General features: G+C 50.2%; 5 protein-coding genes across 11 annotated transcripts; 2 read left to right on the top strand and 3 right to left on the bottom strand.

The window, feature by feature from the left end:
• Positions 1-65,713: 65,713 nt before the first annotated feature.
• On the top strand, positions 65,714-77,736 carry EMILIN3 (elastin microfibril interfacer 3). Its single transcript, XM_054644673.2, has 4 exons — positions 65,714-66,080; positions 69,008-69,130; positions 72,041-72,288; positions 73,223-77,736. Exons 1-4 carry the CDS (start codon positions 65,905-65,907, stop codon positions 75,115-75,117), a joined length of 2,442 nt encoding a protein of 813 aa, XP_054500648.2. The 5' UTR covers positions 65,714-65,904; the 3' UTR covers positions 75,118-77,736.
• Positions 77,737-78,316: 580 nt separating this feature from the next.
• Positions 78,317-87,841, bottom strand: LPIN3 (lipin 3). The gene is made up of 20 exons (XM_077187406.1): positions 87,560-87,841; positions 86,683-86,883; positions 86,249-86,344; positions 85,281-85,489; positions 84,952-85,056; positions 84,394-84,514; positions 83,814-84,231; positions 83,106-83,205; positions 82,821-82,984; positions 82,645-82,738; positions 82,410-82,479; positions 82,228-82,320; positions 81,577-81,653; positions 81,304-81,433; positions 80,922-81,070; positions 80,671-80,757; positions 79,599-79,751; positions 79,221-79,332; positions 79,026-79,129; positions 78,317-78,914 (listed from the first exon to the last, which is right to left on the bottom strand). Exons 1-20 carry the CDS (start codon positions 87,668-87,670, stop codon positions 78,779-78,781), a joined length of 2,730 nt encoding a protein of 909 aa, XP_077043521.1. The 5' UTR covers positions 87,671-87,841; the 3' UTR covers positions 78,317-78,778.
• Positions 87,842-92,968: 5,127 nt separating this feature from the next.
• Positions 92,969-139,595, top strand: ZHX3 (zinc fingers and homeoboxes 3). 4 transcript variants are annotated; one of them, XM_077187519.1, is made up of 4 exons: positions 92,969-93,178; positions 110,264-110,370; positions 129,804-132,524; positions 133,989-139,595. In XM_077187519.1, exons 3-4 carry the CDS (start codon positions 129,954-129,956, stop codon positions 134,049-134,051), a joined length of 2,634 nt encoding a protein of 877 aa, XP_077043634.1. In that variant the 5' UTR covers positions 92,969-93,178; positions 110,264-110,370; positions 129,804-129,953; the 3' UTR covers positions 134,052-139,595. The 4 variants fall into 4 exon arrangements, with proteins under 4 accessions (XP_077043634.1, XP_054500495.2, XP_077043633.1 ...); XM_054644520.2 differs by having other exon boundaries at positions 129,804-132,714; XM_077187518.1 differs by lacking the exons at positions 92,969-93,178; positions 110,264-110,370 and adding an exon at positions 122,345-122,366 and having other exon boundaries at positions 129,804-132,714.
• Positions 139,596-139,991: 396 nt separating this feature from the next.
• Positions 139,992-185,676, bottom strand: PLCG1 (phospholipase C gamma 1). Of its 4 annotated transcripts, none has more exons than XM_077187514.1 (32): positions 185,383-185,676; positions 164,409-164,561; positions 164,015-164,108; positions 163,542-163,589; positions 158,955-159,039; positions 157,825-157,908; positions 157,632-157,654; positions 156,524-156,596; positions 155,457-155,558; positions 154,678-154,796; positions 153,815-153,900; positions 152,765-152,885; positions 152,218-152,386; positions 151,669-151,791; positions 150,725-150,826; positions 150,303-150,490; positions 149,839-150,039; positions 149,352-149,471; positions 148,884-149,064; positions 148,547-148,624; positions 147,989-148,092; positions 147,645-147,741; positions 147,470-147,542; positions 147,096-147,253; positions 146,513-146,609; positions 145,858-146,082; positions 144,929-145,077; positions 142,665-142,779; positions 142,295-142,456; positions 141,696-141,784; positions 140,882-141,069; positions 139,992-140,592 (listed from the first exon to the last, which is right to left on the bottom strand). In XM_077187514.1, the coding sequence occupies exons 1-32, from the start codon at positions 185,582-185,584 to the stop codon at positions 140,550-140,552; spliced, it is 3,852 nt and encodes a 1,283-aa protein (XP_077043629.1). In that variant the 5' UTR covers positions 185,585-185,676; the 3' UTR covers positions 139,992-140,549. The 4 variants fall into 4 exon arrangements, with proteins under 4 accessions (XP_077043629.1, XP_077043631.1, XP_054500190.1 ...); XM_077187516.1 differs by having other exon boundaries at positions 140,882-141,066; XM_054644215.2 differs by having other exon boundaries at positions 147,470-147,539.
• Positions 185,677-190,322: 4,646 nt separating this feature from the next.
• TOP1 (DNA topoisomerase I) lies at positions 190,323-256,342 on the bottom strand. The gene is made up of 21 exons (XM_077187263.1): positions 256,183-256,342; positions 255,661-255,685; positions 227,167-227,269; positions 217,354-217,480; positions 216,761-216,819; positions 213,930-214,025; positions 211,419-211,494; positions 210,373-210,470; positions 205,929-206,044; positions 202,569-202,690; positions 201,756-201,878; positions 200,153-200,340; positions 199,377-199,521; positions 198,203-198,346; positions 197,001-197,186; positions 195,446-195,514; positions 194,729-194,843; positions 193,895-194,022; positions 192,730-192,824; positions 191,871-192,020; positions 190,323-191,733 (listed from the first exon to the last, which is right to left on the bottom strand). Exons 1-21 carry the CDS (start codon positions 256,213-256,215, stop codon positions 191,631-191,633), a joined length of 2,301 nt encoding a protein of 766 aa, XP_077043378.1. The 5' UTR covers positions 256,216-256,342; the 3' UTR covers positions 190,323-191,630.
• Between the last annotated feature and the right edge of the window lie 16,416 nt (positions 256,343-272,758).

Below are 272,758 nucleotides of genomic sequence, written 5' to 3'. Positions count from 1 at the left end.
AGGGGAAAGGTAATTTTGGAAGTGGGAGAGTACAGCCACTGACTCTGATCGCCTACTCCAAACAGACCCCAGACTCCAATGGAGGGAAGAACTCTGCCTGTGGAATAATTAGCATGAGACACGATCTAGGGGACTGAGTGCTAATTAACAAAAAGTTCTGTAATTTGCAACCAATGAATACTAATAGCTTTGTTAAAATGTATAAATAATGTAAAGTCCTGATGAGCAGGGAGCCAGCCTTTTGTGGGTTATCACCCAGCTCCCTACTTTGTGCAAATTAGGAAAAAAACCCAAAATACCTCCCCTTGGTGTGTGAATTGGTGCTGCACACTGGGGAACAAGCCTGTGCTTGGGACACCAATCCTGTGCCATAGGCCATGTAGTGCTGAATCTTGTTTTCCATCTGTTCATTTCTTCCCCCTTGTTTTTCCTTAAGTGATAAATAAAAAGAGACAAAAAAGCAAGTGTAATGTTAAGCCCCAGCTCTGCTGGGCACAACCCAAACCTCTCATTTAACCAAGCTGGATTTCCTGTGGGAATAAACAGCAGTGATTATTTCAGGTGGCTCTTGGGAATGGCCATGGCCATGCTATGAGGGTCCTGAGGTTCCTTCAGTAAAGCAATGTACAAATTAAGGTAGAAAATGGCTTTTTTACCTGTGAGCCCCAGGGGATGGGCCTCCCTGTCCCCGTCCCCACAGGGCACACAGCAAACCATGGGTGACAAACACCTATCCCAATGCTCACTGTCCTCCTGGAAGGCCCCAAAATTTGGGGAAAAGGGCTGTGATTCCTCCTGCAGAGGGCACTGGGAACTTGTTCTTTCTGCTTTCTGGGAAAGATCCCCTGGAGCTGGTGCAGCTGCCACTTGCACACCCACCCTGCTGCCTCTGCTCGCCCTGGGGCTGGGGACACTTGGTGTGACATGGACAGGGCTCTTGGGGGCAAGCCAGGAACCAAGGAGCTGCTTAATGTGGAAAAGCCACTGCTGAGAAATCGGCCTGCTCTGCCTCTCCCTCTGTGCCAGAGTGATGAGGAGATGTCAGCTCTGGAAGGGCTCCCTGGTAGTGCTTAAAGCCCAGCCAAGGTGTGCTGCCCACAGGTTGGTTTCCACAGTGCTGACCCAACAATCTCAGCTAAATCTCCCAATTACTGAGCCTGAACATGTCTGAGACAACAGGAGATGCTCATAACTTTGAGCATGTGCCATGCAGAGGATGCTGCCTTGCACTGGGTCACTCCTGTCCTGGTCTCTCCTGGGAGATGTAGCTCCTCTGAAGTGTGAAATTCCTGGGGGAAGGCAGAAAATGTCCTGCATAGGTATGCCTGATTTTACTGCTTTGTCTGAGAAAATGCTTTTGCTTTGCCAGGTTGGGTTTGTATCACCTCACATTTTGCAGTAACCAAATGTCACATTTTGGTCATCTGAGATGGCATTTCCCATGCCATTGCCCTTCCTGGTGAGAAACTGGGCTGAGGGGAAGATGATTTGCCCAGAACTGGAGCAAAACCAAACTAAAATGAACTCAAACCCCTTTGTGAGATAGTATTTCTCTTCTATTCAAGCTATCAGGTGAGTCTTTATCCTCACCCTATTCCAGTCCATATCAGGAAATGGCCACACAATCCCCAGGGGTGCTGGGACCCCTCAGGGTGCCTGACCCCACCACTGCCCCAGGGAAGGATCCTCAGGGGCCATGGGGAGCCTGGCTGGCCCCAGTGCCTTCTCCCAGGGCTGAAACACTCCACGTGCACCAGCCCCGCCTCAGGAGGAGGCTGGAGACTCTCAGCCAAATTCTTCTGCTATGACAGATGGAAATGGGACATTTCCTTTCCTTTTTTTTTTTTTTTTTTGAGATGAGAGGAAAAAAAGCTAAAGGCCATTTGTGCAATTAAGAGCCTTAAATGTGGATTTTATTTCGATGTAATGGGATGGTTATTGCATATAAAAGGAGAGCCAGATGGTTGTTAAAACCACATTTACCAAGTTCTAATAACTGTGAATTTGACCTGCAGCCCATCAAGAGCTGCCATCCCTCATTGTAAAATAGCTTGGGAGTGTCACCCCCAGATCTTCTGGCTGGTCCCTGCTGGGACCTTTGGGCACAGCAGCACTCACTGATCAGGGCAGATTTGCCCTGGTGGCACAGCCCTGCAGCCTCAGGGTGTCTTGCCTGTCTCTGCCTGAGCTTCAGTTGGTTGGTGGTGGTGACAAGGACAGAGGGATGAGGAGGTGGAATGCATCTGCCAGCTTGGGGAGGAGGGCCAGGGCCCCTCTGTGGGATGCAGGGCAGTGCAAAATCTCTGCACATCCAGGGCAGAGCTCTCCTCTGCTGCTCCACCTGGATCTGGGGGCTTGGGGGAGGATGAAGGATGGAGAGTGGAGAATGGTGGGTGGAATGTGGAGGGTAGAAGATGCAGAATGGAAGGTGGAGGATAGAAAGTTGAGGTTGGAGCCTGTAGAACAGGTGGAAGGTGGAGCATAGAGGAGGACTGGGAAGAAGCTGGGCTATGACTCCTTCTCCCCCTGTGGGACCCTTGTTTAAACTTGTGCAGGCAGGGAAGGATCAGGGTGAATCCATGGAGGGAAGTGCAGCTCTCATCCCCCACTGCCTCCCAACACCTGCTGCACACAGGGCACAGGGTCCAGGCAGCTCCTTCCCTGCAGCAGCCCTTGTGCAGCACCTCTGGGCTGCATCGGGCCCCTGTGCACTCAAGGGGAGCCCAGGACAAGCAGGAGAGTGAGCCCCAGACCTGTGGGCTCGGCTGTGGCACCCTCCCCCCAGCTCTGCCTGCCAGCAGCACAGCTGGCCTTCTTTGGTAAAGAATCCAACAATTCCCTTTTTTAGGCTTAATACACCAGGGCTGGGAAGGAACAGGAGCCTGTTCCCCAGCCCAGCTTTGGGCTGAGGGGCTGTCTGCAGGGAAGCAGTCCCTGCTCTAAATGCCTGCAAAGGGCTTTCCAAGACAGCCCTTCTGTGCCTGGCAGCTCCTGCCCCACTGCACAGGCACCCCACAGCTGATCTGCTGCCCAACCTGCCTTCCCAGGACCACACCTCACCCAGCCAGCACGAAGGTATTGTTGTGCTGGCAGCAGTCTGCTTTCCTTATTATAACTCCTGGAAAGCTCTCACTGATGAATCCCAGCTGGGAGAATTTTTTTTTTTTTTCCTAGGTCTTATTAAATTGTTGATATGGATTTCTCTGCAGAGCCATTCGTCCTCCCCTTCCCATCCCACTTTGTGCCCCACCAAGATCCCCCTGCCAGGCTGCCTGGACCCAAACCCATCCCATCCACTGGGAGCACTGGGTGCTGCAGAGCTCTCCCAGTTAGCCCAGTCCCTCCAGGAGTAGGCAGCTGGCAGGGCTGGGGCTGGCAGTGCCTCCAGCATTCCATGCCATGCTGACAGCATTCCCAGGAAACAGCCTCCATGTGAGCCCCTCCAGCATCATCTCCTGTTGGCAAAGGGATTTATTGATCTCCTCTGCTCTGTGCCACCCCAGTGATGAGACCTCTATCCCAGCACTGCCCAGCCCTGGACAGGAGGATGGATGGGAGCTGGGAATGGGATGGGAACTCGTGAAAGGTTCCTACAGATGGGTTTGTTTGCATCATTCCCACTGAACATGTTGAAACTCTCCTGTTTTCCTGGGATGATGTCAGATCTGGGCTCCTTGGCTGGATTCCCTCTGCAGGAAGGAACACCCACAACTCCTGGTGTTACCTCCTCTGGGGATGTGCAAGCAGCCCAAAGTAGTGCTCCTGATGTGGGGAACATTTGCCCACCTTCCCTCCACATCCCATGGCAGCAGTGGCAGGGCAGGCTTATGGGCATTGCTGGAAACTCATCCCAGCAAAACCCTCTCTATATGCACTGGAAATCCAGAGATTTTGGAGCTGGAAACCCTCTAACAGGGGCTGGGGATTGAGCTGGATCCACTGAAACTCTGGGAGCAGCAGCTGCCAAGATACAGCAGAGAACTGAGCTCCTGCCAGGGCCATGAGTACCAGCGCTGAGCAGCTCCAGGATTCCCTCCATCCTCCACACTGCTGGAGACAAGGACTGCTGAGAGATATCCCCTGCTCCCAGAGCACTTCTAAGTGGTGAAATCTCCAAGGGTAGGACACTCTGGCACATCTGTCTTCAAAAGCCTTTTAGAAAGCTCTGCTTGGCAAGTAAGGAAGGTGAACAGGGATGGTTCAGCATGGGCTCTGTGTCCAAGGTGCTGCTGTATCACTGGGGGTGAGGCTTGTCAGCCTGGGGAATAGCAGGGTGAGGTGGAACCATCAGCATGGAGAAGCCTGGAAATGTGGGATATTTGAGCTTGAGGTCCTCTCTCTGTTGTGGAGGAGAATAAAATTATCACTACCCCTTGCACTGTCTCCTGCAATCCTGCAGGTTCTCCCCCGTGTCCTCCTGATGGCCTCAGAGCAGGGACACAGGCAAGTCACCAGCAAAGCTTTGGTGGTGACACAGAGGTAGCAGCCAGCTAGGGAAAGGATAGGATGCAGTGCTCCCAGGGCTGAGTGACTGGAAAAGACCCTTTCCTTGGCTTTTGTCAGTGTGTGAGTGTGGGTGGATTGTCCTGATGGGCATGGGGCTACCACAAACCCCCTCATTTTGGTAGAAATCCCAGCTTGGCTGATGATATTTCCCTTCTGCTCCAGCTTTGCTCAAATCCCTAAGTGAGAAAAAAGGCCCCAGGGAGCACTCAGAAAAACTGTTAAAAATAATTTAAAATTAACCAAACCAAATAAATGCAGAGACATTGAAGAAATACGTCCTGGCTACACAAGTCCCAGTCTCCAGTGCTGCTGGCACTGGAGTCCAGTCCAAGTCCCTGCCTGTGCTGGTGCTGCTGGCATGGCAGCCAAGGCTGTGGCACAGAGATCCCAAAATTTCTGAGCCCAGGTAGGAACAGTGACCCAGAGGTTTCTTTTCCTCCTGGCTGGATGAGGCTGTCCCTGCCCTCCAGCTGCCTGCAGGCAGGGAAACAACAGGCATTTCTTTGCACTAGACCCATGCAGAGACAGCATTGAATTTCTCAAGCAGACCTTAGGATTGGGATCCTGCTGAAGGAGATGGATAGTTTGGGGCTGGAGCAGCAGCAGGGGTGTGAGTTAGTGTGGCTGTCATGAGCTGCTTTCACCAGCCCGACTCGGTCCTGCTGGAATGGAGCTGCCTGATGGGTTCTGCTCCCTCCCACCCCTCTTTCCGCAGGGACACGCTGCTCCTGCCCTCCAGCCGGCAGGAAGAAACCGATTCCTGACTGTTTTAGCAACTCCAAGTATTAGGTTCAGTTTCCTTTGATTTCCCCGTGTTTGGTTTGCTCTCCTACTTCATAAATATTCAACCACCAGATGCTTGAAAAAGCGCCGGCGAATTCCCCCGCGCGTCGGTGGGAGCGGCGCCCGCGGTCCCTGCCGCATCCTGCCGGGCTCCATCCCACATCCCACCCTGGGCCGGTGCAGCAGCCCAGGACACGGCCCTTGCCGGGGCCAAAGCCGGCAGCTCGTAAAGAACGCGGTGCCGAAACGCTCGCCAGGCTGCGGGTACCCGGCGGGGATGAGGAACGGCTTGAGGGGCTGCGAGCTGGGAGCTCGATGCCCTGAACCGCGGGGATGACTCTGGAGGGACATTCCCAGAGAGCAGGGCGTGCAGCTGCTCCCTGGACACCCAGGTTTTGCGGGTGCTTGCACCCCCGAGTGCACTGCCTGCTCCCTCAGTCCATGAGTGGAGTCCAAAGGGCTGCTCAGAGTCCAGGGATGGAGTTACAGGGAGATATTTTGCACTGGAGACTGATGTTTTCCTGCTCCCTTTCCCCCATGGATAGGGGCAGCATCACCCACCTCATGTGCCCGCTCGATTTGTCCCCAAATGGGGACACACCTGCACCACCAGCACCGAGTCTGCAAAGCTCAGTGGGGCTGGGCACCCTCACTGATGGCTTAGCCAGAGTTGAAGGGACCATAGGGAGAGAAAAACAGGGGAAAAAATAAAACCCCAACCCCCTGCATTATAAAGAGTTCCCTGTTCAGCAGGGCAGCGCCCTGGGGACATCAGCACCAAGGTTGGGGGGCAGCTTCAGAGCACGAGGGGTCAGGAGGGTGCAGGGCTGGGGAGGGGGAGCACAGCAGCCCTCCCCACGCTCCCCCAGTGCCTGGGCAATCCTACAAACCCCAGCTCCTGCTTAGTATTCCCCTTTCTTGCCAAAATCACTCCGGAGCATGTCAGCATGCTGTCATGTAAGGAATCTCATTTTGGAGAGGCTTTTTCTTTCTCATTTTGCCTTCGATACAAACCAGACCCAGGCTCACTTTATTGGGTGTGAGGGCAGGGCTGCCCACATCCGGCCTTCCTCCTCTCCCTCCCCAAAACCCTGCTGGAGTGGGGCTGGAGGACTCACACTGTTTGTCTGGGATCCTTTTTGCAGTGTGTGCTGGGACCTTCTGCACAGATGTGCTCATGTGCAGGACCCCTTGCTGGGCTGTGGAAGCCCTGCATGGAAGCCATGGGACAAGGAGCCAAACTGCTCTCTGAGGTGGCTTTGGGGCTGCTCAGGTGCTGCCTGCTGAGCCCTGGTGTCAGGCAAACCCTGGATGTGTGGGGTGCAGCGTTTCCCTCTGCTGCATTGTTATTTTGAGGACTGACAGCCAATTCCCAGAAGAGCAGTGCCCCCTGCAAAGCCCCAGGAGATAATTGTTCCCTCCTCTACCAACTCCAATCACCCCAAAGCCCCTCAGCAAGGCCACACTCTGCACATTCCTTCCCCTGTTATTCCAGGTGACTGCACAGACTCCAGAGCCCCTTACCTGCCTCACCCCAGGGCTCAGCTCCACTGCTCTGGGGGTGGATAGTGATGGACAAGTCCAGGCCTGGATCCCCCATGCCCCTCTCAGCCCCCCTCATCAAAACAGGACTTTTCCTTCTCTGAATAACTCCCTGTGACCCTGGCTGCCTGGGGAGGCAGGGAGCAGCTCCCCTTGGCCCTGCATGCCGTGATCAGCAAGGTAATTAATTGGTTTGGGTGGCATTTATGCCTGCTTTGCATACCCAATGTCATCCTTCCTTTCTGAGAGGTTTGGCCTGGGAAGGGAAAATAATCTGCTTAGTGAAGGATGAAAACCCTCTGCCCACCTGCAGTCCTACACAGGGAGTTTGGAGCTGGGGGCTCCAGCCAGATGTGCAGAATTTGCCTAAAAAGGGCTGTGACAGCCAGCCAACTGTGATGCCCCTGCAAGAGTGGCACAGTGCTGAGGGGCTCCATTCCAGCTGTGTGTTTCACCCAGGGAAAGCTGCCCTGCTGCCATGAGGATGCTGGGGCTTCCCAAGAGAGCTCAGCTCCATGGCTGAGCCAAGGGTGCTGAAATCAAATGGGGGCTTTGCAAGGCTGCTCCCAGAAGGTGCCTGAATCCCACCTGAGGCCTCTTCCAGTCCTGCTTCAGTGGCCAGTACCAGCTGGGACTGGGACTTCTGTCCCCATCACCATGTGGGACCAGAGAGGTTCTGTCCCCATCACCGTGTGGGACTTGTCACTTGTGTATGGAAAGTCCACAAAGACCTTGAGCATGGCTCAAGAAGTGCTTGGACAATGCTCTCAGGTATGTGCTGTGATTTTTGGGGTTGTCCTGTGCAGGGCCAGGAGCTGGGCTCTACCATCCTTGTGGGTCTGTTCCAGCTCAGGATATTCCATAATTCCATGATGGTTGTCTCCAATTTTACCTGCAGTAACCTGGGAGTAGCTTTTGCCTCTTCTAGGTTTACAGATAATTTTTTACAATATATTGCAGTCTGCATCATGCAAGACATATGTGTTGGAGAGCACTTTGTGTGCAAAGGCTGATGCACCCAGGGAAGTATCCTGCCAGCAGTGCCATAGTTAGACCTGATCCCTGCTGGGTCTGGTCCTGAATGCCCCCTGGACCAACAGGGAGCTGAGGCAGTATATCCTCTCTGCACAACACCTGTGACCCTGTTCATAGGGGTCTGAGGGTGAGGGAAGAGATGAGGATCTGACTCCATGTTTCAGAAGGCTTGATTTATTATTTTATGATATATATTACATTAAAACTATACTAAAAGAATAGAAGAAAATATTTCATCAGAAAGCTAGCTAAGAATAGAAAAAGAAAGAATGATAACAAAGGCTTGTGGCTCGGACAGAGAGTCTGAGCCAGCTGGGCTGTGATTGGCCATTAATTAGAAACAACCAACATGGGCCAATCCCAGATGCACCTGTTGCATTCCACAGCAGCAGATAATCATTGTTTACATTTTGTTCCTGAGGCCTCTCAGCTTCTCAGGAGGAAAAATCCTAAAGAAAGGATTTTTCATAAAAGATGTCTGTGACAAACATGCAGCACCTCTGCTCCCTCCTGTGCTCCTGCACCAGCCCAGCCATCCCTGACCTCACCTTTCCCCATCTGCAGCACTAGCCAAAGGTGTCCTGAGCAGGTTCTGCATCCCAGGGAGAGAACAGCCCCCTTTCCAAGGATTCCTGGCCCATATGGAACACAGCTTTGCAAAGGCACAATAATTTGTTCAAGAGTTCACTGCAGTTTAAAATGAGTTTGTCTCAGACTCACCCTCTGTGATGCTTTTCCATCCTAACTCACATCAAATCATCGCTGGACATTTATTGTTTCTGGGCATGCTCCAGTTCCTCCAGGAGGCAGCAATAAGAGGGCCCCTCACCTCCTTTTTCTCCTGCCATCCCCAGGCTCAGTCCCAGCCCCCCTAATTTTCCATCCCTCAAAAGCCTCCAAACTCAACACCCCCAAAGCCCCCAGCGAGGAGCTGGGCTGGATCATGTCCCAGAAGGGTGAGGAGGGCTCTCCATGCAGCTGGGGCAACCAGTGCAGACTGTGGAGCTCAGCCTGGCTGGTGGCAACAGGAGGGTGAGCAGCATGGAAGGGCTGGCTGGGAGCAGAGCATTGCAGTGTGGGAGACAGAGGAGGTGCAGGAGAATGCCAGGATCCCCCCTGACCAGTGGTTGATGCTCCCTGCTGCAATTCAAAAGCTGCTGCAGCCTCAGGATAGGGTTTCCAGTACAAACACTTGGAGGTTTTCTCTCCAAGTTTGTGTTTCAAGACTAATTTCTCAATATTCGTTCAGGGAGTCTGCCTTTCTGTGGGTGTAAATCTGTGTACCTCCACCACCTCAGAGGGGCCCATGCTGATTGATATCAGCTGAGATGCTGACCCCAAATTTGCAGTTTGCACAAATGTTCCTGCCAATAAAACTGTTATTTAAAGTATTCAGAGAAAGTGAACCCAGGAGGCATGTGAACATGGTCCAAACAAATCTAATTAAAGCTTTCATCCAGAAAATTCTTCCTTACTATAGAACAAAAATCCACACATTAATACTTGTCCTCACTTCACTGGGGCTAAAAAACTCAGTTTGGAAGCCTAGGATAAATGAAATTTCTGCTGGGCTGAGCACTCACAGACCCTGCTGGCTCCAGGACACCTCAGAGCTCCCCTTTGGTCTCCTCCTGCATCCCCATCCTTACAGAACTTTCTGGATGGCTCTTAGCTTTGTGGAGAAGCTCATTGCTTGATTCAGACAGTCCAGCTGGGCTGCACTGAGGGAGCAGCCACATTCTGCTGCATGTGCTGGGGAAGCAGCTAAGGGAACATCCTGCCAGGGGCTGATGGAAGCCAGGGAGCACAGAGGTACCAGCACCAGAGGAACCACCAGCTTGCAGAAACATTGTGCAGCTGATCCAGATGTTGCATCCTGGCTGTCCCAGTGGCTGGGGTGCTGGCTTTGGGCAGCTCATGTCTTATTTTAATCTGCACAAAGGATCACAGTGAAGCCACCCAGGAGCAGCAGCTGATCCAGTCCTTGCAGCAGTGTTTTGGAGGGCTCCATGCTATCCATGCACTCCCCAGTAAACTGATTATCCCATGGGACACAGGCAGGGCTCTTTTCCAAGGGCATCACTCCCAGGAATTATGAGAACACTGTTCTGGTGCCTCTGATGGCTCCAAGGGGGAGCCAAGGACCAGCTCTGCAGGACACGTGCCTGACCCTCTGAAGTTCAAAGACTCAGACACATAATCCATTGCTGGTCTAGTCTCTTCCCATTTTCTCTTCTCCTGCCTTTCTCCCCCTTGTTTCAACTGACATTAAGTGGAAATTACCCCATCACTCACCTTTTTCTTCCTCACAGCCTCTCCAAGAAGCTAAACAAACAAATCTACCCCCCTGGATCACCTTCATTTCATCTGCCCTCCCAAAGCCCTGTGTTTTTCTGAGGGCTTTCAGCAAGACAGCCCTGCAGGCATTTTCCAAGACAGGAGAAACTTCAGACAGCAACAAAAATGTGTAGAATTTGGCCTATTTCTCTTCCCTTACCTTTTGGTGACCTTCAGGGAGCTTTAGGCAGCGGGTTCCTTGCTCCCTGTCATGCCCCAGGACAGCTCCTGCCAGCCCAGCCCAGGCTGCCTGCTGGGGAACGAGCCACAGAAATGGAAAAAGAGAAAGAATGAGACAGGTGGGGGGAAGATGACCTGACTGCTAATGTAGGAATTATTTCCATGCACATTCCTCGTGCAACCAAATGGCTGGAGGAAGATCTTCCAATACCAGATGTGCTCCTTATCCCCACTGAGAGAGTCTGGCTGCTCAGGGGGACTCCTGAGTTTTAGATTTGCATTCATCACATTCTCCTAGATGGTTTTGGCCACTGTGCAGCTGGAGAAATCCAAGAGAAGGTCAGAAACAGAAATCTTGACCTCTTTATCCCACCCCTTTCCTCCAAGGAGCTGCCCAAGGGCACAGACATCCTTCTCCCCTGCTGGGAGCCAGGCCTGGAGATCACAGGACAAGAATGACTTGTGTCCTGTCCCCAGGCTGGAGATCAGTGCTGCAGAGGGACTGCTCCTTCTGAGGACAGACAAGCCCAGTGCTGCAGCTCATCAGGAAAACCCCAGGCTTGGGGCAGAGGATAGAAAAGGTCCAAGGATATTTGTGTGTGGCATTGCAGAGGGAGGCTGGGGCAGCAGAAACTGCCCAGACATGCAGGATGCTCTCCCTCTGTGTCCCTGGCCAGGGAAGCAGCTGGTTCTGCATGTACACCAGGGGTGTTATTGAGTGTCCAAGAGGAGCAACAAGCATCCCTCAGGACAGGCCACTGAGCCATGCTGGGGACTGTAAGAGCTAAAATGAGGGGTGTGGGACTCCAGGGGCTCTCCAAAATGCAGTTTATTCCATCCAAGATGTCACAGCAGTCCAGGGTGGTGGGTGACAGAGCTGTGCCCACAGCTGCCAGCTCCAGCTGCAGGCAGCCCTGCAGACCCTTTGGTTTTGGTTACATTGCATTATAGACTTTTCTTTGCTGAGCATCTTAACACAGTAGAACCAATCTATACCTTAACTTTTATCTATAGCCTATCACAACTGCTATAATTACCATATTCATGTTACTGTTCTCCAATCACTAAAAGTTAGTACATTACAGTTTAAGCTGGAAGTTGTTTTTCAGTTTTCTTGCAGTGGAAAATTCTGAGATTTTTTTGTACTGCAACATTTGCTGATTTGTTTGCCTGTGCTCTCTTTCTGCTTGGTAAAAACATCTTCTTGTTTGAGGTGGGTTTCTCCTTTGCTCTAAGCCATAAAAACCCCTTCTAACTAACACACCCTTACTGGCCTCCTTGGTTAGCCAGTAAGACTGGCTCAGCAATTCTTTACTTCTAGATCAAAACTTGCTTCCATCTCTATTCCTTCATCAGACTCTTCATTTAAAAAATCTTTCTGCTAAGCACACATATCTGTGAGACTTTCTTGTCAAACTTTCATCCTTCCCAACAGATCTCTGAGGGCTGCAAAGCCCAGGGGTGCATTCATCTGAGGCAGGAATTCTTCCAGAGCAAATTTCATTGCATTCCTACCCTGGCCATGACTTTACCCTTGACCCAGAGAGCCAATTCATTCCCTGTGCCTGAGGGACAGGGTACATACAGAAGGGACACCTGTATCACATGTCACAGCAGCTCACACTGCCAAGCATCCCACTAGGCTCCCCAGAGGAGCAGGAAGCACAGCAGGACACACACACTGCCATCTCCTCCGTGGGAGTGTTTTACAAGCATGGCAGCTGAAATAAAAGAGCAGGAGAGCTGTAAAGAAGCTCATTTGAATGTCTCCCTGGGGCCTTGTCAAGGCAGCTTCAGCTCCAGTCAACGCCTCCCACATCAGGCAGAGCCCAGCCCAGCCAGAATGCCTGCAGGGACCTGTCTGCTAATGGATGTCAGGTGCTCCAGCAAGGCAAGGAGGAAGAGCAGGGAATGCTCCCCCTCCTTCCCATCCTTGTCCCTCATGACGTCCCCTCAGCTGGCTCCTGGCTCTCAGACATACATTTCACTGCATGATGCCAATTTCTACCCTACCCAGCATGAAACTCTGAGGAATGGCTCTCAGCACAGTGGAAAAATATTCTTTCACCCCAAAATTAAAGTTAGGTTCAGGGCCAAAGACAAATTGAAGAGCATGAAGAGCGCTTGTCAAAATCAAGTGAGCTTTTTAATAGACTTCCAGAGATAATTTCCTGCCCAGGTCTCATCTCTTCCCTACTCCCCTTCTTTTCCTCCTCTTCCTCTGCTCTAGCTGAAGCCTCCCTACAAGCCAACATCCCACCTGTTTCCAACCCAAACGTTCCTGTGCCACATTTCCCAGCAGACATGATGAGGAATTCAATGGAAAAGGTAAAAGGTCAGGTTGGAGCCGTGCCAGGGCTGCAGAACACAGCTACAGCTGGGAATGGACTTCCAGAAAATGTCCATCCTTCCCAGTGACAATCCTCAGATGTCCTAGAGATGATACACTGCGTGCAGCTGGGCAGGGAGGAGGAGTCCTCTCTTGGGAGCTCAAGGATGATGGAAGAGGCAATGGAAACCCCAAATGGCAACGGGGAAAAGCAAGAACCTGGTTTGCAAGCTCAAAGGAGCAGGAAATTAGGAGGGCAATTAGGTAGGCACGCATCTGAGCCGTGCCAAACTGGGCCACCAACACATCAGACAGGCAACAAAACAAAGAGCCAGTGATGAACCCAGCAAGCCACCATACAGCCAGCAGCAGATGTGTTCAATTAGCCCAAGAGCCAACATCCAACCAAACACCAACCTAGCCAGCAAAAAACAGACAATAGACTACTTGTTCCATCAAACAGCTGAGTTAATAGCAAAAACGTGCAGGGAGTGAGCGAGCAGCCAAAAACCCACGCCAGCCACTCAATAAGTCAATTAACCAAAGACCCACATAATCAACCACTTAAGTAGAGCCGAGCAAATAACTCACAATGAGTTATTTATCCATTGAATTTTGCCTTTAGTTTTGCTTGGGCCATCTCTGTGAGCACATGTCAAGTCCTTTCAACTGGTTTTCAATTAATCTCATTTTGGCTTGTTTGCTCTGTGCATGGCTGGCCAAAAGTTAACATGTGAACTCCACTCATTAGCTGTGATTGCCCAGGAAGATTCCATGTTGCTCTCTAGTCTCAGATTAGGTAAGCACAGTTTTGCCAGGGAATCTTAGTCCCTAAAATGCTCCAGCAGGACTGCTCTTAAGCCACCAGACACAGCAGTCACATATATTCAAAGGAAAAACCACAGCAAATGTAAGTGAGAACTTATCCAGCCATCCAAGAGGTCCAAGTGAATAGTCCTGCAGGAGGAAGGCTCGTGGTGCTGCTCAAATAGGGCTGGGGAATTGGAGGGTTTGGCTTTAGTGCCCTAGGGCTGGGTCCCATTTCTGGGAACGTTTTCCATCTCTGAGGCCACAGCTCCTCGAGCAGGTGAGGATGGCCCAGCTCTTCAACTGCAACTCCTTGTCTGGGGTTCCTCAGACCCTGCCTGGGGTATCTCAGTGCCTTCTGCAGGACCTCCCAGCAGACCTCAGCTCCTGATTTATCATAGAATTGTTTAGTTTGGAAAACACCTCTAAGATCATTGATTCCAACTGTCAACCCAGCGCTGCCATGTTCACCACTAAACTGCATCCCCAGCTCCACATCCAGGTATTTTTCAAACACTTCCAGGGACAGAGATTTCACCATTTTTAATCCCTTACCACCCTTCAATGAAGATTTTTTTCCTAATTTCCAGTCAATTGGAAAATTGCTTCTGTGGTGGCAAGCCCAGTGACATGGCCAAGACAGCACTGCCTAGAAAGGACTGGGACTGCAGGGCTCACTGCATCTGGGTGCCCCAGACATCACCAGAGCACTAAAACAACAACACAACCACTCTGAGAAACACAGGCACCCCACTGGCACATCTCAGAGGAGATGTTCCTCATCCCACCAGCCTTCAAGGAGAGGCCACATGGTGCTATGAGTCCAGGGCTGCTGCTGTCCTTCTGGGGCAGAAATGCTTCCTCCCTCCAGCCCACACTGGGCTCCTTCCCTTGCTGCCAAGGTCTTCTCATGAGGTGGTCAAACACAAGCCCAGCTGTGCCACAGCAGGATTTGGCCCATGCTGTGGGTCACACTGCCCTTCTCAGGCCCTGGTACCACCAAGGCATGGCCATTTCCACATTAGCTCTAGGAACAAGGTCCATTGCTGGCCTCCTTCACCCCAAAATGGCCATGAGGAGAAGCAAGCTGGGCTGCCTGTGCTCTGAGCGTGGCCCCACACAGCTCAGGGAGGTTTCTCTCCCTCTCCTCCGGGGCTGCTGTGAGCGCTGTGCTTTGGCTCTGGCAGGGGAGGAGGCCAGTGCTGCCAAACCACACTGTCAACTGCTTCCCTGCTGCCTGCAGATCCTAATCCCACAGGCAATATATAACCAGCAGGAGCTGCACCAGCCCTGAAGTGTGAAGTGGAGTATCAGAGGAGCACTGCTATCTCCTGCCTCTCCAAGGGGCTGTCGCAGGGACTGTTGGAGATTAGGACTAATAGTACTTAGCTCACTTCAGCAGCCAGCTGAATCAAATGATCCTTACATGCCCTTATGTCCTAATGAATTGCATTTGATTCCTTGCCCAGCTCGGAGCATGGAGCAGCAGCACAGCTCTTTCATACTCCAAGGGCTGGGCAGGAGTCACCCCTCTCATTACCCTTGCAAATCCAGCCTGTGTTTTTAATCCTGACAGCATCTCCTACAGCTCCCACTGCAGATTCAGGCTTGAGTTCATCTTTCAAAGAGAATTGACCTCTCAAAAGCCAAGCTCAGCTGCAAGCATCGAGCTTCAGCTTAGAGACCAAACAAAACCCACTGATTTCACATTATTTCCATGCAAAGCCATAAATCAGCTTGGGCTCGGTTTGACTCTGGGCCAAGGCTTGACTGAAAGGTTCACGAACCTTAAGGAATTTTTTGACAAGCTCAGTCTGAGATTCAAATTTGTAATGAAACCCCAATAGTGAAGTTCTGCTAGTTCCATGCAATTTCAGGTTTTGCTGTGAACATTTCATGCAGCTCTGGGGACAAAGTTACACCAGCACAAACCCAGTTACTCCTTAAGAATCAATAGAGCTGACCTGGATTTCTGCCGGTGTGAGAGCAATCAACACAGCCCAGAAAAAGTTATTTTTATTCCTTGCCTTCTGTTTTGCTAGAATCCACTCAATAAATGTTCCCAGCCTGAGTCCAGACTGTAGAAATGCAAATGCCAGTAGAGCATAAACCCCAGCATGTGTCTGGAGAAGTTTGTGTAAATTGACAGGGTCATTCCAGCTGTGAGGACAATGAAAACCCAACAAGAACTCCAGGACCCCCTTCCCCATCCAAATCTGCTAATACCCTGAGAGGCTTCTGTGAGAAGAGCCATTTTGTGGGCTGTTGCCTGAGATGACTGTTTCTGTAGGGCAGAAAATTCACTGTGCCACATCAGAGTGAACTCAGGACAGGGATTTCTGCAGCTCTAAAAGGGCTGGCTCCTGCTCCCCAGCACAGTGCTGGGTTCCAGTGGGTCAGTCAGGCTTATTCCCACTCATTTTTCACAGATCCCCAACTCTAATAAGGCAAACCAAATTTGTGCTCTGGAAGGAAAATGCTGTGGGGCTCAGGAGATGCTGTCCTCCACCCTTGCTCTAATTTTATAGCATATCTGCAGTGGTGTGTCAACATCAAACTGCTCCAAATGGGGGAACTGATGTGAGGTGCTGTGCCAAAGCCCATTTAGCTCCTTCTATCCCTGCACAGGAACCCATCTCCCCAGGTTCAGCTGGATGGCTGCTGGGGTGAGGGACTGCTGCCCCTCTGCTCCCTGGCCTCCTGCTTGCAGGACAGAGAAATCCTGGCTGCAGAAGCAGAGCAGAGCGTGGCAGCCAGGCACTGAGCTCCATTGCCCTGCAGCAGCATTCACCCTCTCTGCAGAGCTGCTGCTTCTCTGGTCTGTGCTGCAGCAGAGCTTGGCCTGCCACCAGCTCCTGCTCCTTCCTATGCCAAGCACTTCCCACATAAGACAGCAAACAGCAGGATCTCCCTCTCTTTGCTTGCTTTAAAAACGTTTCTTACTGCAAAGGTTTAAGACCTGGCAGGAAGCTGGAGCTTTATGCACCAGGGGCTCTCAGCAACCCCAGAGGTGTAAAGCAAGGAAGTGCTCTTGCCTGCTCCCCATCTGCACCCCAGCCCCCTCCAAAGACTGGCAGGCTCCCCTTTCTCAGCTCATTTTAGTGCCCAGAAAGCCATTATTCCCAGATATTGCCAGATCCCCCTGCCCTTGTTTCAGTCCCACAGCCACTCCCAAGGTCTGAGGTACTCCAATGCCTTGGGAAGGAAGTCCTGAAGGGCAGCTGTACTGCTGAGATGCTGGCTTGGCCTGCTGCATTCCCTGCAGGCTCTTCAGAGGTGTTGAGAGGGAATTCCTCACTCCCTAGCAGCACCTTGCTGACCTTTCAGTGCAGACACAATGAGATGTAGGTGTTTGTCCACGTTATAAAATCATAATTGCTTTGCTGCCCCCTGATCTGAATAATGAGTGCAGCCATCTCAGAGGGGTTTCAGGTGTGGTCAGTGTGACTTTGGGGCTGGTTGTGTCAGCCTGGCTCCTTCCATATGCCCAGGGCAGGAAGGTTTTGGAAGAGGTCTCCTCAGTGACCTTCTGTGCTGGGTGTGGGGCTCATTCTCACATACTCTGTGTCCCATGGCCATATTTCCTCATTCATGACCTTGATGTTCCTGGGGTGAAGGAGCCAATATTGCCAAGGGTCTGGTGCTCCCATCCATAGTAGGCCCCACACAGGGGGTCAGACACCTCCTGAGAGCACAAGACTGAATGTCCTGTGGCCTTGCAGCATCTGCCCAGCACATCCAGCACCTGCCTAACACATAGGCAAAGCTCCCTCATGTCAGTGGAATCACTCCAACATGCCCCCAGCCAGCATGGTACCTGTCTGCTGTCTGTTTTGGAGCTTCCCTTTGGAAAGCACCAGAAAATCTACTGCTTTAACAGGTCAGATTCCAAGCCTTGGATGCCAGCTTCAGCCTTAAAGGAGCTTGGTCCCTCTCCCTATGGATAGCACAGATGAAAATCAGAATTTCCAGCACTCACCCACCTTCTTCCCAGGGCTGTGACTGGTGTTGGGAAGGTGGAGTTGGCAGGCAGTGAGGGCAGCCTCTCTTCCCAGAAGCAATTCTGAGCATCTGCTTCAACAGGGCTCTCCCAGCAGTGATTCTGGCAGGAACCTGGACCAATAATCCCCACATTCCAGGGAGGGATGGTGGTGGGTTGAACCCCTTGCAGCAGACACCAGGTTTGGCTCCTGAGTGCTGCTCACGAGAGGAGAGAGCCCTCTGGGGAATGTGGAGTTATCCAAATTGGATGCAAGCTACACTTTATCTTATTGGAGTGGGTTTGGGGCTGATGTAATCACTCAGTGTGCTTGTACATTTGGGATCTGGAGGAGATGCTGTTTATCATGAGCTGACAAGTCAAGGAAGGATGCAGGAACATGATCTGGGACTTCCCATGCAGGACTGGCTGGAGCTGTGAGCTGGGGCAGACCTGACTGGAAGCTGTAAGGATTAATGGCCCCTCTGCTGCTGTACGAGGTGCAAATGAATGAAATTCTGTTCCCCTTACAAAGGAATGCCATTAATTCAATGGGAGATTGTCCAGATTTTCATCCAGTGTGATGAAAGCCGAATTTGGCCCTTGATCTTGCACAGAAAACGTCCGTCTAGCAAGTTTTAAGTCGCTTCTTTCCATTTCTCTTCTGATTTGATTGCTTTTTCTCGTGTAGAAACCTTTATCCAGTAAATGCAGAAAGAAAGGGATGGAGAAAAATAGAGGCAGGGAGTGAGGAGAGGCACTGGCAGACAGCAGCAAAGGGAAAATGCCTGAGCAGAGGGAAATTGCACCTGGGGCACCGGGAGCTGCTGCTTTGGGCAGTGGCAGGAGATGCTGGGTGCGAGGGGTGAACAGCCTGGCTGCTGAGAGGCCTCCAGCAGCTCTGTGGCCCCTCTGGCTGGAATTCATAAGTAAATAGGGAGCTGACTGAAACTGCTCCTGCTCACCAGCGGCCTCTCTTCGGTGCTCGTTGGAATTTGGGACGGGCCGTGTTTGCTCACATTCCTCCTCATCCGCCGGTTTCGGGATGCAGAACCGGGCATGGCAGCAGGGTGGTGTGTGTGCCCAGACGGGCTCCCTGGGCTCCTGGTGGGTTCAGCTCCCCCAGCTGCCCTGGGAAGGGGAGGCAATGGGGCTTTGTAGGGGAGAGGGACGGGCAGCAGAGCTGGGAGGAGTGGGGCTGGCCCTGGAAACTGGATGGGGATGGGAGCCCCAGCAGATGAGGCTGTGCCATCTCCCAGCAAGGCACCAGGGGAGCCCTTGTTGGAATCCTGGGTGTAAAATAACGCAGCAGTGCCTCCTTGCATGCCGGGTTCCAAGCAGAGCAGCCTGCAGGACGATGCCACACGACCACCTGCCCGCCCAGCCCCTCTGCTCTGGGCTGTGGTTCCACCCGGTTTGCAGCCATGGGGTCCTCTGGGACCCTACCAAAATGCACGTCAAGAGCTATTTCTCCTCAAGCTCTCCATCCTGTGGCTTTGCAATCCCTCAGAGCAGGAAGCTTCACCTCATTCTGTGCTTGAATCCAGCAGTACCTTTTCTTAAGGAGCAGGTTTGTTTTGTGTCACCCAGAACAGTGGCAGGCTGAGCTCAGAGCTCTGCTGAACTCCTCTGCCTGCCTTGGAGCATCACGTTTGCCACCCACGTCCTACTTGGAGCTTCTCCTCGCTGGCAGGATGCAGTGGTACAATGAGCTACAAGCAGAAGCAGCAGATGTTTGCTAAAAAAAAAAAACCAAAAAGAGGCAATAATCCAGAATTTTGCTGATATAAACACAATACCAGCACTGAATACAACTGAAGGAAGACAAAAACATCCCAGAGACATAAAACATCAGGCTACTTGGAGAACCTCCAGGCTACACGAACTGAACTCTGTCAGCCTCGGAGAAACGAGTGCTTAACCCCTTTTCAATCTCTTTGGCAGCCCAGCCCTTGAAGATTTACAGTGGACTCTGTTTGAATGAGGGATCTTCCCTGACACATCGTGCTCCTTTCATTCTGGGTGAGAAAACAAACAGCTGCCCTGCAGACACCCGTCTGACCGTCCGTTCCCCTCCCCGGGGGATGCTCAGCCCCTTCCTGGCCTCATTCCCCACCACCTCTGCAGCCCCACCAGCACCTCGGGGCTCTGGGGGTGCCCGTGTGCTCCCCGTGGGCCCTGCTGGCAGCCCAGCATCCCTGGGATGCTCCTGCTGCCGGGATGGGGACCGAGCCGTGCTGCAAATTCCTCTGTGCTGGAGCCGCTCCTGGCCAAGCCCCAATTAGAGCCCAGCTGCAGGGACCAGCCTGGCTGGATCTGGGGTCAGGCCAGGCTCTGAGGGCCAGCTGAGCCCCAGAGACAGCGCTGATGGATTCTGACAGGACTTAAGGACACCTGCTACTTTCAGAGATTTTCCTCTTTTGCAAGCAAGCTTTCGAACGAGCGTGTGTGTGTTGACAGGGGCAGATATCACTGGAGGGCGTTGAGGAGGGAGCAGGGGGGAAATCTCTGGAGAAGGTGTCAGGAAGGATTTTTCTTGGCTGCTCACCCTACAGTGAGTGATGGGCAGTGAGGAACTGGCCTCCCTTGGACCCAGATCTTGTGGGCTCACTTTGGTTGTGGGGCCTGACCATGGTCTTGGTAATGTCCCCTGAAAGCCAATTAGTAGCATTAATATATGGAGACCACACACATGCCCTGTGCTTATATTTATGCTGGATGGCTTCCATCTTGGAAACTTTCTTGGCCTCCTGTCCATCCCCAGGATGTTTCCAGGACTCCACCTTTCCCTTCCCAACCCTGTGGCCATAAGGGAACCAAGGAGATTCATGGCCAAAGCATCAAGAGGGAAACTGAGCCACCAACCTCTCCCATCCATTGGAAGTTCTCAGGCTGAGCAAAGCACGTGCTGCAGGCATGGGAGGGGGCTGTGCTCAGCCCTGAAATAAAGGATGTGTTCTGCTCTGTGAGTGCAGTGCACAGAGGGACAAACTGCTTTCATTGCCAGTGCCAGGTCTCAAGGTTTGCACCCCAACAGATATGGTGCTCCTGGGGGGTTTCTCCAAACAAACATCAGAAAGGAAAACTGGCTCTGTATGTTTTCCTGGTCAGCTCCAGTAGTGTTGAGGAACAGCTTGGTTGGAAGAGACATTTAAAGACCACCTAATCCAACCTCCCTGTCATGGGCAGGGACACCTTCAACCAGATCAGGCTGCTCAGAACCCCATCCAACCTGATCTTAGGTGTTCCCAGGGATCAGCATCCACCACCTCTCTGGAAAACCTGTACCAATGCCTCACCACCCTCACTGGAAAAAATTTCTTCCTTGAGAATCACCCCTTGTTCTCTCCTCACCTTCTATCCTGGTTCCCCTTGTCTCCCCATTGAAGTGAGGACAGCAGTGGGCAGGGAAGGCAGGTCTGAGCTTCACCTGCCTGTGCAGGAGCTGGGAATGCAATGTCATCTGCTTGCTTAGGCATGGGTGGCCCTTGAGGGGAGTGACTGGGAGCCTGGTGAGGGCCAAAAAGTGGGGTTTTTTCAGCCTGGGAGCCCAAATCCCATCCCACATAGTTTTACAGTGCAGATCTCTCTGTAAAGTGTCTGGTGGAGTGAAGTGGAGCCATGCTGGCCAGATCTCCCTGTGAGTTTCCAGACACATTATAGCTGCATGCACACACATATTTATATCTGTAGCTGCTGTTCTGCAGCCGGTGGGAAATGAGGGCTGTTCTCAGCCTTGTTCCCTTTCTGCACATTGCCCACACCCCCCCTTGCTGACATCCACTGGACCCAGTCCTCTCCCAGAGGAGAAGCCAGGAATTTATTAGGCAATGAAGGTGCTTGACGTCTTCCCAAACTGCTCCTTCTCCTCTCTAGGAGTTTTTTGCTGGGTTGGAGTGTTGGGCTTGTGTGAGGAAGGCTGAAAGGAGCATGGCTGCATATCTCCCCTGGAGCCTCTCTGTCTGACTGCTTTCATGTGCAAAAGGCAAAACAGAAACACAACTGACCTCTGAACCCTGCATGGGCCCTTTCAGCACCTCAAAGCTGTTGCATTATCTCTCTTTTACCTCCTTCCTCTCTTTCCTCCCGAGCCTGGACACTAAGGCCAAGTCTGGTTCTCAGCACATCTGCTCTTTCAAAGAGTTGGGAGGTCCCAAGACCACTCAGTCCCAGAGTCAGGATTCTGACATCTGGCTTGGCCTTGCCTATGAGTCACTTGGGGAGCTTGGGAAAGTCACTTAACTCTTCCCTGCTGGTGCAGTGGCTGCTGGGGCTGTGCAGGGCCCAGCACAGTGGGCCCCAGTTGGCTCCTTCTCTCCAAGGCTTCACCTCCAGGCACACACCAAGCACCTGGAGCTCTCCTGGCAGAAGGAGCCTTGCTAGTGCCCCATGGTCTGCTGTCCCATAGTGGGAATACAGGTGTCCTGTGCCAGAGTTTCTCTGCCAGCCCATCTGGAGAAGTGGAAGGTGCAGAGATGCTCCAGGTAGTCTTCCATGAGCTGTAAAGACTCCAACAGGCACTCTCATGTAATGCCATCCTGTGGGATTTACCTGCTGCTCCCCTCTGCCCTGTGTCCATTCCAACCCACTGCTTTTGAGAGCTTTCAACTATTCCATTACATTTGCTTCTCCTGACCAAAGCCTCCCTGGAGAAACACCTCCAGTCACAGCTTTATGAACTGAGCAGAGCCTGGCCCCACGTGTGTTAATTGTTGGCAGGCTCGTTATTGCCCTTTCCTGGTCTTTGTTTTTCCCTGGAGGGGCTGGAGCCACGGAGCTCCCTCTGGTGCTGGGTCCCGAGCAGAAGGTGCTGCAGGAATGGGAGCTGCCAGCTCCCAGCCAGGGGCTCTTGCAGGAGATTTTGTTCCACCTCCTCTGCTGGGGCTCTGTTTTTCCCTCCCCATCCAATGAAATAAACACTTTCACATGTCACAAAGCCCTGCGGACACAGCTTGGGAGTTTTGCTTTTCCTTGTGCAGCGCCTGCCCCCTCTGCTCTCCCTGCCAGCCCAACTTGCTCTGTTGCCATTTCCAATCCCCTCAGCTGAGAGGAACCTCAGTGCTCCCCTCCCAGGGACCCCAGTGACACTTTTCACCAAGGACAGGATTTCTGTGGAGGTACAAAACCCTGTGGTTTTGGGACATGGTGCAGGACTGTCCCCACCATGTGTGGCTGGGAGTGGAGATGAGCTGGATGCCTGGCTGGAGTGTTGGCCAGGGACAAGGAGACAAGTGCAGCAAAGAGGGGAGGATCCTTGCAGAGACACCCCCCAAGACTCCCCACTCCTGTCACTGCGGGATCCCAACTGTCCATCACTGCTCCTTGGCTGAGCTTGAGCCTCTGTGCCCCAGAGATCATCCAGAACATTCCCCAAGACCCCCTCCTCCCTTTTCCTGTGAGCCCAGGGGCCGTACAGGGAAGGGTGAGGGGGGGCAAGGGGGAGGGAGCACATTCAGGCCCCGTTGTTTCTGCTCACAGACGTGGCAGTCCCCAGCCCCTGCAGCTCCAGCCCTGGCAAGCACAGCCCAGGCTGTTTTTATGTTTCCTGCCTCGGCTCCCAGGCAGCCCAGAGCAGCCCAGCACCGAGGCACCGTGCTGGCTGTGACCCTGCTGAGCTGGCTGGGATGGGAGATCTGATCCCTGGGGAGCTGCAAGCCCCTCTGAGCACCTCTGCATGCAGGGAGTGCAAAGCCAGCCCCAGGAAGAGGAAAAGCTGATGTATTCTCCTGGTGTCCCCTCTCCTGGCTTGGGTCAGGACATGGGCACCAGGCAGGGTGATGCCATGTCCTGCATTAACCCTTTCCATGGGCAGAGCTCAGGAGGAGGGCTGGGCCTTGTAGATCCAGTCAGGCCTGACCCCATGGGAAAGGTTCTGGCCCCCTGCCTTCCCCACACACGCCTGAGGGAGGTGGGGGCTCCTGGGGAAGGCTGTAGAGCCCAGCAGGGATGAAGGAGCTGTGACCAAGGCTGCATGAGGAATCACATCCCTGGGAGCATCCCATGGGTCCCTAGTGGAATTAGCTATCTTCTGAGGGGGTTTGGCTCTCCTGGGACATCCAAATTAGTGTCACATCTGCACTGGGTCACAAACCAGGTGGCTCTCTCTGCCTTCCATTGCTGTCACCAGAGAGGTCAAGGTCTGATCCACACCATAGAGAAAGGGTCAAATTCTACTCAAAGCTGGGTCCCGTTCTGGGTCCTTTGCTGCATCCTGGGAAAACCAGCTGCACTTGTGTTTTGGACAGATTGCTGGGTGGCACCTGGTGCAGGGAGAAGGCAGCACCCCAGCAAGAAATATTCAGGGCTGGGAGACTTTAGAGCTGGTGGCAAAAGGAACCAGTAGTCTACTGTCCCCAGTCAGAGGCAGACTGGTTCTTTTTTGAGTGCTCAGCCTTGAGCCTGGTTTCTTGGAAAGCCACAGTTTCCACAGCATCCCCAGCAGGCTGGGGCCCAGGTGGAAACCTGCCTGCTCCTCTCCTTCCCTCTGCATCCCTGGGTCTGGCAAGTGCCACCAGCAGGATGGAAGAACAGACATTTCATGGCAGAGACACTCATGTCCCCACTGTGCTGGCAGCCTGGCTGCTTTTGCTCCCCCAAGCAGGAGAGTCCAAAGCTTCCCCTCTTCTGCTGCCTTTCAGTTCTGCTGCTTTGATGCCATGAATAAAAGGCAGGACATAATAAACAAAAACAACAATAAAAACCCCATGCACAAACACGTAACAAATCAAAATGACCCCGTCTGTGAATGAACGGGGAAAAAAAAGGCGGTTCCATCCCTGGAAGTCTCAAGAGCTTCCAAAAATAGGCTGTGGTCCCAGCCAAGGAGAGCACAGCCAGGGTTTGCTCGGTCAGAGCCAGCACTGGGAGGGAGCTGAGGTTTCCCAGTGGTTCCTGCCCTGCTCCAGTGCCCGTGGGCAGCTGCACCACATCCCCCTGCCAGGGGCCTGTGGGGCAGGGAGGGGCAGCGTGGCTCAGGTGGGGTGAAATCCCTCTAAAATTCGGGGTTACAATTTATTTTGCTGTTTACAGCTGAGCAACCCATGGGCCACAAACCCTCCCCCTACGCATGCAGAGAAGGTGGGCATGGCTGGTGCTGTGGCTGCAAGGGCAGAAGGGTCCCAAATTTCAGCACCCAGCTGCCTTCCAGCTCTCATGATGGCTGTTACACAAGCCTGGAGGATTTTCCCCATTTTCCCAGGTGCTTGGTACATGCAATCGGAAATTTTCCACTTCCAAACACCCTGCCAGCAGCAGCCACTCTCCCCACTGTGCTTTTCCCGGGGATTTGGGCTTCTCCCAAACCTTGCAGGAACGCTCCTCACGCTGGCCACTGCCTCCCACATCTGGGAACCATGAGCGGAGCAGTGGGGCCGGAGATGGAAATTTGGGCTTGGCCCCATTGGCTCACCTGCCTCAGCCGGCCCGGGGACTGCACCGAGCCCCCAGCAGACCTTGGCAGCCTTCCCCTTGTGGAAGGCAGCTCCGGGCAGCATCTGCCAGGCAGGAGAAGGAGAGATGGAGCAGGAGCTGCGGCGGAGCCGGCGCTGGCTGCGCACGGGCGGCACAGCCCCGCTGGCTCCGGCCAGAGCCGCGATCCTGCCTGCACCCGGCGTGCTGCAGCTCAGCACGAGAGAACACGTCCTCCAAGAGCCCTAGCCGGCGGCCAAGAGACTCCAGATGCTGGAGGAGCTGTGCACAGCTGCTGGCCAGCAGCAGCAGAGGGGAAAATATAAATAAAGACTCGAAACCCTCTCCTCTCCTCTCCTCTCCTCTCCTCTCCTCTCCTCTCCTCTCCTCTCCTCTCCTCTCCTCTCCTCTCCTCTCCTCTCCTCTCCTCTCCTCTCCTCTCCTCTCCTCTCCTCTCCTCTCCTCTCCTCTCCTCTCCTCTCCTCTCCTCTCCTCTCCTCTCCTCTCCTCTCCTCTCCTCTCCTCTCCTCTCCTCTCCTCTCCTCTCCTCTCCTCTCGTCCTAGCACAGCCACAGGACATTCCCGTGTCCCCTGCATCCCCCGGGTCCATCCTGCCGGACATTCCCGCGTCCCCTGCATCCCCCGGGTCCATCCTGCCAGCTCCCAAAGCCTGCGGGGTTCCCTGTGGGGTCCCCCCTGCCTGGCTGGGCTGGGGGACGGGCAGAGTTCGTGGCGTGTCTGGAAAGAGAAAATCTCCTGCAGAATCTGACGGGAGCACAGCGAGCTGGCCTGTGCGGGGTCTGCCTGAGGAATGAGAGCATGGAGAAGGAATGTCAGGTATTTCCTTCTGCTCCGCAGTGCTAGAGCAGCCCCAGGTAACTGGCAGGGGCAAAGGAAGGGACCAGCGCTGTTACCCTGCATCCCTTTGCTGCGGGTAACCTCCAGATCACAAAGCTGAACAAGCCCAGCAGCTCTGAGCCCTGCCCTGGGTTTGCTCGGAGCTCTGCCCACAACCTGGGACACGTAAAATGTACTGGGGTGTTTGGTGGGGCTGGAGGCAGGGACTGGCTCATGGAATCCTGGCATGGTTTGGGTGGAAGGGAGACCGTGTCTTGCTGGTGAGATACGGATCTGATTCTGTCTGCTCAAACGGGAAAGGAAATGGAGAAAAAACCGAAAATAACTGCAGGAGGTTTTATTGGAAGATTAAATCGATCGAGCCTTTCTGCAGGGTGGGAGCTGGGGAGGAACCGCCTCAGAGAGGGCCTTGCTCTGTTTAAAATGAAAACATTTTCTGGGTCACCAGCCTGTGGCAGCGGGATGGGGAGGGGACAGCACCCACAGCCCCTCCTGCACCGTGTCCTGCCGCAGGGCCGAGCTCCGCCGTGGATGGGGAGGCTGGAACGGGGGATGCTGGAGAGACACCAGCCCCCAAAGTTGAACTCAGGTCATGGTCTCACCGGCCCTTGTTTTTTTTCCTTCCTTCGCGTGGCTTGCGGTTGAAACTCGACACCGGCTCATCTGGCCGGGCTGGGAGCGCTGGATCTTGGCTGCCACAGCCCCGGCCATCCGCGCAGGGATGGGGCGGAAAAGCACAGCAAAGCTTCGCTTCCTCCTCTGCAGAGTGCGGCTGTCAGCCCCAGAGAGGATGGGCACGATGGAGAGGGGCTGGCACGGCCTGGGCAGCGCGGAGCCCCAGCACCAGCTCCATCCTTGTGCCTGTGTGGGGCTCTGGCTGCAGGACATCAGAGGAACAGTGGATTTGTCTTTACAAACAAGCTGTGGGTCTGCTGGTAGGTAAAACCAGCACTGGGAGATAATAGAAACAATGGGAAGGATTCCACTGGTTGATGAATGGAAAAAGATATTTGCTTTTACAAATAAACTTTAGGTTTGCTGATAAATGAAATTGGACATTGAAAGATGAAAGAAACAATGGGGGAAAACCTCTAAATTCAATAAGAATTAAAATTTAAAAGGGAGGGTTATACATCAGAGGGAAATCTTTGGTATCAGGCGTTTTGGGAAGTCTGTACCTCTCAAGTGCCTCAGCCAATGGGGAAAGAGAGAAGGGAAACGCGGCCGGGAAATTGGGATAAAAAGGGTGTGCCCTCCAAAAATTAGAGAGACCCCAGGGGAATGCCCCATGGCCTCTCCCTTTATTCTAACAAAGTAAAAGGACTCCTCTGTCTCCTTTCTGGACACAAAGCTCTGATGTTTGTGGATGAATTTTCCTGACAGGCATGAGCAGGGTGCGAGCAGCCCCCGCCCGCCCGGCTCTCCTGGCGCTCGGTGCGGGCGCTCAGCGCTCCCGCAGCTCCGGCACAGGAGCGGCCCCGGCTGCTCTCCCTGCCCCGCTCCCCCTGCGGGCTCTGCCCCTCACACACACGGGCTCCTCCCGAACGCAATTCAGCAGCAAAAACCCTGGGCAGCTCGGTCCTTCCCTTTCCTCCTGGCAGGGGCCCTGAGAGCATCAAACCCTGCGGCAAGCACAGCTTTTGGTCTCTCTTTTCTTATGTGGCTGAAGGTATGCAGGAGTTTTATCCTTCTGAGAGCTCTGTCCTACTCCTGAATGGGGTGTCATAATGCTGACACCCTGGCTGCTCCCATTGGATAGACAGAACGAGATAAAATTAATTATTAATGAAAAAAAATTAAGCAATATAAATAATTCAATAATAATTATTAATTATCAATTATATGATCTCTTTAAAGAGGGAAAGGTGGAGGAAAACAAGGCAGAACCAGTGATTCTGGCTGGGAGCCCCCTCTCCACCAGGTCCTGCCATCTCACTCAATAAACAAGCAGCTCATCTTCCCTTCCACACTCCCCAGCTCTCACCCAGCCTTGGGCTCTTGGAGAAAGGATGATGCCTTTAAAAAAAAAAAAAAATCCAAAAAACCAACAGAAATAAGTACCTGCCAGGAAAAAAAAAATCAAACATATTTTCCATTGTATCTTGGCTGTGGAAGGGGGATGTGACAGCCATGGAAAATGGACAGATTCTATGAGCAATAAAAAATGGCTTTGCTTTTTCCCCCTCTTCTCCCCCTGCCTCTTTTCATGTGCTGCATTTCCTACAATCTGATTTTCTTCTCTGCAGCAATACAGGTTTCAGGTTCCCGAGCATGGGGCTGTGGTTTGAGAGCAGCAATGGAAACTCCCTGCGGTGGGAAGGGGCCAAAGGCACAGGGGGTGCAGCAGGGGAAGGAACATGGGGCTGCTCTCACTGGGGTGTGAGGAATCCCAGGGGCACAGAGCTGAACCCTGCACTCTGCTCTGCACCGGGCACTTCTCACTCAGCGCCTCCTGTCTCGGGCTGAGGTGAGCATGCATCTGGAGCTGGGCTGTGATGGAAGAGGGGTCCCACCTCCCCAAGGCCATCCAGACCACAGGGATTTTCTGTCTCAGGGCCTCTCACTGCTCACAGTGACCCCCAGATGAGTTAGAAAGTCTCTTTTCCCAGCCTAGCTGCTGAAGAAGGAGTCAGAGCTCTTCAGTTCTCAGTCTCAAGGTTGTTTATTGTTTCTTATCTATAAAATATTTTCTCCTGTCCAGCTGAGGTCTGTTCAGCAGGTCAGACAGAGGCACTCTGCCTGCCCCCAGGGCAGTGTTATGTCTTTATACTAAAAATTATGTGTAGAATGTTTACAATTATTTTCCAATACCTATCACCTATGTTAGACAGTGAGCTTCTACTCTAAACCAATCTAAAAGTGCCAACATCCCAGCAGAAGATGGAGGCCAAGAAGAAGAAGAAGGAGAAAGGCTGGACACACCCAGATTCCTCCATCTTGCCCCCTGAACCCCCCATTCTAGAAAACCCCAAAATCTACTTTTTCACCCCCTGACAAATTCACTATCATTCTACTTAAACAGATCTTCATCTAAGGTTGGTAGCTTGCTCCACGGATCCTAATCAAACCCACAGGTGTCTTGGGCTCTGTGCCAGGGTCTCTGAGCCCCCTGGCAGGGTCCTGGCAATCCAGGGCAGCCAGAGGGATGTCCTGGGTTCCCACAATTACCCACAGGAGGGTCAGAGCTGGGTTTGCTGGTGACCCCATCCTGCCTGTGCAGGCCCCCAGGCGCTGCCCTGCCTGGCTGCTGGCCAGCGTGCTGCCTCTCCCAGCCTGCTGGGGGAGAAGTGGAAGTGCTTCTCCCCATTCCCGATGAGATCTTTGTTTACAGGGACTGCAAATATTTATCCAAAGTGCAGCGCTCTGGCAGAGACGTCAGGTCTCTCTTCCTCACCTTTGGGCCATCTCCTTCTTTTTATTTATTTCCTTGAGGATCTTCCCTGCAGTAAATCACTGCTGGCAACACCAGCCTGAGGCTGATGGGATTCAGCTGCCCACTGGCATTTTGGCTGTGACCTGCAGGAGCATCTCTCCTTCTCCTTACAGGGGATGGATTCATCCTACAAACAGGGAAAACAACGGGGTTTTCTAGGGGCTATTTCCCTGGATCAGCGGGCTTTGAGGCAATTGGGACAAATGAGAGGCATCATCTCCATCCCCACCACCCATGCAGAGTGGCTCAGCTGGGTGAGGGCTGAGCTCTGAGCTCTGCCTGCCCATCCCTGTCTGTGCTCTCATCAGATAAAACATCCTCTGAGAAAGAAAAGTGACTTTCTGCATTAGACTCTGGCATGAATAAACACTCATGATACAATTTGCCAGTCTTTCAGGAACTGCAAGTATTTTCCCAGTGTCAAATGTTCATGCAGATACTGTATAAATAATGACTCGATTATGTCAGTTATTACAATGAGCAGAGCTCTGGGCTTTGGTTCATAACAGTATCTGCAAATCAGTGTCTTGACTTTTTGCTCTTCTTGGGAGATTGCTCTGAGGCCAAACGTCTGTGCTTTTGGACAGGGCTGTGGCAGCCTGCCAGCACCTTCCTGCACTGGGGCCAAGTGCTGCATCCCCAGGACATGGCAGAGCTGTTTTGGGACAAATGGGGGGTGTGTGACTTCCTGGGGGGGCTGCCCATGCACCATAGGGACCTCTGTCCATGGCCCCTCCTGCAGCAATCCCAAAAGGAAAGCCCAGACTGGTCTGCAGCAGAGGATGGGGGACACCCCAGAGGGAGCTGGGTGTGAGTGGTGCAGGGCTGTTCCCTGATGGGCTGCAAGCAGAGCAGGGAAAGGGGGCAGCTGGACCTTTGAGAACCCCCTGAGGCCGGGGGCTCTGGGTGCTCCTCCTGCCCCTGCCATGCCTTGGTGTGCAGCCACATTTCTCTTCACAGAGAAAAGCAAGGCACAGCTTCCCAAGGATATTTCTGGGACTCACATTCTCTGGACCTCAGAGAAAGAAAAAAACCCAATTCTTATCTCAATTGCTGCTCCTCCTGTTGTTCACAAGTGGAATGCATTGTGGAAGAATTGTTTTTCCTTTGAGGTTCAGAGAATGTGCATCCCAGAAATATCCTTGGGAAGCTGTGCCTTGCCTTTCTCTGTGAAGAGAAATGAGGCTACACTGGTGCCTCTTGGGGGATGGACCTGAGATGGGAGAGGGGAGGTACCTGGAGAAGCTGGAGACACTCCTGGGTGGGAAGAGCAATTGATGAACCCTGATTGCCCTTGGACAACATCTGGGATCAGCCTCTGCTCCTTACCCAAGCTTGGCACTTGCAGAAATCTCCCTTTTTCTCCCAGCCTGTCCCAGGGGCTGCTCCCAGAGGCACAAGTGAACCAAGAGCACAGAACAGCACCAGACCAGCAGCTCTGCTGCTTCTCCATTGGGAGAAATGGCATCCCAGGCTGTGGGTGAGGAGAGCACCAGTGGGAAATGGCCAAGCAAAGGCAAACTGAAGCTAATCTGAGTCTGTTTTTTCTCCAGATTGCTCTGTTTATTCACAATCTTTCTTTGATAAAATGGTAGAAAATCAGAGGCAACATGCACTGCCTTCCAAATGTAAAGGGAGGGATGGAAAAAGAGCCAGGAAGAGAAGGCAGCTCCAGCACAGAGAGCGATGCAGAGGGGCCATCTGAGAGGCACAGACAGAGTAACTGCACTCAGTCTGTCAGCAGCCTTCATCTGCTGCTCCTTCCATGCAGGAATTTCCCATTAATAGCCCATGTCTGAATCTGCAAATTAAAAAAAAACAAAAACAAAAACAAAAAAGAAACAAACCCCCACAAAACAAACAAACAAACAACAAACAACAAACAAAACCCCCAAATTATTATTATTATTATTATTATTATTATTATTATTATTATTATTATTATTATTATTATTATTATTATTATTATTATTGTGGTGTTGTTGTTGTTGTAATAAAAAAATTAAAGACCTTTTGTTTTCCAGGCTTGAAGCAGCTGCACAGCATCTATCAAGATGATGGCTACAAAGATGAAACCAAAATCAGGCACCAGTTTCACATCAGCCTGGAGCAGTGTTCTGGAACCATGTCCTTGCCTCGTCTCCCCCTCTTCCTGCTTCCTCCTGCCCTCAGTTTGTCAGAAGTTGTGGATTGCCCATTTGGGATGCTTACAGGGTACATGTGGGAAATGAGGTTGAGAGTTGGATTGCTTTGATTTTAGCCAGAGGCTGCAGAGTAGGTGAGAGTCTCCAAAAGAGAAGGGAAAAAAAAACCCAAGGAAAAAAAAAAAAGGAAATAAAAAAGCATTCTTACAAATTTCCAACAGTTTTTATTGTAGGTGGAACTGGTAATGGATGTAGCCTGACACTTCTAGCTACAAGGCACTGATTTCATTTTCATTTGCCTTTAACTTAGTCAGACTCAAAACACTTGGCCTGAACCTCTCCTGGCTGGCTGCACATCAGCCAAAACAGCCCCTCCATTTGCAAGGACAGGGTTCAGGCAAAAGAAAAGCATTTTCTGCACAAGGGCTCCAGCAACTCTCTGCTCTGGCAGGGAGGTGCGCTTCCCCAAAGGTGCATTAGCTGGAGATGAGATGAAAACCTACCCAGGCTATAACCTCTGGAGAACTGAGGTCTGCCTGGCACAAAGGGCAAAAAACCTGAGAGTTTGAGTTTGAATTTGTGTCTTTTATAGGCTGATGTGGAAGGAAATGGTGCAGTCTTGCTCTGAGGCATGAAGGGTGTTAATGTGGAGCTCCAGCCCTGTACAGAAAGCAGAGCTTCCACTGCACTGTGCCAACACAATTCCTAAAATCCAGACTGAAATTTACCCTTCCAGTCCAAAGTGGAGATCCACTTTCCTTCTCCTTGCCCTCCTGCTTTGGGAAATGACCCAGGGAGGAATTCAGGAGCTAGGGAGTATTCAGGTCAGAGTTCTCATTTCTCCTTGTTCCAGGACTTTTCCAGCCATGCTCTGGAGAGAGGAGCACACAACACCCTCTGCACATTCACCGGGGGTCCTCAGGACTGGCACATCAATGCAGGAACAAAACAACAAAATATCCTGTCTGTGTCCTGACTCCAGCAACCAGGACCCATCCTGAGCCAGCTCCACCCTTCCCTTACAAAACTGGAGAAAGGATTTCTCCAACACTTTCTTGCAGATAGATCAGCAGCAAGGAAGGGAGTTTCCATTCCTTGTGTGCTGGTCCAACTTTGCCAAAACCCTCCTTGCTTCTGCCTGGGATCTGACAGCACCAGGCAAAGCCTTCCTGGCTGCAGGGCCAGCTCTGGGCAGTTGTTATGACCTGGAGCAGCTGAGGAGCTTTGGGGAAGCCAGGAACTGCAGCATTAAAAACCTAAAGAAGGAACAAGTGGTGACTGCTCAGAGCGGATCTTGGCCGTGGCACCTGAATCAGCCCCTCGCTCTGGCTGGCAGCACTGAGGTCTCCTTAGCAACAACACTTCAATATTTAACACCAAATTCATGTGCCCAAATGACCTTCCAGGTCCTTTCCATGGTGCTGCTGCTGAGCTGGCTCCAGGAACACAGCAGCTGCCAACTGAGCCACTGCCAGCTCAAGGTTTCCTCTGCTTCTCCCAGACGAGCACTCACTGGGCTTGCCATGATCTGGTGCTCAGCACTGGTGAGCTCATGGGCAGGGTGGAGCCTGCACCAGAAACAATGTCTGAGCAGGGGGGTTACAGAGTGCCAAAGTCCAGAGGGACCATGGATAGAGACCATCCTGTTGTAGCCACCAGATGAAGGAGATGGAGAAGGAGGAGGAGAAGGAGAAGGAGAAGGAGAAGGAGAAGGAGAAGGAGAAGGAGAAGGAGGAGGAGAAGGAGAAGGAGAAGGAGGAGGAGAAGGAGGAGGAGAAGGAGAAGGAGAAGGAGAAGGAGAAGGAGAAGGAGAAGGAGAAGGAGAAGGAGAAGGAGAAGGAGAAGGAGAAGGAGAAGGAGAAGGAGAAGGAGAAGGAGAAGGAGAAGGAGAAGGAGAAGGAGAAGGAGAAGGAGAAGGAGATGTGCTTGGAGATACAATCTGCAAAGAGGGGGAAAATTCAGCTGGCAGGAAAGCCCTGATCCCATCATTGTCCTGACTTTGGGCAAGGACAGGGGAGATGGTCACAGGGTGACCAGCTGAGCTGATGGGGCCTGGGGTGGTCCATGGACAGAGGAGGGCAGTGGGTCTGACTGGCCATGAGGAGCTAAGGGAAACTGAGGGAGACAAAGCCATGGCTGGAGGCTGTGCAGCCAGGATAATGGGCAGTGTCTGGGCTTGCAAGGGCAGACTCAAGGGAAAGTCAGCAAAATAGAGATGTGGAAGCTGCAGGAGCTCAGCACTTCTCACTCCAGTAAGTTGCTGTTTATTCTGGTTGTTATGAAAAGCAGGACTGACACTGCAAACCACAGCTCTCCTTCCCTCCATCCATCCATCCATCCATCCATCCATCCATCCATCCATCCATCCATCCATCCATCCATCCATCCATCCATCCACCTATCCCTGGAGTATCTAAGCACCTCCAAAGCAAACTGTGTTTATTTTCTATAGATTCATCCAGGAAACTCTAGCACTGCACCTGCCTTCACCCTGAAACCTTCCTCTGTGCCTCCAAGCATCAGTGTGCACTCATGGTGTGTGCATGGAGAGGGAACAGCCCTGCCCCAAGCAGGAGCTGGGGGATGCTTTATGAAAAGCAGTTACAGCCATTCTTGGAAGACTTTGGCTCCGAGCCCCTCTGCCACATTCTTAGGAGAGATCATATCAAAAACCCCTATTTTTACTAAAATTGTAGTGGTAACAGGCTCCAGATGTCTGTTGTTATGTAATAAGGTTTGTTTTAATGGATCCAACTTCCAGATGTGCAGCGTGGGCTCAGGGTGTCTGCTTGGTGCTCTGTGGGCCAGGGGGAGCAGCCAGCTCTCCTCTCCTCTCCCTGCTGTGCCAGGGGACAGGGCAGCTGCCTCCATGGCACATGGCATGGGCTGCTCCTGCCTCCTGAGCACTGCTCTTCTTTGTCCCTTCTGGTACAGCTTCAGTCAACCTGGGCGCTCATCTCAGGCTCCACGTCTCATTTTGGGGCAAAAGCAAAAAATGTCACTGAGTGCTGGTTTGCTCAGCTCTGCAGGGGAAAGGAAGGAGCTCACTGGCAAGGCTGGGATGAGGAATAGTCCCTGGCAGCCCTGTGCTCCTCCCGTGGGACTCCTTGGGAATATCTGTAGGTATCACCATCGCACATATGAGAAGTGTTGTTTGGGGATTCTGATTAAGCAGTGACTGAAGATTGGAAGCTAAAGGGAATTAAGGGATTGACCATGGCCCATTTTGTGCTTTCCCTGCTGTGAGAAAAACTTGGGCAGGATAATTGCTAGGAGGAATGAACCAGACAGAGGTTTCCTCAAGCAGAAACATTTTGGACTTGGAAGTGAAAAGTATCAGAGGAAAGAGACTGTCACCTTCCCACTGAGCTGTGGGAACAGCTCAGTAAGCACCAATGGGACCAGCCCACACATCCTTCTGGACCAGTTTCTATGCTGTCATTGATGGTTTCCAGCTGAGCTCTTGCCTTGGTTCGTTTTGGTGAGGTTCATTTCCCTCCTGGAAGCTGAAGGGAAGGTTTTTGAAGGCATTTCCAGGCCTGGTGGTTTCCCCTTCCCTCAGTGCAGGTCTTGGTGCCACAGGATCAATGTCTCCCTTCTCCAGCTCTGCAATTAGCTGGAAAACTGGCTGCTCCCCCATTTGATAGGAAGAGCTCCAAGGAGGGAGGCAGCAGTCTGGATCCTAGCTGCTAGGTGGACAGGGGGATGAGCGGTGCATGCTAAGCCAAGGAGGATTTAAATTCAAAGTGTGTGCCTCTGTGCCATTGCTATTAACATCTGCTAATGAAATGCTAAGACTTATTAAGTGTGCAGATCAAGGAGGGAGATTTAAAGGGATGTACTTGGACTGAAAGCAAGAGAGTTAAGTGTTTCCTGGAGAGCAGAGAGAAGGGAACGCCCAGGGTTGGCTCCCCTGAGGAGAAAATGGAACTGCCACCTGATGGAAGAGAAAAAAAAGAGCTGGAAAGTCAATACCAACCCTGTAGCACCCCATGGGACACGAGCTGAGCCACAGCTCCAAGGAGAAGGAGGTCAGGGGGGCAGTGACAGATCTGCACCTGTGGAGGGGCACTGACCCTGCCCCAGCATCACTGACCAGCCAGGCTGGGACCTCTGAGGCAGCTCAGGAGGACAAAGTGTGGTGAGAGAAGCTTCCTGTGGCTTTGCTGTGTCTCAGTTTGAACCTCCCTAGTGCCAAAGAAATCAACACAGACCAGTGGGACAAAATCAGCACTCAGCTGCAGCCTGGGAAGTCCAAGGGGGAAAAGAACTGCTCTGGGTTCTCGAGTTCACATCCACCCTTGTGCTTGATTTGATCTGCAGCAAGGCTTTTGCAGAGCTGGGTTTGCTTTGCAGTGCAGTCACGTGCCTGTCTCAGTGGTTTGGTTTTCTCTCTGTGCTCTCTGCAGAGCAGCACAAGGCAGGCTCTGGGGCTCTGCTGTGCACATGAAGGAGGCCTCGGCCATGGAGTTAATTGGAAAGCCATCTGCTCCCACCAATGAGGATGTTTCCATGGTTTTATGAAGGAAAGGGACTCTTCTTCTCCTCTCTTTTTCCTTTTTATTTTCCTTTTCTTCCTGTGAGGAAGCCATACGTGTGCACAGCCAGCCTTGCCAGAAATGTGGTGTTTATCAGAGGTGCATTCCCCCCATTGCCAGGGGACAGAGCCCGATGGAGGGGTTGAGAGGGGAGGGGAGAGGGGATACAAAGGCATCCCCAGCCCAGGAGACAGCCTATGGAAGGTGTGGAAACAAAGCAGGGGAAATGAATGAACACTTCATCCCGGGCCCTTCCCCCCAGCACGTCCCTGTGAAATGTGGAGATTAGGTGGAAAATCCATACCGAAGGGAAGTGTATGCCTTTAGCAGAGCAGGGCTCCCCACAGGCCAGCTAATTGTTCTGAATGGATGTCCTGGCTCACAGACAGGCTTTTCTTAGTTTGTTTGCCTGCTTTGACCAGTGTTTCTGCTGTTAACCCTTCTGCCATGGGAAGACAGTGGGTGGGAAAGAGGGAACTGTCCCTGCCCTGTTTAACCAGGGCAGCAACACCTGACCCCTCCAAGGGCTTCCAAAAGTCACAAGGGGGGAAAACATTTCAAGATGAGGTGTGAGAGGTGAGCACACAGCTCTGAGAACAAACAGCCAAGGAAGGAGGGCTGCTGCTGGAAGGAGAGTGTTGGAGCACTCTTGCTTGTTTTCTGGGCAGCTCCTGGACTGCCAGGGATGGGGCACAGAGGAGACTGAATTAACTTACAGGTTAAACTTTTAGTTATTTTTACAGTGCAAAAGGGTTTCTCCAATACCTTCAAATGCCAACACCCTTGGGGGAATGAAGCCTCATGTGGCATTCAGAGCAGGTGAGCACATGTGGAAAGATGAGCATGGAAGAGGTATCTGAGCACTTTGCCAGTGGGAGATCACGTCTGCAGACTGGCTGTGCTGGGCAGGGAGAGGGTACTGCCCTCTGAGGCCCTGCCCTGAGCCACTCCAACCCCAGGTGTGGCCCTCACACCTGGTCCCTTGCATGGTAAAGAGGTGATTCACAAGGAAAAGAGAAGGGAGGCTTGTCAGACAGGGGCTTAAACTAAGATGGGGAAAGCTGATGTCCTGGAGGATGTTCTTCTTGGTCACAGCCAGCACCCAGCTCAGCCAAGCTTAGGGCTTGGGCTGCTCAAAGCAGCTTGGGAAGGGAGGAGGAAACAGCCACATGATGGGAGAGGGGAGAGCCAAAGCAAGGGGCACTCAGGGCCTGCTGAGGCAGGCAAGGCTCAGCATCAGAGCCTGCAGGCCAAGGGGGAGGGTGGGACAGCCAGACCCAGCCCAGTGTGAATGGATCTCTCAGGTCTGACCATGGGGAGTCCTTGCAGCCAGCCCTGATGAGGGCTGGGGATCAGGGCAGGCAGGAGGGCACAGGGTGGAGCTCCCAGGCCAGCTCTTGCTCAGCTTCACTCCCTCCCTGCAGCCTTGGGGCAGGATTCCTGCTGCTGGGCTGAGCTCCCAGCGAGGATATCCCATGGCTGGGGAGATCCTGAGGATGGCTGACACCTGCAGGCAGGCAGCAATGCCTCTGGGCTGGATCCTGCAGCTCAGAACCTCCCCCTGTCCCCAGGTCACCTCCTGGCCATCAGGTCATGGCCACACATCCCCACTCTGGCCAGCTCCAAAGGCTATGCTAGAGGGAAGAAGGAGAAGGCAAGCCCTTATCTCCTGCTGTGCCATGACCACCCCCAACACTTCTGTGGCAGACACATCCTCTGCCCCCTGCTACCCACTCACACCCACGACCTGGGGGTGCCAAGAGGTGCAGTAGCTCAGCAGAGGAGGGCAGAGCATGGCCAAGGCAGCGTGTTGAAAATACAACCACTAATTACACAATGGGTTCCTTATGCTCCCTGGAAATGCAATCTGGGGGAGGACTCCCAGCCAATTCATGTTTTAGGGCAAATCAAGGCGATACATTACTCGACTCAGCTCCTAAATTTGGTCATACTTTAGCTGGTGTTTTCAGACGTTTGTGAGTTAGGTTGGCCAATGCCACAGAGAAAAGCCATGGGGCAATTATCCTAATGAGGAACAAATGCATTGCTTCTGCAAGTTATTTGGTGCTTGGAAGGAGCCCTCCCCATTGCGTGACTACTTTGTGCAGAGTTAACCCCTGCTGAGACCTCGGGGAGGTCATTTTTTCTGGGAGATGAGAAGGAAATTCAGTGCCCATCAGATTGCTGGGGTTAAACACTTGCAATGCATGAAGCCTTCACAGCACCTGGCAGCAGCCTCAGTGGCTTCACTGGCACTGAGCAGCTTTTGCCCTTCAGGCTGTGTGTCCTGCAGAGGTGCAAAGGAGCAGCCCAGGACAGCCCAGCTGCCTTTGGGGCCAGAGCAGCACTGCAGAGATCAGCCTGGGCAGTGGCTTGGACACAGCAGCATCTTCACCATGTGGATGAGCAAGGCTTCTCTTGCCCCTAAATCACAGCCTGCAGGTGCTGGTGATGCCATGTGTGTGTCTCCTTGCTTTTAGGACCTGGAGCAGGGCAGCATGAGTTCAGCAAAGACCTGACCCTTCCCAGCTGGCCACTGGCTCTGCAGACTTGTCCCAGCATCATGTCCCCAGCACCCAAGGGGCTTCTGAAAGAACCAGCAGAAACTCCTGGCCCTCTTGGCCCACCCACTGTGCCTCACTTTCCTCCTTTTTAGCAACATGCCCAGGTGATTTAGAGGCAGTAAGGACCATCCTGCCTCTGACCATCCAGGACTCACAGCCCTTCACAGCAGCTCTTCCCTCAGCCCTGTTGGAGAGCCCATAGGCCAGTGGTGTTCAGGCTCTTGTGTGGCCTCAGTCATTGAGGGAACAGAACCTCATCCATTCTCCAGACCCAATTTCAGAGCTTTTAAATGGGCTTCCAACCCAGACATCCCAGCATTGTTTTGGGGATTCAGCATCTCAGTGGTGCCTGACTGAGTCCCCATGGCTGGGGATTGTGTGGTGAGGGGGGCTCCAGCACCTTGCTGCACCTTTCTGGCAAGCAGCCCCATCCAAAGCCAGAGTCCCAATTTCTGCACATCCACCCCTCTCTGTATGAGCCTGTGGCTCACACCAAGCTTCCACCAGCTGCCCCAGTCCCATAGGAATGCAGGGTGGGTGACAAGGGACATGGCAGGATTGCACAGCCTGGCAAACCCCATCTGTGCAGGACTCCCTGGCCTCGTCCACAGCGGGTGCAGGAGCAGAGGCTGCAGGAGCTGCTTCTCTCCAAATCCTTTTTTGCTTTTGTATTTTTCTTTCTTCTTTTCCTGCCTTCTGCAGAAGGGCCCAGATGCCTTTACTTTGGCTGGGCTCCCTTGGCCAGCAGCCCGTGGAGGCACCAGGAGCGCCGTGTGCGAGTGCGTGAGCCTGTGTGTGCAATATTAATACACAGGAATGGAAGAGGACCAGCACATAAACATTCTTTACTGTTTGGGTCACAGCCCGGGGAGCTGTAAGAGCTTTTGTGCTGTTTTGAACACACAGACTAAATAGAGAGGGGGCAAGTAGAGCAGAGAGGATGAGAAGCTGGGAGAGACAGGGTGGGAGGATGAGCAGGAAGGAGAGTGAGGAGGACCCCCTGCACACCATGGGGTCTGACAGGAGTGGGCAGGGGAGGGGTTGGTGCAAGGCTGGGAGCTCCCAAGGACACCCACATCTGCTCCACACTAGGGCTAGGCTGGGGTGGGAGACAGACCAGCTTGGGGCTGCTCATCACGCATATCTTTCTGCATTAAAGGTAAAATAATAATAATAATAATGCTGGAAGCTGGCTGAAGGCTGAAATAACCAGGATTCCTGCACAGATCTTGTTAGAGTGGCTGGAGTGTCAGTTTGGGAATGAGGAGGAGGGGGCTGTGCTGGAAGTGTTTCTGCAGCAGGCGAGGGGAGGACGGTCTCTCCGGAGCTAACAAGACCCAGCTGGCTCCCAACTGCAGCCGAGAGTGTTAAATCAGAAACTATTCCGTCAACAGCCAGTTTGGCCAAATATGAAACATTTCCAGGGAATCAATGGCCGGTGCTGGTGACGCAGAAGCCAATAGTCCTGACTTCTTTTCCAGAGCCTCCAGAAATGCACTCGTCATTTTGGACTTAAAGGGACAGGCCGCGCTTTTCCCGCCCGTCTCGGCAGCGCTGGGCTGAGAGATCCACATGGAGCAGCGAGAACAGAGGCTGGGCTGCTTTAATCCACTGGTTAATGCTTGCAAGGGCCCCAGGGGGGCTGGACCTGCCAAGCTGCTCCACATGACAAATCTGAACTGGCCGTGTCCTCCCCAAATGTTTTCCGTGGAGATGAGCTCAGATTGAGCTCCGTGCAGCTGAGCTCTGGCTGCTGCTGCCCTCGTCCTCTGTGGTGCCTGAGCCTTTGACCCTCACCTGTGCAGAGCACGATGGAAACCAAATGTTCAGGCTGGGCCCATGGGGCTCCAGGAGAGCAGGGAGTCACCAAATCCTCTGGCACAGACAGGGCTGGCCGGTGTCCACCTCTGCACTTGGTGACACCTTTAATGTCCCAGTCTGCACGAGGGCAAGGCTGCAGCCAGCATGTCTCAAGAACATTTAGATCTTTCAGGAATAAAACAGGGGCAAATGGTGTAACTTTTTCTCTAGGTCCTCAGCCACTCAGGTCTTCTCCTAGTTTCCAAGGCACTGGGATTTCCCAGTGGTTTGCTCCAGCCTTCCTTCCAGCCTGGGTCACACTGATCCCATCCCAGCAGAGAAACAGCACCCTTGGCACCTCACAAGGCACAGCTAAGCAAGGCAGGTAAATCCTTAGAGTATAAAATAATGATCCCTGGGGATAACATGTTGAGGAATACATTGAATGCAAGTAGCCTGCTGTGCAAGCTGCAGGAAAGTTTCCTTAATGGACAGAAGGGGTAAAAATGGAAAAAAAAAGAGTATCAAATAGTAAATTGCTTGACAATGGAGTAGTAAGGTCTGTGGAGCTGTACTTGCTGTTTCTTGGCCTGTACTGCTGCTTGGAGCAAGGTAAAACCTGCCCAGGTCTGAGCTTTGCAGTGCCCATGCAGCCATGTCCTTTGGCACCTTTCCTGTCTCAGAGCTCCTTCCCCATTCCTGTCCCTGATGGGTCATCAGAGATCTTCCCCCCAGATGGAATTTGGTTGAGGACATGCCCACACCTGCAGCTTGGTGCTGTAAAAAAGCCCTAAAAACCAATCTCCCACCATGGTTAACCAGGATTTTCTCCCACATAGCCAAAAGCTGCTGATCAGGGCTCCCTGGGGCAAAGCTGTCCAGCTGCTGGGACACTGGTCTGGCTTTTCCCAGGGTGGGCTCAAGCACACGTGGCTCTTCCAGCTCTGCTCAGCTCCCATCTCGAGCAGGTGAAGGGCACTCTGCATCCACAGCATTGCCAGCTGAATGTGTATTCTCAGGGGTGCCTGGACTTTAAAGGCTGGGTTGGTGGTCTCCTCTGGTGATCACAGCTTTTATCAGGGGCCAGGGAGCTGGAAAAAGGAGCCAAGCATCCTGTTTCTCTTTTTCTGCTGTAAGCAGCCTGCACTCCCACCAGCTGCTCCAGCCACAAAAATAATCCTGGGAGTTCTCCTGTTGAACAAACCTGGGGAAAGAGTGAAGTAGATGGAGAGGTTAACCTGGGGAGGGGGGCAGCCAGAAGTTGGGCAGAATTAGAAGCAGGGGAGGAGGCTTTGGAGCTCCCTGGAGAAAGGGGCTCTGCTGGGGCATGGCAAATGTGTCCCATTGCTTTAGGGGTGATAATGGAGCAACTTCTGTCCAGAGAGCATTGGGGTGGCAAATGCCCTGACATGGCAAGGGATCAGCAGGGCTCCCAGGCTCCTGGGGAAGAGCTCTGGATTCAATCTTGCCAGTCAAGGGCAGAGCAGGGCAGGGAGACTTGAGCCAATGGGTGGAGAAGGAGATTGTGGTCATTCCACAAGGAAAACAGAGAATGAGCCATGAACCCAAAGCTGTGTCCTGTTCCCCATCCCTTGCACCCTGCTGTGCCTGCACCTATCATTCATCCTGATGCTCCCCCTCCACTGTGTTTCCAGAGGTATTTCCAGCATGGAACGTTCTATTAAAGGGTATTTTTCCTTTCTCTCTCTTTTTTCCCTCCCGCCCCAGTTTGAATGAGAAGCCAAAGGGCTGTAAAATGCAGATTCCCACCTGGCTGAACCAGAGGAAATGATGCTGGCAAAAAGTTTAATTTACCCCACTGCAGCAGTATAAGCACCAGTTTTTGGAGATGGTCAGAAAAGCTGGAGAGGTGGACCTTGGCTTGGGAGAAGAGTGGCTTGGCTCCCCCCCTGCTTCCTAAGCAGCATGCAGGGCACAGATGGGAAGATCCAGGAGGGTCAGAGCAAAACTGTCCCCACATCTCCTCTGCTCTGGCAGCTCCAGAGCCCTGTGAAACACCTCGTGCATCCAGGCACAGAGCAACTGTCGGAATTCAGGACTTCCCTCTGGCTGTCCTGGAGTGCCAGGACCCCTGCCAGGGGGCTCAGAGACCCTGGCACAGAGCCCAAGATGTCTGTGGTTTTGATTATGACCCATGGAAAAAATTACCAACCTTAGATGAGGATCTGCAAGCCACGAAAGTCTAAGTAGAATAATAATTAGTTTGTCACAGGGTAAAAGAATAGATTTTTTGGGGTTTTTAGAATGGGGGTTCAGGGGGCCAGATGGAGGGATCTGGGCATGTCCAGCCTTTCTCCTTCTTCTTCTTGGCCTTCATCTTCTGCTCCATCACATCTTCTGTGATGTTGGAACATTTAGATTGGTTTAGAGTAGAAGCTCACTGTCTAACACAGGTGATAGGTATTGGGAAGTTATGGTAAATAATGTACATGTAGTTTTTAGTATAAAAAGATAACACCAGAGTGCCTCTGTCTGACCTGCTGAACGGACCTCACCTGGACAGGAGAAAGAATTTTATAGATAAGAAACAATAAACGACCTGGAGAACGAGAAATTAAGAGTTCTGACTCCTTCTTCAACTGCCAGGCTGGGAAAAGAGACTTTGAACAACCTCGGGGTCGCAGCGCCCCAGAAAGGGCCCGAGAGAGAGCGGGCGGGGGCAGCTCTGCCCGAGGCGCCCGGAGCGGGGGGAACGCGGAGCGCCCGTCGGGGGCGGCACCGGGAGCTCACCCGGGTCCCTCGGGCAGCGGCTGCCAGGGACCCGCCAGCCTGTCTGGGGTACGGCACAGCCTGTGCCACACGCAGGGGCGATCCCCTCGGGGGATTACGCTTGATTAATGCTAATTCCTCCAGCCTTGCTTGGCTCTAACACACGCCGAGGGAGCCGCTGTAATGAGCGGGCAGTGCTCTCCTGGTGGAGCTGATGATTGTCTCTCACTGTCGGGTCAGTTATTTCAGGGAATACTTTGCTCTCAAAGTCGCTGATGGGACACGAGCAGGCACCAGAGATGGACAGTGAGACCCTGTGTCCATCTGCTGCTGCTCCAAGCAGGCAGGGATCTGAGCACCAGGAAGGCAAGGAGCACCTCTGTGTCCCTGCAGGCACCCGAAAGTGATGTGCATGGGTGCAAAAGAGGTCAGGGGCAAATCTCTGCTCCCAACAGAAGGACAGCTGGGCAGGTGAGATATTTGGGGGATTTTGGCTCTCCTGAAAGCCTTTTTCAGGCTCCAGACTGCCAGCGTTGGGGTTGCAGTGAAAATGAGCTCTGGGACCATCCCAGGTTGCAGGAGGGGTGAGCTAAGGAGTGCCAATGCAAATGCCTGGGGCAAGGGGCCAAATCCAGCTCCAGCTGAAGGTTTGGCTATGCTGGCACTGCCAAAGAGCCCAAATCCTGGCCCTGGATGCAGTGGCCAGTGGGGAGATAAGAGGCAGCCCCTCCTCCCTGAGCAGTCACTGCTCCACAGCATTCACAGGCAGCAGGGTCTGACCAAATGCTGGAGGTCAGGACCTCCTGGAGTCACTCATTCCCAATTAACAAGTCAGCTGCACACCAAGATCTGCCAGGTTTTGCAAGAAAGCATCCAGGGACAGACACAGGCTGGCTCTGTGAGCACTGTACACCTGCACCATGGGACCCTGCCTCTGGCCACAGCCACAGAACTCTTTGTGGGCCAGGGCCAAGCTCCCTGGGGGTGCTCCAGAGAGCAGCTGAAGATCCTGGATTTGTTTGCGCCCTCCAAGCCAAGCACTCCAGGATCTTCTGCTCTGCTTCCCTTCTCTGGCCTGGGTGGATTTTGGGGCAGCACTGTCTGTCCTCGAGTGCTCAGCTGTTGAATACCCCTGCTGGACTCATGGCTGGGATATTACCTGTGGGCCTCAGCCTCTGAGACTGCCCAAACTCCATGACTCTTCAAGGCAGCCTCGGTTTTGGGAAAATTCTGGCGCTTGCTGCTTGGGTCACTCTCATGCTGTGCCCTTCCCATGCTGAGCTCAGCAATGGTCCAGTCACACAGGCAGATCCCACTTTTACTCAGAACAAAGCAAGCAATTATTTTCAGGTGTTCTTGTTAGTGGTACAACCTTGTTTGCAATCCTCTTAAGGAATTCTGCCTCAGATGTGCACCATCCTCTCTGGATGATGCCTTAGATGAACCTCTAATAGCAGTGGTGGTCAAAGCATGACTCTTCTTGGGGTAGTGTCCTTCCTGAAGGCTGCAAACTGCCTTGGGGTTATCATTTCTACACCAGACTCCAGTGATGGGGACTTTTAAATTCAGACTCTCCATGGTGAAATCTGGACAGCAGCTCTGCCCCAGCAATGCCTCTAAACTGTGCTAAATTTATGCTACTTCAAGCTGTGAAATATTTAGGATCTAATTTTGAGTTTACCTCCCCCTTCCAGATTCAGGAGCCACACTGGTCAGCCCAGTCAGCTTTGCATGCTGCAACACTGGGAGAAAACGGAGATAAAAACATCCTGTAGGGCAGGAGCAGGATGGTGATTAATCCTTGGAAAAGGCTAACTGACATGGCCATCAATAACTACAGTAACTTGTTATGGCTGCCTCATTCCAGGAGGATTACATGCCTGAACACTCCTTAAAACATCTAATGAATGTCATTTTGTTTTTACTCTCGGTGCTCATGCAAGTGAAGCACTCGGCAGCACTGGCCAGAACCATGGGGAGAGCCAGCAGGGCTGGTCCTCCTGCACCTCCCTGCTGACCTGAAATATCCTTGCTGGGTGCTGCTGCTGTCCTGCTGCCAGCTCTGTGCCACAGGATCCTGGCTGTGCCCGAGTGCTGGCTCTCCCTGCCTTGGTGACACCTGGCTGCAGGACACCTTCCCTGTGGCACAGGCACCGTGGCTCTCACCTTGCTCTGCTCTGAAAGCAGAGCTTTAATCAAGCAGAACTTGGCTCAGATTTTCCTGCCTCGCCCCCATTTTGGGGATTTCTATGGCAGTATTCACAGAGGAAGGTGGCAAAGGCACAAGGGGTGACACAAGTTGTGTTTCACAGAATCACAGCATCCCAGAAGGGTTTGGCTTGGGAGAGGCCTTGAAGACCACCTATGACCCCCCCTGCCATGGGTGGGGACACCTTCCACTAGAACAAGCTGCTCAAACCCCCTCAGACCTGAACTTGAACACTTCCAGGGATGGGGTTTGTCTGCTCCACCCTCAGATTCCTCCTCCTTGTCCCTGCAGAGAAAACAAACCAAGCCAGCCATGAATCTGCCACTGGGGGCCAAGAGCCACCAGCCCTGCAGGCATCAGCAAGCCAGGGCAAGGTGTGGAGTGTCCAGAGAGGCTTTTCCATCCCCAAGTTTGTCTTGGTATGCACCACCCCAGCCATGAGAGTTACTTGCATCTGTGAGATCCATTTCCTCTTAATTTTGCCAAGGAATGTTCTTTAAAAAGGAAGACATGTGAAAGCAAAGCTGTGAAAGGTGTGTTTTGCACTGCAGGACCGTATAATTTTGCCTCTCCTGAGCAGAGAAGCAATGATGAACTGCATCCCAGCAGGCTGGGGCTGGGAATCACTGTGGAGATGCTCACCTCCCTGCCACATTGCAGGGAGGGGCAGAGGGAGTTTTGGCAAAGGTTCTGTACAGCTCCAGATCCTGAGGGTTAATTCTCTGCCATGTTCAAGCTGTACAGGGGCATTATCAGTGAAATACAGGGGCCACTGTTTTTCTCCAGAACCCCACCATTAATCCAGTATGGCTCCAAGGAAGGGTTTTATATTTTCTGCTGGCAAGGCTGTCTGGGTTCATTCCAGACTCACCCCTCATCCCCACACCAGGGGCAGCCAGGACTCCTGCCTCACCCTGCTGTGGATTCATTTTTTCAAGGTGCTGACAGTTTCTTGCCTGCTGATGCTGTGGGAGACTTTCTGGACCCTGAACAAAGGGTTTTTGAGAAGGTCTGGAGATGCTCTCTGGAGTCACAGTGTCTGACCCCACCGTTGGTCTGCAACCATGCAGAGACACCTTGGCACTGACGGGGACATCAAAGCAGACCCAGACTCCAGGATCCCCCCCACACCCTGCCAGCATAAGCAGCACCAGTTAGTTTGTGGAATTCCTCAAACACAGACTGTCTGCAGAGGTGCAGCCCAGCCCAGCCCCGTGCACAGCTCACACCTGACCTTCCCTGATTCCTGCAGCCCCAGACTTGGCTTTTCCTATTAGCAGAGGACCTTTCTGCTGCTTCTTGTACTCTCAGCCTCATATTTCAAATTCCTTCGCAGCTGTGTCTGGTTTTCATTTGAACATATTACATTCAGATAGATCTATCTATATATAATACAATGAGAAAGGATTTTCAAGGTAATAAATGGAACATGCAAGCCTAATTATTCAGGATGACCCAATGCAATTTGGTAAGTCCAGCCAGTTGTTTATCTTGGCAAGATGAGAACAAAATATCATTGGATATGCTCATTACTCTTATAAGATTTCAATATATATACATTGTCAGGAGTCCCTGAGTTATGAAGTCCTCCTCACTGGAGGAATAAACATGCTGGGCAGTAATCCTGGAAGCAATCAAAATGCCTTCAGCTCTCTCTGCAGCCAGCCCTGAGCCCGTGGGCCTTGCTCACAGCCCAGACTCACCCACAGATGGTTTATCTCGCTCTGAGGCCGTGGGCAGAGCTTGGAGAGTGAGCAGAGAGGCAGAAATAGGATTCTTGGCATTTCAGGTTGAATTACTGGAGCTGTCTATGACTGGCCCCACTGGTCAAATAGGGAAAAATAACAAGAGGGAGTTGGCTTCTCTTTCAATCTGGCTGGGGGAGCTGACGGGTGTCTGCTCCTGCCTGCTGGCCTGGGAACGGCCTCAGGTGTTCTGGGATGGGGCAGGCAGGGCTGCCTGCTCTGTGCTTTGTCCAGCACAGCCCACCTGGGCACCCTGCCCCTGTTTCCCACCCAGCTGGGCGTGCCTGGGCAGCAGCTCCTCCATTTGTGGATGCAAGAGTGGGAATCTCTGCTGGGAAGGATGCATGGAGAAGGGCTGGCCGCCACTCCTACCTCCTGTGCACACCTTCCTGCCAGCTGAGAAAATCTCTGGAGCTTCTTTATTGCCATTCCTCACCCATGATCCAGGGGACTGTGGGGATGCAGGTCAGGGCAGCACTGACACAGCAGATGCCAGAAATGCCACATCAGCCCTTCAAGATGCCAGGAATGCCACATCAGCCCTTCAGCTTCCATGGGAGGCCTCCAGCTGCACAGGAACCTCTCTGTGATGGGGATGCACAAGCTCCTCCAAGAAACAGGGAGAATGGCACCCTCCCAGCTCCTGTGTGCAGCCCTGGGTTTGCCTCTCCTGGGACCCCAGGAACTGTCACAGGGTGCTGACAGGGGCTGAAAAGACTCATCAGGTCCCAGCTGTGGTTACTGTCTGCCCAGAGACACACATCTTACCCACCACAGCTCAGCCCCTGCTTGCTCCCAACAGGGCACTCAGGAAACTCCTGGCAAGGTTCTCCAGTGGGTAAAGGACTCACTCCTCAGCTGGTCCTGTGTCTGGGAGGTATAAATCAGCCCAAAAGACAGAGTTTCTCTCTCAGGGAGAAGTTAACTTTCCACTGAATACACTGAGCTGACAAGCAGTGAAGCCTTGGCTGTTTACCCCAGAGCCCAGGCGTCATGGTCCACATGGCTGGGAGTCTCAGCAGGGCTCTATTCACTTTGATTTTACACCAGGGTTAACTAGACCCCGGTAATTATCCCCTTTTAACAAGGCAGTGTTTACACCTGTGAGAAAGGGTCAGCTCCTGCCTTGCTCACTTCTGCTGGAAGGGGAGTATTGCTCATGGCAGCTGCAGAGGTGATGTGACCGTAGGGGGGAAAGAAAAGATGGGAAGAAAGAAAGAAGTGGAAATAGGGAAGGTGATCTTAAAGCTCAGATGAAAAATATCCTCCATGATCCCTGACTCCACAGCTTGCTCCCTCCCCATCCCTCCTTCCCCCACCAGGATGTGCAGCCTCAGAGTGCACACAGAGATAGCTGGAAGCTGGGATATGTTGATGGATTTCTTAGCTCCTGGGCTATTAAATGTCTGGACCAGCTAATTTTAAAGCAAACAAGCAAAGGCCAAATGACAAATTGTTTGGGAGGCCCTTCAGGAGGAGGAGGGAGTTTTATGACCACCAAGGGCACAGTTGCTGCCATTAAATCTGTGGACAGAGGGGAAAAATAAGATCTGATTTATTTGGTGATGGTGGAAAATATTATCCATGCTATAATTTATTGATCATTGCATCCTCCCAGTTTTCAAGGCCTCTTTCTCATGCATATGGAACATATACATATTTTTTCTGCACATAGTGGCTCCTGCACCTGAGGAATTTTTGCCTGCTCTGCTGGATGTGGGGCAGGAGCCAGCAGAGCAGGACTGTGGAGCAGCTCTCTGTGGTGAGGGACAGGTCCCCTTGGGGCTGGGGCTGCTCCTCAGTCAGGCAAGGAGCTGTGGGATTGCTGGGAATCCCTTGGCCCTGCAGGTCTCTTCCTTCCTGCTGGGCACTGATCACCAGGTCACTGCTGTAGGATCCTTCTCTCCCATCCTGCCCCCCTCAGCCCTGTGCCTGCCCTGCCTGCTGGGCCCCAGAGCATCCTGGAGACATTAAATCATGTTTGGGAAAACCTGCAAGGTCACCAAGTGTGGCACAGACATGGGACATAGACACTGTTAACCCAGCACTGCCAAGGCCACCACTGACCCGTGTCCCCAAGTGCCACATGCTCACATCTCTTAAATCCCTCCAGGGATGGTGACTCCACCTGGAGTCCCTGTGCCAAGGCTGGATAACCCTTTACATGAAGAAATTTTTCCTAATCTCCAATCTAAACCACCCCTGGCACAAGCTGAGGTCATTTTCTCTTGTGCTGCTGCTTCTTGCTTAGGAGAGACCGGCCCTGCCTCCCATCCAAAGAGGAATGCTGTCCCTGGGGAAGGATAAACTGGCCCAAACAGCCCTGCACACCCCTGGGGAGGGGAAAGCAGGCCTTGAGGAGGTTTGGTCTTTGCAAAGAGGAGCAGGGGCACACAGCAAAGTGCTGTCAGCAGCGTTTCCCAGTGCTCCCAGCCAGCTCAGGGGCCCAGCTGCCTCCGTTACCTGGCTCGGGGAGCAGGATTGCTTCCCACAGCCAGCACGGGTGGTGGGAGCAAAATTCAAGATGGCAAATGAAAAGAGGGCAGGTTTGGGCCCCTGGGAGCCTTTCTGGAGCTGGAGGCTCTCTAAGCCAGTCCATCTGGAGAAGAGAGAGCCAGGCTCTGCAGGGATAGCCGGAAATAACAGCAATTTATGCAGTTATGTTTCCAGATTTTTTTCCTCTAACTATCAAATAATACCATAAGGAAAAAATAAAAAGAAAAAAAGGAGAAAGGAAATAGAAAAAGCAATATAGGGACCAGAGCTTTTAATCCTCTCTGCATTCCCAGAGAAATCCAGGGGCTCTTTCCACCCTTTAACTCAGTCCTGCTCTCCATTAAAGCCTCCTCCAGTAGGGAGAGGAGCCCAAACCATTCTGCACAAGTTCTGGGACACCTTTTCCCTGTGCAAACAATCAGATGCAAAGCTTATTCCTTGTAGCTTTTGGGGGTGACCACGGTGGCCCTTCTGTGGCAGGTGACATTTGCAGAGCCTCACCCTCCTCCAGCCTGGCAGCCCAGGGACAGCAGGGGCTGGTGCTGGGGCATCCTTGGCAGACAGGCACTGCTCCTGGAGCAGCACAGAGTCCTCCCACCCTGCCAGGATGATGCTCCCTCCTGGTCAGACCTGGCATTCCCTAGGTGTGTCCATCCCACAGCCCTGCCATGGCTGCAGCTCTGCCCGTGGGGAATGACAGGAAAGCAGCTTTTACTGCAAAGGCTCCCAGCCCTGCTCCACAGCCTTGTGCTCACCTCTGAGCCTGGGAACACCCCAGGCACTCCAAGAGCTCGGGATGTGCTTTGGCTCAGAGCAGAGCCCTGTTCCCTCTGCTCTCTGCAGTCACCCATGGCCCAGCCCGGCCCGAGGGCTGTGCCCAGGTGGGATGGCACAGAGGTGCCTGGATCTGCAGCATCCTGCTGCAAGGAGAGCACCCAGGAGAGCACCTGGATCTGCAGATCCTGCTTGGAAGGAGAGCACCCAGGAGAGCACCTGGATCTGCAGGATCCTGCTTGCAAGGAGAGCACCTGGATCCTCAGCATCCTGCTTGCAAGGAGAGCACCTGGGTCTGCAGGATCCTGCTTGGAAGGAGAGCACCTGGATCCTCAGCATCCTGCTTGCAAGGAGAGCCCAGGAGAAGAGCAGCTGGGAAGTCAGTGAGGCACAGAGCCCTGTGAGCACAGAGCTCCTGTGGTGCCACACATCTGTTTTCCTTGCTTTGGGGAGCAAAGGCCAGGGCAAAGGTGGGTTGCACAGACCACCCACAACCCTTGGTGGTGACAGGGAGTGATGAGCCTTAAGGGACCTGCCATCCCCTCCAGAGCAGAGCCACAGCCAGGCAGAGGGGATGAGCACAAGCTGCAGCAGGGATGGATTCCTCTGGTGGTGCCTGGCTGCTCCCAACAGCCTGAGGATGGGTGAGGATTGCCTGGACAGCAGAGTTAAATCCAATAAACAGCACAGTCTGCTTTTAGTCTAGCACAGCATCTGGAAATGAGGTGAAGAAAAACATTTTTGGGAGGATTGAGCATCCCCATTGCACCTATCCGGTTGGGAATCAGGGAGAAGATGGATAATGGTATCCTCCCACCTGTCAGGGAGAAAATAAACAGTGCTCAGAGAGCTGCTGGAGCTCTTGCCTGTGACACAGATGGACCAGGGTACAGGTCCTGATGCCTCTTTGGAGACCAGTGAGGGTATTTAGGTGAATGGAATAGCCCAGTGGACACCTCTTCCTAAGGCTCCTCTCTTGCTGGGGTAAGAGCATGTGGTACCCAACCAGCCTGTCCTGCTCAGTGAGGAGAGGGGGCCCTGGGAATGATGATTTCCTGCCTCAGCCCTGCATTAAACAGCAAATATTTTTTTTTCTTTTCTTGGAACAAACTGGGAAGAGAGCTGTGCTGTTTCCAGGAGAGAGCAGAGCCTTTCAGCGAGCTCGTGCATCAGCTGGACTCGATGCCCAGAGCACAGTGCAGGAATTCTGGCATCACCCAGGCTTGCTGGACGAGCTTCCCCAGGGACAGGCAGAGCTCAGGGTGAGCCAGCCCCTGTCAGCACAGACCCCCCTGCATGGGTGCACACAGAGGACATGCAGCCCTCACACTGTGCAAACAGAAGAGGATCTCTCTTGGCACTGGAGCTGTTTTCCCTTCCCAGAGTGAAATGCCCAAGTACTTGCTATATTTAGAGCCCGGGGTTTTTCAGGAAACACAAAGAAGCTTGTGTGAAGCTCCATATTCACCTCTGGACATGGCTCCTGGCCTCCTGACTAGGGCTGGCTCCAAAGCCCATCGGTGCCAACCCCACGTGTCCTTCCTGCCCCACCAGGCCTCCCACAGGCTTTGGGGGTCCCTGAGATGCCCTTGGCCCAGGGTGAGCTCTGTGGGCTCTGACCAGCCCTTTTCACACGGGGAAAGGCTTAGGAGAGCCGGCAGAGGGCCAGGGCTCAATGGGAGAAGAGCAGCAGTGCCTGCTCCAGCTGCCACCCAGCCCTGGCAGCGAGGGATGCTCTGCTGGACGGCAGAGGGCACTGGAGGTGGCAAAGCCATCCCATAAAAAAGCTTCTCCAGCTTTTAATGCTTTTACCTTGAGAGAACAAGAAAAAGGTTGCATTTTTGACTAGGTTAAAGGCTCGCTACCCCTCCTTGGGGTGCCCGGGCTGGGGTCCCCATCCCCGTCACCACCCGCAGCTGCAGGGCAGCCCTCCCTCCCTCCCTTTCCCAGCTGGATGGCTTCCCAGCAAGGAGCAGCAGGAGAAATCTTGGCTTCTGGTGGGGAAAGGCAGCCAGGGAAGGGAAGGGAAGGGCGGGGAGGGAAAGCGATGCATTTCCAATGTCGAGCGCACCATCCTCGCAAGCATCCCCGTAATTGCAGCCACATGCTGGCTCCCGCAGCCCTCGCCTCCGAGCCCCAGATCCCCTTCTCCGCTCCTGGGGCTGCTGTACAGCCCTCCCCGACCCAGACATGCCTTTCATCTCCTGCTTTAGGCCCACAGAGAGCTGCACCCGTTCTGCATCACGGACCCGTAAACCCAGCGGGGGCAGCGGGGAATTTCCAACACACCCTTAAGCCACAGAGAAAAATGACGGACCCTGGATTATAGCGGTCCCCAGGCCCTTCTTTCTCTTTTCTTTCCTCCCTCTCTCCTCCGACATGAATATTTATCCCCTCGTCCGGGCTGTCTCCTCGCCATCGGCATTCCTGCAGGAATTCCTCCTTGTCCCGCACCGGGAGCAGCGCGGGGCCGGGGCCGGGGGCTGCCGCCCTTCCCTTTCACTGCCAGTGCCCCATCCCCGCAGCAGAGTCAACATTGTTCCTCTCACAAAGGCGGGCATTGTGGCAGCACGGGGGGATGCAGTGCGGGCTGCAGGGAGGGAGGGAGGGCACGGGAGAGCCCCCTGAGAAGAGGGCGAACGGGATGTGAATATAAATTCTGTAAATATTTTCTTTAAGGTGCTGCATGTAATCCCAGGAAATAGATCCAGTTTCACGGCAGAGTTGGGGGAGCGGGACTGACTTTGCCGCGGGTTTCTCCACATGGATTGAAAAGCTGATGGAGAGCTGGGGAAAGCACCAGAACCTCCCTCTGCCACCGTCCTGCCCTCCCTCCACGCCCAGCACTGCCTTGCCCCTGTGCTGTCCCCACTTGCACTCTTCGGGCTCTTCTCCCCCAGGATAACACCTGGCCAGGATGGTAAAGCAGAGGAAAATGGGGTTCCAGTGCTGCAGCCAAGGGTTTAGACTCCATCAGGCCAGTTTAGACTCCCAGACCCCATCACCCTGAGCAGGGACAGGATTCACAGGATTCTGAGTTGAGGTGGGGGCACGTGGCACCCAAAGGAGGGGTAGGGACAGCTCAGCCTGGCCATCACCCAGTAAATCAAGTGCCAAGCTTGAGATTTGTCTGAAGGGGATAACGCTGGTGACAGTGTCCCATGGGCAGCAGCAGCAGCAGCAGCTGTGGGACAGCCCCACCATCCCTTTTCCTGCTGTGCCCATGTCTCACCCAGCTGGGCCAGGCTGCCCTTTGCCAGGGAGGGCACAGGAGGTGGCCATGCCATGGGGACACTGCTGCCTGTCCCCCTACATGGGGCTGCTCCTGCAGGATGAGCCTTTAGCCCGTTCCAGTCGGGCGAGCCACTGCGTCTCTTTCAGAAAAGGATTACCCAAACATCCAATTATGCTTTCCTTTCTGCCTGTCTCCCCTCCTTTGATGGTCTTTGTCATTGTATGAAACGACTGTGTCCAGAATTCAGGCTTTCCATGGACACCTCCCTTAAGGGTGATTCTCCTCTTGCCCAGGTCCATCCCAGGAGCCCCATCCACCCTCCTGCAGGCACAGCTGCTCTCCCCACCCCACAACCCCCTTGCTTCAGGGCTCTGAGCAAAGCACCCACTGCTGGGCAGGAGCCAGGGCCATCTCTGCATCCCATCACTCATCCACATCCCCACTTCAGGCCTCTGGGGCAGAGAACCTTGCAATGCTTTTGGCTTTCCCACCTCATCCTCCCCAGAGGACAGAGGCTGGGAGGCAGCCATGCTCCACCTGCTCCCTGAGCCATGTGCAAGCACAGACACCCCTGATTCTGAGGCATTCCTAGGAATCCAACAGTTACTCTATAATTATTGTCATCCCCTTGCTCACAGGGGGTCCCTGCCACCCCCAGCTGGTCCCCCATGGTTCAGGGGAATGAACCATGCTGTGGCCACTGTCCCCTTTCACTGGGGGCACCATGAAATGTGACGTTGGTGGTGGGGCAGTGGGGAGGTCAGAAGTAAAACCACATTGCAGAAGAGATTAGAGCAGTTCAGGGGGGGCTGCAGGGGGCTGACCCAGAGGGGTGCCTCACCCTTTCACTGCCAGCAGCATCCCTGCACACTCACTTCATTCCTCCTGTCCCAGTTCCTGCTGCTGGCTCATATTTGAGAGGTGATGTGGGGCTCCCCCGGCCTTTGATCTGCTCCAGCACAGCTGTTCCCAGACCTTGATGTAAGGGACAAGAAATGTGACTGAAATAACCAACAGAGTGAACAGGAGCAAGTGTGAAAAGCTATAAATAAATATGACACAATAACTGTGGTCACTGCTAAATAGGTTTTAAATTGAATTGATGGTATAAATAGAGTGGAAAGCAAAGATGCCACCAGCAGGTGACATGGATTTGAGGTGGGGAGTCACCAGGGTGATGCAAGTGCAAACACAAGGAGGCCCTACACATTCTCATTGCCCTGCTCCATCCTTGCTGTCTGTCAGCCATGGAAGTGGTTGTTTTGCCCTCTCCAGCAGTGATTCCTCCTGAGGGTCAGAGTGCCCCTGAGAGGGGAGAGGGCTACAGTGGCATGGGGAAAAGCCAGTGGGACCAGAAGCTGCTCCTTCCTTACCTCCCCTTGGCCATGCTGAACCTGGATGATGCAGGCAGGGTGGGATGTGCCAGCCCAGCCCTTGAGGTACATGGAGAAGGCTGAGCCCCTTTGAGGGATGTAGAAGCTTGGGCCCCTCTGCCAGAGCCCCCTTGGACAGCTGACAGCCTCACATGTGGCCTCCCTGCAGCCATTAACTGGAGTTTACATTTCACTTTCAGTGTTTAAAATCTTTTCTCCCTTCCCTTTCCCTTCCTTCCCCAGCAGATGTGTTATCCCTCCCTCCAGCAGGTCCTGGCCCTTCATGGTGCTGTAACACTTGGCAGTAAGAGCTGTACCTGCATTGACTCCCTTGCTGGCTGATGCAGAAGCCTTGTGAGCTCCTTCACCCAGCCATTTTGCAGCTATCCCCCAAATTCCAGAGGCACAAATGCTCTGGACACCTCAATTCCAAACCCATGTGAGAGTGAAAGGGCTGCTTCTGGTACAAGCACTGCAGTTCCCACGTAGCCAGGGCACCATCCCATGTGCTTGGCCACACAAACAGACCAAGGAGCAGAGCCAGGGACCTGCCCCCCCTTGGCTGCCCTTGCTCTCCTGGGCACAGAAATTCAGCAAAACCCCAGAGACTGAGAGAACACTGAGATCAGCCATGGGAGAGCCTGCTGGGGACAGGGATGGGCCACAAAGGGGACAACACTGCCAGCCTCCATCAGTGCCAGCACAGGATGCTGCCAGCTCCACAATGCCCAGCAGCACGTGGGAGGACATCCCATCCATGGCTGGTGGGGCAGACACCTCCTCTGATTTCAGCCATGGGTGATTTGCCCAGCTCAGATTCACAGCAATCCTGGCAAGCTGGAAAACTTCCCCACTCTTTTCTCCCTCTTTTCCACCTTCCTTGCTGTGGGTCCAAACCCATCCCTCTCCCAATTAATATTTTGGGCAAACACCCCCCTTGGTAGAGAGCTTTGGGCTGGGTTCAGCTGCATGCAGGGGGGAGCTGTGGGAAGGGGCGAGGGGCTGCAGATCAGGGCTGATACAGCCTGGCATTTTGGCAGAATTTTCTAGGACAGTTTGTACAGTGTCTTCCCCATACAATGGTTGTGTCTAGCCGCTGTGCTGCAGCTCTCATTTCCATGAGCAAGGAATTCAACCGAAAAGTAAACAGGAAAAAACGTTACATCTCACAGTTTATAAATATATACCGAGTTATTTAGGCAGTCAGGCCAATTTGCACAGATGCCACATATATGCTGTGACAGATCTCTGTGTTGTTTTGGAGCCACCCCTAGTGAATGGGAAACAGGGCTGGTTTCTTGCCATGTCTGCATGAAATATCAGTATCCTCCTGCAAGCTGGCTGCCAGCAGCAGTGCTCTGGCTCTTGGGAACAGCTCTGTGAGCTGATGTGAGCTATTTGCACGTAGTGCTCACAGACTCGAGCCCCCACGTTTCCAGCTTGGGCTGCACAAGGCCTTGGGAAGAGGCAGGGGAGTTTTTCCTGGGGATTGCATTGGGGATTTCAGCCTGGGATCCAGTGGGACAGACCGTGCTTTGGTGGGATGGGGGCAGGAGTGCCCTGGCACTGACATCTCCATCAGGGTGAGTCAGCATTCTGGAGTCCCAGTTCCCTGTGTCTGACAGGCTGGAGCCACGGGCTCCCAGGGCCTGGGGGCACAGGCAGGGCAGAATTGCCTGCAGCTCCACACTGCCCAGGGGAAAAAGGGACCTTAGCCCTCATCCCATCAACCTCCTGCACAGGGAGCATCCCACTGTGCCCCGAACCTGGAGCCACCATTCAGATCAGAATGATGGGAGTGGGCTTTTTCACTTCCTCCCCCTCTCACAGCCTGCCTGAGCCCAGAGGTTTATTCAACCTGACAGGCGAGTGACTTGAGCCTTCCAAGCAATGTCTTAATTGCAGGACATCCTCCATGGCATTTTCTGGCTGTGGACAGCAAAAGAAACTTCTCTTTGCCGTCCTCCCTGTGCCCCCCCAGCAGCACTGAGCCGTGCCGAGCCACGAGAGCTGCTCAGACAGTGGGGATATTGTTTTGGCCATTGCCTGAATGGCCCAGCCTCCTCAGCTGTAAAATTACCTAGAGGATAACTAAACAAATCCCAGACAAACACTTCTTTAAAGGCACTGCTTACTTTGCAGCAGCCATTTCCCCCTGCCCGCCACATGTGCTCATGCTGGGCTTTCTTTTCCTCCTCCTCTCAAGGGTGACACAGCTGCAATGCCCTTGGAGGGCATTGGATGGGGAAGAAGGGACGTGAGGGGACATGGGGGATGCCATGGGCTCTTCTGGACCAGGCTCTGCTCAGCCCAAACCCAGGAGATGGTTTGGGGCAAATGCCAAGCCATCCAGAGCAAAAAGGGAGGCAGAGAGCAGCTCCTTGGGCTGGTCAGTGCTGGAGCTGGGAGGAGAATGGTGTTTCTAAGGGTTCAGCTCTGCCTGCGGGGTCTGAGGTTTTTCCCAAAGGAATACTGGTCCAAAGTCCACTGAAACCAGTGGAAAAGCTGTCCCAGACTCCAGCATGACCCGAGGGGGTTGCTGAGCTCCTGGGGACAAACCCAAGAGTTAAGGGATGATAAAACCCCTCTGGACTGTGCTGGTTAAATGGGTAGGTCAGGACAGGTCCCCTCTGGGAGGTTTTGCTGCTTTCCAACTCTTCCTTATAAATAGGAGAAAAGTTCTGGCCAAATCCTCCTTCAGAGTCAATCTAAGCATTTCCTGAGTCGGTGTTGATTTCACAGATTAAAGCTGGTCAAAAACAACCTGGTTGCAATCCAGACAGCATTAATTTTAGGAAAAAGACCTTGAGGAATTTCCTTTGAGTTTGTTCTGATGGTAGGGGCTGCGCTCTTCCCACCCAGAACCTTGTTTGATTTTGGAATACGTGCAATAAACACATGAACATCGAGCCCCAGCTACAAGCAGGAAGGTTGAGGTTGCCTTCTGCTGCAAAGGCTTTTTTTTTTTTTGTTGCAGTAAAATATGGATTATTAGTTAAACTGAGGTTATGCCTTTAATTTCAGGTCCACCACTAACCCAAAGTATTACACTGCACCCAAGTTTCCATGTTCATGAGGGCTGCAGTAAAAGCCTGGGTTTGGCATGGGGAAGCAAGATAGGAATTTAGGATCAAAAATCCCATTGATCCCATAATAAAGGGTTGTTAAACAAATCCCTCTGTATTCCTGCAGCCTGTCAGAGTGAGACGTTCCTTTCTCTTGGAGTTGACCCATTCAGACAGAGTGCCACAGAGGGGCAAGTGCAAAGACAGGGTGGAAACCTAAAACACAACACCCCAGCGTGTGCTCTGGAAATGTGCATGGCCCAACCGAGGCAGATCCCAAATTTTGGCAGATCCCTAAGATCAGGAAATTCCTTGAGAGTTCGGGAAATTCTCCAAGACTGAACCCGAGCCATTTCACTTGCAGAAGATATCAAGTTCTCCTCCTCCTCCTCTTTTTTTTGTTTGTTGGTGATGGGTCAGTGGGACCTTGGCGAGCGCACGTTGCTGTACAGTGAGACAGAGGATTAGCAAACCCAAGCACAGCTGCTTGCAAAGGGAAGAGGGTGAAGCCAAGTATCAGCCATGAGCTCCAAGCAGGTCTGGAAGGAGCCCAAGCTGGTATCAGTTTCTCTTTCTTCCCTGTGCATAAATACCCACCTGTTATTCATGGCCATTCTCATGGCACCCGCGTGCCTGCGGTGTCACCTCAGGGGATGGGGCAGAGCTGGCTGCAGCAACAGGACATGGAGGGCCCCTCTTTGAACCCAAAAATAACTGCCACTCATCCCCTTGCCTCGAGTGATGTGGATGATGGCAGGGTTTCAGCCCAGCTGTTCCCACATTTGGTACATCCAGAGTCACCCAGTGCTTGGGGACATGAGGGAGCCGTTCTGCCCATGGCTTGGAGCAAGCAGGTCATGGCCACAGCCAAGAAAAAGCAGGGCTGAGATATGGGAAAGCTTCCTGCTGTCCCAGGGCCCCATCTCCAGGCAAAATGGCCATGGCTAGGCAAAAATAGGCACAAAATAGAGAATGAGATGTGCAGGATAACTTATCCCAGGTGGGCTGCTCTCCATCAGTCACCACAGAAACACTCATTGGCCACTCTGGGACAATCCTCATCCAAGCAGGCTGTGGGTGCATCCTGGGCAGTTCTGTGTGGCTTGTGCCTCTAAAATGCAGGAGATGGGAGAGAAGGGACAAACCTCAGTCTGCTTCTTCACAGAGCCCTGCAGCAGCCTCTGCACTTGGCATCACCCCTGTGACCCACCATGTACAGGGAAATCTGTACCCACAGCTGTCCCTCATGTCCTTCTCTCTTGCTGAAGTCACCCCAGCAGACCTGGCTTGCTTGTCCTTCCCTTGCCTGCACAAACCAGGCACCTCTGGGCAAATTAAAAAAAAAAAAAAATCACCGAGGAAGTTTGTTTGTATTATTACACTTCAGTATTCCCCACATCCCAAAGAAAAAGTATTTTCTTTCTGCTCCTGTGGTGCTTTTCTTCCACTGTGTGCAGCAGTGAGGTCACTGAGCAGAGGTTTGGTGACTCAGTTGCTGGGTGGCTGCCACCATCCTGTTCCCAGGAAAGGCAGAAGGTGACTCAGCTGGACATACAGCTGAGGAAGGATATGGATCTCCCTACAATCCAAAGACACAGCTCTGCAAAGACCAGGCTGAGCTATGCAGAAACAATCAAACATATCAGCTGGTTTGGGCTGGAAGGCACCTTAAAGATCATCTAAACAGTTGTGGGGTGTTTCTTTAACCCAAAAGCAGTGAAGTTGTTGCTTGCACCAGGGACAGTCCCTAGAGGACATTGACACAGGAGCCCTGAAGCCACAAAATTCCCCAAAGCCAGGGCTCCCCAGGCCCTGCAGACAGCACAGTCTGTAGGATGTGATGCTGCTGGGGATGAGCTGCACCAACCCCTCTCCCAGATCCATGGGACTGGCATCTCAGACACCTCTTCTCATGGCTGATCCTCTGTGAGGGCACCAGGGACCCCCATGGTCTCAGCCAGGCTGAGCAAGCCCATGAGCTGCTGCCAGAGCCCTCTCCAGCAAAGCCAGGAGGGACAGGAGTCACCAGCATGGACAGGAGTCACCAGGGTGGACAGGAATTGCCAGGAGGGACAGGAATTGCCAGCATGGACAGGAATTGCCAGGATGGACAGGAATTGCCAGCATGGACAGGAATTGCCAGGAGGAACAGGAATTGTCTTGCAAGAACCCCTCCTGCCAAAGCTGCCCATCTGCACCAGCACCTTCCCTCCCAGCACATCCCTTCAGCTCTGCTCCTGCCCGCACAGATCTGTGCCTGACACAGTCTCAAGCCTGCACTCCAAAGGCATTTTCCTCTCCCATCCCTTTCCTTTGGCTTCAGGGATATCCTTTCAGGTAGGCAGGAGCTGACCAACTTTTTTCTTGCCCTGGGGATCCCTCCCAGATCTTTACCTGTCCACAGAGCAACCTTTTCTCTCATACCCAGGGAAACAAAACCCCTACTCCTCCCTTACTCCTCCCTAGCCCTGGCACCAGCCTTTGATAGCATTCCCAGGCTCCTGCTCAGCTGAGATCAGAGCTGCTCCTCCCTGGGGCTCCCAGGGCCAGCTACCCCAACCCCATAGGCTCCCAGAGCCCCACCACCAACATGCTGGGCTTTACTGGGAGGGTGTCATCTCCTCCTTTCCTCACTCTTCACCCTGGCCTGTGCGCTGCTGAGTCCTGCTCCTGCTCCATCTCCATGGCTGTTGCCTGTCAATGCTCTCATCCCTGGAGTCCTGGCACAGCTGGGAAAAGTTCTTTAAGCACATCAGCTCCTGCCTGCCCCTCATCCTTGCTAAATCTCCCACTGCCAGTCTCCCTGCACATTTTCCTGAAGGAAAAACGCTAATGGATATATAAATAAAGCAACCTGTGTATTCTTTTCCCTGCTCAGAGCTTGGATAACCTGTGGTTGACCCCTCCTAGTCCTCCCTAAACCACAAGCCCAGTATGTGCTGCCGCTGCTGCTGCTCTGGCATTTTTATGAATGGCCTTGAGCCCAGGGAAGAGATGTGAGCTGGATTTGGAGCAGCTCCATCCCTTCTACCGCAGCGCTAATCTTGACAAACGATCAGCGTGTGCCTTTCCAGCCAGAGATAAGGCTGCCTGGCCACTTCAAGTCACTCTGCTTTCCCACCAAGAAAGGGATTTTGTTCTCAGCCCCTGGCCAGGGCTTCCTCCAGAGCCTGGGCAAGCCCAGGTGCCCCCACCCCACAGCTTGGGGGGCACATTCTGCAGTCACAGCCCTGGACTGAGGCCAGGGGATAGCTCAGAACAAAGCCTGGGCAAGCTCCGAACAAGGCAAATGTTGTGACCTTGCCTGGGTTTCTGATGCACCAGGGATGCCTCCTGCCTGCACACCTGTGCTGCCCTGTTCTTCTCAGTTCTTCTAAGCCTTCTGATGTGGACATTTTTGTAATGGAGTGTCTCACACACTTTTCGTGTAGATAATGATTGTTTCACATTCCTTTCTAGAGGCAGAGAGAATGTGATAAACTGTTGGTTTGACCAGTGTGGCTGGAGAGGCGGCAATTTCATCCTCCAATCCATAGTCACTTTTGAAAGTCTATAAATATTAGAGTTTGGAAATAAACTCCCCCTTCTTACCTGAGACACTTCAGCGTGTGCACGTTGTTCATTTCATGTCCTACTGTGACACACCTGCATCCCCTTCCCCTTGACACCAATGGGACAAATGGTCCATGCCCAGCAAGGAGCTGGCAAAAGCATGTGCTGGGAGCCAAAAAGAGCTTCCAGTCCTGTAGCTGAAGCATGAGCATGGTGGACTTTCCCTGAGCTCAGTTTTAGCTGGGAACTGGAGCACCTGCAGAACTATCACTGTTCTGCTTGAACTGGCACCCCACTGCACTGCTGTGGTTTGGGACACGTGTCCTGCCTGACAGCTTGGGCAAAACATGTCCCCACCCCTCCCCGGGGCTGGGCAAGCAGTGTGGGATAGCTGTGGGATCTTCCCAGGGATTATGACATGGGAGAATGAGCCCTGAGTGGGTCCTGATGGATGTGCACCTGGGAAATGCAGGCTGTGCAGAAGGGTCCCTCTCTCACACAGACACAGAGCTGCTGCCAAGAGAAAAGGCCTCTGTGAGTGCCAATTCAAGGAATGCCTTTGATCCAGTGGGAATCACTAGGGAGAAACTCTGCCTCTAAATAGAGCTGCTCTCTTGCCTTGCCACTTTGGGAAATGAATTTGTACTTGGAAAAAACTCAGGCTGGGAGAGCTCTTGGGAAGCCATCCAATCCATTTCCCTACCCCAAATTGGTCCTGACAGTTTTTTTTTTATCTAACCTTTCCTTTGAAATCTCCAGATGGCTCAATACAGTCTCCTCCAGGGCTATATTATTTTTACTAGCAGATACTGTTTTATTATTAATATTCAAATTAAATTTCCCTTGCTGCAATCTGCTCCTATCCCATGGCAACAGAGAGAGCAACTGCCCTCTTACTGCCCAGCATGCTGGGGGGGGGTTTCCACCACTGGTACCTATTTAAAGCTCAGCATTAGGGTGGGCAAGGCTGGTCCTGGTCAAGATCAAGCTGAGTTGCAGAGTTCCTGGGCTGTGCTATCACTTTTGCTGTCTCTGTGGTACAAGAGCACACACCCACCCCTGTGCAGGCACCAAACCTCATACCCAGATGGGAAAGGGAGGTCAGGGGCTGCTGGCTTGTTGACCCATGAAGGGAGGCAATTACTCAGCTGATGAGGCCATGCAAGTGTTAATTAAAAAGCATGGGAAGCAGACCAGGTCACTGTTTGGTGTCATCCGCTCGTGAAATTAGCTCGTGGTGGTTCCCCCAGCCCTCCCCAGGAGCTGGAGCAGGGGAGCAGCTGCCCCTGGTGCCTCTGCTCTGCTCTCACCTCTTCCTGCTCAGCTCCTGTTTCTGGGTGCCTCCTGTGTCCTGCATAATGTCCCTGCTGGATCCTTGGTAGGGAAAAACTTCTGCCTATTCATTTCTGGACTGGCTTGGAGCATAGCTGTGCAGGAGTGAGAGGTGGAACCAAAATAATCAGCTCCTGGCAGTCCAAATGGAGAAGGAAGCTCCCTAGGCACATGGTGAGCCATTGTAGGATGTGCTCATGTGGAATCACTGATGGACACAGCCCTCCTGGTTAGGCACCCCTGTGGGTAGGGTTTTCCCAGTATTGAGCAGCAGCAGCAGCTCTGATCTGATCCCCTTCACTCTCCAGGTGAAGCCAGGGGAGAAAACAGATCTTTCCTCTGGGAAGCACCAAGGGCTGGTGCTCCCTGACCAGAGAGCAGCTCTGCAGAGCCCTTTGGCAGCAGTTCAGTGTGGCCAAGCCCTTCCATTCTGCTGGAGAGCTCAGTGCTCAGCATGTGCCTCACAGCTCTGGGAGATGGGGCTTGGCATCTTCTCCATCAGCCCTGGGACATGCCCATGATGGGAGACAGGAGTCTCCTGTTTGTTCCCCACATGAGACCTCTCCAAAGCCAGGTTGCCATGCCAGGCTCCTCATGGGCACCCTCGTGTGCCTGGCCAGGGTTTACAGTGTGCTGGGGACTGCCAGAAGCACAGCTGAGCACCAGACAGTTCAACCTGAGCTGCTCCCTGATAAGAGCAACTTCACAAATCCCAGTTTCCTGCTGCTCTGTGGCTCATGGCTGGATTAGCTCACAGCTGAAAAGGCACATGAGAGTTTTCCCCATGATTTGGGGCACCCATAATGGCTCTTTCCTGCATGGATTCCTTGATGTCTTACAAAAGAGTTGATGATGAATCCATTTCCTCAGTTGGGACCTGAGTTTGGCATTCTCTTGTCTACTCAGATGTCTTTTTTCATAAACAATTAGACAATAGAACAAGAAAATGGGATTCAGTGTCTCTGAGGATCCTGCCTCACTCTGAAATCTGGTGCTTCAAAGGTGAGTTTGGACAGCAGTGCCAGACAGACAGACAGACACACCCAAGAGCAGTGGCTCCCACCTCCCTCCCTTTCCCAGCCAAGCTGGTGAGAATGAAGGAGCACTTTTAGCTCAGCCCTGCTGTACCCATCCAGCACAGCACAGGCTCCAAGGCTGGGGCCAAGGGCTCTTTCTGGAGCCCTGCAGCACCAGATGTTTTTTTCCGGAGGCCTCAGACACACACGTGCAGCAGGCTGTTATTAGAACTGGCTCACACTCCCCGCGCACAGGGAAAAAAAATTAAGGCCGTGCTCAAGCTTCATTCTCCACTTTGGCATCCAGCATTAAACCAGGCAGGCTGGGTCAGCTTTTGTTTGTTTTTATAGAATTGCTCGTGGAGCGTCCCTCCTGCAGCATCCCAGCAGAGCAGAACAATCCAGTGCACCAGCTGGATGAGGATTGCTTCATGTGCTGCCAAATGTCCCACGTACAAACCGCTCTGCAGCACCTCTGGGGTGCAGCCTGACAGGCTCAGCAACACCCTGCAGCAGCTTGAACCAAGAGGATGCACTGCTTCAGTGCTCAGCCTTCCTCCTCTTGGTTTTCTGCCTGGTCTGTCCAGCTTGCCTCTCCCAGCTCAGCCTTCTGATGGATTTTTCTTCTCCTGATAACGTTTCTGTACTCACCTCAGGCCGAGCCAAAGACTCATTTTAACTGAAAAAGGCTGTTTGTCTCAGTATCTTATCATCTCTGTCTCAGCCCAAGCCTTGATGCCTCCTTCCCCCAGCAGCAGGTTTCACTCCTTCATTTGGAATTTCACACAGCCACCTTTTCTTAGCCACCTCTTGTTTTCCTCCAAGAGTTTTGGAGAAGCATGGCACACCTTGTCATGCTGCTTCCCTCACTTAAAGCTGGCTTCTCTGCCAGCCAAAATAGGAGTCTCATAAAAAAATCTCTGCTGAGGTTTTGGTGGGATGCTCAAGGGTGGAACTACCTGCATATATCATAAAATTTCCTGCTCTCTGGCATGGCTTCACCTCTGCAGGGCTTCTATATGACCTCTACTGGGTAGCACTGGGGATGTTACCCCCTCCCCAAAATTCCCAGTGCCCCAAGTGGGGGTTCTTTCCCCCTTTACCTAACAGCTGTGGCTCACACAAAGGGTCTTGAAGCGCTGTGGTTAATGGTGTGGAGCCTGGGGAGGGTGGCAGGGCAGGGCAGGGTGCTCAGGGTGCTCTCTGCAGTGGCTCACCTGTGGGTGGGGGCATTGGGGTGCAGGATATCAGGGATCTCTGCAGGGCAGGATGGCAGGGAGACACAAACATGCCTTCCAGACACATGAAAGATGAAATGTGCTTGGCTATGGGAGGTCCAGGGGTCTGCAGGGAAAGGCTCCCTCTCTGCTGGAGCCTGGATCCAAAGCCAAAATCTGGGGAGGGCTCCAAAATAGCACCACTTCCCTCTCCCCCGTTCCTGCAGGTGCTGGGTTCCCTGGGGGATGCTCGCTGCACCAGGCTGGTGCCAGCCATATGATTGACAGCTGCCAATCTCCAGCAGCACGGAGATCCTCGGGGGCAGCGTTAGGGGCGCTTCAGCCTTTCTCTCGCTCGTGCTGCGGGATGAAGCAGGGCAGAGCTGGGGACTGGGGGGGAGCCAGAAGCCACAGGGCTCCGGATGCCGCTGCACCTGCTCGCCCGTGGGGGCAAACTCCCAGCGCGCGGGGAGGGGGCATCGGGACAAGGGGACAAGAGGGGGCCGGGGCAGGGTGCGAGCCCCCGGGGCGGGCAGCGCTCACCGGGGGCTGCGGCACCGCTGGGGGGGCTGCACGGGGGGACAGGGGGGGTCGGGGGGCTCCGCTTTGCGTCCCCGCCCGCGGGGCCGGGGTCGGCGGCCGAGGGAGGGCGGGAGGAGGAGGAGCGCGGCCCGCCCCCGCCGCCGCCCTACAAAAGGGGCCGGGCGGGCGGCGGAGCGGCGTGTGCCGCCGGGCAGGGCCGGCCGGGGCTGGGGACAAGGACAGGGACAGGCAGGGGCCGGGCAGGGCGCAGCGGGCGGCGCTCGCTCCCCTCCGCAGCGCTGTCCCGGCGGGGCCCCCCCGTCCCGTCCCGCCTTGTCCCATCCCCATCCCATCCTGTCCCATCCCATCCCGCTCCACCGCCGCCGGGCCGGGACCATGCGGCGCCGCCGCGGAGCGCTGCTCGCCTGCCTCTCGCTGGGGACGCTGCTGGCCCTCGCCGACGCCAAGGGTGCCTTCTACCCCCCCGCCGCCCCCCTGCCCTTCGGCGGCAGGTACAGCCTCTACACGGCCGGCTCCAGCCCGCAGCTCGGCAAGCCCGTGGGCAAGCACAAGTAAGCGACCCCCGGCCGCGGAACGCGTCCGGAGAGCACCGGGAGCCGCCGTGCCCGGCACCGAGCCGGGGCTCCCTCGGGCATCCCCTACCGGGTACCCGCCGCGCCTCCGGGCTCCCCGGGCAGCATCCCTGGGGACCCAAACCCGGTGCCGACCTTCAGGGCTCGCCTGCGGGCATCCCGGGCTGGGAGGGGGTCCCTGGGTACCGCCGCGGCATCCCTTGCTCCGTATCATCCGCCAGGCACTGAGCGAGGGCTCGCTGAATGTGTCAGTGCCCCCCTCCATCCAGAGGAGGCTCCGGGAGTTGTATTTCCAGGAGGGAGCGAGCGGGCTGCGTGCGGTGCGGTGCGGTGCGGGGCTGGGGAGGTGGGGATGGGGTGTCCATGTGCGGTTTTGGGGAAGGTGCAGGTACCTGCTCTGCGTGACATCGGTGATGTGCGGGACGGGAGGATGGCAGTGCACAGACCTACGTGTGAAAACAGCTTGCTTTGGAGGGAATTGCTTGTAAAATACATACATGCTGGAGTTTAAATACGTTTTCAAGAAACCTGGAAAGCTCAGGCAGTGAGTGAGGAATGTGGGTTTTACACAAACTGGAGACTTTTTCCGTTCAGTTGCATAAGAGCTGTTACACTGGGGGCAGAGAGGGGGGTGTTGCTTCCCTCTCTGCTTGTTTGCTAGGACAGTTTCTGCCGGGCTCCTTTGAAAGAGGGAGGATGTGGGGTTACAGAACAAGCTGAAATGAATAAAGTAATGCTAGGGATGAACAATACTGGCAGTGCCAGTGAGAACTTTCAAAAACCCGTAACATTTTCCAGCTGCTCACTCTAAAAACATCAGGCTGGAGCTATAAAACTGCTTGCCACAGGTGTGTGAGAAGGGAAGGGGTTCTGAGAGGGAGAGTGAGCCAGAACCATGCTAACCCGAGCAGCCACAGTAGGCAGGGTTTATTACTGGCTAGTAGATCTGCCTGCATTGGCTACTAGCTAACTTAGAGGCAGCTGGTGGTGTTTGCAAGCAGGTCCTGGATTTATGGATAGACTGTGATCCTAAATTTCCACATACACACATGAACTCCCTTGCCTCCAGCTGAGAGAAGTGTCTGGCTTTCCCTCTCCTGTGGTCCAGTGCACGGATGAATGACTCAGGGAGCAGCACAGGGCCCTGCTCATGCTCTGAGCCTGGCAGCCCCTTGCCAGGGCACAGCTGCTCAGGTCTGGGCAGGCTGGAGATGCCAGTCACAAATGGGAGCGGTGTGCCCATCCCAGGGGATCAGAGAGGGGCTGGGGTGGATGTGCTGCTGCAGCTCCTGGGGGCAGCAAGTGGGATGTGCTGGGGCTGTGGGATCAGGGGATCCCTGCTGGAAGGGAGTAGAGAGAGGCTTGGAGGGAGCACATCCTGCTCACACCTTGCTGCTTCACAGGGAGAGCTCCTGCCCTGGGTGGGCTGTTGGAGATCCTGCAGCCTCTGGATGGGGGCACTGGGTGGCAGCTGGGGCTGCTGCAGCTCGGGTGCCTGGTCACAGGCTGGGATGCAGTTGGAGCTCCCTGGCATGGCCATCACATGGCCTGTGGAGAGCAGCCTTGGGGCTGAGCACAGAAACGAGCTGCAGGGCCTCAGCCCAGCTCTCATGGGCTTGCTGAGGTGGTCTGGATGATGTTGAGACAATTCTGGCAGGTGGAGGTACAGGAAAGGGACTGTGACTGTCAGGATGGAGCAGAAGGGTTTGGTAAGAAGGGCTGTGCTGTCTCCTGTTTGAATGTCTGTGTGTGTGTGTATGCACAGGGTGGGTGTGCACAGCCCTCCCCAGCCCCTCCATGTCACACTCAGAGCAGCAGCACTTTGGCTCGCCCTGAGTGGGGAAAGATCAATGAAGGAGGGACAAGCACTGATGGCAAACAGGTGAAGACAAAGTGTGTTCCCTACCCGCCCACAGCAAGCCCCCAGCTGGCACAGGGGCAGCCACGTCCTCCCGCCTCACTGAGCACCTCTCTGCACCTGCAGCCTGTGCTGGCCCATCTGCTCATCCTGCTGACCTCCTGCCTCAGCTCTGCTCTGCACCCTGGGCCTGTGCCCTCCTCTCCTCCTGCTCTGCCGTCTGCCACATCCCCCTGCCCTTAATCCCTGCCTCCCCACACATCCCTGCTGGCCCTGCCCCTGCAGACCAAGCCCATCTGCTCCTGCCGGCAGCCCTGCCTTCAGCTGGAGCAGCCTTGGCCTCCATCTGTCCTACAGCACCCTGTGTCCTTCCCACACGCTGCCTTCCTCCCAGCCAGCTTCCCTCAGTGCCTGGCTGTGCTGCTTGGCTCAGGAAAGCTGGCTGGTACCTGTGGCACCCACTCAGGGGCATGGCAGGAGGGAGGAGGCTCTCTGTGCTCACTGTCCCACAGATCTGAGGGGGTTTCCAGCCCCCATCACAGATCTACTCTGTGTCCCTGCCTCTGATGGAGGGACCCACGATGCTGCAGCCCTACAGAGCAGCATCTCCTCCCTGTGCCTTGTCTGTGGCAGCACCCACAGCAAGGCCTGAAGGCTTTTGGGCTGTCCCCTGCACTGGCAGCACTCCAGGAGCTGCAGCAGGACAGACCACCCCTGCCAGGCACTGCTGGAGCTGTTTCTGGGATCCTATTCCTACAACTGCTGCTGCTGGGATTCTGGTTGTCCTCACAGCCTGTCTCAGCACACAGTCCATGCTGTGCTGAGCGTAGCCCAGCTCTGGGGACACCACCAGCACTGGTGACAGCGTGGCTGTGACAGTGACAGGAACCACGCTCCTTCAGCACGGTTGTGATCCCCCTCCCCAGCAGCTGCCCAAGCTGGGGGGCTCCTTCCATCTCCTGCCCCCAGAGCTCTCTGGCAGTGCCTGGCAGTGCAGGCACTGCTGTCTGCTGGGCAGGGGTGGCAGTGTCTCTCTGTGTCCCCCCAGGAGTTTCTGTGCCTACGTGGTGCAGCGCAACGTGACGTGCACGCTGCAGGACGGGGCCGAGAGCTACGTCAAGGCTGAGTACCACAAGTGCAGCTGGGGACCCAAGTGCCCAGGGAAAGTGCTGTGAGTATGGGGCACACTGGACCGTGGCTCCCTTCCCCTCCCAAAGAGATTTGTCTCCTGAGACCCCGTGCCACCTTTCTGATCATGCACCCCCACTTTCCAGAGGGCAGTGAAAGGGGCTGAAGGGCTTTTCCTGGACATGGCAGGCAGTGGTGTTGGGAGGAGGCAAGGTGGGATCTGCCAGAAGGGAGAGGGAGCTCTGTCCCTCCTCAGAAACTGTCAGGGGAGGTTTAGATTGGACATCAGGAAAAGGTTTCCACCCAGATGGCAGCTGAGCACTGGAAAAGGCTCCCCAGGGAAGTTGATCATGGTACCAAGCCTGACAGAGTGGAAGAAGCGTTTGGACAATGTTCTCAGGCACATGGTGTGATTTTTGGGGGTGTTCTGTGCAGTTGCTGGGCACAGAGATCCTTAAGGGTCCCTTCAAACTCAGAATATTGAATGAATCAGCAATAGATCTGCAAATCATGGGAAGTGGGGAGGTGCCTGTGCAGGTGTGTAGGAGAGCAGTTTGTCACAGACCTGCAATGTGGCAGAATGATGGCAGCTCAGTGAGAACCTGGCTGAGAGGATGAGGAAACGGAGCCTGTGGCTGGGGATGGCTCAGTGCTTCCTGCTCCAGGAAAATACCTGCAAAACTCTGCCACCTGGTCAGTGATGGAGGGAAACACTTTACTGTGCCACGGCTGGGGCTGCTGGTGGTGCAGGGGCTTTGTGCTTCACCACCCTCCAGGGATGCTGCTCCATGTGGAAAAGCTCTCCTGCATCCTTCCCAGGCTGGAGGAGTGGAGCAGAGCCGAGCACAGAGGAAAACTGGAATGAGAGAAGTTTTTGTCAGAGCCTTGTACCCATCCTGAGGCAGCTGGCTGGGGCTCTCCACGGCCCAGTGGTGCCACGGGCTCTGCTCAGAACCTCTCCTGGCAGAGATGGGCAGCTGGACCCACCCACTCACTTGTTCTTCCCATCACAAGGGTTTTAGCAGCATTTGGGGACTTCAGGACATCCTGCAACTGCTGGTACCCATGGAGGAGATCTCCGAAGCCTCTCCCATCTCCATGATGCCCTCTGTTTTTCTTCTTCAAACAAAACCAAGGTGAAACCCAGGGTGTTTTCTGGGGGCAGCTGGACCCACAACTGAATTTCCTGCAGAGCTTCAGATGCTGCATCCATGGACAAAAGGGAAACATGGATTTTCCACGTGCTGGGGCCATCAGTGAATGTTTGTGCAGCTGGCTGCAAATACTTCCCCTTGCTGCTGTTTGGAGCAGGGGTAGAAAATTTGGAGGTGCCCAAGGCTTTGAGCTCTTCTGCAGAGGCTGGGATGACCCAGAGAAGGTGCTGGGATGACCCAGAGAAGGTGCTGGGATGACCCAGAGAAGGTGCTCTGCCTTGTGGATGCCACCCTCCTCCTTTCTTCACCCCCTGACAGTGGCTGGAGCAGCAATCTCCTGTGGTACATCCAGGCAGGTTTCTACACAGTACAGCAGAAGGAAAGATCATTGAAACTCAGCAGCATCTGTGAAAAGGAGTAACAAGAAGAGCTTGTTTTGAACCGGTCCCTTTGGGAAATTGATGTTGAGAAATTTTGAAGAGATGCAAGGAGCAGAGGCTTTGGGTTTGTTTGTCCCCCTGCCCTGTGGTGTGCATGGAGGGGGCTGTATCTCACTGGGAATTGTGTGGGAGCAGCACTGCCAGGGGCTGCAGCCTGGGCTGGGGACACTGAATTCAGACAAGGGCACGGATGGCAGGGACTCAGCCCCATGTCTGCCCTGACTGATGGATTAGTGCCTTCTGCAGCCCCTCTGCAGCATGGATGGCTGTGCTGCTCCTGCAAAGCCTTCTGCTGAACATGCTGGAGAAGAACAAGAGGCTGATGGTGTGTGTTGTTGCAAAACAGCAAACTTCAGGATTTTCAGGCCCTGGTAAATTCAGATTGGATATTTCCAAAAGGCAGGCTTAAAGCATTGGTGTTTGGAGGTGGTGAGAAAAGTGCTGTGCTCAGCCCTGTACAGCTCAGCTCAGCTGGTGGGGAACACAGGGGCCAGCAGGGCCCTGTTCCATCACTGCTGCCCCACAGGGGAGTGGGGAGCAGCTGAATCCTCCCCCATGGCTGGGGGGACCCCATCCAGAGTGAGAGCAGAGGGGGAAGCTGTGAGGTGGGCTTGCACCCTGTGTGCTGGGTGTGGGAGGATCAATCTGTAGTACCCAAATTTGAGATGGAGACACTTCCCAGGGCATCCCAGCTGGGGCAGGAGGCAGGGTAAGGAGCCATCCCTCCGTGCATGTCACAGCATCACCCCAGAGACCATCACCAGGCCAGCCCAAGCCCCTTTAGGCTTCCCAGCAAACTGATGCCCTCCACACAGAGAGAAAACACCTTTCCAAAGGTAGTTCAACCCTCATGGGGGCTTCCAGACAGGATTACAGTTGAGAAGAGGATTTTTTTTTTTTATCCCACTAGGAAATTCTGTAGGTCAATTCAAAGTGCAAACCACTTTTACAAGCAGTCCATTTCTCTCTTGGAAGTGATGTGAGCTTGCAGGGCTTTTGAAATCAGTTCCATCGTTTCATCTTGTGCTCTGCTGGCCAGGAGTTGCCAAACATTGTCACAGTGGTCACTTATCAGGCCAGGGACTGCAGCAATAGACTTAGAGCTGCAGTTCTAAATCACCAGGTTAAAAAATACTTGACAAAAACCCCACTGTAATGCTGCAGTGAGCTGTGGTGCAGCAAGAGCTCTTGGAGAAGATGTGCCATGGTCTGCAGGGGCAGCACAAGGGTTTCAGCCAGGCTTCCCCAGGTGCCCAGATCTCCCACACCCAACAGGACTGCGACCCTGCTCTATTGCTTGGTGCTGAGGTTGCTTCTCTAAACTGTCTTTTCTCTCTCTCCATCCCCTCTCCTGGCAAGGTACCGCACCTTCTTCAGGCCCAAGTACAAGATTGGATACAAGACAGTGACCGAGCTGTCCTGGAGGTGCTGCCCAGGCTTCATGGGAGAAGGGTGCCATGACAGCCCTACAGACCAGCCTGGACTTCTGCCCCAGCATCCCAGCCCTAAAATGCCCCCTGGGCAAAAGATGTTTCCAATGCCCAGACTTCCTCCCTATCCCAAAAGCCACCCTGACCTGTTTCCAGGACCAAAGAAGAATCAATATGGTGAGATCTTGCTCCTGCTTCATGTCCCCAGGTCACCACACCATTGTCATGCACTCACACCTCCAGGTTCTCTCTGTTCCAGTGCAGAGCATGAATCTGGCAAAAAATTCAGTGGGTGACACGTTTTCTGTCAGAGACCTGACACTGGATTGCTTTGAGGACCACTTGCTTTTAAAATCTTGTTTCTTTCAAAGCATGCAGATTCAAAATTGTCTTTCCTCATTGATTTAGAGCATTTTCCCATGAATTATGCGGTTGATAGGGGGCATCTCAAGATGAAGCTCTCCTGGGCTGTTATCATCACCTCTGTTGAACTTGGGACAGATGGCTGGATCCCAAGAGGAAAGAGGGTTTCCTGATAGCTTAAGGAGAGATGTGGGCTGAGATTTTGCTGAAATGACAATAACAGAGGGCAGGACACAAGGTTATTATGGGAAAGGACTTGAGGGAGGGAAGTTAAAGGAGCACCAGCCCTCACTGTGCCCTCTCTGTTTGTGGTCAAGTTCCTCACTCGGGGCTCACCAAATGTGGTGGTTTTTGCAGGGGTCCCAGGACAAGGGAAGAGATGAGAATCTTGACTCCATGTTTCATAAGCCTGATTTATTATTTTATTATATATATTATATTAAAAGAAAATGATATATTAAAACTATACTAAAAGAATAGAAGAAAGAATTTCATCAGAAGGCTAGCAAAGGAAAGGCAAGGAATGACAATAAAATCTTGGGACTGCTCACAGCCTCGACACAGGTGGCTGTCATTGGTCATCAAGTAAAAACAATTTCACATGCTGGGTAAACAATTCTCCAAATCACATTCCAAAGCAGCAAAACATGGAGAAGCTGAAGCTTCCCAGCTTCTCAGGAGAAAAGATCCTGGCAAAAGGGTATTTCATAAAATATGTCTGTGACATCTATTTCTTTTCCCTGTGCAGGCAGGAAGCTGCCCGGCCTCTTTGGGGACCGCCTGGACCGGCTGGAGGAGGAGGTGAGGCGCCTTTCCCAGTCCTACGACAGCCTGCACACCTTGGTGAGCGGGCTGGGGGACCGCCTGCGCTTGGCCATCCAGGAGGACACCACCAAGATGATCGGCTCCCTGATGAACAGTCCGGGCACACCCGACTCCTCCGTGGGTTTCGGCATCATTCCCGATGGCCTGGTGGGCGTGGCAGACAAAGCTGACATGGCCACGTACCCTCCCGTAGGGGACATCCTGACCAAAGTGACCGAGGTGAGCGACGTGCTGAAAACCAAGGCGGATCTGCTGCACGAGGTGCGGGGCATGGTCCTGGACCACGACGGGCAGATCAAGCACCTGCTGGAATCCGCCCGGCCCTCGCCCCTCACCTCCATCGACCTGCTGGAGGAGTACGTGGACACGAGGCTGAGCAACCTGCGTGGGGAGCTGCTGGATGGCTTCGAGAAGAAGCTGGGCAAGATCCAGACCACGTGTGATTTCCGCATCCAAGAGGTGCGGCAGCAGTGCGAGGAGGAGAAAGCCGCCAACCTGCGGCTGCAGCAGACGCTGGATGGGAAGGAGCTGGAGATCAAGAAAGAGATCTCTCAGCTGGAGACCCAGATCCAAGGGCTGACGGTGGTGGAAGGCTGCTGCAGCAACCTGGACTACCTCACTGATCGCATGAACATCCTTGAGAAAGGCCTTCACAGCATCTCTGAGTCCCAGAAAAACCTGCACTCACGCCTGGATGGAGAAATCTCCGCTGTCACCCTAGGGAACCTCTTTGAAGGGCGCTTCGAGGACCTGGAAGCCAGGCTCAATGCCACAGAGAGGGAAACAGGGAGCTGCTGCTCTGGTATAGAGGACAGCATGAAAGGCACGGTGGTGGCAGAGGTGGATGGCATGAGGACAGCCTTTGAAGACAAAATGCAGACCCTGGAGGACAGGTTCATGACCATCGTGGGGGAGCTGAACAATGTCAGTTCTCCCATGGGCATGGACGGAGCAGTGGTGCCTGTGCTGGAAGGGGAGCTTGCCAGCATGAGGAAACGGACAGATGAGACACTGGAGGCATTGCAGAATCGCCTCATCACCCTGGAGAGCACCTGCTCCCTGGGCTGCACCTCTGCCTCCAAAGATGTGGAGACCTTTCGGACGGAGATCGAGGACTGCCAGAACAAGAACCAGGACCTGCTGCTCCGCATGGACAGCAATTACGACCTCCTGCGCAAGCTGAACGCCACCATCCTGGAGATCCAGCGGCGCATTGAGGAGGAAGCATCGGGGGCTTTGCAAGGGGAGATCACCTTGCTGAAGATCAACCTGAACACTGTGAGCAAGTCTCTGACAGGGCTCAAGGACTCTGTCTCCCAGTACTCAGACACAGTGACGCATGTCAACTCCTCACTAGATGAGCACGAGCGGAAGATTGAGGATGAGGTCCACTCCATCCAGGAGAAGGTCAACGACCAAGGTTCCCAGCTTTTCTTCAGCAACCGCCGTGTCCTGAACCTCAAGGGAGACCTGGAGCGGCTCAAAGCCAGGATTGTCAGCGACCTGAGCTCCTGCAAGAACGTGGCCCACGGCCTGCAGCAGGAGGTGTCTCGCTTTGACGAGCGGGTGGCGCGGGTGGAGAGCGCCTGCGGCAGGCTGGGGGCCATCCCCGGCAGCCTGGACGGCATCAGGGAGGAACTGGAGAAACACACGGGCAGTCTGTGGGACTACATGGACCACATGAACGGGACACTGGCTGCCCACTCTCAGGAAATAACAGGACTGAAGGACAACTTGCTTGACTGCCAAGCCAAGGTCTCTGAGCTGGCGGAGCAGGTCGGGCACTTGGAGGAGAAGGCGGAGAGGAGGCAGCATTAGCCACACTGCCATGCCATGTGTCTTCCTTCTCCTGCTGTGAAGGACAGGATTAAATTATATCACACAGACTCACTCCAATGTGACAACAGTTCTTGGGATAATTTTTTTATGAAAAGCTGCTACATTTTTTTTTTCCCCTAATCTTGTTGGCCCCACTTCTTCTTAACTCCACCATGCTGGTGCTCCCCTCCTCATGCTCAGCAACTGTCCTGACTCTGGCACAGCAGTGTCACTGCCTCCTGGCTGGGGTGTTGCTTTGGCTCCGGGGCTGATGACCCCAGAAGAACAATTCAAGAGTAAGCTGGAGGCAGAAACTTTTTTTTTCATTTTATTTTTGTGGATTTATAATTTCTTGAAGAATAAAACCCTGTAGTTATCAGCTGAGGAATAGTTTCTCTGACCTAAAGACCACCTGCATCTTAATCCAGAGACTGAGCAGAGCCAGGGCTCCTTGCAGGGAACAAAACTCACCACAGGAATTGTAGATTTCAAAGAACACACGTATTCACACGTCCCTCCGGGAACTGGCTTCCCTTCTCTGAGATGGCAGCCCTCCTTGTGTATGGTAAATCCATTTATAATGCTCCCTCCTCCATGCAGATGCACATGCCTTATGGAGCAGATGAGGGTGTGCATTAGGAAAACACATATGCATATGTATATATATATGGTATGTGCATGTATATTTTTGAACAATCCTGTGTCATGGTGCTCATCTGATTCCAGTTTCCTAATGCTGCCCCCATGTCCTTTGCCATATTCCAAAGACCCACACTGAGCAGCTAAAAGCTGTGGCAGCAGTGTTTAGAGAGAGCCCCATGGTTCTGGGGGCTGCTGTGCTTTGCCATCCCACTCTGCTGGGCTCTCTGGTTACACCTGGGACTGACATGATGGTTATGGAAAACACGTGTCTTCCCTGAGGAGAGCTGTGTCCATAGGTATCTGCAGAGACCAAGCTGGGCACAGAGCAGTCCTGTCCTCCAGCTTGGCTCTCTCCTGTTTTATTGCTTAAGCTGTGAACTCCATCATCTCATCCCAGGCAGGAGAGTTCCAGCTGCTGCAGGGTGTGATTGCAGCAGGGGAGGAGCAGGCGCCTGCATCCTCCTCATGCTCTTCTGATCCCACTGGGATGCCAGTAGCCCTGGGACCAACACCAATGTGGAACAAGGCAGAGCATCTGTGAGAACACCTCTGGAGGCCTGTCCTCAGCTCAGAATGAAAAACCCACATCATTTACCCAGCTTGACTCTGGTTTCCCACAAATAGGCAGGCTGGAAAACGTTGTCCGTGTTCCTGAGCAGCTCCAGCCTTGTCCTGCAGAGCTGTTGCACACAGAATCCACCTCTCCCTAGGAGCCCACTATGGGCACCTAGGTTCTGCTGATCAGCCAATGGGGACTTCATTACTAGGATGAGGAGGAAATCAAAGAGCCTCCATCCAAGTGACTCTGGCACTTTATAGCAGAGGAACATACTTTTCTCTCAGCACTGTAGCTCATGAACCCTCCCACACCAGCCAGCCTTTGGCTCTCACACAGTGCCTGTCACCTCACCAGGCTGTCCCTGCTCTTTGCACCATGATTTCCTCCTTGATCCCCCCTGATTGCATGAAGGAGCAGCTCTGTGCTCTACCTAGCACAAACCAGCAGCAGCTCCCAGCACAGATGCATCTGGACACCTTTTTTCCCCCAGAAAATCTGGATGAGCTCCCTTAAACATGCTTCCAGGTTAGGGAGGACCACAGGGATCCCTGAGTCCAGTAGCCATGTTCCCCTGAGGCAGTAAAAGCTCATTCCCCTGCCAGAGGAGCTGTGGGAGCATAGAGAGGACATGTGGCCCCCTCACCACTTGCCCACCCCTGCCAGGTGCTCACAGCACCAGAATTCACTCTCACTGCTCTGGCCTTTGCTGATTTGGAGCTACTCTCCAGCTGCTGAGACACTTCTCCAGCTGAGGAACACCCTCCTGCTGCCATTGGGCATCCTGCAAAACCTGCTCTTAGACAACAAAACTTATTTTTTTCTCCAGCCTAAGGAAGGAGTCTCAAGGCAACCCTGAGTACTTTGTGATGGCCTGGGGAGCCCTCACCCTGCAGGGGGAGCATCCTGCCTAAGCCCCTTTTCCATCCCCTCACACCAGGGAGAAAACCAAAGAGAAAACCAAGCCAAGGGCCAGGCTCCCTGTTCCCCAGCCAGGGCTGGGTTAGAGTGGGCGAACAGGAACAGCTTCCCCAGAAAAGAGGGAGGCAGGACTGGCCATAACAAAACCAGGACAAGGAAGAAGTGTGACCTTCCAGAAAATGGTGCTATGTTTGGACTATTCCTGACTAGTCACTTGAAGCTATGGACAATTTGTTATTTCAGTTCTCAGCTATTCATGTTTAAAAAATGAAAGGAACTTTGTACAAAACTGGGCATTTTTTAAAAATTGCTTGCAAAGTAAGGAAATGCTGCCCATGGGGTTGTGCTTGTATGGGCAGTTTTCTGAGGCAGTTGATAACTGATCCTGTTAATTGACTGTGTTCTGTTGTTTTTAAAACCATGTCTATTTGTTCAGATTTTAAAAGCTGAAAAACTGTTTGTACTGGAAAGGAAAAAAATAAAGTATTTCTTGCTGAGGTTTCCAGGATCAAAATGACTTGTGTGGCTTCCAGAAGTGGCAGACAAGATTACTTACACACAGGAGTCAGGGAAGGAGAAGGTAGGTGCCAGACTGGAGGAAGGAGCCCAGCAGTGCTTCTGCCTTTGATTTACTTTATAACCTCCCATGAAGAGAGAGTTGGGCTTGCTCATCCTGGAGAAGAGAGGCCATGGAGGGGCCTCACTGCAACTGTACATGACTGGAAGGGTCCCATAGGAAAGATGGGGACAGAGTGTTCAACAGGGTCTGTGGTGGGAGGAGAAGGGGGATGGCTTTCAGCTGCAGGAGGTTGTATCTAAGGAAACTGGTATTTTACTAAGGGTGGTGAGGCACAGGCCCAGGCTGTGCACAGAGGCTGTGGATGCCCCATCCCTGGGAACATCCAAGGCCAGGCTGGATGAGGCTCTTAGCACCCTGGTCTTGATAGAAGTGGATCCCATCACCCCCAGGACCCACTTGGTAGGATGCTTAAATAAGAATAAGCCAAATCACATTTTAGAAAGGACTTGGAGCCTGGCTCCCACTTCTATGCACAGGGCTAAAGCAGACAAGAGACAACCTTGATTAAGGCACTGTTTATTATTGGTTTTTGTTCAGAACACTCAAAACCCCAGCATCTTCCATCAACCTTTACAAGTTGGTGGGCAGTTTCAGCTATCAAACTGCAGGTAGCTGGACTGTCTGGAACACTGGTCATACCAAAGGTACTAATAGCTACGGCAGAGGCTCATCAATACATACAACAGAGAACAACACCAGCTTTAAAAAAGAGCCAGGCTTTAGAGGAGCTACAAACACCAGAAGAGACCCAGCTTTCAGGAATTTGTGTTTAGCAATTGGAGTTTTTGTAGAGTCAGAACTCCCTCTTACCCCCTCTGGCTTCCTGCTAAGGGGTGTCATGACCTCTATTACAAGTGCAAAATGCCCAAGCAGCAAACAGGGAGGGTGAGGTGCACCTGGAGCATTTAGTCCTGAAAAAGAACATGCAGGAGAGCTCTGGTCAGGTCTCCACAGGGATGGGGTTAGGAGGAGCCATCCCAGTCATCATCAGGCAGTGAAGATCTCCAGTGGCTGTACTCTGGGGACACCAGAGCAGTGCTGCTCCTCCGTCCCACAGGAGGGAAGAACACCTCCACCAGCTCTGACAGCTGCTCATACCTGTGGGGGTAAGAAAGAAGTTACACTGGGGCCATTGGGTGTTTGTTTGATGCTTCTCTGCATCAAAGCCGGGTCATCCCAAAGATGCAGAGGAATAAACACTTTGCTTACGTTGACTTTTGGTTTTTTGTGAGCTCCTGGATCAGCTCTCCTTTGGGGTTTACTGTGAATATGCGGCTCTCTGGCAGCCCCACTTGCTTGTAAGCGTAGACATCCTGCCCAAGGAAGGCCAGCACAGGGTGAGAGCTGCAGGAAGGCACCACCACCCAGCCTGAGCCTTCCCTGCACCCCTGGAGACACACTCACATTGGGCCTGTTCCCAAAGCCTGCGTAGAAGGGAAACTTTGTAGCAAAAAGTTTTCGGATGTCTGTCAAGCAGGGGACCTTGAACACCTCTGGGTTCTTCTCAATCACCTCCCTGCAGCACAAGAGACATGGTCACAGTGCATCAGCTGGCCAGGACTGTGGGCACCAAAGCTGTCTGGGGCTCAGGGAAGTGATTTGAAGGGTAAGAGTTTTTGTGCATCAGAAGCTTCACTGTGAAGCTCCAGCAAGGTCAGGCAGCTCCCCAGCATTGTGCACCAAGGAGGGCAGAGCAGTTTAAGGCCAGGACATCCCTCAGGGTCAAGCTGGGGAAGGGGGTGCTGTCCCCAGGGATACAGGAAATGCAGGAAAAGACAGTACCTGTGGAAGGCAGACAAGAGGCTGCTGGGGGAAAGCAGCATGGGGCCCATGGGGAGGCCACAGCCCTGCTCATTGACCCATTTGAGGTAGTCTTTGGTGATGTGGGCCATGCCAATAGCCCTGGCCGAGCAGTAGAGGAACTTGTAGCCATTCCTAGAGAGAACACAGGGAGCCCCTCTGAGCTGTGGCCTGGGCAAAGCATTCTCCTGCTCCGAGGAGGAAGAGGTAGCCAAGTACCTGGCTTAAGAGCAAATCTTACTCCAGTAAGCAAGGTGGCTCCACAAAGAACATGAATCCCTTATCTGGAAACTTCAACTAATCCCAGTCTTCACCTGCCTCACCCTGGGAGCCCCTGCACCACCCTCTATGCTCATCCCAGCAGCCACACACCCACCCAGCGCAGCTGCACAGCCTCCATTGGTGCTCAGCACCCTCACATAGCACTTTTATCCCACAGCACTGCCTGACAGCTGTGGAGGGCTGTACCCAGCCCTTGCAGATGCCTGGGCAGAGGCAGTACCTGGTGGCCAGAGGCAGCTGAGATGCCGGTCCCTGCAATCCCCGGAGTGCATCCCTCCCGTGCTCCTCCCGGGGCCAGAACGAGCCATCCACGGGCCCACAGTGCCTCTCAGTGGCCACAGGGGCCAGGCACCAAGCTAGAGGCTCCGCAGGGACTCACTGCCAGTGTCACCCCTCACAGGTGAGTCCACTGGGCTGTGGCAAGCAATCGCTGGGTGCCCAGAGAGGTACCAGCACCGCAGTGCTGGGGACCCCCGTGCCACCTCTCTCAGGTGTGACCTTAGGTGGTCTTGTCTCCTCTGCTGCTCAGCTGTATCTCCCCAGCAAAGCCTCCACTGACACATACTCCTTCCAGGGAAGGTAATAAAAGCATCTGATCCCAGGGGACCCTCTGCTTTCACCCCACAACATCATGTAGGCAGCACAGCCAGCATCAGCCACCACTGACAGCAGATAGTGCAGCTATCTGAGCCTGCATCAGTGAGTAAGAAGCCCTGACTCTGATTCAACCAGCTTCCCACTTCCCCTTGAACTCAGCTGATCCAATACCTACAGGTGGATTTTGTTGAAGAGTTTAACAATCCCAGGGTGAGTCCAGTCTTTACCCAGTTGTGGCAAGATGTGTCCAAGAGCATCCGATCTCAAAGGAAAGGAGGCTGGGTTAGTGTCATCCAACGTGGTGAGCATCCACCCCCACCCCACAAGGGTTTGTGCTCCCTTCTGCCTGCTTATGCAAGCCTTTAAAGGAGACTTTCCCCCAAGAGAGGAAAACAAGGATTTTGGGGTGGAAGAAAGGCCTTTTACTTGGTGATGGTGCCATCGATGTCTGAGATCACCACTTTTTCATTCCAGTTCCACAGGTAGATGGTGGCCTCACAGCGGCACGTACCCTGGTACTGAGTTGTCACACTGAATGCCACCTCGTTGGGGCCATCCTGCAGATTCAGCCTTCCCTGGGGCAGAGGGGCACCAAAAGTGTTACACCAGCACCAATTCACACCACTCCAGGACTTGCCAGAGGCCAGACTGCCACCCACCCAGGGTGGCCCACCCTACAAGGTGGCCAACAAGGGAAAATATTTGGATGTCCCATGAAAACACAAGGTCAGGAGTAGAGAGATCCCTGTTTAAGGGTTGTCTCACCCCTACAGACATGGACAGTGAAGATGGAGGAATAAACACATACAATTTGTTCAGAGGAGAGCCGCAGGGACTTCCTGAAGTTTGGCAGAGGTTTCTGAGTGGGAGCTTTCGCTGCCAACGTGTCCCCAGGGTGCTGGGGCTCATTCTTACTAGGTGACTCTTTGTCCTCCTGCCTACACAAAGAAGAGAAAGGGTCAACCAGAGTCTTAAAAAGGCTTTCTACCCTCTTTTATTAAGCAAACTTAAGAATAATTAGTCACATAGGAGAACAGGAGTATCCAGACTCCAGAAGATGGCCTGGGAGGGAGGCACTCACCTCTGCTGAACAAGGTCACGCCACAGTGTTCCCAGGCTGGCTATCCCTGGCCTCGGCTGCTGCTGCTGCTGCAGGTGCTGCAGGCAGAGAGGGGTGTGCTGCTTCTGGTTAATTCTCTTCACAGTGACTCAGGTATGGGGCTGTGTTCTGCATTTGGGCTCAACACAGTGTTGGATAACAGAGATGTTTCTGTTATAGCTGAGCAGGGCTTGCACAGAGCTAAGAGCAAGAGCATGGGCTGCTTTGCTTTTCTTCCAGTTGGAAGAGCAATGCCAAAAGAGATATCACTGCAGTCCCTGCCTTCACAGGGACACTGCTGATGGAGGAGGAAGCACAGCCTGATGCTGTGGTGGGGCAGGGAGACCAGCAAGCACACGTGCTGCCCAGGGACCTGGCATGACAGGTACACAGCAGGAGGCCTCACCACTACAAGGTCCACATTTCTGCATTACCAGGTGCTGCTCTGCTGCTCAGGCATTAACAGACCAAAGGGGACAGGTAGCAACCTTAAGAAGTCACCTCATCAGGTCCTGGATGTCCTCATAGTCAACCTCAGGCCATCCCCAGGACCCTGCTCCCACCCCAACCAGTCAGCAGAATGATGCCTGTCCCCTGGGGACATGATTGTCATATCCACTGCTGCAAATGTACCTCCCCTGTTGGGATTTCTCTCCTCCTCCAGGAGAACCAGTATCTCCTGTCTTTCTTGGGCAAATTCTCCTTCACTAATTCATCAATGATGCTCTGTGAACATGGCAGAACATGAGATGAGGTCATTCCTCAGCCCAGGCCATGCTGAGAATCATAGCCAGTAAATGTGCTGTACCACTGACCTCAGGAATGTTCTTCTGGAAAGCCTGCAGGGCCAGGACTATGGGACCAGCCACTGCCCAGTTGTAATACCTGGAAAAAGCAAGAGGGATAAGTACATCACTATCCTGCAGCATGGCCAGGTCCCACAACTTCTTTGGTACAATCATGCTCTGGGATGGAGTCACATTCCTACAGGGACAAAGGGGCCATGCTGTTCATTGTGGGATGAAGCAGCAGGAAGAGTAGGCCACTCACTTCTTGTTGATCATTATCACCAGGTTTGGGTCATTGATGAGCCTTGGATTCTCAGCAAACTGCTGGTAGGAGACCCTGTGTTCCATGAACTTCTCTGGTGAGACAGAGGCTGTGTCATGCCATTGGAAGATAGAAAGGATTTCAGGGCTGCAGATTGTCCCTCTCCTCCTACCTACCATGAGAGATCTGCGTGTTGTCCCCGAGGCCCCCGCACAGGGACAGGGCAACTGTGGGCATTGAGTCAGAGTCCATGGGGCTGTTGGCAGTCGAGGTGGATGGCAGCTGGATACTCAGAGGGCTGCTGGGGTCTGTCACAGGACTCAAACTCTGCTCTGTGTCGCTGCCAGCAAAGGAGGAAACGGTGGTGACATCAGAGAATAGCTTTAAACAATACCTCCATCCTTTGTGCCAGGGGAATTGCTCAAAAATGTCTGAGCTTGGCCAGCTGGGGCAACTCATACCTCTCGGCCAAATAGAGAGCCACTGGCTCCTTGTTCGGATCGGAGAAGTCTTCCAGGTAAATGGCCCTGGGACCCTTGTGACGAGTTCTTTTGATGGATCCTCAATGCATAGACAGAAGAGAGAGAGCTTAGTTGAATCACCTTTCCAATCACCCCAGCATCTATCAAGAAAGCCAACAGCATTTTCCTCACATCCATGTACCATACAAACAGGGCAGACATTTTCCTACTGGAAAAACTACTGTAAGTCAACAGCAACAGAAGTGTCTCAAGACACTTGCACTAGCATGATCCTTAAATCCAATGTGAAGGAGGGCACAGAAATACTTCTCTATGGTTTTCCCTGACTTGGCAAGCTCAGGATGAAGACACAAGTCAGGCCAGGTGCTGTCTGACACTTGAAATTAAGGTATGGCCTGTACTGCTGAAAAATCTTCTAAGTATGCAAAAGCAGAGACATTGAAGGATGGACTTTAGGGAACATAAGGCAAGAAAGCCTTCCTGGGAGCTGGATGGTCACTGAAAGGTGGACACCTAAGGCATGTATCTTCAAAGCAAAGGAGCTGGTAGCACACAGAGAAGGCAAAGCAAGCACACCCCACCTGGAAGTCATGGAATTACACTGAAGGGACAACCCAGGGGCTCATCTGAGTCAGACATATCTGCAGGCTCAAACACCACTTCAAGCAGCACCAGTCACCCTCTCACCTTGCCTCTGCTGCCTCCCTAGCTGGGATGCAGGGCCTTCTGAGCCCACCTGCCTTGGAGCAGTGGCTCCCTCAAAGTGCTCCATATCTGGCACAGCATTCACATCTTCCTTCTGCTGCTCTTGTGGGACTGAGTAGGCCCCCAAAAATGCCTTTGCCCTGATAGCACGAAGGACGTCCTTCAGCCTGCAGATGCTGTTCCCAGCCTGGGTTGTAAGTGTCGGCTCAGTTGCAGACACAGACAAGGAATGGAGAATGTCTTGAGGTTCTGCTGGGCTTGAAACCCCTCCTGGAGGTTCAGAGGTGGCAGCAAGGGGGGTTGCCTCATCCACTGGGAACAGTGTCGCAGAGACAGTGGTTGCTGCAGCAGCAGTGATCTTTGTGGACTTGGCTGGTTTAACTTGCACCAATTTATTCACCTCAAGGGAAGCAGAAGAACAGGTCTGAGGATGGAAAGTTGCCCAAAGCATCACACAGAAGAGGACAACTTCTCTAAGGCTGCCTGGCTAGAGCCTCCTCTGCTTTCTGCAGGTCTTTTGGACACCCATTCCCAGCAAAAGACCGAAAGCACAGGGACTTACCTGAGGGAGCCTTCCCCAGAGCCACTTCATGTGGGATTCAGCCCCTAGAGAAAAGCTTTCCCGTGGTTTGATCTGCAGTTCAGAATCACTTTTGTGAGGAGGCTGATGGCTCAGCTTGAAGCTGCAGGAAGAGAAGGTGATGTGGGGCCTCACCTACTCTGCAGCCCCTTGCTCTCCTATCAGTACAAGGACATTTAGGGCCAAGAACCCTGTAATGCTGGTTTCCCATAAAGTCACTTCTACCCTATAAGATTGTCACTCCTAAAGGACCAAGATCTATGGAAGCTGAAGCCCAAGGAAGCAAAGTGCTACGCCAGCAGTTGCCCAGAGCACCTCATCAGCAGACAGCCCTGTGCACACAGGCTTCTCACACCTGTGACCACGGCCTCAAGTGTCTTTTGTGGTATCTGAGCTTTCCTCCAGCCACACCATATCAAGCTAGGAGAACTGTCCTCTCCTGACACCTCCAAGTCACTTTTCCATACCTCCTTCCCTGCCATGGGGCATGTGCCCTGCTCTCACCAGAGCTGAGCAGAACACCTTGGCTCTGCCCGTTACCTGTCGGCTTGGGGCAGCTCCCCATCGGAGAACGGGCGTATCTCTGGGGGCTGCAACGACCCAGTTACGTCAAGGACATCAGAAAAGGATGAACATGTTGCATCACTGCAAAGGAGGAAAGAGAAGGAACTTGTGCTACTCTCAAGCAGCAGCCTCCTCTCCAGAAAGCTGGCAATACCAGTTTCACCATTCCCCCCGGCCTTCTACTCCACAGGAGACTGGGCTCCAACTTGCAAACACTTTCCCCCGGTTTCAGTACTGGTGGCCATCACCAAATGAACCCGCAGGCTTGACCTACTGCATCACCCTGCCCAGACCAAGCAGCTCACCTTGCAGCTAGCAGCTCCTTTTTGGCCTCATCACTGTCAGAATCTGTGTCCAACACCTCCTTCTTCCTGGGCCTTCTCCTGCGTCGCCTCCTCTTGCGCAGGATCACTCCAGAGCTGGAGGCCTCCAGCCCCTGGGAGGGTTGAGCAGCGTCTGTCATGCACCGCTCCTTGCAGATGGGGGACGTGCAGAGGAAGAAGGGGATGCTGTCCTGGAACAGGGATGGGGCAGAGCACATCAGCTCCCTCCAGCATACTCCTATTCAGCCTAGCAGCTCCTTGCTCTCTATGGAGTATACTATGGAACAGCACAACCAACACCACCGAGCCCTCGGCTCAGGGGTGGTTTTGTGGTGGGGCCTAAAAGGAAAGGATTTGTACCTACAACATATGAATAAAAGAATATTAGGGTGATTCAGCCACAAGCTAAAGACATCCTTAACATGGGCAAGGAGAGACAGGCAGAAGATGGCACCACAAGACCAGAGTTACCAAGGCTGCAAATGGGATTTGACTCCAGAGCCCTTTACTACTTCCAGACCCAGCCCAAGCCAGCAGTGACCACAAGTATGCCTAAAAACAGAGCTGCCAGGATTTCTGGAAGCCACAACTAGTCTCATCCCACTTCCCATTGGAGCAGACAGCCTGCCACAGCATCTGTCTCATTCTCATCACTGCCACAAGATCCCCTGAGAGGCCAAGATATCCACCTGTCTGGCCAGCAGCCATGCCCATTGATGGAGACCAGTCTGGGATGCAGATATTGGGTCTAATACTCCCTCAGGGTGCTCCACCACGTGGGTTACAAGGTCCTTTGATCAGGAACCTTTCCAGACACAGAAAACATCAGATGGGACAATGGAGTCACTGTGGGGAAGAGCAGCATTCCAAACCTGGTCATTCAAACTCAACTCTGCACTTTCAGGGAGTCACACCAGGACACAGACATGCAGCACCTCCACATAACCAACCTCAGGCTCCTCTAACTCTTCGACAAAGAAGGCCTCTCCATTGTCTCCCAGCTTCATGTGCAGGTCGACAGGCTCCCCGTTGATTTCAATGTCAACCTAGCAAGGGACAGAAGCATCCTGTGCATCTGAACCCTCTCATCCACTGGAGCACAGGGGCACTTCCAGATGGAGGGGATGGGTTGAAGTTGCTCACAGGGCTGACAGTCACACAGCCTTTGAGGCAAGGGACCTCTCCCAATTTTCCTGGAGAGCACATTCCACCCTGGAAATGGATGGGCTCCATTTGGGGGCATCCCCCTCAAAAACTTGACAACCCTTTCAGGAGGCTCCCATTCCCCTGAAACAAAGTCCTTCCATAACCTGTGGGTTATAGGAACTCCTGGGTCTGGAGACACTGGGAAGGAAGCATAGTCCCAGGGTTATGGGGCACTTACCACCTTCTCCTTGGAGCGCAGCACCCCCAGCTTCCCAAAGCGCACGTGAAACGGGGAGCACTTGAAGGAGTTGTCGGGCTGCCTCACCACGACCACATCGATGCAGCCCGACAGGGTGGCGGGGTTCAGATCACGGTACAGCCCCTTCACCGTGACAAAGACACTCTCAGCCAGGTGCCCCACATAGTTCATGGTTTGAGACTGCAAGTGAGAGACAAAAATAGACTCAGGTAGGAGAAGAGAGCTCCAGCAACTAAAGGCAATGTAAGTTTAGTGTAGGAGAGTCATGTCATGGCTGCAACACAGCCCCATCATGGGAGCAGGCAAGCCTCTAGAGAAACTGAGGCAAACACGTGAGGGCTTTGAGGAAGATCAGCCACGGCCTCTGTGAGCACCAGAAAACAGGACAGAAGCCAGACCATGAGTTATTGCATCCAGCTTGGAGGAGAGATGTCCTTGCCATTGGGATACACTATCACATTTCCTCCTTGAGAGGACAAATACAACCTCATAGCAGCACCACACAGTCAAGCTGTCAGCATCCCATTCAAACAAGAACTGGGCTGGCAGGAGACCTCCTGTCCTGCACTATCCTTATAAATTCCCAAACAACTCATGGCAGAGAGGTGGGAAGTCCAAGCTGCTCCATACACCACACATTCACTTTGAATAAAGTCCAAACCTAACATTTCCCACTCAGAAGGAAAGGCATCCCACTTAGGCATTGCAGAATTGGCCAGACATGGCTCCTGTACAAGCCAGAACTCCTGTGCTGGGCAGCACAGCCAGGTGATGATGTGGTGTCCCCAGGGACTCTCAGCACAGCACCCAGTGCACACTCAACCCAAAGGGCAGCTGGGGGGAGTTGGTTCCTTACCCAAAGGGACGATGACAAGCATGTGCCATGCGACAAGCCCTCTGCCCCAGCAGGTATCCAGCCTCTCCGATCTGTTTTGCATAAGCTCAGCCCTGTCCCATTCCCAGACATCCCTCCTGGAAGGGAATCTGAGCAGACAGATCTTGTTCCCGATCCATGCCCTGTCCCCCACCTCTCTCTGGCAGCCAGGAGTGAGCCCAAATCCCAGATCCTCTCTGGAGGATGACAGCAGGGAAGTGCTAGCCAGCTCCCGAAGCTTCGGTGGCTCCATCAGCTCTGCTGTGAGCGGGGCTCAGATCACGGGGCCTCTCACCAACCTGCTGAGCCCAGCTTTCCCAGGCATTGCTGCCAGGGCAGGCAGCCCTCCAGCTGCTTTCCCTGTGGTGCCACAGGACCTGGCAGCAAAGGGGAGACAGCTCCTCTCTGCACATGGGAGCAGTTTTGGAGAGGAGGAATGATCAGACTGACCCAGATGCTCCCTGGGCAGCACTTATGAGCTTCCAGTTGAGATATACACTGCCACAACCTGAAAAGTGCATAGGGAAAGTGCATGGGCAGAGAAATCCCATAGGATTTGGGGTGGGGCCTTGGAAATTATCCCCAGATATGATGCACTGAGCACCACCTTCATGGTGAACGAAGGGTGCAAAAGCTCAACACAACACTGCAGGCACACAGTAAAACAAGTGCCAGGGCCATGTCCCCTCTGCAGAGCCACTGTCCCCCCTTGCCTCAATGGGCAGCTGCCCACTCCCCAAGCATCTCATTTCTGAGGACTGCATGGCTATGGTACAGTTTTCAGCTCAGTGAATTTAATTCCCTGTGGGCCTCACCTGGGATGGTTGGAGGAAGGCAGGGAGTGGAGAGAAAGAGGCTTTTCCCTACAGGCCTCGGCCCCACCATGGATGGAGCAGGCCTGTCAGGGAGGTGAAGGGTAGGTTATAGTCTGGAGAGACATTAATAGGCAGACAGGGCAAGAGAAATGGTCTTCAAGTCATATTCAATACGTAAACCCTCTAGAGGAATGGGGCACCTCTGCCCTCAGCCTCCAAACTTGCCAGGACCACAGCCCTCCGCCATGCAGCTCTTGTGGAGGATGAAGGGGACAGTTCTCCCCTGCCGACAGCCCATATTAACCTCCAGACCCAAACAGCTGCCCAAAATCAACCAGGTGCTGTGATGACACCAGTGTGCTTTGCTCCTGGGCCACCCTGCCAGCAGCACACCCTGCCCACATCCACACCCAGAGCTGCTCTCCCGTCCATCGCACGCTGCAAACCAGCAGGGCCTTCCCCATTACCTGGGCAGCTGCTGAGCCTCAGCACCTCCTCGACTTCGGGGCAAAACTGAACCCCGGGCTTGCTCTGTGCCGGCAGCAGCACTCACCCTCAGCTCCTCCTCTCCCTGCTGCTTCCTTCCTCTCACCTGAGCGAGGGGAGGGCCCGTCTCCGAGCAGCCCCGGGCTGCAGACCCTGCCTCCCGCCGGGCCTCTGAGGGCCGCGGCCGGCCGGGCTGGCTCTGCGCTGGCACCGGCACCCGGGGCTCGGCCAACAGCCCCTTTGCTCCAGCAACCCCGGGCACAGCTGCCGCGTGCCCATGGAGACCCTTCCTTCTCCGACCCACACGGTGAAGCCTTAATGAGACATCAAGGGTGGCCAAACCCCAGGGGCTGCTCTGCCCTGCATTGTCTCCACGGGGATGGGAAAAGAGGGCATGGTGAAAGGAGAGCACATAAAGCAGACGCTTTAGGAAAATTGATGCTCTCCAGATCTCAGGGAGCCTGGGAGCATTGGGGAAGTGATGTGGGAATAGCTGGGTGGACTCAGGTGGGAAACTGAGGCCCCCAAAAAGTGCAATGACTCCCACCATACTATAACTCCAGGGCAGGCATGTGGCCGGTGTGGGCTTTGTCCTGTGTTTTCCTGACTTCTGTGCTGGTGATTCCCCAGCAGCCTCTCTGCTGGGTTTTGGAGTGATGGGGACTGAGTGGTGGCACTTTAGGGATGGAGGCTCTCCAACGCTTCACTCATGGAGCTGACATTGTGCTGTGAGGGCAGAGAAGCACCAAATATCGAGGGTGGCTGCTTAGGACATCTTTAGACCCTGAGAAGAAGGATCCAAAGCTTGTTGGTCCCAGATGATGGGTTGATCTGCAGAAATGCCACAGCTCATTCCCAGGCAAGCCCTCTTAGCACCCAGTACCTCACTTTCCTCAGTTCTGCTGACGGCAACTGGAGGCACAGACATCCCCCCTGTGCCCGTCCAGTGCCAAGCATGGCCTGGGCACAAGATCCCAGTGCCAACACGGGAACTTTCCTGAAGGCTATGGCAAATCTGCTGAGGAATGAAGCTTATTTTCCAGCAGCTTAGTCTTCTGAGAGCTCTGCCCCTCCGTGAATTTGGACTGAAAGCAGCTATTGTGGATGGCCCAGCATGGCTGCAGTCCCTGAGGAGGGTGGGCTGGCACTGCAGGGCAGGCAGCTGCCACCAAGCCCCACAGCCCATGGCCAGGTCACTGGGCACTTCTGCCCAGCAGGGGAGGAATCTGCTGGAACCTCCATCAAGACACCTTGGGTGTGACATTTCAGGTGTTGTCCTTAGACTGATGCCACTGGAGCGGGTCTCACCCAGGGCAGGGGGTTACATCCTGCAAGCCCTGAGGGTGTAACACAAACCCCAGGGCTGGAACACAAAAGCAAGGACAGATTTCAATGAGATTTCAATGCAGATTTCAATGCAGATGCCTGGTAACTGGGGGGACTGCAAACGCCTGGTAACTGGTAAAAAATGCTGCAGAGGACATTCAACAAAGGACATCTGAGTACAGGACACCATTTCTTCCTCAGCCAGCTGAGTGTATCTGCAGATGAACATGGAGAAGGAACAAAATGCCAGCAGGAGCAAGCGGGCAGCTCAGCCTTGCTGTGCCTCCAAGCCCCCCCATCCCTCTGGACACAGGGATGAGCTCCTGGCACTTGGGCACCCTGCAGAAGTACAGACCCCATCAGTTAACTCCAAGGCTCCTTGCCCAGCTGGTTTTCCCCACCCATCTGTACTCCTGGCTCCTGACACACCAACCTCTGCTGGTGCCCCCATGCCCCTGCAGCAGATCCCCAGCTGTGCCATGGCTGTTCTGAGTGATGGCTCAGGGGGCTTCCTGAGATGCTGGCAAAATCCAGGCAGCAGCCAGGCAGGCTGAGGCACAGATGTAAGGATGCCTTTTCCTGAATGCTGTGCACTGAGCAGGATGCTGCAGGGTCTGGTGAGGGATGGCCAGAGCCGTGGGGCTGGGTGACAGCAGTCAATCAACCCATCAGGCCCAAGGTCCTTGTGCCAGGCAGCTCCCAGGAGCAGCTGCCTGCTGCTGGCAGGGTTTTCATCCCTGACTGACATTCCTCCACTGTGACCCTCCGGGGAATCCCTGCCAGACACTGGGATGTGAAAGGGCTTTCTCATTATCATGGCCCCTTCTCCCAGCAGGGAGAATCAGCATTTCAAGAGGAGGGGGAGCTTCAGGAAGGTTGGCAGAGCTTCCTGACCCTCAGCTGACTGGGCTGGGGCTCCCATTTCCTTTCCTGGATCAACAAAGAGCTCCAGAGGCTTGTGAAAGGAGTGATTCAGCAAAACAGGATGAGAGGAGAGGCAGAAACACTAAGTCAGCACAGCTGGATGGGGTCAAATTCCCATCCTGTGAAAGCCATGGGGAGAAAGGCTCAGGTGTCCTACTCCCTCAGGCATAGGGACAACTCCTGACAGTCCAGCTGTTCTGTATACCAGCCCTGGAGTGAGGAACACAACAGGAAAACAGCATTGTTGGTTTTGTTTTTTATTCCCATTCTCAGAAAGATCAAGTCAGACTGGCCTGGCATGCGATGGAGTGGGTGGGAAAGCCATTTTGCCTTAAGAGGAGGAAATGCCATCCTCAGTCCCCAGTCACAAGCATTGAAAAAGCTGAATTACAGCAGCAGGACTGGTTGAAACCATCCATTCTGGTTTAAAAACATGCTCTGCTGATTTGGCTTCTAGTTTCTGACCTGTTAGAAGTTCACATTTCTTCTGTAAACACAAAGGGTTTAAGCTTACTTAATAAAAAAACCCCAGAAAGCTGCAATTCCCACGCAGTTGTGTGGCTCCAACAGCCAGGGCTTGCAGAGAAATCCAGCAATACCCTCAAACTAGGAGAGCTGAGAGCCCTGAGCAAAACATAGTCCTGAAAAATGAAGTCTCTGAAGTGAGAGCCCTCAGCTTTTGTGTCCCAACTCCTGACAATCCAGCCAGGACACACAGTCTAAAGCCAATAGCTTTAGATAAGTGATATATTTACATCAATGTAACTGTGAGCAGAGTCTGACCATCAGCTCTGAATCCAGGAAAATTGAGATAATGTGCACATTTAAGCAACTGGAAAATCTTTTATCTTTTGTCCAAAGCTGGTGTCTGATTTCAAGACAAGATCTTTCCAAGACACGCTTTATTTAAAGGAAATAGTTGGTGCTCGGTTCGATTCCTGACCTACTCACAGCAGGCTGGGAGTGACGCTGCCAAAGCCTTGGGGTGCAGCAGTTTGGGCACCCCAAGCACCTCTCCAGGCCGGGGAGTGCCGGGGGTGCAGACAGCAGCTCTGGGGTCGGGCTCACCCCATGGCCGGACCCCTGAGCCCCCCACAGCAGCCTCTGTACCTCACCGGGTGGCACAGCCCCAGCTGCCTGGGGGACTGGGAAAGGGAGGGGGCTGGGGGCTTCCAGCCACACAACCATCCCCGCCGGGTCCGCCGCCTCGGACACCGTGCAGGGCTGCCCGCCCCGAGCCACCCGCGGCTCTTGACGGGGCTCATGGAGACCGCGGACCGACCGGACTCGTCGCCCTCCTCCGGTTCCAGCGGAGCCCAGCGCCGCCGGGCCGGTTCAGCTCCGTGCGGGGAGCGGCAGAGCGGCGGGGACAGCGGGGTCCGGTGTGCACCGTGCCGTGCCCGGCCCCGGCCGTGCCCGCACGCTCCCCATCACCGTCCGCTCCCCGTGTTCGGGGCTGCTCCCCGCTCCGCGCACCCCACCGGCGCTCGGGGGGCTGCTGCGAGCACTCGGGGGCAAAGCCGCGGTACAGGCGCTCGCCGCACGCCCCGGTTCCGGTCCAGATCCCAGTCTCGGTGCCCTGTTCCGATCCCAGTCCCGGTGACCGATCCCGGTCCAGATCCCAGTCCTGGTGCCCTGTCCCGGTCCAGATCCTAGTCTTGGTGCTCTGTCCCGATCCCAGACCCGGTGACCGATCCCGATCCCAGTCTCGGTGCCCTGTCCCGATCCCAGACCCGGTGACCAATCCCGGTCCACATCCCGGTGCCGGTCCCGGGACTGCCCCGACCCAGCCGGGTGTCCCCGCGCGCAGGCGCGCTCCGGCGGGCTGCGGTGACGTCAGCGCCCCCCGCCCGGCGATGGAGCCCGGCTGATGCCGGTGTGTGTCGCGCCCGCCCGCCCCGCGCTCCCCCCGCCGATGCCTGCGCTCGGCGGCGCCCGCCCGCCCCGCTGCGCCGCCCGCCCCGCGCTCGGGGCCGGGGCCTCCGCCGGACCGCACCGGACCGGACCGCCCCGCACCGAGCTCCGCCGAGCCGCCACGGACCTGCCGCGGGTGAGTGCCCAGCGCCCGGCGCGGCGGGGAGGGTCCCACGCCCCGCGCTTCGCTGCCGCCCGCACCCGCTGCCCCCGGTAGCGCAGAGCCCCGGCAGGTGCGGCGCAGCGGGGCAGAGGCGGTCGCACGCCCCCGTCCCCGTGCAGGGCGCCCGCCCGAGGGTCGGAACACGCGTGGACCCCCCCGCCCCGGTGCGCCCAGCCCAGCCCAGCCCTGCCCTGCCCTGCCGCTGGCCGGGGAGCGCCGGGGCCGCGCTGCCGGGGGCTCGCCAGCAATTAAAATTGAAATAAACCCAGTTAAAAATCGAGTCCCGCCGCTCTGGGAGCTTTGCGTGAGCACCCGCTGCGTGGGGCGGCCCGGGACCCGCTCGGCTGCGTGGGGCGGCTCGGGATCCCTCTCCCCCGGCGTGGTCTGCGTTGTTTTTCTTTTAGTCTGGGCTTTTAGAGGAAGAAAAGTGCTTTTTTTCTAGCCCTCACTGGCTGCTCGCTCTATGGGCAGCGGGGCAGCAGACCCCACTCGTGTCGCAGCTGGGGCTTAGAGGGTTGGGCACCGTGGGGATTTTTGGAGCTCTTGGTGCTGCGGCAGTGCCGGCTTTAAAGTGCCGGTGCTTGGGACAAGCCGGGATGCGAGCAGCCGGCATCTCCTGGTTCTCACAGGTAGGAAAGCTGAGCGGCCGCTAAGTGAGGAGCCCGAGGCCGCACAGAAAATCTGCGGCGGAGCCGGGACTAAACCCCAGATTTCCCGTTCGGTGCTTTTCTTGCCTGGCTGGGGACAGTGGTTTAACCTCACCCTCTCGGGCTGCCGGGGTAAAGTCCTGCCCAGCTCCTAGCCAGGGCTCCTGCGGAGGCAGCCGGGCGTGTGGCCAGCTGCCAGCAGAACGAGGCCTCTGTGCTGCGAGAGCTGGGCTTGGAGAGCAGAGATGTTCCCTTGGATGGGAGCTGGGTCTAAGGTGGAGACTGGGTTTGTGCCGCTCGGCTTGGCACACTGGCCTGTGTGAGAAGTGGCCCCATCCTGCTGCTCAGGGCATGCTTTGTCTGCACCCCCAAATCTCAGACAATACGGCTTTTCCAAGGAGCTCTCTGCTACTCTGATTACCTGATGGGAAACTTCTGGGGGACTTGTCTTGTAAGGCCGTGTGACGTACCTTGAAAAGCTCATATACAAGCCTTTCTTGATCTGATTTTTCCCATTTCTGCCCACTAAAGGCATGAACTCTGGCCAGCCATGGGCTTTCTCTCTGCACAGTGCTGTAGGGTGGCTCCAGTTGAACAGGGGGGGTTTCCCTGCTCTTCTCCCTGAACATCTACTCTGGCTTCAGTCCCCAAGCAAGGATCATAGTGTCCTGAGGAGCACTCCTCCATGGATAGGAAGCCAGAAGTTTACTTCATTATCTGGAACAGCTTATTCTAAACTAATCTCTCTTTAAGAGATGAAGAGGAAGGGAAAACCACCCAGATGCTCAGATGCATTTTATTTACCGTAAAAGAAAACAGCAATTTAATGATAACTTGTATTAACTAGGTTGGGTCTGTGACCTTGATGTATTTTACAACGTAGCTGAGAAGAAGGAGCAGACTGTTCCAGTCTGTTTATTGTTTCCTCTTAGTGCGTCCCAGTAACTCGCAGCACACGGATGCCCACACAGTTCTGCAGTCCTGACCCACCTTTGGGGGTGGGAAAGAGGAGGCTGTTGGATCTGATTTGCTTCAGATACAGCCTAATCTGTAACTGGTGTTAATTATATTATAGATGGGTTGGGGTTTAGCATAGGTTTTTCTGACAGGGCTCAGCCTCCGCAATTCTTGCTACTGTAGAAAAGCTGTAGTAACTTGAAGCCCTGAAGTCACTCGTGGGAGCACCTCCCTATCAATAAATTCCTTATTGTAAAGCCAAGGGAAACCAGCCCCATGGGGACTGCTGGCTTTCACTGGGGAGGCACAGGGATGGATGCAGGCGGTGCTGACAGCCCGGAGCAGGTGAGCCAGGCTGGTACTGAGAGCCATCTGCGTTGTCAGTGTGGGGAGATTTCAACAGCAGTGTGGCTCCAGTTCTCCTTTATATAAATGTGTCTGCTTGCTCTGCAGGGTTTTCCTTCTATTTAGACCTCCCTCCTGCTCCTCCTCTCCAAAAAGGCTTTCCCCTGGTGTATGCGAGCTTTTCCCTCTGCTTTGGTTACTATGGTGCTACTATGTAAAAACAGCTCGTCTTGTAGCTCCTGGAATTATCTGCACCTTGGGTTTGCAGTCCAGCTCTGGGACACGGGCCTGTGTCCATCCCTTGTCCAGCCTTTCCCTGTCTGTGTGGTGGGACAGGTCTGGAGGCAGCAATGTCTGCAGGGCACGGCTGTGCCTTGGTCCCACGGCGCCTCCTCCAGGTTTCTGGGCACCTGGATCCCACTGCTTTGTGCCAGGCTGTCACACAGGTGCATCTCCTGCTATTTCTGAATGGGGGACAGGATCTGGGCTGTGATGAGCCCTGCAAGACCTGCTCACATTCGTCCCCTCCAGGGATGGGGCTGACGGCAGAGAGGGCATCAGCTCCCCCTGAAAACTGTTGGGAATGGAGACAAAAAACTGGGAGTCTGTAGAAACCTGTGCAAACAAAAGGCAGAAGATGGGAGCAGACATCTCCCCCTATGCTGCTCAGCCCCCCAGCTTGTGCAAGTTAACCCCCCTAGGGCTGGCTTGTTGCTGCCCACTTTGCTGCAATGGGTCCCTTGCTTCCCTTGCCTGATATTATTATTCCTTTCTGGTTTTCCACCTGATTTGCATGTAAAAAAGCATGAGGGAGGTTCACCCATGGAGAGGTCCTTGGTTTGCTCATAGCTAATGTAAATTATCATTGCCCTCATTCTTGCAGGGGGCTGGGGTCACCCTGGAATAGAGGGATTTTGTTGGGATTGCAGGAGCCCAGAGCCAGGTCCAGGTTCCCCCACCCTGCTCATCCTAAGGGTGATTTGCCCCATGCAGACACAGAATCATGCTGGGTTGTCTTAACTACAGAAGAGATTCAGGAGGATTATGTCAGTAACTAAAACACCTCCAGGAGGAATGAGTCTAGTCCTGCTATGGAGGCTGTTTTGGAGAAGATCCTGCTTGCTGGTGCCTGATGGTCTTTGTGCTGAAGGTCAGCAGCCTATCTCCCTCTGGCAGCTGTGATGGCTCTTCTGCTTTGTTAAGTAGGAGTGGGGTGATGCTTCTAATTATAAAGGAAGAAGTCTTGTACTTTTCCCCTCCTTTGTTTGTTTGCTTTTTCTCTTTCTTTTTTTTTTTTCTGTCTTGACAAATGTTCTAAATAACAATGCTTAAAATGCAAATGGAACGAGCTTGCTGAAGTGCCTGGGAAGGCCTGGTTGGGGTGGACTGTGGTGGAGCTCAGGAGCTGGTGATGACACATGGCACAAGAGCAGAGCCCAGGCAGGGGCTGGGTTGTCACCAGAGCAGTCACAGCCATGGCAGCCGTGGCTCATCTCCACGTGGAGGATGCTCTCATGTGCTTCAAAGGCTTTGTGGTTTCTCTTTCCTCTCCCCATTCAGAGGGGCACTGTGAAGGTGCCCTCTCCTTCTACAGGCACAATAAGGGGACATTTAAGTGGACTCCCTTTGTGCTCTTCACTCCTTATTCCTGCTTTTTTTTTTAAATTAGAAATAGAAAAATTGGATGATGAGCCTTCTAAACTGTGTGTCCAGTTGCAGTCATGGCATCTGTGAGGTCCCTCCTACTGCAGGCGAGTGCTGCCCTTGCTCTTCCAGCCAGGTCCCTCATGTGTTTTAGCGTTTGCTTGGGGGAAAAAATGAAATAAAATAACATGGTGTTGAGGTTGTAAAAGTTTCCATTATAGTTCCACCCACACTCCTGCCCAGTAATGCTCAGAAAAATTCAGTCTGGGTGATGGGGCTTTCTTGCCTGCTTTGCTGCTGGGCTGCTTGGGGAGAAGGGGAACAGCTTTTGGGGTTTTTAAAAAAACTTTAAAAATTATTATTATTTTAATACAGAAATGCTTGAGAGCCATGTCTGGAATAGGGTGGGGAATGAGCTCTGGCACCTGGCTCCTCAATGAAGAGCCTGGGAGGCACTCAAAAATTCACTGAGCAACAGGCAGGTGGATCAGTAGAAAGGGGCTTCCAGGGTGGCTCTTTGCTATTTGTGTTGGTCTTGTTTAACTCTTCTTTTCCTGAAGAAGTGCCTTGATGTTGTTTTCAGGCTGATTTTGTCCCACTGGTGTAAAGTCATCAGTTTGCTCCTCTGGGAAGGGTAAGAAGGGAGTCAGTTGCTCCTGGAGCATGGCTTGGTGTGCAGGATGCTTGCAAATGCTCTGCTCTCATGCCTCAGTAAATAAAGAGGTTTTTATGGGACTTATAAAAAACTTCTCTTTTGGAAATAGGTCAAGCAAATATTTATTTCCCTAAGGTGTCATGCCAGGGTTGCACAAATACTTGAATGGGTAGTCATTTTATTTTTCACTGCTTTGTTTCTTCCTAAGCACATTCAGTTCTTTTTTTCCCAGTGGCGTAGGGACACACATTAATAATTGTATGTAATCAGTGCTGTCCCTCTCTCCATCTGGAAGTCTGTGCATCTTCTGTGGGCTTGGGCTGGAAATTGGAAGCTGTGACACTTTTTTCTTTACATCCAGATGCTTCTCTGCTGTGAGAATATTTTTGTTTTCCAAAAGTTTCAGGTCAGTGGCAGGCCAGCTGCTGCAATGAATTTAAAAACAAAACTCCCAGAATACAGCAAAGCTCAACAAAATGGCCATTCTGGTGTCTTGGTTTCCTGTCCTAAAGCCTCAGCCATGGTGTTGCTGGTGTCCTTTTGGAAAGTAAGTCCAATGCTTGGGTCATCCCACAGATGGAGAGTGCAGTTGCTGCCAAAAGCTTGTGCCCTGCTGTCTGGTGGAGCTCCTGTCTTCCCCCAATAATCAGGGATCAGTTGGTGTCTGTCTTTAAAGAGGGATTGAAACTTTTGCCTGCTCTTAAAATGGTAAAGAGTTTTAGTTAAGAGGACCAAAATGAGGCTTGAAGTTTTGGATACTTGATCTTAGAGCTCTTCATCTCCAGGTGTTCTCAGTGTAGGAGTAGCCAGGGTCTGTGCTGGAGTGCACTGGAGTACCTGGAGTATGTTTTGTGTAGGAGGATGTTTGAGATGGGCTTGTCTGGGATGCTTTTAGATGTGTAGCATATTTAATGATCTGAAGTCTTGGGTTTCTGTGTGAAGGATCCAAATGGACTCCTGGCTCCTTGTGCTTGTACTCAGGGCAGGCTGCAGTGGCTGGAGACCCTCCTGGTGCCTCCAGCTCCTGCCCTGGGGCATGGGAAGCACAAGGATCATTCCAGCTTCCAATGATGGAGAGCACTGGGCTTTCTCTTACAGCCTGCAGCCTTGCAGAGGTGGTCACCTCTCAAGCAGCACCTTGAGCAGGTGGTTTTGGAGACCTTGAAGGGGTGAATGTGCTGCCATTTTTCACAGCCCTGCTAAGACAGGTGTTTACACTTTGCATTAAAGGTTAATTGGCTCTTACATTGTTTCCTGGCTGTGGGGTGGCCCTTGGAGACAGATCAGCCTGACCTGTGCAGGAGGTTGTGCAAGCCTGCCATGTGCTGTGCTTTGATTTGTTAAACAGGATGTAAAAGCAGGCTCCCCATCTGAAATGTATCCTGCTCTTTTTTTCTTTGCTAGGAATCATTTCCACGTCAGAAAACATTTAAGAGAAGGGGAGTGTCTCTGTTTTATAGAGGCAGAGCTGACTTTAACCCAAAAATCCAAGCACAGACCCCCTCAGCTGTGCTGGCACGGGGGAGGCAGGCTGTGGTCTGGGCTGTGAGCAAGCAAATGATGTGAATATTTCATTTAGATCATAATCCACCTGTTGGGCTTTGCTCCCCCAGCCCTGCATGCACTGGGAAGTGCAGCAGATGTTTTAAATGGCAGCCAGCACTCCCTGCTCCAGTGTCTGGCATCTCCACGTTGCTTTACAGGAAAGACAGAGACTGAGGGTGATGTAGAACTGCTGCAGGTTTGCAGGTCCTTTGTTTTTAGTTGTTTTCCCTCTGATTTCTGTCTGCTTTGGTGGTGTGGTGTTGTCCTGCTCTCCCAACCTGTGCTGAGCTGTGGCTGCTCTGCCATGTGCCAGCATAATTTCTGCAGGTTGGAAATTTGGCCCTGGGAACACAGTACTGCTGAGCAGGGCACTAGAAATGAAGGTTCTGTGGAGGAGGTATCATTTGATTTGGTGTACTGGGGGTTAATTTTACAAAACCCCTCTCCTGTGAGCAGTCACTGTGTGTCCACCTGCTCCGAACCCTTTTCCAAGCTCCCTTTGCTCTTCTATGCTCTCCTGATTTTCCTGGCATCTTTCTCTTTCTTTGTCAGTTCTTTACATGTGTTTTTTCAGTTTTATTTTCTGCTGTGGGGTAAAACCTGTGTGTTTCCCTTTGGTGTTGCAGGACATTGCTTTTCTTGTAAAACAGGATTTAGGTCTCCGAGCAGCTCGTGGGTGCTGAGCAGTTTGTGGCAAGCAGGAGATTGGGGTGTTTAAAGGAATTTTAAAGCCTTGCTGCTCCTACTTTGATCTTCTCTGGCACCTAGGACAGGTTTTGATTGTTTGTTTGTTTTTGTAGTTTTCAAGGGGATGGTTGGAACGGAGAGGGTTGGGGTGTGAAGCAGCCCTTGCTTTGAGGGGTAACACAAATAAACAGCACTGACAGGCAAACACTGCATCCCTTGTGTGCTCAAAGCCCTGCTGTTGACAGTATTGTTGTGCCTGTCCAGGTGAAATGAGATAGTAAATAGTATTTGAGATGCAGTAGTGAAATTAGGGATCTCTCTGCTGAGTATTTCTGAAAAAAGGGTTTCCATAAGGAAGACCCGAGAGCAGGATAATGTGGTCCTTGCTGCTGGGTGTTGTTGGGCTGTTGCTCTGTCCCTTGTGCTCTCCTGGTGTGAGGATGAAGCCACCAAAGTGCCCCAGAGCTGCTCATGGGGCAGGGACATCATTCCTGCCTTTGTGTGGGCATTTCAGCATTGGAAATGGGGGCTCGTTTCCCACCTGTGGGGAGATTTCCCTTCCTAATTGCAAATGTCAGCCAAGTGGAAAAGGGTATGGTTGGTGTGAGGCAGTGGAGGGTGGGGGAACAGCAGAGGTGTTGATGAACATGGGAGGGTTGCATTGCCTTCCCAAAATATCTGCTCTGTGGATTTCATTTCTGCTCCACTCCTTAATGCTGGGAAATGCCTTGTGCATCTGCTCTGCTGGGGCTGAGTCTGTCAGGGCATTGTAGGCATGAGGCTGGGAACAAAATGAGAAAAAAACCCCCATGTTGAATGTAAAATGTCATTGATTTCTTTCTCTATTTTTTTTTTGTATTTTTCTTCTAATTTAATCAATTCCCTACTGGGTTGTAAATTCCAAATGTGAATGGAAAATAATCTCACCAGTACAATAATTAGCATGTAAGCAGCAGATGAAGAAAACCCAGACTGCTGAGCTGATTGGTGAATGCTGACTGTTTTTCGAAATAATTTCAATAATCACATCTCCCATTAAAAAGAAGACGGGGTGGGGAGGAAGTCTTAAATTTTCGTCAAGCTCAATGTAGCGAAAAATGGTATGTGCACTGTAGCTGTTCTGCATGTGATTAGAAAAAAGAGCTGAGGGAGGTTCTTGCAGCTGAATTAGCAACAAAGTATTGCTAATTTTACAACCAAGTAGCTCAATTTCACCTGCTTTTTTTGAGAAGAGAAATAGAATTTTAAGTGAAATATCCCTAATTTTATGTAGGTGTCTAAGAGCAAATAGTCTTCTAGTAGAGGAAAACATTCCCTTGCAGTTGTGCTTTGCTGCAAGATGCAAAAACAAGTCCACTGGAGTAGTAGTGAAATATGGTCATTAGTAGTGAAATATGTTTAGTGTGCATCCATCCAGCTCCTAAATATTTTGTTCTTGTGCTTTGAAGGGAGAAATGGAAATTGGTGTTTGGGAAAGGGTGATTTCAGAGCATCCAGGAGCTGCACACCCTCTTGGCAGAGGGATCTGCAGCCCTGCTCTGCTCTGCCTTCCTCTCCTGCTGTTTTTTGGCTGGTTCTGCCCCAGAGGTAGGTGGTGTTTGGAGGATTTAGAAATCCTCTCTCAACCTTGATACCTCCAGGTGTCACATCCAGACAGCACAAGGAAAGGTCACCTCTGCAGAGCTGTACCTGGCAGCTGGTCTAATTATGCACCTGAGTTCACAGTCAGGATTAGCAGAGATGATTTTATCTCCTAATGATGTTTTTCCCCTGGTGGCCATGGCCACCTCGCCCTCAGGGCTTGTTTTCCAACAGCAAAGCACAGGTGATGCTGCTGCCAGCTGTTGGACCAGAGCATCGCTTTAGAGATGCTTTTTCATTCCAGTTTAAACTCAATTTTAGGAACATTTGTGAAGTTATGATAGAGCTTGGTGCTTGTAGGCTTAAAATTTTTCATTTAGAAGTGCAGGGATGGTGTGCTGAAACCATAGGCATACAAGAGGTGGGTCCACACTGTGCTGCAATGTTGAGAAATCCTGGAGTGTGTGATGGAGCCACCTTTTAATTAATGACAAATGCTCATTCTGGCATGAAGCTGGTGATCCCATGTGCTCCCTGTTTCCATTGTGGGGAATGACACCTGCCCAGAGCCAGGGCAGTGACAGCCAGGAGGGAGAGCAGGTCCCATAGAGCATCTCTGGTGTGAGGCACTCAGGTCCTCTCCCTCCCAAACCCTCAGGATATGCTGGTGTATGATATTATTGTCATACATTATTTAAAAAACAATTTGGAAAAGCCAGGCCAGCCTATATGCTTTGAAATGGAATTTGTTATTTTATCAATTCAAGCTTGGTGTGCTGTGGGAAGGTCTGCAAGTGGAGCACTATGGGATTTTCTTGGCATGTTTTCCTAATGTTAGAGACTGTCTCAAAGAAGAATCACATTGTTTCATTTCCCCTCCACACTTGATTTAAAAAAAAAAAAAAAGCTACTGCCAACAACCCTACAATAACCAGTGAGTGAATATGCACATTCTGCACCCAGTTTGTTTGGGTTCTTGTGAAAAGCAAGATTTAGCTGGCAATCATGTTAGGAGTTATGGATAAAAGTGTATGTTTTAAACCACCTCACTGATGGCTTTTGCTTTTTTAAAATGCAATTAATTGAGTTAGAGATTTGAAAAAAAAATCAAAGCAGAGACTGAAAAAAGTCATTTGAGGTGAGTAAACAAGTTGGCTTTTTTTGTTTAATGACAGCTCAAAAAATGGCCCACTGACACTGGGTATGTTAAGGGTACCTTAAATACAAAATGTCCTTCAGTGCTGACAGGCATCCCAAACACCTTTTGTAATAAACCTCTAATTATAGCTTAGTGACTTTGTAAGTTCTCTGGATCAGCTTGGGAATATTGCACTGAAATCAGGGAGAATATTTCTATTTTCTGTGTCTTATGTGTGAACCAGATTCAGAGCTGGACTTGGTGGCTGTGGTACACAGTGATGTATTTATGGTGTGTTAGAGAGTTGTGCTTACTGCTTTATGATGCACTTTTGGGGTTAAACTCTGCATTTTGGGAACTGCTTCCTGCCTGCAGTAGTGTGGATTCCCAAATCCAGAGCCCAGCTGAGCTGGTTGGAAAGGGTTGGGCCGGTGGCCAGCGCCTGCAGCCCATTGCTGCCTGCTGATGTCTGCCTCTTGGGGCCCTTGGATTACAGCCCAGCACTCAGAACCAGAGACTTCAGTGAAAACCTCGCCTTCTTAAAGGGAAACAAAACCTCCAGAGCTTTGTGGTTGTGGAGAAAAGCTGGAAAATGGGAATTCTTGGGCAGAGAGTGGTAGGGAGATGCATTAGCCTGGTTGTTTCCCAGTATCCCAGACTGGGAACAGTGCCATGAGGTCCCAGGCTTGAGTTTTGGCTTTAGGAGTTGGCATGGCAGACACTGCTAGGTTGGTTCTTTTCTCCTCTGTTTATTTGTTTCTTCCCTCCTTCATTTTAATACTGTCTCCTGGGAGATTCCAGCTGAAGTCTATTAATTGCTGAGATGTTTCTTTTCCCCCGTGCCGTGGATGCTGGGTCCAGTTTGGCCGCGGGTTGTTTCTGGCACAAAGGGAGGAGCAGCAGGACAGAGGAGCTGTGCTTGTGTTGGGTGTGTGTGTCTGTCTGTCCTGCACAGGTGCCCTGCAGGTGTTGCACACTCGTGTTTGGGCTCAGCCACGCTTCCACAGCAGAGCAGAGCCACTGCTCTGTGCCACCAAGGCTTGTCCCCCATCAGGAGCTCCGTGTATCCCCCAGGTTTTGATGGACCTTGCTGAGTCAGTGTGGGGCTTTATTGTTATTTAAGTTGGAGGTTTGTGAGATGGCTGATCTGATGCTAAGGGATAACTTTGGACAGCTTTCTGTTGGTCCAGAAACTCTTGGAGAGGTCTGGGAAGTTGCCCCCCAAAAAGCAGTCACCAGTGGGACACTGCAGAATCCTGAGGATGGATCAAATCAAGGGACAATTCATCAAAGGTTCCTTCTGCTTGGCCATCAGTTCTTGAAAATCTGGATCACTTTGCCCTCCTACTTGAGAGATTTTCTCCAGAATTGTGCATTTTTTCCCCATCCTGATCAATCTGAGGTCCTCATGACCCCAGGAGATGGAGCTTCTCTTATGCTGATGCTCCCTGCAAGGGCATCTTTTCTCTCTCCAAGTATTTTGGAGCTCATGATAAAATTGCAAGGCTTTGGCAGTGCCCATTTGGGTGCTATTTGTGTGCCAAACCCTGCTGAATACATCTTTTATCACAGATTTGTAACAGTAGCTGTTGGAGGGGAGCTTCACGGGAGAAGTGCTTTCAGAAGAATGCTTTTGTAAGGGAACACTGTCCTGCAAAAAAAAAAAAAAAAAAAAAAAAAAGAGAGAAAGAAAGAAAAAAGGACCTTGCAGGCAAAAAAGAAAAAAAACCCAACACTTTTCATGTTCTAAAATTTGCCCATTAATTTGGGTGAATCATGTTTTGCTTCCATTTCTAGACAATTTTGTCTGTCCTCTTTGTGCAAACGAGCACTGTTATGCTCCAGGCATTTTTTGGGGGAAAAAAAAAAGACATTTAGGTTCAGCTAAGAAATGCCAGAATCTTTGTTTTGTGTAACTGTCCCCAGGCTGAGCCCCAGCCAGGTCCCTGCAGGAGCTGGGATTGGGACCCAGCTGGCGCTTTGCTCAGGCTGGCCTCGTTCGTGGTGTGGATAAAGATGGATCTGTTCTTCTGGTCCATCTTAATGGCAGGATTTAAGGAGAAAAAGAGGCAGGAGGGTTTCTGAGCAGGAGATGGAGTGGTAATGGAGGAGGTGCAGCCTCTGGGACTGGGCTCTGATGTGCTCAGCTCTTGTCTCTGCTCAGGTCCCACTGATGTCCCTTTGTGGTGGCCACTGTAGAGTTGAGCTGTGTCTCTGTCAGAGCCTGGTGTTCCTCAATGGCACAAACACAAAGCTTGTCCTCCCACGTTTGCCTCTCAATTATCAGTGCTTTTCCTTTAATACAAGGATTTTTCATGGGAAAACTGGCCTTCAAATCACACTAGAGTCCAAAAGAGTTCTGGCTGCTGAGCATCCCCTCTCCAAGGAGGGGGGACACGGTGATGTGCTCCATTTCCACTTTTGGTTTGGACCATCATACATTGTTCTTAAGTAGCCATTTACTCTCCTTCCCATTTCTCTGGCACAAGAGCAAGAGAATAAAACATTAGAAAAGGAATGTGATTATAATCCTGTAAAAACTGTCAGAGGAATTTGGCAGTGGTTGCAGCCTGTGAGTGTAATACATAATATTATATTCATTTTTTAAAATGATTAGATTTCAAGCTGACAGTTTAAATGACAAGTCACCTTAAAAAAATATAATGGACAGTGTAAAGACTGTCAGTGTGGTTTTTTTCTTTGCTAACTGTGGAGTTTTCAAGGTCTGTGCACCCCCCAAAAAATAGGAACCTTTGGTTTTTGGCAAGCTGCGTGTGGAAGCTGAGAGCAATGAGGTCCCTTGTATTAATAATTTGTATTATAATAGCTTTGTCACTGCTGGTTCCCAGGCTTTTTTTATCCCTGAATTAATGGCAGGGCTGCCTGTCAAAGGGAATTTTTTTTTGGAAAAAACTTATTTTTGCTTTTGTTGTTTCTTTGCTCCCACAAAACTGTGAAGGGCACCAGTAACTGCAGCTGGGAGGGGCTGGAGATAAGGGCAGAGGAACTGTTCAGCCATGTTATTGCATGTATTGACAGTTTAAATGTGCTATTCAGCATGGGAAGCAGATCCCAGGGGACTGACAGAGTTCCCCATCCCAGAATATCCCAGCAGGGGCTGGAGCTAAAAATGCCAAAACCTCCAGGCAGTGCAGGAATGGAGCCACAGCTTCCCACATCCTGCTGTAGGCCTGGGATTTTTGGATGAAAGGGAAACCAGTGCTCCTCTGTTTCCTCAACTGGAAAATCACACAGATGATCAGAGCCCCATCAGGCCTTGAATAAAACATGGAACAAAGTGATGATTACTGCTCTCAAATAATAGATTGAATTATAATTTAATCTAATAATAGTTAAATTTATTAATAGTTAAGTTTATTTAATAATAGTTAAATTGTTAATAATAGTTAAATTTATTTAATAATAATTAAATTTATCTCTTTGTGTAGTTCTGGGAGCATCCTTTGGGCAGTGAGATGAAAATGAGAGGAGTGGGAGTCTTGTTGCCTTTTCTTGGATGAGAAGCTGACTATCATTTGCTGACTTTTAATGCACCATGTTGTATACACCTGTTTGGTTGGTTTTAAACCCAACCTGGATAGGATTTGTAATTTTTAAAACTCTGCAATAGGAATTTTTAGCGTCATGGGAATATTCCATAATTCCTTCTCTTTGCAATGGAAAAAATTATTCCAGTAGACATGGACTGGACCATGATCTGCTTGTAAATTCTTGGGGGTTGGGCATAAAACTCAGCTGAGAATAAACATCAGCATCAGGAGTAATATAGTGCAGAAGGATGGGGAAAAGTGTCCTTGTCTGGTTCTGGCAGGAGAGAGGAGAAGAGTGTAGCTGGAGGAAATCCAGAGAGTTGTAAGGAGATGGACTGGAGGTCTGAACAAACCTGAGCTGTCTGGCTCTAGATGGGAGAAGAGCAAGGCAGGAACAGCATCTTCAGGTGCCTGAAAGGGAAGGGGGTGGTTGCTCTCTGTGCACACAGTGGGAAGAGCAAGAGCTCACAGCCCTAAAATTGTAGAGAAAAAGTTCAGATTAAATAATGGGCAAAATTAAGATAGTGCTTTGCCTGAAAGTAACAACAGGATTTGATGGTCTGAAGAGCTTGTGGAGCATCAGTTGTCAGAGGTTAAAACAACTTGGAAATACCTTTCTGATATTTCTTGATGGTCACTGATGCATGAGGAAGATGCAGTTTATTCCCCTGCAGTGGGAGTTGTCCTGTGCTCCCTTCCCTCCTGGCCTGGAGTGGTGAGGCTGGAGAAGGTTGTTTTTGGTCTAAAATAAACAAGAGATGAGAAATTATGTTCTGTGGCTTAAATTTTCCAGCACTTAAAAAAGACTGAAGTGACTAAACATAATGTAAGTTTGCATGCCTCCCTACAAAAGCAGATGTTGCCTAGAAATATTTTATGCTCTTTGGTTCTGAAATTGAATGTTATGGACATTAAATTGTACAACTTGCCTCTCTCAGTGGTGAAGCTTTTCCAGGATGCTGGTTCACTTGAGTTGGAAGAGACAGAGAGGGGAGTGAATAATGTTGCTTTTAGTACAGATATTTTTCTTTAAAGAAATATCAGTGAAGTTGAGTTCCCAGCTCTGTAAATACTGGAGAAATAGAAAAAGCAACTCTAGAGATCCTGAATGGTAACTTGTCAGTCCTTTAATTGTACCTTGGGAAAGGTAACTTTTTAAAATCAGTGTTCCACAAGCAGCAGAGGCTGCAGGGCCAGACAGTCTCTGCTGGGCAGTGTCAGAAGGTCTCACATGTCTGAGAAGTTTCCTTCAGCTCCATGTGGACACCTGAGGAAGTTGCCCATCTCTGCCAAAGCTGGGATTTTGCAAAGTGCCTTCACAGCTCAGCTATTTCCTAGTTCTGAGAACTGCAAGAAAAGGTGAAGCATCCCTCTAAGCATCCCCTTTGGAGACTGGTGGGCAGGGGAATTGTTTTTGTGTTTTTCTGTATCATTTTGTTCTTCTTCAGCCCAACCTCTGTGTGGACAGAGAGGTGGGCTTGGGGCTGCTGTGTCTGCTTGTGTGAGTCTCAGGCTGAACCAGGCTTTGCTCTGCAAGGAGGGTTTATTCTGGGACAGCCTAGTTCCCTTTTCAGTCGTGTCAAAAAAAATGAAAATCCCAAAAGAGAGCAAGAAGATCTGTTAAGATCCCAAAAGAGAGCTAACAGCTGTTAAAAAAAAATCTGAGGTGGGGTTGTCAGGTGAAAGGAAAACAGAATAATCTCTATTTTTGAGCCTTTGCAGTGGACTTGATTTTGAAATGTTCAGTCCCTCAGTGGATCTCACATAGGGTTGGAGTTTCTCTCTCCCCTTTCATGAGCCCACTGGTCCAGCTGGTTCAGACATTGCAGTGCTAAACCTCCAGGTACAGTAAGATGGCTCACTGTGTGTGTTGAATTTGCTATCTGGGGAAGATATTCTCCATTCTGAACTGTGTGCAGGGTTTGAGCTGCTCAGTCAAGCCTTGGGAAGCTGTAAGGACAGCAGTGGGATGGTAATGATGGCTATGGTTCTGGCAGACGCTGCAAATAGCTGAGACAGAAGGACCTCAGTGTATCTTGGCTGTTGGACGCTGGGATTTTAATATCTGAAAGAAGTTAGGGAAAAAAAGCATGCCTTGGTTGTCCTTGTTGCTGTTCCAGTTTCAGTGATAAGCAGCTGAGCTGTTTGCATGTTCTGCTCTGAGGAAAGCCCAGTCCCTGCCCTCTCGCCCCAGCCCCCTCCGAGTTATTCTTCTTGAAGCAGCAATTCCAGGGAATTCAAGGAGGAGCTGCCAGGGTAATCATGGCTCATGGTGCCAAATTTGCAGGGGCTTTACTCCATATTTCAGAACGAGGTTTTGGAAGACTCAGATTTATCTCTGCCTCCAGCTTAAGTTTCTATTTAAGCCACCTTTAATTTCTTGAAGCGCGAAGCTGTTCTGACTGCTGTGATCGAGGTCACTCTTTAATTTAGGTACTCCAAGGAATGCAAAATCTTGTTTGCTGAAGTCTTAGGCATATGCTGAATCCCTAGAGGAGTGTGTGAAGGATATTAAATGTACCATGGCACAAGGAGAGGAGCAGCACTGTTGCAGGAGGAGGAATGGCAGATTAGCAGTGGGGCCATGCTGTTATCGCTCAGTTTGGGAAGTGCTGGGGTTGTGCAAGTCAATATAGGACATTTACACAAATTTCTGGAATAAAAACCCACTCCATCAGCAGTCTAGTATTTGTTTCTTATTATATGTTAGATTTTTTTCTGGCACAGCAAAGTTTGTCACCTGTTATGTCAAGGTCTCGGCATTCAGTGCTGGGATCTTTCCAAGTGTGCTGAAACCTAATTGGTTAGGGGCAAGCCTCCCCTTCATTTTAGGGGAGGAAAAAAAAGAAAAGCAAGGAAAAAAGAAAAAACTGTGGCATCTAGCAGGCATTTAAAGCATTTTTCTTGTTCTCTCAAATCTTGTGATTTGCCAGACTTAGGCCTCCTGATTTTTCTTCCCCCTGGTTCTGGGCTTGCTTTGCTTTTCCTGTGAATTAAATTGTAAGAATAATGTACAACAAATAATTTATAACAAATAACATTGAGCAGCCAGCACCACTGCAGCTCTGGAGAAAGCTTTCTCCAAGCATGTCTCTAGTGAGGGAAAACCTTTGTGTCCTTCTATTGCTTAGCTTTTTTTTTTTTTTTTAAATCCTGCTGAGTTTGGTCTGTAAAGTTACAGCCAGAGTGGAAATTTCTTGTCTGCAGGATGTTGGGTGGGTTTGGGGAGCCCTTTCCTGAGTTGTAATGGATCTGTGCCAGTTATTTGGTGAAATCTCTCTGTGCCACTTTCTTATTTAATCCAAGAAATGCAACAGTTGTGTGCAAAGCACGTGGTCAGCAGGATCCAACCTGAGCAGCAGATCAGTGGGGCCCTGGCAGGGAACTTTAGGGACTGGAGCTGGCTGAAGCACAGGGACACTTCACAGAATCCTAGAATCACAGGATGGTTTGGGTTGGAAAGGACCTTAAAGATCACATAGTTCCAGCCCTCCTGCCATTGGGCATGGGACACTTGGGACATGCTGCTGGGAGAGGAGGACCTGTCACTGCTCGGGCAGGAGCAACAAACAACTTTAAATTTTCCTTTACTCGGGCTATCACAACCTAATTTTCCTGGTTTTCATCCTTGTTCCAAGCTCTGGCTCACCTTTTTCCAGGGTGACTCTTTGTTTTTCAATATGCTGTTTTCTCCCCTGGTCTGAACTTAATCCCAGAAATCCACTTGGCTGCTTATCTCTTTAGACAATAAAGTTTAGAAATTAGGAAATACACGGAGCTGGCTCTGCTGCTTCTCCAGTGGTGAGGGAACAGGGATTGGATGGCAGTGGGGGGAAATGAGGGGAGAAAAGAAGGCCACAGCTATGAGCAGAGCTGCATGTTATATTTAGCTGCTGCTGTGGCAGTGGCAGCCAGGGTGCTGTGGCTGCTGCTTTAAATATGTTCTGGCCAGTGGAGGTTTCCAGCCCTGGAATGGACCAAGTCCACAGGGAGCTGGGCAGCAGTGTCACTGGTTTCCAGCACACTGCAGCTGGGGGATTGCTTTCACTGGGTTCAGAGCTTGGTGGTTAATTCAGCAAATTTGGGTAACTTCTGATAAATAATGTCTTAACTGATTGAGAGGGAGAAAAAAAAAATCCAAAGATGGGTGTTTAGGATGCTTCAGTGGGATATACTGTGGGAGCATGGCAGGGTGGGCACCTCAAACTAATCAGTGTTTTATTTTTGCTTTTAGCCTTTGCTAACCAAGGGCTGCCTTCTCCTTTAGGAGTGCAGCAGTAATTTTTGGTGTCATGTCTTCTCTTCCAGCCCTGAATCCTGGTGCTACTGAGGCAACTGCAGGCACTTTAAAGATGTGGGTGAGCACAGAGGAGGGGCAGGAGAACGACAGGCTCAGGACGTGGTCCCTCGAGCAGGTAGGACACTGCTGTCACCTCGGGTGCTGTGTGGGAAGTGAAACCTTCTGTGCTGTGCAGCCTGGACAGGGAAATGTGGTGTATTCCAGTGTGTCCCAGAGATCCCTGCTGGCTGAAGGAATGATCCTGCAGTGGTTGGCTTCACTGCCTTGAGAGCAGGGGCTGCTCTGTGGTCAGATCAAGCTTGGCTTATGCTTCCAGGTGTCCCTGAGAAGGGGGAAATTTTTATTTTCTTTACTTTTGGATATCACTCCTTGAACAAAGCAGAGTTCAGATAGCCTGTGTGTTTGTACTTTTCTCCTGGCTGGCTCCTCTATCTGTGTGCTAGTTGCTGATTTACTTTATTTCCATATCACTTAATAAATATCCATCTGTCCCATGGTGTGGATGAAGGGTCAGGAGAGCAATGCTTTTTCCCTTTGGCTTCTGTGGATGGAAGAAGTGTGCTTGGAAATAACACTCCAGTTTTCCATTACACCGTTCCAGGCTTTTGAAGAAGAAATTGGGTCTCATAGCAGAGCCAAGCCATTTTATTTGTACAAAAAGTAAGCTCCATGCTTGAACATCAGTGAGCAGACTGGCAGGGAATTTGTTCACCCAGTTCATGGCTGTGTGATAAATGACAGTGTCCCTGTGGAAATGGGGATTTTCAAACCCTGGAGTGGTTTCTACCCAGCTTGTGCCACGTCTGGAGACTGCTTGTTTCTAGACTTTATTAAATAATCAGCATTGGGAGTACAGTAACTGGACTGATGCTGTTTGCTGCAGCTTTCCTGACACACTTCCAGTTCTGTAGCCTGTTAAACTGGTAGGAATAAACTAAAGCACCCTGCTGAAGCATGTGATGTGCTGGGATCCACGTGCACCCTCAGGCCCCTGAGAGCTGTCCTCCTTGAAGTTCCCTCCCCTAATTGCATCTAGGTGGGTCCTCAAAACCTTATGGCAGTAATTGTGCAAATGCAGTGAACATTGTGGCTCTCTGGTTGTCTGGCTATTATAAACAGAGAATTTTGCAGGAGGAAGAGGGTGAAGTTTTGGTAGCTTTGCTCTGCTGTTGTAAACAGAGTTTGATCTCTTAGGAAGTAAAGTAGGGAGAAGGGCATAAAATTTTATATGCCTTGCTATCTGCCATGGAAAGACAGCAATAATGGATGTGGATGGTTCATGTGGAAGGTGTCTGGGTAAATAAGAAGGATTCCTTTGTGCTCCATCTGCAGAAAAAGACACTGTTCATTACTGGAGGGCAGCACCCAGAGATGGCCTTGTAGCAGTGTGCCATCCTCCCTGCAGGCTCATGGGCCTGTGCTGGCCCACAAAGGATTTTCAGTATCTTCTCAGGGATCTTTAAGAACCAAGCTGAGGATCTTTGCTGAAGAACTTGGCTCCTTTGTCTCTGCTCCTCCTTTTCCCCCACCCTCCTGTGGTGTCCTCTCCCTCCCAATTCATTTGTTTTTAAAACGATTGTGCCATTGTGTGCATCAATACGTGCATGGCCTGTCTTGTTTTTCTCTTGGCCTGAAAGTGCAAAGCAAATCTGTTTATGGTTTTGGTGAGCTAATTCTTCCCCACCCTAGATTTTTAAATAGACTCTTTCTTTACCAAGCTTGCAGAGCTTGCAGGATGTATTGAAGTAATGGGAAAAATATGTTTTGTGTTAACCTTCCTTTTTTGTAAAACTTTATTTACAAGACCCTATTCCTGGCAGTACATCTGGGAAGTAAATATCTGGATGCTGGAGAAAGTAGAAGACTTTGAAATAGCAAAATGGGCATTTAATGCATTTGGGGAGTTTGAGTTTTCCACGTTCAGCGCTTGCATTGTGAAGCAAAGTCTAGTGAGCTGTGCTCAGTTGTCCCTTTAATTATTTATCTTTGCCTGCAAATCCCGGTTTCTGGGCTTGGCTGTTCCCTGGGCTGTCTGTTACCTTCAAACAGGCTCCTCCAAGGCAGCTGCTGACCCAGACCTTGCAGCTGAAGGTAAGAGCAGCAAGGAATGCTCTTGGCCTGTAAATAGTGCCTTGGATTAAGGGCTTGGTATGTCACTGGTGTGTTGGAAATGTTATTTTTGCCTCTTGATTTCATCCTTCCTGCAGATCAATCTCAGACCTGTCTGTTTAGGTTAACAGCCTGCTCTGCATCCTTGTGGGGGTTCCAGAGCTTTGTGTGCAGCATTTTCACCAGGGTGTTTTGGCTGCTGGAGGCAGAGCCCCAGGGACACCCCTGGCCATGGTGCCTGGCTGCTGGCTTCCTTCCCAGCCCTTGTGCTGCCTCTTTGCTGGAGCCTGCCCTGCCACAGCCCCTCCTCACCTCCAGCCTGGCTGTGAGTTATTTCTAGTGAAAACTGAGCTGCTTGTGGCTGGCTATGGGGCTGGAGCTCTCTGTGGAGATGTGGGGCTTTCTGCAGCCTGGTGTAGGGTTGGCCATGGCAGCAGGGCTGGACTAAGATGATCTTTAAGGTCCCTTCCAGTCCAAACCATTCTGTGATTCTATGGCCATTACATGTGCAAATGCAATTCTGCAGCCCCAGCTCTGTAGGGCTTGGCTGAGGCCTCTGGGTACTCCTGGAACATAAATAAGCAGGAGTAGGATTTCAAAGCAAGCAAATTTTTGACATAGTTGATGTCACGCCTCTTCAGCCCTGTGTTCAGGGCCCAAGGATCTGCAGGCCCACGGCTGCTAGTTTGGTCTTGTTGCTAATAACCCTCTGGAGGTGTTTCTGCTGAGCTGGTTCTTGCAGAGGGCTGAGGGGTTCACCCTGATCTGATGGTGTCAGGGAAGACAGGATCCATGGTGGGGACAGCACCATGCTGGTGTTGTTCTGGGTGCTTTCCCAGAACTGGGTGCCCTGTGTGAAGCTGCAGCCCTGGGTGTGCTCCTCACTGGGTTTGTGGTGTGCAGTGACAGCAAGGACCTCTGGTGAGTGGCCTTAAAGGGCTGGGGCAGGGTTGTCCCACTCATGCAGCCCTTGCACCCAGAGCCTCTGCTCTGCCAGTGAAGAACAGATGGGAAAAGAGATTTCATTTCCTCACCCTGAGAGGTAAATTTTTCACAGGAGTTTCGTTCACCTGCAAATCTACAGCAGAGCTCAAAGCAAAGAATTCCCCTCACAAAGGCTTTGCAAAACAGGACTGTCCATGTAATTTGGTAGCATGTGGGGTTTCTTTCTGTAACAGAGTCTTAGAAGAGGTAAAGCTCTCTCTCTTTTCTCCTTTTCTCTCTGTTAAGCTGGCAGTGTTGGTGCTCCCTAGGAAGGTGATGGCTGGGGCTGGCACTGCCCAGTGCCCCTCAGTCCCCAGGCAGGGCTGTAGCCCTGAGCATGGAGCTCTGAGGCCTCTCTTACCTCCTCTTTTCCTCTCCCCCCAATCAGTATGTGTAACTGCAGAGTTCCCCAACTTGCAGATCAGATGGAGTTTTCCAAATGCCCTTGCATTCTTTTCCTTCATTCCTCCCTTCCTAACTTCTTACTGACCTGTTTGCTCAGGACATGTATGCAATATCAGTGTGACAAATTAAATTGCTTGTACTCAGAAAGATGAGGCCACTGGATGCATAAACTTCTTGGCTAGCCCCACACTAACAGTTTTGACTCCTGCCCCTCACATTGTATTTTGTGAAAGGCAAATTCCATCCTGTGTGTCCCTTTCCAAACCTATTGCCCAACACTTCCACTATTTGTCATCAGCTGAAAAGGGATCTGAGCACTGCAGATATCCACAGATGTGGTTTGATGGTCTGTGCTGTTACAAACCCCATCTGTGTATCAGGAGGGTTTGGCTTTGCTGGGGTCTGGGATGTGCAGTGGCTCTGCTGTTCTCTGGTGAGGTGAGCAGTGCCCCAGGAAGGCTCTGGGCTCCAGGAGCAGCAGTTGGATGCTCAGAGATGCCTTCAGCCCTGTCTGCCAGGGGTGCCCTGAGGCTGTGCCAGGCTCCAGTCAAGGCTGTGTCCAGGCTCTCTGAAGGGACTGGGGTGTGCTTGAACAGGTTTTCTTTAGGAAGGGAAAGAGCTGTGCCTGTGGCCTGTGGAAGTCTGGAGAAAGTCCATTCTGTTGTTGTGTACCAGCACAAACCGGTGGCACCTCAGGTTCAAGGAGAGGCCTGCTGCAAAGGGAGAGGCTTTGGGATGTCTGGCTCAGAGCTAAGGCTGCAATATTCTGTGTCCTCAGAGGTATTTGGGAAAGAGGACACAAATCCAAGGTGAAATGGTGAGTTCTTACTCACCACCCTTCAAACTGTGGACTGGAGGCCACCCTTCAAAACAGAGTGATTCACTGCAGGGAAAAACAGCTTCTTATTTCCCAGCTTGATCTGGAGCCTTGTAATCACTTTGGTGGTTCAGCTCTCTGCAGCACTGAGGAGTTGTCTGTTCCAGTGCTCTGAGCATGCTGTAAGTTTGCTTTTATTTCCAAAACAGCCCTTTAAGCATGTTGGGTTGTAAGAGAAACTCGTAATAATTCCCTCTGCCAGTAAAATTCAGTGGCAGTGCAAAATAAGAGGGTATCTGACTAAAGGTGACCCATCAAAGGGTGAATTCTGATAAAAAAACTAGACTGGGGATTCACAAGTCCTGAGTTTAATTACTGACTTTGCTATAAGCTTCCTGTGACCTTGGGCGAGTTATTTAAAATTGCTTTGTGCCTCATTTCCCTTTCTGTAACACACTGGTGACAGCATTTCCCTTCCAGCCAGGAGCTGTGGCAGTGGGAAGGTGTCTGTACCCTTTTCCAGAGCTGCTGTGTGAAGAACCTGGATGGACTAGGAAGCACAACCATCTCATGGGCCTCTTTTCTGTTTTCCTGGGGAAAACAGAACAGGATGATCCATTTAAGGGGTTTTATAGGTACTCAGAGAATATGTTCCATTAGGTCCTGGGGCTCCTGGCATAACTGCACTAGCAAGGTGGTTGCTCCTTGAGCTGTAAATCTTCCTTAGCACTGCTCTCAGCTCTTTAAATTGATGGCCAGTTTGGGCAGAGCAGGTTTCTGGTGCCCCTGTGCTGCCTTTCTGCTTTGAACCTGGGTGAATGCTGAGGAGGGGTGATGGCTTTGGGGATGGAGGTGATGGCACATGGTGCTGCTCCCCATGGCAGTGTGCACACAGACCTGGGGCAGATCATTTCATCTCTCCCTGCTCCTTCCCAGTGTAGGGTAACAGCACTGACCACCCCTTTTCCCACTCCCTGAATGTCAGGAGAAGTTTTCCAGCACGCCTGAAATGTGCTAAAACCTCGTGGTTGGAGGAGCAGCCATCTGGGGGAACAAGGGGCTGGCTGTCTCCTGTGTGCTGCTCTGGAGGCTCCCTGCCATTCCCATGGGATGAGCTGTGGGAAACCCTCACATGACAGCTGTCCTGAGGGGATCTGCCTCTGTTTTAGGTACAGCAGAGTTGGGACAGAGTGATGCTGAGTCTCCTTTGTCCCAGACACATGCAGCCCCTCTTCCCTTTGCCGTCTCTGGGGTGGATGTGGGACAGCCACCAGCCTGAGACCCCCACCCTGTGGCAGTGAGTGAGCTCCAGCTGGTGTGGGATGCTGTGGGTGGATGGAAATTACCATCTCTGGGATGTGGCAGAAAATCAGATCTCGTGGTGGTTGTGGAGGAAAAATGTTCTTGAGGAGTATCTGGCCATCCAGAAATGTTCAAAATGCTGTTATCTGTATTTCCCTCTGGTCACACAGCTGCTCCAGTGGCTTGTGCAGGCTGTTGAGAACCAGCAGTGTGAATTGTGGCCACTCTTTCATCTTTGGTGTGAATATATCATACACAATTTCTGTCACCTGTGTAAGAGGCATGGCCCAGCAGCTGGAAAAATCCATCCATTTTGGACAGAAGGTATGCTTTCATCTCCATCCTTCCCTTCCCAAGAGCCAAAACCCCAACCCCCTTCTCCTTCAAGGTCTCCTGAGTTACTGACTGTCCTGCTGGGATGCTGCAAGGCTGGGCAGCATGTGGCCTCCAGCAACAGGCTGGGGCTGCTTCTAGACCAGGGATTGCAAATCTCAGGCTACAGCCAGGTCTGGCTGTTCCTCAGACTCTGCCTGGTACCTAGGAGTAAAACTGTCTTGAACAGCACCCCTGACACTAGTGAAAGGGAAGAAATTGAATTCAATGTACAGGATGTGGTATCATTAAGTACTTCTGCTGTCTAACCCTCTTGTTTTTCCCTTTTGTGGTTTGTGTGATCTTCCTGCTGGGCCAACAAACATTTAAGGCTGTGGATTTTTCCCCAAGTTGTGAGACTTTTAGTTGTTCAAGCCACTTTGTGGGGGAGGGTGAGCCCCAGACTGATGTGTGTGGGAGATCACATGGATGTGTGACTTCTAAAAGTCTTCAGGGCTGTCTGTTGGAGGATCTTGGAGCCCTGGGGAGAGGCTTTGCACATGTCTCTTGGGAAATTCTAAAATGCCGTGGAAATAACTACTGACCAAGGAAGGGAGGGATGTGGGGAAGATGCCAGGCAACAAGGAGGAGGCTGGCAGCAATTTCCTGATGGAGCTGAACCCTGGTGAGTGATTTCAGAACACTGATGTAGTCTGGGGGATGGCAAGTGAGTGTACCCTGAATATCCCTCAGGCAGGGAGCTGCCATCCTGTGGGACCTTGCCCAGAATGAGTCATTTAAACAGTGAGGGTGTCTCCTGCACTGGCAGCTTCTCTGCACTCACCAGCACATCACAGCAGGTGATGATGAGACTTGTGCCAAATTTGAGAAGGGTGCAGATAGGAGCAGCTGGCCATGAATTTTTTGTGTTACCCCTGTGGTTGCTGCTTGTTTTTGATGTGCAAACAGATGGTGCAGAAGAACCCCAAAACACGGTGGCAGTGCTTTGGGCAGTGCTGCCAGCCTCTGTCCCAGCTATCCCTGGCACTGTTACAGCAGTGATCCATGGAGAGCTCCCTGGAGGAGCCCTGTTCTCACTGCTCTGCCTGCTCTGGCCCCTGGGGAGGCAGCTCAGTGTGGAATTATCACAGGGGTGTTGCTCTCGAGGGGTTCCTGTGCCCTGTCTGCTCCTGATGGGATCAGGGATGAGTCCTGCAGGCTGTGGGCACTGCCCTGCCATGGGAGGTTTCTATTCCCTTGATCCTGTGTGGTGGGTGATGGTGGGCTGGTGCATGGAGGCAGTTCCTGCTGTCCTGAGCCTCATCCAGTGGGACACGCTGTCATTTGGTGCAGTATCATCAAGATGCTCCCAACTCTGTTCACTCCTAGCCCAAAGAAGAGGGCAGGTGCCTGGAGGACCATGTTCTGCTAACCTGACTGTGCTTTGGGCTGCTGGCCTAGAAGTGAAATGCTCCATCATGGCATCACCAGTCAGTCATCCCCATTCCTGTGTGTGCAGGCTGCCTGCTGACACAGCATGGATGTTTTTACCTTACTGTCCCCCGTGCTGACTCCTGCAGTTTACTTTATCCTGCTGTTTTCTTAGTACTGTGAAACACAGTTAATAATGTTGCTGTGCCCTTTACCCTAATGAGGATAATGAATGTTTTAGACTGGTGTAATGAGACAACCCTTCATTTTTTTCTGAAAAGCCAGGAGGGGTTCTTGATTTCTGTCTTGCTGAAGTTATAACATAGTCTGTGATGTCTTTGGTGCAAACCAGAAATATTTCTTTTATTCTTGGGACACTTTGCAATGAGAACTTTTCCATGTTCATTTGAAGGGCTGGGAAATTTTAAATTTGCAACAGATGGATTTTCTCCAAAAGCTTCAGGTTAAGTCAGCTCTAAGGAAATGACAGTCTTTGTATGGCAAACTAATTATTTTTTTTAATTGACTCTTACTTCATTTCATTCCCACGAAGGATGTTGTCCCCCTCTGCCAGTCCTGCACCCAGTCTAACTTAAGTTCATGCAATGTATATGAAGGGTGGGATGGTTTCAGGAGGGCAAAATGCAGCAGTCAGCTCTCCTGTGAGCACTGTAATGGTAGGAAACAGGCACAAATCCTTTGTTTTCTTTCATCACTCCCCTTTGTCACCTGTCTGCTGCTCTGATTTGGCAAATAGAGCAGCTATTAGTGACCTCCCCACTGCAAACTGGGGTGGTGAGGTGGTGACAAAGTCTCTTTGCACTCTTGTGAACATATAAAATACTTAGAAAAGTAATCTAATACAGCTATTAGAGGTGTATTAGTAGATTCACACCTGGCTGCATGCACAGAAAACGAGGATTTCCTTGGGCTGTCATTTCTAGGGATGGATTTTTGAAGGACCTGAAGATAGGTTTGCTATCAGTTGGTGGTAATTGAGCTGTACTTGCATAATGATAGTAATTTCCTTCTTCTTATATCTTAAATTTGATTTATAAGACCATGCTGCAGTGTGACTTTAAGTGTTTGTCTCTGCTGGCAGTTGGCAATGTATTAGCTGTGATCCTTTACAGAAATAAGTGTTCAGTGTTGGAGCTAAATTGAATAATATGGTGGTGTTTGTGTCTTAATCTTCCAAATAGCTCTGTTAAGTTTGCTACATTGATGTCTGAAAGGCTTAAAAATAATAAACTCCATTGTATAGAGCTTTGAATACAGAGTGGAAGCTTAGTAATTGCTGGCAGTTCATGGGCAGACTCACTAAAACACAGCAAGGAGGCAATTCTCCCAGCACACCTGAATTTTTTAAAATAATCTCCTTGTATCAAGGCCTTGTGATCCACAACGTACAAAGTCCATTAATATGAATTCAGGCTTGTGGGACTCAGTCCAAACCCCCAAACCCTTTAATTACAGTGTCATATGAATTTAAAATACCTTTTGTCTTCCTCATCAATCTGCTGGGAGCTGTTTGCATCCCCAGCTTTTGGGCAGGGTAGGTGGAGTGGGCTCATCTTGGTTGTCAGCAGAGAGCTGAAGTCCTGAACTTCCATCCCACTTCTCAACCTTTTGCTCTTCATAGGAAGTGGGAAAAAAACCTAAATGCATGGTGGTTTGTTTCTTTTTAATGAGGTTCTCAGGGAATCAAGTGTCAAAGGAAAAGCTCTGAAATCAGAGATCTGGCTTTGCTGTTTTTTCTCAGAAGATGTCTGTAGTTCCCCTGCATCCTTGTGAATGAGTTTTTAAATGAGGAGTTGCAAAGAGCAACTGAGGAAAAGGCGGGTTGGACTAGCAGGAATGACTTAAAAACAAACAACAAACAAAACCCAAAAAAGCTCCAAACAGCCAATCCCCCTCCCCCTCAAAAAAACCCAAACAAAAAACCCCCAAAACAAAACAGGAGAGGGAAAGGAGGAGAATGTCATTTGTTTATCAGAACTGAACTTGAAACTAATTTTAAATGTCTGTTTTCTGAGAGTAAGGAAATTCCTTTAGCTTCCAGCAGTAAATAACTGGGATGCTTTCAGCTCACAGCTGATCTAGAGGATGGTGAGTTTTCAACTAAAAAAATAATTGACTCTCCAGTAAGGCCACTCCATTCCAAGTGTCACTAAACAGCTGGAGGAAGAGGAGAGCCCTGACTGGCACAGTTCATATCACAGATAACCCTTGAACTTTGTTCTGTGTCTCTGAGCTCTGTCCAGAGTGTCTTGACAAATGGTTTTGAACAAATACACTTTCTAACCAGGGAGCAAATGACCAGGATTGCATCTGGGTGGCAGGTGCGTGATCCAGATGCCCAGATTTTGCCCAGAGAGATCTCAAATCACGTCTCAAATCCATTTTTCTCTTCCTATCAATCCTAAAAGACATGGTGAGTATTTCAGAGAAAGGGAGAAGGTTGTCCCATGGGAAGTCTTGAGGGTCAGTGAATGAGGGTGTGGTGGTTAGGATGGTTGTTCTCCATGCCAAGCTCTTCTTGGCAGCTGAGTGGTGAAGGATTTAGTGCTGGCTGTGGTGAGCAGGATTTCTGAAACTCAGCTTCTCCCCAGGCTCATCTCAGCAAAGGTTTTGGCTGTCAGAGATACTGAGCTCTCTTAATGGTCAGCCCTTCTCTATGCCAGCAGGGCCTGTCCTGTGCAGTCCACTTGGGACTTCTGGAAGTCTGTCACTTATGTAGGTGCTAAAAAGGAGCTGAACTTATTTGGGAACTGGTGTTCCAGCTGAAGGAGCTGAGCACTTGCCAGTCTGGCCATATGCTTCTGAAGTCCTTGTGGTTCAGTGCTTTAATCCAGGATATTGCCTATTTAAGGCAATGGAAGGAAGCCCTGTGTCACTCCTGCAGAGTAGGTATGTGAACTTTAAGCATCAGGACCAAATGGTAGTTCTAGAATTAGATGGTGTCCCTAATTTCCCTCTTGAGTTTTAAGTGGATGCAGCATTCTTCACTTACAGCCTCAACTGTTGTGTTGCATTGTTGTATGGGGTTGAACATCTGCCCCTTCCAGCCACAAAAGTGGCTGTGTTCCAGTGGTGGGTGGTTTCTTTCTATTCAGGGATCCTCTGAGGCTTGGAAAAGCTTGAGTATTAGGCATGACATACTGTCAACTGCTGCAGATCCCCTTGGCTCCCTCCTCCCAACATCTGCAAGGCCAGAGTTGTCCATCTTGGCTTGTCCATGTACAGTGCACAGAGCAGAAGGACCCAATTCCTACAGCTGCTGCTGCTGAGCAGGGAATGGGCCCTCGCCAGGAACCTGCCCATCCCATGCAGGAAACCTTTGTGGTCCCAGCCTGTAGCAGAAAAGAGGGAAGAGCTATCACCAGCTCCCTCAGGAGGGCTGTGCTGCTGGGACCACAGTGCTGGGATCGTCCCCACTTGCAGCACCCTGGTTTGGGATGCTCATCCTCCATCCAGCAGCTCTGCTGTGGCCCTGCTGTCCTGTGGGGTGGCAGGGGATGGAGCAGGCAGAGCAGGAGCACCGTGCACCACATTAAAGGCTTGGATGCTAAAGCAGAGCCGTGGTGAGGGACAAGGTGCCTGTCTCACACAGGTCTCTCAGCCCAGTGTTTTTTTTCCCTGCAGCATTGTTTCCCTGATTGACTGGCGCTGGCTTGGCAGAAGCCTTTTGAATATTCATTTGGCTGACGGGAGATGAGAGTGTGGTAGCTCCTTGAAATCAGCTTGGGGAGGGGAAGCAAATAAGACTGCCTTTTTCTCACTCCTAGTGCTACTTGAACTCTCTCAAATGCATGCTTCACATGGATAAATGATTGCAGAAGCCTCAGCCTACCTAACAAGCCTGCTGTTGTACAGCAAAAATTACGGTGCCTGCATACTTGCCATCCTCATTTAAAAGCCCATTCCTCATTAATATCACTTTATACATATTATTGCAGCTCGAAGTGCCATTCCTCTTCTCCCCACCCATTTCCTTGTCTGGCTGTGACATACAGGAACTACACCCAGTGCTCGACTCGCCTCTCCTGACCTTTTGTAACTTGGCTCCAAACTCCTTTTTTTGGGTCTTTTGCAAAACACTGTCAGAAGGGAAAAATCCTTTGTTAAAACACAGCCAACTCCTGCCTCAACGTGGAACAGTTTGTTCTGCTGAAAGAATGAGCCAGTTCAGTGAGCAGAAAAACATTGCCATAAACCAGCGGGCTCAATAAGCTGCAAAAGCCATCGGCTGCGCGCAGCGTCTGAAAGGACGACTCTGAAGCAGAATGCATGGGGATGGAAAAAAATAATCCACAATCCCAACCTGCCAAACCCCGTTTCTTTGCTTTCAGACAAAGTATTTTGCAGTTTTCTTTTTGGTTATAGCAACTGTAAGTGGAGGAATGGGAGCTGAGGCTGAGCCAGGATGTAACACAGCTCTGGAAGCTGCATATTGCAAAAGGGCACAGGGGATGAAGTAATCCAAAAATGCTCAGCTGGGAAGGGGCTGCAGCACTCATAGTCATCAGGCTGTGCTGCAGATGATCAGCTCCAGCGCCTCTGGTACTGTTTAGTAGCTTGGTTTAGTCCTTCCCACCCACATCTTGTTTTAAAGCTCTGGGCACTCTTTACTTCCCTGGAATTGCTGCTGCTCTGTCCCTTTTGCGGCTGCTCGGTAACTGGTGATCAGCCTGGTGATCAGCCTGGCTTCAGCAAGAGGTTCTTCATTCCACAGGGGCCTTGGATGCTTGGTGAGAAACCTCTGTGACAGGCTTTTGGGTTTGTGTCTGCAGTGGGATCGTTTTGGTGCCGGTATAAAAGCTGACACTGGTTTTCTTTTAACAGTAAATGTTGTGCTGGCATGAGAGCTGTAGTTCCCAGATTTGGGGTGATGGCCCCTCAGTTAAGGACACCCATATGGAGGTGATGTGCAAGCCTGGCAGCGGGGCTGTGAGCAGGGGTACATCAGCAAGGTGGGCTCCAAGGCTTCCCCAAGATGATTCCTTGGGAAGGGGCAGGCTGGAGCAGCACTGAGAGCACAGTGGGGCTCTGGCACTGTGTGTGCTCTGCTGCCATTGGGTGCTCACACCTGTGAGCTCCTCAGCAGCTCAGCCAAGTGTTCCCTGCTGATTTAAAAGTCTCAAGTATCCTTGTTGGAAATTTGATGTGGAGAAAGATCTACCTCTGGTGCTTATTCATTGCTCTGAGCTTCCCAGTAGATTTTTGTCTTGGAGCCAGTTCAGCAATTTCAGATAATAAAACCACAAAGAAGTGTATTTTAGGTGTAATCTATTCATGTTCACATACATTCTGGAGGGCTGCATCTGCCAAAGCTGGATTTGTCCTACAGAAATGGTGATGCTTGACAATGAGCTCCGAGGGTGGGATCACAAAGCATGTGGCACATCTGAAGGTGGTGTGGCAGGATATAATTGATGTGTGAGATGCCTGTGTTTCAGATGAAATCACAAACAAAGCCCTGACAATGCAAGCAAAGAGAAAACATCCTAGAGAAAGCACAAGGGGCTGAAATGGGAACCTCAGTGTGTTTACAAGCATGGTCATACTGTCCTGTTCAGGCACAAACCAGCCTGCTGGCAGTCCCCAGCTGAGTGTGAGGTGATGGGACACCCACATACTGATGAGCTGAGGGACTTCCTGAAGCTCCATTAATGCTATCTGGTGTCCTCTGCTGGCGGTGCTAACCCCAGAGCTGGCTCTGTTGAGATGTGATTATTTATCTCTGGGCCTTTTGCTTTGGGGGAATGCTGGGAATGTTTTGCAGCGTGGACAAAATCTGAGGATTGAAGCTGTGGCGGTGGGTCCCTGGATTGCTGGAACTGTGAACCCTGCTAAGGTAGTGCAATGCGGAGCAAATCTGTAATGAAGCCTCTGTGCCAAAAGAGATTATTACTTTTTTGGAAGATGTTAATGGTATGATTACATAACATTTATTTTGTGCTCAATCAAATGGATGAAGGCAGAGGAAAAGGAGTGAATTAATGTTAGTGATGTTCAAACAGAAGCACGCAAAGCTCTGAGGGATGATCAGTGGTTTTGTTTTGATGTGTGTTGTGGTGGTTGTTTTTTATTCCTCACATTCTCCTGAAATATAGCACACAGGCTTGTCTCTAAGGGGGGCACATTGCCAATAGTCTAAAGGTTATATTATCCCACTGACCTATTTTTATACTCCAATCGTGTTCTGTTTCAGCCGGCTCTTTCTAACCTTCCATCTTGCTCAGTTTTGTGCTTGTCTGGGAGGGGGAAAAAAAAAAGCAGATATAATTGCCCTTAGTCCCTGAGTGCTGAGGCAGCCTCTGCCCAGATACCAGCACACAGGAGAGGTGCTGCTGTTACAGCACAAGAGCAATCCAAACACACAGCTCAGAAACGGGCACCTACTTGAGACAGGGGGATGAGGAGCACTGTGGGGCAGAGGAGAGAGGGCTTCTCTTAAAGGCAGGTTTTAAATGGAGAAGTCCAGCAGTTTGGAGAAGGGTGAAATTTTTAATGAATAGCTCTGTTTAACTGGTCTAAATGGAAAAGACTCTTTTCTGCTCTAGGCCTGCCAAGGAATGGAGAATGAATACGATTGTTCGGTCAACCGGCTCCCACTGCATTTAGACTGTCCCCGTGGTTTCAAAGCCAGGCTTAAGCTACAAAGCACCCTGACCAGTTGGCATAAAGAGAAATTGTTCCTTAGTACAAACGTTGACTGTGATGCTGCTTGAAGCTCAAAACTGCTGAAGTTTGTGCGTGTGTTTGTACATTCGTGCAGCGTGAAATAATAAGATGTGAAGAGCCTTTCTTGCCTGCGTGGCCTCTCTGGGGCTGTGGTTATTGTATTGCTGGTGGCTCTGCTTGTTCATGTTAAGGTTTGAGTGCCTGCAGAGTTAGTGTGCTACCAATCTGCTCTGGAGGGGAAAATCTCCCTAACTGCTCATTGATGACCTTGCAGTGCTGAATGGGGTTAAACCCCCAAAGAATTAAGTGTGTCACAACCTCGGTGTGGGTTATGAACCAGGCTTTGGGTGGCAGGCACTACCTCCAGGTGCAAGGGCATGGCATGGGGATGTGTGCCAGAAGCCAGAGTGATGCTCAGCAGCATTTTTAGGCTGCTGGAGATGTTCCCATGCTGTGACTTCCTCCCAGCTGCAGCTTTTGCAGAGTTACTCAGGGAGGATGCTGGACTCCAGCTAGCTGGGATGCACAACCACAGAGTGGGAACAGAGGAGCTCAGCCCTGCCAAATCTTGCCCTTTCTTCTCCCTCACAGAGCCATGCTGGCACAGCTGGCAGAGAGGTCCCTCCCACACCTTGGAAGTTTCTCTGGAGAGGTGATCTGTCCCTGTTGGCTGTGTCTGTCTGCATGGAATGACAGGGATGTGGCCTGGAGAGGTCTCTGCTGAGATGTCCATTCACACAGCGTGTCACTGGGATGGATTAGCAGTAGCCCTCACTGGGCATCCTTCAGCAAGAAATAATTCAGACTGGTGAAACTCCTACATGACTTCTCATGAATGGACTGCAAAGGCCATATTAATAGGAAGGAATATTAATGGCCAGCCAAAGAGGAAGAGTCCCAGGACTGCCCTGGCTGGCAACAGGGCCTGTACCCCAAATACATGGAGCTGTTTATCCTTCCTTCCCCAGCACCATGGTAAATGCACCCAGTCCCAGCTGCTGAGCTGGCTCCCAGGGCAAACTGGGTGCCTGTCATGCTGGGGGGACCTGCTGTCCAACACAGGGGGATGGATGTTTGTGGGGGTTGCAAGGGGAAGGGGACTCAGCCCTCAGGTTTGGGTTGATAGTGCTGGCCACAGGGATCATTTAATTAATGGCCTGGCTAATTACAATGTGATTGGGAAGTCATCTGGAACTCCCAGAGACAGTGCTGCATCTTCTGACTCTGGCTGGAGGTAGAGCCTGAAGGGAGAGACAAAAACTCAAAAACATCAACTTTTTTTCCTCCTTTGATTTCTTCCTCTTTTCCCCCTCATAAGATGCTATCAGCTGGGGCCTGCAGAGCTTCAACTTAAAAACAAACCACTTTTATTTCAAGTGCCAATATTGTGCTTGGCTCCATATGAGACAGAAACATTAACTTTGTCTCTGACCTGGGGAGCGTGTCTGCCTGCCTAGCAGGCACTGAAAGTGTTGAGAAAACTGTTATTTTACTTCTATTTTGGTGCTGATTTTTAAAAATGGCCTTTTTTTATTAATTTCATTTTATTTTAACGGAGCATTCCCTCTTGAGCAGAGCCCACAGAACACACAGCCATCCTTTGTGTCCCCATGGAGCTTTGTCCCTGCTGTCAGTGTTGGCACCCAGGAGCTGGCAGGGCAGGGGAGGGCAGCTGTCCCCATATCCCCGTGCCTGGGCAGTGGGGCTGGAGCTGCTGTGTCCTGGTGCTGCTGCCTGGTGGGTTTTCTGGTTGCTGTTTCTAGGCGAGGTTTGCAAAAGGTCACAAACAATTAATCTGCTAACTGGGGACCTTGGCTCTGCATGCAGTGAATGTTTTGCATTAACAACCTAACTCGTTAATTCAGTGAAACATTTAAAACCAAACCAGTTATATCCAGCCAAGCTGGAAAAAGCTGAAAGTTCATACTCAGCAGTGCAGATTTCGAAACCTCCCTTTGTTAATCTCTGTAGAAGTAAATTTTCTGCTATTGCAGAGCTCACTGTGACTGGTCTGGGCATTGTTTCCTTCAGCAGAGGCAAAGCTGCTCTGCAGAGCATTGATTTTGTACCTGGAACTGCCACCTTTCCCTCCAGCCTTCATTTCTGTGAGCATCACTGGGAAAAAAAATTGGTTTTACTTGCTTTAAGTCAGTTTTCCCTCAAATTTCCAGCAGCAGGGATGGTTTAGGTGCACTGGACATTTGACTTGCTTACTCTGCTACTTTGTTTTGAAATTAGCAGGTATAAATTCAATTGGAACCATGAATTTAGGTACAATAACTTTGTCCTCCTGACTCGAGGTAACTCTTCCATTCAGCTTTGTCTCTTTGTTCCAGTTAATAATAAAATAATACATAGGAAATAGAGTTCTTCACTCATGGCTGTGCAGATGGGTCTGAGGCATCTGCAGTGGTGATACATACACTGAGATTGATTGTAAGGATCTTTTTCAATTGATTATTTTTTCTGCCATTAATTTACCCTATCAATTAGAACACCCTCGCTTACTTTAATGAGGGAGAAATCAGAGAATTATCCATTCTGTTATATATTAGTGGTGTATTAAAGTATTAAGTGTATTCCAGAAGGTGAGCAGTGAATAAAACATACTTCCAACATGTGGTTATGCAACTGTTCCATAGAAATGAAATGGACAAACAGTACACTTGATTAATTTTTTTTTCTCCCAGTAAATTGCCACTGTGATTCACTTCCAGCTAAAATTTGCAATCTGTGTTCTCAGGTGGCATTAATATTGGAGCCCCGCAGGAGAGCTGTGGTGGCTGGGGCTGCTTTGATTGCATTTTTAAGGAAAGTTGTTGGAGAGAGCACAGAGTTTGATGCAAATGTGCTGGTAAATGAAATGCAGAGCTTTTAGGTTCTCTGTAGGTGGGTCAGGCCATTCACACTTATCCAAAATAATAGCGATGGAGTGCTCGGGAGAGGCACTTTGTTAATGTGGCACAATGGGGGTCTTTGTGTGTCGCTGTTGCTTTGTATCAAATTTACTCTGTTGACAGATAAAAATCATCTTTTTGATATCTGGAGACTCCATAAACACTGGGTCAGATCTGTCAGGGACTGGAGCTGTCTCAGTAATGGAGACTGGAGTTTGCTGGAAAGAAAAAAGGTTGCAGAGGGCCCAGCAGCTTCTCTCTGTGCTAAAGCTGCAGGATAAAATGAAATAAGTATTCCCTTTTACCATTGCTTCCCTGACATAAAACTCCTCTCAGCCTTTAAAGCTGTATTTTGTAGCCTTCAGGCTGATCTTACTGCTTTTCCCCTAATTGACTCAACTTGGAAAGGTCATTGCAGCCTGCTAGACTGTGTAATATTTAACTTAGCATCAAAAATGAGCATCTCGGGATTGGTGTCAAATGGATGCTGTTCCCCTCTGAATAGCACAGCCCATTCATAGTCATCCAAATATTCCACTTGCTAATGCTAATGAATAACTCTGGCCCTCTGCAGAGGGCAGGACCAACCAGGAGAAGGTGGGATGGATGAGAGTGGCACAAAGCAGGTATTGAGATGTGCAATCCACACGCTCTAAATCCAGCTCACAGCTTTAATACCTGTTTTATTTATAGAATTTTTTTTTCAAGTTATAACTTCGAGCTCTTCACCATGCCTTAGCATAGCAAGCAGTCTTTTCTGATGCCAAGTTCAGTGATGACTAACACTGTTTACAGGACTGTTTTGTAATCTCAGATCAGCCCACATTAACGGGAAGTTACGTTTTCCCGTCAGTCTTTCAAACGGTGCCTGAGAGTTGCTGAGGCCAGAGCCAGCCATCCAGGCTCTCCCGTGTGGAAAAAATGATGTCAGCTTTCAGAACCAGCTTTTTAAAAAAATCTAATAAAGTTAGGGAGGTCATTTGAAATTGAACTTCCTCCACTTGATTTTTTTTTCTTTCTTTTGCATGAGGATCTTTCATTCCTCTGTTCTAAAAACTACCAACAAAACTAAGCACAGGAGGTATTGCATAAGCACCAACAAGGCATTTGCCTGATCTGCATTTCTCAGTGCATGAGATCAGCTCCAAATATCTGATCTGAGAAAGCTGCTGGTGCACAACTGCTGTAACTGATAGGAATTACCTCTGTGAGTCATCTCATAGGATGGTAAGTCTTTTTTTTTTTTTTTTAAGTTCAAGTTTTTATGAGTGTTTTTATAAAGCTCAGTTGCTGTTACTGTAAATCTCAGAGAAATCTGGCACAGAGTCTTTGTAATATGAATCAGTGCGTCCATATGCTTCCAAGTGACCTTGCAGTCTGGAAAAATACCATTTTATCCCTCTGTTGAAGAGAAAAAAAAAAAGCAGAGTTGCTGTAGAAAAGGTTGACAGAGGGGTGTCACCAGGCAGATGACTCCTGGTGCCAGCCACAGCAGCTTTGCTGCCCTGGGGTCATGATCTCAGGCACAGAGCATTTACTGTGCAAGTGGGAAAGCTCCATCAGGCCAGGAATAAGATTGTGGCTAATGCCTCAGCCAGCCCTGACCTTCCACAGGCTGGAGCACTTCAGGGTCTGCTGTAGCTTCAGAGGAGGAAAAAAAAAAAATAAAGGAAAAAGTTATTGTTGGTTGGTTGGGTTTTGCTTATTTTTGTTCGGTTTTGGTTTTAAATGTAACAAATCTCTGGTTAGCCCAAGGCCAGCAAAATGGGCTTGCACTGACGAGAAATTACCCTTTGTTAGGGAATACCCCAGTACACTGGGTGGTGTGACTGCCAAAAGCTGCAGAGGTGGTGGGAGGAGAAACCTAGGAGCCAGGAACATTGTGATGCTGCTCTTGAGCTTTGGGGCCTTTACCTTGCCTTGCAGCTCCAAGTGAGGACTCACAGATGGTGTTGGAACAGGAGTGAAGTGTACACAGGATGGGAAGGGCATCTCCCAAATGCTTTGCAGGCTTGCTGAGCAAGAAGGGCTAAAATACTGCAGCCTCCTCACTCCCAGCAGCAGCTCTGGGTGTCTGCAGAGACTCTTGGCACAGGCACAGTGCTCTGAGCTGGCAAGAAACTTCCTGACAGGATGGATGGAAAATGCTGATTTTGAAAAAATTGAAATGTTCTGTGGGGAATATGTGGATTTTTCATCCTTTTTTTTTGTGATGGAAAGCAGGCATCTTTCCCAGGTGACCCTGCCTAGTGTCACCTCCTGTGTGAGGCTGAGCTGGGACCTGGGTGCACAGGGAGCCCAGGCACTGCTCTCCCTGCTGAAATACCAAGGACGGGTCTTGACAGGGTAGAATGAGAGGAAAATTCAGTGTTTTTCCTCCTTAAATGAGAATTTGATGTGGGCTGTTAAAGTGACACGTTTGTGTGTTTGGTTTGAAACATAGTTTCACAGGTTTAGGTGTGAAAATAGAGTAAATCCAAGGTCAAGTTAGATTTTTCCAATGAAAGAAGAAAAATTATTTATTGAGTGAAGCAGTTAAATACCAGAGCAGTTGTACTTTGTCTACCAAGGGAACTAACCCCTCCTCTCTCTCCTTATTCTCAGGTTCAGTGGCAAATATGAACATTTGTCAACAACTCCTTGGGACATCATGAGTTTGCTGGAATCTGGACCACAGAACACTTGCAATAGCGCTTTCTAAATTTGAATTTCATTTAAATGAAAGAAAAATAGTCCTCTGGATCAACTGCAGCGATGGCTAGCAAAAGGAAATCCACAACTCCCTGCATGATACCAGTAAAAACACTGGTGCTTCAGGAGACCGAGCAGGATGCTGGAGAAGATGATCATGAAGGAACACAACCAGAGGCTCCTGCAGAAGGACCAGCAGCGAGTGATGCTGGGGCCAGCAACAGCAACAACGGAGCTTTGTCCAACGGGCACCGCGGCATTGCCGACAGCGACACTTACATCTGCAGGCCTTGTGACTTTGGCTCTCAAGACCTTCACCAGTTCTTCGGGCACTTGGACTCTGAGCACCCAGACTTCAGCAAAGAGCCCGCGTTCGCCTGTGTTGGGTGCAGCTTCCTGGCCAACAGCCACGAAGGGCTCTCACACCACAATGCTGAGTCGCACGCCGGCGAGACCGGCTTTGTCTGGAGGGTGGTGAAGCAGGACAGTCGTACAACCGTGGAGCAAAGTCCCTGTGAGGCCACCATCAGCCATGACCTGCCAGGAGAGCTCCCTGAGGAAGGGGCAGACGGCCAGTCTGAAATTATCATTACCAAAACCCCTATCATGAAGATAATGAAGGGGAAACCCGAGGCCAAAAAAATCCACACGCTGAAGGAGAATGTGTCGAGTCAGTTGGGCGGTGAGTCAGAGGGGAAGGATGGAGAGCATTCATTCCCAAATGGGTCGGTGCCAGTCAGCCAGCCCACTGCAAGTTCATCAAAGTCATCCCACATAGTGAATGGCTCTATCATAGGAAACGTGCCTGTTCTGCAGGCGGGTGTTGCACAACTTGTGTCTCTGCAGCAGCAGCCCCCGTTGCATCAGCAGCTCCCTACATCCAAGTCCCTTCCCAAGGTGATGATCCCACTGAGCAGCATTCCCACATACAATGCTGCCATGGACTCCAACAGCTTCCTGAAAAACTCTTTCAACAAGTTCCCCTACCCCACCAAAGCTGAGCTCTGCTACTTGACCGTGGTCACCAAGTACCCAGAAGAGCAGCTGAAGATCTGGTTCACTGCCCAGAGGCTGAAGCAGGGCATTAGCTGGTCACCAGAGGAGATCGAAGATGCCAGGAAGAAGATGTTCAACACTGTTATCCAGTCTGTGCCACAACCCACCATTACAGTGCTGAACACGCCCCTGGTTGCAAATCCTGGGACTGTTCCCCATCTTATCCAGGCAACTTTACCAGGCCACGTGGTGGGGCAGCCAGAGGGGACAGGGGGGCTGCTGGTCACGCAGCCCATCATGGCAAATGGGTTGAAGGGCACCAGCTCCTCTTTCACCTTGGCTGTGACTTCTGTCCCCAAGCCACAGCCGGCAGCGCAGCACAGCACCGTGAGCTCCAGCAACACATCTGGGGTCAAGGTGGTCAACAGCGGCCAGTCCCTGCTCACCGCCTGCCCTACCATCTCCTCGCAGACCTTCCTGGATCCCAATGTCTACAAAAACAAGAAGTCCCACGAGCAGCTTTCAGCCCTCAAAGGCAGCTTCTGCAGAAACCAGTTCCCTGGCCAGGCTGAGGTTGAGCGGCTGACAAAGATCACGGGCTTGTCCACCAAGGAGATCCGAAAATGGTTCAGCGACAGGAGGTACCACTACAGGAACGTGAGAGGCGGCCGGGCCGTCTTCCCTGGAGACAGTGCTCTTGATTCCCTGCCCGAAATCACCTTGGATGTCCCACCCAGAGGAGCCGAGCTGAGCCCTGCGGCGGTGGCGGCTACGCCGGCCCCTCACCACCCGCCACGGCGGCAGTCATGGCACCAGGCGCCCGACTTCACCCCGACCAAGTACAAGGAGCGAGCGCCGGAGCAGCTGAAGGCCCTGGAGAGCAGTTTTGCCCAAAATCCCCTTCCTGCTGAGGAAGAGGTAAACCGCCTGAGGGGGGAGACGAAGATGACGCGGAGGGAGATCGACAGCTGGTTCTCGGAGAGGAGGAAGAAGAAGGTGGCGGAGGAGAATAAGAAAGTGGAGGAGGTGGCTCAACAGGAGGACGAGGAGGCAGAGAATGGCGGCGGGGAAGGGGAAGACTCCTCGGATGAGCAGAGGGCCACGAGTGAGAACGGCTCAGTCGACGCCTCCGGCAGCAACCCGAGCTCGGCGGACCGGAAGGTGAGTCCCATCAAAATCAACCTGAAAAACCTGCGAGTGACCGAGTCCAACGGCAAAACCGAGGTACCGGGGACCGGCGCAAATGAAAAGGGGGACGGCAGCTCCAGCCGGCCGCCCACCCCTCCCAAAACCAAACTGAACTTCAAAAAAACGGCCCAGCAGCGGCATCTGCTGAAGCAAATGTTCGTGCAGACCCAGCGCCCCACGAACCAGGAGTATGATGCCATCGTGTCCCAGACGGGCCTGCCGCGGGCCGAGGTCATTCGCTGGTTCGGGGACAGCCGCTATGGCTACAAGAACGGGCAGCTGAAGTGGTATGAGAACTACCGGCGGGGGCTCTTCCCCCCGGGGCTGGTGGAGGTCAGCCCCGCCGGCCGGGAGGTGCTCGAGGACTACTACGAGAAGCACAAGGGGCTGCGGGAGGAGGACGTGCCCGGCCTCTGCGAGCGCGCCCGCCTCGGCGCCCAGCAGCTCAAGGTGTGGTTTGCGCTGAAGGCGGAGGAGGAGGGCAGGGGCTGCGGCCCCGAGGCGGCCGGCAGCCGGAAAGGGCCGGGCGGAGCCGGCGCGGAGGCCTCGGAGAGCAGCGAGGCGTGGGAGCCGGGCGGCCAGGAGGGCAGCGCCGGGAGCCCCGACGCCCCCGGGCCGCCGCCGCCCGCCACAGGGCTGGGTAAGGCCCCTGCCTCGGCAAGGGAGGGCTGCGGGTGGCACGGCGCTCTGGGCCTCGCGTGCTTACAAACAGGTTCGGTGAAGAGCTGAGCGTTTGAGGTTTAACTGAGGAAGTGGTGAGGAGCTGTCTCTGGCGGAGAGGCGTAAAGGAAGCGCGGTGAGGAGGGTCTGGCAGGATGAGTGCCACTCCTGCCTGCCCTTTCCTGCCTTGGACTTTGGGTGCTGGCACCACTCAGAAAACAAATCCTAGCTTTATTTCAACCTGGAGTAAAACTTTAGGAATGTCTGGTCATTTTAGAAGATGACCCATGGATTTATTTCTTTATTTGGGAAGAAAGAGGCCTGGCTGCTTGTCCTGTGCCGCTGGTTCATTCCTTGTGCCTGCCTGATCTCCAGCAGCAGACATACCCCTGCCTGCCTTTCTCTCTCCTGCTGCTGCTTTCCAGGTGTGAGAATCCTTGCTCAGTGTGGAGAAAGGCTCAGGTGGTGAAGGTGGAGGCTGCAAAGGCAGGAGGCATCATGGAGTCTCCAGAACTCACTTTTGGAAGGCGTGTGTGTGTGCATGTGTGTGTGGTGGAGAGAAGAGGTGCTTTCCAAGCCCTCTGTGGGCTTTTCTGCAGTGCAGCTGGGGGCTGCTTCCAGCCTGGTAGGGTTTCCACCAGATGGGGATGGCAGAGTGCTGGTCCTGTCTGCCCCATGGTGGTCCACACACAGAGCTCCTTGCTGGCTAGCTGGGATCTTCTCCAGTCCCACTGCCTTACTTTGGAGCTTCCCACACACCTCCGCCATGGCTCCAGACCTTAAAAAAAAATAGAGTAAAATTCATTGCTTCCTTTCCCATCTAATTTGGAGAAGGTGGAGCATGGGTGTGGATGGCTCCTGCCTTTGCTGTACATTGTGTGTGCTTTGCAGGAGAAGGGTGAGTATGGGGACTGGTGGGGGGGCAGATTTTGTCCTGGGGAGATGGCTGTGCCCCTGCTAGTGCCCTCTAAGCACGGCTTTCTGCCAGCTAGAGTGAGGGTCCTGTCCACCCTCATGGCACAGAGGTGCTTAGCAAAGATGCATCACTCCTTAGGGATGCAAAGCCAACTCCAATCCCTCAAGGATTTTGGGTTTTCTGGCCCCTCTGAATGTTGCTAGTCCTTCTTTGCAGCTGACTCTGTCAAGGCTCCTGATCTTGCCTATCCTGAGGCACTCCTGCATCCCTTCCTCCCCACCCAGCACCCCACCTGGAGCAAGGCTAGAAGCATCTCTGACACCTGTGTTCTTTTTCAGAAACAGACTGAACTGAAGCCACCAGCCCCGGAGGATCCACTCTTACCCTTGAGAAGAAATTAGTGATCTTTAAGAAACCCATGGGCCGGCCTGACCCCAGCCTGAGGAGCAGGACGTGGTGATGAAGCACTGCCATCCATGAGACCTTTGGGCACAGCACATGAGACAGCATGTGCACAAACTGGGCACTCTGTGCTGAGCTCTTGGTGGCCCAGCCAAGGAGAAGGAGATGGCTGGGAGCTGGCAGGGGCTCAGCTCACACCCAGGAAATAGGATGCTCCTGTTTGCTTTCCAGTGACAGACTTTCAGATTTCATATTCATATACCGATGCCTACAGCTGCCTATACAAGCATAACAAATCTCAGACATTGTGTAAACAAGGTCATTGCTTAGATATGGACTATCATGGCATAGTACTTGTTTCTTTTTTCTTTTTTTGGTTTTTTTTTTTTTTCATCTGTCCATTAAGGTGTTTGTTCTCTAAAGGTTGGCATGGCTGCATATATCCTTTCTGGTCCTTAAGCCCTGGCAGTGAAGGGCTTTGTGGGCACACAGGTGTGAGTGTATTAGGAAAGGGAAGGGATTTGAGAAGAAAACTGCCAATCTTGAATTTGAGTGAGATTCTCATCCCTCCAGATGAGGTTAGAGTGAGCATTGCATACTCTCTGATAAGCAGCAGGTTCCCAGACTGAGGCAGCCCAGGAGATGGAGTTTGGTGTCATTTGTCCCTTGCTGGCTGGAACACTTTCCCCTGTGTTCTTGGAGACTGACTGTAACAGGCTGTTAAATCTCCAAGTCTCTTTTTAATATCTGAGAACTAGCACATAATAATTTTTGCATCCTGACCTGGAATCCTTTTCATTGTTTGGAGAGAACAGTCTGTTCTTCAGAGAACAAACGCAGAGAGTCACAGCGTGGCTGTGAGTGGTTCAAGTCATTGTTGTCACCAAGGCAGCGGCTCTGCTGCCACCAGGAAGTTTCCTTCTTGCAACCCTACATGGCAGATCCTCCTGCAGCACTGCTGGTGATTTCAAGTGTTTGTTCCAGTCCTTTTTGTTTTTCTTTTCTTATTTTTTCCCCCTTTTTTTTTCCCCAGGCCATGTGCAATAGTTCTGGAAAAAGAGCAGAATAAATTCCCCAGTTATCCAGTCTGCTGCCTGGTACCTGTACATTTTTAATGTGTGTTGTCTTGTGTGGTTGCTGTGTGATGCAACTGCTTGAACATTTTTGCTTTAAATATTCTTTTCTAATAGAAAACAAAGTCTAGAAGGGAAACTCTTGAGCTGAATAAGTCCAGCCAAATGCTGTGTCAGATCATTCTGTCACAAACTAATCAAATCCCAACTCCAAATTGGTTCCATGTTTTGCCTTCACTTTTGCTCTTGGAAGGCTAGTCCAGAAATTGACTGCTTTTGAGTGGTTAGAAACTGTATTTAAATTTCTAGTTTGAATTAATTTGTGGCTGGTACATTCCTGGTTTGTTTTGGAGCCAACATTGTCCTTTAACTTAAATAGTTTTTGGTGTTTATCTGCTGATGTATTTATGGAGAGTAGTCATAGCTCCCTATTTTTTGCCAAGCCAACTCAGCCAAGCTTTTTCAGCAGAAGGTTTTTATTTAGTGAGAGCTTTTTAATGTGGGAGACTTTATTGTTGGTGGTAAATGATATTTATTAGGAGGGTGGGTAGCAAACCTCAAAGGATCGGATCCAGAGATTTACAAAAAATGTTTTAATAACAAAAAAGCTCTTTCAGAACCTCTTCCAAAGATGGTGTCTGATTTCTACCTTTAATTGCCCTTGCTTTTGCAATTCTTTCTTCACCCCCTCTTCAAGAGGCCGCCTTGCTCAGCTGCAGGAAGGGGCTGTGGCTCTCAGTGCTTTGGCAGAGGCTTCCCCTCACCTGGTGGGATGTGCTGGGTGCTTGTGCCTGAGCTCACAGGACTTCCCTGGTCTGAGACTGTGGCCAAGTGTGACCATCTGCTCCAGACAGAGGTGACCTCACCCCACAGAGAGTGGGGTGACACCTTGGATGTGGCCACTGGCCCTGTGCATCCCACAGCCAGAGCAGCCACCCCACCACGCTGTGAGCAGGGGTGGCACTGACCTGGGGCAGCCTGTGTGGCACCAGGCTCCCTTAATTTGCCTTTGGGAGCACTGCTGATGGTCGTGGCACAGTTGGAGGCATGACCAGCAGCCATCCCACCTTGGCTGGTGATGGCTCAGCTGCTGGCATCCCCGTGGGTCCATCTTTGGGGACCAGGGACAGCTGCCCTGTGGTGACAACCCCTGGGGTTCACCCTCATGGGTGCAATCCTGTGTACCCCAAAATATCAGAGAGGGTGGCAGAATCTGGGTGGTTCTAGAGCTGAGAGCAGATCTGGGAGTTGTGCAGCCTGAGGATATGGATGTATGTACAGTGTCACCTTCAGAGAACAAATACAGGTAGGTCAATTTACTCTGTAGTGTCTGTGTACATGCAGGTTTATTTAACTACACATATATACAGTTCAAATATGCCATTGATTCTTTATTGCATTATGATGTACATTAAAAATGTACACTTTTACTAACTACTTGCTATATAAATACGTTGGAAGTGTAGTTTGCCCATTCAAGGTGATTTTCTGTGGGATTTTTGGTGTACACTTAAGGGCCTATGGCTGATTGGAAGAGTGATCCCCACTCCATCTACAGGAATGCTTAAGGACTATGGTATGAACTGGTCCCTTCAAACCATGTTTTGATGCACTAGCTGAAATATTTTGCACTTGGATTGTATTCAACCAGTTTTCCAGAAAAATTGAAAAGAAGTCTTGTGAGCTAGAGGGAGAATTTCCCGGTGTACACAGAAAAACCAGCCTTGAGGGTTGGAAGCTGCTGAGGTTTTTGAGCTTTGTCTCCATGCATTCATACAAGCACAGCAGGAGTTTTCTTTCTTTTGGGTCGGAGGAATTTTAAAAAGTGGTTCCATGCAGACTCCCCTCGGACATGGCAACGGGGCTGGCAAATGCCTTTGCGTGGGGAGGGTAAGGTTTAGAGACAAAAAAGAAATCAAAACATGATCGAGTTCCCTTTCTAACTCCTACATTCCTTGTTATCTGCATTTTTTTAGTTGACTTGAAATCTCCATAAAAGTATAAGCTGAAGATTTTTGAGGGTTTAGCTCTGTGGTCTTCTGTTTCTCTGCTGAGGAGGAGAAACAGGTGCCATCTCCAAACTCGGTTTTGGTGCAGGACATTGGAAAAGTGTTTGCATCTGAAACTGAAAAGAAAAATTGAGAGGTGGCTTGACAGTCCCAACAGCAGCTCTTGTGGTGTTAAGAGGAAGTGTCACCACAATTCTTCAGTGTGTGAATATTTATCATCATCTAATCAAAGATGACTATCTTGACTTGAAAGGGGTGTAAGATCGAGGTGATGTAGCCAGCATCAGTAAGGAAGGGAAATGAAATTCTCCACCTCCATCGGCTGTGCCTGAGCTTGGGCTTGGCAGGCACAGCAGAAACCATCAATTTTAATCCATGTGAATCTTGTTACTTATGTCTCTGAGGCTGCTTAGATTAAGGGCACAATCCAATTGCTTAATAACCCGAAACCCTGATTTGTTCTGGCCCTGGCTTGCTCATGGGAAGGGCTGCTGGTTCTCCTGGTGCAAGGAACTGAGTTTCTTTATTCATTGATGTCAGCAGCCCCTGCCATGAGATTTCTAGACATTGTTCCATGTTTCATTTGGGTACCTTATTTTTCAGCTCTGTAATTAGCATCCTTGAATTTTTTTCTTTTTTTCTTTAGCAGAACACTAAACAAACAATGATCTACAGCTTCCTATCTCCACTTGCCTGAGAGCTGAGTGATGCTGCAGTGTGGTGGGAGGATGGGCACAGGTGCTTGCAGGTACTTACTGTGATTTCATGTCCCCTCCCTGAGTTGGTCACCAGGAGAAGCCACCAGCAAGAGCAGTAGCTGCTGGCAGAGAAACACTGTAGTCCTTAATCTGGTTGGAGGATGCTCACCAGAGCTGGAAGATACCTGCTAGGTTAATTTTTGTTGTGTATCCCCTGACAGCTCAAGAGAAGGAAGCTGTAGTAGGCTGGTTTTTCATTTAGGGTTTGGGTATTTAATTTTTTTTAATTGGAAAGCAACAGATTTTGGTCACCTGCAGAAATGTTATATTGTTTTCCCTGCAGCCCCTCTCTTACAGATATAATAGAGGCAAACTGATCAGAAGCTTGCTCATTGGGAATCAAAAGAAAAAGATGATTTTCAGCACTTGGGCACAAATTACAAAGTGAATGGGATGCTACACATTCCCATTAGGGTGATGGCATACAAAATGCTTGTAAAAGTCTTCTCCCTGTTGCCCATATCATTTTGGTTTTGCTCTCTTCAGATCAGTCAAGGTCCTGATGTGATTCAGCTCACCTGTAAAGCTCTGGTGTCACTTCTCAGCTGATCCCAAAACCAGCAGGGTAAGATTAGGCAACACAACACATGGAGGGGAACGAGGCACTTGCAGGCTATCCCTGTTCTTCTTTTAACTGAGAAATTTAGTTTCTGCTGTATGTTTACTGGTAGTGGTGTGTGCCAGGAATGTTGGATTGGCATCAGAAAACTAAAGCAGAGCAAGGGAGCTCTGTTATGTAAGCAGTGAATTTTATTTTTTTAATTTTGGGTTTTCTTGTTATGGCCCAAGTGCTCTGCTGGCTGACGTTTGGCATATTCTGATGGCACAATTAAAGCCCCATTTTCCCTGTACTGATGGAAGGTGGTGTTAGGAGGATTCTTGCTTACTGGTGCTAGTGAAGGTTGGGCTAGGAATCCATGGCATAGAAAATTTCTAGCTAAAATTGCACTTTCTCTCTGCCCCATCTGGCTCGTGGTGGTGTTATGGGTACGTGGCTGTGATTCCCCTTGCACATACTAACATTGCACTAAAAGAGAGACTTTGGGAACAGTGTGTTGATCACTTTGTTTCTCAGCAGACCACAAAGTCAGCCTAACGGGGTCTCTTTTTTTTTTTTTTTAATTATTGTTATTTAGAAATCATGCTGGTGCTGAATGACCTGGAATTTTTGCTTGGATTTATCCAAAGGAAAATGTAACTGTAGCTGCAACGGGACCTTTCATAAGGGTGGCCGGTGCAGTGAGGGAGCAGGGTGAGAGCTCTGCTGTGTAAAGCTGTCTTTGTACCAGGGAGCTGTGGGGGGTTCCAGGGGGGTTGTTATTTTGTTGTTTTGTTTTTTTTTTTTTTTCCAAGACCACAATTTTCAATGGTCACCTTGGCAATCGTGTGAAACAGGAAATAGTTTTTACTTTTGGTAAAGGTTTTAAAGAGGAAACAAAAAAAGAAGCTGCCTGTGATTGTGGGCTGTAGCTATTACTAGGGCTAGGGTAGCTTGTACGTGCTATGGACTTTACCTGCTCTTATTCTGAGGGCAAGAACTCCCTGTAGCAACAATGCCACTTCTGAGAAGTGAACGGCAAGTTTCCCTTCCTTTTGTATATGTGGATGTGAGGGTGGGCAAGGGGAAGAGCTTGCTTGTACAGTTTGTTGAAATGAAACCAGACATTTTTGGTTGTTCCTAAATAAAGAGCGTAAAAATCAAACGTGAGTTGAGTGGTGCTTGCACTGGGATTTGGGAGGGCCCAGCAATGTGCCTGCCTTTCAGCTGCTGGACTGGGAGTCCTCCATCACAACCTCCTCATTTCTTTTAAAAGAACGACAACTTTTCCACGGGGTAAGGCCATGAGTGAGTGCCCAGACACCTCTGCCCTAGAGGTGCTTCTTCATGCCAGAGTTCTGTCCCCAGCCTGCCTCAGAACAGCATGGACAGCTGGGGCACATAACTTGTTTTACCCTTTTGAGTGAACAGCATAAAACCTGGGGCTGTTTCTAGTTATTTTTCCTCCCCTAAAACCAGGAGAAAGGAGGGAGCAGTGCAGCCTCTCCTCAGGAACCTCAGCTCTGCAGGGCACAGACCACCAGACACCCGAGCCAGCACACACCTAATACTGACACTTTTATTGTCATTTAAAGCTAGAGTGGCCCTGTAAATGTAGAGTTTCACTACTGGACCCTTCGGCAGTGGCTATACAGGGCAGATGTGGTGTCACCAGGACAGACAGAGGTGCTGCTGTGCTCACTGCAGGCCCAGAGCTCTGGGAATGGACACAGCACAGGATGGCTGCAAACAGGCTCCCGCAGCTGCACACGATCTCTGGATTACAGGCAGAGCAGGTACGCAGAGGCTGGATGGGGAATTTTTAGGTCTCTTCTTGTGATTATAGACAGTTTGGTCTGTGGCCTCTGGCAGCCTGGCCGCACCGACGCTTCTTAAGGGCTTCGTGGTGAAGGTTGCTGGGTGCTTGGGGCTGGTTCGGGGTGGGGTTTATTTCCAATACTTTTTTTTTTTTTTAGTTCTCCACTTGAACACACTTCAGCAGAGAAACTGGAAAAGCTGCCTGAAAGTAGGCCATAGCAGTGCCGTTTCCATAGAAACCAGTTCACAGCGTGCTGTGAGATTCACAAGCACTGGAGGTGCTTCCGCCCGCCAGGGTGGGCTACAGCCGGTTGTCCCCGTTGACCCGGGTCCTCCGCAGTACCCTGCAAAGGGGCACACACAGGGGACACAGCTCAGCCTCGCCGTGGCATGGCCAAGGACAACGCTCTGCTGGGCTCCAGTTGCCCACTGGAGTAAAGCAGGAGCTCAGCCACATCTCCCACGATTGGGGATAATGGCACCAGCTGTGCTGTCCCACCCTACTCCCATAGCAGTGACTGCCACAAGCACTGGCACAACTTGCAGCTCAGATTTAGGGTTTGCAAGCAGCCAGACTAAATGCAGGGGGTGTGTTATGCTGCTGCTGAAGAGCTGACTGAGCACTGGCCTCACCTTCGCTCCCGGCTCTCAAAGTGGTCAGCGAGCTGCTCTGGGGCCACACGGAAATCCTCGAAGGGCTGCTGGTACCTCAGCTCAAAGGAGCCCTCTCTGCCTCTGCTTGCCAGCAGCTGGCTGGAGCCATCCCCTGCTCGTTCCCGTAGGGATGAAGCATTGAAGAGGTTTATTTCGCCATTTTCCTGCTTGGATGATGGAAAAAAATGCTGTAGTCAAGGGTTTGTGATTTCAAAGCATACACCCTGTAGTAAGGGCAGTCGTGGTGCAGGGCTCTGGCTGCCCTGCAGGGTGTCCAGGGCTCATGGGGGCTTGGGGTTTGCACTGTGCAGCTGCTCTAACAGCCATCGCTGGCTCCCACCAGCACCATTTTAAATGAAGAAATAAAAGAACCATCTGTCTCAGAAGGAGCCCTGCCCTCTGTTTATGCCAACAGGGACAGCCCCAGGCCAGCCAGCTCTGTGATCCTGAGCTGCAATGTCCCTGGAGCACAGACAGGCACTGTGACAAATCCGCCTTCTCCAGCTTTTGCTGGAGGGATTTCCAGGCAAGTCAAACCCAGTGCAGGCAGGACCCTGCCTGAAACACCCTGACTGCTGCAGGAGGCAAACCCTGTGTGCTTGCTGTCCCTGCTGGGCATCCCTAAGGAGCAGCACTGGGAATTCAGCCATGCACAGGCACTCAGGCCAGGCAGCACTGAGCCTCACTGCCCCAGCTGAGCAGGAGAATGGGCAGGGCCAGGCTGGGCTCACTGGCTCTGCTCCTCAGCCCTACAGCATGGTCACCACCTTCTCGTGTGTGCAGCCAGTCTCACCTTGCAAGGGAAAATGTCTATCTTGACAAGCAGAGAAGCCAGCTCCAGGTTCTCACTGTAGTTGTTCTTGAGGGGAACAGCTCGGAAACCTACGGCAGAGACAGCCCTGGCGTCACTCACTGCACAGCAGGGGAGGTGGCAGTGCCCTGGCACAGGACTCAAGGGGGTTTTTCTCTCACAAGACCCTTTTTCTCTTCTGCCAAGAGAAGCTGTGGCTGCCCCATCCCTGGAAATGTCCAAGGTCAGGGTGAATGGGGCTTGGAGCAGCCTGGGGTAGTGGAAGGTGTCCCTGCCCATGGCAGTGGGGCTGAAACTAGATGGCCTTTAGGGTCCTTTCTAATCCAAACCAATTCCAATCCATTCAGTCTACAATTCTGTGATTCTCCAAACCCCCAAATTTCCCTCAAAGTGGCAGGTGGCCCCAAGGGCTGTTAGCAAATGGCTCTGCCTTCTGTAACTGGTTGGGGATGTGACCTGTCATGGGGACAGGCTAAGCCAGCCCAACAACACCCTCCCATGAAAATCAGCATCTCCCTGGCTAACAGTGTGAACTGGTGAGGAGCACCATGACACCCTCCCTGCTGTCCCAAGTGCCTCACCTGTCTTCAAGCCTTTCACCAGGAAGGTGGCCTGAGCCAGGAAGTTCTCATCGCTGAACATGTCCTCCTCGTAGACCACGAAGCGCAGGAAGGCAAAGTCAGGGTTGCTGACCTGAAAGTGGAACTGCTTCGGGGTCCAGAGAGGGTTCAGGCCGTTGTCAGCTGCTCACAAAACACAGCTGTCAGTGGGCAGCCCCACTGAGTCCTTCCACTGCCCCCATGGCTGATGCTGGGCTCAGGGGCAGCACGAGGGCAGCTCCCAGCTCAGTGCCAGGCCTTGCTGCAGAGCCCAGGGCTCACACCAGCATCAGGAGTGCTCTGATGCTGGTGTGAGCCATGGCTCATCCCCTCCCTTCCCCACCCCACTCACCCACGATCTCTGTTTTCTGCTTGGCATTGTCGTACTCAGCACCAGACACCTCCACCTCCACGAAAGGACAAACGATTCCCCTTCCATTTTTGGGAAGGTGCCGTGCCCCCAGGACCTGAGCAGAGAGCAGGAGAGGCTTGGTAAGAGACAGGAACAAAGGGGAAAAAATGTTTTTGCATACCAGGACATTTTCTTCCCAAATAAATCACCCTGGCTCTGCTAATTGGAGAGAGAAGCAGCACTGACAGCCAGCCCAGCCGGCAGCTCAGAGAGAAATAGCTCCCACCCCTGGAACCTGCTATAGTGTTCTTGATCCACAGTTTGACTTGTAAGCCACAAAAAACCCCAGATGAACTGCTCCAGGTTCCTGCCTGCTGCCAGCACAGCCAGGCCTGGGCCACAGCATCCCTCCCTCAGCTGGCCAAGCTGGAGCTGGGCTCCCACTGAGCCCTGTTCCCTGCTGGGAGCACCAGGCTGGACCCCCTCATCTTTGCTAAAACTTCTCAGCCCTCCTGCCTTGGTGTGAGGAGGAAAAGGAGCTGCTCTCCAGCCCTGCTCTCCTCGTGCCTGCAGCACAGGCTGTGCTCCACTGAGATGCCAAGCTGCCTCCTCGCAGGAGAGAGCCATGGCAGCTCCCCCTTGCCCGTGGCCATATGTCGCTGCAGCACGCTGCTGCTGCAGGGGAAGGACCTGCTGCCAACTCTGGATCATGTGCTTTGAGTCATGCTGGGCTCGAGATGGCTTCTCCATCCATGAAAGCTGGCTTTGGTGGGGACAGCAGGCAGCTCTGCCAGACAATGAGAGGCTGAGCCTGTCTCTTAAAGGCGACAGTGACTGGCTATGGCACAATGACTCTTGACACTTGGTGGGGGCAACTGCACCCTGAGGTGCAGGAAGAGCTTGGAAAACAGAATGGGGCAGGGATGTTGTCATCTTATTGCAGGGGTTCCACACTGTTGTCTCCTTATCACAAAAGTTCCAAACCTTCCTGGTGTTTCTTGTGGGCAGTTCCTCAGAGCACTGACTCTTTCCTCTTCACAAAGCAGCCACTGACTCCAATTCCCTTCTCACCCAGCCACTCCACTCTTTTATAGCTCTCTTCTTCTCATTGGTTACACCTGTGGCCTGTTAAAGTCAGGCCTGTTCCTAATCTTTGATAATTGGCCCAGCTGCAACTCCTTAGTGGTAAGATTACTTTCTACACTATCTTTATTTGCTTATATTCTATCCCCCTACACAGGGAATTTTTAGGGAGACAGTGGGCATGGGGTCAGTGGTGCAGAGGGTACATGATAGAGAGTCCTCATGGAGAAGGGCTGTGGCTTTTTTAGGTGGGATCACTCCAAAACAGAGGTGGCCACAGAGGAAACCTGTGAGCACCTGAAGGCAGGATCTCCACTGCATCTTCCCCAAGGTCTACACGAGCTGAGGGGACTGGCAAAGCAGACTGTTGACCCATAGCTTGGTTCTGAGACCACAGGGAATGCCTGCACAGGTTGCTGGACCCTGCTGCTCCAAACATGAGAGCCAGCTGGCTTGGCACAGCCCTCCAGAGCTTTGCCTGGCGAGCTCTCCCATGTCCCTGCAGAGCCTCTGCTGTGCAGCTCTGAGAGCTGACACAGGAACAATCCAGCCTCAGCTGCACCATTAGGGAAGTAAAAAAAACTCATCAAGCATCCACACTCCATCCTTTGGCACCCTCCTCTTATCATCACCGGCAGCACAACACAGAAATGGCCTGAGAAGTTTGCCCTGACCTCAAGCATCTTCCCAAGAGGGGCCATGAGAAAGGCGAAATGGAAACATCGAGCCTGGAGCAACTGAGTGACAAGGAGGGGACAAGACACAGCTCTTGTGTTGCTGGCCTGTGGATGCAGTCTGGGGACAGGGATGTCACCTCTGCGGCTCGTGGATGCCACCTGCTGGCACGGGGACCTGCACAGGAGGAGTCCTGGGGGAGCATCCTGGGATGCTCCTGCTGCTCCTCTCCAGGCACCCTCAGCAGCGAGGGGCCTTTAGGGTCCCTTCTAATCCAAACCAGTCCACGATTTTGTGATGCTCCAAAGCCCCAGATTTCCCTCCAAGTGGCAGCCCTTCACAGGGGACAGCGAGGGCTCTCCCAGTCTGTGCTGCAGGACAGGGGCTTGGTGAGGAGCAGCGGCAGGCAGAGCCAGGAGCCCAAAAAAAACCATTCTCTCACCCCAAATCTGGTACCCCACTGGGGTCTGAGCCTGCATTCCCCCACACCAGGAGGAGGTACTGACCTCAATGGAGATGGAGAGTGGTTCTGTGCCCCGCAGTGTGCTCTTGTCAAAGGGGTCAAAGATGTCGTCCCTCATGTTGGTTGGCTGCAGGACATACCCACACTGGCCACTGGACATGAACAAGGCCTGGTTCATCTGCATGGGCTTGTCTAGAGCACAGGCAGGAGAGACAGGAGATGAAGGATACCCTGTGCACAAGCTGGATCATCACCCCCATCACTGATGTGTCCCAGGAAGCCCTTGGCAAGAGGACCTGGCTCACCCCTTGGCAATGCTGAGCAATGTGTCCCCACGTGTCAGGGCCATGAGGTGACTGCCATGCATGATCTGCCCAGCTACCCAGTGCTCCATGGGTCACCTCTCTCTTTTCCTTCTATTTTCAGCCTTCCATGTGCTGCCTGTAGCATTTGCCAACCCCCCTGTGAGATGCCTGAATTCACAGAAGGAATGAAAAGGCAGCAGGAAAGAAGAGGCAGGTTGTTTGCTGGTGTGCTGGTGAGCTGAGCAGGCTCACAGCAGGGTTTGGCAAAGGCCAGGGACAGGAAGGCTGGACTGCACGGCAGGAGCAGGAATGGAAGCTGGGCAAAGGCAAGAAGAGCAGCCAGCTGGACCCAGACCATGCACCCAGCTGGTGTCCCAAGCCTGGGGCAGCACCATCCCCTTTGGCACCTGCCCTGCTTGTCACCAGGGACCTGGGAGAACCCATCCCTTGCCTCCTCTCCATTCCATCTTACTCTCATCATGGCACAATCCCCAACCTCAGTGCAGCTCCTTGGCTCAATCCAGCCCTCTGGAGCTGGGTCTCACTGCCTGCAGAGCCCTTCCAAGACCTTCCCAGTCCCCCATTTTCCAGGAGCAGGGCTCAGCAGGTGGCTTTGAGGTGGCACAGGGCACCCCAGGCGCCAGCCCACCCTGCCTGCTGCCCTCACCCGGGGTCTGGAAGTTGAGTGCCACCAGCTGGCTGCCACAGATCCACATGGGCAGGGGGTCGTAGTTGGAGGAGTCGAGGCGCTGGCCCTTGGGGTAGATGCGGGACAGCTGCAGGCGGTTGTACTGCAGGAACTTCTTGCCCTTGATCTTGTTCACGTACTTCTCTGCCTTGGTCTCGGGAAAGGAGGACATGTCCCGGTAACAGGCCCTCTCTGTGCCGATCTCTGCCAGGGGACAGTGCTGTGTGAGCCAGGGGCACACTCCCTTTGCTGACACTCAACCAGCCCAGCTCCTTCCTGATGCCATCCTCTCACCCCTGGGGCAGCCACCAGCGGGTGTCCCACACCCCGGTGGGTGTGTGCCAGGTGCCCAACACCAATGACAGAGCACCAACACAGCTCCCACTGGCCAGGCACGATGCTCCCCAGCCCCACTCCCTCAGCAGCTGCTATGCACGCTGACAGACCCCAGGAACAGAGGGCCAGGGAAGGGAACTGGTACCCTCTGGAGCTACCCAGAGCTCCAAGGTGAACTGGGGATTTGGACACCTAGCCTCTGCTGAGATCTAGCCAAAGCAGCCCCTTGGGGCACAGCACAGGGTCTGTAATGCCACCGTGAATGCCTGTGAGGGCCACCAGCTCAGCAGATGCTCACTCTCTTCATCAAAAGGCACAGGACGGCAATAGACCACCAGTTCTGAAAGCTCCAGGGCAATCTTCTTTCTCCTCTCCATCATCTTCCCTTCAGAGAGCTGCCAAGAAAGGGTGAGAGAGGGGTCAGGCCAGGTAGGAGCAGTGGTGATGGATGACCCAGCTCACAAACTGACCCTCACTGCTTGGTGTGGCTCCTGCCCACACTGTGGGGACCACCAGCAGATCTGCCAGGTCTGCATGGGGGACATCACACAGGCAGGGCCTGGCTAGGTCCTACATCCTGCCCAGAGCAGGACTGGCACTGGTCCCAGCACAGGGCATCTGTGGCCTTGCCACCCTTCACTGATGGAGACCCCCCACTTCCTGAGGCTGTAGCACCCACCCAGTTGTCCAATTGTCCCAAATACCCACCCTGAACCTCTCAAGCCACCACCCCTTGCCACATTGTCCACGATTGCTCTGGCTTTATCACCTCTGCAACTGCTCTGCCAGCCCACCCCGCACCAGCTCCTCAGTCCTGGAAAACCCAGCAGCTGGAGAGCCAGCAGATGCCTCCTGCCCTGCCAGGGGCTCCCCAGCCTCACCCTGGCATCAGCTGTCTGAGCTGCCTCCCGGATCTTCTTCACCCAGTCGAGCAGGTCCTCGTGCGTGTCGGCCGCCACGTCCAGGGACAGCCGTGACAGCGAGGACATGCTGATGGAGAACACGAACAGCCGGTTGTTCTTGCCCTCGGGGCGGATGGCTGTGAGGGACAGGGGACAGCATCACTGCAGGTGCTGAGCCAAGCCCTCCACAGGCAGCAAGGGAGAAGACAGGCACAGGGACTCGTGGCCACCCCAGCACGCGATAGCTACAGGAAACTCCCATTTCTGGAGGCAACAGATGGAGCCCAGGCAGCAATAAGTGAGGGCTGAGAAGCCTCAAGAAGCCTTTGCAACGCTCCCTCCCTGGCACTCACCGATCTGGCAGGAGGGCACGTCCAGGACGCCTCCAAGCAGGTCTCCCAGGGGGCTGTTCTCATCCAGCTGCTGCTGGGAAGGAAGCACAGCAGGATGGTGCTGGGCACAGAGGGCAGGGCAGCCCCGCTCAGAGGGGGCACAAACCCTCCTTGCTGCACTCATGGCCACACTCACCTCCCGCTCCGGCTCCAGGCTGGTGGGACTTGTAATTTCCTCCACGTAGTTGGAAGGGAACCACAGCTGCTTTTTGCCACCATAATCTCCTCTCCACCTGGAAGGGAGGGAAGGGGCAATGTCAGCACTGGACATGAGACCCCAGAGTATTCTGAGCGGGGGTGAGGGGAACAGGCAGCTCTTCCATCATCTGCTTTTAGGGTTTGTGAGGCTTTGGAACTCTGCTGCTCATGGGTAACCCCCAGACAGACCCACTCCTAGAGTGGACACACCTTTGTGTGGATGGTGACAGCAAGGTTTGACCATATATCCCCATGGGAAAGGGAGGCTCAGGACCAACTCACCAGCCTCCTTCCTGTTTCTCCACATTCTGGATGATGGCATTTTTGGTGAAGGTGAGCTCGTCCTCCCTCTGTGCCTTGTAGTCAAACAGGGCTTTGACTGCACACTGCAATGAGGAGGGGTCCCATGAGGCTGGCAGGAAATGGACACGTGGACAAGGAGCCCACAGCATGAGAGATCACCTCCCAGCACAGATGTGTTTGTTGGGGGGCTGTCAGGCACATCATGTGCAGGCAGGCAGCATCCAGCCCTGCTGCCAGACCTAGTGACACCCTGCAGAGCAAATCAAGGCCCCCATTTATGCCAAAGCAGAGCTCTCAAGTCTGGTATGGCCCCACACAGGCACTCTCCTCTGTCCCAAGAGCCACTGAGGGGCTTGGTTTGGAGAGCTCAGAACAAGAGGCAGCCCAGCCTGGGAACTGGAGGTTCAACCTCCACTGTCTCTCTCTTCATGGTTTAGAAATAGGTGTGCAAACTAATACAGCTCTTAGAAAATGAAAAGATCCTTGCTAAACCCTCCAGCCCTGCAGTTTGTTTTGTGCCAAACAGTGAGAGTGTACCTTGAAGGTGGGCATGGGGTTGGCTTCCACATAGAACCCAGGATGGCGTCCCTCATACAGGGCTCCATAGTCTGGCTCCTGTGGAAGCAAAGGGACAGTGGTTACAGCAGTGAGTGCAGGGGAAAAGGCTCCCTACCTTGGGGTAGGTGGGACAGTGCCCCAGGAAGGCACAAGACCGAAGATGATGCTGCAGACAGCCCAGGCTCAGAGGGGCAGCACCAAACTCCACTCAAGTGTCAGGAAATCCCACGAGGTGTGGGCTGCAAAGCACAGAGAGGGCTCACCCACCACCACCTCAAAAAGGACCCATCCATGATTCTCTGGCTCCTGCACTCACCGCTGTGCCGATCTTCTCCAGGGTCTCCTCGTTGATGGGGTAGCGCAGCTTCATCTTGCGGTACAGCGGGTGCTTCTCGTAGTAGCTGATCAGGTCCACCAGGCTCTCAAACTCAGAGTTGCCCAGCAGCACAGTCTGCCCCTCCTGCTGCACCCGGCAGTGCTTGATCTTCCCTTCTGCCCTGCAGGGAGGAAACACAGGGAGAGGCCTCTTGGCACCTGGCAAGAGAAGGTCTCTGCCAAAATAGAGACTCCAAGGAAAAGGTGTCCCTGGTGAGGCGGCCGAGCACAGTCATCCCCCATTGGAAGATGGGAGGAAGAGCAGGATCTCAAGGACTTATTCAAGGGCCATCCCAGAGCAACAGGAGTTCTGGGAGGGCTCAAGGCTGGCTGATGGCAGCTGTCCTGCTCTCTCACACACTGCAGCATCCCACCTCCAGCAGCCACCACCCTTGTGGCAGGGACACACCTGAAGGAGATGGCGTAGGAGCTGGGCTCGCTCCTCTTGCGCACCAGGAAGGCTCCATCACGGGGCACCCTCATCAGCATGTGCTCAGCTTGGGCTCGTGTGAGGTTGGCATGGTACCACCTGGCAGGAGAGACATTGCTGTGCACAGGTCACACACACACAGCCCATCCCACACCCCAGCCCCTAAAAGGCTCCTTGAATCCTCCAGAGGAAGACAGGGACTGCAGTGGGGCAGGAAGGATCAGAGCCTTTGGTGAGGCATGGCACAGGGCATCCCAACCGAACCCAGCAGCTCTGTGCCCTGCACTGAGCCTCCACGACACTCAGCTCCATGAACAACAAAGCTGGCCAGCATGGCTGCTGTGACAGAGCTCCATGGGGAGAAAGTGGGGACCAGAAAACTCCAGCAAGGGAGGAATGGCTGAGGAGAGATCTGGGAGAGCTTCCTCAGCGTCCAACTGCCCAATGGACACACAGGTGCACTCACTCTTTGCTCTCGTGGGCATTGGTCTGTGGCACTGGCTCTGTCAGCCTCATCTCAAACTCGTTGCACCTCAGTGGCACCTCCTGGTAGTGGGTGATGAGGTCGTAGAGGCTGTCAAACACCAGGTTGTCCGTCAGGAAGAACTTGGGGCTGCCGGCGTCCTGCCGCGAGTGGATCCGGCAGTGCTGCACCTTCCCGTTGCGCCTGTGGGACAGGGAGGGAGGGACAGGGTAAGCCAGCCTTGATTTTGCACCTCAGCTCCAGCCTGACATGGCATTCCTGCCACACTGGAGAGTGACTGCATAAGAGACTTGACCCTCCTGCACTGGGACAGGGAGCAGACATGATGCTGGGCACAGGAACAGGGGAGAGACCGCTCACAGGCCAGCCAGCAAGGGGACCCCACCACTGAAGGACATGCCAAGAGAAAACAACCCCAGGGCGACACAGAGCAGCGGGGCCCTCACCAGAAGGAGAGGGTGTAGTCCCCCACGAAGGTCTCGCTCTCCCTGACCAGGAAGGAGCCATCAGGGGCCCCTGTCTCGATGCAGTATTCCGTCAGCAGCCGCTCCGCGATGTGCCGCCCGTCACGGCCCGCTCCCAGCTTCCCGTGGAACCACTTCTCCGTGGAGTGCAGCTCCGTGCTGTTGCTCACCTGGCAGGGGCAAAAAAGCCATCACCTTGGGCCACTGAGGGCAGGCTCATGGTGCTGGATTCTGCTCTGCTCAGGGGTTTTCCAGCTAGGAGCAGGGAGCTCCTGAAGCAGCTCCCATCCTCCCCACCACAGGATCTCCCCCTCAAGTCAGCTGGCAATGGCAATGCTCAGCCCCTTGGGCAGTCAAGTCCTTTCCTTAGGGGACAACTCACAGTCTCACAGGAGAGCCCTCACCTCCTTCTGCTCTTCCTCATCCTCGTTTCCTTGGTCACTGGTTGTCTCCCCAGAGTAATAGATCTTGCTGCTGGTCAGCACAAAGTAATGCGGGTTCCACTCCTGCAAGGACATGAACTCTGGCAAAGAGACCCCTGGGGAAGCACCAGACTGCCCACCCACCCATGGGATCATCTCCTGACCAGTACAGGGAGGGACCATCAGGTTTGTGAAGGACAGCCACCAACACTGATTCCAGTGAGTCACAGGAGCTTCCAAGATATCCCCCAGATCCCCGGATTTATCAGAAGCAAAAAACCCAGCATGTGACAAATCACACTGCAAACACTCCAACACTTAATAAAAGGAGAAGACCAAATGAAGAGCAAATCAATGCAAAGAACCCCAGTCTGTATGGACTCAGCACAGGGGCAATCTGAGGTGAAGATATCAGAGATGTTTAGGTGGATTTGCCATTGCATTTTACTGTTTTTTTAAAAAAAAAAAACTCTGTTCCATTTGCATTGTGGCTTTGCCAGACAGACCCTCAGCAGAGTAAAGCTGCTGAAGGTGGGCTGTGAGTAAATGCACACAGTGATGAACACTCAGTGTTTACAAAGATAAACCCTTGCTTAGTGTGCCAGGTGTGCAGGCACTTGGCAGGAGCAGGGCTGGAAGCGCAGCCATCTCCAGAAATTCCTGCAGCACAAATCACAGGCTGCAGTGCCTTGGCCCAGAGCTCCCTCTAGCTCAGCCTTCTGCCTCTACCAAGGGCCCACAGGAGATTCCTAGGGAAGAGCTCAGAGAGAGGCAGCATAAAACACCCCCAGCCTTCAGGGACACCTGAGAAACCAGACAGACCGAGAACCTCTTCAATCATTTGCACCACAGCCCTTCCTTCCAGCACACACAGCACCTGACAGAGCCCTCAGAGCAGGGCCTGGGCCACCATGGCACAGACATACGTGATTGATGGGGTCTTCCAGGTAGAGGATCCCATTCTTGATGGAGTTGCTGATGTCATTCTCTGAGTACATCACAGATGTGGGCAGCTCCTCGTAAGCGCTGCCCTCCGCCAGCTTCTTGTGCTGAGAGAGGAGAGAGGGGGTCAGGCACCCAAAAAGCAGCAGATTTCCTGGTGAACAGCCCTAAAAGCTCAGGTCTGCTGCAGTGGGGTCCTCCAGATTAGAATAAACGAGATCCATATGTCACAGGGATCATCAAACAGCACTGAAGTCCCACCCCTTCTTCCCAAAGGTTCCTGAAGCAGAAATACCAACATCCCCCATGCCCTCAAAGAAAGGCAGCAGCCAGCTGCTAAGCTCATTTCCCAGCAGATTCTCTGAAAGAGAGAATCCTCTGAGAGAGCTTTTTTGTATCCAGTTGTTCTTAGCATCAGGTCTCCACTTCCACCCCTACACTGCCAACCCCCCCTTTCCAAAGGCAGCTGGCCTCAGTCCCAAACCCTCAGCCCACTCCCTCACTTAGGAGCTTTGCTGGGCAAGGGAATTCACCTTGATGAGAATCTTCCTCTTGAGCTGGTTTGGAGATGGAAGGCCATCAGCAGAAATATCGACTGGTTTGGTCAAGAGCATGTCTCCAAAAACCTTCTTGAAATTCTGAGCCATGTTCCTCTGCTGAGCAATGCTGCAGTGGTCCTCAATGGACAGAATGACAGGGAAACTGGGAGAAGGAGCAGAGCCATCAAAACCAGCATGGGGATCTGGATGGAACCAAGGACTTCTGAGCTCTGTCTCAAAGCCTGGCCTCTGTGCCCTCCAGGAGCAGCTCACACCAACAGCCACCTGTGCTGCCTGTAGCCACCCTTCAGGAGGGCACAGGGTGGGGAAGGACTGCCAAACCACTGGGTTTACCCAAAGCCCTCTCTCCCGTAACATTTTTATGGGAAAAATCTCCCTTGGGCTGGCAGACACGACACCTTTTCTTCCCACCACATCCAGGCCTTGTGCTGCAGCTCTGGATAGAGTGAGCTGCAGTTTGCTACAGCCTGGGCTCCACCCTCTCTCTCTGCCCTGCTAGCTGAAGTGCTGCTGTACTCACTCAGAGGTGACAAAGGCATGCTCCTTGATGGTGACCAAGACATCAGAGAACTTGATCTTGGTGGTTAAGGTGTGTCCATGGTAGATGACTGGCATGCCATCAGGACCATCCCAGCAATCCACTGAAAGAGACCCACAGGGGAAACTTAGCCCAAAGGCTGGAACAGAGGCAAGACATGGACATGAGATGGGCTGAGCCAGGTGCTGCTGGGACATGTACTGGAAGGCAATAAAGGAGTGAGGTGGTCACTAAAAGCCCTGATCTTTCTATAGGACCAAAAGCTTGGGCACAAATCACCCAGTCCCACAAAGCAAATGACCTCAGCTCTTTCTGCACATCATGGTGTTAATTGTTGGGGAAGATGAAACAGGAAAGCCTTATAAATATGATTGTCTTGAGAAAAATTGGCAAAAGATTTTGAGAATATACAAACTATAAGCAAGATTGAAATGAAAGCAAGCTTTGAGATACCTCAGTTACTGAACAACTGGAAAACAATGGCATGGCCAGCTGAAGGTAATCCCCTTTTGATGGAACAACACCCTCTGCTTGCAGACAGATCCAAGGGTCAGAGCAGACCCTACTAGCTTGGCAGAAGGGGTCCAAAGAGTAGTTTTTAGGGTTTAAAATATAACACAGTACGGTAATGTAATTGTGTGTAAATGTGATAGGATTTGTATATTGTACAAGATTGGTTAGTGGAATATTCAACACAGAAGTTTTATTGTATTTTAACAGGAACCTCACTCTTACGCTTTTTCTCTCTTACCTTTTTTACTCCCTCACCCTCTCATCCTCTCTACCCCTCTCTTCTCTCAGTCCTGCTCTGAGCTGTGGCTGGCAGCTCCCAGCAGGGCCCTTTGCAATAAACCCCAAGTTCCAGACCTGGCTGCAGAGATCTCTCATCTCCGTCCATCCCCACCATCCCCATTGCTCCTACAGTTAATGCTGCCACTGGCCAGGCCAGCCTTCAGCTCTGCCCTCCTTGCAAAGCCTCCCTGAGCAGCAGCAGCTGCAGTGCTGAGGCAGGAGGGCTGTTCTGGTACTCACGTTCGATGCAGCGGCAGCCCATGCGCAGGCAGCGCGCGTACGCCTCCAGCGAGGACTCGCTCGAGAACTGATCCCCCGTCAGGTACCTTCCAGGTGAGACAACACATCAGCACACTGACAGGCCCACTGAGGGCACAGGTGTCTGCTGGGACACTGGGGACCTGCCTCTGGCACATGGAGTGGCAGGAGTGGTGCTTCTCCACACCTGACACTTGGCCCGGGTGAGGGGTTCAGCTCTGCCCCTGCTGCCAGAACTCCTGTGAGCTCCAGCCCCAGCTCCTGAGACAAAGCTCAGACAGCAATATCAGCCCTGGTGCCACAAAGAGCCCCCTGCAGACCCAGAGCAGGGTTAGATGAGCTCTTGCAGGCAGACAGGATGTCACTGCCTGCCCTCAGGGCTGCTCAGCTGGCTTAGGCTCTCAGTCCTTTAAATTTGGGTTAGCATGAGCACAGAGCACAGACAGAGCCTGTCTGCACAGAAAGCAGTTCCTGCAAAATTATTCTAGCAGCAGAGAGTGGAAAATGGCCAATTTCAGCCTGACAGGGTTTATCACATCTGTCCTGAGGGGCTCTGGAGAATGACATTGCTAATGGTGAGAAATTACCAGAGCAACAGCTCAGGACGTGAAGGCACCTGAAGGCCTTTGCAGATCTGTGCTGCTGACAGTGCCTGAGCAAAACATTTATGGCAAAATAACAGAAGGGAGGAGTGGGGAACCAAGAGAAAGGTCTCTGATGTACTGGCCTTGGTTTGGAAAAGCCTCCTTGACACATCACTGGAATCAGGCAAAATACTCCCACTCTAACTTGAGAAAAGGATGCTGAGAGCAGCTGGGTGGAGAGAGCCCTCCCCTTGTCCTTACGTGTTGTGTGAGGAGGAGATCCAGTAATGGGAGAGAGGGTTGTTCATGTTCTCCAGACACACCATGTCCAGCTGTGAGTTCCAGATGCTGTTCTCTTTGGAAAACAGGAAGGTGAGAAACTGCTCAGGAAGAAACAGAAATGTGTTAATGATGCAGAGGAGCCAGCTGCTGTGTTTAGCTTCACACACATCTCCCACTCTGTGCCAGCACACATCCAGCACAGACTGACCAGGGCTGCCCCCAGCACAGCAGCTCCCTGAGCCAGGGTGCCTGAGTGACCACAGCTTGGGCACTGCCACCTACCCCCTGAGCTCTGCCAGATCCTGTGTGCCAGACCCTGTGACCCAGACAGAGACAAATTAACGGCTCTGCATTTTATTTTGCAGCTCACATGGCAGGCAATAGCTCACTAAGGCCATGTGGGTCAAGGGACCTTGGCTTAGTCCAGAGTGCCAGTGACATGGTCATCTCTAGTTGTTTTTGTTTTTTATTCAGCTCTTTTTGCTTTGAAGAGATCCTTACACACCCCAAGGCAGCTCCTCTCCTCCTCCAGATGAGCTGCCTGGTGAGTGCTCCCAGCTCACACACCCAGCACTAAAGGACAGCCCAGAAGCCTTTGCCAACCCTGTCCATCTCCCAGGAGCTGTGACCCTCCCAGCACCCCCATCCTGCAGCAAAGGCACAGACAGCAGAGCTGCCACACCTCAGCACACATCACACCAGGGCTGCCATCCCCTGCCTCACCCCACCCCGCACACGCCACCTTCAAGGTGTCTTACTTCATCCAGGGAGAAATAAGGCTCATCAATCTCCCTCAAGGGGTCTCTCAGGAAGTTGAACATGAATTCCTGTACCTGAAGGGGATCTGCAGCCCAGAGCTCCTGCAAAGCCCAGGGGAGACATAAAAGAAGCCATTTCAGAATGTATTACTGCAAACCACATGCAGCTCAGCCAGTTGGAAGCTTTAACCATTAAGGAGGTGGTTTTTGATGCAAGACCATCTCTGCCAGGAACTCAACTGTCAGCACAAGTGCTGGAGAGCACACAAGGGGGAAATCTGCCCTGCTTCTGAGTGGGCTTCATTTTCTCAATGCCGTGCATTTTTCTCTCCAATAGCTCCTTTGAACAACATCTGCCATTCCTCCTCCTTCAGCAGCAGAAGCCAACCCAGCTTCCTCTGGCTCTTTCTCCCTGGGTTTCCTTCATTAGCCACCAAAACACTGCATCTCCCCACTGGTTAACTCCCTGCTGGCTGCAGAGCACAGGCAGGGAGGTGGCAGTGGGGGACAGGGTTCTGCCAGCCAGCCCTGCCCTCCTGGAGGAGACCAGCAATGAGACAGGAACCTGGCAAGAGCCAAGGGGTCTGTGCTGCCCACAAAGGCACAGCTGGTGCCTCTGTGTGTGTCTGCACATGCATGCTGTGCTTGCTGAGTGACCCAAGATTGCTTTTAAATTGAAGAATCAGCAGATGAATCCATCAGCTGCTCCTCAGGAACTGCTGACACCTCCTGAGCAACAGGATGGACATAACCTTGGCTGCAGCAAACCTTTGGTGACCAGCTGAGGGCACAGGGACTGGGTCAACCCTCACTGATCAGTTCCTGCCTCCTGGGACCCCCACTCCTCCCACATCTCCTGGTTCCTTTCCTGGCCAGGGTGCCCAGCTGAGTTCAGGTTTGCCCTCCCCAGCACTTCCCCTACAACACCTCCTGCCCCAGAAGGATGAGCTGTGCCAGGCAGAGCAGCCCAGAGCCCAATCATCCCAGCCCCAGAGCAAGAGCACTGCACCCCTAATGTCACCAGTGCCCACCCCACTGTCCCTCCCCACTGCCTGTGCTGAGCTCACCCTCTGGTACTCCAGCAAAAACTTCTGCAGCTCCAGCAGTGACACCCTGAAGTGCTCAGACCTTTCTGCACCCCTGGCAAGCAGAGAGGGAGAGAAGCTTCAGTCAGTGGTGCAGCACACCCTGTGAGATGCCATCTGCCCCCTCCCTGGCACAGCCAGCTGTGCCCTGGGCATGCAGCACTGAAGGAGCAGAGTGGATGAGCAGAGAGCTGAGGAGAGCAAACACATGTCCACATGCCAGAACCAGGGACCCCTCCAGGGATCACACTGACAAGGGCATGGTAACACAAAGCTCTGGTGAAGGGCACCAAAAACCATTAGAGGGATGGATTAGTGGAAAAAATAAATTAAAAAAATAGAGGGTTTGGTTTGAACCTGAGTGTAAAGAACTAAATAGGGGCAGGGCAGTTAAGGGGTGACTGCAGACAGGACAGACCTACAGGTATGCAGAGAACATGGGCTCATGGAGGCAAGACAGGGAATGAAGAAGGGAACTGTCTGTAGGTGATGATATCAAAAGAGTGGTCCATGAGTGCTGAAAGTCACAATGGACAGCCAAGGGCCATGCTGGGCACTAACACCACAAAATCCAAAGGGGACTGGGCAGTGCCGGCTGCCCTGGGCAGAGGGCTGAGCCAGATGCTCTGCTGAGGGTCCTGACACCTTTTCTATGGTTATAGGGAAAAAAGGAAGGCAGCCATTGGGAATTACAGGACAAGTCAGTAAGTCTTTCACTCTTCAGCTCCTGTGTCTAAATTCAAGCTCTTTCTCTCACAGCCAAGGTGAGCAGAGGGCAGGGAAGGGCACAGCTGGCACTGCCTGGGTGGGGAGGGCTCTGCAGCCACCATGAGCACAATCCCTGGGAGATGGCTTGAGATCTGACCACATCAACCAACTGGCCTGAGCTGGATGGGAGGGAGAGAGCCCTCCCTGCCCTGAGCCCAAGTGTCTACAGCATTGATGCTTGCTCAGAGCACAGAACCACAGGCAGCACAGGAGCAGGAGAAGTGCATAATGCCCCATCCCAACATGCTGCTGCAGGCCCCAGAGCATGTTTTGGAGCAAAAGGAAACAGCCCCTTCCCCAGAAAACACAGAGAATTATCCACCTTTCCAAGAACGGGACATCCATCTGCAAAAGAAGAAGCACAAGCATTAGGTTTGCACTCAGTAACTTCTTTACTCCCAAGAGAAGAGCTCACCCCAAGGGCAGCAGGGTTAAAAAGTCAATTAAGTGGGAATGCCCAGTAACAAATAAGGTTTCTCCCTTCCCTCTCCTCCCCTGGAGAATTCAGCTCTTACTGTTTTCTGGGCACTGAACATGAGGCTGCGGTAGAGCTGTGCAAACTGTCCATATGTGATATCCCCATTCCTCTGCTCCACATCCTGAAAAACAAATCAAATCCAGAGGTTTTACAGAGGCCAGAGGTAACTCTGCATGGCTTAAGGAATGTCTCTTCCCACCAGTATCCTTGGGGAAAAAAAGAGGAGAAAAAGGCCAAAACCCATCCAGACTTTGCCTCCTGCACAATGGCCTCAAGTTGCAACAGGGGAGGGATAGATTGGATATTTTGAAAAATTCATGCAGACAGTGATCAGGCACTGGAACAGGCTGCCCAGGCAGTGGTGGAGTCACCATCCCTGCACCTGCTCAGAAAACATGTTGATGTGGCACGTGGGGACGTGGTTTAGTGGACATGGCAGTGGCTGGGTAATGGTTGGACTCAATGATTTTAGAGGGCTTTTCCAATCTTAACAAATCTGCCACAGTCTCTGCTGGAGCCAGCAGGACCCTGCAGTGCCCAGGGCACAGGCACATCCTAAAATAAGTTTCACAATCCCCCAACCTCACCCACACAAAGGCAACCCACACAATGATAAAGTGTCACCACTTACTGAATACCTACAAAAGGATAATTAGATTTTTTGTTTGCCCAGAGTGTCTGAAGTGTCTGGAAACTGCAAGACCAAAAGTGTGTGCTCTCCTCTGGATACCCCACTCTTTGGCCTTGGAGTTCTGTGCTGGTGGGAGCAGCTGCTCACCATGAGATGACCCTTCATGCCTGGGTCAGTGGCGATGCTGGCAGAGCATCACTCCCTGGCAGGGGCTGCAAGAGCCAGGATGCAGGACCTGGCAGCTGTTCTGCACTCTACCCCACCAGCACCAGCCCGTGACTGGAGCCAGGAGCAATGAGGGGAGTGTGGGAGGCAGGGTGGGGTAAGGAGAGGGTGCTGGCCACAAATGGGCCAGGGCGCGGCACCCAGTGGGAGCTGGCACCTCTTCAGTCACCACCGTGGGTGGGGGCCCTCCCAGGAAAGGCTGGGAGGCTCTGCAATATGCAAACACTCCCTGGGAGTTGAACCACCAGCAGTTCTTGCTCCAAGGCAGGCACTGGGCTGCTGAGGGGAGAGCAGAGGGGCCACACGCTCACCGTGAGTCGCTCGCGCAGGAACCTCATGTTGGGCACGCGGTAGTTGACCTGGGACAGCATGTTCTTCAGATCCTTGGCAGAGATCCTGCTCAGCAGGGAAAGAGGGGACACCTGGTCAGCAGTCTGGGATGGAGGGGGGGGTCTCACCCTGGGGCTGGAACAGGCACAGAGAGGCTGTGCCCGAAGGGACACCAGCTGTGGATGGATGGATGGATGGATGTGTCACCCCAGGAGGATGCAGAGAGAGGTATCTGCACATCGGTGGGGACTGCAAACACTGCTCCTGCAACTCCTGACAGAGCAGGGTGAGCCCAGCAGCCTCTGCCCAATGCAGCTGATGCCACAGCTGACAGGCAGCACCCACTGCTTTAAATGAACAACCAGGAAGAAGCATTTCTCAAGTATCTGTGCCCCAGCATGGATGCTGGGTGACCAACTCCCTTCCAAAACCCACTCCCTGGCCTGCTGGAGGAGGACAGGCTCTCTAAGTGGTTAGGACTCAGCTAATTTTATCTTAAGGAGAGGAAAAAAGCCATTTTAGGTCCCCAGGCACAGGCACCCATCTTGCCCAGCTGTGCTCCCCCAGCCCCACAGGCTGCATGGCTGTGCTTCCCAAAGCCCTCCACACCAAAGGTGCTGGCTCCACACCAGGGAAAGCTCCAGTGTTTTCCTCCATCCTGAGCAGGATCCCACAGCCCAGCAGGCAGAGACAGGCAGGAAGGAGCTCTGGGCTGCCCTTGCCTGTTCCAGGCTGTCCCCACATGGGGCACCAGCCCTGCAGCAAGGAAAAATGAGGATGCCTCCCATCTGCAGGGTTTAGAAGCTGAGGGGTCTGTGTCCAATCATTTTCTGGCAGCTCCTTCCTTAAAAGCAAGTCCTGGGAGTCCACCCCTGCAGTCACAGATGGTGCTCCTGTCCCCCACTGAGCACATGGGAACACAGGATCCTACAGGATGCTCCCCCATCCCACAAAGCATAGGGCAAGTCTGGAAATCCTTATGGCTTCAGGGTGCAAATATAAAAATAGCAGGGAAGATGCCCTGCACAGGGGATTTAACCCAGGGGCATGCTGGCATTCACATGTGACATCTTTTTTACACTCTTCCCTGGAAGCAGGGTGATCTCAAAGAGCACAGGAAGGAGGAGGGATGGAGAGGGAGAAGCAGGCTGGTGTCAGGCGCTGCAGAGCCCAGGGCTGGGCAGCCAGCAGCACACAGAGAGCCCTTGTTCCTGCCCTCAGACCCACACACAGCCAGAGCAGGACCTGGCCCAGCTCCTACGCCCTGCCCAAGGCCAGCCAAGACTTTGCCGTGTCCTGCCACTCACTGGCAGAACAGAAAAAGAAAAAAGAATAAAAAAGAAGCTGGGAAATGGCCCCAGCTCCCCTTCCCTCATGCTGTACTGTCAGCAGCACACACAGCACAAGCATCTCCCCTGCACCTCCACCTCCCTGGGCAGCTGAAGTTACCCTGGGGGCTCACAGTGAGTGCTCTGGGCAGGAGCTGCTGCCCTTGCCCTCCTCCAGCACACCCAGCAGGCACGGGCAGGGGGCCCTGGGTGAGAGGGAAATGTGTGCAGTGAGCAGGAGCACACCAAGGGAGGCCATCACACACCAGGAACCCCAGCATGTAACAGCTGTCATGGGCCCCCAAGAGCACACACAGAGCCCCCAGGGCTGCCCAGCAGCAATCCCTCCCTGGTGAGGGCATGAGGCTGCAAAAAGCTCATGGAAAAGGAGCAGGAGAGGCTGGAGGAGCAGCAGCAGCCATGCCTGGGGGCTCTCTGGAGCTGCCACTCAGCTCTGGGGATGCTGAGCTGTTTCACAGGAGGTGCTGGAGCACAGCCCTGCTCACTGATGTGACAAGAGCAAGCCCTGTCAAAGCTGTGACCAGCATTTCCCTCCCAGCCACAGGAGGAGGACAGGGTACAGAAGGATTTTATTTATTGTGTGTTACTCATCATGTTAAACTGCTGGAGACCTTGGATAAACAGCTTGGTAGTATTTTCAGACTAGAAAGTAAAAACAAAATAAACTCATTTTTTCTCCAGGACAATTTTTAAGGTTTCATGACAAACAGGCCAGAGATCCAGCCCTCTCACAAGGGATGGAAACATTCCCCTGCCAGCCCTCAGGGTGTAAATGCTGCTCCCAGAGCCATGGGCAGCTCTCCTGGCCAGAGGTGAAACAGTCTCCTCCAGAGCAATTAGGAAAAAAAACCCAGCATCCTGTTATCCTCCTCTTTCCACCTAACCTCCCTTGGAAAAACAAATACCCAAAGGGCCAGCAGCCAGTGGAAACAGCCACCATCTGCTGGGGCTGCAAGGGACAGCCCAGCCCCCAGACAGGGAAGGCAGAGAGAGGAAAGGGCTCCAGCACAGGAGCCATGGGGTACACAAATGCTGGGAATGATTTCTGCAGCTGCCAAAACCCTCTCTGTTCTGGAAAGGATCAAGGATGGTGTGTAAGTGGGGTCTTAAAAAAAAAATAAAAATCACAACTCACTGTTCCCTTTGAAAACCCACTTCCAGGCTCTGAGGCAAAAGCAAAGAGCTCAGTGACATTAAATTTAATGCTGGAATGCCTCACAGGGGCCAAGATTTAATCCAGGAGATGTGTATGTCACATAACTGTAGCCTCTACCTTGCAGAAAACACATGGATGCTTGTAAAATGTTTGTAAAATGGGAAGACCCCAAATCTTTCCACATCTCTTCTGATGTTTTACTCCTCTCACTGTCTGGGCTGGAGCAGCAGCTCTCCTAATCCTGCACTGAAACCTCTCCCTGTGGGTGACAGGTAAGGAATGTATTGGATTTTGCTGCCTTAATTCCACATGCTAATAGAAAGATGATATCAATAGAATCAACAAGGATGCAACAGGCTGGCTGTCAGCTCTGCTGACCTGCCTTGGGCACACAGATCTACACCTGCAATCTCCTTTTGTGCTGCTGGCATGCCATTCCATCACTTTTACTGCATAAACAGGGGGAAAAAAGGACCAATTATTTCCACTTTTCCTGCGTTTCTCCTCCAAAACCTCCACACAGCTACCCCTGCACCTGCCTCAGTGCTCTCCTCTGCAGAATTAGGAAATACTGTGCCCAGTCATCACTGTGTATACAGCCCAAGCCTGGATTCAAAAGGTGTGTGGCTTATGCAGGGCAGCTGCAACAGATTAAAGCTCCTCTTCTTCCCTTTCTGTGAGGATTTCTTCTTTTTCTGCGAGGATTTCTCCCCCCTCCACAAAATCCTCATGAACCTGTCGCAGACATCTTTTATGAAAAATCCTTTCCGTAGGAATTTTCCTCCTGAGAAGCTGAGAGGCCTCAGGAACAAGATGTAAACAATGATTATCTGCTACTGTGGAATGCAACAGGTGCATCTGGGATTGGCCCATGTGGTTGTTTCTAATTAATGGCCAATCACAGCCCAGCTGCCTCAGACAGAGTCCAAGCCACAAGCCTTTGTTATCATTCTTCCTTCTCTATTCTTAGCCAGCCTTCTGATGAAATCCTTTCTTCTATTCTTTTAGTATAGTTTTAATGTAATATATATAATAAAATAATAAATCAAGCCTTCTGAAACATGGAGTCAGATCCTCGTCTTTTCCCTCAACCTGAGCCCCTGTGAACACCATCACATGCACCCAGCAGTGCTCTCTGAACAAATCACTGCAAAGGCAAAAACATCCAGTGCAGCAGGATCTGCCCCATGCAACACACTCCTGGCCAGGATCAATTGATCCCCTGGCTGGCTGTCCTGGGAGGGGCACAACAAGGACAAAGCAGAGGATGCTCTGGACCCCAGTGCTCTGCAGGCAGCCCTCTCTGGAGATCAGAGCATGGAAAAGGGGCAGGTGGGACCCAGGTGCTGCACAGCAGGCAGGGCTGGTGCCCCCAGGGGAGGGATCAATGCTGAAAGGTTAATGGGCTCAGTTAACATCACTGCTAGGGGAGAGGCATGTCTCAGGATGGATGCAAGGAGGCAAGCAACAGCAGCTCAGTAAGAGCAGGCTGGCAGCCAGCACTGGTGATGGCAGTGGGACAGAGAGCAGAGCACGGTGAAACTCAGCTCCCCAGCAGGAAAATGTCCCCTCCCTTATCTCATGGTGAATCATGACCTAATTCCCTTCCCTCACCTCCTCATGACATTTTCCTTGCTAGCACAACACCAAGTACTCACCCAAGAGCCCCACAAGCCAAGCAGTGGGATGATCCATGCCCTTATGGGCCTCAGAAAAGGAGAACAGAACAAACAGGGTGGGGAATAATAAACACAACCCAGTTCAGCCCTGATAGGGGGCCCTGAACTCCTCTTGGCTCTTTGATGTCTGCCTCCTTGGGTGGTGCCATCTGGGGGGAAGGTGTCAAGGTGTTACTGGGTCCAAACAGCTGAGAACTGGGTCAGGAAAACAAGGCAGCTTTTTTATGCTTTTTTTTTAATTCAGTGAAAATCAGCCAGGGAAGCCTGAGACTTGGATTAAAGGTTCCTCAAAAATGAGCATTAAAAGCCTAAAGAACCCAACAAAAACCCCACAGGGTTTCAAGTGAAAGGTGAAGCCCTCCAGCCCAACCCCTCCCTCCTCACCTGTCCTCCCGGTTGCGATCCAGGGAGTAGAACTGCTTCCGGAGCCACCTGGGGGAGGCACAAACAGGCACACACTCAGCCCCTGCTCCAGCCCCTCTCTGGAGGATGCTCACAGCCACAGCATCCTCTCCCACACCCCTCCTGCCCACCAGAGAGCCCAGCTCTGCCCCTTTCACAGGCAGCCCACCCTATTTTCATACAAGTTCTGCTTTAAAAGTGCCTCTGTGCTGAAGTGCTCCAGATAATACAGGCTATGCACACACAGAAATATCAATTTGTGGTAAAACTCCTTCTCCCTGATGCATGAGATCAGACTCTGGGGTCAGCAGGATGAAGCTTCCTGAGTGCAGAGGCAGAAGTGCTGGGTCAGCACGGCTCAGAGAGGAATGAGATGTCACTGTGCTCACCTTTTTCTGTCAAAACAGGCAGAAGGGGGGAAAAAGAAAACAAGTGCAGGAAAAGGCTTTCCTCACCTTTCAATCTGCAGGGGGGTGGGTGCTCTCAGAGTGTCTGCCACCAGCCAGTTCAGCCCCTTGATCCACATATTGACCTCATCCTCAGAAGTAGCTGTGGAAAATGTATAGAAGAGGGAAGAATGGACACACAGGCTTGATCACCAACCCAAACCTCCTGGGACTATCCCCAGCACCTTACATGCCCTATTCCTTGCTTCACCCCCTTTCTGGTAACATTTCCACCCCCAGAGATGCTCTGGCTGGGCTCCTCTCCCTGCATGTCCCACTCCCTCCTCCTCCAGCTCCCGAGAGCTGTGACTTATCTTTGTCCCCAAGCAGCAAAGCTGTTTGGGCTCTGTGAGGATGAAACTCTGGCTCAACCCTGCCTGGCACAGCCCCAGGAGAGCTCTACCTTGCAAGCTGAGGGTTTTCAGGCGGAATTCTGTGCCGTAGAGGACGACAAAGCAGTGAGAGTGCTCTGGTCGGAAACACGGATCCTCCTGGTAGCGGTCAAAGTCCCGCGAGTTCCTCCCTGGTCGGATCTCCTTGATCTCACGAATGTCCACTGGGAGAGAGGGAAAACATTCAGTGAACAGCTTGGAATTCCCACAGCACTGGAGAAGGAAGGGCACAGATGTTGTCATCTTATTGCAGGAGTTCCATGCTGTTGTCTCCTTATCACAAAAGTTCCAAACCTTCTGGGTGTTTCTCATGGGCACCTCCTCAGAGCACTGACTGTTTCTCCTTCACAAAGCAGCCACTGACCCCAGTTCCCTTCTCACCCAGCCACCCCACTCTTTTATAGCTCTCTTCTTCTCATTGGCCTGTTCCTAATCTTTGATAACTGGCCCAGCTGCAACTCCTTAGGGGCAAGATTACTTTCTACACTATCTTTATTTGCTTATATTCTATCCCCCTACACAGAGATGAAGTGGATGCAGTCATCTGAAGAGCTGCATGATGGCAGCCCCAGGCTGACACCCATTAAGAACAGCCCCCTCTCACTGCTTCCCAAGGAGGTTTCCCCAGCCAGAATCCCCCCAGTTACCTCTGTGTTCCCCAGAAACACCTGAATGTCTCCCCCACAGGGATCCCCAGGAAGGGGCAGCTGTGAGCATGCTGGAGCATTAGCACTAAGCAAGGAGGACACTGAAAAGGGAGCATCTCACAGCCTCCCTCCCCAGAGGAAATTCTGGGAAAGGATTCCTATTGCCATAGAACAAAGAGAAAACAGCAGCAGCAGCAAGGGGAAAAAAAAAAAAAAACAAACCCAAAACAATGAAACCCAACCCAAACCCAAGAATTTTTGCTTCCTGGAAAAATAGTTTCTTAAATGCTTGTGGGAATCAAATAACAACATTTCTGAGTCACATTTCCAAAGCAGATGATGCTTCTGAGCAATGCAGGATGGAGATTACTGCAAACCTGGCATGTAATTCATCCCAATTAAACTCCACTTACTGCACTCACTGTGGATCATCTTGCCTTTCATTTCTATTTAATGCAGCTTAAAACTAGACAGAAATGTGGCCTGCTCATCACCCACAGCACTAAACTGCAGCATGAGAGATGATGCTCTCTCCAAACCCCACAGCAAGGCAGACACAGGGATTGACTTTGGGAGGACTTGTAAAGCACAAAGAACATGGGATCCTCTCCTGGATCCTGCTCCTGTGCAGCACTGAGGGTGCACCTGGAGACAGTGGCAGTCTGTTCATTGCCTGGCACAGCACACATCAGACTGACCACTCTGTGAACTCTGGGGGTGTCCTGAGCAGAGCCAGGAGCTGCATTTCATGAGACTTGTGGGTCCCTCCCAACTCAGGATATTCTGTGAATCTAATAACCCTCCAAAGCTCATCAAGCTGTGACAAGAGCATAGAAAGACCCAGTTCCTTGGGGCTGCAAAGGAAGGACAGACAAGCTTCCTAAAATAAGCAAGAATGTGACTTTTTGAGGCATCACCTACCCTTTGGAAAGGAGCTGTCTGGCAGCTCAAATGTTAGCATGCCCTGCCATAACCCTACCCATGTGCTCACGTCCTTAGTGACACAGCAGGTTATTTTAGCCCACAAAAACCCATAGCACAGCTCAGGTCTTTGCATCCAGGAGACACACAGTGGGGTTGAAGGCTAATCCTGTCCTTGGAGGATGCAGGGTTTGACCAACACAGGGGGGGAAAACACATCAGATGGTTTTTCATGATAATTTACCAGGCAATAACTACCAAAGGAAGGTGCTGGGATATTCCTGCCCTGCCTTTGCAAGCAGACTGCCTGCACTTTGGGATGCTGCAGAGGTGGCTGTGCCCTGTGCTCACCCCTCCCTGCACACAACACCAGGAGGTTACTACCCAGAGAGGCAGAGCTGCTGTTACAGAGTGCATACCTAAAATCCACGCAGTGGAGAGAGCCCTGGAGCAAGTGAGGTGCTTATCAAGGACAAAAGCACGCAGGGAATTCCTAGGGCAAAGGGCAGGATCCGTGAGGATGGGGCAGGAACCTCCTGCCCACGCATACCTGCAGCTGCTTGCTCTTCTTTCTCACCCTCCCAAAGCTGCCTGGGTGTGCTGGGGAAGGCTGTGCTGGGGTTTGCTTAGTGCAGCACAGGGCTGAGCCCAGGCTGCCCTGCCAGCCACCAGGGAAAGGAGGGCTGGAGGGATTTTCCTCTGTTGTCTCATATATCAAGAGTTTTATTATCATTATAGTGCAAGGATTCCATATCCCCAGAGTTTCATACCTCCTCAATGCTTCTCACAGGCATCTCCTCTAAGCACTGACTGTTCCTGGTCCTTGCAGTCCTCATCTGGCTGCAGATCCCACCAACCCACTCTTTTATACCACTGTTCTTATTGGCTACAGGTGTGGCCTGTTAACATCAGGCCTGCTCCTCATTTTTAGTAATTGGTTCAGCTGCAACTCTTTGGGGATAAGATTACATTCTGCACCACCTTCATAGTGTATCCCCTACATTCCTGGAGCCCAGGTGTCACAGGGACAGCCTGCAGGCTCTGCCCTGCTCAGCACAGGAGTTTCCCCATCATGGGCTCTGTGACATGGCCCAGTGTCCCACCATGGGGCTGCACCTCCAGCCCTTGCTGGGAAAGGCCTGCCAGGGATGTGGGCAAAGTTTTGTCTCAGGGCCTCTCACTGCTCACAGTGACCCCCAGATGTGTTAGAAAGTCTCTTTTCCCAGCCTGGCTGTTGAAGAAGGAGTCAGAGCTCTTCAGTTCTTGGTCTCAAGGTTGTTTATTGTATCTTATCTATAAAATATTTTCTCCTGTCCAGCTGAGGTCCCTTCTCTGCCTGCCCCCAGGGCAGTGTTATCTTTTTATACTAAAAACTACATGTACATTATTTACAATTACTTCCCAATACCTATCACCTATGTTAGACAGGGAGCTTCTACTCTAAACCAATCCAAAAGTGCCAACATCACAGCAGAAGATGGAGGCCAAGAAGAAGGAGAAAGGCTGGATGCACCCAGATTCCTCCATCTTGCCTCCTGAACCCCCATACCAAAAACCCCAAAATCTACTTTTTCACCTTGTGATAAATTCACTATCATTCCACTTAAACTGTCGTGGCTTGCAGATCTTCATCCAAGGTTGGTAATTTGCTCCATGGGTCATAATCAAACCCACAGGGGCATCTTGGGCTCTGTGCCAGGGTCTCTGAGCCCCCTGGCAGGCTCTGGGCTGCTCAGGACAGCCAGAGGGACGTTCTGGGTCCTGACAGACACAGACCTGGTGGGGCCCCAGCTCCACAAGCACACCTGGGCAGGTGACCTGGGGCAAGCCCTCCAAAGACAAGTGCCCTGTCACCAAGGTGAGCCACATCTCCTCCTCCCTGAGCTGCCCTCTCCCTCAGGGGAGGCAGAGTGTACAAACTGGTCCTTATCCCACCTGGGATGTGGCAAGAGAGGAAGAACTTGGTCCCAGAGCAATGGCAGAGGAAGCTCTGTGATGGAACAGGAACCCTGCTGCAGCATCCCTCACCCCCGTGAACTAAAAAGGCAACTCAGCCCTTTCAGTTAAGCACTCAAATCCACATAAAACATCCTCTCACTTCCCTTGCTGTCCCAGGGAGGAGCCATCCTGGTGCCCAGGGATCAGTGGGTGCCCTGCTCTTGGGAGTGGGCAGAGCTGCTTGCCCCAGAGCAGAGCCAGCAGCACGCAGGGGTGGGTGAGCAGAGGCTGGGACTGCAGCCTGGGGCAGGCTGGCTCCTCTCCAGCCCTCCTGGGTGGATGGGTGGGTGGGTGTGCAGCCAGCAGAGGCTCTGGGAAGGAGGCAGCAAAGCCCACCCAGCCCAGAGATGCTCTGAGCTCCCCACATGGCTCCACAGTGCACTCACTCTGAGCCATCCCATGGCTCTACAAACAGTTGTGCCCTTCACAACCTCCCAAATTCCCCCACAGCCCACTGCCAGAAGAAACAGCCTGGCCCTCCCTTTGTCTCCAGGGCTGAAAAAAAAAAAAAAACCAAAGAAAAAAAAAGTCACATTTCTGGGCAAAGAGCCCTCTTTCAGCAGGAGTGGGTTGCATCAGAAAGAAAAAGCTGACCCCAGATCCACCTCCTTCACCATGTAAGAAAAAAACCCACCAAATTACCCTCTGGTTACATGAAAACCAGATCCACCCTTGAAGTCATTTAAAACTGAAACTTCATCCAAGGCTCATTTGCCCGCTGATGGATGGGGTGTTGTAACGTGCAAGGGTAAGCACAGCCTGGAAAGGCTCTGAGGCTTGCAAAACAGCCACCTCCAGAGGATTTCTGGAAAGATGGAAAACTGATTAAATTTAACAACAACAACAAAAAAAAAATTAAAAAGCTGACCAAAAAGAGCATTTAGGCCGATAACTTTCCAGGATGGGTTTATCAGGGACAGCCTCCAAGCCAACACCCACCCCCTCAGCAGGCACTGCTGTGCCTCCCTGGGGAGAAATGCAGCAAGAGGCAGGGGTCACTGCCAGCCCAGCTGGCTGACATGGACTGATCCTGCCCGGGGGCAGCGGAAAAGCCTCCAGCCTACTCACTCTGGCAAAGAAATAGAGGTTACAAGAAGAGTCTTCCTGCTGTTTAGCATTGTGGATCCCACTGAGCACAGCCATGTGGTCATCCCCAGGCTTCCCATCCCTGGAAGGGGCACCAAAGGGTCAGGTGGCCCCCAGGGAGAAGGAGGAAAAAGACTTGTACGTGCATGTGAGTAAAATACAAGAAAAATCTATTATGCAGCAGTGTGGAGAGTAAAGCAGTGCCACCTCCCCTTTAATATTTCAGTGGAAGCCCCCCTGGAGTGGACATTTGGGCCAGCAGTGGCCATCAGGAGCTGCAGGAGCATCCTGGCTCACCCCAGCCTGGTGTTCCCCCAGCAGCAGCCCTGCCCCTGCTCTGCTGCTGCAACCCAACACCGCCTGCAGGAACAGCAGAACCCCAGCACGGCTCCCCTGGGAGCTCAGGAATGGCTGGGCAAGCTCTAAGTGCTCGGCTGGCCGGGGGCCAGAGCCCTCAGCACCTCTGTCTGCCTGGAGCTGTCTCTGCCCTTTGCTGTTCAGGGAGCCCCAAAGCCCTGGCAGGCTGCAGGGGAATGGGGCAGAGCCAGCTGAGCTGGGGCTTGCACAGGGCAGGAACCAGGGTGGCTCCAGGGACACGTGTGTGACACCCATAAGGAGCACCCCGAGTGTGGTCCTGCCCTCTGCATCCCCGCCTGAGAGCCAAGCACTCAGCACAGCCATCGGGAGTGCATGTCACAGAGGGACTGGTGCTCAGAGGGACAGCTGCTCACCCTCCCGAGGCCACAAGCTCCTCTTCATCCACAGGCTAAAGCAGGCAGAGCAGCTGTGAAACTGAACATCCCTGAATTGAGCATCCCTGAACTGAACATCCCTGAACTGAGCATCCCTGAACTGAACATCCCTGAAATCACCATCCCTGAATTGAGCATCCCTGAGTTGAACATCCCTGAACTGAACATCCCTGAATTGACCATCCCTGAACTGAACATCCCTGAAATGAACATCCCTGAACTGAACATCCCTGAAATGAACATCCCTGAAATGAACATCCCTGAACTGAACATCCCTGAATTCACCATCCCTGAATTCACCATCCCTGAATTCACCATCCCTGAATTCACCATCCCTGAACTGAACATCACTGAAATCACCATCCCTGAATTGAGCATCCCTGAGTTGAACATCCCTGAACTGAACATCCCTGAAATGAACATCCCTGAATTGACCATCCCTGAATTGACCATCCCTGAACTGACCATCCCTGAACTGAGCATCCCTGAACTGAGCATCCCTGAATTGACCATCCCTGAATTGACCATCCCTGAAATGAACATCCCTGAAATGAACATCCCTGAACTGAACATCCCTGAAATGAACATCCCTGAACTGAACATCCCTGAACTGAGCATCCCTGAACTGAGCATCCCTGAATTCACCATCCCTGAACTGAGCATCCCTGAACTGAGCATCCCTGAATTCACCATCCCTGAACTGAACATCCCTGAAATGAACATCCCTGAATTCACCATCCCTGAATTCACCATCCCTGAATTCACCATCCCTGCTCAGACGAGGTTAGCACATCCCCCTCACTGCTCAGCATCCCCTATCAGGTTTCCAGAGGAAGAGCCAGTGCCATTAGCAGATGGCTTATCCAGACAGGACAGCAAGAAACCAGCTGAGGCCTCTCATTTGACCTTAACTGATTTTTCAGAGGGCAGGGAGCACGGCTGAGGCATCCACAGAGGCCAGAAATCACCAAAGCAGCAGCACCCTGTGCCCCAGAGCATCCCTCACCCCCGTGAACTAAAAAGGCAACTCAGCCCTTTCAGTTAAGCACTCAAATCCACACAAAACACGTTCTCACTTCCCTTGCTGTCCCAGGGAGGAGCCAGCCTGGTGCCCAGGGGATCAGTGGGTGCCCCTGCTCCTGTTGCTACCACATGCAGGGGGTACCTCTGCCTCAGGAAAAGGAGCAGGCAAAGCCATTTTCCCCTCCAGACTCAGCTCAGCTGTGGCTCAGGTTGCTCTAACAAGGTGCTTCATCTCACCTGCATCACAAACTGGATTTTGCTATGAAGTCTCAATATCACCACCCCAGTGCCAGCAACATCCATGCAGGTGGGATGGGAGATGCTGGGCGGAAAAACAGCTCAGTGGGCTGGAGAGGGGACAACAGGGAGCTCCTGACCAGCCAGGGTGATGGGGCCAGCCTGGATCCCAGCTCAGGTGCTGGCTCAGCTCTCAGCACTCCTGTCACTCAGTGTGGGGTGAGAGATGTGGCAGGGAGCCTGAGCACCACCTGGGAATGGCAGAGGGCAGCAGTGCCAGCAGCGTGCCCTGGGCAGCCCACGCAGGGCACACAGGAGCTGCTGCCTGCTCTGTGGGCACCAGGGCTTCCTGCCCCAGCGCTGCTGTGCCCCCCAGTCACATGGGCTGTGGCTTCTGAGCTGCTGTTCCTCCCCCCCAAATCCTTATCACCTGCAGAGGAAGCTGCAGGAGATGTGCAGGGAGATAGGGGATGCTGCTGAGAGGCTGTGAGGATGAGACCTCCCCTCCTCCACCCCACAACTATCCCACATTAGGGGCTGGAGCAGGGAGGCTGAGGATCCTGCCCAGACACTGCTTCTACAGGGCATGCTGGCCTCTTCCCAGGCTGCCTTGCCAGCAGCAGCCTCATGCAGGTGGCCTTCAAGAGCTCTTGAACATCCTCTTGAAGTGAGAACCAGAGGCAGCTGTGGGCTGCCTGACCTGTTATCATCAGCACATCTCTCCTGCTCACCCTCAGCTGCAAGAAAATACGAGTAAAAAACCAAAGCTGATCCTCCCAGTGAGCAAAGCAGGATGCTGCTACCACCCAGCCAGTGCTGGGGAGCTCAAGGAGATGGGCAGCAGGTGGGAAATGCCAGGCAAGGGCTCCAGCAATCCTCCTCCTGCAATGCTGGGGCTCCCTCCTGTCCTCCATGGAAAGCCTGTGCAGCTGTGGGGTTTGGTACCGAATCCCAAGCTGGGCATCCAGGGCTGCTGGCTGTACCCAGTCCCACGTGCAAGGCTGGCACCCCTGAGAGCCATGGACTTGTGGCACTGTCACCATCCAGGACACAGGAGCCCATTCCCACCCCAGAGAGAGGCACTGCCCCAGCTCTTGCTGGCACAGATGCTGCTCTGAAGACCTTGGTGTCCCTGTCCCTGATGAAATCGGGCTGGTGGCAGCCTAGAGACCCTCCAGTCATCTCCCTGTCTGAGAGGCACAAAGTTCCACTGACTCATGTGGAAAGGGGAAGCTCTGGTGCTCTGGCCAGGCTGCCTGGGGAAGCTCCACAACCCATCCCCAGGGTGACCTTCCTTCTGCATGGCATGGCAGGTTCCATCCCCCAGGCCTGCTGGAGAGAAATGCAATGGCCTTTAAGGAGCAGAATGAACCAGAGGGAGGATGGGATGAAGATCTGTGAGCACAGCTCCTGCCCCTCTTCCTCCCTTCCCTGCAGGGAGGATCTCACACAGCTGCAGGGAGACCCCCGGGTGGGCAGGGACAATGATGAGGCACCAACAGTGCTGGGAAGAGGGTGAGGGGCTGAAGGGAGCTGCTCTCTGCTCTCTGTGTCCTTCATGGAAGGGCTGAAGAGGGAACCCTCCTGTGCAATGTCTCTGCATCCCTCTCCTGGACCTTACAGTGCCACTGATGTCCCCAGGCAGCCAGAGTGCTCAGTGCCATGAGGGGAAGGGGATGGCACCAGGCAGACTGGCAAGCAGGGCAGAGGTGGCAATCCAGCAGCTCTCAAAGCACAGCTCACAGCCTGGCAGGGCCAGTGAGGGAGCCCTGGCAAAGGTGGATCTGGGGACCCGAGTGTCCAACAGCAGCAAACTCTCCTTGGGGCATTTGAGGGATTTCTGCACTCAACAAAAGTGCCTTCCCTTCCCAACTTTCATGCCCAGGGGTCATGCCCTGTCACAAAGCAATTGGAGACAAGAGTTGGACACATTGTCCCCAGGACAGGGCACAAAGGCAAGGAGTGAAAAGCAAAGGACAGAAAAGATTTGTCACAGGGGCAGCAAATATCAGCGATGCTCAAAATGCTGTGACTCAGGTTTCACCCACCCCTCCAGATGACACAAATCAAGTTTCCACGACAGATTTGCAGCAGAGGTGACCAGGAGCAGGATTTACAGCTGGCAGGACCCTCAGTGGCAGCAGGGAGTGGCCTGTCCCTGTCCCCACCAGGGCTTGGACTCTGCAGTGTGAGGGCAATGCTGGGAAGAGGAGGCTGGGATGAAGATCCCATCAGCTGCTGGGCTGCTCGAGGTCACCACAACAGCCTGGCCCCTTCCTGCCCCATGCTCAGCTCAAAAGCTGCTCTGGGGCTGGCAGGGCTGAGGATTTGCCAGAGCACAGATGTGACTTCCAGATGTGTGCCTTCCCCTCCATGCCCCTCTGTGCCACTGAGTGCAGAGAGGCCCAGGGGCTGCAGCACCTCCAGCACTCAATGCAGGGAGCACCTCCTCCTCCTCCTCCTCCTCCTCCTCGGGGTCTCCATCTGAGCCACTTCTCCACCCCAGCACAACCCAGACAAAGTCACCAGAGCAGCTGCACTGAAACCAAACCTGTCCCAGGGTGGTTGGAAATGGAAGCAGGGACTCTCCTCTTGCCTTTCCCCCAGATTTGCTCTGTCAGGATGGGACCCCCTGGGCTGGTTTCACTTTCCAATGCCAAGGCAGGATTTTGGGGGATGAGCAGCCAAAGGCATTCCTTACAGCACCATCCAAGTGAAGATGTCCAGGCACTGCCCAAGCCACACTCCCTGGCACATGACAGCACTTTCAGTTTATGGGGGAGAAGCAGAAGCTCATGGTGATGGTGTGAAACCACTTGAGACTGCGTTTATTCAATGACCTCACCTGGGATTTATTTGGTCCCCAGAACTGGAGACCTCTTCCTGTTTCTACTCCAACCTGCTCCATGGTTCATATCAAACCTGATGCATCAATGCTCCAAAAATTTCATTCCCTCACCTCTAGAGCTCTTCACAAAGTGTCCCAGAGCCTGAGCTGCTGGAGGTTGCACAGACAATAATCCAAGTAGCAGCAAGACCTTGAGAATAGGCTGACACAAGGCACTACAGGACATGTGAGACACAGAGGAGGAAAAAAAAAACCCAATAAAAATCAATTTCTGCTGCTTTGCTGGGACATAGAAACAAGCAGAGCCAACTCCCCACTGCCCTGGCAGTGCTTGGGGTCTGCTGGAACCAGGGACACAGCTCTTGGCTCTCCTGAAGCTGAGGAGGGCTGAGAGCTGCAGGGATTAACAGGACAAGGACTGCAAGCTCAGGAGAGAAGGAGGGTGTGCAGAGTGCCCTGGAGCCCTGGCAGGAGGAGCCAGAGGCGGGTGAGTGATGTCTGAGGGCAGGAATCCAAGCACAGGAGCTTGGAGAGATGGGCCAGGGGCACCAGGAAGGACCTTGGCAGGCAGTGTCCAAATGCTCAGCAAACAAAGCCAGGCACCCCTGCCCCACCTGCTGCCAGCTGGGAAGCACAGCTGGGGTGCAGCTCCCCAGGGCAGGCAGCCAAGGGGGTGAAAGTCCCCTGGGACATTCCCAGCATGGCCAGGCCCCACCACAGCCAGCCTGACTGGGCTGGGGCTACACCAGCACTGGTGAGGAGGAGGAGGCGGAGGGATGGAGGATGCACTGGCACATGCAGGGGGATGTCCTTTAACCACCACACCATCAGCACTTCTGGGAGCAGGTAAACAGGAAAAAGACCCTCAGGCAGCTCTGTGCCCAAGCCTGCAGTGACACTGTCCCTGATGTGGCCATTCCCAGCCCTGCCTGGTGTGGCCCCACCACGGGCGATGCTCCAAGGGAGCAGGATGGGCTCTGCACGGGATCCCAGCAGGAGAGAGCACAGGACAGCCCAGAGGGAATCGGGGCAGCTCCAGCAGAGACAGAGAGCAGGACAGCCCCCAGAGCCAGGAGGCAGCAGAGCAGCCACAGCAGGGCTGTGTGTGTCACCCAGAGCATCCCTCCCTCCAGGCTCTGGGGACAGCACACAGCCAGCTCCTGGGGATGGAGTCTGGAGCCAGCAGAAAAGGCAGCCCTGGTGTCATTATATTACAAAGGTTCTACTACTGTCATGACATTGCAAGGGTTCCATAGTGCTGGAGTTTCACACCTCCTTGATGTTTCTTGTAGGCAGCTCCTCTGGGCACTCACTCTTCCTTGTCCTCACAGCAGCCAACTGACTCTAGTTCCACCAATCCACTCTTTTATAACACTCTTCTTATTGGCTACAGCTGTGGCCTGTTAACATCAGGCCTGCTCCTTATCTTTAATAATTAACCAAGCTGCAACTCCTCAGGGGTAAGATGACTTTCTATACTACCTTTATTTACTTATGTTCTATCCCCCTACACAACCCTTGTCCCTAAGATGCTTCAGCCACGTCCCAAAGGACCAGGACTGGGAAGGCAGGAGTCCTGCACACCCCCCTATGGATAAAGGCTGGGGGTGAGCTGCAAACACAAGGCAGCACAGCTCTGGGATTCCATATGTCAAGGCAGGGAAAAAAAAAAAAAAAAAGAGTCATATTCCAAGAAAAGGAAAATAAATGTGTTTGTAATGGGTTGGGGAGAAAACACAACCTGTAAGTCACAGTCCTACACTTTCTGCTGTGGCTTTTGGCCACTGCATCCTTAAGGCCAAGCAGCTCAGCACAACATCTCACATCACAGAGATCATGTGCTGGACATGACCTTCCCTGGCATGATTTTAAACCAGCACCATGGGTTTGCCTGGCTGGGACAGCCAGGGGATGCTCTGGGACACCCTACTGACAGCACAGGAAGGGACTGACCAAAACCTCAGAGCCACAAATGTTTACAAACACAAGGGAGGACCTGCAGAGGAAAACAAGGGAGAGATCCATCCCACATTCTGGAAGGCTTTCCATGGCTCCCCACCCACCCAGCCAAGTTCAGGACCCCAGATCAGGCTAGAGTACAGGGACAGCAGAGATGGAGCTAAAAATCAGTTTGAAAATCCCAGAGACTTTCAGAGTATGAGCTGGCAGCATCCTAAAGCTCTGCTGACTGGTACAGCCATGGTGTGCCAGCTTCTGCCAGACATCAGCCCATGGCTGTTTGGGTGCTCAGGGTGCTCCCAATCCTGAATCCTCCTGCCATGCCCTGGATCAAGGTGTTCAATAGATGACAAGGACAGACTGAGAGGCAGCAAAGTGCTCAGAGATGAGGACAGGAGGGATGAGCCTGGCAGATCAGAAGCAGACAGCCCTGGCCTAGAGTTCCAAGTGCTGGGGGATCTCCAGAAAGGCTGAAAATTCTCAGAAATGAGGAAGTCTCTCATTGGAATCAATGTGAAAAAGCTTTTTCCACGTAAAACAGCACTTTGTTCAAAATAAGAACACTCAAAACTTAAAGATTAAAACCATTTAGGAGGACAGCTTTTTCCAGCACTGCAGAGTTCCTTTGGGAATGGCTGCTATCACCATGTCCTTTCCTAAGGGCTCTCCCTGGTCTGCAAGACACCCTCTCAGCAGGGAGGGCCTGATGTCAGACCTGCAGCAGCAAAACCACACTGCTGGACCAGAGGAGCAGGAGCAGCCATGAGATCAGCCAGGACACAGCCAGGGACGGGCTGGATGCTGAACTGACCCCCATGGGACACCAGCAGCAGCAGCCACCACCACCAAGTGAACTGAGGAGCTCCCAGGTTTCTGTGAGCATCCCCAGGTGCCAGGCACCACACAGCCCTCCCCATACAGCTGCTGCACATCTGGGGAACACCCAGAGCTCCTTTCATCCCTCTCTGGACAGGTATCCCTCGGATAGCAAAAGATTTTAAAATCAGAGAAAATTTGGGGAGTTAGGAAGAAAGTTAGGCTTAGTAGGCCCTGGGAGATGTTAGGCCTTGTGTTTGTATATGTGTTAGTATATGGTAAGTGATATAATTGTTAGATGTGATTTGATAGAATTATTGCTTAAAGAATCATGAGAAACTATGTTAGAGGTTTGAGGAGGATCATGAGAAATCCACGCTTGGATGAAATCACTGTATACAACAGAACAATGTAAGTTTAATAATTAATATGAAAGTGATATAATGATAGAATATAAAACATGTTTGGCCTGAAACCATGTCAGAGTCAGATTTGGGTCTGTGCACCCCTGACACCCAGAGCTCTTCAATAAAAGCACCTGCATGGAATCATTCTGTGATGTTGTGCTCCTGAATGCTAACACCCCCAGCTGCTCCAGTGCAGCATCATCTTCCACCATCCCCTCACCAAGCCTGCTTGGCCAAGGGGAAAGAGGGAGGATGTGGGGGGGAGCCTTTCAAAAGCATTGTAAAAGCTTCAAAATGTTCTGATTTCTACTGCTCTTAAACCCCAGAGAACACTAGAAAAGTAAAAATTCTTCTGCACTGACTTCACCCATTTCCTTCTACTGCATGGCAAGGTGCAGCCAATGTTTTTTCAGCTCAGAGCTGCTGGGGTTTTCTGTGCTCAAAGGCCCACACCTCCTCACCACAGGCTGCAAGCTCTTCCTGGGCTCCCCACACCCTCCTTCAGGGTGAGCTTCACTCTGGGTCTCACCAAACCTGCAGCAGCCCCTGAGCAGGGACACAGCACGGGGGCTGCCACAGCCCTGCCAGGTCACACAGCCCCAGGGCCACTGCCACACACCCAGCCCTGAGCCCTGCAGCACCAGCCTGCCCTGGCTGAGCCAGCACCGAGCACAGACCGTCCCTGCTGGCCTCCTCACCTGCCAGAGCACAGCCCAGCATGGGGCTGGGGGGCTCTACAGCCCTGCAGGACAGAAACCACAGCCTGGTCCCAGGGACAGAAACCACAGCCTGATCCCAGGGACAGAAACCACAGCCTGATCCCAGGGACAGAAACCACAGCCTGGTCCCAGGGACAGCACCCACAGCCTGATCCCAGGGACAGAAACCACAGCCTGATCCCCAGGGACAGCACCCACAGGGACAGCACCCACAGCCTGATCCCAGGGACAGCACTCACAGGGACAGCACTCACAGCCTGATCCCAGGGACAGCACCCACAGCCTGATCCCAGGGACAGCACCCACAGGGACAGCACTCACAGGGACAGCACTCACAGCCTGATCCCAGGGACAGAAACCACAGCCTGATCCCAGGGACAGCACTCACAGCCTGATCCCCAGGGACAGCACTCACAGCCTGATCCCAGGGACAGCACTCACAGCCTGATCCCAGGGACAGCACTCACAGGGACAGCACCCACAGCCTGACCCCAGGGACAGCACTCACAGGGACAGCACCCACAGCCTGATCCTCAGGGACAGCACTCACAGGGACAGCACTCACAGCCTGATCCCAGGGACAGCACTCACAGCCTGATCCCAGGGACAGCACCCACAGGGACAGCACTCACAGCCTGATCCCCAAGAGAGCCCACAGCTCCTGCCAGCTTGTCCCATGGCCTGGAGGGTGTCAGGACCCAGGACGTCCCTCTGGCTGTCCTGAGCAGCCCAGAGCCTGCCAGGGGGCTCAGAGACCCTGGCACAGAGCCCAAGATGCCCCTGTGGGTTTGATTATGACCCATGGAGCAAGTTACCAACCTTAGATGAAGATCTGCAAGCCATGACAGTTTAAGTGGAATGACAGTGAATTTATCATGGGGTGAACAAGTAGATTTTGGGGTTTTCTAGCATGGAGGTTCAGGGGGCAAGGTGGAGGAATCTGGGCATGTCCAGCCTTTCTCCTTCTTGGCCTCCATCTTCTGCTGTGATGTTGGCACTTACAGATTGGTTTAGAGTAGAAGCTCACTGTCTAACATAGGTGACAGGTATTGGGAAGTGATTGTAAACATTGTACATGTAGTTTTTAGTATAAAGACATAACCCTGCCCTGGGGGCACTCAGGGTGCCTGGAACTGCCCTGCTGGATGGACCTCAGCAGGGCAGGAGAAAGAATTTTATAGATAAGGAACAATAAACAACCTTGAGACGAGAACTGAAGAGCTCTGACTCCTTCTTCAAGCACCAGGCTGGCAAAAGAGACTTTCTAACACATCTCAGGGTCACTGTGAGCAGCTAAAGCCCCGACAGGAGGGGATGCTCAGCACAAACTCTGTCAAGCCCAGCCCAGCAGGATCCCACTTTGGCACAGACAGGGGAGTTGGACACACAATCAAACATGTTCCCCTTCCAGCAGCTCCTGAGGTTGCCATCCACAGGCTGAGCTGCTGCAGCTCATCAATAAGCCTGCAGCTCCAGCAGAAGGGTGTGGGATGGAGCCTAAACTGTAACAGGAGGGTCTGTTCTGAGAGCCCTGCTCCACTCCATGTGTTCCCAACTGGCCAGGCTGCCCATCACAGCTCACTGATGTGGGTCAGCTCCAAAAGGACACAACAGCCCCAGTGCCCCCTGGAGGGGAAGGTCCCAGCCAAAGAGCAGTGCCCAGGCTCCCAGAACACAGAATTTACACCAAGCCTGCTCTCCTGGGCAACTCAGTGGCCAAGCCTGCCCTGCCACACACAGCACTGGGGGACTGGGAGCTCAGGGCTGCTCAGGGCAGGGGACTTCAGCACTGACTCAGGGCTGCAGAGCCTCTCCTCCTGTGTCTGCAATCTGTAAGATATGCAGGAGGCCACAGGCCTGCTCACAGGGGACAGCCAGCATGTCCTGGGGGTGTTCACAGGGCAGCCACTGCCATCAGATAAGGAGCCAGCAAACGCTTTGAGATAAGGGTAAGGATAAAGGATAAGGATGACCATCCCCACCATCCCTGCTGTGCAGGCAGGGCAGCTCAAAGAGAGCAGCAGAGACATCCCAGGCTGGCTCAGCCCCTCAGCATGGAGATGGGGCACATGGAAGTTCTGTATAAAACAGCAGAACAGCCCCTGGTGACAGGAGGTGACAGAGCTGAGCATGATGGCACCTCCTGGCACACAATCTGCAAGGCCACATGTTCAGAGCCAGCTCACTGAGGTGCTCCTGCTGCCACACATGGTATCCAGCCATGGCAAGGAGAAAGCCAAGCCCTGAAAAACTGTTGGACTGATTATTTCTCAGCCCCTTGATGTTGGTGAGAAATAATCAGTCCAACACTTTGCAAAAAACCTCTCCAGCACATTCGAATTAGTGGGCTTGGACCCCATAAGGCAATTCCTTCCACGTGGCTGATGGCAGGGGCAGGAACCAGATGGATGGGGGGACACGGTGCAGGTACTAGGGGAAAACAGCAGCCAGCCAACTTCCAGCTGCTCTCCAGGTTTAGAGAAGTTTTTGAGATGCCAAGGGAGGAGGTAACACATCTTACTGTGTGGGGAGGGGTTTTATAACCCGCCCCTCCTGGTGGATGCTACCAAGAGTAAAACTGGGATGGCAAAGGGATGTGAATGAGGGCAGAGGCTGTTTCAGTTTGGAGGTGAAGGCAGAGCAGAGCTCACTTGCTTTGTGTGTAGCACAAATGCCCTCACAGGCAGGAAGGGGGACAGAAAAAACCTTCCCTCAAAAGCTCCCACAGCAGAGCATCAGCAGGGGAAGCTCCAACCATCCTGAGAGTCACAAGCCCTGCTCTGCTCTCCCTGGCCACCCCAGCCCTTGTGCAGCCCCTGCTCCAGGGGCAGCTCCCTCCTGCCTTTCCTGCCCTCTGCATCCATGGCTGGGGGAGCAGGAGGGGACCCTCCAGTGCAGGAGCCATCCTGCACCCCAAGAGGAGCTCACTCTGAAGCCATTTTATCCTTCAGAACCATTTCTGGCTCACTCACTTCTAAAGAGCTCCAAGCTCCTCAGTTTAAGCAAATGGCCCCAAAAAAACATAATTAAAGAAGCTGTGCCCCAGTGGGCTAATGAAAGAGGCTGGTGCTTGAAACGGCTGAGGCGAGTACGAGCCACACTTCAGAGCCACTTTGCATTAATATTTTACAGCTCATTTCTTTTCTTTTACACAGGCAATGGCTTTTCTCCACCTCCAAGGGACTGAGCTCATTTCACTGAAAGCAAGAATGCAACCAGGGTTTTTGTGAGGTAGTTTTTTTTTCTCCTCTCTCTCCCCTGTAAAACAAACATCTGCTCCAAATTTTCAGCTCACTCTCTGAGCAAACTCTCTGAATTTTCTGACGTGTTTCAAGGCAAACAGTTCAATTTGAAACTGGCCTATAACCCCCCCAGCATGAGAAGGTAAGAATGCAAGACCCTTTTTTATTAAAAATAAAGAACCAGTTAACACAGGAAGTTTAAAAGAAAATAAATGCATAAAAGACAACTGACTCGAGGGATTTAGCTCTACTTTGCTCTGGGTTCTTAACAAAAAGAATAGAAAATTATTAGCACTCTTCCTATTGTAGCAGCCAGGCCCTCTGCAGAGTTATTAGCAAGAAAGCAATGCATTGGTAATTAAACCTGCCTGGAGCCCTGTGAACAAAAACAAGTATTAATTGAAAAAAAAAAAAAAGCCTTTTTTTTTTTGGCACAAACCAGGGTTGCATTTTGCACAGTTTTGAAGAAGTACAGGAGAAGGGAAAGGCTCCCTGGCCAGGGGAGCTCCCCCAGCCCGCAGCTCATGGAGATTCTCCTCACTCTGGGGAGGGGAGCTCAAGAAGAGCAGGTCCTGTCCAAGAGAAGAGGCTCTCATGTGGCAGCCCAGCTGGCTGGGGGCCCTGCTGAGCCCGAGCTGCCCACGGAGGGGACACACACAGGGTCTTTATGCACTGTCACAAAGCGCTACACAAGGGGCACAAAGCAGGGGACGAGGACAGGGCTGTCACACCAGCAAGGGCTCTCTGCTCTCCGTCCCCCAGCACCTCCTGGCTCCTGGGCAGGCAAGGCTGGGCAGTTCATGGTGGCCAACGAGGCCAGCTGGTTATCTGTCCATCTACAGCACAGGCACCAAGCCAGCTCTGCCAGGTCCACCACGGAGCCATGGCCCCAGGTGCCACATCTACACAGGCTCCTCCTCATCCAGCATCCCCCTGGTCCAACCTCACTGCTCTTAGGACATGCTGAAGCACAGAGAGACCTTCGTCCTTAAATCCCAAAAGTTCCTTGCAGAGGCCAGTCAGACCCTGCTGGCTTCAGTAACTTGAAATAAAGGTGGCACAGCAGCATGGCAGGGAGAGGGAACTCAGACCCATAGCACCAGGCTGCTGAGGCACCAAAGGCACAGAGCACAGGGGTTCCCTGGACCTCTGTCCAGCAGTGGGGTGACCTGCTCAGGCTCTGCTCCCCTCTAAACACAGAAAGCCAAGCACCACCCAAACATTGTTTTTAAGACAAAGAACTGGTTGCCTGTTGCAGAGTTCAGCAGAGATCAGAAGGACTGACAGATCCTGGGGCAGCAGCTGCTCCACAACACCTCTGACAGTGATGGCAAAGCTCCAAAATGAGCACCACCAACTGAGGAACCGTGGCAGTGGCTGTGCCCAGAGCCCTCTCCTGCTGGCACACTGCAGCTTTAGCCCACCTGCAGACGAGCCAGCACACCTCTGTCCCTTCATGCACTGCCCACACGCACCAGGAGCTTCCCAAGCTGCAGCCACAGGGCTGTGCTCTCCCCAGCACTGTCAACCCCAGGTTCCCCCATCCTCACCCACCCCTCCCTGGGACAAATGCACATCTCCCTTCTGCACAACCCACCAGGAGCAGAGAAAGGAGCACAGATGCTCTCTCTATAGCTGGTGTCCATGGAGACAGACCTCTCCAAGACATGGCCATCCACACAGGCCCAAAACCTCCATATGTTGTCTTTTATGCATTTATTTTCTTTTAAACTTCCTGTGTTAACTGATTCTTTATTTTTAACAAAAAAGGGTCTTGCATTCTTCCTGTGGATGTTCACCTGCTCTGAAATGGATAAAAACCCAAAATCATTCCTACTTGAGACAATTAACGTGTATCCAGGGTGGTCTAGAACTCCCTGGTGGTCTCCATCTCTCAAGAAACACAAGAACATCCATTAGAGACCCATGAACACAGCAATCTTTGCCCTCCCAGTCCCCAGACACCGTTTGGTGCAGATGCTGTTGCATGGGAAGGAACATCTCACCTCCTGACAGCTGCCACTCCCTCATGGTGCAAGCTGGGGCCAAACCAGAACCACCACCAAAAGCAAAACCCAGCTTACTGCTCCCTGTGCTGGCATGGCTTGTCTTGCTGGGGAGAAATGGATCCATGGCTGACACTACCCTGCACTGAAAGTGATGAGCTCAGCTCCAGATTGCTTCAGCCCCTGGTTCCCACCATGGCCATGTTGACCTCAAGGGGATGAGCCAGGAAGGGAATTCCTTGGTGTATTTGCCACATGAAGTGGAGCTGTCACACACCTGGTTTCTCCCAGGCATCCTCTTTCTGCCCAGAAAGCACATCCAGATAAAAATAGGGAAGCTGGCCAAGAACCCAGTACTGCTGGCCATCGATCCCATGGTTTGCCTGGCCTGCCTAGAAACCCAGGCATTATTTGTGTACACAGGCTGGCATTTCCAGCTGGAGCCCCACAGCTCTGCCCAGGAAGTGTTAAAGCAAAGCTCTGCTCCCCAGCCCTGCAAGCTCAGGGTGCTGGGTGACACCAGAGCAGGGGACTGAGGACAGGGTGAGTTGCTCTGGTGAGAGAGGATGCCATGGGGGAAGCATCAGAGAGATGGGGCTGAAGATACAGCAGCTCTTCAGCCTGATGTCCTCTGTGTCCAGCAAGGCCCACCTGGCCCCCTGGGAGGGTCACACATAGTGTGGGGACACCAGGAGCATTGGGAGGCACACGTGGGGAACCCAAAGCCACCAGCCAGACACCTTGCCTGTGGCACAGTAGAGAAGCCCCAAGGCATTTTCCTCTGTGACATTAAAAGAAACACAATCATCTCAGTCCCTGGGACACTCTGCTCTTGGATGTCTGCACAGCACAAGAACTCCCTGCAGCCATGGCTTTATCATTGTCAGGCCCACAGTTATAGAAGCCGAAATTCTCTAGATTTCCCCCAAAGGTGACAGGAACACACCCAGGCCTGTCCCCAGGAACAATCACCCCTGCAGACACCAGTGGGGACCTCTGTCCCCCGTGGGCACACGTGGGCTGTGGGCTCTGTCTCAGACCAGAATCTCCCCAGCAAAACCAACGTTTGCTCAGCCTGAGTTTAAGAACAACTTAAGCCCAGGGTCAACAGAATGCTGCTCTCCTCCCTCTCACACTGCCTCACTGCTCCCAGAGGCCATTCTGGGAAAGAGATGGGGGAGCTCCACATCCTCATGATGCTAAAGGCTCCCTCCAGATCTGCCTGCACACACCACAGGGCAGAAGGTAGAGGACTTGAAGGTTCTCAGGGCAAACCAAAGCCCCAAACTGGCATTTTGTGGACCTGCCACAGAGAGGTGGCCACCATCTCCATGTCCTTTCCTCATGTAAGCCCCTGGTACTAACAGCATCCCACCTTTCCATCCTGGACCAGCAGCACTTGCCAGGAGGGATGACAACCCCTCCCTGGCCTTGCTGGGCCTCAGTCACATCCCCAGCATGGGGAAGGCCAGTGCCACGGGCAGCACCACCTCTCCCACCTCCTGGCCTTCGTGCACATCCCCTCTTCCTCATGTCCCACACGGAGCAGAGACCCTGTCCTGGTGCTGGTGCACATGGAGGCAGGAAGGATAATTTAAGAAAACCTGGGAAACCAACACCAAGTTTAAGAGTGCAGAGCATGCCAGATCTCACCCCCTTCCCACCTTACGCCCATGCATAAGAAACCTGGTTTTGCACTCAGGTTTCTTACGCATCCTTTCCTCTGTGCTCCTCGTCCCCATCCAGCACAGGAAGCGGGCGCTCACCTGACCCTGTGCCATCACCCTCACAGGGCAACGGGGAAGAGAACGGAACCACAGCACAATATTTTGGGCTGGTTTTCCTACTGCTTAACCTTTTCCGTTTGCTCTCATCTGTTGCTCCGAGGTGCAACCGCAAAAAGGCTCACACTAACCCTGCCTCCTTCTGAGGCTCCCTACAGCCCTTAGGTGCTGCTCGCCAAGGCACCACCCGGGAAAACACCTCGTTTATCCCAGGGGAAGTTTGGTGCCGAGCAGGGATGCGGAAAGTTGGGAGGCGGCGCTGGGCGGGGGCAGCGGCGGTACCGGCCCGCGCATCCCCCGCGCATCCCCCGAGCACAGAGCGGCCCCGCGCTGGGACCCGGACCCCTCTCCGCCCCCGCGGCTGCCCGGGGGGACACGCCGGGCACGGCGAGCCCGGGGGTTCATTATTTTTCATTTTCTTCCTCCTCTCCTCGCCAGCGAGCCCCGGCGCTCCCCGAACGGCGGCTCCCGGAGGGCTCCGGCCCCGCCGCCCCGCCCGGGGCAGCGCAGCCCCTCCGCGCCCCTTCCCGCCGCACTCACCGGCGCCCTCGACCTTCTCGGAGCCGCGGCTCCAGGTGACCTGCCGCGTCTCCAGCTTCACCTGGAAAGTTTTCCGCTCGGGTCGCTGCGACTTTTTGGAGTAGAAGAGGGTCATGACGGTGCCCACCTCCAGGCTGCGGCACAGCTGCGCCGCCTCCGCCTCGCTGGGCGCCCCGGGGCCGGCGCCCGGCCCGGCCGCCATCGGCGCGGCGAACAAAGGGGAGCGGGAGCGCCCGAGCCCCGCCGCGCCCCGCGCCGCCGCCGCGGGAGGGGAGCCGAGCAGGGGGAGGAGGAGGAGGAGGAGGAGAGGGAGGAGGAGGAGGAGCGAGGAAGGAGGAGGGAGGAGGGAGGGGAAGGGGCGGAGCGCAGCGCTGCCGGCACGGGGGGCGGGCGCGCAGCGCAGCGCGGGGGGTCCGCGGGGGGGACCCGCACCGGTGCTGGGGCTCGGGGGGACACGGACCCGGTGCTGGGGCTCGGGGGGACCCGCACCGGTGCTGGGGCTCAGGGGGACACGGACCCGGTGCTGGGGCTCGGGGGCTCAGGGGGACACGGACCCGGTGCTGGGGCTCGGGGGGACACGCACCCGGTGCCGGGGCTCGGGGGCTCCGGCGGACACGCACTCGGTGCTGCCCGCCCAGGGGCTCGGGGGCCGGAGCATCCCCGCCCAGCGGGGCAGCGGGACCCCATGCGTGGTGCGGGATGGCCGTGCCACAGACCACCCAGCACGCCTGGGAACCGCGCCACCCTCCGCACCACTGCACGCCTGGGGGACCGGGGGACTCTGCACCCCATGGCACACCTTGGGGAACGGGGACTCTGCACCCCATGGCACGGTGCGGGGCCACCCTGCACCCCGCAGGTCCCCCATGGGTTACACACCCCACCCTGCACCCTGTAGGTCCCCCGTGGGTCACACACCCCACAGGGGTGTTGTGTGTAGGGCTCCGGCACCCACAGCAGGGTTTGCGTGGGATCCTGGCGTGGCACATGTGGGGTCCCCACATTGCATCCCACGGTGGCTTTTCCTGGGGACAGACCCCTCCGCATGGCTGCCGCTGGCACCATGGTGTGGGCTCTTGATGAAGGCAGGTCTGCATTTGCTGTCGTTTCCTCCACACAGATCCCAGCCGGATCCATGGCACGGAAAGCAGGACAAAGCTTGCAGGGTGGCCTGTGGCATCCCGCCCCTGGGCGACCTGCAGGGAGCCGGGGGTCACTGGGCACTCTCCAGCTGCTCTCTGGCCCCACAAAAAAACAGGGTTAGAGACCACACAGGGTTAGCGAGCGGATAAGGCTGAATTGGGAGCGTTTCAATGCAGCTTGCTCCATTCATGTGGTTAAAGCCTGTGATTTCCCTTTCTGTGTGCCACTGACCTTCTTCCCCACGCCCTTCTTTCCATCAGGGCACCCCATGGTGCACTGGGTGCTCAGGCTGTCCCACTTATATGTATCAATGTATAAATATTTAATTTATACATTTAAAATTATTTTTTTCTTTTTTCCAAATTCATGATTCTGTGAATACACACATGTGTCCACAGGCAGCCTGTGCTCAGCAGCCCTTATCTCACCCCCTCCAGCTCACAGCTGGGACTGGGAGGGGCATCATCTTCTAAGTGAGGGGCCCATCTCCGAGTGGATCCCACATGTGAGCAGCTCTCTCTGTCCTATGCTCCACCTGCCTCCACAGGAACATTCCCCAGCACACACCTGCACACACAGCAGGAACCCTATAAAGTCGTTTAGGATCCTACCTGGTGTAAAAAACAGGCGAGATGAGAGCCTAAAGCTGCCCTGATAGAAATAGTAAGGATGCTGGGGATGTGCTCAGCCGAGCCAGAGCTACTGGAGGCTGTGCTTGGTGCTGGCACAGCCCTCTGGGCCTCATTCTCTCCGGGGTGAGCTGCTGTGGCCGCCGGGGAGGTGGCTCCTGCCTCGTGTAATGGCCTCGCTTGGGACCGGCAGGAAGCAGCCGGCTCCCAGTGGTCTTAAAATAGCTGAGCATTATGGGCACACCCTTGTTTTTGAGGGCAAAACCTGAGAAGGGAGTGTGGCCATGGAAGAAGCAGAAAAGGTAACTCCCTTGTTCCCAAACAGTGCCTGTTCCTGCTGATGGAGAGCACCTGGCAAGGTGTGTCCTCAGCTCGGAGCGTGGGGCGGCTGAGGCCAGCACGTGGAGGATGTGGTTTGCAATGAGCTGTGTGCAATGTATATTTTTTTATTTTCTGAGTTTGAGTGATCATTTTTTAGCTTTGCATTAGCTCTCTAAGATGCTGCGTGCCAAGGAATTCTGCTGTTTAATTGGACAGCATAGGAAATTTGACAGCCTTTGTGTGCCTGCTGCCTGACAGCCCCATTTGGTGGTCCCAGCTTCTGTACCAGCCAGGCTCTGAACAATCACCCCCACCCCTCAGGGCAGCAAAAACGAGCATTATATTCCTGTTTTGCTTTTGAAGAAATTCCCTGGACTGTGCTCATCACATGGCTGTGGAAGCCTGCGGGTTCTGCAATCTCCCCTTGCAAACACCTCAGGGAAAAGGGGGATTTTCCCCTCGGAGTGGCCCCAGCACTTCCCCCTTCAGAGTTCCGAAGCACGGGATGCCATCCCCCATATCCTGCAGGATTCGTGGAGCAGCTGCATCCTCCCACCGGGAACAGGCCAATGGCCAGGTGACCTCTGGCTTTAGGCGTGCTCAGGGCCTGGGGAGCAAAATGCAGGGACACAGCGCTCTGAGCCCACTGCATTGCCAGGTGCGGGGGGTCCCTGCAGCCCAGCATCCCTCTGACCAGTGTCTGGGAAGGGATGCATCCCCCTCCTGCCCCGGGACTACGCGCTGAGAGGAGGTGCCGGCCTCTCAACCAAAGCGCTGCAGTCCCTGGGAGAGATGCCTCTCTCGGGGTTATTTATTCATTCCTGCCTGCTCTGCGCTGGGTAAAGACAACACCAGCTGAGCAAATCACCACGGGGGAAGAGCTTCCGTGGTGCTGCGGGGAGCAGGATGTGGAGAGCCCTGGGGCAGGCGGTGCGGAGCTGCCCGGGCCGGTGCTGGCAGAGCCAGCGCAGCGCTGTGCCGGGATGGGGAGCGGAGCCGCCCGCGGCTGTGCAGCCGCTGCGGATGCAGGCGCGGGGCCGGGCACAGCCGTGCCCGCAGGCTGCCTCCCGCACTGCCCCTGCCCCTTGCAGGCGCTGCTTTGCTCCCTCTGGGTCACCACCAGCAGCCGGTGAGAAACCCGCTGCAGCTCCGGGCTCCCTGTCCCCGCTCCCCAGTGCTGCACAAGGGAGAACACGCTTTTTTAATAGCGCATTCACCTGGTTTCAATTTTCAACCCTGGAATCCTTAAGACTTCAAGGGGGATGGGGCTGCATCCTGCAGGGTTTTGCACCTCCCCTTGGCCGCCAGGCCCTATCCATGGGTTTGTGCTGCACGAGATGCAGTTCAAAGCTACGTTTGTGCCCTCTCCACCTACCTCCCTGCTGCCTCAGTTTCCCTGGCTGCCACACACAGGCCCTGCTGCGGGGGTGGTGGCACTGGGGCAGGCGAGCACAGGCGCTGCAGCAGCGGAGGGATGCAAGACAGGATGTGGCACGTTTGTGGCCATTTCTCTGTTTGCACAGTGACTCAGTGGGGTCTGGGAATTCTCCATGGAAAGCGTGGGGTGTGTGGTCCTCACCCTGCTGTGCCACAGGCAAAACCACCGATTAAACCCTCCTCAGCCCCCTGCCCAGAACAGAGCCTGTGCTCCCCAGAGCTGGGAGGGAGCTGGGTACATTTTCAAAGGTGAGTTTTGCACCAACATCCTTCTCCTCCTTGCTGACAGAGAGGCACAACACGCTCCAGCCTTGGACATCAGCCTGGCCTTACACTTCCAGGCAGACCCAGATCTCCCAGCCTGGCCAGAGCACCCCACCATGCCCAGGGAGAAGGTGGATCTGCCAGCAGCAATGCTGGGGTGGGGGAACCCCTGTGTGAGAGAACATCCCTTCCCACTGCATTCCACAATTCCCTGTTCAGTGGTGTAAGATACTGGAATTTGTAAGATAGGGGATAATTGGGCCAGGTCTGCAGGCGGGAAGGAGGGCTGTATAAATAGAAATGATATTTTTACAGGCTGCATTGTTCAGGCACGGGCAGGCTGGGAGCACAATGAGCCCCTTTCCCTCTCTGCTGGCATTTTCACCACTGCACCTTGGAAAGGCCCCAGAGAGCAAACAGCAGCTCCTGCCAAACTCCAAGTTTGTGCAGCCACAACAAAGTGCCTGGAAGATCGCAGTGAGCAGCAGGAAGCCCTGCTCAGGGCTGGCTGAGCCTGACCCCACAGCCACCCCTGGGGGTCTGGGAGCCCTCCCCAGCTCTGGGGTCACGGGGAGGTGCTTGCAGAGGAGCCAGGGCTGTGTCTGCTTGCAGAGGAGCCAGGGCTGTGTCTGCTCCACAATGCCCAAGGACACCAGGCCAGGGCTGCTCTCACTGCCAGGGAGGAGAATGCATCCATCAGCCTCATCACCTGTCCTTGCCTTTGCCTTTGGCATCATCACCCCTGCCCTTGTCATCACCTGTCCTTGCCCAGCCTCCTGCCCTTCCCAGCCATGAAGGGGAAGGAGCTGCTCTCCCTCCATCCTGCTCTGTGCAGAGGGCAGGGGCTGAGTAAAAGGCAGCAGAGAAACCAGGACGAGCAGCTCTGGGGTCACTGCATGCCCTGCTCCTGCTCTCTGCTCTCCTGGGCAGGGCTTCTCCCAGGACAAAGCAAACTGTGAGCTGTGCCTGCATGGAAAAGCACAGTGGGCAACACAGAGGGTGCAGCACAACCACAGCAAGGCAGGGATGGGCACATCCTTCAGGGAATTCCTGCTGGGGCTGGGAACAGGAATTGCACCCCCAGCCCAATAACCACAGGGGCCTCACATCCAGGACCAGAGGTGAAAGAACACAGAGACACCAACACTCAGTTAAGTTGTAGGAATTTATTTTAAATAACCTACAGTTGATTAAAAGGGAATTCATGATAAAAATAGAAGATACTTGTTGAGGAAAGGCTGCAGGAAATGGTCTTGCACACACACTACGCTAACAATGCCTCTAAGACTAATGATTATAGCAAAAAAAGGTTTCACATTAAAATTCTGCTTTTTAATTTTTAAAATTTTTTTACACAATTACAAAAGAAAAAAATAAAAGCCCTAAAATCTTGATTATTTTCCTTTTTTGGACCAATGCTCATTTCCCTCGAAATTTATTGACCTGTGAAACTTCTTTTTACACAATAAAATCTTTCAAGTAAAAGAGGGGAGTGGGGCTTAGAAAAAAAGGAGGGGGGGAAAGGTAAAACAGTCTGACAAACCTAAAAAGTAGATAATTCTTGGAAGTGTACAGAGCGTGTTCAGAACAAAGGGTGATGGGAATGTCATTTGTTTCCAATTTCACTTGTCCTCAAATTCCACACACATCTTTCCATCACACGGCCCCCTCCCCCCACCCGCTCCCCAAACCTACACGATCTTTAAGATCATAAAGAAAGAAAACTGTTTAAATATTTTAAAATAATTAAAAAGAAATAAAAATTCACATTTAAAATAGGAACACTCAAGTCAGGAGGCCGATTTCCCATCATGATTTGCTCTGAACAAATGTGGTGGATATTTTTGTAAATTCATGTTCCAATGCCACGACTGTTTCAAGTGACAAATTGAAAAAGATTTGGGTATTTCCATGACTATAGTGACAGCTGTAACAGGTGCGTTGGGTTCCTTAAATTTTGTTTATTTGTTAAATTCTGAAATGGGGCGGGAGGGGGAGGGGAAGGGCAGGGGTTAAGGAGTCCATTTTCTATTAAAATATAGAAGTTATTGCAAAACCCTAACTGTAAAAACGCACCAATATAATTGGATTTTGTATACAGTAGCTAAAGATTCCCACGCTCTCAGTGTGATGGTGAATTTGCCTGGCGGAAGGTTGACAAATCCCCCATCCACTTGCCCTGCCTCAAGAGAAAAACCACACAAACCAGACAGCTAGAATTTGGATCTCTGAAACATTTTTAAATAAGTTGTCCATAGGACAACTGGCTCAGCTCCTTTAAGATATTTCCAGGTTATGCTTTCTGCAAGATGTTGGCTGTTTTATCTGATGCTCACTTGCCCCTTTCCTCCCCCTTCCCCAGCATCCAAGGACAAGTAAGGCTCACAGTTTATCAATCTCCCTAAAAACCAGGCTACTCCCTTTTCCCATAAAATTCATCTCAATAAAAACAGGTTAAAACTCATAGTCTTCCTCTGCCATGTCGATAGCCCAGGCAAATTTCTCTCGTTGGGTTTTGTTATAAATCTTCTCTATAGGAATTCCCCACTTCTTACACCTGCAGGAGAGGAGATGCTGTTAGAATTAGGGATAAAAGGAAGGCCAGAGACCCTGCCCTTGTTGCTATGTGGGGGGACAGGACAGAGGTGAAGGAGTGGGGTGGGTCACCCCAGCATATCCCAGACAGGGGCTTACCAAGCAACAGAGATCCTGGGATCCAGATAGTTGAGTTTGGAGGTGCCCAAAGCAATCTGCTTGTTCTCCTCCCTATCTGTAGCCTGGACCTCCAGCTTCATCAGTTGCTCCTCGATCCTCTGCACTGCTTTCTTCTTGCTCTCCACAGTCCTGGGGTGGCAAAGAACAAAGCATTGAATTCCTAATGCCCTGTCAGCACTGTGGGAACCTAGAGGGACTCTGCTCAAGGTAAGCAATGCCACCAGCCACACAGGGCAGCTGTGTCAGCACAGATGGTGACAACAACACACTCAGTGCATGCAATTAAGAACTGACATTTTCCAAGAGGCAGAGCAGGCATCTTAAGCAGCAGTTTTGTTTTAAAGGGTTGGAAGCAACAGCCTGAACTGTTCTGATGCTACACCCACTCCCACACCAGCCCATGTATCCTCAGCAAGTCATGCTGTGATCCTGCTTCCAGAGCTCCTGTAACTCAGCTCCCCCCTGGCTGCTCTGCAGAGCCCACATGGTCTGTGCCATGGGCTTCCAGTGGGGAGTGGGGAACTCAGGGAGGTGCCTGTGCAATTAATTAATTAATTAACTGTGCAAGCCCAGGCTCCCCAGGAAGGCAGCAATGGTGCACATTGGTCCTGGGCAGCAGCAGGGTGGGGGAGCACTGGCAGGGGCTCAGCTCTGAGGGCTGGCCATGAGTGACCACAACAGGAACCACAGGTCAGAGCACCCCACAGGTGGCCATTTCTTCATGCACAGAATGAAAAGGGCAAAAGAAAGCCTTCCCAAATCACAGGCCAGGAAAGTGGAATACAGGTGAAGGACCCCTTCTGGGAGCATTGCACAGCCCAGTTAACACCAGCCTTACTTTTTAGACTTCTCATCCCTCCGGATCTTGGCATCAGCTTTGGCGCTTTTCAGTTCCCTCCTGGCATCAGCTAATTGCTCCTTCTTGGCATCAATCTAGGAGAGGCAAAACCAGATGGCAGCACTGAGAACAAGCTGCTGACAGCTGTGTCAGTCCCCCCTGGGCAGCAGGACCCAGAGAGCCAGTTTGTGACCATGTGCAGAATCTACCAGCGGTCAGATCCACTGCTGCAGAGCAGTCAGGCCACTGGGCACTGCACAGCCAAGTGTGGTGAGATATTGCCCTCACAAAACAGGGCTTCACTCATTTCCAAAGACAAGCTGGTGCTGGGAGCTTTCTCACACAGCTACAACCATGCAGGCTGAGGAATTGGCTTGGTCTGGCCAACAAACCCCTCCTGGCAGCTTGTTTGCCTTCACTGCATCCCATCACCACTACCAGCTCTCTGATGGCTACATGGAAGGATGATCCCTGATCCCTCAAGTAGGAATCAGCCCCAAATCCTACACACTGCAAGGTGTTAATGCCTCAGGCAGTTCTACTTCAGTAAGTTTGGGATTCAGGGAGATTCAGCATTTTGCAGCCCCTGTTCAACCACTCCCCTTAAACATCCCAAGCTCTAGGATCTAGGGTGAAGGCAGCCATGTTAGGTGTTATGGAAGCAGGGGACACTGCAGTGCCAAACCAGAACTCCTTATTGTGAAGGTTATTCTAAAACCAGACCAGGAACAGACCTAACCCCTTTGGACCTCATGGCCTTCACCAGAAACAATCTGCAAAGGAAGAGGTCAAGTCAGAGGGGCATAATGTACTATGTACCACTGACAGTGGCCTGGGATTCACACAACAGGGGTGGCTGCCCACTCCAGGTTCTTTAGGGGACACAGATCAGAGCCAGAGACTGCTGCTCAATTGTCAAAGGCAGCAGAACACACAGCTATAGGATGAAGGGCAGAAAAAGGGCCTGGTCTTGTTTTTTACAGGTAAAAGACAACTCAGAGAAGCCCTTTCCAGCTCACTGCTCATCTCTGAGTGCACCCATATCTGATGCACACCACCAACTCCTGACAGGGAAAAGCAGGCCCTGCTTTTACCCCAAGGGAAAGGAATGCTGACTCCTGAGATGCAGCCCTTGGAGCCCTCAGAGCTGGGCAGAGGGAGGTACCTTGCTCTGCAGGTTCATCATGGACTTCTCGAAGGTTTTGGGCGGAGCTCTCTGGTGGTTACACAGAATGGCCACCGCTCTGTTGGCACGGTTGTAGGAGAGGATCTTTGCTGGGATGTTGTCATCAGCTGTGAAGGACAGGAAAGTGGTGAACAGGTGAGTTCTCCAGGGTGTGGTGCCACAGCCAGTGTCCCACAGCCACTGCAGAACCAACCTTCCCCTCCTCCTCTGTCCAGTCTCAACACTGCACTCCAACCAGAGTCCCAGGGCTGGCCACTTCCATCCCAGCCCCCAACTCCTTCTGGATGCTCCTCATCACCACTGACACCACCTCAACTCAACAGAGGGGAAGCACAGCCAGAGCAGGGGACAGCAGGACCACCCTGCCCAGGACACCACTGGGCTTCACAGGTGCAATGTTGCCCACTTGGTAAAGCTGCAAAGTGCAAGGCAGCACTGCTCACAGGGGTTGTGCATGAGCAGCCAAGAAACATGGGACTGATACACATGCACCTGCCTTGCCTGTCATCTACAGCACCTGACAATTAACAGAAAGCAAACAGATTTGGTTAAGGATAGGCATAACCTGGAAAGCACACCCCAGTGTGCTCACAAGTCAGTTTTGTTCTGCCCCAGTGCTGAGCTGCTCAACTACCTTAAAAGATTGTCTGACAGCAGATTTTTGGTCAGACCTCAGCTACCTGACATTTGCACTGGGAGAACTGTTACAAGGAAGTGGTGAACAGATACACAGCTTGTGGCTCAGCCAAGGAAGCCAGATCTGTTTTGCAGGGTAAGATCTGTTCCCCTCACAGCTTCAGAGGCAAGACTTACGATTCGTGAGCTCCTTGAGCTGCTGCTGTAGCGTGATGGAGGCATTGTAAGTACGGAATACCTTGGCTGTCAGCCCCTCCATAAGGTCTTGAAGGTGTTTATTTAAGATACTGGTCTAAAGAAGCAGAAAGGAGATGACAGTGAGCACTAGGAATGACCACAGTGTTTGTGAAACCTCTGGATCCATGGCTGACACAGATGTGCAGCTCATGGCTGAGACCTGGTGTACTCAGACCTGACCACAACAGAATAGCCACAGCATGACTGAAACCACAGCAAAAGTGAACAAAGAACCAACGAGTATTAGACTGGTAACAAGTACCACAAGTGGCCAAAAAGGATTCTTTTGGTGTGGAGGTTTTGGTTTCCAGCAACAATAAACATGCCTGGACCACCACAGTGCTCCCACAGAGCCGAGTGTGCAGACAGGGATGTGAAAATCTGTCACCTCACACATTCATCATCTCTGAATTCAGAAAAAACCTCCCCAGGTCAGAGCCAGGCAGGCTCACCAGGACCAAGGCCCATTGCTTTGGGAACCTGTGGGCACAGTGGACAATTCAGACACCAGACTGAGACAGACTCTCAATGCTTTGAGGTGCTCTGGAAGAAAATTTCCACTGAAAGCATTTCTGGAACAGAGCAGCTGTTACTGCCTGGTGCAGAGCAAGCCTGTTCAGGATGCTCCACCACCCTCACCATGAACTCTGTGCTTACATTGAGGCGGTCAAAGAGGTCATCCTCAGGCTGCTTGTTCTCCATGAACAGCTGAAGATTCTTAAACACCTGCAGGAAAAGGAAACCAGGAATGTCAGGCACACAGACCAGACAGCATTGGGCAGTACTAAGTTGTAGGAAAGCAGGACTGCCAGGGAGCCATTAAGCTGCTTTCAGGGAACAGTGATGATGCTGGGTGTTACTTCCCAGCAGGCAAAGACCCATCTCTCAATGCAATGCTTGTGCTGCAGGTTCCTCCCCAATAAGATGCCCTCATCATCCTTAGATTAAAATGCCCTCTCATCCTTTGGATAAAAATTACAGTCAGGAGACTTAACTGCTCTGGTGTAGCTGCCTAACAGAGAAAGAGACCCACAAGCTACTGCCTTTTCCTTACTCTCCCATTATTACTTGTGCCCAAGAGACCCCTGAGCCATTTCCCATGGATTGAAGCTCCAAGAAACCAACCCTGCTGCATTGTTTCATACAATTTCATGCCAAACATGTCTCACTGGGGTAGAGAGAATAATCAAAGCATCTTTGATTATAACAGAGACCACAAATCTCAGCTCTGCATGCTCCAATTCTCCAGCTTCTCAACAACACACATTCTTCTATAGACACCCAATATAAAAAGATTTCTAGTTCCACAATACTCAACTGCCCATTTTAAGAACTGAAAAAATACCAAGAGATACCAATAAATTTAAATAGAAAAATATGTTTTCTTCTTTACAAGGGAACCAAGAATTCCAGCACACATTAATTTCCAGAGCAGCAGTAGTTTAATTTTTTTCAGTTGTTTTGCTCCTCAAGGCACCAACATTTACTGCTGGCTGTCATGAAATTACCACAGTATTATACACAGGGTATCTCACACCACAGAGTTGTGGGCCAGATGCAAAGCCCACTTTGGATAGTGCCCTCCAGGTTCAGGCTGCTGGATAGGGATTGATTCTGAAATGAGGCCAAAATCACAGCAGATCTGCAACTGGTGGATAGCAGAAGTAAAAGAATTGACATGGCATAAGAAGTCTTGGCTGGCAGACACCCAAGTTCATAGGCCAGAGGTACCAGTGCACCTTCTCCACAGGCTCTGGAGCAGCCAAGATTAAGATCTACTCTGTGAGGGCTCAGCTCCAACGTGACCCAAACCACTGTGACAGAGGTGTTTATTATCAAAGCCCCAATCAAACTGCTGCTCTGCCAGTGCCAGCAGTATTTCACAACCGTCACATGGGCCTGCAACTCCAGCATCTATAGGTGACAAAACCAACTCTGATGAGGAGAATGAGACCCAGGGAGCTTGTCTAACACAGCTGTTACAGTCCTGTACATCAACTCTTCATACTGAGACCACAGGGAAGAGCTGCAAGATGTCTGAACATCTCATTTGCTGGGCTGTGCCGCACCACAAGGATGTCACACTAACTGACTTATTTTCTGGCCTGGTATCTTGAGCAGTGATAAAGCAACCTCTTAATGCCTTGCAGACTGTGCTGACCACACCTCTGTGCTATGCAGTGTGTGTGTATGTGCTTGTGGGGGTGCTTACCCTCTTCTCCACAGGGACTTTGTTGTAGTATCGGATGGAATCCTTCCCGAGGAAGTCGAACTCAACCACGTATTCCTGCCCATCCAGCTCAGGATGCAGCTTGATGTGCTCTACTCTCAGAGAGCAGCAGCCCACAGTGTCAGCTGTCTCCCCTTCTTCTTTTTCATTACCAGCTCTCAGGGCAAGCTACAAGAGAGGGAAGGAATTAAAACTGTCCCCAGAATAAAGAGATGCTGCAAACCTTCAGATACTGGCCTAGAAACAGCAGGGTCCAGAGGAGAGTATCTTGAGTATATTTTTTTTTCAAGAGTTTAAGCCAGCATGCTTTACCAACTTTTGCTCATTAAGTAACTCAAACTGTGAGACAGGTCTGACTGACGGAAATTAATTTCAAAAAGTGTGGCAGTTTTTAAAAATTGACTTCCATGTGAACTCTACTTGAAACAATTCATATGGTTCAGTTGTTCATCCTCTGTGATCCTACCTATTCACTGCACACTAAATACATTTCAAATAGCATACAGGTTATATAAATATTGGCTTGTATAAATTATCTAAATGCTACACTTGGCTGCATAAAACCACATATTTTAACAGTGCTGGCTAAAACAATTTCTAACTTTTAAAATCTTCAGTGGTCATATGAAACCAGAATTATTCACATCAAAGCTCCCTGGTTTACATCAAGCCATTTTGAACAAAACCTGTTAATTTAGTTAGTCAAGACACCATATGCTACTAGGGAGCAGCTCTCTGGGAACTGGTTTTATGTTGCTTTAAATGCATCAACACAACTGCAGTTTTCTTTATGCTGTGGTGAAAAAATTAGCATAATTACAAAACCTCACAACTGTGACCTCATGCTGAAGAGGTGACAAACCAGCAGAAATTCCCAGCAGGAAAACTGAAGCAGCTGGAGACAAAAGGCCCACACAAACTTCCCACTAATCCAACTGGGTGATTCTGGAACCAGGCTGTGAGTTTTGCCTGAACTGAACAATGCTGCCTGAAATAGCTGTGTTTAGTACAATAGTTCATTGCTCTGGATTCCAGGTAATGGGAAGGAAAAGGAGCCTGCCCACCAGGAAGTCTCAGGATACCTTAGTAACTGGGCTCAATTCTGCCTTCAAGACAAACACAAGCATTCCCAAGTATTCCCAGCAGGACAGGGAAGGTGAGAGGAGCCAAGGAAGGAGCCTCACCTTGTCAATGAAGTACAGTGCCACAGCCCTCTGCCGAACCTTCATCTCTTTGGATTTCCAGTCTTCTCGGTATTGATTCCGGATTTTATCTACACACTTCTTCAACCTCCGAGCTGTCTCGTACTTCTGCCAGTCCTTCTCACCCTGCAGGGAAGTTGGAACAGAGTCAGAACTACAGAGCAGGCAGAGGACTAGCTGCAATCTGCATCTCAAGGCTTTGCAAGCCCATGTGTGGCAAACAGTCTGGCTGTACAAAAGCACTGAGATGCTGCTGCTGCACAGCTCAGCTTCACACTGTGCTGCCACACAGCTGCAGGTCATTCAGATTTCCATGATATTAAATACTTCCATGGAAGCAACTAGAGAGAGACACAAAAGAACACATCTTCCCTGCTTCTCAAAATACAAATGGTTTCCTTTGCTTTATTCAGATGGCACTTATGTTCTTTCAGCTGTGTAATTAAATACCCATAAAAGGCAAAAGCAACATCAACAGTTCATCATCATTATTATATATTCAAGACACAGCAAAAAGAGGGCAGGAATTCACAGGGAATAGAGATATTTTTCCTCCTGTATTTGTAGGACAAACTCCTTGTTTCCAATCCAGGAAAAAATCTCTCAGAAAAAGACTTCATGAAAGGAGCTTAAATTCTTGCTTTTATGGACTTGATCCACAGACTGGGTATTTGCTCCCACAGCAGGAGTTTATTTTCCTTCAGTCATGAGCTCCTCACCAGCCTTCTCAGCCAGGAGCCTGGCTGGGTTTTTAATTTTACAAACAACTAATTAACAACCCATGATTAGAACTTCAATGTAACACCAGGCAGGGGAAGTTAAGGCCAAATGTATGTGAAATATCCACCAGAGCAAGACTGCTCTTGGATAAATTTCTTCCTTTTAGGTTTACACAGGTTAAAGGATTCCTACTAGAAATAACACGATGCTTTGACTTTTTCCAGATTTCTCTGCTCTCCTGGGCAGTAACTGTATCCTCTCTTTTCAAGGGGGAACAGAAGCACAGAAGCTTCCCTATGTTTTTCAACCACTGTAGGATGAAACAGCCAGGTACAGCCATACCTCCTATATCTCTCCTAACCACGAGCTACGTTTGCTTCCTGGAAATATGACCAGCAAAATTGCTTTGTTTTTGCTTTTTTAACTGGATCTTTACCTTAATTCTTGAGCTAGGGTTCAACATGATGTATTTGATAGAGCCTTGGATGTTCTCAGTCCATGACACCAGCCAGGTCACCTTGTTATCATGCCTAACCTCCTTCCATTTGTGTCCTGGTGGAGGGGCAGGGATTTTGGAATCCCTACAGAGAATCAGAAAACAGATGATAAAAGCTAGTTAAAGGAAATCCCACCAGCATCAAAACAGAGAAGGTAATAAACAGCATCACACAAAGAAAGTGCAGGGAAAGGAACTGAGGCAACAGAAATGCATTATCTCCACAAGCAGGAAACCAAGTAAATAAAATTAAACAAAGAACAGCAATGTAACTGCTACTAACATGTACCTGCTGAAGAATTAGACTGTAATTGCTAGGACCAGTTTTGATTTGTGAACACTGTATGTAATAGTGTGGACACTTATGAGGGCTGGATAGAGTGAAGAAAAGCCCACCAAACCTTAGCCTTCAACATCATGGAAGACAAGGTAGGGCAACCTATGTATAAGAAAATTATTTTCTGGGAATACTATCAGGAAAGGCAGTTTAGGCAGATGTAGGCTGTAGGCGTGAGGAAGAAAATATGTTGAAAAAGTTCTACATGAAACCCATGATTGCCTTGCTCAGTCTTTGCTTGTATGACTCAGTTTCTTATCCATATGAGAACAAGAAAAGCTGCATCCCTAATTCTACATGTTTGAGTATCAACTTCTAGAGGGTTTTAAGAAATGAGCTGCAGAAAGCAAAGGGAAGGCGTGAAGCGTGCAGTGCTCACTTGCTGCAGTTTATGATGATGTCTTCGGGCATGATGCGCCTCTTCAACATCCCCATTTTGGGGTGGTTCCCACGACCTCGGAACAGACCTGGGGGCTCAATCTTAAAGTTGGCAATCCTCTCCTTGTGGTTGTCCATCACACAGTAACCATACTCCTTCAATAGCCGCTCGTTCTCCTCTTTGATTTTCTGGGAAAAGCCAAAGGCAAAGATGATATGGCACGAGCAGCACCACACACACCGTTATATGCCAAGACTTGAAGCATTTTTGTATTTGTGCCACACTAATGATGAAGACCCAACCAAAAACCAGATCCCCATCATTTCAAGTGTATTAGACTGGCCAGAAAAGCATTCATAAAATGCACACAGCACAAACAGGAAAAGAGGAAAGAATGCATGAAAACTCTCTGAAAAGTTGTATTTGAGGGAAACAGATCAGTGCTGCTGAAGGCAGCTACTATTTTGCCACAATAGAGGGGTGTATCTCTATCCATATATCTCAGCTTCAAGGGTGCCCCCAGCACAGCACTGCTATTTGATATTTTATACTGAGCATTTGACATCCACTGGACTTCCTGTCTTGTGTTTATGTATAAAAATTCTGTGTACAAAAGACTTCAGTGTTTGAACTCAGCATCAGAAAGCAGGCAAAGGAATGTCTCCAGGCTGCTGCATGTCAAGCCTGTGTCAGCAAATGGTTTCACAAGCAGAACACAGTCTTCTAAGAAAGAATGTGCTGAGATTTCACTGCATACTTATGTGCCTGAACTCTAATTATATAGCAGGAAAAATAAAAACACTGCAGCTCAAAATAAAACATCTGACCCACAGACAGCACTGCTGCACCAGCTAAGAAACAGAAAAAGCCACTTCTGCTCCATTTTAAGAGCTACCATGGACAGGAACTGAAGGGCTCACCTACATTTATCAAACAGAAACAGCAGGAAGACAAGGGCTCTCCATTTTGATGGAATCCCTCTGATCCCAAAGGCTGTAATTCCAAGCTGCCAGGCCCTTCATTCAAAGGACAATTACTAGAACATTGCAGAAGATCAAGCTGAGAACTTGGGGAAAGTTTCCACCTTCCAACATTCATTGCAGTTAATTTAACTCTTAACCTACGAGACACGTAGCCACACTGCTGGATAATAAAGTTCATTTTTAATTCAAAAAACAGCATTACTTGATGTTTAAGATTTCTTCTCTCAATTTATTCATTAATGGCATTGCTGTATCCTTTCCACCATCCTGATCTAAGCCATCCTTAACTGACTATCCACTGCTCATTATTTCCCAGGGACCAAGGAGCCCAGAGGCAGCACCTCTGATTCTCTTTATTGACTTAAGCAGTTACTTAACTTTACTTAAGCAGTTACTTACTTAACTTTCTTTCCCTAAGCAGGATCAGCCCTATCAATATCATTTCAAGTCAGGATGAAGATTCAGCTGTAAACACAGTGCTCTGCCCTACCTAAGCTGCACAGTGCACATGAAAGCAATAATCTGAAAGCTGGTGAAAAACACTGACATATGCACAGCAAGGGGAATGATTGCACAAAGATGTTTACAACTATGAAGCCTCCTAGAATTCCCACTGGTACCTGTTTTTCCTCCTTGGACATCTGTTTCCTAGCTTCTGATTGAGCTTTGAAATACTGGCTCATGTGGGTGAAGTCACACTTGCTGAGGTTGGTGATAGTGCTCTTCTCTTCAGAGGTCATTTCCTTGCAGAAGGAAAGCAGTGCTTTAAGTTTACACACACACAAAGTTTTCATGCATAGCAGAGCTTACCCTACTCCAGGCAGCCTGAACAGGAACAACAGGCAGATTCTCACAATAACCCCCCCAGGAATCCCCAAATTCTTGCACAGGCTCACTCCAGCTGAGGTCAAAGAGGAAAGGACAAGCAACAGATCCCATGGAGCATTGGCCTTGCAGGGCTCTGATCTCCTCAGGCACTGGGCATACTGCACCACTTCCCAAAGAACTCCCACACCCTGACTGGGACTGCTGAGGGATGGGGAGAAAAACCCAGAAATAGATCCAGGAAAACTGCACCAAAGTTATCTAAAGGCTTGCTGTTATGGATGATGACCAAAGTGAACATCTCTGGAAGGGGTTTCCTAGTAGCAAATCTGGCTCTTACACAAGGCATTAACAGACAAGACAGCTACACCCCATGGTGCTGCAAAAGAGGAACCTGACTTTGCTGGTTTAGAAAGGCATTTATGGTGGGGTCCTTCCTGGTGAAACTACAGGATAAATGGGAAACTTCACAGCTACAGTCTGAGGCAGCTTTTAGTTGCCTCAAGCCAACTTTTGTGTGCATGGAACAGCAGCCCCTTTTCACTGGTCAGTGCTGAGGAGACACTGGCCATGTCCACAGTCACTGCAGCCCAGGACTATGTGCATACCTTTCTCCAGTCCTTGAAGAAGTTTTTCCTGAAGATCTCCTTTGTAGTGTACTCATGATCAAGCATTTTTGCAAAGAATGTGGCAACTTCTTCTGCTTTGGTACTCAGCTTCATGACTTTACCTACAAAGAAAGGTTTTGTTCTTAAAGAAAATGGTAAACAGGAATCAAAGTCATAAAGAGAACACAGTAACTACCCTAAAGGATTATATTTTTACTACGGAGAAGTTTGTCTTAAAATGTTACATAATACAGCAACTTGAATGGACAAAGGAAACAGAGGAGCACAATTGCCTGACTTCCACCACAAACATTTTGAAAAAAAATTCCTCTGGAATCTAAACATTAAAAAAAGCACCAGCAATTTGATGTGAGGCAGGTCTGGGCTGCAGGGCAGGAAGGGGAAAAGGCCTGCTGCAGGAAACCCTCTGCTGAGCCACCCCCGTGCTGGGCGTGCTCCTGGGGAGACACTGCTGTTTGATGTCAAAAAGCCAGGGATTTTATTAAATTTCATATTCCAGCACTCAGACATGTGGGAAAAACAGTCTCTGTATTCCTTTTCAATGCACAGACAGACTCCACCTTGGAACACCCCTTCCAGCCTTTAGCTGCTTGCAGGCAGGAAGAGCCCTTCCTCTGGATGCTCTACAAATAGGCTGGAAAGAGATGCCAAATATTGAACTCTCCCTTCATTGCAAGGAAACGTGTCAGGGTTCTGCTAATTGTTCCCTCTGCTGTGGGAATGCACTCCTGCCTCTCCAAAGCAGGCTCAAAAGGCAGTCATTTTTAAGAAAGACTGAGCTGTCAGTGAATGGAGGGGTCACATTCCAGCTTCTCTGCATGACTGCAGCACAAAGTGGAATTGCTGCAAGGGGAGACTGAAGCACAAGGGAAAGAGGCTGCTGCTGCATTGAGGCTGTGCATTCAACATCTAACATTCCAATCGAGCATTTTTTGGTCCTGACTGCATTCCTGATGAAATGTGGGGTGCCAGTGATCCCTCTGAAGGATTCTGCATGCAGCTCACATCTCCAGCTAGTTTAGTTGCAAGAAATATTTAAAGTTCCAATGCTTGGCCGTCAGTACCTGGGGATTTTTAACAACCATTTTACTGCATACAAGTGAACACAGGAAACTGCTCAATCTGTGCTCTTGGAAAAAAAAATACCATGCTTTGGGTTTACTACATATTTTCAAAAGTTGCATCATCTCTAAAATTAAAGCATGGGAGTCAACTAAAAAGCCTTAGGATCTATAAAGCCTCGTAAAACAGGACTTAGCAAAACGTCCTCCAAATGATCTGAGAATATTCCACAATTAAATTAAACCAACAGTAACTCTGCCAATTTTTAAGCTGTAACCTAAAATACAGCATTTGTTTGCTTATAACAGGAAATGGGGGAAGGGAGAGACAGCAAGGGAAACTGTTTTTCCAGGCTGCAATTTCAGCTTGACAGAGGCTATCGAGTTAGTAACATGTTATGGGGCTAAAATGTCTGATATTTTTCCCAGCTAGCTGAAGGCTCAGACACCTTTATCTAATCACTTTAGAATATATTTCATTGGAAACAATTTCTTTTTTTTTTTTCCCCACAAAGGTTTGAAAAGACTCTTAGTGACAGAGCTGGTAAAGAAAGGATTTATTGCAGAGCATGAATATTAGTTACCTGATTTAAAACTGAAATCCAGAGAGCAACCAGGGGACATAAGAAGCAGAAGAAACCCCATGGCCATGACTGCAACTGCCACCACCACTCTTACCCTGCCCCATCTACAGAAAAATGTGCAAGTCACCTGTGACAGTGACTGGTTAACCCACAGGCACTGAAAAAGGATGGCTTTGGCATTTCAAGCTCCTTCCCCGAGTCAGTATTGCAAGCACTTCCAAGAGCCCCAGCAGTTTTCATGTGAGATGAAAGCAGGCAGTGAATCCCTAGGCCAGGGACAGATTCCTCCGGTGTGAGCCGGCTGCTGGCCAGCCACAGCCTCATTACTGGGCTCTACAAATCACCCTGGGATAATCTTGAAATGAGACAATGCCTTGTGAGCACAGACAGAGGCTCTCAGCAGCTGCTCTGTAAATCAGACATCTGATTTTTTGCCTAGTTTCTCAAGGAAGACTTATGGGATGTCTTTATTTGCCAGACCCCCTCCCTGCCCAGCCCATGACTGTTGAGCTTATTGATGAATTTCTGTGATGACAGAGGCAGAGGTTGCAGAAATCCCTGCAGAGGCTCTGTGAAATAGATGGCTGGAGAGATGAGGAGCTTATTGCTGTCTGCACCAAGGGATAGCACACTGCAATCTGCCCCTCCCCTTCTCTAGACAACAGGAGAGATCATGCATTTTTCAGTACAGGAAAACAATTGCCAACTTTGCATCAGTTCTTATCAAACCCTCAGAAAGAAGGCTGCAGACACCCTTGATCACTGTGCTACTTGCTTGGAGATGGCCTTTAATAGGCTACAGCATATTTATTTCACTACTTTGCTGCTGAAAATGTAATGCCACCTATTCCTCAGTATTTCAAAAGACTGTGTCATGTCACATGAAAACAGCACGTTGCTCCTGGAAGAGTTCCATGTGCAGATGTCCCCATCACCAAAAATTACATTTTCATCCATTCAAATACCTCCCACTTAATTCAATCCTGGGTTAATTTGATCCTTCATTTAACATGATCACAGAAAGGAAACACACAGGTCATCAAGTCCAGGCTCCAACAGGCATCACATCATATAATCCCTTCCACATGAGCCTCTACCAGCCAGGCAGCCCAGGATACTTAAATCCCACACCAATTAGTTCTACCACAGGCAGTGGTCAGGGAATGGGACCATGACTTACATGAGAGGGCTGTGTCCTTGAGGCCAGGGTCATCCCATTCATTCCTACAAGATCCTAATCATCTGTACCCAAATTCAATTGTCTTTTATTTCGCTCATGCCACCAAATGATGATGAATTTCACCATGGGTGATGGCAGTTGCAGTTCTTGAGGTTAAAGAAAACAAGAGCAAACCTAAAGGTGACCAGTGATGAGGCAGCTACAATTACATATTCCACTGGTCACTGCTACTCTGAGGCATCAGACACCCTCATTCTGCTAAGGAACCTGAGAGATTCACCCCCATAAGGGACTGAGAGCAGGTTCAATCCCTGTGTCACTCCAGTGAGCAGAATTCAGCAGGCTCAGGTAAATTCCTTTCCTTCCACAGACCTCACTTTGCTGCTGAGGAGCTGATTTAAGTGAATCACTACAACACAACCACCTCCTCAGCTCTTCAGTCCCCAGAAGAACACTGCAATACCCTGAGATGTTTATTTCTCTTCCTAGCTAGTAGAAACACAGATTAACTCACCATCATAATAAAACTTGACATTTTCAGGCAGAGGTTCATATGGTGGAGCAAATACAGGACCTTTGTGCTCTAGGAACTTCCATTTGATGCCTTCAGGATAGCGCTCTTCTTCCCACCTTCAAGAGAGAAATATGAACCAATACAATTTTAAGCTCCCAATCTTCATTTTATTACTGTGTGGGTATGAGAGTATGCTAAACCAGCAAGAAATCACTGCTTCGTCAGGTACACACCAACAACAAATACTCAATGTACTATCCCTATTTAATTCCTTTTGTTCCTTCTTTTTCTTTTTCCAAAAGCACAGTCATAACCATGAGCAGAACAACTTGGGCTGCAGATTATCTGATGCCATCCTATTCCTCACCTCTCATGTGCTCCTCTTTTCACAAAATCACACAGCTGAAATTGCTTAGATCTTAAGAAAATAAGACTTGGACCCTGTAAAGCAGCTAGGATCATGCCAAATTAGTTTCAGCTGTGATCCAACATCAGGTCCAGGATGCCTGCTCAGCAAAGTCAAACAATTGTGGTATATTATGCAGCTGCTTTCAGATGTGGACAATATGCCATTAAGGGCAGAGATAAAGAAACAGATGTTCATTTATGACCTAAATGAGAACAAACCTGCTTGGACAAGAACAACTAAAACTGCTCTGTTGTTTAAAATTCATTCCAATTCTCTGGGTAAGAAAAGCATAGTTGAAGAAAAACAGAGCATCCCAGAAAACTGCATGTTTGCCTTAAAGATGCTCTATAAAAACTGCTCTATAAAAATGCTTTGTAAGTGATGCATTTGGTATCACAACACAGCAAGGCAGGCGCCACCAATCCCACATTCCAAGGGAAAAGGGTCAGCAATTCATCTGCAGAGAAAAGGGTCCTGCCAGGCCAGGATCCTCCCCCCAGTTCCCAGTGCCCAGGCCACTGATTCCACACTCCCCCTCTCCAAGCTCCTTTCATGATTACCACGACATTACTGCTACATGCTGCTGGCACAGGATTCCCTGCTGGGAAAGGCTATTTCACCTTAGTGATCAATCAACTGGAAGACCATTAACCTGTCACAGCACTCAGTCTCTGAATTGCCCAGACAACTTTGTTGAGCACCCATGACAATAAAAAAAAAGGAGTTTAAGCTTCTGTCTGGTGTCAGCCCTAAAGAGCAGCATTGCCACTCCAGGTGCCACAGCAGCTGAGGAAGGATGTGCATGGACTGCCTGCATCTCAGGAGTTGTGATGCACTGACTGATTGCTTCATCTCTACCAAGACAGAAGTCACAGCATGGAAGATGAACACTGTACAGAGACAAGAGTTTCTGCTAGAAGACACTCAAAATGCTTCACTCGTGTCTGTACATCAACAATTTAGGAACAGCAGCAACACAGCAGCTGGCTGGAGTTTGAAAGGCACCATCTTTGACCACACCACTGGACCTGACTTCTTCTGATGAGATTCAACAGCACCCAAACCCAGCTATCAATACAGACCTGCATGTCAGACTTCAGTCCCTGGCTGAAAAGAGGGCTTGAGTAAACCATGTTGATATGAGAAACCAATATTGACACGGATTCCAAATATTTACATTCCTAATGATTGTTGAGCTTTGTTTTGTTTTTCTTTTATTAATTAGAAGCTAGAAATATAAATATTTTGTCAAACATAGGCCTAGGTTCTTCCACCCAGAAGCTCCTTTCAGCAAAATAAATCTAAACCACTCTCAGCCAGAATAAGCTTCTTCTCTCTCACAATGATCAATTTTATTCCAGTAGGAATAAAATAAGGGCATCATTCACAGTAGTTACTGCTTTTCAGGACAGGTTTGTCATTCTTGTATTTTTAAATTTATTCCTCTGGTATTTACTTGGTGAGAAATTCAGTACCTCTATCCCTTCCTGTTCTTTTACAAAGGATGCATGTAAAAGCAGTATTAGAAAGGCAGCAGTTTAAACAGATAGTAGAAGGACATTGTGCCTTCTGGGAAGGCTACAAGGAAACATGGGATTCATGGGGTAGTTTCTAAGCTCAAAACTACCAGAAAGTGTGCCCCCAAAAGACCACAAACCATCCCCAATCCCACCTCCACCTTCCTACACATCACACATAAGCATTAAGACAAAAGATAAAAGTGAGTCTCCTGAGTGTAGCTCATTTTTCATCCTCATTTAGTTTCAAGCAGGAAAAGCATTACAGCACCACTGCCCTTGGCAGTTTCTGGTTCTAAAGCAATGTTGTACACATGATTTTGTGGGAGAATGCTGCTTACTGATTCCAGCAACAACTCATCAGTCATATAGGCTTCTTAATTAAATCCCACATCAACCCTGTCTAAATATGCCAGGGTGGCTCAGGAAGGAAAAGCTAGAGAATATCTTTCAAGTGGAATAAAAAGAGAGAACATTCTTGGGGAAAAAAACCCCAGAACATACCTCAGGGATATGTTCTTTCAAGGAAATGAACTTGCTGTGACACAAAGTGGGAGAAGTGCTCCTAAGGTGCACTTCTGGATCACATTGTTCACATGTTGGTGGGGCATGAAAATGACCCCTGCAAGAGCTGCACATGGTGATGAATGAGGCCAGTGCCTTGGGGATGTCTGCATCAAGCACTCACACAAGTGAGGATTAAAATGCTCAAGGCAGCAAGCACTTGAGGAAACAGCCAAAAAAAGGTATCAGGCTCTCAGAAAATTGACTCAGATGGAACACAAAATGCCCTTAAGAGAAACAAGTGAAGTGCAGATGAAACCTTGTCCAGCAGAGACAGGCTATACAAAGCTGCAGATGGATGACAGCAACATCAGCAGAAGGAATCAGCTACCTTGTGCCAAATTCTGTGAAACATGCTTTCCAAGGCACTTTTCCTCAGCAGTAAGCACAAACTGCAGGGTTTAACACCACTACAGGGGCCTGTGCTGCCCAGGTAAGTGAGGGGAGAACAGCACAGCTTTCCAGTAAAGGTCTGCTCTTCAAGAATACAGCCCACAATAGAAGGGAGCTGGGATAACAGAATATTGTTAGACGGAACCAGTAAGGGGAGCTGAGACAAAGCCAAAAAGACAACAGATTGTTAAGGTTTAAAAAGACCTTCTGTAGCTTCCTATTGCTTTGTATCCCTGTAGTCTGGGAATGTTACAGCACATTAAATATGCTGTCAAAGGATTCGAGAAAAAAGCGGATTGCTCAGGAAAAAGGGGAAGTTTTGGGGAGAGGCTGGAAACCCAAGTTTCTAAGGGAGTATTCAAGTATGAAAAAGATTTGCAAGTGCTGATGTTCTGAGGAAGTTGTGACAGTCAAAGAGAAATATATAATAACTATAAACACTACAAAAGATTTTTTTCTTTTTAAGGATGAATCAGTAATAGTGTCAATGAAGGAGTAAAGGATTGAACCTGACAGGATTGAAGAAGATTGCAAAGACTTTCCCCAACTCTACAGATCTATTAAAAACAGCCAAATGATCTGAGAATAGATCAAGGAAACATCCCTGAAAGGTCATAAAAATACATTACAGATGGGCAGAAAACACACACACTTTCAAGAAGTACATATGCACTAAAATGAGAGAAGTACTAAGGCTAAAACTTCAAAACACACAAAATGGTAGCTCCCTCAAATCTAGAAATAACAGCTTAAATTACTATGGAGGGTTAAAAAAAATCCAGCAGGTTTCTTACACAGAGCACTACTGATGCATCACAGGTCTGTCTTCCAAATGAACCACAAAGGTCAGACTTATTTAAAAAAGGTTCAAAAAAAATTTAAGAGTGGGTGAAAGTACAACTTCAGTGATGTTACTTAAGGATCCTGGGCAAGACAGAAAGTGTTTTTCATTTAAAACTCATTTTCAGAAATCATTTGTCAAACAGGCTCAGCTAACTTAGGTCACTTGATCAAGTCTCATTTTTGTGCCAGAGGCAGGAGCAGTTTTGAGAGGCACAGCTGACACCCACTCATGCGTACCTCTATGGAACACAGATAACTTCTACTAGAATACTGCTTAACCCATCTGCACACATTAATATATTCCTTAATCCACCTGCACCTATTAATATATTCCTGCTGACACCCCCAAGCCTCCAAGCTTTCCTACTGCTCTGAAGGGTTTCAGCACAGAGCAGCTTCTGGGCACAAGAATATTGGGATCTGATCATTATAGGCAGCCTCTACATGACACAGATAGGAAAAAAACAAAAAAACAACCACCCAGACAACCCCACAAAACACTTATTTCCTGTTTTAGGGATATCACTTCTACTTCAGAGGATGAACACAGTGAATGAGATATTTATTTAGAGCTTACCAGAAAGTAAGCCAATTATTCAGAACAAATCCTCATGAATCAACAGAAGAGAAAGCCAGATGTGCTTATTCAGCCAGCATGGGAGGTACAGGCAAGTCCAGGTGCAGATGGGAGCCTACAGCACTGACTATATATAGTTACCATTTCCATTTTTGCTCCTCTTCTTTTTTCGGCTTCTTTCTTTTGTCTGCTTCAGGGACTTTCTTATCTTTGCTCTTGACTTTCTTTGCTTTGCTGTCCTGCAAAATGAGTAAGATGCTGTTAGAACAAGCTACTATACTTCCCCCCTCCCCTGAAAAGATATGTTAAAACTAAAAGACTCTCTCTTGGGGTATATAAGAGCTGAATTCCTGTGGCTTCACCACATAAATGTGCTCTTAGATCATCCCATTAAGTCAAAGTCTGCTGATGGTCCCACTCAAGTTTTCAGGCAAATTCTTTTACTTTACACTGGGGACATGCTAAATGTACACAGCCAGTTATCACCTGATAAGGGGCAAGTCTGGGCCATGGGAAGGGAATTGTTGTGTCACAGAACCTCCTCCCTGGCCTGCACTGGTGTGTCTGGTCTGGCAAATGCTGCAGAGCACAAGCACCATGGTCAGGTGGCTTCTGGGATTATCCTGGTGCATGGTCAGTGTAGGGACACTTCCTTTGAAGGGACAAATTAGCCCCATGGCCCAGAGGTGCTGCAACATGTGTCTCACAAGGGGGTCTTTTGTGGTTTGTCAGTCTCAAATCATGGCTAACCTTTTCCAAGTCCCTCTCCAAAGAAATTTCCACCTAGGCTCCATCTAAATGCTTTAAGCTTCCTTTTAGCATCTAATCTCTTTTCCTGTTCCCTGCCTCTGAACCCTGCCACATCATCTGTGCAATTACCACATGTTGTGAGCAAGGCTCCCCTGCCCCCTGCCAGCTCCTTCACAGAAGGACTGTGAATTGCCTGGAACAGCCTGGAAGTTCATGTCCTGGAGGCATCTTCTCCACCCATTGTTTTACGGGTTGGAAAGAAAGCTTCCCTGACTTTTTATAAATTACTGTTCAGATAAGTTAATATCTGCACATTAAGTGGGGATCTGCCACACACAGCTCTGTTCCAGACAAAATCAGATTCCCTCTGTTCTGCATAATCCCACACTAAATAGCCTGGCTTTTCTTTATAAAAATAAACTCGTCTGTCACATTACCTCTTCTTCCTCTTGTTTCCTTTTCTTTGCTTTCTTGATGTCTTCTGTTTTAATTTTCTTGGGTTTGTAGTCAGCACTAAGAGCAAAAAGACTTGCTGATGAAATTGATCCATTTTCCAGTACAAATAAGAAGTCATAGACATACAAAGTTTACGTGCACAAGCTTGCAGCATAGCTGGCATTTTTAATTTCTAAACAATATAATTTATACCCTGCTCTTTCAGAAGACTCAATAATCCCAATCCAGCACAACAGCCTTGAAAACCTACAAGATGTTATTATCAATACCTCTCCACAAGCTTCACTGCTGAATCAAACATCTTCCTCAATGAAGAATCGATTCAAAAGCATTAGCAGCCACTCAGTGATTCCATGGGATGGGATAAATGGGTATAACCTTATTGGCATGTTCTATCCCAACTCTCTTTCCAGTCATCAGTCTGGGACCTTGCCCACAAGACTCACTCTTTGCACCCCCCACAAGTTCAAACAATAGCGAAATTGAGTACTGGCAAATTACATAAACACAACCTCATTTCCAGTGAGGTTGGAAAAGACCTCTGAGATCATCCAGTTCAACCTATGACTCAACACCACCTTGTCAACCAGACCAGGACACTGAGTGCCACGTCCAATCTTTCCTTAAACACCTTCAGGGACAGTGACTCCACCACCTCCCTGGGCAGCCCATTCCATGTCTAGTCACTCTTCCTGTGAAGAAATTCCTCCTAATGTCTAACCTAAACCTCCCCTGGTGCAGCTTAAGACCATGTCCTCTTGTCCTATCCCTTGCTGCAGGGGAGCAGAGCCTGACCCCTACCTGGCTGCACCCTCCTGTCAAGGAGTTCTGGAGAGTGATAAGGTCACCCCTGAGCTTTGTCTCCTCCAGGCTGAACCCCCCCCAGCTGCTCCTCATTGGACTGGTGCTCCAGACCCTTCCTGAACTCCACTGCCTTCTTCTGGACTCCCTCCCACACCTCGATGTCCTCCCTGAATTGAGGGGCCCAGAACTTGAGGTGCCCTCACCAGTGCCCAGTAAAGGGGCAGAATCACCTCCCTGGTCCTGCTGAGCACACTATTCCCCTGATACAAGCCATGTGCCATTGGCCTTCTTCACCATCTGGGCTCATGTCCAGCTGCTGCTGACCACCAAACCCAGGGCCTTTTCTGCTGGGCACTTTCCAGCAACTCTGCCCCCAGCCTGGAGCACTGCAGAGGGTTGTGGTCAAAGTGTCAGAAGTGGCACTTGGTCTTGTGGAACATCAGTGCTGGTGGTCTCAGCTCATTGATGCCCATGACAGTCTCCAACCACCACATCTCCCACCTGCCCTTCTGTTTGTAAACAGCAGGTCCAGCAGGGTGCTACTCCTGAAAGGCCACAGCTGTCCTTACCAGCTGAGACAGAAAGTTCTTTTCCACACACTCCAGAGACCTCCCAGCCTGCCTCCTCCTCTCTGCTGTGTTGAGTTTCCAGTAGGTATCCAGCAGGTTAAAGTCTCCCACAAGAACAAGAGCTGGCAGTGGTGAAATGTCAGCCAGCCATTCATAGCATAGTTCATCCACCTCTTCATCCTGGTTGGGTGGTGTGGAACAAGGCTCCCAGCAGGATTATCTGCCTTACCAGCCTTCCCCTTGATGCTCATCCATAGGCACTCTACCTTACTGTCACTATTCTTGAGCTCTAAGCAGACAGAACACTCCCTAACGTACAGGAACACCCCAATTCTTAATCTTTCCATTGCAGATGTGAGAGGGGAAGCCATACAAACTTAGCAGAAGGCAGCAAGTGATTACACAAAAGAAAAGATGTCCCACCCATGTCTCTTGGAAATGACAGCTGTAGGGATGGAGTGCTGCCATGCTAAAACCCTTCCAGGCCTTTGACTCCTGCCTGCTAATAAAGACAAACTACCCTGAAGAGCTGGATGGGCACAGCACAGATCCCAGTGAGATGGAGCTGAACTTGTATTTCAGGGGTTCCTGTGTCAGGAAAACATCATGGGTGTTTCTCTTGGAGACAACAACCCTCAGCATAACTTGTGACACATTGAGACTCCAGGCAAACCACGCCAGGCAGTGCAGGCAAACCTCCCCCTGCCTCCAAACAGGCTGACAGTGCATTTTCTACCTCTTGTGCAGTCATTTCCTTGCCCAACAGAAACCACTGCAGCCTCTTAGCTACGTTAATACCTCACGTGCTCACATTTCTGTTTTACAGTCTTCATCAGTCTTTACCTGCCTTCTGGGGTTTTCCTTTTTTATTTACTAGTTCTGCAACATTTCACAGCACCATCTGCAGAAGCAGGTAAGTGGCATTTTGCCTTGCACAGCACAAACACTATCCCTGCCCTGCTCAGAGAACTTGTAACAGCATAGGGAGTCTGGTCTCAGACCTCCAGTACCCATCTCAAGAAGTCTGTGCTGATCACTTGAAACTCCACCTGCTCCCTCAATATTCTTCTTTTAAAACTAAAGGCAAACATCCAAGTCACCAGCACCCACGCTACTTACTCATCATCCTCTCGAGGTCTCTTCAGGGGTTTGGAGTCCTCTTTAGGAGATGCATAAAACCCATCATCATCTGGTTCATCTTTAATACGTGGTGGACTACAAAAAGAAGCAAAGAAACACAGTTCTACTTTCAAAGATGAAGTTTCTTGGAAACCAGCAACAGCTAAGTTTTAAGAAATAATCATCTGCAAAATGGGCACGTCTTCCATGGGATGTGCTGCCATCACAAGACAGCAAAGGCTTGAGATGTGTCATTTTCTGAATACTCACAGACAGTGTAAGGAGAGTAATTCAATGTCTACACATTTGCCATTTCTCAAGAAACATCAAGTTCAATTTCAACGGCTCAAAGTTCATTTTGTTTCTCTGAGGTTTTGAGTAAAAACAACTGTAGCTTCCAGCGCTTTCCATTAGACTTAAAAACTGAAATGCCTGTGTGGACTCAAATGCAGGATGTTATTTAGTCTCAACTCAATATCCTTATTGAGCCTTCTAAGACAGAAAAAGATTATCAACTAAACAAAGATTTGAAAGCTATTCCCTGGAACATTTTGCCAACTAAATATTGAGGCATGTGAAAACCAGAAAAGGAAACAAAGATTTGGCAAAGTTAAACAGATCAGTCTCTTTTCACTGTCCAAACTGGAGGAAGAAAACAATCCTGTCCCTTTTAACAGACCACAAAGTTAGGCTCAATGTTTTCAGCCATAATGTCCCAAGACATTAGCAGTAAGAAAAAAAAGAGTATGAGTGCAAGAGACACTATTCTGTTAGACAAACTCATTATTTCTAGATTTCAGAGAAGCATTTCACTGATCTTCATAAAGAAAAAGATGTCTCAAAGAGTCCAAAATTACATTTTGAAGCACTTAGTGCCATCTTGGGCTTCCTTATTCATGTCCCACCAACAATTTCTATATCAAATTGACTCAGTTTCTGAGCCAAGATGGGGATTTTGCAATCAGATGAAACAGGAATTAAAATAAGCAGCATTCAGCTTTGTAGACCATAGTCAGCAGGAGACATTAGGGAGTCTCATGTTAGCTGGCAGTGTGTCCATGAAGCAGAACAAGCAGTTTGCTCCTTCACAGCTATAAAGCCACTGCAGTGCTGGAAGATGCAGCTCAGGGGAGATACAAACAAGCTGCTCTACCAAGGCATTTCTGTTGCATTGCCTGGAATTGACTAAAACACAAGTCTGCAGCACAGAGACAGTTGCAAAACATTGATGGAAAAAAAGGTAATTGTCCCACTTAATATATTCTCCCTTTCAGGCAGAAATGCAGAACTACAGTGTGTAAAGTCACTAGGAATTTTAACTATTTTAACACTGAAACATTGCACAAGGTTTTGTAATGGAAGAAATAAAGTGTGAGTCTGTGAAAAGAAAGGAGCTGTATGACCAAGCTGAACCTTGACTTGCATTGTTTGCAAGACTGTAACGCTGCTCCTGTTACCAAGTCTTAAAGAAGAAAATCAAAACCATCTGAGTGAGAACATTTTTCTCTGCAGAACTCGTAAAAGAATATTTCAGCAGGAAAAAAAAAAAAAAAAAGAAAATGATTACTTTACTCTTAACCAGCATTTAGCCCCAAAGAAGGCACAAATGCAATGGCTCCTCTAGTCTTTTCTCAAACACATGAAAAAATGCTCTTGGACCCAAAGAGGATTCAGTTATATTGATATGAGAGCATCCATCAGCCCTGGTGAGATTAGCACATCATGCCATTCTGCTGAACAGCAGAGGCCACAGAGAGTTATGGACTGTCTGCTCCACCATGAAACACCTGAATGTCATTGCCTTCCATTTCCAGAGTATTCCCCAAAGGGCCTGGAGATGGCGCCTCTGCCCTGCGCCAAGCCTGCCTCCTTCCTCTGCATTTCTAAATAAGAGCAGGGAAATCAAACAGATGGAAGAACTCATGTCAAAAGGGCAAGCTCAAAACAAACAAAGAATACCTAAAAGGCATGGGACAGGTAGGTGTCTTCTCCCAACCTCTCTGTATCCAAAGAAGGTGGTAAGACTGGAAAGATTTTTTTTTTTTTTGATTTTTAAGTGGGCTCACAAACTGAAAGAATTCATGAACTAAGTGCTGTTCTTCACTAACAGATATGGATGCATGCATCCACCATACCACACACCTTCAGTAAGTCAGTGGACTTGATTTAGCACCTTAAAAATAACCAATGGCTGGATTGTAAACAAGTCACAAGAGATCTTGATTGACTATTAAGAAAAAGTACTCTTCTATCAATTGCTCACTTCAGGTTTTTAATAAGACTACTTAGCAATGACTGATACAACACTCAAGTCCAGGAGGTTCTATTATAAGCAGGAATTTAGTACTAGAGTAGGACATCTATGCATTTCCTAAGGTACTTCTAATTGTACATGTCACTCTTGTGACTCCTTTGCAAAAGCTTCAGGCTGCAGTCACAACACAGGAGAGACACACAGAGATAATCTGGACTGGCTTTGCTGGGTCCTGTCTCCAGCAGACTGCATGGTTCAAGTTCCAATTTTACAACAGAGGCTCTTTCAAATCCAGCTACCAGTGTTCCCATAGTTCAGTCTGTCCTCAGCAGAATCCAGCTCCTGAATACTTGGACAAACCCAGCATGTGCAGGCAGACACCAGGTATTCCACAGCTCCCATCTCCAGTTACTGGGTAAGCAGATCTACCCATTCTCATAATTGAGAAGAACATATCGTCTGAAGGGCTTAAGAGTGCCCCAATTTTTTCTCAAGACCAAGTGAGAGGATTCAAACACTGAGCACCTATAAAAAGTCAAACTGCAGCTTTTTCCAAATCATACACCTGATTTCTTACCTGGAGAAACCATTTTCCTTTTCCTTCTTTATTTTTATGTCACCAGAAGATGACTTCATCTGAAAAACATAAAAAGTAGGAGTTGATTAGCATTTTCCAACGTACAACCCCTTAACTTGCAGAAGGAACCGTGACTATCTCCGTCCCCTGCAGTCCTTAGTGACCTACATGACAGAGAGGCAACATTTTCTCCAAGTCTTAGTCAATTCAGTACTTTTTGGCCCTCCAATTTCCTCAGCAAATTGGAATTAAGTATATAGTTTGTTCTTGCATGGACTGAATGTGAGATGACTGATTTTTCTCCCTTGTCTCTGAACCCAAGCTTGGCAAAGTGAAATGTAATGGGAGAAAATGTGGAGCCAGTGGACATAGCTCCACAGTGGAACTGTTTCTGTGCACATACCTGCAGATAAAGCCCTTATGATTTCATAACTACCACTCCACAAAAAAAAGTGTCTGGGTTAGCATTGGGATAATTCTCTCCAAGTTGATAAAAACTTGGATGTACAAGCTACATCTAACCCACTGAGTTTGTTCTATTCAGTATTATAAGCCAGAACCATCCTCTTGTCTCTCCCACAGGAGACACCCACCTTCTCTTCCTTTCTCTTCTCCTTGTCTTTATCTTTGTGTTTGTCTTTGTGTTTCTCTGAGCTGCCATCTTTGTGTTTGGTTTTCTCCTTGTCTTTGTGTTTCTTTTCCGAGGAATCTTTGTGCTCACTGCAAGACAAGAGAGTGTGTTTGCAGAGGAGAACACAAGGAGATTTGACTAATACAATTTCCAGTGGTAAAGAGTCACAGGTTTTGATGATTACAAACCCTAAAAAATAAGGGATCACCTTAACAGGAAGATCCACCACAGTCTCCTGTCCGGCATGACCCATTCTCCTCGGGAGGAAGAAGAACGGGAGGGATACCACAAAATCCCAGTTGCCAAGCCTCCACTTCAAGAAACCCATCAGCCTGGATTGCTGAGGAAATCCACAGCTGCTACACTTAAAGCTCAACACTTTAGGATGAATTCCCACTGTCTCTGCTTTTCCTCTTTTTCCTAGTCCACATAAAAGGTCACTGGAACAGAGCCGCCAGCGCCGTCAATGCCCGTGTCAGCTTTTGCTCAGACAACAGTTTGTCATTGTAGCAGCTCTCATCTCTGGAACTTAAAGAGAAAAGCGCTGATCTCTATTATTCCCAAACAGATGGGAAAACCAGAGCAAACAGGATATGTGATGTCCTTGTGTTTATGCAAAGTCAAACAGAAAAGGCAGGAATAATGCTGCAGTCCTCAGCTGGAGCTGTTGATGCCGCCACAGTCAGCCCAGCTCTGCTGGAACAGCCCCATCGTGTGGGGCAGAACCAACAGAGGTGTTTCCAAGTGAGAGTCTGGTCTGTAACTACTCTGGTGTTATGAATAGCAGTATTGAGAGTTTAAATACCTAGAATCTTTAGTCAGAACACAGGAGAAAATGCATACAAGGAGAAGAAAAATCAACCTTTATTATTCTGTTTCTACCCACTTCTGATTTCTGAGACATCAGGATAAACTTGTATCACATTTTCAAGTTTTTCTTATCAGCTAGAAAGACACATGGCTGTTTTCAAATGAAAATGAGGTTTCTCATGGAATGACAAACCTTGAAGCCAAAAGTGAGGCAATACTCTCAGGAGACTCAGAATAGAAACATCAAGAACTGGCCACAAGGATTAGCAGCAGTGGTGTGGAAGCCAAGCAACAAGCCTGGCAATTCTACAGGCCTTCAATACACACTTATAAGGTTGTGTGGACTCCCTGAGGTCACCCAGGGCTTTAGCAAGTCAAAGGCATGGTGTAAATCAGCATGGATAGGCACTAACCAAGCTGCCTCTCTCATGCTGGCTGCTCACACCCTCCCTTCTCAGCACTTGACTCCCATCACTGCTGTTCTCTGGGACACACTGTGCTTCTCCTCAGGATTACAAAATGCACTACAGAGCTTTACTAGAAAAAGGCACTTCCCTTATTTCAGTTATTTCAACACTCAGGTGCAAGCCCAAACCAATCTGGGTGAACACAGCCCTGAAAAACAAGCTGGGAATGCTGGGCAAGAGCATGATTTTTAAAAATTGCAGATTCTTTGAGATTTCATTCTATCACAGAAACAGACTGCAAAAAGGTTGATGGTTACAGAGAGCAAGCAGCACATTAACCAGCTCCCACAATCAGTGTGTGATTAGGAGCAAGGCAATCACAGTCACAAATACACCAACCCACACCCAGCTTACAACTGCAGACACCAGCGTGGACAAATGCATGGGAACCTGCCAAAGGTCTAAATAATTCAAGCCCAGAGTAGCTTGAATAATAACACTCCAATAAATATACATTGAATAAATTGAATAAACACACACCAGCCATCCAAGCTCAAGCAGCTAAAGCATGAAAATCCATCACTGAAGGAAATCAGTACATTCACGTGCTGTGTGACACCAAGAGACCAGCAGCAAGAGACACCAGTTTCATTTTAACTCTCTAGCAACCTCTTCATACAAAGCAGTGAAGGCCCATGTGAACATCAAAAGGCAACAGGCACTCCAGAAATGCTGGTAGTTAGACACACAGCACCACATGTTGCCTGTGAGCAGACTCAACAACTGCAGACTATTCTTACCCCAGATCATGTTATGTACAGTGTGCTCAGGCCGTGCCAGTACAGACACGGAACATCCTGACACTGGATCCTGAAATCCACAACAGGTCTGCTGCTCCTGCTCTGATCTCTCATCCCAGCTTCTGCACCCTGCTCATTCATCAGCATTCCAAGCTCAAGACACCTATTTAATTTTCCTTTGCTCCAATCAGATTCACTGACTGTCTGAAAGCAAAAACCCCACACATTACCAATAATTTTTAAACTCAGGAAGATCTGGAAATTCTGCCTTGGTATCTTGCACTGCTCTCTGTATGCCAAGCACCCCATTTGCTGAAGATTTAAGGTTAACAATTTAAGAGGTATCTCAACCTGCATATATTAAAACCAATACTCATAATAATAACAACATTCAATATCAGTAATCAATATTCAGCCTTCCTATATCAATCCAAGTTGTGGATGCCCCATCCCTGTATTCAAGGCCAGGTTGGACAGGGCTTAGACCACCTCATCTGGTGGAAGGTGTCCCTGCCCATGGCAGGGCATGGAATGAGATGAGCCTTAAGGTCCCTTTCAACCCAAACCATTCTGTGATTCTACAATTCCAAAGTACAAAAAAAAATCATAACAAACACACACAAGGGTCAGACCCATCTTGTTCTTTGCAAGTCTACTTGTGTTTATTTTCTGACTCTTTCTTGCTCTTATTTGATATTTAAATCCTACCTTATAGAGCATGTTTTACTCAGACATTAATTTGGATCTTTATGGTACACACTGCAGCCACTGGAGTCAGTGCACTGAGGTAAAGTTCATGGCAGTGGCTGTTGCTTGGGAGTTTGGAATAGCAAAAAAAAACCAAAAAAACAAAAAAACAAAAACCAAACCAAAAAAAACCCCACAAAAGACCAAAAAAGAGAAACAATTTGGTTTTCCAAATCACTCAATCTCACTACCAGCAAAAGCACTAGCTTTCAGTACATGACTGGAAGAGCCCTGGGATGTACACAAAGCATGACTAAAAGCAAACCAATGGATGGCAAACTAGATCAGTAAAGCTAAGATTGAAACACAAACAAAATCACATTGGTCTAGAGAGGCAGAGACAATATTTGTGTGTGCTGAATGCTTACAGACTACAGCTGGAATAAAAAAAAACTGCTAAAACTTCTAAAAACTTAGGTTTGCTCAAGTGGAAGCTCAAATGACATCCCTCTTGAAAGACACTAAGTGGCCAGCATTGAAAAACTGTCAAGCAATCTAATCTCAATTTTTCAGTGTAGTTTCTCAGATTTTTTCAGCATTAGAGCCAGAATCAAGAAGTCTGACTTCCTGACTCAGTCTTAGTTGCTGGTCTTAATTTAATTTTTTTATCATAAGACTATCCTTCCCCTTTGCTCTGCAATGAGCAGTAAATTTCTCAGCCAAGCAATGTGGGCTCAGATAACCTAAGGAAACTCTGTCTCCAGTTTCACTCTGCAGCTTCATTTTCCAAAGATCAGCACTGGTGGCTTGGCCCCAAGGTCCTGCTTGCTGCAGCTCCTGGTGACTGGGAGGAATTCCCTAGATAAAAATCTGATATTGTGTACTTTTCACTCCAATGTTAAAAGAGAGCATAAATTTCTTTCCCTTATTTGTAGCAGCCTGCTTGCCAGCCCTATTTCCAGACACTGGACCACAGCTCAGCACAGAACTTCTGACATGTGCATCAAGGAAGGCTTGGGCCTCTCTTCTCTTGGAGGGATGGAATCTCCATCTCCCAGAAAACCTCTCTTGGAAATGAGCTGATAACAAAGGCCTCAAGCAACAATCCTCAGAAAAGGAACTTCTTTTTTCTCCCAAAGCAAAGCAAGTTGCTCGCATATTAACTGCAGTCAAGCTGAGCTGCTTTGGTCTCTCACTTGGCTCAGATACACATGTGAGCCTACAGGGAACACAATTTAACCACCACACTAATCTCAAAAGAAAAGAGAAGGCAACAGGATGCCATCCTTACCCTGAAGATGGAGTTTCAGCCTTCTATCAGAAAGCTATTTCAGACAATCCCAAAGCTATTATTAGGACAGACTGGGAACAATTTAAAGATCAGAAGCCTATCTTCCTGGTCAATTCAAAACTGGAAGAAAAAAAAATCACTTTTCTTTAAAGAAACCAAGCAAAATGGTCTCAAGATCACATGCACACTGCTAATTTTATCTTGAATTCATTGTTGAGAGCTCTGTGAATCCTTTGTTACCTTTCCTGCACATACATCTCTGCCAACAAGCCAGCTTGGAGTCATGGAAGTAGGACAGCAAAACCCCCCTAAGACAGAGGGAAGCTCCAGGGGAAGCTAGCCTGAAAACAGGACAAGTAGATCACAACAATTGCTCATACCCAGCCCTGCTGACAAAGTAAGGTCTTCCTTCTCACCAAAACCACTGCAGTTGCATCACTGCAACAGAACTCAAGAGTTATGCCTCTTGAAGGTGTTTAATGCTGACAAACCTGCAGAGTTAGTGTTTTTTTAAGGCAGCCAAGTGCAGCGGGAGATTACATTAACACAGGCAGAACAAGGGATTACATCATCTCCAGGTGTATCATGATACTACTGGCTTAGCTCAGACAAAGGCCAGGTGAGTACACACAACTCCTGAAGCACTCCATCCTTTGTGCCAGCTTGCTTCCATTTACAGTTTTAGTGTAAACAAGGACAGCCAAAGGCTGTGGAGTGCTCAGGCTGAAGCACATGAAGCAGAAAATGCAGCAGAAGAAGCCATTTCCCCTGTAAGCATGGATATATTTCCCAATGAGCATGCCTGCAGGAGAGAGGAGAAGGAGAGGAAGGGAGCCCAGGCACCTGGCAGCAGCTGCTCAGGCTGAGATCACATGGGAAAGTCACAAGTGGAAAGTGTTTCCAAAGAACAGCAGATGTGCAGATCACAGCTTCCTCCTTCAAACTGCAACAGCTTCGCAGTAATTTAACACTGCGTTCTTCAGGTGCCATTTATGTACGTTAATAATCCCTTCCCAGGCCCTTTCCATTCCAGCTTCAAAACCACAAGCTGGGAAGGATGCTTTATCTAAAGTGTCTCTTACTTCCTCTCTCTGCTGTAATTAGCTCGTGACAGGGAATCTGCTAGCAGCGAGTGCCAGCACCGCTTGCCATCCATCGGAGCTGTGCCTGCTCGGGAGCTGCCGCAGCACAACTGAAGCGTAAAATAACAGGGAATTGGGATTTCAGAGCAGCCTAAAACCACGATGGGGACAGGGCACAGGTGACACAGCCCTGCCTCGTTTGACGCAGTACAGTATTAATGGAAACCTGTGATCACATCCAGGCTCATGCACACCAAGGGAGAGCTGCCTGGGCAGGGAGCACTTCCAAAGCAACAGCACCCCAGGGAGGGACAGGATTTCAGCTGGCTTGCAGGATATTATGCTGTTAGAGGGTTATCATATGGAATTACAGGGAATAAACACGTGAGCCCCAAAGGTTTTGCTGGGTTTCTGGCAATGAAATAAAATAACCTGAAACCGTTCTTCCCAGTGGTGAAAGGAGTCTTTTCACAGATAACAGATCAAGCCTTCAGCAAGAGGAACAAGATAAAAAGCTGTACTGATCAACAGCTGATAAAAATTTTAGGAATGAGAACAATATTCACAACATTGAAATGAGGATCATGCTTAGCACATGCTTTCCATGGACATGTGAGAATTAAGTAGACTACTAAATAAAAAGCAAAAAAAATTTCCCTACTGGAAGGCAGTGTCACATTAGAAAACTGCTCAAGGTGAACTGTGCACTAAAATGGAGCACAAAACAAACCCACCCGTGCTAGCAAACAGCAGGTGTGAAGTCTTTTTTTAAAAATTGCTTTTACCCCTACATCAGGTATCCCTGCCTCTTCCTGCCCCCAACACACACCATTCAAAGCATATCAGGATCCCCTAATAAACCAGAGGAGGTGTGCAAGAAATCAGAACTGAAATTTATCTTCATCTGTGGCTAGCAAATGCCCGGAATCTGTGTTTTTCCTAGCAAAAGCATAAAATTAGAAGATGCCAGTGAAGATCAGGTCTGTGAACCCCTTCTGTGTTCCAAGCTTCGGCTCATCCCAAGCTGTGATCACAAGAGATTCAGTAAATGGAGGAAATATGCAATCTGACAGAAGATTTTCTTCCTGCGGCTCCGGTGCTTGTCAGGCTGACAGCAGGGCTCAGCACTGCAGAGCAGCCTCTCTGCTCCCATCCTCTGCCACAGCCAGCCCTGCCCTCCTCAGGCTGCTGGCAGCCCACTCTCCCTGCAGAGAGCCCAGGACAGCTGGCACAGGCACACCTGTTACTGCCAACACTTCCAACCCGCTCTCTAACAAGGCTTGGCTTCAAAGGACCTGTTATTCCATTATTTTATGTGGTCTACTTGTCTGAAACACTCAACTCCCACAGATCAGAAACCTATTGCCACATGGGATTTGTTTCATTTTATTTTTATAACCACTGACATTTATATTTAATGGATGTGTATTAGATTTTTGTTTGGAGACCAGGAAGTACGGGGCTGAGAAAATGAGCAAAAAAACCACACTTTGTTGGATAGTGATGGGGATTTATTTCTTGATACAGACTGTTTTTCAGTGGGCTTTGCATTTTCTTTCTTTGAGGGGTGATGGGGAGGTCTGAGGCACACAAATGTTCTCTCTCAGTTTACTACAGCTGTAAATGAGTGGTTAAGACACAGAAGTGTCATCTTGTGAGTGGGAGAGGAAAAAAGCAAGAACCAAAATTAAGAAGTTCTACATATCATTCCACACACTTCTGTCATATGAAATCAAAATCGTCTATTTTAGGTATTTCAGAGACTTATCTTGGCAGTTTAGATCCTTCAAAGTCTGGATACAGGAAACATTTATTCTCCTGCATTGGAGTTGTTCTGTCTTCTTGAAGCAGGTTTTATTTTAAAAGCCTTTTTTAAGTACAGGACAGGAAATGAAACTGTCAAACTATTACAGACAGACACAAAAATGATCTGCTTCAAACACAACCACACACTGCTCTTAAGTGTGCCCAGTGTGCACTGTGCTTCTCAGAATGCAATCAGGGGCTCTTCACCACAGATAAAATGTCACTGAGGTACCAATGCAAGTCTCCCAGAAAACAATGGCTTCCATTTCTGCTAAAGCACCATTCAACCTCTTTTGAGAACTACCAAAGATACAGCACAGCTTTTGCAGTAACACAGCAGCTTTTCTGAAATACAGAATGGATTTTGTGAAGATTTACATGCAATTTGATAAATCTAAGATAAACTTTTCCAAAGGATTAATTTACATCCTTTTATCAAGTGCTTTAAAAATTCTTCATACAGGTAAAACACCATTGAAACCCACCCACGCCATTCTTGTGTCCTAGAGAATTTTTCTTTCATTTCTACCAGATTCATGCCTCTTTTTCACTTGTTTCTCATTGTCAAAGGAGAAACTTCAGTACAAACAGGCAGGCTTTTTACCCTTCAAACAATGGTCACCTAAAATCTCATTCTCACAGCAACTTACATTTACAGAATTGCGTGGGTGACAGCTGAATCAAAGCATTTAGGGAAGAAATACTTAAATTTCAATTATTTCTATGAAGTTCTGTTACAAGTCTGCTGTTTTTACACAGCAAGCAGCCAGGTACCCTGTACATGACTGAGCATGAATGGGATAGTGAAGATTCTGGAGCACTCATAAAGGAGTGATCCCTACAGGATCACGGGCATGTCCATGTATGTTAACTTCCCAGAGAACCACCTCCAACACCAAATCTCAAGATTCAGCACTATAATACATTCATTTTTAAGGTGGCAGCTTTGAAAGGCAGTGTGCACTCACTCTGGGAGACTGAAGCCTTCCCTTATGAAGGAACCTGAGGGGCAAAGCATTATTGTGTAATCTCTCCCCAAAAATGCCTTGAACAAACCCCCTGTACATGCATGCACTCAGTCATGCCACCCACAGGGGGGACCTTGTTTTGGGACCCCAGGATGCAGCAGATACTGTGCTCACAGGACACACAGGCACTTAACAGAGACATGAAAACAACTGGGAGCATTAGGCACAGTGCCTAGAAAACAGGATACCTTTCCCAGAGGGATTTCAAGACAACATGGTAGGGAGGAAGGAAGTACTTCAAGATAAGGCATGATTATGTGTCACCTCCTGAGCTACACCTCAAAACATCACAGCCATTCTACCTTCTTTCCACTGTTTTGGTATTTATTATTTGCAAAGTCAGCTACAAGTTATGAGCCATAATTAGTTTTTCCAGTTAAAAACATGCTGACCCTTTCCAACTCCTACACAAATGAAGTCAAAGCATTAATGAATTTGGGAATTTAAAGACAGTGCTTACATTACTCCTTACAAAAGAATGTGCTCTGCTAAGATTTCAGGAGAATGGTTTTTCAAGCAAAGCAATGAGCATTTGGACATGTGAGGCAGTCAGTTTTAGGGTGCATGATAATCAGGAAAATGAAAACTAAAAATCAAGGCAATATAGATGTGTGAACAAAGGCAAAGAACATGTCCAAAGCATTTCATCCTTGTTGTGAGAGCCAGCAAATGCAAGTTATTTGGCCTAGGGGTTTTTCCCCATCAAAGACACATTATAGAACAGTAGGGCTAGTGTAGCTTCTCATAAGATCACAGAAAATTCAAATCAAGTGTGTGCCCAATAAAACAAATCCACTTCTTTGCACAGACTCCCTCTTTTTCATGCTTCTTTTTAATAGAAATCATTGTTAACACAAACTTTTTTTGTTCCTTTTTGGACAGTGTTATCACAGTTGCATAGCAATTACTTAGTACACTCACTTGCCCACAGCATAAACACTATCTGTCATTCATCAAGTGTCACACCAGAATCTTTCCTTCCAGGGACTCATTTTTCCAAGTTTTGGTGGCAATTTAGGCTCCATGACACTTGTGTGTCAGGACTTACAACAAGGAAAATTTCCCTGAGTAGCATCCTAGCTGTGACCTACTTGCCTTGTGCTCTACCACACCAAATCATCACAGAGACCTCCACATCCTGGTTCCTGCAGCTCACAGCCCAGGCTAGGGAGCAACTGGACCAAGGAATTCAGCAGCTCAAGAGCTACAGGCCATCACATCAATGTGGGCAACCTGGCAAGTGACTGGCATCAAACACCTTCCCCATCCAGTGGCAGTGTAGTGCATAAATCACATTGGACAAAACAGCACACAGTCCTTCGGGATCCATCTAACCCAGCAGTTTCCCAGTGCTGTCTCATCCAGCTGGGATATTCAGCCACTGTGGTGGCAGGCAAGGGCACCACCATGGTTCTGGGGGACCACCTTTCCAGGCACTTCTAATTAGGAGAAGGATGAGTAGCAACGTGGGGGTCTCACTATGCTGAAGCAGTGGGGGTTTATACCAGCATGAAGAGAACTCCACATTTCTGACAAACAACTGGAACCACAAACAAAAGATTATGAACAAAACCCACGAATCTGCATGAAGGGGAGGCTGAGGTAGTGCTCTGCACCTTTAACAACTCTAACCTACAATAATCTCTTATACATTAGTATCAGCTCACATTTGCAAGATACACAGCTTCAGCCACCCACATGGAAATGCAGGCAACGACAAAAATCAGGCTTAAAGCACCTACACTTGTAAAACCACACTCAAAATGTAGCAATTCCATATTCATTTATTATCAGAGTAGTTCTTGTAAGACTGCACATTCATTGGTGTTTTAGCCTATGAAGACTTCATCCACTTTTTCCTCACCTATTACTGTGCTTGGACTTTTCCCGGTCTTTTTCCTTGTCCTTCTTGTGCTCTTTGTGCCGGTGTTCTCGGTCTTTGTGTTTATCTTTGTGTTTGTGAGAATCTGTAAGCAGAGAGGCAAAACAAAAGAAATTAAATTGGGAGAAAACTCCACACGTCCCTCGTGAACCTCTGCATTTTTCCCCACCGCATTCTAGTATTTCTGTGATTCAAAATTTGTAACAAAACTCTTGGTTTCAGAGGTCCTCAATGGATTCATTGTTCCTGCAGCACAAGTTAATTCATCTTGGCAACAGCTGCATTTACATGGTCTTTAGTTCAACGACCTTTAAATGCTTTATAGACCCTGAAGAAATGCAACCCTTCCATTAACTAGGTACCTCTTGATATAGGAAGTTCAACCTTATTTGGCAGATGGGCAGCCTGGCTTCCTATGCCTCCAAGTATTCATGCTGAATACACAGAAAGGATATAGGAACAAAGCACAGAGCTGAGGTGTCAGGCCTGTTGAATCTCAAAATTTAATACTTCTACTTCCACAAGTATTTAATCTTGACAAAGCATCCTTCCCTTCTCCCTGCTGTGAATGAAAACAATTTTATTCTTATCCCCAACAGTATATAACATGACAGGCAGAAAGCAAGGAAAATGGGAAGTAATGGCAGAAAATGAAAAGAAAGGGTGAAAAGGAGCAAGAATTCTCTCCTCCTGCTTCTCTACTGCAGGACACATTTACCTCCCTCTGGTAACAGCCCCACCAAGAAAATGCAACCTGACAGCTGTAATGAGCTGTGTTGGTGGTCACCCACCTACACAGGTCAGGGTGGGTCCCAATTATGTGACAGGGCAGAAATGGGAGTTGGCACTCAAGTGAATCTACAGGAACACAGTAATTTTATTGCTATCAGCTTCTACTCTGAGTGACACTTCCCATCCTCAGTGACAACTGTGCTGTACAATGAAGTCCTTTAAAGCACCAAGGAAATTAATTCAGCAGAGAAAAAGAGCAACACAGTTGAATTGCAAATAAACGCATTTACAAGCATTTTTTTACAAGTATATTAAAAAGGAGATGAGGCTGGGCTAGCACCTCAAAACCACCTCAAAAGGCCATTTACAGTGAAGATCAGTATAATGGGAGGAATACATGCAATACCCAAAAACTCCCCCCAGGTTTTGTTTTGAACATGCTACTCAAAGTAATCAAAATTAAACAGGCTCTTCAAGAAACCTAAAATCTGTGCTGACTTTGGCAATTGTTTTTCAGATACCAGTGTAGAATTTCCAGAGATCTTGGATGTAAGGTATTAATGCTTTTTTAATTATAAAGATGCTACCATGCCTCTAAAAAGACTCCTATCCCTGCACTAAGAATAGGAAACTGCAACAAAAGGATTTTGTGACTTTCAGAGTCACATGGGAAATGCACTGCAGAGCCAGGAACAAGCCTCATCCTCCTGACTCCAAGTCTTCTGCCACAAATTCATTTTTCTCCTTAACTGACACTAGCTCTTAAAACCTCAAAACATTCAAATGGATTTAGAAGAAACATACCCATAGAACACGATTTTAACCTATTGCTTTCTGTAACTTCAGTGTTTGCTTTCAGACATCTGCAGAAAGTCAACATAAACCAACACAGGAATACTGACATTCAAGAGCCTCCAGCTTGCCCTCAGCACCTTTCTTCCATCCCCCTGAACTCAGCAATGTTTCCCAGTGCTCTGGTGTACACAGTGCACATGTTTAAATTGCAGGGATGAAGTTTTCCATATTTTGATATACACGTGGCAGGTTATGTGGAACATTTGGTGTTACAGCATAAAGCACCCAAGAGTTTTCGAGTACCTAAAGAGCAAAATCTCTTTCTCAGCAGGCAGAGTCTGCAGGCATCTCTAGCAAACTGTGTGGGGACCAGACACCCACACGCTCTGAACTGCAGAGAAGCAATTTCTCTGAGCCCTTCTTCCCACCAGGACAACACACATTTCACTGGCAAAAATGTTTTCGCAGTGCGTTTCACACTTGTGATTCCTCAGTTCAGCCAGGAGCTGGAAGCTCTGGCTGTTTGCAAACTGCCTGGGGTTTATTCCACAGAGGGTTTACTCACTGATTCCCACAGGCCTGGCTGCAGCAAACAGCAGCTATTTACACTTGATGAATAGGTAAATTGCGAGAGAAACCAGTGTGATGCTGTACACAGAGTTATGTACAGTCACACTATAGCACACACACAATCAATTTCTCCTATCAACCAATCAATGGAAAACGTGTGTGACTGTGCTCAGTGCTATTCTCTTTAGAACTCACAGCCACACGATGACTTGTCACCAAGAAAAGCAGGTAACAGAACAGTTTACCTTGATCACCAGATTTTCTTGCAGCTGACTTGTGCTTTACAGCTGAAATTATTATTTACTTTTGGAAAGCAGTTCTAGAGATCTACCCTAGAACTGCTGGAGTTGGGTATCTGTTTCCTCAACCCTTGGCTCTGCTTACAATGATTTGGTATTTTCAGACAATTAAAGACTGGTACTGCAGGGAAAAATTTAAAAAAAAAAAAAAAAAAAGCTTGACCAGTTAAACTAGCTCTGCTTGCTAGGATTTGTTGCCAGACAGCTTTCCTTTGCTGTCTACCAAAGGACTGCCAGTGTGAAGGTCTTCCATGGAGCTATTCTGGCCCAAAGCCACAGTGGCTGGGGAACAATGGGTCCTGTGCACGGTCTCAAACCAAAAGCACAAAAATGTCAAGGCAGAACTGCCTGGTGTCTCTCACTATGAACAACACTTTAAATGCAGTACTTCCATGGAGGCTTACCTCCCAGGCATATCACCTAAGGATTAAATTATTCTGGAATATTTGCCTAGTATTCAAACTCCATGGTGCTGCTTTCTGACACGATGCCATGAGGTAGGTTAAGAATGAAGACTTCAAAAGAGTTTATTCAATTGTCTTGAACTGACGTATGTGTGTCCTCAGAAGGCATTAAAGCTCTTGGTCTTTTTTTGTTGAGGGTGGAGCTGGATGAAGTTCAGGAGACTGGGTCATTAAAAAAGCACAGGATTCCTTTTTTTTTGGCGTTCTACACAAAAATGCTTTGTTCCAGACTGGCTGTATCTAGGGGTCCATGCCAATGGTTATTTGATGGCTGACATGAAACAAGTTTAAGCCATTTCACTCTCATTTGTGTACCCACTTGCCAGGAACCAGGGCAGCATCACCTCTGACTGAACTACACAGGCAACAGATGACAGAGCTGGGAACGGGGCCACCTCACTCCAAGCCTCATCAGCACACAGGCAATCAACGGGAAGTGTTCCTGTCTGTAATGTATCTTCCTTGATATATTTAGCATATTGATTCCTAGAAGAATCTTCCAGCCTCCAGTAACTCTCTCCCAGCTTGCAGCTGATTAGTAGTTGACTAAGTCCAGCCTCACATCAGCTACAGAAAGAGCTCTGACATTATCACACATTCAGATTTGTTTCCTGCCTTATATGTCTTACAGTAAGTAAGTCTGATCCCTCTAACAGTAACAAGGAGATAAATGCTATTCCTTCTCCAAGACCATTAGCAAAATCCACCATCTACTATGAGCAAAGTTTAAACCCCCAAAAGCTTATGTGACATTTAAATATTTCTGAAAATGCAAAGTCTCTCTTCAGCACAAGGTTACAGCGGGGACGGGGGTTATGCTCACTGGGCAAGCATCCATTACCCCTGAGGCTTTCCCTTCAGTATCCTCTAACCCAAACAGAGCTTTTGGCATCTCTTCTGTTCTAGAAAGCTTGATGTCTCTGGCACTGGATCTCTGTCTGTTAATGCTGAGCCTGGTATGTCTCCAAAAGATTACTGCAGTGCCTGTACTATTCCTGCCATTCCCCTGTACCTCCAACAAATCACGAGCAGCTCTGCATTTTTGCAGGGTTGATTCATCTTTTAACTCTGTTAGATTACAAGGATGTTGGTTTAAGGATGGGAAAGTCTAAGCACTTTTGGTCTGTGGCTCTGTGTTGTTCCCTGCTCCGCCTTCGCTCCAGCGCCGAGTCCCTGGGGAAAGGCTGAGTCATAACCCTATTTGCAATACTTGTATATATATCTGACTGCAACAGGGAAGTTTTACTCTTTATCCAGGAACAGAGCTGTAAAAGGTCAGGCATCTCCAACTGCAGCATGGCAAGAGCAGGGATGAAGGCAAAGAAAGCCTCTTCCAGCAGGCAGTTGTCACCTGGAGAGGAAGAGTCCCAACAGATGGCAGAGGTGAGTGGTCCCTTTCACAACAAGCACAACCCTTGGCTTCATTAGTCTGGTGACAAAACAATTATGTGGGACTGTGATGTTTTAATTCACGAGCCAAATTCATTTGCCACAAAACTACTTCTGAACACCTGTCTCTGCACACCTTCCAAAATATTTACATGTCACAATCAAGGGAAGTAGGGCTACTTCCTACATTAATACTGAAGTTTTGACAGCAACTTTACTAATAAAATACTGAAATCAGAGAAGGGTGTAAGCTCTTGTATGCCCAATCAGTACAGCTGTCAAGAGAATAGTGTTGGCACATGATACAGGATGCTACAGATGCTATTTTATCCCACTCCCGCCCCCTACCTTAATTTCCCTTCCATCATTTTGCACTACATTTTTTTTTTAAAGAACTGAAAAAAAGGTCTGAGCACAATCTGGTTCCTTCTAATTTTTCCCCAATTAAGTGAGGTAGCCAGCAAATTAACACCTGGTAACCTCAATTTCTGGTCAACAGTAGCTTTTCCAGATAAATATTAGCCTTTCAGATTTGCCATCTTCCTGTTCACCTTCTTCTAAGTTTTTGTGAGCACAATTTGAATAGCTCATTAATCTGCTTACAGAGAGGTTTCTTTGTTCTTTAAAATGTCTTACTAGATTCTGTGGACAAGGACTTTTTGTATTTTCCTTCTGGTTCCAAAAACATCCCAGTTTCTTTTCCTCTTGCTAGAAATACTTCTAATGCTGAGTATGCTTGAGTTTATGCATCATCTCAATGCTTCTCTACACTGATGTCCAGAAAGGTGATTTAAGCTGTCTGGATTCTTGGAATCACAATCTGTGCCCAAAATCTGAGGACACAGCATGAAAAATCCATCTTGTTACTAACATTTTTAACATCTTGTCATTCCAGTAACACTTCTGCTTCAGATGAGTGGCTGAAATTTCTGCACTGAGTTAAATCCAATTTCTCAGTGTTAGTTGTGTGTTACAGGAGAAGCAAATGAGCTCTCAAAGCTTTCAGGATCACTGCTGTGTATGAGAACAGGGCTCTTTCTTGTACTCAACTTGAAGCATGAGCAAGAAACCCTCTGGTTTGGCAGAGATGAAATCAGCAGGGTCTTTTCAGCCTCTCTGGAAAGGAGAAGAGAGTCTTAAAAAAAGACTTCTCCAGTTCCACTGCTAAATTATGCAGCTGAAAGTGAGGTAACTCTAACACTGGATTAGGTTCAAAAGCTGGTCAAGTTCAAAAACTCCCTGTCACTGGAGAAATGGTCAGTCCCTTCTCAGCTGAAACATCACCTTCATGTTAGGCCATGTACTCCACAGGAGCCTCTTTACTAGTTAGCCTGAATTCTTCTCAATGGTTGTGATGCAATAGTAAGCAAAGCTTAAAGTCTCTTTATTATTGCCTAAATGAAAGAATTTTACTGCTTTTTTTCCCTCCCCCACAGGCTCTCCTTTTAAGCATTCATACTAAAATGCAAATTACCAGAAAAAGACTTCTTACTTTAGGAAGATTTTTTTCCCCATTTATTTTGTCAAATCATATTACTTTTAAAGATTTAATGTCTTGCATTTTGTATATAAGGACTACTATTAAAATTACCACAGTTTAGTTGATGAAATGATGCCAGGGAGGGTTATGAGTGTTCAAACATGTGAATGTAGTCCAAGGTGTCTAAAATATTATTCATGTTCCTGGCAAAGAACACATACTCTTGCCCTTGGCATCTGACCAGAATGGTCTAGTGTTGCACTAACTTTTACAATACACAGATACCAGCCAGTAGAGAGTGTAACATTCAGTCATTGTCCAAGATCTTTAACACAGACAGTGACGGGGTTATAGTACATTACCTAAACAGGCAATGCAATCCCACGTGTAAAGGTCACTCTGTGAGGTGCTGGTCAATTTATAAATCTTGCCTGAGAAAGCAAACATGGTGCAGAATTAAAAAATCCTATTTACAAGCCTTGTGTGTCTCAGAAAAACCACCATATGGCAAACATAGCATGGTCTGAGGCATAGGGACCCTCACTCTTGAACAGGTTTTAGCTCTGGACAAGCAATGTCTGACTTTATGTGTCTTGATTTAACCATTTAAAACCCATGTACAATAATCCAACCTGAGTCATCTGGAAGAGGTCTATACTTTTCTAAAATATTTGTATTCCAGTTAGAGGAAGTCACATTATGGTCATGGTGCTCTAGTAATCAATTAAACAGCACTTCTGGAATTTATTTAAATGGATTGACACTGCTGTAGCCCAGAAAAGAGATAAAATCCTGGGCAGAAAACAGAACTGCAGCTAGGTATGGAGACAACACCTTTGCCACTAAAGCAAGGTAGACAAAGAAAACCAAAGTGTACATATGAAAGATACAGAAACTGGAAAACCTCTCTACACAGCTACACGTGTCAAGAGCAGAAAACCATACCCAGAAGACATTGTTCAGAGAGGTGATGGTATTACGGATGATACGCTGGAGTAGAGAATCATAATCTAAAATAAACTTCCCAAGTGAAGCTGGATATGTCACTTACTGGCCCTATTTACACAACTGCAGAATCCACATAAAACATTTACCCTGAGAAAGTATTGCAGGTCTGTTTGCTGGGCTGGTTTATTTCTGCAATAACTCACTGCAAAACATTTGGAATACTGAAATGAGAATGCCTGTGAAACAGTGAAACCACCACTTGAGTCTCCCATAACCTAAGCCTGAAATTCAATAGCAGAAGTAGGATCTGGGTTTTCAGTCAAAAAAGGAAAGAAACTACAATGATAATGAAGCAAGACTGTCTGGCTTCTGCTTCCTCATTTCATAACGCCATACTTAATGGCAAAGATACCCATTCCAAAAGCAACTTGACACAAAACCTTTTACCAGTGTTTATTAAAGATACCTCCACAATCTACACTGCTAAAGAAATAGAAACCCTTTAAAACCCTCCTCGAAATCAAATCTAAATGAAATAAGTTACCGTGCTATCACAAGCTTATTTCACTTCAGGTGCCTCACTGGGTCAGGTGCAGCAGTTGAGGGATGCTGACAATTCAACACTGCACTGTTTCCCTCCATAAACCAGATAAAATCTGAGTTTTATAGTATAGTATATTTACTGCAAAATAACTAAACTAACTGTGACTAAGCACAAGTGGAATACACAATGCAGCTCTTTACTGCAGTCATTCATTTTCCAATCTTACAAAAAATACAAGAAAGAAGCTGTGAAAACTCAAAAAGGGAGCCTGAGAAGTATAGCAGAACAACCCAACAGTTTTGCCTTTCTAGAGCAGGAACTTTATTACGAAAAGTAAAACTCCTCCAGAGAGCATTCTTCCTTTTTCTAAGGCCTCAAATGAAGGAATATAGCACAACTGAATAGATTTGAGTCTATTCATTTCCCAGACTATATTTACTCTGAGACAAAACCTGTTTTGAGCTGAGCCAGAATTGACCACACTACATTGTATCCAATTCTGCCAAAGCTTGAAAACTGAGTACTTTTGATAGAAACCGAGTAAAACCAATGACTTCACAACCCCTCTCCACACTTCAGCAGTTACTTGAGGCAAAAGATACTCCAGGGCCAGACAGATATTGTGTCTTTTTCCTTAAAAGGACTGGTCTGGGAAACTTGGCTTCAGAACAAGACAGACCCCTTAGACACTGCATTCTTCATTAATCTTGTCATTTGAAGGCAGTACTCCTTGCTTTTGAATAGAGGGAAAAGAAGAAACCAACTGGATGACTTGGTGATGAATCTTCACAGGAGAATACAGACAGGTGGATAGAGAATTGTGTCCAGCCATTCTCAGTCCTTTAGAACAGCTCCACCAACTTCTCAAGAAGTTCCCCTAAGCTCCAGTTTTAGTATGCAAACAAGGATATTAGATAGCTTGTTTAAAACATGAAGTTTGCAAAATGAAATCAATGCACCTTTTGCTCCACTGAAACCTCAGGACAACTTCAATCCAAGGAAGAGAGGTAAAAGGTGCCAGCACTGCTGACAGGGACAGCACATGGTGGCCACAGGACAGGGCAGGCTGGTGTGTACACTTATCCATACCCCAAACATTAAAAGCTTATCAGGGAGACGTTAAGGATGCCAGAAAAAAAACCTGACTGATCACTCCTACCTTGTGACTGGAGCCTCTGGGAGATGAAGTTAACCTGAAGCAAATGTCACTGCTGGCATTTCATCAATCTCACCCAGACTGCAGAGGCTCGGGAGGCAAAGCAAGACGTGTTTTAAAAGCCTCTTCAGAAAGAGGACAGACACACTTAGTACACATGTTTTGAGCCCTTCTTGAAATTATTTTTCAGCCACACTGGATTAATTGCTTATTTTCTGTGCACCTCACTTTTTCACCTGCTGGGGAAGAAGCTAATACTCTGTGGGTAATTAATGCTTAAGTAATTGAGATAGCTGTGTGGCATACAGGGATGCTGACCTTAAGAAACTGCTACACTACAGGCATCCTGCAACAAAACAACTACTGGTGTAGACAGAAGCAGCAAGTTTAATGACTTGTCAGCACCTTTTACATGGCCTCTTCCCAAAGAGGTGGCACATTCACATATGCCCATTCCACAGCAGATCTTAGTTGTTGTAACAAATGCATAAAATCACTGCAGTAAAATTGCAGTAGACAATATTACACAAAGAACAAGTCCAAGGAAGCCTTATAAAGCATGAAAATACATGTTTGATCAGTACAGAAAGGCTAAATTAATAGCTGCTTCTTACACATGCCAAAGGGCTCCCGACCGAGAGGCAACAATGAAGTTTCAATTCATTATTTGCATTCAAAACCAAAAAAGTTCCATGTGAACAAAAACATGTGTTTCCAGGGATTCCCAAGATGTAAAACATTCTCCTGTAATTGTATATATAAGAGTCAGAGACTGAAACCCATTAGTATGTTTCCACTAACAAAGCAGAATAAAACAGAACAGCAAATTAAAACTTCAGGGAATGACCGGCGTCAGTGAACAGCTTAAAATGCTGCTGTGCTGGCATGAAGAGAGTAGAGTCCAGAGTAGTCTCCTAAGGATCCAAGAGCAAACCCATTCTTGTCCCTAGTGACATTTATTCTTATAAGGCTACACTCTTATAAGTGGAAGTACTTATTTTCCATTGCCTCCTCCATTCAGAACTGGAGTTCCTTGCCTTCCCTTACTGGGGTAGAAATGGTTTCAGCAATTTTTTCCTAGTGCTTTGTGAGTCTACAACCACATGAATAAACAAAGTTCTGCACTGCATGTCCATCTTTAAAAAGAAGCAAAACTAAGACACACTTAACAGCCATAGCCCACACTCCTGCACATCAGGAGGCTGGGATGAGGCAGAGAGTGGGATCTAAAGAGCACAAGCAGATCTAGGGGAAACAAGTTTAATCATAGTTACCTCTGAGGTTTCAAAAGCCTTACACATATTGTAGCTCCATCTGCATCCCCATTTGCTAATACACAAATATACAAGACTGGAATCCTGAAGGACTTACAGGTACATAAAGTGACTGTGGCTGAGCACAAGCAGCTGTTACAAATTGACAGGAGGGGGAAAAGCAGTTGATAAAAGCAGGTTCCTTGTGGATTTCAGGTCTACTAATACTGAAAACTTTTACTACACCATCTAATCTCAGGCTTTTCCAAATTCTCCGCCGCTTCTTCCCTATTGCGCAAAACACAGCTAACATAACCGGCACGGCAGGACAGACGGACTCGCCAGGAAAGCCTGGACAACTGTTCACAAACCAGTCTGGCATCCAGGGCTGTAAAACTAGCTTAAAATTATGAAAGAAGGTAAAATTTCAGGGCATTCAAATAGATAATGCAAGGGGGACTAATCCTATTTTCACAGTCAGAAAGAAACCAACCTTTAGCACAGATCCACAGCTTAGCGCGCAAACTGTCACGCGCTGCTGTCACACAAAATCTTTTCTCGGGAAGAGACAAAGAGAGGGATGTACCCACCACACTGAGGGATGTGTGTGCAGGAGACAGAGACAAAGAGAACTGCCAGGGTCACCCAGAGTGGCTGAGGAGAAAGAAGCAGGGGCACACGCCTTTGGAGAGCCAGGGCAGAAGTGAGCAAACAGGGCAATCCCAACATTAACAGCCCTGTTTAGACTTTGGAGCTATCAGGGACTGCAGGAGATAACCTATCCCTTCAATATTATCTAAAGCAAACCTCTTTTTTCATTAACCCTTATTTTTCTGGTTTGCAGGAATCTTTTCCTTTAAGAGCTCTTGGCAAGCCATTTTGGCTGCAGAATTTTGGGGACATCAGTCCCTTCGCAGGAGGGATGAGCAAGCCAGGTGGACTGAAACACCAAGTGCAACATACACCAGAGTTACTTTTCATCAGTCCCTTCTCAGGAGGGATGTGCAAGCCAGGTGGACTGAAACACCAAGTGCACATGCACCAGAGGCACTTTAATTCTTTGGTTGCTTCCAAGCTCCAAGAACCTGAGCCAGCACTCAGCTGCAGCACAAGAACCAAGCCCAGACCACCAGCACAGCATGCAGTGACATTGCTGCTGCCTCACTGCAAACACAGGTAGGTGAGAGCAGGATCACCTTTGGGAGAATTTTGGCAAAGAATTGCCCCAGGAACAGCTCTGAGAGTTACTTTAACAGACTGGGTCAAGAGCAAAGAGAATCTTTTGGTGCAATCTGTCACAACTTCGCACTGCAGACAAGAGAACTTCATGTTCTGAACACCATCCGCACACTGAGTCAGTGCCCCCAGCACAGGCTCCTTCTGCCTCCAAATGCTCTTTACACCATCATTAGCCTGGAAAGGTGCAAACAGCACAATTTGTGATGCAAAGCCAACGGCTGATTACTGCATGCAAACTTACAAGGTGAACCAGGAGAAAACAGGGGCAAACAACGACATCCTTACAAACGATAACAGAGACTTCAGCCTATATATCAACCTGTATTTTAAAAATAGGTTGATATTATTTTGGGGTGAAGTTTAAAAACTGTAGTAGATTACAAAAACCTGCTGTGTTGTCAGGAGTAATCACCTTGCAATGATGTCAACTAGAAAAACGCTTTCTCTTGCTGGCTGTGTAAATCACTGCTGTACTTGGGTTCATGGAAAAGAAGTTTTTTGTAAAGACTACCTGGAATCCTGACACCTCCTTAGCACAAGAGTGATGTCCCAAGAGCAGCTCACACAGAGTCTGTGTTCACACCAACACCACACCAGGACAGGGCTGGTGTGTTTGACTGACCTGGGTTTAATCCAGAACAAGGGCTCCTCCAAGGAAAAATGTAACAAATCGGGGGGGGGGGGGGGAAAAGCAGTTTCATTGACGTGCCTCTCCTGCAGCAGTGGACGGCCAGCCTGTGTGAGCAGCCAGGATCACACAGTTCATACACATGGGAGTGGTACATGCTCAGCGTCCTCAGGGAGAGGCTCTAATGGCAGTTGCTCAAAGCCTTTTATTAACCACGCCTTGACAGCTCCGTGTGGCTTTGGCCAGTGCTGGGCTCCTGCTTGCTGTAGGAAGGAAAGACTAAAGAGGCAGCACCCTTGGGAACAAGCCTCTGCAATGCTTGGTTTGAGAGTGTAAACTGAATGCACAAGACAAAGAAAGTGGCTGGTAGAAGCTTTAAATCTACCATGCAATACCACTGCTTGATGCACCAGAGTCAGACTATTCTCCTACTTGTTTAATATCATTCCCATTAAGCTGAACTGATGGGGTAGCATGGCCAAAGTCTTAGAATAAATTTGTTTCAGAAGACTGAGAACTTACTTTTATTACACTTGAGCTGGGTCCTCACTGTAGGAGCAACTCCCACAATGATCCCAGAGACAGGATTTTTTTGGTTGGGTCATTTTTTTTCCCCTTGTATCTACAGTGATTCCTTTAAAGTGTAGGGCTGCACTGGACGGATACAGCCCGATTTCACCTCTGTCCCCATTGTGGGTGAGTTAATTGATCACTCACCCACAAGAGGCCAATTCCAGCAGTGTCTAGAAGCATTTTATCAGAATCTGCCTTGCCACAAGTCCCATTCTCAAGTCAAGGGAGGGAATGCAATTCCCCTGCCTTAAGGGATTTTACCACAATTAGCATACAAGAAGAAATCTGATTCCAGCTAAAACACACAAGAAAGTAAACACAACGTAAATGTTTAATGACAGTTGAGATTTCTACACTTCTGTACTCCAGAGTCTTCTGAAGGAAGGGAAAGAGGGTGCAGAAAGAAGGATCAGCAGAGCAGTGTAGGACACGGTCGTTTTAAAGGCAATATTTTAATAACTAGCTGCACTAAATTCCACTGGAAGTCTTCAATTTACAAAATGTTACTTTAAGTCACTGATTTTAATCTCTTCATGCAGCTGTAATCTGTTTATTATGTTAAATCCAGGCCAAATCTCACTAGTTGACAACTGTTACATCACACCATTACAAATACCTGAATATAAAGCATAACCTATTGACACAGGATAAAAGGCTGTGGCTACATTATTATGCATGGTACACTCCTAGCTTCTTCAATTAAAAAAACTCCATGCAATGTATTATCAGTTTGGTGAGGGTTTTTTTGTTGTGTTTTGTTTGCTAGTTTGTTTTCCTTTTTTTGTCTTTCCATTTTTTAAAAACTTATAGGTGGCATCTCTTCATGGAACACACGGTCAACATTTTCAGATTCCACCCCATGAAGAACTCAAATCTGCCTTGAATAAGACATGAAGGGGAGGAAATGTTTATGTAATTTGTTTCCCATGTAAAAGAAAGCAAGCATAGTCCTCAAAAACTGAACTGAATCAATTCTGGTTACCCTGTACTTCAATATTAAGAGCAGTCCTTTCTTTACCTACGCAGAAATAACAAGTTGTGGAAACAGCTTTTTCTTTTTAGCTTTCAAATGCCCTCCACTACCACAGTCACTAAATGAGCTGTTTAAACCAAAGGAAATAGGTTGCAGGTGCAGAGTGTCATCAAAAGTTCATTTATCATTACACTTCAGACTCCAAGTGCTTAGCTAAAGGCTCCCATCATATCAGAGCTTCTGCTCTACAGCTACTGCAACATAATCACATTCTCTACTTTCCAGTTTTCTGAACATGGAACCTGATATTTTTAAAATGTTCACTGGTGAGAGGGGTAGAAACATGCTCGAAAAACTATGAGCAGTACAGAAGCAACCATAAAGATTCAAGGCTCTATTATTTCTCTTTAATATAACCTAAAGTGAGAAACCCAAGTTATAAATCTTATTTTCAGGGGTATTCCAATGCATTAGGAAATATTTATTTCCACTTGATTATTTTACAGCAGAAATAGGCAAAGGAAACAAGATGAACATCTAAGACTATTTACAATCTCATAATTTATTCCTGAATGATTCAGCTCTAATGGTATGAAATATTTTGAAATTTCTTGGCTGCCAGTTTTATATATGTTGAGACATTTTTTTTAAAGTTATGATAATTCTTACTAGAGTCAAAATTGAATCAATACATCTATTAAAATTTATTATCAATTTTACATGAATAACTAATACCAGCATGGAAGCTGCAGCCACTCCAGCTGATTTCACACTTTGCTCTCACACTAAGAGCCCAGAGCAGCAGCTGCACCATTCCCTCCTGTCCTGATCTCCCAAATATTTCAAGCCTGTGCTAGACAAAACCACATGTGGGAGTGAGAGCATTATCCAGGTATCCAGCAGAGAGCCAGGCTTACTCTCCTCTGAGCAAGTTCAGCTTTACCCAGGAGTGCACAGCAGCCCCAGCAGTTTCTGAAACTGCAATATCCAAATACATTTAATCTGTTTGAGTTTCCAAGCATTTCACTGACATTATTCTGCAAGTTTTAAAGTGTACCACATTATTTTTGAACTAGCAATTATCTTATTTCCTGTACTCCAGTCTCCAGCAGACCAGGGAAAATTTGCTCATTTTCCTGTGCTCACAACTGCGACCTGCGATCACCTTTTACTTGATCCTGTCAGATGTAAAAAGGCTCCAACAGTTAAAGCCTGGAGCCTTCTGCTTTCATTAATGGGCTGTGTAATACTAAACAGGGCCCATAAGTGGAGAAAGCTGCATGACAAGTAGCCCTAATACCAGAAGAAAGAATAGTTGTGACTAACTATTCTGAATATTAGCAAACAACATGAGATACTTAACTTCACAGGCCATCCTCAAAACTAAGCAGCTGCTCCAACAGATCAAGATACTCCTGAAGGGAAGTGTTTAATAAAATTGAGAATTAAGTAACAACTTGTAACAGGAATACTTTTCTTCTCCTGATGTTGTACTGAATACCCCAAATTTGTTGGATACAATGTAAGTTGAACCTGGTTTCCTAAGTTCGAGGTAAAGCAGTGCAGTAGTCTCTGCTCAAGAAAGGATCTACAACCAGAGAAACAGTTCAGCATTAGGTTTTCACAACAAGAGACTTTAGAGTATGAGTTACTTGAGATCAAAACATAAATCAAGACACTTTCTGTCACTGCATTCACTGTGACAAGTAGAGGAATCCTGTTGCACTTCCCAGTAAGACAGCTACCCTGATAGAGAAGCTGCAATTTTCCTTTTTAAGTGAAAGCCATAAGCAGGGACAAATAAAACAAGGAGGTCATTTGCTAATACCAAGCATGATATGCTAAAAAACAAACAAAAAACCCATCTAACTTTGCTACTATGAAAAATACAGTTAAGGTCATGCCCAGCATTTGTTCCATAACAAAGTGTTTTATGAACTACGTGCACATCTGATGTACAAGGGTAATTCTGGGTGGATTAAGTGCAAGGGAAAACTGCAGTGGCCTACAGGGAAGAAACATCTTCTGATTCTTGGTGTACAAAGATGCCTGACAACATTAGTCTGTGCCTTTTTGAAGTACCAATCTCCCCAAGTAATTTGATCTGAATGTAACTAAACCCATTCAGATGACAGGATCTGGGGAATCACATACCTGTAGTTAGCAAAGTGCTGAATACACCACCTAGTAGTATATACACACTGTAAGAATACCTGGCCGTGGTGAGGAAGAGGCAGGAAAGATTTAAAAAAGAGCCTGAGCTCCCAGGATGAGGAACTGAACAAGTGTCCCTGACACTTGCTGACCAAATGACACCACCTTCAGACCTGGATACAACAGACCTGTCACAAACCTCAAAATTACACAAATCTGCACTAATTCTTGAACCTTCAAACACATCATGGATGCTTAGAAGAAAGCCCTTCTGAACACTTTATCTTTCCAGAACTGAAAACCACTTGAAAACTTACTTGTCCGGCCTCTGGAGCTACTATGATAATGATTATCATTATACTTGTTTGTAGTCCATGTACTACAATAATTTTTAAATACTTTTCTTAGTACTGGTGAAAAACAATTAAAGTCAGGCAATGTTTGACTCTGGTTACCTATGGAGCTAATTGCCAAACACTAATTCCAAAGCTCTGCTGAAATCAAAATGTTAACACACACAAAAAGACATTATAAAAATTTATCTAAAAAAAAAAACCACACACTAACAAATTCCCTTTGAAATTCAAGTTTTCTTACTCTGGATTAGAATCTGACCATGAGGCTCCTGTGCTGGAGTGAATGGATGGGGTATTTACAAAAAGGGAGAAAAAACACAAAAACTTAAATTAAAACCAAACTAATTCTGCCCTTAATAAATGAAGCTCACATCTGTTTTGAACACTGTTTCATGCCATTGTGAAATACAGCTACAGGGGACTTATTTCACAAAACAATGCTCCACAGCTCATTCCCTACAAAGGAAGTAATTTAAAAATACACCCTAACTTCAGTACACAAAGGCTTAGCAAAGCTCTGATCCCTCAGAAATGTGGCCGTGGTGTCAGCATCGTTTCACATTCTCCCCAAGCACACTGAGCAGCACGGGCACAGCCCAAGCACAGATTGGCTCCTGGGAGATCCAGTGCCCCTGCTGAACTCACTATTCCTGCTGTCAGCAGCCGTGTACCCAGCTTGCTCAAGTGCACATAGACCAGATTCAGCTGGTGTGCAAAGACAACACTGGCAGCTTTGAAGAAAAATCTATCAGATTCTTGAAAGAGGCAAATATTGCCCAGGATGAGTGTTGCAGGAGAGGCCCGCTCATGAACACAGGGAAGGAGAATTTTAACTCAGGCTATGGTTCAAATGTAAATTCATGTTTTGCTGTGCACAGACAAGCTCATGTTTTGACAGTGATGTGGAACAAAACCATAAACTGACAATTATGCATCAGTGGACAGAAGTCACAACAACAGGACAGGAAGGAAGGGGAAAATGTGTTAGACAGAAAGCAGTGCTTCCAGAACAACAGCTTTACACCTTCACTTCTGAAACAAGAAAATGATGCACTTGCCAGTTCAACTGCTTCTGCCTTTTGCCCAGGATTCAATTTAAGAATTAAATTACTGGGATAGCCATCTTATTGCCAGCTGCAGCCTCCATCTACTGCAAGACAAACTATAGACTGGGGCAAATAAAGCTACTCTGTGCTGGGCTCTCCCAAGACTTCATGCTGACAACTAAAGCTGCCAAGCTGTACTTTTTATATCTATATGATTACAACAGCCTAAAACCCAGGAAGCAGCTTCCTTTAGACACAGGTGATGCTGAATAAGCCCACTTGATGATAAAAGAAAGACACTGTTTATGACAGCTACCAAAATCCAGAGAGCAGCATATTTTAAATTAGAAGGCTCTATCTCCTCATAAAAACAGGTATTTCAAGGACAGCCTGCTTATGCTCCCTAATGAAGTGCAGGTGACATACACAGCTATGATAACATGACTCAGACAAGATGACGGCTCCTCTGACAGTCCTCCAGGTTTTGGAGTAGGAAGAAGGCAGGAGGAGAGGAGATTGCAAAAGTGTAAAAGGCTCTTGAAAAATGCAAATGTTTTCCACGTTCATGTCCAAAGGTATCCTGGACAGCTGGAGAGATGTCCCATCTGATGGAGCAAGACGAAGTAACCCAAACACCTACACACTTCTAGGATGACAACTTGTGAGCATCAAGCTAACAGCACTGACATTCAGACTCTGATTTGTGCCAGTGCTTGCTTACTGCAAAGACGGATGGAGATGACACCTCCAGAAGGATTGGGCAACACTGCAGAAGTTAACCAGGGTCACTGTTGTTATGAGTTCATCTCACACTGCAGTTCTGTCCACATGAACCAACTGCCCCTGGGTGTCTGGCTGCTTACACTGTGCACAGGAACACAACCTGCACCTCACTTTTTCTACTGCAGAAAGCACGCAAAGACTTTTGCTCTGTATCCTTGAGGTGCTCTGTAAACCACACTGCAAGAATCTCATCTTCAGCCAAAACACAAGTGGTGAGGGGAAACACCAGCAAGGAAAGTTAACTCTGATCCACACATCAAAGGCTTTGCTGTGCACAAGCAGCATTACCACAGATACAGCACATTTTAACAGCCTCAATGACATTCCCGGTCCTCAAAAGAAAAGCAGGCTGCCTTTTATTCCCCATCTGGTGGTCATTAACTCTAGAGAACAAACCTCAGAGTACGTCACTAGCTCTCCTTCATCCCTCCATTTTGTACATGCTGCTTGTGTTGCAATGAATCATCCCCTTCACATGGATCTCCAAAGAGCTCCAGCTTCCCATTTCCCAAAAGGCTGGATTAAACTGGAGAGTGCTCGTCTGACTTGTAAGGTGCCTTCCTAAGGCAAGTTTAAACCAGTACCTGCCCATCCCAGCTATTTTATCTTTCCAAAAACTGATCTTACTCACACACTCACAAGCATTCACAAAGTGGGAGAAGACATAATTTGCTCTTCCTATTGCTCCAGGCCCAGTTAGGAGACACTCATGGCAAGGTGGCTGTATGGTGCAAGAGACTGATGTACTTGATACCAGAACCCTGCACACAAACCAGGAAGACACTGTCTCTCTATTGCAAATCCAGTGATTTCATTAATTGCAGAACCTTCCACACAACATTTCTAATTTGTACTGTATCATAAGTATTTGTAAAATAATATAGCACCACAGAAAAAAACACCCACCTTAGCCCGAGATGAGATTTGCATATAACAATAAGCTAAAACTGCAGAAGCTCCTTTTTTTTTTTTTTTACTATGTGCTGCCCTTTGATAAGCACCTCAGTCTTAAGCTGGAGAAGGAATTAAAAGTCAGAAGCAAGTGTCCAAGATGGAACTGAATCTCCATCCCAGCCAGACAGCTTTACATCTATTTCTGTGCTGGAAAAAAATCACTCCACTATGTTCTGGTTTCTCCAGCTCTGAGAAGAGCATAGTACTCCCTCTTTCCCCATTGTGCTGCCTGTTTAAACAATATGGCCTGAGGACAAGATAACAATGTACAGCACAAATGACCTTAAACCCAGACACAGCATCCATGAGTAACAAAATGTCCCTCCCTGGTGCTTCCTGCCTTCAGCTTCAAAAGAGTCTCTCTTCACATTGAACCCTCCACCCTCATGTCCTGAGCAGAGCACCGAGCACTCCAGACAAGGTGACAGCTGGCAAGGCAGCACTGCACCAAACCAGAAGCTGGAATAAGAATTGCCAACTTATCAGCTACTAATCTCCCTAAGGACAGCACAAACTCCATCCTCTTGCATCTGCTGCAGAGCAGATGAAGGAAGACAGCCTTCCACCTGGTTATCAGGTCTCCAAAGAGACTGTATGTAACAGGGGGTCTGTCTCCTGCTACTACCTGTAATTCTCTCCTCCTAAAACTCTGCTTACAAGTTGTGCTTAAACACTAACTCCAGAAATCTCTGCCTTTTACTTAGAAGATCACCATGTTTCTCAACTCCATCTCCAGCTACTGAAAAATCTGCAACAGACTCTATAGTTTAAAGGGAGAAAAAACGCTGGAGTGTCTTCTCTCCTAAAAGGTCTTTATAAGCCACCTCTGCAAAACAAGAAAGTGCAACCTCAGAGGAAGAGGAGCAGCTGTTTTGACAAGCCTGGCCCTTGTTCAAATACCAGGATAAGCCTTGAGTAGTAAAATATTGCCATCAATAAAAAGTTCAACTAAAGTACATTGCCCTGGCCCTAAAGTACAGGTCATCTATTCCATGTTACATGCACAGGAAAAGTTGCTGCAATGTTGTTCAATTGAAAATGTGTACAGAAGTGACAAATGAAAGAAAAAATGTTCTGGATAACACTCTACAAGTTCATGCTCTCGTGTGTCAGAAGCTGTGTTAGGCAACAGAGCAGAGTATGTGACAAATGCCAGGAAAAAATTAAAAAGCTATCTGCACTTGGGGATTGCTCCATCCCTAGGAATTATTTTCTTGACTTTTTAACTATGAAGCCACATCTCTGGCCAATGTCTAAAAACACTGTTCTTAAAAATTCTTAAAATTATTCCCTTTAGACACTGCCACACATCGAGCTGCACCAAACTGACAAGACATTTGGATGGAAACAAGACAACTTCCAATTTCCTGCTGCATACACTGAGTAATAGAGTGAGCCCAACACTTCAGAAATTCCAAAGCATTTGGTAAAACTTATTTCAGGGCAGCCAAACAGTGGATTTTAGGCAGAAAAGCTGTATGCAGTTTATGCATGTTCAACACCAGATCTCATATTTAATTTCTTCTTATAATTTTTTTCTTAAACACAGCAAAATATTCAACTACTGAGGTCCTAGATGCTTGCTGCAAAAATTAGTAACACTATGCAAATCAATGACTGGGATTACAAAAATGAGCAATAAGGAATAAAAGCCACCAGGGTCTTATTTTTAGAAAACCACTGAAAAATAGCATTATGGAAGAAAATGGACATCATGAAGAACCAGAACTATGCCTTCATTGAGAATGTAAGAGTATTTCTCCCCCAAATAAAGCTGCACTATGTGCTGAATGCTGTGTGTGTGAAAGAGACTGTCAGCTGTACACTGCAGCTGATGAGACCTAGCAGGCACTTAGCTAGTTGTCCAAACAACTAAAACATCAGTGTGTTATCAACACTATTCTCATAGCAAATCCAAAAGCACAGCACTGTACCAGCTACTATGAAGAAACTTAACTCCAGCCTGCCCAAAACCAGGACACAAGTACATCCCCACCATGGAACATGAGTTTAATGGACATGGCCAAAGATGAGTTACACAAACTGATAAAAATATTTTAGTGAAGCTGCAAGTACACTCCAAGCTTTCCTGAGGCAGAAATCAATCTCTCTCCAGTGATGGAAAGATACAGGCAGCTGCAGAATTACTCTGCTGCAAAGCTGAATTCCATGAATGTCCATCTGTCTGTAACATGTCTATGCTGGGCAGAATTATGAAGGAAAATCTCCATCTTTTGATGGGTACCATGATGCTCAGCATTCTGCAATACTAATAGAGAAGAAAGGCATTGTCTTGCTAACACTCCTTAAAAAGCTCCTTCTCTGACGAAGGTATAAGATAAAAATACATACAGGGACACCCACACAGCTCACAACTGCACAAAGCATATGGCAAGCTTGTGAACATGAACAAATACACTCACGTCAAAAATATCAATAAGGAATCCAAAAACCTCGACTGATCGGAAGCTCTGTGGGAAGCAACTTTTGTCTCTTTGAGACTGACAGGAGCTTCCAATTAAAACCATTTCCCAACAGTCTGATGCTGTCCCTCTTTACCCTGCCATCATCCCAATTTCAGAAGTCAACACCTTCAGACTTAGGCAGGGGTTTAAGTAGTCCAGGTGGAGATGCAGGGTGTTTTTCTTGAGGAGACACTGTCTGCCGAGGCTGAGTGACAGGCACCTACACTAACTTTTCCTGCTGTGCCTCCAGTGAGCCTGCACTGCCCCCATCCCATCAAGATAAGCACTTCAGACATTTTCCAGCCCCCGCCTCCAAAGCCTCCCAAGACAGAAGCAAGGCATGCTCACTGCTGCCCGTCCTTGGGACTCCTTCATATTGGGAACAGGCAGATCCCAAGCCCAGAGCAGCTGTCAGTGCAAGTCATTCTTCCAAACTGAACTACTGCTGCAACCACCTTCGAGAGAAACTGTTCAGACTCAAGTAACTGCCATGAAACAAGGTGAACTTCCCTAGGGTGAAGCAGCAGTAGAGTATTTTATTCTAGCAGAGAAACAGGCCTTGAGATGATGGAAAACATCACCAGAACTCTGTGACAACACTAGAAAATTTGTGAGGCAATTCTTACTTGAACCGCTGTCCTCCTCCTACTCATCTTCCCTCACTACAGAACTCCATCTCCATCATTAGTATTAATAGAGAACTAATTGCCAAGGTCTCCCACATCTCCAAAAGCATCAAGTCTGATCTCCATCAGTTGGAGGATCTCCCAGATTATTGTTTGTTGCAAGGACTGGCACAAAAATGTATTTCCTGCCACCGCTCCTGCTGACACAGAGAGGGATTTTTAAAAAAGTCCTAATTTTTTCTCAAAGAAGTCAGAGAATCATTGATGCTAAGTATACACATTACAGAAGAACAAGTTTCAGGAAGATTGACTACTGCTTCACATTCTCCATTTTCATTCTGAATTCTGGAGCTCTCACTTGTTCATCAGCTGAGCAGCTACAGAAGTCAAATTTAGAAACCAAATCTCCACTTGAAAACATGCAGGTATGCTCATATTTCTGAAGCCAAAACCAATTTTTTAATCCTCCTTACACCATACAGGTCACAAGAATCTAAAATTAACTTCTCCCTTTCTTTTCACATCACCTTCCTAAAGTCCTAACTCTCGCTGTGACACCACAAGATATTACAGCATTGACTAAGATCGGTAGTTTAAAAAGCAAGCATTCAAGATGAAAATATTTCCAACTATAAACCTCATTAAATCCACTGGAACTATTTAGCATTTATGTCAGCCAGGACATTTTGAACAAACGCTGTGCTAAAAATACTGTAGTCTCATACACACCGGGAAAGCACTACTACAGCGTGTTCAGCTGAGCTAGGGAATAGCAGGAGCCTGCAGCAGAAAAGGCTCTCTCTGCTCTGCCTGGAACAGCACTTCCACGCTGTAGTAATTCAGTGTTCAACCACTGATGGACAGTGGAAGCCACCAGAGCACACACAGGGGAACTCACTGGAGCAGGGAGCTACTGGCAGAGTAAGGACAACAGTAACTGGGAGCACTTTAAAAGGAGCTATCCTTTTAAATCCTACTGCACCTATGAACCGGGTTTTACATTTATTTTCTACTGTTTTTTTCAGAAGAGCAGAACAGCAGCAAACTTGCTGCTGAAACCACAGCAAGCTCATATCCTTTTCTCATTCCCTGACCAGGAGGATTCTGAAATCTAAAGATGATCCACATTTGGATGCTGACATGCTGAACAGCTCAGAACAGAGAGTCCTGCAGGGAGAAGGTACAGGCAGATGTGTCATATGCTCTGTCAAAAGGGACAGTCCCAGGACAGCAATGTAACAAACACTGATTTCAACATCAGCTATCTTCTCTCAGATTTGGAAAGCTAAGACACAGACCTTCAAAAACCCAGGCAGAAGCAGCATATATAACACTAAATAGACTTTGCTCCCATGTTTTGGAGTATGAGGTTTTCTATTAAATGGGGAGCAGTATCTATAAAACTGGAAGCCACAAAATCAATTAAATTTAATAAGCCAATAAATATTTGTGAATGCTCTACATGTTCTACAAGGATATGAGAAACTGAATCAGCACAACCAGCTCAAGCAGACTTGAAAGAGAAACTGTCCCATCTTGAAAAGCCAGGAAAAAAAATTATTTCCTAGGTTAAACTGTATTTCTCTTAAATAGTCACTGTGACATTAAAGCCCATCCCTGCAGTCCAGTAACAAAAAAGCAGATACACTGTCAGTGCTCCATTGGTTTTAGCAGAACTACAGCAATTTACAACACCAGGAAGAATCTGACCTGGAGCCTCCCTCTAACAGGACAGTGGCTTGTGCTATTTCAGCAGGTATTACTTTAACAGGAATCCAGTGAAATCATTAACAGAGGAATTTGAGTCAATGAGATGTTAAGTACTTGCTATAATTACATATTATTGCAGTTTCTGCTGACAGTGCAACTCAGGAGGTTGGAATTCAATGAACTATCTAACAAATATCTGAAGTCACAGTTGTAAATGAAATTAGATCTGATTTGTGCTTGATCACATTTATGAGCTGTGTGTCTAATTTACATGAAGCCATGTAAAAAAAGCACACTTTTACACAGGTCCCCTGGTTCAAAATTTTTCATGTTTTACAAAGTAAACAAAGAAGCCCTGATAACACATTAGTAACAGAGAGTGCTTAACACTGGAGTGAAAGAAGAAACATCTTAAGAAAACCTGCTAGGAGGAAGAAACACACGGGCCATTAACCCCTGAAACACATCTTCCAGCACATTTAAGTAATTCTGCTGAGTTTTAACAAAAACACAAGTCAGCTGCAGCTCCCAGAAACACACTCAACTCCCCACTCCCACCAGACACCCATTAAGTTTTAAACTAAATGCAGAATGTGTCAGAACAATTAACACAACAGACCTCAAGGTCTTTAGCAAAGCCCTTCTGAGGCTTCTGCTGGGGAAAATAAATACAACCAACTTATGTAGCACATGATAGTGAAGAACAGCTTACCAACAATATGTTTATTTACATTTCTGAGAAGTGTCATGAATGAGAAATTTACTTCAGAGTACTCTCACCTATCACAATCTGAAAATTCCCATCGTGAAGCTACACTGTCATATCCTAACAAGCCCTGAAAGAGATTGCTGTGAACATATTGAAAATCAATGCAAAAATAAAATTAAGAAATTTTGCAAAGATTGGCGTCTTATGTAAAATACTTCTGAAATTAAAAAAAAATAAATCTAAGTGGTTGCAGACTTAAAACTACCCAAGTATTGTTCTGAGGCTGTGGGCAGCACTTCCCACAATGCAGGCTCACCACCAGCACTGCGGTCTGGAGCAAAGGCAGGGAGCCATGCAAGGAAGGAACAAGCTACATTCTTCTGGATTCTCATCTCCACGTATCACAGAAAAGGCAAAGGAAATTTTCAGCAGAGATATCAATCTGCACCTAAATACTATTAATTACCTTTTGTACTTTGGATCCCTTGCCAAACATTTGACATTTAAAGCATTCCTGAGACGTGTTCCCAGGGAACTTAAAAGACAGTTTCTCCCTGCCATGTCACACACACACAGAGCACAGGCAGTGCCTTCACACTTCCTAAATCCGTGCAGTTTGTTTAGCACAGTGGCTCTAACAGCAGTGCTAAGGTACACACAGCCCTGTGCCAGAAGTGGCCCTGCTCTCCTTCAAAAAACTCTCACCCATCCAGAAGGCGCCAGCAAAGGCAGCAGCAAGGAAGCACAAATCTGGTCTCCAACAGACTGTTTCACAACCACTGAGAAATCCTAAAGATCTCTGCTATGTTGCTCTACAGTTTGTTAGCATTTAAATCACCCACACCTCTTATTGCACAGCTCTGTCATCCATGAAACATGAATTTAATGCAAAACACAAAACGTGCTGAAATTCCTTAACTTGTAAGGCATTTGGTTCAGCACTCCTGTTATTTAATTTGAATTTCCCTCTTGCTCATTCCTTTATGTTGCCAGCCTGATAAATACACAGATGCCCCATGAGTGCTTGGGCCAACAAAAAAAACCTGCCAGCTCCTGATAAGATGCTGCACCAGTAAGGGCTTCAGGTTTTTTCTCCAAAAAAATACTCACTGTTAAAGCAAGCCCCTCCTTCAAACATGTTTGAATTCCAGAAGCCACCTCTGTGAGGCTGGACAAATTCACACTTGACTCCTGTTAACGCACTGTAATGGTTACTCCAGTGATACTTGACCTCAAATTGCATCTTAACATTACTGGCCAAATCAACTGGAAGCAAAAAGCACTGCTTGGGGTGATGTCCTCAGTCTCCACACTGAGCACTTCTGGATTTTACACAAGTTCTGATCACAGGCTGCTGAGCAGCCAAGGCACTAATAGCAGTTAGTAGAATTTAGTAGTTTTGGAATGCAATTTGATTATTTTGCAAACAACAGTAATTTTTATCTACTGCACTCTGCAAACACAATGGGAGAGCTCAAAGTCAAGATAAATTGCTTTTAGTCTCATTGCCCTCAGTAGTAAGAGGTTGTTACATCCAACCCGAGTAACAAAGCTCTTAAAGGCAAAACTCAATAGAATCCAAATCTGTGGAGGTGGGGACATTTTCAGCATCCAAGCTGTAGTTGGAAACAATAATTTTGGACTCCATTTCCCTTCTGAATGCTGAGGACTGCAAGGATGTTACTTGCAGCAAAGGCTGGCTGTTTCAGCACAATACTGCTCTCAGCATGGTCTGCAAACAGGCACTGCTAGGACTGAACATGGAAAATTCTTTGCAATGCGTACGGATACTAAAAATACAGCTAAGGTGAAAAAAATACCCACCACAGCCAAACAGGGGGGAGAACCTGGATATTGACATGGAATGCAATTACTCAAGTTGGAATTTGCCCAGGACACTCTTGCTTAGAGTGATCTGGCAATTTAATGACAAGAAATAGCCAGGAACACGTATTTACAGCTGGCACCCCCTCTCATACCCAGCACTACCCTGCTATCAATGAAATGGGTGTGTAACCAGACCCAGCTACAACCAGGCTGCACCGTGGTGACCTACAATGGGCAGATCCACCCAACCCACTGCAGCTGCAACAACTTGTGTGACCACAACTCGAAGGAGTGTGTCCACTGACCCAGATAGGAACATTAGTAACAACAGGAAGCTTCAAAGTGCTTAAGCTGCTCTATTACTGATACACTAGCCAAAAGTCACCCAAAACACTCTTAACTAACAAAAATGTTTACTGCTGCTACACTCAACACTTAGAATGAGTCAGTACCAGCCCCCAGAAAAACTTCCCTTCCCCCAAATGTGAAGTACAGGAGGCCTAAAAGGAGAGTTTGGCTTTACTGTTTAGCGCTGCCTGACAATAATCAGAGTACAAACCAATTCTAAACATCTGGGGGAAAAAAAACCTGGCACTTGGGATTCCTACCACCCATTCCTAACCTTTGCCACTAAATAGGATCAAAAAACCAAGAAAATAAGAGTGAGAGCCTCGGTGCTCTGCCTGAAGGAGAACCGCCGTTCTCACATCCGCGTGTGACAATTCCCGATGCACCAGTGCAAAGAGCTCCTGTGCAGGGGAAACCAGGCTCAGAGCAAGAGAGGTGACAGATTTTCAGGGAGATCAGGGGTGGTCACAAGTTCAGAGAGTCCAGTGTCTATTCAGCATTATTCCCTTAGCAAGACTAACAGGGTTACACATACCTTCCAGTGCTGAAAAAGGTTTTGGGGTTTAGGGGCCTCTGATCAATGACAGTGATGTTACATGACTGCCACAAATAATTACAGTAGGAGGGAAAGGGTGCTGATGCCTGCACTGGTATGGATTTGTTGGGTGTGCTTGATTTACCAGGAATTCGGTTTTTCCATCAAGGTGTCTGACTTTGAATTTCTGTATTGAATTCCTTCAACACATGGTAGAAATAAAAACCACAGGAGTTTTAAGAGCTGTATGACTAAAGCTCTTAGAAGAATAAAACAGCACATGGTCACAATAGAGGAGAGAAATCCCTCTGAAAGGTTCACTGGAAGATGGAGTCAAAAGGTCAAATATACATCACTTCCTCTATGTACAACAGTACTAAATAACTAAAGCTTACCAGGGAGCATTTTTCCCTAAATAAAGATGATCCTTAGATGAAGCAAGTATATTAAAAATGCTTCAAGAGTTACACCCGTACTTCTTGGGAAATCCACTGCACCCTTTTTTCCTGATAACAATTATTCATAGAGCCCCACTATAAATTCAGAATGGAAATGAAGAGTTCAAAATGTGCATATTTAATACTGTCTGCTCCTGCTGCACACACACAATCACATTCCAATGAACTGACAGAACGAAAGGTGCTCGCAAGCGTAGATCTGTAAATATTTACACGCAATAGCCTACAAAGCAACCAGGCACGTGGACATCATCCAGAGAAGCATTCTAAAAATTAGTGTAACTATAAGTCAAGCAGATATTTTCAACCTCCTTTTGGTCCTCTAACAACTCAGCAGTCAGGGGACAGCTCAGAGCTCCTCACACATCCCAAACAGTGACAGTAATACACACACACAAAGGTTGGTTGTATACCCTCAACTCCTTTTCACCCTATTTAAGCCCTTCAATTTAACACCTATCAAATGAGACAAGGATTGCAATCAGCTTGCTTCCTATAAAAATTAATAAATTACCAGAAAAAGTTAGCAGTCAACAGGCTGATTAGAAAATATTGTACGTCTGTATATATATATATGAATATAAATATACATATAGACAGCTAGGCATATATATTCATATATAAATATACCAAAAATTATATATAAGTGTATATATATATTAAATTACAGGACTCCTGTAAATGTTTCTGAACAAAATAAAGTTAGCTTGTAAAGTCCCTAAAGTGATGCTGTCTACCTTTCTGGAATTGTCTACACTATGGTCTGTTGGGTTTTTTAAAGTAGGTTTTCATTTTAATTTAAAAAACCCATCTAACAAGTTAAAGTCACATCATTTAAATAGCCAGGAAGAAAATAAGACTGATCTTAAAATGGATGCAGCAGCTTCTTTTAAAGAGCAACATGTTGCAATCACCTTTCATTTTAGGGGAAGGGAGGGATTCCCTCAAAAGAACAGAGACGGGGAGCAGTGGGGGAGGGAGCCTGCGATTTAAAAAAAAAAAAAAAAAAAAAAAGGCGACTTGGGATTTTTAATTTTTTTTTTTTTTTTTTTTGCTAAAAACTTTGCTTTCCCCTCGGTTACAAGGGGCTGGTGCCGGGGATGGCGGCCCGGTGCCTCTGCAGAGGCGGCTCGGCGGCAGCTCGGGGAGGAGAAGGAGAGAAAAGCCACAGAGAGAGAGAGAGAAAAAGAAAATGGCGCAGAGACTAAGTCCCGACCGTCGACAAGGCGACTTTCCAGGGAGGAATCGGGGCCCAAAGGCGACCCCGGCAGAGCCGCTGCGCTCGGATCGGGGGCCTGCGGTGCCCCCACTCGGGGCGGCGGGGGTCGGGGGGGGCTGATCCCGGCGGGAAAGGGGCGCTTTTGGCAGCTCGATGGGAACAATGGGGCCGGTGAGCGCGGAGCCGGGACTTAGTCTCTGGGACGCCATGTCTGTGCGAGGGGCGCGCCGGGGCCGCACTCACCGTTCGCTCGGAAATCCGCCTCGATCTGCGGGGAGAGCACACAGGGACACACCGTCAGCACGCCCAGCTCCGCGGCGCTCCGGGGGACCCCCACCCCCGCCCTCACCCTCATTTTTAGGGGAATTAAATACTAAACGAGAAAAGCCCGGCGCGATGCGGAAGGTGATGGGGGAACCGGTGAAGCGCCCCCCCGGCCCCCGCACAGCTCATGAGGGGAACCCTCCCGAGCCCCCCAAAGGGGAGCGAGCCGGGGGAGCTCGGCAGGCGCCCCCTCCCCTTCTCCGCCCAGCCCGGGGGTCACACGCGGGTCCCCGCTCCCACCGCCCCCCATCCCACCGCGGGGGGACAGCGGGGCTGACAGGGCTCTGCCCAGACTTATGGGGGCGGCCGCGGGGCACGGTCCCCGTGCTAGGGTTACCGGGGGTGGCGAGGCGGCCAGCCCAGGGCCGGCACGGGGAGATGCGAGCAGCGCGGCGGGGGTCCCCCGGGAGCGCGCCCCGCGGGCGGGCACGGGGCACTCACCTGGGAATCGTTGTGCAGCTGGTCCCCGCTCATGCCGGAGGCGCGGGCGGCCGGGCGGAGCGGGAGGAGCGGCGGGCAGAGGAGCGCCGGGCGGAGCGGGACGCGGGGAGCGCAGCGCGGTTGTGTAACAGACTAAGTCCCGGTTTCGGCACTCTGCGCAGGCGCGGCGCCTTTTAAAGCGGCGGGGAGAGGACTGACGGGCAGGGGGCGGGAAGCGGCCGCGCACGTATTTGCATCCGAGCCACGCCTCCAGAGCCGGCATGATTTGCATGCGGGCCACGCCCCGCCGGCGTGACCGCCCCGACCCGCTACCTCCCCACCGTATGCTACGCCGGCTCGCTGCTTTACATATCCGGTCCCGCTCCTTCCTTTCTCTCATCCAATGGCGCGGCAAAATTCGGCTTCATTTAGATGCGAGGCCCCGCCCCCTCCCCGCGGCTGCCCGGCCCGGTGCATTGTGTAAGAACCCGTGCTGCTCCGTGCGCGCAGCGCGCATGCGCTACCTCCCCGCCCCGCCGGCTGTATTTGCATACGAGCCCCGCCCCTGGCCGCAGGCCCCACCCCCAAGGCCGCATGGCGGGCGGGCCGCTCTGAGGGGAGGCGTTTGCGCTGCTCCCCGCGATAACCCCACAGCGATGGCCCCGCACCCCGCCGGGCCCCGCAGCCCCCGGTTCCGCTGGCTATGGGGCCCTCGGGGCTTCCCCTGAAGTCCCGCCGCGCCAGACCCCCCCACAGGCACCAGCGCAGGGCAATTAGAGCATTTCCTAGTGAGAGGAGGAGAGTGGGTGCGCGCCCCTGTCCCGCAGACCCCTCCTTATCAGTCTCTGTTATCGGTATTGCTGACCCCTCGCTGTCCGCCTCTGCACGCCACCGCACCAGGCTGGCGTGCGGGGGCCGCAGGAACCACGAGGAGATGCTGGGGGGGGATGCAGATCAGGCAGGTTTGGGCTCACTTGACTCGTTTAAGTCAAGGACAGCACTGGTGCATTGCATACAAGAGCATTAAAAAGGGATCAGCCCGCAAGGTTTTTCTCCTGGCATCAGCAGGCTCTTAAAATTTCTTTCTCCTGCGAGGAAATGGAGGGTAAATGGGGCCAAAGCTTTATTTTCTTTTAGGTAATGTGATAATGAAGCACGTGCCTGCCTAGAAAAACATCCCTCCTTCCTCAAGCCAAACCTGAAGACATTTATTTCTGTTCCGCAGCAGCTCTTATAAACGGGTTTTCTTGTCGGTGTACTAAATGGCAGGTTTAGTATGCATGGCTGGTACGTGTCTCACAGGACTGACTCCAGTCTTCTTGGAGCTTCCATCCTCTGCTGCAACACAGACTGTACCTTTCCTCAGCTTCTTTACACAACCAGAGCTTTGATTTGACACTAAAATAACCTGGCGCTGCCAGGCTATCTGAAGAGATACATCAAAATGTAAGCAGTGACAGCAGCCACCTATTTGCACTGCATATTTATATCCTGCAAAGGGAAAACTCTGTCACTTTCTTACCGTCTTCAGAAGAGGATCTGAGGACTTCCTTTTTTTACCGAGAGCAGGCAAATATTTCTGGCTCTGGAGCTGTTTATTATGCAAACTGCTTTAGTCACTGATAGATTTTTTAAATATAAACGTAATGAAAGGGCTGTTTCAGACACCGGGAAGAGGTGTGTGCCCCTGGCTCACAAGAATGAGGTGAAGGCAGGCTTTGCCCTGGGTTTGAGCCCCTCCTTTGCTGCCATCCCGGGCTGCAGGGCTGTGTCTTTTGAGACAGCCTGGGAGCGGGCTGGCACCTCCTGCTTCCAACATTAGAAATTCCTCAAAGCTCTCCCTTTGAAGCAGCAATTTCACTTTAAACCTCGCATCTTTGTCTCCCCAAGCAGCCCTGCTCAGGTGGCTGTGCCTGCCACAAGAAAGGGAACCCGGCACACTGCAGCTGCAGCCAGCCCTGTGCAGGGGAAGGCAGCACGGCCCCTTCCAGCAGCTGCTGCCACCTTCACTGCACCTCTGCTTGCAAAGCAGAGCCCCCGAAACCGGCACACGAGAGGTTCAGCGCTGTGCTGCCGGCAGGAGCCTGCTGAGAGCCGGGTGGCAGAGCTCGGAAGGAACAGGCAGCTCCCCAGTTTGGTATCTCAGGTCCTGACAAGGATCACTGCCGCGGCAGCACTGCCAGAGCCTTTAGGGACGAGCACAACCTTGTGCTCGAATGTCAAACACCTCTCACACCACGGGGGAACCTGCGGCTGAGACAGCTGTGCTCCAGATGCCTCCCAGGAATCGCTTCCCATCTGCTGCACGGAGCCTCCTCCTCTGGAGCTATTGGAATCCCACCGGGACACAAACCTGTGTAACCTGCTGTAGGAGAGCCTGCAGAGGCACCTCCCAAACTCAGCCATGCCGTGGGATGCGTTTTGTCCCCAGTTTTCCACAGGGTAATGTTGGAGCCTGCAGGGAGCCCCTGCTCTGCTGTTAGAACCCAAGAGGCAGGGTTCTATGTGTGTATATATATATTTATATATATTTATTTATTTATATTTATATTTATATTTATACATATATACAGCTTCTTCAAAACACATTAAACCGGAACACCCGTGTGGCCCCATCTGTTGCAAGGATCTGTATGATAAAAAAACCTTCTGATCACCAAACCTATAACCTGCAGCACCACCGTCCAGGAGGCTGAACCTCCCTCACCCCCTTCCACGCTGGCATCCCTTGGGACACGGGAGGCTCTGCCAAAGGAGAGGAAGGCTCTCTTGGAAGGTACAGGACACACCACTGTGAAGTGGTCATGGCCCCAAGCCTGCCAGAGTCAGAGGAGCATTTGGACAACGCTCTCAAGCACAGGGAATTCTTGGGGTTGTCCTAGGTGGGAGTTGGACTCGGTGATCCTTGTGCATCCCTTCCAGCTCGGCAGATTCTGATTCTAAGCAGCCCTTTCCACAGTGGAGGCTGGCAGTGAAGGGGTTAACATGCTTGGACCCGCTTCCCTGGCGAGGCTGTGCACACCCCATCAAGATAAATGGGGGAAGTTCACACCTCGGAGTGCTGTGGTCTCTCTCCAGGGCTCCCTGGGACCAGTACATCACCATCGGGTTAATGTAGCCTAGGTGATTGCCTGCAAAAAAAACCAGCTGGAAACTATGTGTTTAAATTAAATCATAAATCAGCCAGGATACAAAACCAGTAGAAAAGCCTCCACTTCTTGATCTTGGTGAATTGTGAGATTGGATTTATCTGGTGCACTGGGGGCCTCACGCTGTGCTCAGGGTGCATGTTTTGGGAGAGGGAGGTGGGTGCTGTTTTCCTGGGCAGCTTTGCAGTCCTGTATCAGGATCCTACACCTGAGTCCCACTCTCGTGCACAGACAAGACAAGAAACCTCGACATCCAAACCCCTAAACCATCGGCAGCCCTCTTTCCAAGCCTTGCTCTTAGCCTCAGGTGAAGCCATCTACGTTGTATTCCTTCAGTTAATTCTCCTTTATATGTAACTTGATTATATGATGCATTTCAAGTTTGAAAGTGAAACAACACTGGTAATTAAATATGCACATATCTTGGTGTTTTTTATTACAATACCAAAAGTTCAGGCCTTAGAGCTTATTTTGGAGTGCAGAAGGAGGAGCACAACACTGCCAACTTATTCAATTTTATTAGCAGTTCCACAGATCCAAGTTCACTCGTTTAGTTTTTCTTTATATAATTTTGTAAAAATCTCTACCTTTGTCAGAGGCAGCAGTCAGTTTCTAGTATTTATGTTTTAGGAGGAAAAAAAAAGCAACAAAGCCCCTCCATCTGAATATGAAACAAATGCATTTTGCTTGTGAAGAGGTAACAAAGAACCTGTTACAAAACACATTTAAACCCAACAATCTCATTTTTAAAAGCCTGTAATGATTTTTTTAGCCGCAGCTCATTTGTAAGAGCTATGGTTTGGATATTTCTATCACTACTGTACATTTTTTTCCCAGCTAGAGACCTGCCTGATGTGCAGGATTCCCAGCTGGCGTCATCCTCTAAACCTGCTGTCTCTAGAACCAAGTGACACTGGTACAAAATAGGAACAGTCAGATACACGACTCCCCACTCATTTTTCATTAGCATGACCTGCTCAAAACACTCATACTTATTATGTACTGTCGGATGCATTGAAACTAAATGATCTCAGTGCTCTGAAAGAAATGCACTTTAATAAACTGCAGCAATTATTCACAGTTTTATATGTAAGGCAAGGGAGCAAATTAAGCAGAACCAGCAGATATGATTGTAAGTGGGAGCTTTCAAAGGTCAGTCTTAATTACTGAGTTTCACCTGGGATGGGAGAAGCTTGCAGAAGTCCTGGGAAATTACCAGTTAGAAAACAATAGCTGATATCACTTGAACTTCATTATGTCCCCATTTGCCTTGGTTAAGAGAGACAGCAGTGCTAGAGAGGTTGATGTAATGGATAGGAGAACATTCGGATCATAATCCAAGGAGCACGTACCTGGATTTCCAGCTAACATTCCCAAGCACATCCACACACATCTGCTGTGATGGTTTGTGGCTGCTGCATGGCCAGTGTGTAACACCAAATGCTGTCAGGCACATCTATCCCTCTGTGCCTCATTGCCTTCCTGCTCCTAGCAAATAAAAGTGACTCTCCTGCTTGAGAAAACAATGAGAAAAAACCAATGAGAAGCCATAAACAACACCTTGCTTCAGCCTGGCCTCCTCACTTTGCCGTGCAGAGCAGTCAGTGCCCAGTGTTTGGCGATTACCCCACCCCGGGGCTCCCTGCAGCAAAGCGTGGGTGCTTTGGGAGCTCCAGAGCACGTGAGAAAAGCCACCCTTGCATAACGTGGCAGGCGTGGGAGGCAATAGGATGGCTCTTTTAGAGCGTTCACATGTTGCAAATATAGCTGAGATAAGGAGCCATTTCGTATAATCTGTGCCCCCCCCGGAATGAATTTCTCATGAATTTAGGCTAGCTGGTTTCACTTTTATCTCCTGTAGTTGATTTCAGTGGCTGTTTCTCACAATATGACATAATTCTGTGATGCAGATTCCTGACATTGCGAGGAAAAGCATCCAAGCAGTTCTATTCACATCACAACTGCTATTAAAAAATACCCAGAGTTAAATTTGGTACCCACAGTTAATAAATGGCTCTCCTTCACAGTACAATGAGATAATATTTCTCCTGTGTCTACTGTTTTCCATCCAAAGGAGAGAAGAATCCCCATTTTGGGAAAGAAACTGCTCACTTGGAGTGTTTCCATTTCTGGAGTTGCGCCATGTGGAGAATGCTGGGCCCAACTCCAGGAGATCCAAGCAGCCTAAACGCATCCAAAATCCACAGGAGCTCTGATACTCATCACTCCAAGTGCCAGTCCAGACGTATCCCAGAGACTGGCCCTGCTGAACTCGGGAACACTTTAGAAAAGGAGCCTTTAAAGACTTTGCTGGAGTCAGTGACAAGTACTGAAAATTCAGCAGAGACTCTTGGCACAGCTTCCCTGTGACGTGCCAGTTGCCATCGCCCTCCTGTCCCATGCCAAAAATCTGCTTTTTGCTGGAGGGCTCTGAGACAGCCTAAGCTCAGCCTAGCCTGGAAAATTCAGTGAAGAGAGCCCCTCAAAATGTGGGGAACTAACCTTAAGCTGGCCTGCCCTCCAGGCTGGCGAGGAGTCCGGCCAAACGAGGGTGCATCCTGACTTGAAAGCTCGAATGAGGTGTGAATTGCTCACGCCTTAGTCGGGAGGTGACATGTGGCCCCATTAATGGCTTTATTAGCTCTGGTGGCCCCATGCAATTGGGCAGCACTTCCCAGTGAGAAGGAGAGCAGGGCTGCAAGGGCTGCTCGGTTCCTGCTCTGGCACAGCTTTCTCTTGGTGTCTGTGCTCGCTGAACCGCTGCTTCTCACGGCAGGGATGGCCCCAGGAGCGCTGTGTCCTGCTGGGTCACCCAGCTGTCTGGGGGATCCCACCCTGCATCCCTTCCAGCACATTCCTGGGACAGCCAGAAAGGCACTGGCAGCTTTTCCCGTGTGCCTCAGCTCTCTTCTGGAGCTCTTCCCGAGCCCTGGATAGACCTGGTACCCTTTATTTAGAAAATAAACCAGAGGGTCTTTTGTGAGGTGACCTTTGGTAAAGGTGAGATAGACACCGGCCCTGCTTTTGGGGCTGCAAATACCCTACTTTAAGGAGGGTCTGTTGTAGGTTACCCTCCTTTTGGGCTCTCTCTGCTTCAACTCATCATCTGGCAGATGAGGCTGTGGTTCCTCCTTGCCAGTGGAGGTGATGGGGTGAGAAATGCAGGTGTGGGATGCTCTGCTGATCAGATGAGAGTGACCCAAGGTAGTGGGGGCATTTTCAGATCTGAGTTAATCAGCCTGACCAGTGCTGCCATTACTGAGGAGCTGTAGGTCAAAGTGGGGTTTGTTAAGGTCTCTCCTCTCCCTGGAGGTGGGTTAGCTCTTAGCATCCCCCCCCAGCCCATCACACTGGGCCTGGGTCCAGCCTGGGTGCAAATCCTTGCATTAATATCAGGATGTGGTGAACCATCAGCAGGGACAGGTGCAGAACATGTCAGGGCAGGGCTGCCAGGGCTCACACCACAGAGCAAAGCCAGCAGCACCTCACCCTGGGTGCTAACCATGAATTCCATGTCACAGCTGGATGCAATGTCCACAGGCAGCATCACAAACAGGCTGGAGAGGTTTTGGAAGGATGTGTCTAAGCCTAGGGCTGTCCTGCTGTCAGGCTAAGGCTGCTGGCTCTGAAAATCCAATCTGTACATTAGATAGCCTTGCTTAAAAATGTCCATATCACTGGCTTTAAATATATTTATCATGGTTTTTGCTGGAACATAAATCTTTCCTAAAATAACTTGCAATGTTAGTATTGTAACAGAGCTACAAAAGCCAAAGCATGAACCCTTGATCAGGAAATCCACCAAAACCTCAAGTGGAAATAACTACTTTAATGTAATTTTGTCAAGGAGGAAGTAATGAAGATACTTCATAAGGAAACAATAATCAATCTCAAATAATGAATGAAAATAAGGATGAAACATTTTTAAAATAATGATGGTTTTGGCATGCTTTTTTATTTTAAAAGATGGTTGTCATCTTCATTGGAATTTAGATTTTTAAACTCTCTAAACCCTTCTGGAACATTAAGAAATATTTCCATGTCCTGTAGAGCTCTTGATAATATGTGAGATGAATATTGTCAAGGCCAAGGATTTCATACCTCCTTTCAAAAATCCCTAGCCTGGAAATAATGAGACCAGATCTAAAATAATAAATGTAACTTTCTGTTTAAATTCTTTGCACTGATGTCTTGAAGGTGCTTTTTGTTATCATTTATTAAGATGAGGTGGAATAGAAACATAGACCTGATCTGCTCAATATAGCTGCACTGATTTAACACAGCAGCAAATCAGTTTAATTAGATCAGTGATTAGACCTTATGTGAGCACTCCTCCATGCTAAGGGAATCTTACACTGCAGGTGAATTACATCTTTAGGTCAGAGAAACAAACTGCTGGCTTAATAATAATAACAATAACAACAATAATGATGACAATAACAATGACAACAACAATGGTTTTCCTTTTACATAGATTTTTTTTTCTGGATGAAGCCAGAAAATGGGCAGGTAAGTGGTGAGGAGTGAAGTTGCCATCACCCCCTGTGTCAAGGTGGTGGGATAAACTTCTTATGGTGGTAACCTCTAAACCCTGTTCAACAACATGTCCTTGTCTGGTTGGGCAAGATGGAGCAAGGCAAAACACACAGACCATAACCAGAAAAGGATTGTCCAGCAGATCGAGTCCTTGGTCTGTACCATCCATGTCTGACTCAACATTTGTGTCAAAGCAGAGAGAGATAGCCAGGCAAAAATCATCACTGCTTTAGAGGGCCCAGATACTGTGGAGACAGCTCAGAGATGTGGATAACCAGCTGAATACCAACTAAAATGATATTTAACCTAATCTAAGGATATCTAACCTAATCTTTAACCTCTGTCTGATGCTGATGAGGATGCTTATCCTGTTCCTAGAACAACAGGAGCTCTGTGCAAGCAGCCCCTGCTTGGAGAAGGGGCTAGAGCTGGCCTGGGCACACACACTGGCAGCTGGCAGCAGGATCAGCCCTTCCCAAGGCAGGGACCTTTTCTCAGTGTGTCTGAGGGTTTCTTGCATGCAGCCCCAGGACTGCATGCAGTCCTGGCAGCAGACTGTGACACAGACAGCAGATGACTTCCTAAGGCTTTTATCAGGGTAGTGCACCTCTGAATTCATCATGGAGATATGTGAGTATTAACTGCAGGTAATAAAGCAAGGGTGTGCACATGCAATTATAAGGAGAGGCTTAGCCAGCTCTGTGTGGTTTGAAATATAGGCATAAATATCTTTCTGTAGGGTTGGTATAAGCAGTGTGTTTGTAGGAAAGCAGCCTGGTGGCAAAGCAAAGCATAGCTTGTATCACAGCCCAGCCACGTGGATGTGAAAAAGCCTTAAAAAAAAATAAAAGTAACAAGGAGCCCATGGGAAAGTGTCACTTCAGAGCCTGGAGCTGGAGTGGGAAGACAGAAATAGTGGTTTTGTCTAGCTCTTGGTCTCCCTGAGTTCCTGCACACATTTCCCTCCAGGCACACAGCAGAGGCGCCAGGAGCCCATTGCAGCTGCTGCAGCCAGGCTCTGTGGCTCTGAGGGGAGCAGGGGCATTGTGGAGGAGACAGGAGGACGGAGAAAGGTTCTGGAGAGGATGGAGATGCAACTGTTGTCTGCTTCCAGGCACCAAGTGAGAACCCACCTGGGTGGGACCAGCTCCTTTCTCACCTCCAAGCTGGGCCTCAGCTCTGGTTGCTGCTGCTTCCCTTTCCTTTTCCAAGACCCTCCAGATGCAGCAGAAGGAAGAGAGTTGGAGATGGGGCTGTAGAGCCATGAAATGCCACAGAGCAGCAATTTCCATTCATTCTGCCCACGAAGACCACAGCCCCTGCAGTGCTGGGAACTGTTTTTTGATGGTTGTACTTAGAGCAATCAAGATGCAGAAGAAATAAATGCAAATGCACTGGGCCAGCTGCTGGCACAATGCTGAGCCAAAGCCACTCTGAAAGCAAGAAAGGTTTGTTATGGTTCACAGAGCTCCAGGAAGGGTCCCAAGACATGCAGAGGGGAGGGGACACATGACACCAGAGCAGCTACTCAATTCCAGTGTGGTCTGGAAGCACAGGGTGAAATCCTGGCTCCTGGGAAGCTGTGGGTGCTGAGCATCAACACCAGCAGAAAACATTTGAGGTGTAAGAGAGCTCAGTGTCTGAGTGACAGCATCCTGATGAGCCCTGACCTGGCTCAGAGAGGTGCTGGAAGGGTTTTCCCAGGAGTATGGGCAGAGCTGTTGGGCACACAAGGTGTTGGGCAAGTGAACAACAAGCTGTCACTGTCAGGTTTACACGATGTGCCTCCAGCGTGTGGTGCTGCCGAGCGCTTTGCCAGCTCCGTGCCTTTGTTTGCACGGAGCGTGTTGAAATCAGCCATCCTTCATCTGTGTTGTGTTAGCTGCTGGTAAAAACACAAAGTGTGAGTGTGGCAGTGCACAAGGGCTGCAGGCCAGCTGCTTGAATTGCCTGCCTGCCCGAGGTCCCAGTGTGATCCCAGTGGGGATGCCTCTCTCCCAGGAAAGCCTCTCATGGCTGGAGTTTGCAGCCCAGAGTAGCAGAGGGAAGCAGCACCAACACAGCCTGTGCTGCTGTGCCAGGGGGTGAGGACTCAGGAGCTGTTTCCCATGCAGTGGTGCCAGCTGGCAACCTGGCACAGGCAGCTCACGAGTTGTAATCCAAAATAGTTCCCAACAAGTGGGCATGGGGCCAGGCTGGGGCTGGGAGGGGAGCGTGGCACTGTGCCCTCTGTGGGGTGCAGGCTGGGCACCCTAAAGCTCTGCCATCCCCATCCTGTGCTGCTCCTGATGGCAGAAATCCCACTGTGCCTCCTCCCTGCAGTGAGACACCCCAGGCTGGCAGGGCCCACTGTCACCAGAGCAGGGCACTCATTCATAAATCCAGCCCTGCCTGGGATGGGGCTTAGGGGAGGAGCTGGGATGGAGCAGGGAACAGGGAGTGCTTTGTTGGGATGGAGCTGGCATGGAGAGTGTGTGTGCATGCATGGAGCTGGGGATACAGGATGGGTGGCCTTGTGGTGGAAAGCTCATGGTCACTGCTGCTTGCACTGCTCGTGGCATGGCTCAGCCCACCCAGCAGCACCCTGAGCCCCTGCTGGGGTCAGCACATCCCAGCCCTGCTCTGTTCATCCCACAGCAGGCCTGGGAAGGGCTCACAGCAGGGAATGGTGTTATGACAGCACACAGGACAAGCCCCAGAGACTGCAGGCTCTTGTGGCTGCTTGCTTGCTTGCTTGCTTGAGGGTGCTCCTCAGGGCCTCAGTTTCCCCAGCTGTAAAATGGAAAGGGTGATGCCATCTCCTTGAAGGGCTTCAGAGGGAAAATCCTGCAGGAAAAGCTGGCAAGGACAGGAGCTGCCATCAGCATTGCTGGCCCTGAGGGAGGATGGGGATGGGTGCTGAGCAAGGTGAGGGTGTCCCAGCTGGCAGAGAGTGGCAGCAGCTCATGGGTGCTGGGCAGACAGTGGGGCAAGTGCTGCCAGTGCCCACAGCCATCAGCAGTGCCCATAATGTCTGCAGGGATCCAAACCACATCACACACAGTGCTGTGACACCTGCAAGGTGTGAATGGAGTCACTGTGGCCTGTACAGCTCCTGGGTGCAGCACTTAACCCAGGCATCATCCCCTTCCTCACTGAGATGGACCAGGTCATTTCATCAAGGATGGACTCTGGGATCTTCCCAAGCCCCACATCACCATTGTACTCTGCCTCTCTGCCTCACCCTGCTCTGCTCACACCTCTCCAGCAGGAGTTACTCCTGATTTACACCTCATCTGGCCTCATTTTTTTTCTCCTTCATACCAAATTGCTGGTGTGTGGCTGTGATCCAATTATTTTCATGACCATTATAAAAACTAATAAACTTCAGCAAAGCCTCTGGAAGCCCCATTGCTGTGTTTGTGCATCTGTATGGTCACCAGGGCAGGAGGCATTAGAGCTGTCAGCACATCCAGGCCCATACAGGCACCCCTGGGGCAGTCAGATGTGGTCATGGTGCTTAGGACTGTGAACTGCAACTGCCTGATAGGTAACTTCAACATAATGAACTTGATCAGCACCAACCCAAATTGCTGTGAGCAAGGGAACAGAGGGAAAGGGCTCTGGGAAGGGTTTTCTGCTTCAGCCAGAGAAGAATTACAGCTGGCCCCTTAGCATAAACCCACATCTGTGGGTGAGAAAGTGTTTTTGCTCTTTCTGTTCAGTCTACCCTGTCTCATGTACCAGTGTCAGTGTGACTGTGTCCCATCACACCCCTGTCCTGAGGCAGGGATGGGGACGTGGCCCTGCGAGCAGCTGATGATCACAGTCACTGACAAAGGCAGGAGATGCCCCAAATACAAGTGCAGTGGGTTGGAAATCTCCTCAGTTCCATGACCTTTGGGGGCTCCATTCTCTGATTAGCATGAGCTTTGTGCTGCAAGGGGCTTTGCTGGGTCCTAGTGCTGCTGCCCAGAGGAGACCCCCAAGCCTGGCTGTGTCCCCCTGCCATGGGGTAAAGGCTGCCCAGAGGAGACCCCCAAGCCTGGCTGTGTCCCCCTGCCATGGGGTAAGGGCTGCCCAGAGGAGACCCCCAAGCCTGGCTGTGTCCCCCTGCCATGGGGTAAAGGCTGCCCAGAGGAGGCCCCAAGCCTGGCTGTGTCCCCCTGGCATGGGCTAAGAGCTGCCCAGAGGAGGCCCCAAGCCTGGCTGTGTCCCCCTGCCATGGGGTAAGTGCTGCCCTTCCATCCCTGCTGGAGCAGCTCCTTCTTGCCATGGTGGCACCACGAGCTGGCTCAGCCACCAGTGCACTCAGGTCCTGCCCTCCATCCTCCACCCACCCATGCATATCCCATGGAGGCACTGCACACTAAAAAGGGAATTTTCAGAGCCACATCTTGAAGTGGTCAGCTCAGATTTGTTTCTGAATTACTGTGCACGGCTTCCTCTGCTCAGCTGGGGTGGGGGGCTGTGGGAGGGGGTGGTGGCTCTGGAGAGTAGAAATCTCGAGGTTTGAGGCTGTCTGTCCTCACAGCCCCCATTGCCCTGATCATCTCTCCCTGCCTGATGCCGAGGAAAATGAGAGCAAAAGTCCCAGGACAAGGCTGGAGGGCTGTGTGGATGGGCTGTGGGTGGGGGCACAAGGGTGAGCTGCATGCATTCTCTCCCTTGATGCATTAACTCCTTTTGTGCTGCTCTCTGCTGCACCCTTCTGTGGCAGGGTTGCAGGTCTGATCTGCCTTGTTGGCAGCTCCATCAGCAGCCTCCAGCCTTGGGAACCAAGAATGAGGAGCAACAGCAAAGCATTAGCATGTCTCTGGTCTCCCCTGATAATTAAAGAGCCCTGCAGATGAGCAGGTTTGAGTTGTCCTGTGTGTGCCTGCTGAAATCTTCCACCACTTGCCAGCAGAGGAGCCTGCCTTGTCAGTGCTTGCAGCTGACAGCACCTGCTTGGACTTTCATGTTTTCAGACTGGTCATTTTTAGAATTCAAAAGTTGCAGCCCATTTAATTTTTTTACGTTTCATTCATCTTGGCAACTGAAAATAGCCCGAGCAGTTTCAGATCCTTTTTTTGTTCTTCTTTGTTTTTGAAAATCATCAGTTTCATTCTCAGACAATCTCTTTGCTGCAAAAAAAAAAAAAAAAAAAAAAAAAGAAAAAAGAAAAGTGTCTTCAGATAAAGAGATTTATTGTGGGTGTTGGTTTAAAAGCTGCTAGTAGAATTGTCCAAATAAGTGCCACCTCCATGTGCTCTGTGACCATAAATCCTGACCATAAATCCTTGCCTGATTCTCCCACTGGTAGCCAAACTGATCCTGTCTGATCAATGTCAAAGGGTTTATTTTTACAATTCAGAAATGGATTTGATGTTGTGCTTCTGAATTTCCAAAGTACAGGACCAGGGTGTGGGGCTGTGCATGTTTGGGGTTACCTTGTGCATGGGATGAAGGCAGCCCTGTGGCTCTGGGCTCACACAAGCCCAAACCTCTGCACCCCAGTCCCCCTCCTCTGCCCAGGACACACACAGACTGCACAAAGTATCTAACTAAAGATGAAAAACTGGGTGATACTGATTTCAGAATAAAATGTGTTCTCCATGTGCATTTGTGCAAAGGCCACAAAACACAGCAGCAAATGCTCAGCACTGTGATGGGAAGGGAAGGGAAGGGAAGGGAAGGGAAGGGAAGGGAAGGGAAGGGAAGGGAAGGGAAGGGAAGGGAAGGGAAGACAGCTGTGTCAGTGCAGGAAGAGTGAAGGGATGCCATTGGATATTGGAGGTGAACATCCAAATCCAAACTGCAAGAAATCTTTCTTGCTGGGGCCAGTCCACAAAGCATTTCCCATCCCAGGGCTGGAGTGCATGAAGCCTGGAAAGCCAAAGCCCCCAGTGCCCAGCCAGGGGTCAGGGGCTCACTGCAGGGCTCTGCTGAGCTCTCAGGGTGCTGGGTTAGTTATCAGTCACACCGTACAGAGCTGCTGTCACCCTTCACTTTGCATGCCTGAGATGGGACTAACATCTGGCAAGTGCCACAACGAGACTGGTCTGGTCAGCCCCAACTCCTCACCCCATTCCTCAGCTCCTGGCTGAGTCCTTGTCCACTTGGGCTGGGGGAATGAAAATAAACAGAGTCACAGCTCTGCTGCCAGCCAGGCAGAGGGGATGGCTTCAAGCCTTCCTTTGGATTGGTTACAGCAGCAACAAAGTTATAACAGGAACTGATATTTTTATTCTTTTCATTTGCATTTGGAATGTCACTCTGGGGACTTCACTATTATTGTTACTGCAAATGCTGCCTTGATTTTTCCAGTCCTGACCGTGCTGCACACACAGATACTGGGACTGATCTCCTGCCCTGCAGAGACCAGCCATCCAAATTTCACTGCCAGGCAGAAATTAATTGGAGTAAGAAGCAAGCAGAAATTGAATGGGGTGGGAGAGAAGCATACAGTCTTCACCTGAGAGCATGTTACAGATCTGCTTCTGCACTTGTGTCCACTTTGGCAAATCAGCTTGGCAACAATAAAGTTCCTCCTGAGTGTTGTGATTTATTTGTGATTAATTCCTACATAGCCCAGAGCAGAAGTTTTTATTTTAAAGATATCCTTGTTGCTAGTGACACCCATGGGAGAGCTGCCATGGCTGGGACTCTCTTTAGGTGCTCTACAAACTCAGGAGCTGTATTGCAGCTGTACCCCAGAGGAGCTGAATGAGAAGCTAAATCCTGTTTTTTTTCCTAGGAAACCTCACCAGACCCCTGCACCCAAACCCCTTATTGCAGCAGCAAGAGGGTCTTGTGAGCAATGTGTGTGGCCAGGGTAGGTGCAGTCGTTGCACATGAAAGGAGCCTGGGTCCTGGAAATGAACCCTTGGATTTTTTCCCAGTCCAATGTGCTTGTAGGAGAATAACAAACAGAAGATCACAGGGGGCTTTACCAGGTCATGCACCATCTGGTCTCTCATTCTTGGCTCCAGCAAGGCTGAAGGGCTTGTCCCAGCCCACCACCCCTCCTGGAAATGGTTAGCATGTGTGAGGGCTCCTGGCAGCCCCCAGTGCTGGCCAGGGAGAGCAGGGCTTTGAGAGGAGACTGAGGTGAGCTGGCCTCCTCTGACCCTCCTGGTTACACCAGAAATATTTGGGTGCTCAGATCAATGCTCGGCTCACCAAACTGAGCTGGAGTCCATCTCACTGTCTCAGGTGATGCTGTGATGTGAAGCACTTGTGGTGGTGAGGCAGTGAGAAGAAAAGAACCTGCTGCTCCCCATGGCTGTGACCAGGAGCTGCTCTCTTCACCCTCCTTGCCAGCTGCCATCTCCAAGTGCTCTGCATCCAGCTGGTGGTGGCTGGTGCCATCTGTGTCACCCTGCCAGCAGGGCTGTCCTCTCCTGGGCAAACCCACTTGGCTCCCTCAGGCTTTGGTGTGGCTGGAACTCTCTCAGCTGTGCTGTGACAATCAACTGAGACCTGCTGCCAAAAGGGGCTGGGATCTGCAGTGGTGCTTTTATTTCAGATGTTCACGTTCTTTTCTCCTAGAAAACACTCCAGCTCTTCCTCCTCAGCAGGGAAAAAAAAGAAAAAGTCTGCAGGAAAGGATGTGGAAAATGCTAATAACTGCAGCCCGCCTCTTGGGGCACATAGCAGTGTTCCCACAATGTTCCCATGGAGATGACCCAATCCTCCTTCTCTTCCAGAGCTCCTGAACCTGCTGCACAGGCAGGCAAAGTTTGTTAAAACCAAATCTCTGAACATCCAGCTTGCAAAAATCCTTTTGGGAAGGGAGATGGAGGGACAGGAGTGCAGCAGGGCCAGCTCTGCTTCACCCCAGGGAGGAAAGCAGTGCCCAGCAGGGAGTTCAGCCCTTTGGAAGGAAGGGAAAGATCAAAGCAGGGGGAACACCTGTCTGATGCCTGAGGTGACCCAGGGGAGTCACAGGGTGACCCAGCCCATGTTTACCACATGGGATGTTGCTGCCTGCCCTGCTGCTTCCCTGCAGGCTCTGGAGGGAAAGGGAATGGTGCTGGAGGGCTTGCCACTCCAGCCTTGGGAGAAAACAGCATGCAAAAGCCATGGCTGCATCTGCTGAGGGGCTGATAACTGGGACCAGCTCTGCTCCTGGCTAGGACAGGCCTTGTTTTAGCTGATAAGGACAAAACATGGGAGGAATGACAGAAGAATATAGCTGTTGGACCTTTACTCAATGAATGCCTCACTTTTCCAAGTCACCTGGAAATTTTGGGGACCAAAAAAGGCTTGGAATACACTAGCACAGATTCCCAGTGAATGTGCAGCTGGAATTGCAGTGGAAGAGGACTCTCTTTTTTAAACATGACAACTGGCCTAGTGCCTCCCAATTCCTGCTGGATGCTCCCTGGCACTGATAAAAGTTTTAGGAAGAACCCCATAACCCACATAAGCTGCAGCTCTTACACAACCCAGGGACCCTGAGAGTCACAACAGAAATGGATTAAATTCCTGGATGAGCCAGGTCAGATCTGAGCAATTCACAGTGACAAATTTATTGATCATATCCTGCATCAGGCAGAACCTGTCAGTGCCAATGTGACAACCCCATAGAGAAAATACAGCCATGGGCATCCAAATGAGCTCTGGAGCACTTTCAAGCACAGCTGGGTGAGGTGCTAGGCAGGGAGCAGAGTGCAGACACCATGGCAAGGGCTCTTTGGGTCTATCTGTAAGACCTGACATCTCCAAGGGCCAGATTTGCCATGGCTTTCCCATGGGAGCCTCTTCCCACACATTTTGTGCACTGTGCCCCCTGCTTTGATCTTTGCCTTCTCCCCTAAATCTGCCAGCTGGTGACCCTGCCATAACTCCCCAGGCTGAAACCTTTCTGGGCTTAAAGAAAAAAAAGAAAAAAGTAAAAAAAAAAGTAAAAAAAAGGTGCAAAAATACCCTCTCTCTTCACCCCAGAC

This window comes from Agelaius phoeniceus, chromosome 17 (assembly GCF_051311805.1).
Source record: "Agelaius phoeniceus isolate bAgePho1 chromosome 17, bAgePho1.hap1, whole genome shotgun sequence".
NCBI lineage: Eukaryota > Metazoa > Chordata > Aves > Passeriformes > Icteridae > Agelaius > Agelaius phoeniceus.
Note: the sequence above shows the minus strand (reverse complement) of the source record. Positions and strands in the feature narration are given on the sequence as shown.

What these genes read in the sequence shown, in the direction of transcription:
- EMILIN3 (XM_054644673.2), top strand. Translation starts at nt 65,905, where the DNA reads ATGCGGCGCCGCCGCGGAGCGCTGCTCGCCTGCCTCTCGCTGGGGACG. An exon ending in AAGCCCGTGGGCAAGCACAA is followed by an intron (nt 66,081 to 69,007) that starts GTAAGCGACCCC and finishes GTGTCCCCCCAG; the next exon opens with GAGTTTCTGTGCCTACGTGG. An exon ending in ACCAAAGAAGAATCAATATG is followed by an intron (nt 72,289 to 73,222) that starts GTGAGATCTTGC and finishes TTCCCTGTGCAG; the next exon opens with GCAGGAAGCTGCCCGGCCTC.
- LPIN3 (XM_077187406.1), bottom strand. Translation starts at nt 87,670, where the DNA reads ATGTCTGGGAATGGGACAGGGCTGAGCTTATGCAAAACAGATCGGAGA. An exon ending in TGCGCTCCAAGGAGAAGGTG is followed by an intron (nt 86,345 to 86,682) that starts GTAAGTGCCCCA and finishes GTCCCTTGCTAG; the next exon opens with GTTGACATTGAAATCAACGG. An exon ending in GTGATAATGATCAACAAGAA is followed by an intron (nt 82,480 to 82,644) that starts GTGAGTGGCCTA and finishes TGCTTTTTCCAG; the next exon opens with GTATTACAACTGGGCAGTGG.
- ZHX3 (XM_054644520.2), top strand. Translation starts at nt 129,954, where the DNA reads ATGGCTAGCAAAAGGAAATCCACAACTCCCTGCATGATACCAGTAAAA.
- PLCG1 (XM_077187514.1), bottom strand. Translation starts at nt 185,584, where the DNA reads ATGGCGGCCGGGCCGGGCGCCGGCCCCGGGGCGCCCAGCGAGGCGGAG. An exon ending in GAAAACCCTCAGCTTGCAAG is followed by an intron (nt 164,109 to 164,408) that starts GTAGAGCTCTCC and finishes CATTTTCCACAG; the next exon opens with CTACTTCTGAGGATGAGGTC. An exon ending in TGGAGAAGATCGGCACAGCG is followed by an intron (nt 148,625 to 148,883) that starts GTGAGTGCAGGA and finishes TTGCTTCCACAG; the next exon opens with GAGCCAGACTATGGAGCCCT.
- TOP1 (XM_077187263.1), bottom strand. Translation starts at nt 256,215, where the DNA reads ATGAGCGGGGACCAGCTGCACAACGATTCCCAG. An exon ending in GAGGAGCAAAAATGGAAATG is followed by an intron (nt 206,045 to 210,372) that starts GTAACTATATAT and finishes TCTCTCTTGAAG; the next exon opens with GTGGGAAGAAGAGCGCTATC. An exon ending in TGTCCAAGGAGGAAAAACAG is followed by an intron (nt 200,341 to 201,755) that starts GTACCAGTGGGA and finishes GGCTTTTCCCAG; the next exon opens with AAAATCAAAGAGGAGAACGA.